Raw genomic sequence first — 244,342 nt, 5'->3', positions numbered from 1 at the left:
CATGATGGGAAGGAGGGGCACAGTTTTGCACCGTGACAGCAGTCCCAAGCACAGAGACTGTAGCACGGAATATTAGTCAGCAACTAAAAAAAAACATGAAACGTGGCCATCTGCAGTGAAATGGGAGAGACTGAAGCGGATGGTGCAAGTCTAAAGTCAGAAGGACAGGGCCACATACTGGACGATCTCACCGTGTGTACAACATGGAGTAGAAGAGGGATGAGCAGGCAAGATGTGATCAATAAATCGGCAGAAATGGACAGCAAAGCTAAGGCTGTGTGAGGATAAAAAGTGGTAGAAAGGGCGCAGAGCTCCGAGTGGTTGGCATTGGTGTTGTTTGTTATTAAAAGGCTGCAATAAATGATGAACGAAAGATACAGAGCAAAGAAAACTTCCAGAGAAATAATATTTAATGATGAAAGGGTCAACTGACCGGGACAAGAGACAGTACAGCCGGCCGGCCGCACCGCCAGCCTTGACCTCCAGGCTTGACCTCCGCAGCCCAGAGGGTCCCCCGAGTACCGCCAGGGCTGATGCCCGCGGTCTGGGGAGTCCAACCTGGTCACCGCCCTGGGGGCTGCCAGGTCCCCTGAAGTCACTCCCCTGGGGGCTCCCCTACCTCGGCCCCCGCCTGTGAACCCAAGGGCACCCCGACCCGGAAGAGAGCCTACGACCCTCCTCGGCCCCATCCTCTGCCGAGCACCCAGCACCCCCAGCCCCCCAGCCTCCGCACCCCTCCCGCAACCCCCCACGCCCAATGTCCTCATCCCCGCATTCCTTGGGCAGTGCGCCAAAATCGTCGCTCCCCCTCGCCAGCAATCCCCAGCCCCGCCCCCCAGCGACCCCCGCCCCGCTCCCCCGCCCCCATGGACCCCCCAGATCTCCGCCCCGCTCGCTCCCCCGCCCCCAGCGACCCTCCATCCCCTCTCAACGCCCCCAACGACCCCCGAGCCCCGCCCCAGCGACCCCCCCCCCAGACAGCTCTCCTGCTCCCAGAGACACCCGGCCACTCCCCGCCTCCAGCCCCTCTCCCTGCCCCCAGCGACCCCCAGCCTGCTATCCTGCCCACAGCGACCCCCCCAGCCCCGCCCCGGCCCACTCCCCGCCCCCAGCCCCTCTCCCCTCCCTCGGCCCCTCTCCCCGCCCCTAGCGACCCCCAGCCTTGTTCCCCGCCCGCAACGACCCCCAGCCCGCTTCCTGCCCCCAACAACTCCCTAGCCGGCTCCCCCCGCCCCCAGCCACCCCCTCCAGAACCCCCCTAGTCTGCTCCCCGCCCCCCACGACCCCCCTAGCCTGCTTCCCTCAGGCCCCGGCCCACCCCGCGGCTCTGCGACCCCCCAGCCTCGGGGGTACAGCCCGCACAGGTGGGCTCTCTCTACCCCCCCGGGACCCCCGCCCCCCGGGACCTCCACGACCTGGCACCACAACTCACCTGCTGGACCCAGTGGACCGGGGTGGGAACTGGCGCCCGAGGGAGGCGGGGCCCTGCAGGGCCGGGCTGGTCACGCCCTCCGACGCCCCGCCCCGGCCCTGCCCCTGCCCATCCCGCACCGGCTCCGCACCCAGCAGCCGGACCCCTCGGCCGGCCAGTCCCCGCCTGGCCCAGCCCTCCTGGCAGAGGGCCCAGAGCTGCAGGGACTGGCGAACCCTGCCTGGGGGTCCATCTCCTGAGAGCCAGCTGGGCGCTCCTGTCCCTTCCTCCCGGGAGCTGTCCCAGGAACACCTGCGGCCTGACAGAGGCAGCCCAGTCACACCCGGACAGACTCACGGACACAACACACACAGACTCACAGACATCCCCAGACTCACAGACAACCCCACCCACCTCAGACTCACAGGCACCCCCACACCCCACACTCACAGACACTCCCACACTCACGTCTCACACTCACAGACACCCCCACTCTCAGACGCCCCCACACTTGCAGATACCCTCACACTCAGACGCCCCCACATTCAGACAGCCCCATGCTCACAGCACCCCACACTCACAGACTCAGAGACACCCACACACGCACATGACACCCCCACACTCACAGACAACCCCACACACTCCACACACTCACAGGCACCCCCATACCCACAGGCTCATAGACACCTCAACACAGACTCACACTCAGACACCCCCGCATTCACAGATTCACAGATACCCCCACATTCACACACCACTTGACACACAGACACCCCCAGACTCGCAGACAATCTCACACAGACATGCCCCCCCACACACACATAGACGCACACAGACACACTCACACATACAAATTTACAGAGTCATAGACCCACTCACACAGCAATGCACATATAAAACACAAATTTAAACAGGCACACAGAATCATACATGCACATGCACATTCACATACATGCATAACACTCCTAGACATGTACACATACGCTCATACTCACATGCATTCACACATTCACATGTACAACCACATTCTTGCATGTACCTTCAAAGACACGCACACATGTTAACGACACACTGACATGCACATAACTTCACCTGAGCAGTCACATGCTCTCATATCTACACTTAGATATGCATGCTCATACACATATTCACATGCTTAGACATGCTCACATGCATGCACACATGTGCATATACAACGGTTGCACATGCATGCATGCTCAGATACTCATGTGTTCATACATGCACATGCATGCACGCACATGCACGCGTGTGCATGCTCAGGCCTGCGGTGGCCTCTGTGGCCTCCCAACACTGCCCAGGAGGGGAATCCAGGGCACGCTGGAAACCCTTCTGCCATCCCAGGAGCCGGTTCCCTAAAACCAGTCCCTGAAGTGGAGCACTGTGAGACTCCTGGCCTCAGAGCTGCCCATGGCCCACACACACTCACACCTGGACCAGTGCCGGCACCAGTGAACAGCCTGAGGTCATCCATGTGACAATGATGGGACTCAGGGCTCACTCCCGGATCTGTGCTCAGGGCCACTCCCAGCACTGTGCTCGGGACTCACTCCTGACTCTGTGCTTGAGGCTCACTCCTGGCCATTGTGCTCTGGGCTCACTCCTGGTTCTGTGCTCAGGGATCTCTCCTAGAGGGGCTCAGGGAACCGCACGTGGCACCAGAGAGGACCCTACCCAGCCATCCTGTTGCTCTGGCCCCAGAATGACATCCTTGAGTCCCTGAATGCAGGCATGTTGGGCAGTGCTTCCAGAACTCACATCCCCCCACCCCCACCATCCCAATGACCTCGGTCATATCCATCCAGTCACTTTCATCCAGCGGTCCCCTAAGGCCCCCCAAATCAAAATGAGCTCGTGAGGGTCAAGCCTGAGTCGGTCAGAGCAAATGCCAGTGGCCCTAGGAGCAGAGCTAAGGCTGTCTCTCCGCACCGCTGCCTTAGTTCAGAGCTACTCAAGGGGGATTTCATGCGATGCTTTTGACATTTCCAAAAGCCGTGGCCTCAGAGTCCTGCCTTCTCATCCACTGCTCCCAGCTGGCCAGTCTGTGGGTTTGCACGTGCACAGGCTTAGGACGCTCTGTGTTCCCAGATTTCTAGTTAACCCCATGTTTCCCAGTTAGCAACCCCAGAAGCCAGTGGCCGCATAGTTGCAGGCAGGCGGTGTTCATGCTGACTGGACTCTCCTCTCCACGTGCACTCGTCACTCGGAAGCAGCTTCCCAGGCTGCACCTTATGGTCTTGGTTTGCAGCCTGCTTCTGGTCTGCCCTTCCCCGGGCTGGTGGGCAGGATGGATCCCAGCTCTGCACTTGTCCCCAGTTCCGGGGCTGAGAGACACGGGCCGATGCTGGCTGTGCACACAAATCCCGCCCCCCCCCCCCCACTACTCCACCCCAGCATCCGATCCCCAGAGCACCAAATCAACCTATAAAACAAAAACCTGCGCAGCAAGACAAGGGCTGCGAGCAGGGGGGCGGGGAGCTGCAAGTGTGAGGGGCTTCTGCCTGGCACCCTCTCCAACACCTCACGCATGCACAACCGCTCCACACGCATCACGCATGCACACCCGCTCCACACGCATCACGCATGCACACCTGCTCCACACGCATCACGCATGCACACCCGCTCCACATCACCACTGCACACCAATGCCACACACACTACCCACTCCGTACACAGCAGACACGAACACCCCACCCGTCCTGCACACATCAGATACGCACACCTGCTCCCCCACACTAACTGGCACAGCTGTGAGGCTCCCCCCTAGGAGGAGCTCATCCCAACTGAACACATGAGCAAAGATTTTAGTGCAGGGATGTGCAGCAGGGTGGACCTTCTGCACCGCTGGTTCTGCACACGTCACCCCCTGTGCCACCCCCTACTAGAGCTTAAGTTTGGCATGATTGAACAAGAGCAAAGTCGGGACTGGGGGGTCAAGAGCCCACCTCCTTGGCACGGGACCCAAGCTCAATCCCAGACACCCACACACACCAAGTGAGGTTTGTCGGCAGAAAAGGGACCCAAGAAATGAGAAGTGTAAGCAGGTGCCCCGTCTTGGACCCCGAGAGAGCTGTGCCATGCAGGACCGGGCTCTTGGACCCAACTTCTCACCTTTCTGCAAAGAAGAAAACCAGGGTAGTCCTGAGCTGTCACAGAGATGATCTTGGGCAAAAATGAACTTCGTATGAAAATCAGAGTCTGCCTTCCTTTTTTGAGCATGGAGTTGGTTTAGAGAAGGTGAGGGAAGGAAACCGGCAATCCTCCAGTATCACCAGGCTAAACACCCAAGGTGGGCTGGAGTGACACTGGGGAACCTAAGGCATGCGAACAACCCAGCTACAACCCCCAGCAACCCATTTGGTCCCCTGAGCCCTGCCGGGGAGTGACCCCTGAGGCAGAGCCAGGAGCACCACCTGAGCACTGCCATGTGTGGCCCAGAAACCAAATAAATAAAGCACCAACGTTTCGCCGAAAGAAGTCTGCGGCGACTGAGGAGTGTGGGAAGCAGACACGCGGTGGCCCTCCAGGCTCCTCGCACCCTCCCTCTCACAGCCTGCGAGCTGCTTCATGGGAACTTTCTGCTTTCTCCACGTTGGCTCTGGGAGGTGCTGAGTGGGAGACGTGAAGTCAGTTCCGGGGAGAGAGTTGTAGATGTCATTCTGAACCGTTCTTGAAGAATGATAAATAATTTGAGCCTATCGTGGGAAGGGGGTGGAACTGAGCAGAACCGAGCGGACTCAGCAGAGTGCTCGCAGGGATGGTCTCAACCTGGAAGGTGTTTGGACATGGGGTAAAGGTGAGCATTCAGTCATGCCACTTCAAATACTTGAATATTTCTTGCTTAAGGAAGGGTCGGCGCTTTGTTTTCAGAAGTCATTTTTTAAAAAACTTTTATTGAATCACTGAGATGGACCCTTACAAGCTGCTCTTGATCGGATTTCAGTCATACAGTGTTCCAACACCCGTCCCTCCACCAGTGTACATTTCCCAGCACCAGTGTCCCCAGGCTCCCTCCCATCACCCCCCACCCCCACCCCCTGCCTGCCTCTATGGCAGGTGCTTTTCAGAAGTCATTTTCTAAAGACCTTCCATGAAAAGAGACGTTTTTATCAATCTCTTCTCGAGAGACAACTGGACCGTCATTCCTGTTTCTGCAGATGCTGCTGGCCGGGAGGAAACAGACTGACAGAATCTCATCTCCTGCAGAGCACAAGCTGCAAAGGGGAACACAGACCCATGTGGGGCCTCAAACAAGACACAGAACCATTTGCCGCACTGGTGGCAGAATGCAGCTGCCACTTCAATAAGGGGCTACCATGTGGCCGGCTCTGGCCACGGAAGGAGCAGGTCTGCACTGTGGCATACTGCCTGCCACTCCCCAGCTCTTCCTGTCAGAAGGGACACATGTGGGCCCCTCACTCCCAGCCACGATGAGCCACTCCTGATGGCACGTGCAGGTGAGATGGATGCGGCTTCCGCCCACCAATTCTGGGTCACTATCACAGGGTTGGTTACAACAAACCTCCACAGGTTTGACAGTATAGAGATTAAGACGCTGGCCCTGCATCCACTCGACCTTGGTTCCATCCCCAGGCTCATTATGGTCCCGAGCTTGCTAGGAGTGAGCCCTATGCAACACCAGTTCGGTCCCAAAACCAAAAAACAATAAAACATACAAACTAAACCCTAAATAGACCCGTAGACTAAGGGAACGAAGGTGGGTCAAAGACGCTCACGTGGGCTTCCTCTGAGTCCAGGGCGAGTTCCCAGAGAAACGGGAGCTGTTCCCACACTGTAGTTCCAAGTGAAGGGTGTCTGGGATGGAGGCAGCCCCAGATGCAGCCCGGCTCACCCCCGACCTGGACCTCGAGGGGTGCGAGAGCCAATCCCACACATGCACAACCGCTCGTGGACCCGGCAGCTCACACCAGCAGGGCCTCGGGCTGGGCCCCACTTCCACTGCCAGCAAGGCTGGCTAAGAAAATGCAGCCAACAAGTCTCTGACAGACATTTTATTCATAGGGAATCAGATGTCGGCATACACGCGACACGGACATTAGACAGAGGTCCCGGGCCATGACAGCAGAGACGACGCTCAGACAGGTGGCCCCGCTGGGGACACGTCCCCATCGCCAGCAGCAGCCCCGCGCCTTCTTGTTGGCCTGGTTCGATAACCTCTGATGCATCTGAGTTAATACTGATCATTTCATGTCCAAAAAATGTTTAATAAACAAAGTCAGAGCAAAATTAATGGAAATATTTATAATACGATTTAATTGTTACACGGTGTGTCCAATGTACAGTCAAGACGATGCAAACACTCGAAATAAAAAGGAGGGGCTGTGTAGTGCACCCAGAGTAAAAAGGCTTCATGTCCAACGTGGGGGGCCGCCGTCTATTTACAGGGACATTTACACGCCGGGGCACAGAGGCAGCAGGATAGGGAGATGAGGCCCCCAGTCTCCAGAATCCATGCTGTGCCCGCACCCTCAGTGCCCCGTCAGGTAGTCCTGTGTGGAGTCGGAGGCGAATGAGTCCACGTCCTCGTTCTCCGAGTCCTCGCTGCTGTCGTCGGCGGCGGGCGCCCCCGTGAGGGCTATGCGGGCGTAGTCGTCGGTGTCGATGGACTTGCAGAAGTGGATGGCGTACTTGAGCTTCTCCTCCAGCACCTGCTTGCAGGAGTATCTGGGCAGCTTCAGCAGGAAGAAGCAGGTGTAGGATTCGGGGAGGAAGTGGTCAGGAGGGTTGTACTTATCCAGCACCTGCAGACCCAGGGCCGAGCGTCAGGGGCCACGCGAGGACGGCAGGCCTGAGGGGACCCGCCTTCCCGGCCACGCCCGCACTCGGGTCACGTTCCGACTCAGCCCTGGGCAGAGGGTCTCAGGGCCGCTGAGGAGATGCGAGTCGGCCGGCCAGCATGGCCACGCTCACTGCGCCCAGCGACCCCCCCAACAGATGGAACCACTAGGGCGTTGGTGGGAGCCCTGGGGGAACCGGGGCTCAGTCAACAAAAGAACGTATACCCCCAGGGCCCGGTGACAGGGGCCGGGCAGCACACGCAGGGACAGTGGTCCTCTGCACAGGACGGGGGGCAGGCAGCAGGCACTGGGCCCACTGCCCACTGCTGGTAAGGACACACCTGGGCTGACATCAGAGCTCAGAGTAAACTCCTGCCCAGTCTGAATGGCCAGTGCCCTCTACAGCAACCTATGGTCCACCTGGAAACTCAAACGTGTGCACATGTGTGTGCATGTGAGCGCATACATGTGTGAGCACGTGCGTGCGAGTGCTCAGAGCAAGAAGCTCAATGAACATGACACAAACAGCATCACAGGGAGTGCGTGGGGGACAGGGCAGGGGGCAGGGCAGGGACAGGACAGGGACAGGACAACGGATGGGGCAGGGCTGAGGGACAAGGCAGGGGGAGGGGCAGGGGTCCCCAGGGGTGTTAGTTGTGGGACCCCAGGCCGGGCTATGCCTGGACCATGCAGTGGAGGGGCCACTAGGGTCATCCCCGCAGTGCCGTCCCCGGAAGACGGCCAAGCCCCCATCACCTGGATGACGAAGTCGCGGCCCCGGAAGTCGGCGATGGTCCTGGGCAGTCGCGTGCGGCCCCACACGAAGCGGAGGAAGAGCGAGCGCTCAGTGCTGCAGAAGGACTCCATGGCCTCCCAGAACCACTGCACCAGGGGCGCCGACGGCTCGATGCCCTTGTACGTGGCCACGGACTTGAGCAGGTGCAGGGGGATGTCGGGGCTGCCGCACACCTGCGGGACACAGCGTCAGGCCCAGCCCTGCATGGGTGGGGCCGCGGGACGGAAGGGAGCCAGGACCCTGGGGCGGGCGTACCATGGTCTCCAGCTCATATCCCGTGAAGAGTGAGAGGAGGGGCACAGGCACCACGCGGGCCATCCCCTCGCGGACAGCGGCCACCTGCTCGTCGAACTCGTGGAGTCTGGAAGAAAGGCCATGTGGTCACTGGGCACCGGGCGGGGCTGAGCTCAAGGGACACACGGCAAGGGCGTGAGGCAGCTGCTCCATGCAGGGCCCCGAGGAGCGGCCGGGGGAGTGTGATGGCCTGGGGCAGGGCACCCAGGCTACCAAGGCCCAGCAAGCAAGGGTCACGCTGGGCAGAGCTTCTGCAGTGGCCCACGGCACATGGCAGGGACCAGAGAGGCAAAGAGTGTGGACAGCGCTCAGGCAGGGCTGGGACCCACCACGGCCCCCAGATGCGGCGCTGACCCCTGGCCCACTCAGCCCCACACCCACCCCGGCTCTGCGCCCACACCGGGCCCGTCCCGGCCACGCACCTGTAGTTGATGGCCAGTCGCACATACTCAGCGCGGTTGTCCAGGGTGATGTGCGTGTACTTAGAGCTGAGCTGGATGTCCTGGCCGCTGGCGCTTGGCACTGTGAAGGGCAGGCTCATGGCCTCAAACTCCTCCGACGTGGCCTCGTTGTCACGGATGTACATGAGCCCAGGGATGAAATCTTTGTCCACCTTCCAAGGGGTAAGGGGAGGTCACGGGCTGAGTCCCTGCTCCCGTCCCAGGGCCCACCCAGAGGCCCAGCCACGGCGAGCAGAGGCCATGGGCACATGCCGGGAGACGAGCCAGGAGAAAGAACTGACACTCAAGTCAGGTTCCACAGGTGGTGGCCACCCCGTGGTCCCATGTCCACACAGCCTGGCCCTCCATCACAGGAGAAGGGGGATTCTGAGTGTGTGGTCAAGGCACAAAGTAAACCACGTTTCAGAAGCAAGTGGCCATAAGGCCAGGATGTCTGTGCTACTAGCAGTGGTCCACAGTCAGCAGCCTGGGACAGCGGAACAGAGGGAGAGGTCAGCAGCCCAGGACAGCGAGACGGACAGGGAGGTCAGCATCCCGGGATAGCGGGTGGACGGGGCGGTCAGCATCTGGGACAGTGGGACGAACGGGGCAGTCAGCAGCCCGGGACAGCGGGAAGGGCAGCTGTGTCCTAGGCACTGGGCAGCACTGACCTCGCTGAGGTCTGCGATGGTGAGGCTCATCCCCGCCAGCTGCTTCCACACAGGCTCGGCCAGGCTGAGGCTCAGGGGGCTCCCGGTGCGGATGGCGATGCCCAGGAGGACACCTGCAGGACACTCAGGTCTTTGAACACCTCACCCCCCACCCAGCTCCCCAGAGGGGACTCAGCCTGAGGCTTGGCCCAGGGATAGCAGTGCTGGGGCCCCCAGGGGGACATGGGGTGGGGGTGGGGTCCAACTCGGGGGCAGCCCCCAGGACACACCCAGGAAGCGGAACATGGCCGTGTGCACGGGTGCACGTGCTGCAGGGCTCAGCAGGTAGCAGTCGCGGTTGGCCCCCGACTCGTCCCTGCCGTTGGGCGTGACGATGAGCAGCGGCGTGAGTCCATTCTGCAGCTCCTCGCAGATCTCAGCGATGGACTCGCTGTAGCCACCACCACAGTCGTCCACAGACTCCCCTGGAGGGGGGCAGAGGCTCAGTGCCACTGTCGGGAGGATGACCTGCAGCTCTCCAGCCTGCACCGGCCGACACTCACCCACAAACTTGACCTTCCAGACTCGGTGTGGCAGGAGGAGGCTGTCAGGGCTGAAGGAGCTCATCTTGGCGCACATCTGCCCAAATACGGACTTGGTCCCATCAGGGCCCGCCAGGCCGCCTTTGCTCCGGGAGCGTTTGACCTGGTGTGGCAGGGGGACGGGAGGGAGGGTGGAGGCACATCAGGGCCTGAGCGTGCCTGCCTGACCCCCACTGGCAGCATTTCCTCAGGCTGAGGAGCATAGGGCAGCCTCGAGGTTCAGATGTAGCAGAGTGAGGCCTCCTCGGGCACCTGGACAAACCACACCCCACCGTGGCCTGGTCCCAGGCGTCCTGCCCACTCAGACAAGGCCCGCGGCTGGGTCCTGTTCAAGGGGCAACAGAGCCCGCACACTCGGGGTCCAGGTGGGACCATGACTATACCCCTCACAGAGCAGCAGAGCAGGACCCAGCAGCCGAGAACAGCTCGGTGACGATGACCATGCAGAGTGCAGGGTGCAGGAACCGTGAAACACAGGAAGCGGGGTCACCCACTGTGCTGAGGAGCTAGCCACGCGGCCTGACCCCAAGCCACACTCCCGGGCAGGGAATGAAAGCTGCCCTGTGCCCGGACGGCCCACGTGGGAGCGGGTGCCAGGCCGCCAGCATCAGCTGGGCGGGAACAAAGACCTGTTCTCCCTGCGTGAAGGTCAGAGTCAGAGCCCCAGGGAACTTCCTCGGCGTCCGCAAGTCCCAGTCGCGGGACCCCGGCAGCACCTCCCTCCCCTCACAGCAACGCCCACGCCCCCTCCTCCTCCCCCCCCCACACACACAGCAGCGCCCACCTTCCCTACATTGCAACTCCTGCTGTACAAAGAAAGCTGCAGATAAGGGCTGGGAGCAGCCCCCAGGCTCCTGCCTGCTCAGCTGAGCACAGGAGAACGTGCTTTGAAGTAACCCTTTCGAGGCCACAAGGCGGCCTGACTAGCCCCAGCAGAGGAAAGGGACTTAGAGAAAAGTGGCGGTGTGGGGATGGGGGGTAGGAGGAGCAGCAGGGATGCTCCGTCATGGCAGAGCAGTGGTACCTGTGGCGCACAGGGGACCAGTTTAGGCAGCACACATGGGAACACAGACACAGACAAGCACAAAAATATAGACAGACGCACTCATACAGTCATGCGCACACATTCACACACATGCACAGAAAACCACACATGTACACACATGCATACATGCACATACATGCTGAGACATGCAGATAAGCACAGAAAATCATATGAACAGGCATACAAACATACACACACACGTGCACACAGACAAGCACAGGCATAAACACCAACTCACAGGCACACACACAGACCCGCGCGCGCACACACACAATCACACACATGCACAAACACACACGTGCATGCAGACAGGCAGCAGTGGTGGGACAACGGGCGGGCCGGAGGAGCCTCACCTGGATGCGGTTCAGCTCCACCACGGGGCCATGCTGGCGCTCCCGCACCATGGTGGCCTGCACCACCTTCCGGAACGCAGCCTCCTGAGACAGAGACAGGTGTGACCCACGGGGATTCGATCTCTTTCCCGCGCCAGGAGGGGCCTCCCGCTGCGACGCAGGGGGACACAGCTCAGGGCACTGATGACCCAACACACGGGGCATCTCCCCTTCCCGCCTGGGCACAGGTGAGGCAACGCACAGAATGAGCTCTGCACCCATCACTGGGGGGCACAGGGACGCAAACACGGGCCAGAGTGATCGTTCAGGGGGGAGGGCACCTGCCTTATACGCAGCGGACCCGGGTGCGACCCCCGGCACCCCGTAAGGCCCCCCGAACCCTGCCAGGCGTGATCCCTGAGCACAGAGCCAGGACTCAGCCCTGAGCACCACCGGGTGTGGCCCCCAAATAATCCCGCTGGGGGCCGGCACCTTTCCCTGGGAGATGAGGAGGCCCCGCAGTGTGTCCAGGCCCACGGAGGGCCCCAGCCCCGCCTCGCCCAGCGCGCCCTCCAGGTCAAACATGGGGATGCAGGGGCAGAAGAGCTCGGAGATGTGGTGCAGCAGCAGCAGGCGGTTTCGCAGCGCCATCACGGGGATCTCTTGCAGGTGGTTGTACTCCATGGGCACCTGCAAGGCCGCGGGGTCAGGTAGGCTCTGGTCACCCGCCGGGCCCGACCCCAGGGAAGGCAGCAGGGGCTGAACGCTCAGTTCTTCCGCTGGCCGTCTGAGGGCAACATGCCTGGGCCCAGCATGGGGGACGTGGCTCAGAGCATGGATGTGGGGCTGGACACCTTCTGCAGGACCCACGCCCACAGGGCATCTCCCCGTGGAAGTCACCAGGCCCGGCTGGGGACGCGCTCAGGGTCCCCAAGGCTACAGGGCGGGGGTCAAACTTGGGCTCGTGGACACGTGCGTGGACCAGCAGGAGAAAACCCAAAATCTGAAGGATCTGTAGGGTCTTCCCAAAGGGGAACAGGCTCCCCCACCCTCAGCCCAGCAGGACCGACCCACCTGGGTGGGGAGCTTCCCGGCACTGGCAGGCTTGCTGGTGGACCAGGCGAGGGTGTGGGCGGAGCCGCAGGCCACGCGGTTGACCTTCTTCCCCTGGAGGGCAGCCACCAGCCGTGGCCTCTGGATGGCATTGGTTGTGCCGTCCCCCAGCTGCCCCTCGTCATTGTCACCCCACGTGTACACTTCCCCTGTATGGACGGGTGCAGACCCCAGGTTCACGGTGCAGCCTGCAGCTGGGCCTCCTGCCCAAGGGCGCACACGCTGAACGGAGGGACAGTGTCCTCGCTCCAGACGTGGCCGAGGGGCAGTTGTCAGGGCCCAGACTCTGCTCTGAGCATCCGGCGCCCTCCCCCCCCCCCCACCCCGCCAGAGCCGCCGGGCCTCACCGTCCTCGGAGCAGCACACGCAGTGCAGCGAGCCCGTGGCGATGGCAACCACCTTCTTCCCCTGCAGCCCCTGTACCTGCCGCGGCCTCCTGACATGGTCATCGGAGCCATGGCCCAGCCGGTGGTAGTCACCCTTGCCCCTGCCGGGAGGACACGAACCCCACGTCAAGGCGCAGGGACACAGGCTGCGTGGGGCAGGCGTGGGGGCGTGGCCACATACCAGGTATAGACAGCGCCGGACTTGGTGAGGGCCACGGAGAACTGGGAGCCGCACTCCACCTTGACCACGCCGAGGCCCGTCAGAGAGTCGATCTGCAGGGAGGAGGACCCAGTGTGCCAGACGTTCACGGAGGGACCTGGGGCCCAGACTTCCCTCACCGGCCACGGCCAGAGCTCTGCCACTCGGGGGAGCCACAGCCATGGTGTGGATCAGAATGGCCACCCACTCCTGAGGCAACTGGACATCTAGGCGCGCCTGCAGAGACCTGGGACCCAGAGACTACAGCCGTGTCCGTACCTTCATGGGCACTTTGCAGCCGTCACTGCCCCCTCTGCCCAGCTTGCCGTAGTCCCCGTCTCCCCAGGACCAGACGGTGTCGTCATCCGTGAGACACAGGGTCTGGGCATCACCACTACCACAGGCCACGTCGACCACGCGGTGGCCCTGCAGGGCCTCCACCTGCGGAAAGAAGGGTACCAGGAGCTAGCCAGTGGCAGAGAAAGGTCTATCAGAGCTGCGGGCCTTCCTGGGGGCACTTGGAAGGGGCCTGGACACCCGAGGGTGTGAATGACTGCATCTGTGAGCTCCAGAATGGACCCAAATTCACAGTTCCGGCCACCCATGCCACACACAGTCCACAGGACTTTGTAGGGGGGATGGAACCTCCCAAATGGTGCTCAGGAGGGTCCTGGGGCCACTGCTGGCCACGCCTGGTCTAGCTGTATGGGCCTGAAGTCTCAGTGCTCAGGCGCCACAGCACTGGGGTCACCAGGGCCCCAGCCTGGATCCGGGGCCACCGAGACATGTGTCCTGGCAGAGAGAGGAGCCTGCACTGACACAGGACACCATCGTAGCCAGTGACCAGGTCCTTCAGGCACTTCTCGGCGCTGCTTCTCCCACCCCCAGCCCTGGGCTCACCAGCTTGGGCTTCAGCTGGTCCTCACTGTCGCTGTGGCCCAGGCGGCCATAGCGGCCTTTGCCCCACGTGTACAGGTCCCCAGCCGCAGTGACACAGGCGCTGTGGGCCCCGCCGGCTGCCACGTCCACCACCTCGATGCCGCGCAGAGACTCAATGACCCGAGGGCGGTCACATGGGCTGTAAGACAGATACACCAAAGAGAGTAGACACTGGCCGGCTGCAGCACGGCCCAAGTGCTGACACCAGCTGGTCCTGCTCCCAGCCCTGGTATGGCACTCAGGCTCCCGCCGTCACACTGCCTGACAGCAGCCAAGGCCCACTGGATCTCACTCCGAGGGTTCCCAAATCCTGCCCCCCCGCCCCCGCACACTGCCCCCAGCCCGGCAGGAGACTGAGGGCTCAACTGAGAACATGCCCCATGTTGGGGAGACCAGTGAGCTGAGATTGGCCGACACTATCTTTTCTTTTCGATGCCCAAACAGCGTCTTTCCAAGGACGCAACTTTGACCAGCAAACATGAGCAGGGCAGACCATGAGGTCCAAACCTAGACCTGACTCAGGTCACAGAGAAGGAAGCTGACCCCTGAATCCTGACCCCATTGCTTGCCCAGCTAGACCCACTCAGCCGGTCACTTTATTTACTTTCTCCATTTTGGGGTCACACCTGGTGATGTTCAGGTGTGACTCCTGGCTCTGCACTCAGGAATGACTCCTAGCGGTGCTCGGGGGAGCATATGGGGTGCTCGGGATCGAACCCGTGCAAGGCAAATGCTCTATCCACTGTCCTGTCTCTCTGACCCCTCAGACAGCCACTATGAAAACTGACTGGGAGACTTGAACCCGCAGGCTGAATTGTGAGAAGCAAACAGGCAATAGTGAGCCCTCCAGGGTGTGAGCCAAGCCTAAGCTGACCCCACTTGAGGTGGGCCACTTGTACCTTCTCCGTAGTGCTTGTCTGTCTTACGGCTGCCTCCTCCCTCCCACCCGGCACCTGCAGATGCTGTGCCCCAGCCACATGTGCCCCCCCACCGCCCCCAGGCACTGTCCTCCTGGTACCTGCGGCTGCCGTGCCCCAGCTTCCCGTCCTCGGCCTCGCCCCAGGAGTAGACTTCGCCCTCCGAGGACAGCGCCAGGCAGTGCTTCCCGCCCGAGTTCACGGCCACCTTCTTGATGAACACGTGCTGGATGGACTCAAGCAGCGTCGGGGTGGACACCGACTCTGTCCCGCCGATGCCCAGGCGGCCGCCGGCACCATAGCCCGTGGCGTAGAGCTGGGGGGAAGGGAGGGGCGGCTCAGAGCACGCCAATCCGTGCGCTCAACAGCCGTGCCCCAGAGAGATGGAATCTGACATCTGCAATCCCAGGAATGCCTCAGGTGGGACTCATGTCTTACCAAAACCAAAGTTCAGGGTCATCGGAAAGTCTAACTTCCTGGGTGTCTGCCTCACTAGCAGGAGACGCTGGTCCCAGTTCCGGCACCGAAGACGGTCCCCGCCCACCCCAGCATGCTCAGAACCGCTCATGAGCACTGATGGGAGTGGCCAGCCCCTCGCCCACCAAAACAAGGCCTTCTTGGAAGCATTTCCCTCTTTCTTTAGAATACCAGTCGTGAATGACAGTAAGAAAAGCAAAGTACCTTCTACACCAAAGCCTGACAAAATCCACAGATGCCCCACAGAAAAGTTATTACCCTCTTTCTCCAGCCCATCCGGGAGCTTCTAGGCTTAAACCTTCCGAGGGGAGTGGTTAGCCAATGGTTTAAAAACTTCCCAGGACACAGAGAGAGAGAGAATGCCCCACAGCAGGAAAGAGCTCAGGACACCGGCACGAGAGAAGCCTGCAGGCGTGCCCGCAGAGGGTAACAGCAGAACACCCAGACACCGAAGCAGGAAAGCTGGACGGGAGGGACGGGCTGTGAGCAGGGGTCCAGGAGGCCGGGAGAGAGCATCTGACCAGGTTCCTGGTCCCACACAGTCCCCTGAGCCCCTGCCAGGAGGGATCCCTGAACACAGAACCAGGAGTCAGCCCAGAGCCCTGCTGGGTGTGACTCCCAAACCCACAAAATATATTAGATTTCAAAATTCAGTGCAGGAAGGGACAAAAATTCATTTCTAGATCCTGGCTCACTAAAGAAAGGACAAAAACCTTAAACCACCTGTCTGGAAGCATTTCCTATTTACAAAGTTTGAAGGAAACGCAGAATCAGGTCACCAGATAAGAGCCCATGTGCAGGAGCTGGAGAGACAGCACACTGGGGAGGGCACAGCAGCCAACCGGCGTTCAATCTCCAGCATCCCATAGGGTCCTCCCAACCCGCTGGGCGTGATCCTGAGTGCAGAGCCAGGGGGAAACCCTGAGCACTGCCGGTGTGGCCCAAAATAAACAAATAAGTATCAACTATTTCTACAAGGCAGCAGCATTTCTCAAAAGTGAGCAAACAGAAATAGCACACGCTGGGGCTGGAGTGAAAGTACAGTGGGGAGGGTGTTTGCCTTGCACACGGCCGATCTGGGTTCAGTCCCCGACAGCCCATACGGTCCTTCAAGCACCACCAGGAGTAATTTCTGAGTGCAGAAACAGGAGTAAGCTCTGAGCATCACTGGTTTTGACCCAAAAAGACAAAAAAAGACAAAGCCAAAGCACACACCTACCAGCCCCACAACCTGCCAAGCATTGCAGAATGCCTGAGTTAGCCATGAGGAGTATAAAATGGAAGCGGGCACGAGGAGCGCAAGGCTGCTTGAGTGGAAGCCCCTCCTCCCAGAGCTCTCGTCCCAAGACCCGCCTCAGGACCGGCTCCTCAGTGCCCAGTGCCACGCTGCCTCTCCGCCAGGGCCTTACCTTCCCGTCAGCTGTCACCGCAAAAAGTGTCTGCTCTCCCCCGATCAACTGCACCGGTCGGAGTGTCGCCAGAGCTTCGCAGGGAGTAGGCACCTTCACCTTGGCGCCTTCAATGCCCCCCAGCTGTCCCCGGTGGTTGTGGCCCCAACCGTAGATGGTCCCACTGCCGCCGGCCGAGAGCGTCCAGTCGTCGGGGCGCCTAGAGCACACAGGAAGCCAACAGCCGGCGTGGGCACGAGGGCCCCGGGAGCTGGCCCTGGAACCAGCACGTTTCGAGGTTGGGTAGCGACCTGTTCATCCACTGCACGAGCTGCTCGTCCTGCTCTCTCCTGAAGACATCGTGGCTCTCGTGAAGGACGTCCATGCTCTCGCTGTCGGCCATCAGCTCACGGATCTTCTTCGCCACCTGAACAGCAGGAGACTTTCAGGTACTCGTGGCTCAGGAATGAAACAATATTAAATAGGAAAAGGAAGATGTGGGCTAGAAGTGATATGACAAGGACAGGGTGGAGGGCCTCTGACATTTGCTGGGGGCGGTGCAGTAGGAACACAGTCACCCAAGAGCACTGATGTGAGCCCGTTGCAACTCTGCTACCTGAGAAAACAGGAGGAGGAAACCCTACCTGTGAATACGGGACTGCGCCAACGCTGGGACATTCTGAGTCATAAACAAAAGCCCACCTGACTGGAACAGGTCTAAGGCAGTAAAAGGTCTGGGCAGAACAACTAGGCCTTCAGGTTTACTACAATCAGTGTCCAAGGGCCCTTTCACCAGTATTCTCGTCCAGTCTACTGCCACAGAGAAGCCACCGTGAGGGAGAAGGCGGCTGTTCTGCTGGTTGGGCCGTTACCCATAGGGAAGACGGAGCAGAGAGCAACCTGAGAGCCAGAGCCCATGGCGAGGCCCCAGGGAAGGCCTGCTTCCCCCTCCAGAGACTGTCCTCTTCACAGAGCTGTGTGAGACTGTCCTGCACACACTCATGTGAGACTCTTTATACACACTCTCATGAGACTGCCTTTCACACACTGTACGAGACTGTCCTTCAGACGCTGTAGGGGACTGTCCCTCAGGCACTGCATGGGACTGCCCTTCACACACTGTATGAGACTGTCTTTCACACACCTGTGAGAGACTGCCCCCCACACACCTGTAGAGACGGTCTCTCACATACTCTTGAGAAACTGTTCCTCACATACCTATGAGACTGTCCCACACACACCTGTAGAGACTGTCCCTAACACACTTACATGAAACTGTCCTTTAACATTTGTGTGAAAGGCTGATGGGGGGCTGGGAGGAGCTGAGCTGTAGTGAGCATCTGAATGAAGGTCCCTGCCCCATTAGGTCAATAAAACACTTAATACCCCCAACCCCAACCCCTCAAGAAAAGTGTTCTCTTCATGGTATTCCCTGAGAAATGATTCTGTGTCTCACAATATTGGCGTTTACTCCGTGGATGAACCAAGAAAACCTTATTTTGCACTTCAGAAGCGACTCCCAGCAAGGTGCAATTACCTCATCGAGAAACAGCCGGGGCAGCGGTGTTCTCTTGTCCAAGGCCACAGCCACTCGGGAAGCCATGCAATACCTTCGGAACCAAGCCCATTTGTGAGTCTCAGCACAGCAGGGGAGAGTGTCTAGCTCCAGGTCACAAGCCAGGGCCACCAGCACCTGAAGCCACGAGAACCAAACACGGGAAGCTCAGAAGCGCAGCCACCCGAGGTACCACAGCACCTCCTCAGAGCTCCTTCTCCAGACACAACGCCCGTGGCCGCTGTGCCGAAGCCTGTGAAGGAGGCTGTCCCAACCGAGTTTTACATCGCCCACAACGTGCGCGGCCCCTCCGCAGCACCGAATGTTGGACGGGACCCACAAGTGCCTGGGAGTCTCATGGGACAGTAATATTCAAAGTACAGGGTCCAGGATCATGGGGGATTTTTCATCCCCAACATCCCCAATGCCCGCACCGGCCCTCAAGGCGGCCCACAGTGGGGGCCCCAAGCTGGCCCTGCTTGCTGTGCACTCGTGTGCGTTACCTTGAAGAAGGGGCTGTGTAGCAGCTGCTTGCCGCCCCTCACCACAGGGTCTTCGTACTCAAACTGTCTCTGCAGCGCCTCTGGAAGGCCTTTCACCAGCGCAGCCAGGGCACTGCCTGTGAAGCTCTGAGAAAGACCAGGTTACAGGGAGTCTCGCGCCTCCTCCTGCATCAGTTACTGAACATCGACAATGTCCTGGTATGAAATTCTCTAAAACAACTGAACGGACAGTCTCAACTAGGGAAAAATAAAGGAGTGGGGGTGGGGGTGGGGACACAGTGCATATAAAATGGTCCAATGGGGGGGTGGCATGATAGTACAGCGGGGAGGGCACTTGTCTTGCATGTGGTTGACCAGAAGTCAATCCCTGGCACCCCACAGGGTCCCCCCAGCCCAGAAAGGAGTGATCCTGAGTGCAGAGCCAGGAGTCAGCCCTGAGCACTGTTGGGGATGGCCCACGTACTCCCCTTCTCCCCCCAGAAGAATCCACAATAAAATCACACCCAACACAGCCAATCCAGGGGCCCCCAGCCCCACGAGGTCAGGGCAGCTCAGAGCTAAGGCCCTCAGCTCTGAAGTGTGTCAGGCATTTCGGGCTGAGGCTGTGCTTCCTGCAAGGACCCCGACCTCGACTCAGAGACTCCAGTGACCTAAGGGGGCGCTCGTGGGGCTGCCACTCCATACCAGAGCCCTGGTGTCCGCGCCGTCCTCGCCCAGCAGCCGGCTGATATTCACCGACTGCCCGAACTCTGTGGTCAGCAGCCTCCTCAGCCGCTGCAGGGCCCACATCCTGTGGCTGGCAGCTGGGAGGCACACAGAGCAGCATGAGCGGGGGGCCGAGTCCCCAGGCCCTGGAGCTGGCCGGATGTAAAAGGGGGGCCTTACCAAGGGCGCTCAGCTGAGCACAGGCTGCCAGCGAGGCGGCCAGGCGGGGGACGATGCTTCTGTGCGAGGCGAGATTGAGCCGGAAGTCCAACAGGCATGTCACCAAGTCCATGGACGGGCATGACAGGACGCAGCGGTCGGAAAGCAGGTCCCTGGGCCCTGGGGAGGGACTCTGTGAGCATCCAGGTCGGGCTGCCCAAGGGACTCGCCCAAAAAACCCAACCAAGAGGGGGTCGATGCCCTGGGGACACTGAGCTGACTCACAGGATCCTTCCCACAGCAGCGGGCTGCGAACCGGGCACAGCCAAGCCTCCCTGCAGCAGAGCCCCCCAGCCCTGGGTGCAGATGGGGAATTGTGCCAGCCCTTACTCGTGGCCGGCATGATGGGGACAGACCAGGAAGCACCTGCCCTCAACTGCGACCAGCATGATGAGGACAGATTGGGAAGCCCAGCCCTTACCCGCAGCCAGCATTATGGGGTCGATGGTGAAGCCCAGCCCTCCTCCTTGAGGGGGACGGACGGGGAAGCACCTGCCTCACCTGCAGCTGGCATGATGGGGTAGACGGTGAAGCGCCAGCCCCAGCCGTTCACAGACCCGTCGCTGATGAACTTCCACTTCAGCTCGTCGCCTGGGATGCGCAGCTCACTGGACCAGTCGGACCACTCCCGGCCTAGCAGAGAGACGCAGGCCCGGGTGAGGCCCAAGGCATGACCACAAGACACAGCTGTTCACGCCAGGGCTGCAGGAGGGCACAGTCGACCAGAGCACTCGGGGTGAGCACGAACACTGCTCAGCACCGAGGAACTGCAGGGGGGACCCCGGGAACAAGGTGCCGACCAGGCCCACACCCTGAGCGAGGCAGCAGGAAGGTCTTTGGGGCGGGAGTGACAGACGGGGGTAACGGGCGGGGGTGACAGATGGAAGTGACAGATGACAGATGGGGTGACGGGTGGGGGTGGCAACAGGACATGCTGCAGCAGGGGCAGGTGTGAGGGGCCTGAGAACAGGCCCGGGCCCCACTGTGTGCTGGGCTCCTGGGCACGGACCCGCCCTCTGTCCTCGCACCTGAGCGCACCGAGACGATCCTGTTGACCCCGTCCATGACCGTGAGGGGGTCGTGGCGCCGCTCCGTGGAGCACTGCCGGTCAAACTCCACCCGGAGGCCCTCTGCACCTGGAGGCCCGTGGGCACAAAGAGGGAAGTGGAAAAGTGGACACGTGGCACAAAGAGAGAAGCGGGAAGGCGGACACCTGCGTGCACACAGGGAGGAGCCTCTTGCCCCCCCAGGCAGGAAGGAGACAGTTGGGTGGGGGAGACCTCAAGCCTGAGGATCCCCTGGAAGTTGCTGAAATAAATAAAAATAGCAACAACTGGAGCGGAGGTGGGGAGACCCTCAGAATCAATCCCCAAGGGCAGGAGGAGGGTCTCCAGTCCCCCAGGGAGATAAGGGGATTGACAGCGGGAAGAGACACAATGAAACCTGCCTGGAGACAACAGTGAGAACTTTTCCCAACTTTCTCCCAGGCATTCGGATTATTTCCCCTGGGAAGCCACAAACCTGGCAATAACAAGTATCCATCTGTGTAAAAGAAACAAAACAAAACACAACAACAACTACAGAATGTTCAGGAGTCAGAATCCTGACGTAGTGCGGCATCGGCATCTAAGACGGACCTTAGGAGCTCGGCTGGGCCCAGCCTAGGCTGGACTTAGCAGACAAAGTCAGAGCAGCTGTCAAGCATGTCCACATGCCAAGAAAACCAGCCAACGGGCCAGACTGAAGGTCCAGCAGGCAGCACGTGCCTGCCTTGCATGGACCCAACCTGGATTCAATCCCCAGCAGCCCAGAGCATCCCCTGGACCCCTCCAGGACAGATCCCTGAGTGCAGGCCAGAAGTCAGCCCTGAGCAGTGCTGGGTGTGACCCAAAGAAAGAAAACCAACCAGGGTCGAACATGAAAACAAGAGAGAAGCTGACACTGACCCAAGTAACACGAGATCCCAAAACAAGGTAAGTCATGAAAGGGCAAGAACGAACTGCCAGGGCTGGAGGGTCACAAAGGCCAGAAGGGAATGTTCTCTGGAACGAAAGCACAAGGATGTGGAACAGAAGGGAGTCGAAAGCACATGGCGAAACAGCAAACATAGGAATATATTCCTGAGAGACCGGGGAAAAGGAAGCAAATACGATCCCAAGTCCCCTACTTAAAGGCGACACTGACCTACAAATCAACCTGAACAAGAAAAAGAAATACACACCCATGGACATGACTCGGCTAAAAGCGAGAAAAAACGGAAATGCAAAGAGGAAAAAAAGATCCCAGACACTGGGAGACAAAATACAATGACTAATTTCTGAAAAAACAATGAAGTGGGGGCTGGAGAGATAGCACAGCGGGTAGGGCATTTGCCTTGTACACGGCTGACCTGGGTTCGATTCCCAGCATCCCATATGGTCCCCTGAGCACCGCCAGAAGAAATTCCTGAGTGCAGAGCCAGGAGTAATCCCTGTGGATCGCCAGGTATGACCCCCCAAAAAAAGGCAAAAAAAAAAAAAAGCCAGAAAGTGGCAGAATAATATAGTTAAGGACATGAGGAAACTCTCCTGACTAACACCCTGATCTAGGAGAAATGTCTCCCAAAAGATCGAGGACAGGCCCCAGCCGAGTGCCCTGGGGACCAGACCAGGGGTCAGTGTGCTGCTGGAGGACAGTTACACAGTTACCAAGCCCCTCACTGCCCCCTCACACCCGAAAGGAAGCCTAGCGGGGGACTGTGCTTGTTTTGCATGCACTGCACAGCGAGAGGAAGTGTCTGCTGGCCCCGGTGGTCCCCGGCATCGCCAGGCCCAGGACGGGGTAGCGGCCTGCAGGCCCTAACTGCCACGAGAGGCCCCTACCATCAGATATGTTAGAATAACATATAAAACTTTTTAGAAGGTCAGGGAAGAAGCTCCAGAATAGCTCCATTGTGCCAGCCCAGGGCCTGGGGCCGGAGCAGCTGCTGCCGTCACAGGAGAAGCCCAGACACTCTCCCCCCAACACTCATGCTTCCTGAGGCCGGGCCGGAGGGGTGGCCTCAATGGGCCTCTGAACCGCAGTGGGCACGCGCGATCAGCAGACAGCGACGGTGGCAGCCCACGGGTCGGTTCTGGAACCTCAACAGAGGCCCATTGAAGGCAGAAGGAAATGGAGCCGCAGGAGGCGGAAATTGCACGTCACACCTGACTGGGGGCTGGGCAGCACCCGTGAAGGCAGCGCCCATCCTGCCCGCCCAGCCAATGACAGCCCCACAACCCCCAATGAGAGCCCTGGGGAGCAGCAGAGGCAGCACGTCCACAAGCGGCCAGAGCCCCGCAGATGGAGCGGGCGGCTCTTCCCTTTCCCTCCTTTCCTGTCTCATGCTGTACCCCAGAAAGGAGGGGGGTGCTGGGCGGGCCCAGGCCGCACCTGGGATCTTCACCGTGCCACTGGACGACGTGTCGTCCGTGTAGGGGTGGCTGCTCTCCACCACCACGGGCTGCGACGACAGGCGGCCACTCTGCGAGTCGGTGGCCACGTCCTCCAGCTCGGTGACACACAGCTCCAGCAACATGTCGGCCACCTGAGGGGGGAAGCAGGACCCAGGGGAGGGTCAGCGCACGGGCTATGCACGGGCTGCCTGGGGTGGGGAGGGGGAGGTCAGGGGCTATCCATCCACTGACCCTACAGCTGCCCCGGGTCAAAAAACAGATGCCCATTGGCGCAGGGTCAGCAGGTGAGGGGCAGAGGGGGCTGGGGTCTGAGGACCTCAGGACTCAGCAACCCAGCTGCGGGGCCGTGCTCATGCATGACCGAGACTTGAGAGTTGCAGGTCAGCCCTGGCCACCTGAGACGATTCCAGCTTAAAGCAAAATCAATTTAGAGTTCCGGTTCTCAGGTACTGGGCCTGAGTTCCAGAATGCTGGAGGACTCAACACGAAACATTTCAGCTTGCTGGAGGGCTCAGAAAGGAACATTCCAGAATGGAGAGCTCAGCATGGAACATTTCAGCTTGCTGGAGGGCTCAGAAAGGAACATGGAATGGAGGGCTTAGCACAGAACATTGCAGCATGCTGGAGGGCTCAGCATGGAACATTCTAACATGCTGGAGGGCTCAGCACAAAATGCTCCAGCACACTGGAGGAACACTCCACCATGGCAAAAGGTCCCTTTATTGCTGGGAAACATCTAGCAAACAACAAAGGTGACTTTAGAGCACAAAGAGCTTCCACTGCTGTGATGTTACAGCATCAACATTATAGCCCATGCATGGACCACAAAGGAGCCTATAAATGAAAGGCCCTCGAGTACACAAACCAAGGGTATGACAAATAGGGCCAAGCCCACCTCAATCCCCAGCACCACAGGGTCCTGAGCACTGCTGGGTATGGCCCAAAAGGCAAAAGAGAAAGATATAAATTGCAGATAGTCCAAATATGCAAATAAAAGAAAATGAAATCCTGAAGACTATCAAAGAAATATGAATTTCCTCAAAAGCACGAAAGAACACAAAACTGGTGATCTGAATATAAAAAATGAGAAATATCTATAGAATATAAAATACCGAGGGGCTGGAGCGATAGTACAGCAGGCAGGGCATTTGCCTTGCACACAGCCGACCTGGGTTTGAGTCCCAGCATCCCGTATGGTCCCCCGAACACTGCCAGGAGTGATTCCTGAGTGTAAAGCCAGGATTAACCCCTGAGCACTGCCGGGTGTGCTGTCTATACAAGGCACGCTGGGGCTGGTAGGCAGGGCACCCATCAGAAAAGGCCCCGGGTGCTGAGGGATCGACTGACTGTAGGGACAGGGTTGGGGGATCAGCTGACTGTGGGGACAGAGGCTGAGGGATCGACTGACTGAGCGGGGTCAGGTTGCTGAGGGATCGGCTAACTGACCCTGGGGACAAGGTACTGAGGAATCAGCTGGCTGCAGAGAGACAGGACCACGTGCGAGGGGAGGGGATGCTAGCCACTGCAGAGGAACACCCTCCCATCTGTCCGTGGCTCACCTGCGGGTAGGCAGTGCCCATGCCCGAGAGCACAGCTGAGAGCACGTCCCTGCCCTTGTCCCCGGCCCGGCCACACACAGACAGCTTGAGTAGGTCCACGACCACCCGGGTGTCATCAGCGACCAGCAGGCTGGTGAACTCATCCAAGGACTGAGGTTCTGGCCCCGATGCTTTATTCTGGCTTTCGGCATCCTACAAAGCACAATGATGCAGAAGAGGATGAGAAGAGATAAGCATCATAAACTAAAAGATGCCTGATAGGTCATGGGCAGGCCCTGGAGTCTCCACGGAGATGGATGTTTTTCAGAACAAGCAACTGTGTGAGCAGTCACCAAAGGCATCTGTCAGGAAAGATGCCCTGTGAGAAAACTGTGCTGTCTATACAAGATGGACACCACGCTGCTGTGAAAACGGGCTGAAACCCTGTCACTGGCAACTGGATGTCCCAGAAGACACTGAGCTTAATGGGAACAGTCAGAGGGACACTGCCCAGGGTCACTCTGTGTAACACAGTGAGAGCAACTATACAGACAGATGAACAGAACAAAGCTTCAGACATTCGAACAGGACAGTGGCTGTGAGAAAGAAATGGGTCAAGCCTGGGCAAACCAGATAAAGGGCCCAGTTGTATGGAGGAGGGTGGGCCAGACTTTCTGGGAGCTGAATGTGGAGCATACAGAAAGAGAACACGTGTAATGCTGTCCACCCGGAGCGGATGACATGCCCAGTTCCATCAATCAAGTCAGGGAGAGGTCAGGAACGCACTGATCTATGGAGAAGTGACCACGTGTTTGAGGGCCAGTTTGTGTCTGGGACCTACGTGAGGCTGGTGCTAGGAATGCTGGCCCTGGGGAAAATCCCATCCACGGGATAAACTCAGGGATGTCACAGCAACTCAGCATGAGCATTGCCTTCTGTCATGTCTCCTGCATCTCACGAGCATGGAACAGCTGCCCATGAGTGTCTCGGAGGATGTATGAAGTCAGTCTCCTGCTTCCTGAGCTTCCAGTCCATGCAGCTCACATGCGCCCAACACCACGCTGACCCTGCAGCAGCACGGACCCTGCTGGCTCACCAGGGCATGCCTGCTCAGACCACAACCTGGCCAGCACGTCCACCTGGATGCATGTGCACTACTGTGCCCACCACACAGGAGCCTTCTGGAGCTGGCTAGGGAGTGGCTGGGCAGCCATGCAGAGGGTGCCAGGGGCACAGGGGCATCAGTTATACAGGACACAGAGCATCGGAGCTATATAGGACATGGGTCATTGGAGCTATAAGGCCATGGGGGGCATCAGAGCCGCACAGGGTGCTGGAATAATGAGCAGATGCTGACAAGGTCTCTGTGTGAGAGGGCAGCTAGGTCACATGGATGCCAAGACTGACACTAAGGGGATGGATATGGCCTGGGTCCGCTCCCGTGGGAGCACCTGGCATACGGCAATGCACGGCGCATGAGTGTGTGTAAAACCATCTCGAGATAAGATAAGAAGCCCTGTGACCTCTTTGGTCTTGGTCATGGTCTCTGCGATGATGCTGGCAGCGCCTGGGTCATCTGTCACTGGAATGAATGGCCGCGATGTCGCCGAGGATGCAGACGGGGTCACTGCTGAGGGGGTCACCGCGTCCTCGGAAGAGATCATCTAGTTGAGAAACACACAGGAAGAGGGGAGAGCTCAGCGCCCTGGCACACGTCCCACAGAGGCCCAAGGCCCGGATTTACTCAGGGGGCCGGGGGCAGCCCTAAAAGCCAAGGAACTGGGTGACTCCTCCCAATTCACAAGGCCACACGAAGAAGGTTGGTGACTCCTTTCTCTTCAAGTTGGGTTTGCCCCCCAAAACAAGCTCCACACACTTGGTCGTCAGAACTGCAGATACAGTCTGTGAAACTACCGAATGCAGGTTTACATTCGAATCACAGCTGATGCCCTAGACACTACCGGGTTAGGGGTGCCCACCCCATGACACACACAACCCATGTGCAACAGTTGCTGATGCTGTGTGGCCATGCCTGGCAACGTTCAGGGGGGCATACGGTACTGGGGATCAAACCCTGGCAAGTCACATTCCACAGCCACAGAACTTTGACCTCCTTCTAAGGAGAATGGACAGCCATCTCTGGGAATTCACAGCCCCCTGTTCCCAGACCAAAATCTCTGGGACTCAAGTTCCTCAGAGTTCTCCACACCAAGCAACATCCCTGGTTGGTTGAATCTGAGAACAAAGAACTAGGTAAGAGGAAGACCACATTTCAGTGGAACCACGTCCAAAGGTCGAACGCATGTCGGTGGACCTGCTAACGAAACTCCCTCTCATCTTTTATTTCAAATCAGAGCCTACACTTGTACTGCAGGCACGAAAACACCATGAACAGCGTACAGGAATCACTGGCGAGACCAAGCGGGCCGTCCTTCTGGGCCTTCATGATCTCACCTCTCCTCTCTTGTCCTGCCGTGGATTTGGACTCAGTCTGTCATCGAGGTCCATGGTGAGCATGCACTCCTCTCCGTTTACGGGGCTGGCCATGGCAGAGGCATCGGAAGCAGGTGCCGATGAGGAGAAGGAGGGACACTCCACCGGGGCCATCATGCCAGCTGGCATCAAGGCCCCGACCACTGCGTCTCTGTTAGAGGAGAAAGTCAGGCCTGGGGGAGCTGCCAGCCACTTCAGGACAGCTCTCTGGATGGGGCACAACCCTACTTCAGCAATCTCCTCATTGTCACAGGTAAGTCCTGTCATCCTCAGGAGGGACGATGGTGCTAACAAAGCACCTCCTCATTGTCATAGGAAAATTCTGTCACCTCAGGAGAGACAAGAGGGTTACAGAAGTGCCTTCTTGTTGTCACAGGAAAGTTCCATCACCTCAGGAGAGACAAGGGCATTACAGAAGTGCCTCCTCATTGTCACAGGAAAGCCCTGTCACCTCAGGAGAGACAAGGCCATTACAGAAGCGCCTCCTCATTGTCAAGGTTATCCCATCACCTCAGGAGAGACGAAGGGGTTACAGAAGTGCTTTCTCATTGTCACAGAAAGTCCAGTCACCTCAGGAGAGACAAGGGGGTTACAGAAGTGCCTCCTCATTGTCACAGGAGATGAGGGGGTTACAGAAGCGCCTCCTCATTGTCACAGGTAAGTCCTGTCATCCTCAGGAGGGAGGATGGTGCTAACAAAGCACCTCCTCATTGTCATAGGAAAGTCCTGTCACCTCAGGAGAGACAAGAGGATTACAGAAGTGCCTTCTTGCTGTCACAAGAAAGTCCCATCACCTCAGGAGAGACAAGGGGGTTACAGAAGTGCTTCCTCATTGTCACAGAAAGTCCAGTCACCTCAGGAAAGAACGAGGGGGTTACAGAAGCGCCTCCTCATTGTCACAGGTAAGTCCCGTCACCTCAGGAGAGATGAAGGGGTTACAGAAACACCTCCTCATTGTCACAGGTAAGTCCTGTCACCTTGGGAGAGACGAGGGGATTACAGAAGCGCCTCCTCATTGTCATGAGGGCAGAAGAGCTTTGAAACAGGAACATTATTACCATGTCTTCACCAGCTCAAAGTCAGAGCCCTTACTCCTGACCTTATTTACCTAAAAAGCCACAGCAAGGACTGCTAGAAAACCATCAAACCGCTAGAGTGAGTAAGGGCATGAGTTGCCTTCATGAGCCAACTTCGACTTAATCAGAATCATGCTGCACACAGTCCCACAAGCACTGCCAGGAGCACAGAGCCAGGAAGAGCTCCTGAGCACCTCTGAGTGTAGCCAAAGAGCCCCTTTCAAAAACCCATAAAACCCAGAGCAGAACAAGCCTCTGTCCCAGACCCTCTGTCTGGTCATGGAAATCCCGAGCTGAGGGTACCCGAAACAGGAAGCAACACTGAGATCTTTGCAACCACTGGATGGGTCCTGATTCACAAAATAACAGAAGTGTGATGCTTTTAAGTATTCACTTCTGGGGGCTGGAGAAACAGCACAGCGGGTGGGGCATTTGCCTTGCATATGGCTAACTCGGGTTCAATTCTCAGCATCCCATATGGTCCCCTGAGCACCGCCAGGAGTGATTCCTGAGTGCAAAGCCAGGAGTAACCCCTGAACATCGCCGGGTGTGACCCAAAAAGTAAAAAAAAAAAAAAAAAAAAAAATTCACTTCTACCCAGCACATCCACTGGCACATGCATGATCTCTCTCTCTCTCTGTCTCTCTCTCTCTCTCTCTCTCTCTCTCTCTCTCTCTCACACACACACACACACACACACACACACACACACACACACACCCTCAGAAGGAACAAGAATTGCAGGAAATAGTGGGAAAGCAGGTGTGACCAAAACTCGGCTTGAGGAAGGATGACAAGAGGTCAATGAGTGTCACGTAACTCTTCCTCCTGTGCCCCGAAGGTCCATGAACATTCATAGAAAGGGAACTGGGGAGATAGCAGAGCAAGAAGGGCACTGGCCTCACATGCGGCTGACCAAAAGCGCTCCCCAGCATTCTCTCTGGCATACGGTTCCCTGAGCCCCATCAGGAATGACCCTGCGCAATGCTGGGTGTGGCCCCCGAACAAAGAAGAGAGCCCTGAAAAGATTCTTTGTCGTGGCTCTGACTTCCGCTTCACACAGGCTAACAGCAGCACGGAGATGCTCCCGTTCACTCAGAGACTATCTGCAGGCGGGGGCAGCCAACGACCCTAGAGACTCAGGCTCCGTGCACGTGCGCCCAGGGCTCAGCGCTCAGCATTCCGGGACACGCGGGCGCTTACCTGGCGTACAGGATCTGCAGCGCTGTGAGGATGTGCGACAATGCCTGCTGTTTGGCCAGGTTCCCATCCAGAGACAGGAGGATCTTGGCAAGGGAAGGGCGATTGGGCTTCGCGTTATTTGCACCACTGACTTTATTACTGGCAGCAGAAGAGTCAGAATCTGAAGGCACACCTGTAAGGGGGGGACACAGACGTGGACTCGAGAGTTAAGGCCGTCATGTACTGGTCTCTCCTGTGGGCCCTGTGTGCTCAGCTCCACACAGCCAGGTGGAGCAGAGAGCAGCTGCCCAGTACCGCAGGCCCAGGCCCATTGAGACCAAGTCCAGACACCGAACAGAAACACCGGTCTCCCCCGAGCAATGAGAGGCATGGAGATTTGCGATGTGAGCAGAGAGGGGGACACCCCAGGTCAAGAAAATCGATCTAAAGACACAGCAAAGCATGTGACATACACAGAATGCTTGACACCAACAGGACGGAGGCTGGCCGGGTCAGGGGGCTATGAGCTCCACCAGGCCTGGGCTCTCCCTGAAGGGCGGCAGAAGGGATGGAAGCTCCGGGAGCAAAACACACCCTAAAATAAGATTCAAAACCTCATGGCAGAGCTCACAGAAAATAAAGGGAAACCACTTTAAATAATGACTCCCTCTCTGGGGGTGCCCCGAGAGCTGAGATCGTGGATTCTGCTCCTGGTGCCCCGGGTTTCGGGACTTGGACCACAGGAAAGGCCCCCTGATACGGCCCAGGGCAGACCCCAAACCAGCATGAGCTGCCCAACGGAGGGCCGGGACTGAGAGTGGGCAAGAATGTAGGCAGGGAGACTCCGAGCAAATGCACCAACGGGCACACGGTGTGGGAGTGCTTCCGGCACTCCAGAGCAATGGCCCAGACCATCGGGGCAGACTGAGAAAGCAAAACCCGGCTGGAGTGGCATACAAGGAAGATGCTTCCAGTACAGAGACACAAACAGGTTCAAAACCAAAGAACAGGGCCCGGACAGATACAACAGGGGGAAGGCATTGCCATGCAGCGGCTGAGCCCAGCCACATTCCAGATCCCACCAGGGAGACCCCAGCACCACCAATGGTCTGCAAAGAACAGAACAGGGCTACGACCTGGAGTATCGCTGGGTGTGGCCCAAAATACAGAGAATGAAAAGTAAAGTGACGCGGAGAAGGGCCAACGGGGAACGCAGAAGGCAAGTGTCAGGAAGGCGGCGAGGCCAGCCCTGGGAGGATACAGAGCAGAGCACAGAGGCCAGAGGTGGTCACCACTGACGGGACCCCAGGACACAGCTCTCTGGCCTACAGTCTCTACAAGCAGACGGTATTTTTACTAGAACTGAGAAATATCTGAAATAAAAACCAAAAAGCTCTTTCTAAACACTAGCAAAGAACAACCTGAGTGCTTCTAGGTCAAGGAACGTGGCAAAGAAAGATGATTTCAAAAGGCCCTTTGTAAGCGTACAAGTATGAGTCACCGAGGAATTTATCTGACAAAAAATGGCCGGACCCGCGAATCAGACTACGAAATGCTGCCAAGAGATGCTGGAAATCCGAGCACTGGGAGAGAAACTCCCCCACGTGCTGAACAGGTGATACCATGGGAGGCTGTCTGATCCCCGAACTGCCGTGCGTCCCCGCAGCCCCTGTGACGCAGCCGTCCTCGAAAGCAGACGGGCCACTGCCCAAAGTCACATGGCGCTGGTGAGCTGGGCAACAGCGGGCCCAAGTCCAGTCCTTTCACACAGCTCAGTGGTCAGACAATGTGGCATTCACGTCCAAACACACAAGTCCACTGAGCAGAGCCCGAGCACTGAACACACGCAGACATTATGCTCCGCTGACCTGCAACAGCTCAAAGGGGCTCAAAGAGCCAGTGGTTCCCGACCCAGCCCATGGGTAGCTCTGCTCAGAGGTACGGAGACTGAGAGGCAGAGGAATAAAGACGCATTTTTAACAAGTCCCAAGGAAACAGCTGGGTATCAAATACCAAACCTTAAAAAAAGGGAATTCCAAGAATTTCCATCTGCAGCTCATGTGAGAGATAAAATTCAATTCGAAACAAAGTACCGCGGGGTAGGGACAATTCCCAGGGCTGTGCACGGGGTGTGTGGGTCCCCTATCCCCCAGCTTCCCCTAGCGCTGAACCTGGCGTGACGAGCCCTGGCCCTCAAAAGATCGACTGTAGACCCCAGAAGTATCAGCCACAGGGTTGCCGCAGGAAGGCTGGAGAAGGGTCAAGGGCACAGTGCACAGGAGAGGACGTCCATGTCACACAGCCAGCCTGGTGCCATCCCTGGCACCATACAGGGTTTGCTGATCCGGAGAAGAGAGCCCTGAGCACAGAGCCAAGAGTACAAGCGAGTGTGCACCCCCACCGGGGGTACGAACAATATATGAACATACGAGCCATTAAAAAGAGTGGGAGGGGAACAAATTGGATTTTACCAAAATTAAAAGCACCTTTTTTTTTTTTTTTTTTGGGTCACACCCGGCAATGTACAGGGTTTACTCCTGGCTCTGCACTCAAGAATTACCCATGGCGGTGCTCGGGGGACCACGTGGAATGCTGGGAATCGAACCTGGGTCGGCCAAGTGCAAGGCAAATGCCCTACCTGCTATGCTATTGCTCCAGCCCCCTAAAAATACCTTTATAATTCAACTGTAAAAAGGACAAAAAGATGAGGCACAGCATGAGAAAATCCACACCAACCACCTAGGACGAAAGATCAGGGCGAGAACATAAGGCCGCTGGATGGGGCTCCAGGCCGGCACACGCATCTGAGTGCAGGCACCGCCTAGCAGCACAAGGAGCCCCACGGCACAGAGCCAGCAGCAGGGCCCCCAGCATCACCAGGTGGCCTGAGAACAAAAAGCGAAACGGAATCGAACTCTCAAAACTCCAGGGCCAGGATTCAGGGCGTGTTGTGGGATTCCTGCTCAGCAGAAGCGAGCAAACAGAGGTGACGAGGCCAGAGGGGCAGCAGTGCAGGCCCTGGGGAAGGCAGACGGCCACCGCACACGCAAGCCCAGTGAGCTGTCAGCAGCAGCAGAAGAGAGTAACAAACACATTCAAAATCAAGAACAGGGAGCGAAGTACAGCGGGGAGGGCGTTTGCCTTGCATGTGGCCGACTCAGGCTCACTCCCCAGCATCCCATATGGTCCCCCGAGCAACGCCAGGAGTAATTCGGGAGTGCAGAACCGGGAGTCACCCCTGTGCATCACCGGGTGTGACCCAAAAAGCCACAGGCAATAAGCAGAGATGAAATCTCAAGCTGAGAACACTGATTGTGCAAAGCGGGCTTCTTCTCTAGTACTTTGTGTGTGGTTCACGCCAAAATGGAAGCGGGTCTGTGGCAGCAGAGCAAAGCCGGGGCTGTGGTGGGCAGGAATGCAGCCTCTGCAGGGCAAGTGTCGCGCCTCACGTCAGCCACAGGCCTGCAGTCCCTGCCTGGGTGCACACTAGAGGCCTGGCCACCTGCGGCTGCCTCAGGTTCCGGAATTGGCACCTCTCACCTGCTGGGGGCACAAAGGCCCCTGGACCAAATACTGATCTCGGCTGGGGACAGCACAACGGGAAGGGCATTTGCCTTGCACGACCTGGGTTCCATCCCCTGCACCCCAGCACCCAAGCACCTCCAGGAATTATTCCTGAGTGCAGAGCCAGGAGTCAGGGTGTGAGCCTCCCCCACAAAAAAAAAAAATAGTAATAATATTAATAAAAGCCCAATCTGCATTACCTAAGTAGGAAGCACCCAAGGGGTCTCGTGCAGTCTGGAAGAGGACAGGCTCGTGGACGGAGGGCGTGGCCACATCAACAGTGGTCCAGGCCACACTGTGGGAAGAGCCACAGGCCACCCGGGTAATCTTCTGGCCTTCCAGGCCTTGCACCAGCGTGGGCTTCCTGTTCACCGTGGTGGTGCCGTTGCCCTGCTGCCCATGGTCATTGTCGCCCCACGCATAGACCTGCGGGAAGCGAACACTCAGGCGTCTTCTCACACCAGAACATCCTTTCCGTGAGGTCTGGAGGGCAAGTCCATTGCCCACCCGACCCCCTACACACAGCGGTCAGCGACCTTTTCCCCTGGGCAGACTCTAGGGTGCCATCCCTCCCGGGTCCGTGGCCCCCACTCACCTGTCCTGCGTCCGTGACCGCCAGGCAGTGCAGGGCCCCCACTGCCACGTGCACGATCTTCTTCCCGCGCAGGCCTTCCACCACTTGGGGCTTCCGCACGTGCACGTCCGAGCCATGGCCCAGCCGGAAGTAGTCCCCCTTCCCCCTGCGAGAGAGAGGCAACAGAGCATGTCACCATGGGGTGGCCTAGCCAAGGCCCTGGGTGCTGCCAGCCACTGTGACAGAGTGTGCACTCCAGGTAGAGGGTCACACAGAGGCTCAGAGCATGACGGCCTGGACTGTCTCCCAGGCTTCCACATTCCAGAAGGCCCATGGTGAGACCCAGTTGAGCAGGAGCACTTGGAGAGAGGCAGAGTCCAGGATGCTCCAAGCACAAGAACAGACTCCTCTAGAATCCTTTCCAAGGACCTGGTCCAAGGTGGGCATTTCTTACAACACTGGCACTAATCCCACAGGGAAGGAGAGGACCAAGAGGCCCAGAGGAAGTAAAGAACCTCTAGGGCAGGGACTGGGCCAGAGCCCACTACATAAGCATACGCTGGGCCCCGGGCTACTTGCCACATCCATACTACGCCTGAGTCACACCCGCCAGACCCACTCACATAGTCACATGCTGGGTGCCAGGGTCACATACCACGTTCACACCACGCCTAGCCGAGACCAGACACTCACAGAGGCTCGATGCTGGACCCCAGGGCCACGTACCATGTCCACACCACACCTGACTTGGTGAGTGCCAAGGAGAACTGGGCACCACACTCGATCTGGCACACGCCCTGTCCGTTCAGTCTCTCGATGTTTTGGGGCACATTGCAACCTTCGCTTCCGCCCCGACCCAGCTTTCCGAAGTCACCGTCACCCCAGGAAAACACCAAACCTGGAGTGCGGGAGAGAGCCAGTAAGGGGGGGGGGGGGGTTGCTGGGGCTCTCTCTCCCACCCAGGCCAGGCCAGGAACTCACCTTCGTCAGTGAGAGCCAGGGTCTGTGCATCTCTGCTCCCACAGGCGACCTGGACCACTCTGTGACCAAGGAGGACTTTCACCTACTCGATTACAGACGTAAGGAGAGAGTCAAACACAGGCGCCCAGACCCAGAGCCGACCACGCCCGCGTGCGTGGAGACCCCTCGAGGTGCCAGGCAGATGGGGCAGAGGAGGGTGAGTTCCCTGTGAGCAACAAAATGCAGGTAATCACCATTTTGGGCTTGAGCTGAGTGGTGTTGTCCCCGTGCCCCAGGCGGCCGTACTCGCCGAGGCCCCAGGTGTAGAGCTCGCCGCTGGACGTCAGGGCTGCGCTGTGAGAGCTCCCGCACGCGATGTCCCGGATGCGCTTGGTCTTCAGGGCCTCGATCAGCCGTGGCTTGTCACAGTTCCTATGGCGGATGGAATCGGACCATCTGTTACCCAGCCCACCTGACGCAGGAGACTGTGAATTACCAGACCCGCCCCTGTCAGAACCACGTCAGGCCAGACAGCACCTGCAGTGCAGCCTGCCTGTCAAGCTGAGGCAGAACAGGAGTCAGGCTCCAGGGTTTGCTCTCACTGCTGGCTCCGGTTCTGTGGAGGGCCCCTCCCACCGCCCTGCCCATGGCCCTCTCCACACCGTCTGCAGTCGCTCCCGACCAAGCATGGGGATGCACTTACATTCTGCTGAAGTGCCCGAGCTTGCCGTCGTCACCTTCGCCCCAGGAAAACACTTTGCCGTCGACGGTCAGAGCCGTGGCATGGCGGCCACCTGCAACAGGGACAAAAAGTGGCTGTCGGGGCGGGTGGTACGTGCACCAGGCCTGCGCGTCAGAGAAATGGGGCGACGGGACCAACACCTTGGGGTGACATGGGAACCTGAGCTAAACTACAGCTTCCACCTTAGGAAGAAGAGGTCACATCGTGTCCACCCACAGGATTCCCAGAAAGATAAAGACATAAAAGATCTGGATCCAGCAAATAGCAGACACCACAGCCCACGTGCTTCCCGGTGCTAGCCCGTCCACCCCTGCCAGGACTGGAGGACAGTCCGCACTGGTGTTTCCTCTCTGGTGCCCGAGTGCCTGCTCTCCTCATTCTGCCCCGTTTCTTAGCAACAGGAGCAACATTCCAGCCGCCCCTGGCCACAGAGGACGGGCAGAGATGTGGCAGCCGTGTGCAAGGCCACCGGACGGGCGTGAAGGGCCGCGTGAGGTGGAAAGCAGGGCAGGCAGCAGCTGGTGTAGTGTCGCCCCTGCCCTGTCCCCGACCTGTGACCCTCTCTCCTACAGATTTCCTCCTGCTCACACCACATCTGTTTAGATTTTCCTGCAATCAAGGCCACAGCTCACCCTACCCAACCAGGCGGGACCCGAGATCCACACTCGTTGGCTCCGTCCCTCAGTCTCAGCCCAGCACTGAAACAAGGTGGCCTGCATGCGGGCACGTGCTGCTTTTTAATTATTTTTAAAAATGCCGCTTCCATTATCAGAGGTTCAGAGGCACTTTGGAGAGTGTGGTGGAAGCCTCCCCCCAGGAGAGTCGGGGCCTACTTGAGAGCGGAACTTGTTGGCAGGGGCTGGGGGCGGGAGGGGACACCCAATGCCGACAGTGGCAGGAAGGGCTGGTTCCCAGCCCACCTGGAGGCTGCTCAGGGCAAGACTTGTTAATCCTAAGGCCCAGGTGGGTCCGGGTGGTCTCAGGGTAGCACTCCTGGGCCAGTACCTGAGTGCACGGCCACCTTCTTGACCACGTAGCTGCTGAGCGCTGTGATCTGCCGGGGGATGGGCACCGTGCCACTGGACAGGCCCAGCCCCAGGCGGCCATTGGTGGCTTCCCCACAGGCGTAGACCTTCCCCTCCACCGTAACTGCAAGGAAGCAGAGCACAGAGACTCACTCCTCATGGCAAGACCCCGTGGGGCCAAGTCGCCACTGGACACTGCCCGTCAGGATGCCCCTACCTGCAAACAAGCTCTTCGAACCACCGGCCACCTGCACCACGTTCAGAGCAGACAGAGTCTCGGAGAACGAAGGGACCTTGATCTAGGAGAGGTGGTTTATTTAAGGAAAAACAGAGGAAAAGACCATTCATACATGCTGTAAGATGCTCAGTAAGCCTGCCCGATGATGCAAGGAATTACTGCACATTCATCTGATGATTCTGACCCAAGTTCTTTTTTTCTCTTAGAGACACAAAAACACTTTAAGATGAAACAGTGCAATGGGATTTACTGTTTTGAAACATGGGGACAGGAATCTTTGAAAATAAAAACCAAAACGTGGCCAACAATGGGATTCAGGCTACTTACAAAAATGTCATTGTCCCTAAGGGCCACAGGGATAGTACGGGGTTAGAGCGCTTGCCTTATGCACAGCTGATCTGGGTTTGATCTCCAGAACAACATATGGCGCTTGACCCCCACCAGGAGTGATCCCTGGCAGAGCCTGGAGAAAGCCCTGAGCACTACTAGGTATGAATAAACCAAAAATGAAAATAAATACTAGATGCATTTTTTAGTTTACGAAAAGGCAATAATACAACTCCATTTTTTTTTTGGGGGGGGGGGGCGGCTTTTTCTGGTCACACCCAGCAGCAATGGGCAGGAATCACTCCTGGTGGTGTTTGCTGGGTCAACCTGCTACCCTATCAACTCTGGCCCAATAACGCAGCTCTTCAGAACACAGTTTTCCAAGGATTAACTTCGGTAACATTAACGGTCATGGCATACAAAGTGAAACAATCTAAAAATGTCAAATGTGGTCTTGTTGCAGGGCCACTTCGGTACAGTGCTGGCCTGAGGCCCTCGGGGACAGCAGGCCCAGGGGACATACCTTAGAGCCCTTCAGTCCACCCAGCTGGTCCTTGTCGTTCAGTCCCCACACAAACACTTTGGTTCTGATGGTGGCCGCCGACTCCAGCCCCGCAGCCTTCTTTCTTATAAGGCTGACCAGAGAAGCACAGAGAGAGAGAGGGTGTTCATGCAACATAAGACGATGTTTCAAAGAAAACGGCAAATGGCCGGAAGCTTGCAAAGCTTGCCGGTTACCAGAACCCTGTGTTTTCTACAGAAGCAAGAGTTCAGAGGACTCTGAAGGCCAGGCACCGGCATGCCACCTCCAGAGGAACCCGACAGATATGAATTCCCACCCTTTATTCTGGGCAATGAAGTGCCGTGTCATGCTACAGCATCAGTGGCTCTTCTCAAAACGACAGGCTGAAGGGAACAGCCTCAGCACAGAGCTGCTTGAGATTAACTGGCCAGCGCCAGGGAGAAGCAGCCCAGGGGTGCCAGGGGACCAGCATCGGGCCCCGTCCCGTGTTAAGAGCTGAGGTATGGAGACCACTTTAATGCTTCTGGCATGCGAGTGAGGACGAAGGCTCCCACTCGTTGACTGTGCGCTTGGACTCCCAAGTTGACAAGACCCGGGACAGACTCAGGGCCAGGATGTCACAACCCCCCGAGAGAGGAGCTCTCTCTGCCAAGCACCTATGGAGATGACTCTCAGAACACAGCGCACCCCACAGCCAAGGCCACACCAGGGTGTGAGCTGGTTCTATCAGCGTGTCCACCAGCACGTGCAAGAAAGGGGCTCAGTCCACACACAGCATCTCCGTGCTCAGACTCTCAGAGCCTGGCGAGCGGCGAGACAGGCCGCAGTCACCAGCACGTACAGAGAGACTGGGCGGCTCTCAGCACACAGCATGGACATGCCTCAGCCTCGGCACCGGCCAGAGGCCAGGGTAGACTACCTGTGACAGACAGCCCATCACATCCACTTTGAAAAAAACATTATTTAATAATAAAATACCTAACAGAAGATGCCAAAATACGCTAGACTATTTTAAGAGACTGGAGCCTTATTAAAAGAAAAGAAAAAAAAAACTACAAGGCAATGACATTCCTGGCAGGAAGGTTCAACATTCAAAACATCCCTGTGGGGTAGTCCCGGGGATTCCCGGACGTCTGGTGGTGCTAAGGCCCTTAGAGGCAGTGGTGTGAGCAGGGGTCCCTACGCATACAGGCATGCACATGGGTCTTTTCCTTTCATTTCTATGTACCGCCTAAGTACGAGTAAAACTGCCCTCATTCTGGGATAAGCTCAAGTGAAACATTTTCAGTGCAGCCGGGCAACCCCCACACACAGCCCTCACCTCCCAGTGCCGCCTTTGTCATCTTCTTCCTCTTCGTTGTCGGAAGCCAGGAAAGGCACGGCAGCCAAGTCCTCCTCCTCAGCACGGATGCGGCCCAGCAGGAGAAGGCCGTGGATCTTGCAGTCAATGCCCGAGCTTCTGCACTGCTTGATGGCGATCTCGATATACCTGTGGTACTAGAGAGGCAGAGAGAGTGGGCTGATCCAGACTCATGAGCAATGGTCAGGGGTCAGTGAGCTGACCCAGACACAGGAGCAATGGTCAGGGGTCAGTGAGCTGACCTAGACACAGGAGCAATGGTCAGGGGTCAGTGGGCGGGCCCCAACAGGGGAGCAATGGTCAGGGGTCAGTGGGCGGGCCCCAACAGGGGAGTGACAGTTGGAGACTGGGCAGCGGAGGCCAGCTTAGGCTCCTCCCCTTAGGTCTGGAAGAGTGAGCGAGCACAGTGTGAGCCAGGGGAGGGCTGCTTTCCAAAGAAGCCTACACCTGGCCAATCCAAGCTCTCGGGCCTGGGGACCGCAGTGGCCGTCCCGCTGCAGAACAGGAGGGGCTGCTCACTGACAGCAGGCAGCAGGCCTGTCTTCGGGCTGTCAGGAACCCAGCGAGATGCTGAGGAAGCAAGGACAAAGCCATCTTCCCTCCAGATACCCAGCCGTGCAGAGAGCCCAGAACCCTGGCCCCGGCCAGGATAACCCCAAGTAGGTCCATCTCGAGATGAGTGTCGGCAAGCACACATGGGAAGGCCCGTCTCACACACCCTTGGGCAGCGGCTCTGACCTGGACCCACACACACTCGGGGGAGTCGCTGCTGGGGGCAAGTGGAGACGCAAATGCAGCGTGAGTGACTGGCCCCTGTGCTCAGAAGTGCAAGCACTAGGTGCCAGGTCCTGGGTAAGTGCCCGCTGTGGCTGCAAGGTGCTCTTGGCCGTGCCAGGGAGGCTGGGCACTCAGTTCCTGACTGGGAGGGATGGAAGGGGACGAGAGGCTCTGTGGAAAGTCACAAATGCCATCTGCCGCCCCCTTTCTCACACTCAACAAACACCGCGACAAATTATTCTGAACTAAAAACTTCTTGGATTCAAGTTAATGTATGTGTGTGTTATGTTTTGGGGCCACACCTGGTGGTGCTCAGGGGACCCTACTGGCTATCAGGAATTGAACCCAAGTTGGCCACACACAAGGCAAGCTCCCTACCCAGTGTACAATCAAGCACTCCAGACCAAGCTAATATACATTTTTTTTTTTTGGTTACTGGGCCACACCCAGCAGTGCTCAGGGCTTCCTCCCGGCTCTGTGCTGAGGGATCACTCCTGGCAGTGCTCAGGGGACCACAGATGCCAGGAACTGAACCCAGGTTGACCAAGTACAAGGAAAATGCCCTATCCACTGCACTACTGCTCCAGGCCAAATTAATATACCTTTTACAAACAATAACCTCGGTTACTGGTAATTAACATTATAATTACTAATTAAAATACAAGCTATTCTGGCACATAGTTCACACATTAAGTAAACTCTGCTTAGGGCCAGACGGAGTGGGGCAGAAGTCAAGGCAAAGGTGCTTGTCCAGCATGCGGCCTCAGCCATGGCCCTGCATCAACCCGTCACCACACACAATCCCCAGCACCACAAGGCACAGCCCTGAGCACAGAGGCAGGTCTGGCTCACCATCGAGAGGAAAAAAAAAGGCAAGTATGTTTAGTACCTAGAATAAAACATCAAGCATTTGGTATCTTTAGCTACTGCCATTGTACCAAATAAGTTAATCCTCATGAGACAACAGAGTACATAAAATAAAAACCTGTCTTGCTTGTGTTTCTTAAAATAGGGTTGACATCTTGAATCTTAAAACGTGGGAAGCACTAATGGGAAAATCTGAGACAGTCTCATTGCTTTGGAACATTTGGGAACTATGGGAAAAACCACTGGGTTGCTGGGTCAGAGAGACAGCAGGTGAGGCACCCGCCTTGCGTACAGTCGAGCGGGTTCGATTCCCAACACCACATGTGCTCCCTGAGCGCCCCCCCCACCCCCGGAGTGATCCGTGAGCACAGAGCTAAGTATCAGAAATTGAGGAAATAAAGAAACAACCCACCGACTGTTGCCCAGGTTCAATCCCTGGCAGTCCAGGGGTCCCACCACGCACTGACATAGAGTGCAGCCCCCAAACAAAAACAAAACCAAACCCACCAACTGTCTCAGGATCCTCAAGAATTACACCAAACGTGAATTTGTTTCGAAAAGCACCCAATAACCAGCAAAGCAATCTATCGGCCACCAGTTCCCAACCAGGCAGCACCGATGCCGAGAGGCAAGACAACGAAAAAGCCCTTTGGTGCCACTCAAGGGGTCAGAAACACCCAGCACCACCAAGAGGGTCTCTCGCAGTGCCCGAATTGTCTGCACGGCGAGAGCACCCCAGTTGGTGGTCCCTCCCTGTGCTGCCCTGAAGGATCGCACACCTGCGTGCCCACTTACCTCGGAGCAGTCGCTCAGCAGGGACACCGTGGTGTCTGCGGGGTTGATGTTCACAGTCTTCAGCTCAATCAGGTTATTGAGGGAATTACCACCTGAGGCACAAACGGTAAGAGGGTGAGACAAAGGCAGCATTTCCTCACGACGGAAAATGCTTTTCTAAGTGATTCACTTACCTGACACCACAACCAACGAAGGCATGTAGCTGCTGTCCGCGGGGTCCACTATCATTTTCAGTCTATGGACAAGAACATCTGGGAAGATCTCCAAACGAATCCAGTGCTGTGAAGTTAAAAAAAAAAAAAAATCAAGTGTTCTTGGGGTCAGAGAGATAGCAGTGGGTAGGGCATTTGCCTTGCACAAATCGGCCAACCCAGGTTCGATCCCTGACATCCCATACGGAATAATTGAGCCCACCAGGAATAATTCCTGAGTGCAGAGCCAGGCGGAATCCCTGAGCATGCTAGGTATGGCTCTCCCCCCAAAAAACAATAATTAGTGTTCTCAGTTACTAAAATTCAGATCTTAGCTACTAAGAGTGACTGCCAAAGCTTGAGAATCCACGTGATTTTTCTGTATGCCCTGCGGCATGGGTGAGAGCATGCCCCATAGGGACAAAGAGCTTCCCACAGAGTGCTCTGTGCCCTAGCCAAAACTACACCAACAAGTTCCTGATCTGGGCGTCTCTCACAGCCCCGGGGCAGACTGATGAAGGAAGACCAGTTGCGCCTCCAGAGGCCGGACCCCACCCCACACGAGTGCAGTCAGGGTGGCAGGTGCTGGGGGGTGGCTGAGAAACTTGTAGCCAGAATCTGGACCTGATTCTGTTTAGCGGGGAAACAAGCAAACAGCCACCCCCCCAGGACCCCATCATGTCTGCTAGAGAAAATGTGCTACCCTCATCCTTCCTCGTCTGCCCCCAGAAAAGAGAGCAGATGGGCTGTTACTCTGAAGTGTGAGGCTGAACAGAGCCGGAGAGACACGCAACAGGTGATATGCTCGCCTTCACACACTGACCCAGGGCCTCATCAGGAGTGACCGATCCCTGAGGACCGCTGGGTGTAGCCCCAAATCCAAAAATAAAACCTAATCAGCATTAAGTAAAACAAGAGCAATGACTGGCGCGTCCCCCTATAACTTGGCAAATGTGTCCACTGAGGAGCTGCAAAAGGCAAGGCCATGTGGTGGAAGGCAAGATCACACAGCGTAAGGCCAGGTCACGCAGCATAAGGACAGGTCACGCAGCATAAGGCAAGGTCACACGGCAGAAGGCAAGGTCAAGCAGCAGAAGGCAAGATTATGTAGCAGAAGGCAAGGTCACGTGGCGGAAGCTTCCCGGCACTGCTGGCCCTACCTTTCCCTGTGAACCCGAGGACTGCCAGCAGGGCTCACTGCCATCGATGAGGCGAGCCGCCTGGTTCACGGAGGACGACACACTGAGGTTCTTCACCATCCGAGCCCAGCTGTCCAGCAACGTTCCCGGGCGGCTGCTGTGGCCACGCTTTTGCTGCTTCCCAGAACGGCCACAGAAGATGGCCGACTGACCTGAAAATGGACCGGACAGCATTAGCCCGGGGGCTGGAAATCCAGAGGATGCAGCGATGAGCTGACGAGCGCCTAACGACTTCAACACCTACTGGAGGGGTTTAAGCTCACTCAGGGGGGACTACGGCCCACTCCATGTGATGCTGTTCTCCGACAATGAAGTGTAGCACGTTCAGACAAAATGCCACGTCACTGAAGAGTAGGGCTGGGGGCACGGGGAAATGGAGAAACTCTGCTACTGAGGTATGGAGTTTCTGTTTCGAGGTGTGAACAAGTCTCCAAAATAGGACAGACACTAACACAACAACATCCCTGACCTGCACACGATTAAAAACAGCCAGAATGGAAAAGGCTGACTTCCCCATCCCTCCCACTCTCCTCCTCACGCAATGAGACACACGGTAGTCTGAGATTCTGTCCGTGGTTTTTAAGAAGGCGCCAAGCAGCCCTGCCGTGGGGATCCTGTGGCCCTGCACTCCTCAGAGAGGGAGGCAGAACGTGGTCGGGAGAGGGCCATCTCCCCTGTCTCACGGTGCAGGGGATCAGAGTCAGGGTGAAGTAACAAAAAGCAAACATGCATGCGGGCTCACAATGCATATCCCTGTGGAAAGCGGGGACAGAGCCAGGGGCAGCTCAGGCAGAGAACTTGCTTCACACATGTGACACCTGGGTTCAACCCCTGGGGCAGGAGGGGCAGAGAGAGAGAGAGAGACAGACGGACAGACAGACAGAGAGACAGAGAAAGAGGAGAGAGACAGAGAGAGAGGGAGAGGAGAGAAAGAGGAGAGAGAGAAAAGAGGAGAGGGGAGGAGTGAGAAAGAGAGGAGGGAGAAGTAGCAGGAGAGGGGAGGAGAGAGTAGTAGAGAGGAAGAAGAGAGAAAGAAAGTAGAGAGAGAAAAGGAGAGAGGCAGAGAGAGAAGAGAGGAGCAGGAAAGACAGAGAGAGGTAGAGAGAGAAGGAAAGGGGACAGAGGGACAGAGCACATTCTACTATACCTGGCTCATTTATTCGGCCAAATGTGTGCCTGGCGTTGTGTTTTCTGGTCTTGAAGCAAGTTTCACAGAAGTCAAAGTCGTCACAGTTTCTGCATTTGAATCGAGACCCGTTGACAGGAAACATGTGGCAGCCGTCACACCTGCGTAAGGCAAAGATGCTCCGTCACGCCCAGCCCCAGAGCGCCACTGCTGGGCAGGTGAGCCCTGAGCCCTCAGCGCCCAACTCACGTCACGCCGGGATGGACACTGGGCACCAGCTCCATCTCGGACAGCAGCCCGGTCCAGTGGGATTGCTGCGTGAAGTCCACGATGACATCCTTGCCGTTGGCACTGAAGGCTGCGGGGGGACAGATACCGCCTGAACGTCTGGGTCACAACCTGATGGGCGCCCTGCCGTCATCCTGGCCACAGACCACTTGTCCGTCAGAGACACATACTAAGGTCCACGTCCGTCAGTCAGGGCCCTGCCTCAAAGCCGCCCGAGTGTAGCAGGGCTGACAGCGCCTGGCTGAGGGCTGACCAGTAACAGACGAAAGCACCATCCCCCATGTCTCCGCTCTCACCCAGCTCTGGAATCGACTCTCTGCCGTCCCCCACTTCCTTGTACCCCACCCCCTGCCAGGAAACGCTCTGCCCCGCGGGTCTGCAGCTGGACGTGACTCTCGGCCTTGGGTGCCCGGCATGTGCCCTCCGTCACTCTCCCGCTGCTCTCTGCCCCTGAAGCTCACCTTTGACGACCCCCACGCTCTGATGGGTCACAGAGCCCCACTTATATTTGGGCGTGGTGACGGCGGCTTTGACTCGGACCTTATCCCCAATCTTGATGTGAGAAGGAGAGCTGGGCGGAGGGTAACCTGGGAGGGTGCACAGCAGTGGGTGCATATTAGCACTGCGGTGGGGGGGGCGAGGGGGCGTCGCTGCCCATTCCCCACAGCCCACCCCGGGGTCTGGGCTCACCGATGAGCTCGACGTGCAGGTAGCGCACCCAGTAGGTGCCACCCTTCTGCTGCCAGTCGCACTGCACATTGAGGTCATGCAGCCCATCCCGGTCCAGTTTGATCACTTTGCCCACGTCGCCTTCACACACCTCTTCATAGGCGCGACAGCAGCGGACCATCATGCCCACCTGGAATGAAAAGCCCAGACCCATTCTGGAGCTGGGCACGTGCCTGCATGCCCATTTTCCAGAGTCTGAGAACAGAGGCACACTCTGCCGGTAAAGCACCCAAGGGCCTCAGCCACGCGTAGACCAACGTGGCCACCCTGCAGGACGGCCTGGCCAAGAGGACTCGCAGCAGGGACACACCAAGACGCTGACAGAGACAAAAGCTCCATGGAGGTTCTTGGTCACCTCGAAATGACGCAGCTTTCACGGGGGTCGGAGTCGACAAAACAAACCATACAGAGACAAAGTGGCCACGCCAGGACCACTGGCTGTGCTTTTACGACACACTTTCACAGTGACCAGAACTGGCCAGAAAGTTCTCTGCAAAGAGCAGCGGTCCAGCCAGGCTGTTTAGAAGGTGCAGCTGACTGCGAATCACTACTGGGCACCAACGTGAGTGGCCTGGCCAAGGACACTCATGGCTGCTAAGCCCAGAAATGACCAAGTGAGAAAGTCTTCACAGGAGGCGAGGTGGCGGAGACCTGGTCCTGCCACAGGGCTTTGGACCTGCAGATGTCTCCTGCTCCTGCCCGATCTTCACTACCACCAGGGGCAAGGCAGAGGTGGCCCAGCCCAGAGTCCCACCCACAAGTCAATGGCATGGAAGGAAGGAATGAGGGGAAATGGACACTTCGGGGACACCTCAGCCATTTGCAGCTGTGGGTTTGACTTGTGTCCGGATCACAGCGAGGACCTGGGCCCTCAATGCGGCTGAGGCCAGAGCAGTCCTGGCACTGCATATGGTCTTCGAGCACAGAGCCAGGAGTCAGTCCCGAGCACGGAGTCAGGAGCCAGCACCAAGCACAGAGCCAGGAGTGAGCCCCCAAAATACAGGGCCTCTCACCTGGATGTTCTCCCTCACGTACACGGCGTAGTCGTCATTGCTCAGGAAGTCGGCTCGCTGCTTGTACGTCTGGCTCTCGGTCACAACCGCGCCAGTGGCAGGCTGCAAAACACAAACACGCCTGTGAGCAGGTGAGGCGCACCCGTCGCCAGGACAGATGAAGGGGGCCAGACGTCCTCAGAGCATCGCACAGTGCCTGCAGCCCTGAGGCTTCAGAACAGCCCAGCTCGGTGTCATGCCTGAGGCATTTCCAAATCCGTCTCCGGAATCCAGTGCAAGTCAGAAACAGATTTTTGACTTAGGGCCTAATGGCGACCGGCATCTGCAGTGGCCTGGGCAGGGTCAGCTCTGACGCCGAGAAGCCGCAACGGGGCGGGCAGAGCAGGGCAGGGTCGGGCAGGGTAGGGCAGGATAGGGCAGCGCGGAGGCACCCACCACAGCGTAGGCCGAGTCGTCCACGTCCTCCACCAGGTCTTCATCCGAGCACTCGTCGGACCCAGTGTCCACGTCGGAGAGGTCGGTCACCTGCACATCGGCATGATCCAGCAGCCAGCCCACTAGGGCCTCCACGCCTGAGAGAGGCAGCACAGAGCAGCCTCGGTGAGACCCCAGAAGGGCAGTGAGAAGAGACCCCCAGAAAGAGCAGTGGGGCCCCCAGGCAGAGCCACAGACGGGCAGCACACCACCCCACCCCCCAAGCCCAGGGCCAGTACCTGGTGAGCCGCCTAGGGCCTTGAGGGCCAGCTCAATGCTCCTCCGGGGAAAGCCCATCTCCATGAGCTGTAGCACCACGGGTGGAGCAGGCGCTGGCGACGGTCGGCGCCGTCTGGCCCGCACGGGACGCACGTGCTGCACGGGGACCGGTGTCGTGGCCTCGCTGGAGCTGCAGTCGGCAAACACGGGGCTGGACGGATGTGTAGCCTCCACTGCCAGACACTGGCACACGGCCAGCGCGGCCGCCTGGGAAACGAGAGGAGAGCTGGGGACTGTGGGGGCAGGCGGGCGCAGGTGGGCACAAGGGGAGGTCGCAGGACCAGTAGGGGGTGGACACTGGGCACTGAGGGAGGCCGCAGGGCCTGCAGGGTGAGGGTAGATACTGGGCACTGAGGGAGGCCGCAGGGTCTGCAGGGGGTGGACACTGGGCACTGAGGGAGGCCGCAGGGCCTGCAGGAAGACGACACTGGGCGGTAAGGGAGGCCACGGGGCTCGGAGTGAGGAATCACTACCACCCGAGGAGCCATCCACACAGCTCTGCTGTGGAGAGCGGCCGCAGACACACACCTCAAGCTCCTGCTTGTCGAACACGGCCTTGACTGGGGACGGCTGAGTGGCGGCGGCCAACAGCTGCTGCAAGAGGATCATCGGGGGCTGCGGCCCTTCTGGAGACATGTCCCCAAGGTCGGGGGACGCTGCTGCACCATCATCTGCTGGAAGAGCCACGCCTGAGCTGTGGGCACTAGAGACCCGCGGGCACTAGAGACCCGCAGGCACAGCCCCAGACAGCGTCTGCCTGAGCCCCGACTGTCTGTTCAGGGAACGCTGGGTGTCACACGAACAAGTTTTGTTTTCTGTTTGGTGTTGGGGCCACAGCTGGCCAAGCTCAGGGCCTCCTCCTGGCTCCTGTGCTTAGGGATCACTCCCGCCGGGGCTCAAGGGACCACACGCAGCGCCAGGGATGGAACCCAGCTTACATGGCAAAGCACTCTACCCACTGTACTCTCCAGCCCCAAGCTCTAACTTCTCCAAAGTCTGTCTTAAAACAAACTTCTTTAGGACTCAACTGTTGGCTGATGCCTTAACTGTATACTACTTAATATACCTGGGAATGGGCAAAAATTTCTTGGGTGAAAAGGGGTGGTGAGGGGCTGGAGGAATAGAATGACAGGGAGGGCGCTTGCCTTGCAAGCAGCCAACCCGGGTTTGATCCCTGGCATCCCAAACGGTCCTCTGGGCACTGCCAGGAGTAATTTCTGAGCGCAGAGCAGGAGTAATCCATCCTCACAGACCCCCCAGGCCCCGCCCATGCTTTCTTCCTCCCTCCACCCTGTCCCCATGAGCAGAAAATCCTAATAACCAAAGGGGCTGCAGAGATAGAAGAGGATTCAGACACCGGCCTTGCATGCAGCTGACCCTGCTTCAATCTCCACTACTTCGCAATCCCCCAAGCACCGCAAGGAGTGAGTCCTGGGAGAGAACACTACAAGAGAATTTGCTGATCAATGCAGATTGATAGTGGAGGGCGGGGGCAGCCTTGGGTGCAACTGGGGGAGCTTTCCGTCTGTTCCCTTAAAGAAGGGAGATTTCCCGGGGGACGAGGCCAGTTTTCCTGGAAGGAGGCAGCAGGCCATAGAGAGCATGTGAAGCTTTGATGTGAGATTTGCAGATGCAGAATCTGACGGTTCTTATGCCAGAAATACTTCTCTCTTTTCACACACATCTTAATCTTAACTAATCACTTAACTTCCCATTAGTCGTTGATTTGCTTGAGCGGGCGCCAGTAACATCTCCATTTGTCCCTGTCGCGTGCTAGTGTAGCCCAATGGCATCTGTTCGCTCTGGGAACATGAAGAGCCTCAAATCGATCGTTCACGATCTTGATGAAGAAATCTGACCATCTGGTAGGTGGGCAGCCACGCGGTCTTTTGACATCCCGTGGAATCCAGTCGGTAACAGCTCTAGTCCAGCGATCGTCTTTAAATCTCATTACGTGACCAGCCCATCTGATTTTCGACACCTTGGCAAATGAGACAGCGTCCCTGATTCTTGATCGTCGACGGATGTCAGAACTCCGGATTCTTTCTCTCATTTGAGTGAAACGTGATATTCCAAGCATAACTCTTTCTATTCTTCTTTGGGAGACCTGAATAGTGTTCTCATCCTGTTTGCGTAGGGCCCAGGTCTCTGAGGCATATGTTAATGCAGGAAGAACAGTGGAATCAAAGAGATGTGCCCGGAGCCGGAGGTTCTTCGTCCTCTTAGCTATTTCTTCGACGTTCTTGAAGGCGTTCCAAGCCGCTCTCTTCCTCCTGCGCAGCTCGGGTGCCAGGTCATTTCTCATGTTGACCTCTCGACCTAGGTACACATAGCTGTTGCATTAGGAGATGGTCGTTCCGTTGAGAGCGAATGGGGCATCAGGAACGAGGCTGTTTCTCATAAACATTGTCTTCGTAAGATTCAGCTGTAGTCCTACCTTTCCACACTCACGGTCAAAGTCGGCCAGCATTTGTGCCGCTTGGCTGATGTTTGGTGTTATTAAAATAATGTCATCAGCAAAGCGGAGGTGGTGTAGTTGTCGACCATCTATCTTCACTCCCATGTTTTCCCATTCCAGTCGTCGCATGATGTTCTCGAGGGTAGCACTGAAGAGTTTCGGTGAAATGGTATCACCCTGCTGAACCCCTCTCTTGACATCAACGATTACTGAAGTAATCACACACATCTAGAAACTCGTAATTCAGAACACTAAGAATCAGCATGAACATAAACGACTAACACCGAAAATCAGCACAAATATGAACTGCTATTCCAAGGGAGAGATCTGGACCAGGGGAAACTCGGTTTGGTCCCTTAGCTGCCACCTCTACACAGGCCACAGCGGACACACACGTGGCCTTTGGGCCACAGAAGTCCATGTTTAAGGTCCTGCCAGCCTGCACACCTCTACGATCAGAACCACTCGGAGCCTCCAGAACCTTCCACTGAACTACCCATCCCTCTCTCCACCCGCCTGTCCCTCTCTCTCCGCATGCCTTGACCCGGTACCTGCAGGGGCCGCCTCCTGGACAGCGGGCTGGGACAGGATCTGCCGCAGCTGGTCCTGGTGGGTCAGCAGCGCGCGGGCCGCCTTCAGGATGTACAGCCTCAGTTGCTGGCGCCGCAGCAGCTCCAGGTCCACTTGTCCTAAGGAGGAGAGGACTCAGCCGGTCACGACCCACCCAGCCAACCCACACTGACCACAGTTGAGGGTGGGTCATGCCTGCGCCCAGTTCCCCCCGCCTCCCTCCCCCCCACCACCCATGTGCCCCGAGCCACCTCCTGCTGTACAGAGGTCCTGACCATGGCCCCACATGCCTCTCTCTCCCCGGGCCTGGCCCAGAGTGGACAATGACCAACCTCTACATGTCCGTCTCTCCCAGGGCCCTGCCCAGAATGGACACTAACCATATCCCTACATGTCCCTCTCCCCCAGGGCCCCCTGCCCACAGTGGACACTGACCATGCCACACGCTGCCCAGTCACACCCAGCACCATCAGGTACAAAAGGTGTTTCTCCCTGGTCCCTCTTAGACAATTCCGCCTAAGTGTCCACCCTTGCTTCCACACGCCCTCCCACCCACTGGGTGATGTGGGAATGGCTGACCATGATCAGAGCCACATGAGCAGGGATGACCAATGCTTAGGGCAGAATCAAATGTTCCGGGGCGCTGTGGTTCCCAGCAGACACTGAGGCCTCGGTCAGTGAGGCCTCCTGCAAGGCCCGGCACCGACAGTCCCTACTCAGCCAGCTCCAAGGCCCAACCCACAGGGGCCTCTGCACATCGGCAGGGCAGTTTCAGGAATACTGGACCCAGAGTATGCCGTGCGGGGACAGGAGAGCATGTGCCACGTGCCTGCGAACCAGGTCCACACACAACAATGGGACACGCTGGCCGCGCCCCAGGCCCAAGGCAGCTGACGGGCACTTGGTCCTGCTGCCCCCGGGAACCAGAGTCCAAGTCGGAGCTAAGGCTCACCACAGGGACTGCTGCAGCAGAGACCGAGCAGCTCGGAGGAACGGCGGGTGCAGCAGTGCCCGGTGGGAGAGTGTGGGCAGGACACTCGGGAGGGACGGAGGGGACAGCAGTGGTCAGTGGAAGGGTGTGGTCAGGACATTCAGGAGGGGTGGGGGGGCAGCAGTGGGGTGTGGGCAGGACACTCGGCAGGGAGAGGAAGGGGCAGCAGTGCCCGGTGGGAGGGTCCAGTTCAGTACTCGGGGGCAGGTGGAAGGCACAGATGTGACATGGTCAAGGACCACCCTGAGACCAGGGTTTCATCCCACAGGCGGAACCAAATGTGCGGGTGCACTGGCAGCAGGTGTGCGGCCCCAAGCTGGGAGAGATTGGGGCTGGGGCGGGGGGGTGAAAGCTCCCAGGACCGCATGGGCAGTGCAGGGACTTCAGGGGCAGCATCCGAGCAGGCCTCCGCTCGCCATCAGCAGGGACGCGGCCAGCCGGGTCCAAGCCCCAAGGCCCCTCTGGTCTGGCAGGGACATCCAGAGGGTCAAGGGCTGATGGGCGGGACACAGTGTGGGCATGGGCAGAGGGAGGCAGGGGCACATGCGGGGGACTCAGCCCGCCTGCCGTGGCTATGGCGCGGGACCGGGGCCTGCCCGGCTGTGCTCCCCGGCCCCTGGACTGACCTGTGAAGCCCTGCTTCAGGGGCTTCTTGATCTTGTGCTTGTCCAGCCGGCTCCCGGCCAGGCTCACCAGCTGAGCCCACACAGACAGCATGGGCTCCGTGAAGGGCAGGTTGGTGACGCTGAACGGCACGGCGGGAAGCTGAGGAGACACGGGCGCTTCTGAGACACACACCGACCCCACAGGGCCCGGCCCTGCCCTGTCCCCGCAACACCTGGGCACCTACGGGCCGCAGCTGGGCCAGCGGACACACGTGTGTGACGCGCATGTCGGAGAACTGCACGGTGATCCTGCCCTTCGGGGTGATGCGTGTCACTGTGCCTTCTCCAAACTCATCGTGCAGGACCTGGCCTCCCAGTCGCAGGCGCCCATCGATGCCACCGATGACGGCCAGCACCGCCATGAGGCCGCCCACCTCCGGGCCCTCGGAGTCGGGGAAGTGGTCCTCCAGCAGCACCTGCAGCAGGCGGACGGACAGATGGGCAGCTGAAGCCAGGCAGGGGCTGCACGTGGGCTTCCCACCCAAACATGCTCAGGGAAGCCACGCCGGAGCCGGACACTCCCTCCAGGACCACTGGGGCCACACCCAGAAATGCGGGTGGAGGGGGTCTGCAGTCGGGGGTTGAGAGTCCGGGCCTCCCACATGCCAGGCACGAGCTCCGCCATCGAAGGCACTTCCCGAGCCCTGATCTAGCTGCTCTGTGTTTGTCACTGTCCTCAGTAAACGTGTGCAATGAAAAACATCTGGAAATACACGGGCCTCAAGGTGTAGGGGTGGGTATTTGTGTGCGTGTGTTTGTGTGGTGTGTATGTGAGCAGTGTGGTGTTGTGTGGCATGTCTGGTGTGTATGGCGTACTGTGTGTGGTGTGTGAGTGGGTGGGTGTGGTATGTGGGGGGCTGGGGGTGGGGTAGTGTGTGGTGTGTGTGAGGTGGTGTGTGTGCTGTGGTGTGTGATATGTGTGGGGATATGGGGTGTGGGTATGTGGGGTGGGATGTGGTGTGTGTGGGTGTGTGTGGTGTCTGGATGAGGGGTGTGGGGTGTGTGTGTGGTACGCTATGTGTATGTGTGTGGTATGTGAGTGGGGGTATGGGGTGTGGGCATGTGGGGTGTAGTGTGTGTGTCTGGTGTGGTGTGTGTGGGTGTGGTGTCTGAATGAGGGATGTGGTTGTGATGTGTGTGTGTGTGTGTGTGCGTGCAGGAACCCACCCCGGAGCAAAGCGTGCAGGCAGGCGCTCAGCCCCGCCCAGCCGCCACACAGGCTGACACCCAGCAGGGCCGACGGCACTCACCCCCTCTGCTGGCTTCCCGGCGCAGCCGCGCGTGACTGACTGCAGCTGCGAGTTGATGTACTTGTTGACGAGCCCGTTCCACTGGGCCAGCGAGTGCAGCGTGCGCAGGAGCGCCACCACCTCCTCGGCCAGGGTGCTGCTGTGCGTGGCCGTCAGCGAGGCCTGCGGGCGCGCCCGGCGCCTCCTCAGGGTGGACTCTGGAAGGACACGGGACACCAGAAGGAGCTGCCCGGGGCCCTCCCGCCCCTCCGCTGAGACCCAGGGCAGGGCGGGGATAGGGCTCACCTCTGAGGAAGGGGATGTCCGAGGAGCAGGTGGTCAGCAAGCTGCCCAGGAAGCCGAAGAGCTTCTCCACCAGCCACTGCATGTCCCGCGCCCGCTCCACCTTGTCCCAGGACGGCAGCACCGCTTGCAGCAGATGGACAGCCAGGATCTGACCAAGCAACCACAGAAAAGGCAGAGCTAGAGGGCACGGTGCAACAGTCCAGGGCAGAACCCATGCATGGCGTTCCCGTGACAACCTCTGTGCGATGCTGCACGACACACTGCGCTCCTTTAACTGCCAACAAGCCACGAAGGCCCAGTCCCACGGGAGAGGGAGAGGAGCGGAGCAGCGGAAAGCATGGCCACCTCCCCCGACCACTGAAGGTGCCCCGGCCTTTGGTGCCACTCACCTGGCGCTGCAGCGAGGCGGCCGTGAACGGTGCGTGGCCCTCCATGACTTTCATGAGCAGGGAGATCCACTGCGGGGAGCTGAGGGCAGCGCACATGTGCGGCGTGAGCGCGATGCTGCGGACGAAGCCCAGCGTGCACCAGCTCCGGTGCTGCTCCCGGCACACCAGCCGGCTGGGGGAGGCTGCGGGCACACAGAGCGGCTTGGACCGTGGCCGGCAGGCAGACAGCACGCACCCTAGGTCCAACAAGAAGCGACAGCCCGCTCCGCTAGCCCCAAGTGAGAGTCGAAGAGCGCTGCATGGGACCTTCCACCAGACACCTCCCGAGGGGCAGCTTTGCGGGACACCAGCAGGGCGGACGAGGGAAGGGATCTCATCGGCCACCTCTGCCTAGGCTCAAATCACAAAATGCGGCTTGATGGCAAGCACGGGCGGGGGCCCTACTGGCCAGCGTGGATGGCAGCTGCAGCGACATCCCATCCCAGTCTCCGAAGTCTGCAGACGGGCCTTTCAGAGGGTTCAGAGGGACTGGACCCAGACGCCGCCGTGACCGGTCAGCTCCCCTGCGGGAAGGCCAACACCTGGCCATGCAGCTGCTCAGACGGCTCCGGCCAGCTGCCTTGGCTGGCTCCATCACCTCAGGCCTTCTGGGACACCTTCCAGGTAGGTACGCTCAGCTCATGGGACCACACTCCCACACACACTCATCTCACACAGGCCCATTCGCGCACACATGCTCTCTCCTCACACAGGATCACTCACTCATGCACATCACGGACGCAGACACACATGCATGCATGCATGCACACTTTCATATGGGATCACTCACATACATGCACACGTACATGCACGCACACACACAACTCAAACGGGATCACACACATGCACAAATATGGACACACACATACACGCACACACACCTCACACAGGGTCACTCACCCATGCATGCACATACCCTCTCTCCTCACATGGGATCACGTACACACATACACAGGCACATACACACTCATCTCATGCTGGATCACTCACCCACACACTCACACGCGCGCACTCAATTCTCACAGGATCACTCACATACAGACTCATACATACATACACGCTCCTCACATAGGATCACTCACACACACACCCATACACACACATTCCTCACATAGTATCACTCACACAAACACGCACATACACACACTCCTCACACACACACTTGTATACGCACCTCGCAACCAGATCACACCCTCCATATATATACGCACGCACACACTCCTCAGACAGAATCTCTCTCTCCCCCCGCAATCTCTTCCCCCAACACACACACACACACACACACACACACACACACACCTCATGTGAAGCCCAAGGCAGAGTTCTACAGGCAAAGCTGGTGAGCAAAGCCCAAATGGCCAGCAGCTGATTCCCACAGCCCTGGCAGGAGTAGCTCCTCTTCAGACTCCAGCACCCAGGACAGCAGGAAGCAAAGGGGCTGTCCAAGTCCCTGGTGGCCAGTACTCTGGCGCGATGGCCCTCAGGCCCAACGCCCACAACTGCTCACACACACCTGTCTTGTCGGCCGTGCCACTCTCCACTAACATCCGCAGCAGCCCACACAGAGTCCTGGTGGCCTCGCTCTGCATGCCCTCGGCATGGACGCCGGCCGAGAGACACAGCGTCTGCAGCAGGTTAACAGTGCTGGTGAGCATCATCGCAGTTGGGTGGATGTTGCGCTCTGTCTGTTCGGCTTCTGGAACAAGGGGTGGAATAAGCAGCCGGCTCCCAGAGAGCAGGAACTGCCCCGCCGTCGATTTCGGGCCTGGACACCACCTCCTGTCTGCAGCTCCTCAGGACAGAAGTCCGTCAGAGATTCCCTCAGCTCTGGGCCCGCGATTCTCAGGGGAGACAGATAACAGTTGGGTTTCACTCGGCCAACGCTCCATCTGAGTGGAAGCACCAAGACGCCCCACCCCACCCCCTGGGGCTGAGGACGCAGCCCCTCCCTGAGGAGAGAGGGAGGTCAGTGGGTCCAGCCTCATGTCCAACTGGGCCACTGAGCTGTCCCAAATCACCCTGACTAGACACTGTGTGCTGCTAAGACCAAACCGACTGTGCGTTTTTTCCCAACAGAACAGGCACCGCTGGCAACAGCCCGGGCCCAGTCCTACAGGGCCACACATGGAGCCCAGCTGCTCAGGGGTCCTCAATGGATGCCCAGAGCACTGTCACACAGGCAGTGCCGAGTCCCTTGCTTTCTGGACTCTCAGCTAACCCAGACTCCCCAGGCTCACTCCCGCCCCCCACTCAGCAGCAGCAGGTAAGCCAGAATCTGCGTGAAGGGGCCCAGGGGAGGCGAGAGGAGCACTCGGGCCATGTTGAGGCCCTGCCAGGCTGTTTAGGCCTGCTCAGGAAGACACGGTCACAGTCACTGGTCACTGCCACCTTGGCCCACACCACCTCTGGGGTGTTCCCAGGGCCGCCACGAACAGGCCCAGACTGAGGGGCACCGGGGGGGATGCTCGCTCCCAGCCGCAGGCACCTGGATCAAGCAGTTGCCCCAGGCCAGACGCCCCCTCACGGGCACCCACCAGAGTCGTCCTCGGTGTCTGAGTCTTCCGCCGAGGGCTGTGTGGAGGCGGGCAGCTCGGCCAGCTTGAGGTCGTACTTGCCCTCCTTCCCCATCCGGTACGAGTTGGTGCTGCCCGTGTCCCACTGCACCCGGGTCCACCCGTCCTCGCCCAGCTCCCCAATCACACGGCCAAGGCCAGGAGGGGGGCCGTCCTAGGGGAGCCAAACAGACAGTGATGGGGGGCCTGCTAGCTGCACACCACCCACCCCACTGTAAGGTAGCTGGGTCACTCCGCAGGCAGGACCCACACAGCTTCCAGCCTCAGTGTCACCGGAGGGCCAGGCCTTCTCCGAGGGGGACCCAACCCCTGGGACCATCTCAGCCAGGCCCCGGCCCTCGGACCTCCTGTGCATCTCTGTGCTCACCTGTTCTCGGGCACCCCGAGGGGTGTCCCACAGCACAGGGAGCAGAGCTACCCGCTAACAGGCCACTGCCCAAACCCCCAGGGACAGCGGGTCAGGCGGGAGGGGGCGGGGCCGAGTACCTGGTCGCCCCATTTCCAGTCCACGCCTCGCATGACCCGGGTTCCGATCTTCATCATGGCAGCCAGCTCCGGCCCGGAGACAGGGAGCTGCACGGGGGTACTTTCCTTCCTGGTCTCTTCCAGCACCGTCGCCGAAGCCCCGCGGGCCGCCGCGTTCATCTCATCATCAATGTTGTCACAGCTGGGGCCTATGGGGCAGCAAGAGCCTGGCGTGAGCCAGTCCCACAGCGGCCTGACCTGGCTGAGGGTCCAACAGCCCACCCGGGACATGGCACCCTGCTCAGACACGGCGCCTGCTCAGACACAGCCCGTGGGACACGACACAGGCACACCTTGTCAGTTACAAATAGTCAGGCGTAGGTGTGCGCACGCACGCCGTGGAGACAGACAGAGGGAGGCGGAAGTTGCCGTCCTACCGATGAGCCGCAGCGCGGTCTGCGTGAGGGCCAGGGTGCCCGAGTTGAGCAGCAGGTCCAGGCTGTGAGCACCGTGCTGCAGCGTGAGCACGCTGAGCATCACCAGGAGGAAGCGCGCCTGCGGGGTCGTCCCCAGGCTCGGGCCCGAAGGGTTCTCGTTGGTGACGGTTTGCAGAGGGACAGGCTGGATACCTAGGGAGCATCGGCCCGCCTCAGTTTCCTGTGTTTCGCCAACATGCTACGGAGCACTCTGGCTTTTGAAGAATGACCCTGTTCCCTCTCTACTCGGCAGACACCGACAGTCCAACCGTTCTAGTTGCTCCCACTCAGGGAGGCCGAACCTGGGACTGGCAGCTCTCTCTGCCCCAAAGCCATCTCAGCATTGCTCTGCATGTGCTCAAACCAACCAAGAACTTTATCTCGGGGGCGGGGAAAGTCCACACCCAGCAGGGCTCGAGTCTTACTGGATCTCCGCACTCAGGGATCACTCCTGGTGGGCTCAAAGACCATACTGGGAGCTGGGGACAGAAGCCAGGTTGGCCGCGTGCTCACAGTTTTATCTCTTGGGCCCCTAGTATTTCAGTATGAAATGACACTTGAGCTTCTTGGGTACAGGGAGAGGCTGAACATGATGTAATGCCAAAGGGCACTTTGGAACCGTGTCTTACAGCGCAGCTCTGAGCTTCTTGCCCAGAATCTGAGCAAACTAAGAGCAGGTTATCTATTCATTCTACCAGAAAGTCATTAAAGTCTTCAAAGCCAAGGATGGGATTTGCACATTTTCAGAACCTGATTAAGCACCAAATGAGGAAAAGCTGGCAGAGCTCCCAAAGCAATCTTAACTCAGCCTTGGGGACCACCAGATTTGTTTGTTAAGACTCACCAAGCTCCTTAAATCTGGCATTTGCATCCATCAAGACATTACGGATGTTCTGAACAGCCCAGGCATACAGCTTGCCGAACGTTACTTCCAGGAGCATCCGGTTAAAGGGGGGGATCAGATCTATGTCCTTCATGCAATCCGTAAGAGGCTCCCTGTCACCAAAGGAAGAACATCACCGAGCATTCTGCCGACGGCGGAACAAGGCTCTGCAGTCACACCTCCCAAGGTGGAGAACAAATGCCCGAGTCTTACCCAATATCGATGCCTTCAGGAATGAGTCTCTGCCAACCACAGAACATAGCGTGCTGCACAGACGGAAGCAGGAAGCTCTTGGAGGCCAGTTTCAAGATGGAATCTATCCCTTCCAGGCGAACCTCCGCTCGCTCCAACTGCAACACAGACAGCCAGGCAGTCGGGCACTGAGTGGACGGCACCAGCGCCCAGCGCCTGCCCATGGGAGGGGCTTGGCCAACCTCACCTGCTTGAGCAGACACTTTCGCATCTTCTCCACATCCACCGGCTCTTCCTTCAAGGCAAACTCGGCGATCGTGCTGAGGAGGGCCGACTGAGGGTGCAGGCCCTGGACATTCTGCTTCAACCACTTGTACTTGTGGACGCCTGTGACTGTGTTCAACAATGGCTGCCATTTGTCCTGACCAAAGAAAACCACGTTCGCCATTAGCGTCCTCTACAGAAACAATACTCAAATAAGACAGAAACGAACGTCAGAAGGCTTAAACTCGTGGAACACCTCAAATTCAGTGTAACAAATGCACAGACATGCAGACCCTAAACAGCAGTGCCTCAGCACCACAGACACAGAGCCATCCCTGTGGACGCTCCGCCCACACACAGTGGCGGACAGTCCACCCTCTTACACAGCTGTGGACAGCTCACCCTCACACACAGTGTTGGACACTCCACCCACACATACCGCAGTGAATACTCCATCCCCACACAGTGCTGGTCCCTGTGGACAATGCTCTGAGCTGCGTCTGAGCCACCCAGTCTCTGTCACAAGAAATACCTCACCTTGGGCGATTTCATCGTAAGAGGTCGCTTGTCCACACTGATAGGGCTGTGAGGCAAAATACAAGCTTCCTCTAGGTCACTTTCCTCATTCCCAATCTTCTCTTCGTCATCTGTACACTCCGGCTTCTTAGGAACTGCACAGAAACAGCATTCATCACAAAAGTCAATGTCCCACACGCAATTCTGCAGATACTTAATTCACATGAGATGTGGCTGCTTCATTCTACGTAAAAGTGTACAATGGACATCACAGTCAACTGAAACGCTTGACCTGCAAGAGCCAACATGAGGGTCCTGCCCAGCCTCTGTAACACAGGAAGGAGGGGCCATTCTGAGAGAAATTCTGAGGAGCCGGAGTCAGGGGTTAGCAACTATCCTCGAGGCCATGTGGTGAGGTAAGCCCTGAACATCACTGGGTGCAGACCCACCCACCCTCCCCCCGCCAAAAAAAAAAATCAAAAAATGGATGGCAAGATTAGTTCAAAGGTTAAAGGCTCTTTCCACCTCATTACCAGAAGATCCCAAGTTGCACCTCTGATTTACTTGGTGCCTCTGATGTCTCAGGAGAGTTCCATAACACTTGTGCATCATGAAATTACAGGCGCTGGGGCAACGCCAAGTCCTCAGAGTGCTGAGGAGCAACAGCTTCCCCGCAGAATCTCACAAACTCGACCCCACTGAGTGACAGCGCTGGCTTCACAGCACTGCCCTCTCCTTACCTCTCTTTTTCCTTCGTTCTCGAATTATTTTCTGAGCGACCCTCCTCCAGCGGGGCAAGGAACTGAGCAGTTTAAACTTGGACAGGATGGAGAGGTCGCTGCACACCGCCGGTCTCAGCTCGTTGAAGAGGAATCTCAGGCGCTCGATGACGGGAGCGCAGACCTCCTTATAGGAGCGGCCCTGCTCCTGGTGTGTCTGCAAGGCAAGAGACGCAGGCACGGCTCAGGGACACCCAGGGCCCAGCAGCCACAGCACGGGAGATCGTGCACGGAGCCCTCGGTACCTTGATGAGCGAACACTTGGCTTGGTAGACAACCCGGCACACATCCACCACGGACTTCGGGAGTGTCCGGTGCTTCACCTGCTCAATGCCCAGGGTGCCCGCGTGTACCAGGGACAGCGCCACGTGACCTGGGAGGAAAGGAGACGGAAGCATGGAGCAGCCCGGCCTATACGCGGAGTCCCTGCGGGCAGCTCGGCAGCAGCTCCCTACCAAGGTCCTCGTGCTTCAGCAGGCAGCACAGCAGCAAGCGGCCGACCTCCTCCACGGGGTGCTCCGGAGGGAACGTGATGGGCGCCGTCAGGTGGCACTGCCGGCAGTACCTCTCCATCTGACACAGGAAGTCCTGCAACAGAGACGGCCCGGGTGCCCGGGGCGGCCTTGCACATCCATCCCAGGCACAGGCCCGGGGAACCTCATGGGCCCTCAAAACACATCCCGCATCCCAGTCCAGAGCCCACCCCAGGAAGCCCGAGCCCGTGGGATCCCGGGCAACCCGCACACCTTCACACTGTGATCCTGCGTGTCGTTGTCGGCGATGGCCTGCAGGAAGGCCTGCGAGTGGCCCCCCAGCACCAAGCCGTGTGCGCAGAGGCGAGGCTTGCTGGCTGGGGAGCCCCCGGGAGAGCTGCAGTGGTCCTCGTCCTTCTCCTCATTGTAGCTGTAGTGGATCTGGCTGGTCTGCAGGCCCCCAGAGAAGACGGACGACTGGAGCCACTCTGTGGAGCACAGCAGCGTCGGCACACCCGTGGGAAGCAGGCGGGAGGCCGGGAAGCTCTCAGAGGCGAATGGCAGCATCAGTCATGGGACATGCTGCAAGGTGCCGTGTCTGGTGCTAGAGCAGCCATGCGTCACCTTAACACGGGCTGTTTGCAGGAACCTGAATTATCGGAACACCCTTCTGCACCCAAGCAATCAGCTCAGGGCACTATTCTCTTGAGGTGCGGTGCAACCATGAGCGTTCTCCACCATGCTGGCTGAGCCCCGTGCGACACCAGCTGACCCTCTCCCTTTCCAGCTCTCTCCGTCCACCGCTCCCCTCCCCTTCTCCAGGACAGACAGCCCAGGCCCGCAGTATCTGCCCCTCTGCCTCCCTGCATCAGACAAAGCTGCCTTCCCGCATGTGGAAACTCTCCCAGAGGGTGGCAGGTAATGTAGGACTGTCCTTGTCCACCTGCACCCAGTACACATGCCAGCAGACACCCCCACCCGGCTGCTCTCAGAACAGCCCCCAGCCTGGCAAGCTGTGAAGGTGACATGAGGCTGCTGGCGTCTCTGCAGACGTCCTTCCCTCCACACCGTCTTACGAAGGGCCCGGTTCCTCCCTGGCCACCACTGGCCAAGAGTAGAATCCAGCCTGGCCTGGTTCCACCTCCCAAGCATGGCCCACAGGGCCACCTGCCCTCAACTCCACAGAACTGGCCCAACAGCTGGTGCAGACAGAACCCAGGAGAAAAGTCTGGACCAGCAGAAGAGCACAGGAAACACAGAGGTGCCCATTCCAGGACACAACCGACCTGAGTTTGGTCAAAGTAGCCTGCATAGAGAGCAGGCCCACCTCAGCCCAGCGAGGCCAATGCAAGGTGCCCACGGCCATTTCCCACACACTGATCCTGACTTGTTCTCTGTCCCCCACTGACTCTCCCTCAGTGAGGATCCACCCTAAAACCTGCTGGCGTGTTAGCAGAACCAGAAACCTTCCTTACTGGCACATTCCACCTCGACGGGAGACAGAGGGGTGCTCATAGCTAAGTAGGAGGCGTGTAAGCCCAGCAGCAGGCCCAGGTTCCGCTCGGTGTCAATCAGTGGCGAAGACAAACTCCCCAGATCTGGGATGGTGACGACTTCTTGGTCAGGCTGGGGAAGAAAAATTCATCATCAGTCTGAGAACACAGGTGCCCAGACCTCAAAACCAGAAGAGCAGCAGATCCCGTAACAAAGAGGGGGCGAGGGGAGATGGCACTCAGGGCTCGCACAGATGTCCCACAGTGGTGAGTCCAGGCTGCCCCAGTGACAGGATACACTACTGCACACACAAATGCAGATAGGACACAGCATCACACAATCCAAAGTGACAGGGAGAATCCTCTCTCTCACTCTCTCTCTCTCTCTCTCTCTCTCTCTCTCTCTCTCTCTCTCTCTCTATCTCACACACACACACACACACACACACACACACACACACACACACACAGAGTGATAGGAAGCACCATCAAAAACAGCCAGAGTGAAAGAAAGTACGGTCACAAAGCCAGAGAAACAGAAAGCACTATTGCAAATACACACCCAGAGTGAGAGTAAGCACCATTGCACACAGCTAGTGTGACAGGAAGCATCATCATACGAACAGAGACTGGAAGCAATGTTGCACACACAGTGTGACGGGATACACTGTCACACACAGAGTGATAAGAAACACCATAACATGCAGAGTGGCAGCAAGCACAGTTACAAACTGCTAGAGTAACCAAAAGCACCATTCAAACACAGAGCCAGAGTGGCAGTAAACATAATCGGACACAGCGAGAGTAAGAGGAAGCGCAGTACACACATCCCGAGTGACAGAAAACACCGTTCACACATCCTGAGTGACAGGAAGCACTGTTCAACCCAGGCTGACAGGAAACAACATTGCACACACACACACACACACACACACACACACGGAGTTATAAGAAGCACCGTACAAATACCCAGAGTGACAGGATAAACTTCACACACACCCAGAGTTAACAGGAAGCACCACTGCACACACACCCACAAAGAGAAACCATGGTTGTGCACACACACCAAAGTAACATGAAGCACATTCACACACAGCCAAAGATACAGGATGCACCAGTACCAACACAAACCTGGAGTTACAGGAAGCACCATACAAAACTCCAGAGTGACAACAAGTACTATTCACACATCCAGAGTGACAGAGTAGACCATTGAACACATACAACCAGAGTCACAGTAAACACCATACACAATCCAAGTAACAGGAAGCTCCTTCACATACAGCCAGATAGTCACTGCATACACATGGCCAGAGACAAAGGAACCACTGCTGCACACACGCGAGTGACAGGAAGCACTGTCACACACAGCCAGAATAACAGGAAGTACACTACTAAGAGACACCCAGAGTGACAGGAAGCACCGAATCACACAAACAGCCTGACAGGAGGCACCATCATAAGCAGCCAGAGTGACAGGAAGCATCGTAACGTTCACCCCGAATTACTCAAGCATCTTACACACATCCGAGTGACAAGAAGCACTGTTCACATTCACAGTAATAGGAAGTGCTGTTCACATCCAGAGTGACAGGAAGCACCGTCACAAATACCACATTGACAGAAAGCCCAGCTACACTCAGTCAGGGAGACAGCAAGATCACACAACCAGAGCACAAGATACGTAGAGTGACAGGAAGCATCATCACACATACAGAGTTACAACAAGCACCATACACACATCCAGAGTGACAGAAAGCGCCATTGCACACACAGCCTGAGTGGCAATAAGCACTGTACACATTTCTAAGTTGACAGCATGCACCTTCACACACATCCAGAGTGACAGGAAGCAAAGTACACATAGCTTCAGAGGAAAGGAATAACCACTGCACACACACACATACACTCAGAGTGACAGGAAAAAAATCACTCACAGAGTGACAGGAAGCACTAATGTGCACAGACATGACAGGAGGCACCATTCCACACAGCAAGAGTGACAAGAAGCAACACACCTGGAGTCACAGAAAGCACCATTCATATCCAGAGTGACAGGAAGCACCGTTTACATCCAGAGTGACTGGAAGCACCAGTGTGCACACACACACCCAGGTAGAAAGGAACCACCGTTGAACACACAGAAACACCCATAGTGACAGAACCAACTGTCAAACACAGCCAGATTGAAAGGAACCACTGTCACACATAGCCAAAAAGACAGGAAGAAAGGTCACATGACGAGAAAGACAGGAACAAGTCACACAACAGTAAAAGTCACCCAGAGTGACAGGAAACAGTGACAGCACGCACCTTTGCACGCATACAGCCTGAGTTACATTGAGCACCGTACATATATCCAGGTTGGCAGCATGCAACTTCACACAAAAACCCAGAGTGAAAGAAAGCTCCATTACACACATCTCACAGAGAAAAAGGAACCACCACTGCACAGAGTGACAGGAAACAAAATCACTCACACCTAGAGTGACAGGAAGCACCAACATGCACAGACACAGTGATAGGAGGCACCGTTCCACACAGTCAGAGTGACAAGAAACAACAAAACACCCTGAGTCAAAGGAGGCACAATACACACATCCAGAGTGACAGGCAGCACGTTCATATCCAGAGTGACAGGAAGCACCGTTCACATCCAGAGTGACAGAAAGTACCACTGCACACACAACCCCAAAGTTACATTAAGCACCATACACACATATCCAGGGTGACTGATGAACCTTCACACAACCAGAATAAAAGTAAGCACCACTGCACACACATAACCAGGTAGAAAGGAACCACCACTGAACACACTAACACCCATAGTGACAGGACCAACTGTCAAACACAGCCAGATTGAAAGGAACCACTGTCACACATAGCCAAAAAAGACAGGAAGAAAGGTCACACAACAAGACTGACAGAAAGCACAATAGCACAAAACACCCAGAGCGACAGGAAACACTAACACAGAGTGACAGGAGGCAATGTCACACACAGCCAGAGTGACAGGAAGCATCATAACACACATCCTGAGTCACAGGAAACACCATAAATACATCCAGAGTGAAAGAAAGCAACACTCACAATTAGAGAGTGACAGGAGGCACCGTTGCACATACAAACCCTGAGTTATTTAAGCACTGTACATACATCCAGGGTTACACAATAAACCTTCACACACACCCAGAGTGACAGGAACATCATTGCACATACCTCCCCTGTAGAAAGGAACCGCCACTGTACATACATGGAGAGTGACATAAAGAACCATCATGCCATCCAGAGTGATAGCACGCACCACTGCACACATCCAGAGTCAGAAAGCACTGTCACACAGTGACAGGAACCACTATCACACACAGTCAGAGTGACAAGAAGCACTGTTACACACAACTGATTGACAGGAAGCTAGTTCACACAAAAAGTGACAGGAAGCACTACTAAGAGACACCCAGAGTGACAAGAAGCACCAACACACAGGCACAGTGAAGGAAGGAATGTTCCACACAGCCAGAATGACAAGCAACATAACACACCCTGCGTCACAGGAAGCACCATACACACTTCCAAAGTGACAGGAAACATTGTTCACATCCAAAGTCACAGGAATCACCACTGCACACATACACCCTGAGTTATAAGGAGGACAGTACTGGGGCTGCAGTGATAGTACAGCAGGTAGGGCATTTGCCTTGCACGTGACAGACCCGGATTCGATCTCCAGCATCCCATATGGTCCCCGAGCACCACCAGGAGTAATTCCTGAGTGCATGAGCCAGGCGTAACCTCTGTGCATCAATGGGTGTGACACCAAAAAAAAATAATAATAAAGGACAGTACTAACCTACAGAGTGACTAGATGCACCTTCACACATGACCGGAGAGACAAGAAGCTCCGCTGCACACACCATTCCAGCAAAAAAGGAAACACCACGCACTAACACAAGGAAGGGTGCACCTTCACAACAGCCACATTGACAGAAAGCCCAGTCACACTCATCCAGTGACAGAAAGTAAGATCATACAACCAGAGCAAAAAAAAAAACAGTGACTGGAAGCATTGTCACACACACCAGAGTTACAAGAAGCACCATTCACACATCCAGAGTTACAGGAAGCAACTTTCACATATCCTGAATGACAAGAAGCAACTTTCACACATCCAGAGTGATAGGAAGCAACATTCACATCCAAAGTGACAGGAAGCAATGTTCACATCCAGAGTGACAGCACGCACTGTTGCACACACACAGCCTGAGTGACATAATACTCCATACAAAAATCCAAGGTGACACAATGCATCTTCACACACACCCAGAATGACATGAAGCACCGTTATACACGTACAGAGAGGAACCACCACTGCACACAGACACCTACCTCTGTAGGTAGCAAAATCACTCACACCCAGTGTGACAGGAAGCACCAACATGCAGACACAGTGACAGAAGGCACCATTTCACACAGAGTGACAAGAAGCAACATAACACACCCTGAGTCATAGGAGGCACAATGCACACTTCCAGACTGACAGGAGGCACCATTGCACACACACACCCTAAGTTACATTAAGCATCTTACACACATCCAGTGTAAAACGATGCACCTTCGGATATACCCAGTGATAGGAAGCACCATTGCACACACCTCCCCTGTAGAGAGGAAATACCATTGTGCATGCACGCATGCAACGCATACACACACACACGCACATACCGAGAGTGACATGAAGCACCATTATACAAATCCAGAGTGACAGCACACATCATTGCACATACACACAAAGAGTGACAGGAAGGACTGTCACAAACACATGAAGGTGATGGGACACACAAGCACATACACACACACACAGACACAGAAACATATCATAAACAGAAACACATTTACCAAAAAAAAAAAATCCCTATAGGATTTTGTCATTTAATGGCTCTCACACACAAACCTGTCAGAAGGCCTAGCTATCTCAGTAACCGGTCAAGTCCACCACCAGTCACCCAGCCCCTACTCCAGATACCCAGTCTCACCTCCAGACACCCAGTCTCACCTCCAGCACCCAGCCACACCTCCAGCACCCAGCCGCACCTCCAGCACCCAGCCGCACCTCCAGCACTCAGCCGCACCTCCAGTCACCCAGCCGCACCTCCAGCACCCAGCCGCACCTCCAGCACTCAGTCTGACCTCCAGCACCCAATCGCACCTCCAGCACCCAATCACACCTCCAGCACCCAGTTGCACCACCAGTCACCCAACCACACCTCCAGTCACCCAGCCACACCTCCAGTCACCCAGCCGCACCTCCAGTCACCCAGCCACACCTCCAATCACCCAGCCTCACTTTCAATCACCCAGCCTCACTTCCAGCACCCAGCCTCACCTCCAGCACGCAGCCTCACCTCCAGATACTGGCCAACACAGAAGGCATGCATGGAGTCCCGTGTGTCTTCAAACTGCAAAGCAGCTTCTAAAGCTACCACAGGATCTTCCCCTGCAAACTGAGCTACAATCAAAAGAATAAAAGCTACCGTCACTTCAGCGTGATTCGCTCAGCGTAGGAGAAATGGCGAGGATGGGCAGGTTGGCTCCAAAGTGAGCAGTAAAGCTAGCAAAGTATAATGACTCTCCTCTCCCCCAGGCCTGCCCTGTCTGCACCAACTCAGAACATGCTGCTGGAGCCGGAGCACTAGTACAGAGGGTAGAACACCGGCCTTGTACACATCAGACCTGGGCTCAAGCCCCGGCACCCCACATGGTCCCCTGAGCCCACCAGGAGTAATTCCTGAGCACAGAGCTAGGAGTCATCCCTGAGTACTGCATGGAATAACCTCCAAGAAATGCTGGTGTGACAAATGAGCAAGCAATGAGAAATTCATCAGAGTTTGCCTGGGTGTCCTGATGGGGACCCAAGTCACTGAGAGGTCAAAGTACATGGGGACTGCAGCAAAGTGAAACCATCACTTCAATGTGTCAGGAGCACTTGCTGCACATGCTCACACCAAGGTGGAATGAGGTCACTCACCGAGGATGCTGTTCCCGGTGAGCGACTGGGTCTGGAAGTCCTTTATGTCGTACACTTTCCCGTCGATCACAGTCCAGAAGCCTCCGTCTTTATTGTGGTTCTCCAGGTCGGCTTTGCGTATCAGGGTCACCTCCTCATTATTCCTACAGTTCTGACCTGTAAAAAATGACTCTGTATATACAGAAACCAAAATCAATAAATCGATAGATCAACTGGTGAAACAAAAGAACACACTGAGAAAGAACAAGGACACACGGTCACGGCTACGGGGGGAGACGGACATGCTTCTCTGCAACACCACCACACACGAGATGCCGCTCCACAGGCACACCAGCAAATGCCTGACAGCGCCAGACAGGCCACAGTGGGCAGCCACAGTCCCGTGGGCCGGGCAAGCTCCAGCCAAGGGAGACCAGATAGCCAGGATGCAAGTGAGACACAGATTCCGCACATGTGTGAAAACCAGGAGTTAAAATACCCCAAAGTCCAAGATGATTAGGAAAATTAGAAATGCACTGAGTAATGATGATACTACTATTGACCAAAACCTGGGACACAGGCAAATGCATACATAAGGCATTTTCCCAGGCGCGTGTTAAGAAAAAGGTAATGCTAAAAGGCCAGTTAACCAACATCAAATGACCAAATGCAACTCAGAAAGGAAAAGCCCTGATCACCTGACATAAACTCAGGAATATGGAAAACGGTCCAAGGGCTAGCTAGGGCCAAGAATCAAACTAGTCATGCCCTTCCCTCACCAACTCTACCTCCTTCAAACCTACCACCAAAGCCAGCAAGGCTGAAAGGTTTGGAGTTGGTTACTGTTTTGTTTTTGGTTTCTGTCTGTTTTGTTTTGGAGCCATACTCGGCAGTGCTCAGGACTCACTCCTGGCTCTGCATTCAGGGATCATTGATGGTAGGTAGGTCTGGGGGACCATATAGGATGCTAGGGACCAAACCTGGGTCAGCCACATGCAAGGCAAGCTCCCTGCCCCTGAATGGGGACTGTGACAAGGCGGCACTACAAGTGGCTGCCCAGGCCAAAGAACAGAACAGAATATGGGGCCATCTCTACACCCCAGTGCGGGGCCAATGGCCCAGCGAACACACAGCCTAGACACACTCACTATGCTGAGCCCACTTCTCACTGGGAGGCTCTACACTGATGAATCTACAAATGTGAGAGCCGGAAAGAGCACCCGTACCATGGAACATGGGAGAGAGACCCTGGCATGCCACAGCTCAGACAAGAAACTCCCCAATCCACAAAGGACAGACCCAGAAGGTCCCACTCAGGCCCACTCCGGGTGTCAGGCACAGAGACTGGAGGTGGATAAGCAGCTGGGGGAGGGAAGAAGTAGGAAAGTGTGTCAAGGGGCTGCCGAGATGGAGCGCCCCAGAGACGGACGGCCATGAGCTTTTACTGGTTGGGTGGGGAGGTGTGTATTGGCAGAAGACACACCTGCGGTGCTCAGAGGCGACTCCTGGCAGGAATTGGGGGACCACATGGGGTGTCAGGGTCAAACCCAGGCCAGCCGCAACAACTTTCCCCACCGTGCTGTCTTGCCTGGAAGCATCCTTAATGCCAGAGACCTGCACATTTAAAATGGGGGTCAGCAGGCAGTACAGTGGCTAGGGCACACCTGACTTGATGCCAGCACCAGCTGCAGGCCCCCCAGGCTCTAAGGCATGTGACCCCAACCAGGGCAAAACTGCAAGCTCCGAGCAGCACTGTACCCCTGGGCCCTCCTGAGCACCAAGGAAAACATTAAGCTGAGTTCTCAAGCTGCTTCTCTGCCCTCCCAACAAAGCAATCACACACAGGTCACAACTAGCAAATTCTACCAGATCATAGGCAGCCTTCCGAAACAGAAGAGGAAGGAACATTCTCCATGTCCCCTGTGACATGCACATGCCGCACTGAAGCTCGCAGCCCCTGTGCAGACAGCTGCAGGGAGACCAGCACTCTCCTGAGTTACAGCCTCATGCTAGGGTGGTCGTGCTATTCGCTGGGGACCTGCAGTTACAACAAAACCGTCACAGGGCCAGAAAAACAACCCAGCATGCAGGGGCCTTGGTCCACCCCCAGCACAGCCTTTGGTGTCCCACAGTCACAGAATCCCAAGCAGCCACAAGCTTCACAGGACACGTTCCCAAAACAGGAAGGAAAACAAATACAGAATTTGTTTTTTGGGAAAACCTCAGAAACACAGGTGCAAAACTGTTCCCCAAAATAAAAAAGCAGGTCAAGGGGCCCAAGATAGTACAACAGGCAGAGCACTTGCCTTGCATGTGGTTGACCCAAGTTTGGTCCCCAGAATCTGATAACGGTCCCCAGGCCTGCCAGGAATGACCCCTGAGCGCAGAGCCAGGAGGAAGCCCTGAGCACCACGGAGTGTGACCCAAGACAAAGCAAAGGGAAAAAAAGAGCCACTCACACATTCAGGTTGACTATAACCGACACAAAATGACCAAAGCAGTTTCATTACACACACTGAAGCCTGATTCCTTTCACTAACAAGACTTTTCAGGGAGTAGAAAAAAGAAACAATGTATCAAGAGATGAAAAGTCACTGGGTACTCTAAGACCAATGGAACACTGAGGCCAATGACCAGACAGCCTGCCTGCTCTCTTCCCTGCTGGCACCAAGATGCCCACGAGGACGCCAGGAGGCTTCTGGGAGAGAAGAGGGGACAGAACAGATCACTCTCCCACTGCCAGAGAGAGCAAAAGCCACACAAGCATGGTGAGCGGCGGCCTGAGAACAGAAACGGACACACACACGGACATGCCGCCGTGACCATGCAGGGCTGCGGGGTCACCTCGGCACACGCCACAGAGGGGCCCGTTCTGGAAGAGGGCAGTCACAACATGACCAGTACGGGTGCACAGTGTCCCCACCAGTGCGCCCAGAGGGGCGGCCAGCATCTCTGAGATTTGTCTTAACAAGACTTAAAAGGAAAAACAATGATTCAAAAGGAGAAAAAAAGGACTGAAATGAACCAGCCTGATCAGTGGGTGCCTTTAAATGCTTTCAAGGACATTAGTAAAGATTTAGGAAAGGAAAAAAAAAAACACTTAAGTGCACAAAAATCTGACATAAAGCCAGCGCTTCGCCGAATCTTACAAGTAAACACAAGCACGAGCTCTCCTCGGGCCAAAGGCCACGTCCTGTTCTGGGCCCCCTGTCAGCACAGCAACAATGGCCTGAGCATCCCGGGAGGACAGATGCCGAATCAAAACTTCCCTGACAATAAGCCAGACCCACAGTCTGCAACTTCAGTGGCCAACACTGGGAAGACAAGTGGTCAGCACTGTGGAGACAAGTTCCACCCCTCAGAAAGCCAGGCTGCACCGAAGACGAGGCAACCTGGGCAGGGTCGGCTGTCTGACGGCTGAGCCCCAGAAAGGGTTTTCAGGCCTGAGAGGGCCGTGTCTGGGGTCAGAGACAGGCCAGAAGGAAACTCCTGCTTTGCAGAGCCCGAATCTGTCCTGGTGCACTTCCCCCCTTAGAACACACGCTGGCCACTGCCCAGCAAAGCTTCCTTGGGACAGGAAAGGGCGGGTCGGCTGAGACTAGAACAGGAAAGACTCCTCAGGGGGTCTGCATCAAAGGACCATCCGTACCCATGATGCCGGGCCAGGCCAGCTCCTCGTGGTCATCTCTGTCCTTGCCAGGTGCCAGGTGGTTGAAGCGGTCCAGGTGTTCGAGCAGGCCGCCCAGCAGAGGCACGGCGCCCGCCTCCTGCATGAGACCAGCATTTTTACTGAGCAAGAGCACTATAGAAACAACTAATTCTGGAAGGAGCACACCTACATTTAAAAAGAAAGAAGAAGATCATTAAAATTTAAATAAGCGTAATGGCCCCATAAAGCCCCTCTGTAAACATGCTTGCCATGCGATCCCCATGGAGGAAAGTTACACTGTCGCCTCTTTCTAAGGTGACTTTAGGGCTCATTCTTGAAAGACACAGTCGCACTTGTCAGTGGATTCCTGTGAATTTCAAGACTGTTTTCAAAAACATCCTTTGGACAGAGAACTATTCCCTACACTCACGCCTACCACTAGGTGTGCACCTTGAGGTTTCCGGTTAGGAAACCGGGCTCAGGAACAAAGCAGCACCACCACCGAATTCTAAACTACTTGTAAAAATACCATTTAAAAATCCTGAACAAAATTAGAACTTATTCAGCACCTAAGAAAGGGCAGCGGGGGACGCGGAAGATTTTCCTGCTGGAGTGAAATGAGATAACGCAGACCACGTCACAGAAGCCTTGGGGATGGCGCAGGGACCTAATCACCAGCTGTTGTGCCATCGCAGGCAGCTCAGCAGAACTGGTAGCCACCGAAGACTCCAAAGGACAGAGGGCCCAGACCTAGCGAGCGCCTGGACAAGGCAGGTGGCCACCTCAAGCCAATCCTCTGGTCAAAACACACAGGATGGGTAGGAAACAAGGAAGTACCGGTGAAGTCCCCTTCCACGACCCAGGCCACCTCTGCGAAGTGCCGCCAGCTGGCAGAGGCGATGCTGGAGGCCACGGGCAGGATGTCCCCGATGTGCGTGCACAGCAGGGCAGTATACTTCTTGAGCAAGGAGCCAACCCCCATCAGCTCAGGGCCTGCAAGGAAGAGGCAGAGAGGGTCCCCTGAGTACCTCCAGGAGTAATTCCTGAGTGCAGAGCCAGGAATAACCCTTGTGCATTGCCGGGTGTGCCTCCCCCCCCAAAAAAAGCAAAAAAAAAAAAAAAAGGTAGATGCTCGTGGAGCGACTCACTGGGCGCGTCGGCGGCCGGCCCAAAGCCTTCTCCTGGGTACAGCTTGCTGATGAGCAGCCGCTGGAAGCGCAGCAGCAGGTGCAAAGACGCAGACCTCTCGCGCGTGTGCTGCTCGAAGTCCAGGCACGATGAGATCCGCCGCGCGACGTCTTTCAGCCGGGCGACAGTTTGGGAGGCGATGTTCCTGCACAGGGTAAAGAGGATGGCCCAGTGAAGGCGTACGCTGTGTCAGCCGGAAACAAACCCCCAGCAAACCAGAAGCACAGAGCCCAGATGGGGCCCCACCAACACGGGCGGGGGATCTGCACTGATGGGACCATGCGACAGGTTAACGGGGAGGGCGTTTGCCTTGCACGCAGCCAAGCTGGGTTCTATCCCTGGTACCCACTATGGTCCCCACGCAGCCAGGAGTGATCCCTGAGTGCAGTCAGGAGTAACCCTGGGCACTGCTGGGTGTGTCCCAAAAACAACAACAGAAGAGTATCACATTGAGCCAGAGACAGTACAGCATTAAGACACTGGCCTGGCACCCAGCTGACCCTGAGTCTATCCCCGGCACCCCGTAGGGTCTACCAAGCCCCACCAAAAGTGATCCCTGGGCACTGAGTCAAGAGTCAGCCCTGAGCACAACCAGTGTGGCCCAGAAGACAAACAGAAAAATAAACATATCTAGGACCAAAGAGGAAGTACAGTGGGTAGGGAGCTGGCATGCAGCCAGCCAGGTTCAACCCAGGCCTCCCATATGGACCCCCAAGCCCTGCCAGAAGGGATCCCTGAGCAAGGAGCAGTAAGACCTGAGCAATGCTGGGTGTGCCCGTCCGCAAAAAAAAAAAAATTTGAATCTATAATGTGGAAAGTCAGACAACGACACAGCAGCCAGTTTGCTTTTATTTTCGTCTAAGGGGCCACACCAGGCAGTGCACGGAACTCTTCCTGGCTCAGTGCTCAGGGGACCTTATATGGCACTTGGAGACTGAGCCAGGGTCCGTCACAAGCAAGGCAAATGCCTTAACCCCTGTGCTGCTGCCTGTGATGAGTTTCATTTGCCTCAAATGGCATTTCAACAGGATAAGCACTTTTTCCCACATTTCTCTCATGCTCCCCATTTTCCACCAGTGAAAGATCCTTGAGGATCTCCAACCCTCCCAAATACACTCCAACACTCCTCTCCTTTACCACTGTCTGCTCTTTACCTGGGAACCCATGTTGTTTTCAAAATATTCCCTCAATAGCCCAGACACACTCCAGATCCCTCCTATTAATGTCCACAGCCTGAGCACAAGCAGCCCCACCCCCCCACACACATACACCCCAGAAGCTGCTGGATGAGCTAAATGGACCAGCGGCAGGCACTGCTAGTGTCCGCACCCTGAGCACAGCACCAATGCCCCCCCTCACCGCAGAAGCTGCTGGATGAGCTGGACCAGGGGCAGGCACTGCTTCCCCGAGGCCTCGCAGATGCCCGTGTTGATAAGGTCTTTATCCAGCGGAGTGCGACTTCGGTGGAACGTGGAGGCACTGGCTTCCTGCTCATCAATCTCCTTCTCCTTCTGTGCTTCCTTTTTGGTTTCAATGTCCTGCGATTCATACAGCAGGAAGTGGGCCCCAGCCGTGAAAGTTGAGACTGTTTACCTTTGTTTGGGGACACACCTATCTGTGCTGGGGGCTCCCCAGGGTGGCAGGTATGACGGCACCTGCAGGCTGAGGCCTGGCCCTGCTGACTGACCTGGCCACATGCCCATGTTCACCTAGTGGGAATCCCCCTCCTTCAGTTGGATTCCTGGAAGGCCAACATCCAGGCTGACGGTCTCCAGCTGCCTCCAAGTCCCTCCGCCCTTACCCCTGCTCCCAGCTTGCAACAACAGCCTTGTGACCTGCCTAGATATGCGTGTCCACCCGGCTTGTGACACTGACCACCAACTCAAGAATGACAGACTAGTCCCAAATCACACAGCTGACAAGATGCATGGATCAGGACGAAAAAACGAATTCTTATGGCCCAACTAAAAGATAAAAACTCCAGTTTAATAACAGAGAGGACAGGAGTCAAGTTCTCCAAAGAAAGCACATAAATGGCAGATAAGCCACAGCATACAGGAGAAGCACATGCGCTCATTGGTAAAAACCAGGAGACTGGACGGCAACAAGTCCTGGCAATAAGAGGCAGAGAGACACTTGCCTACATCAACACTGGGAAAGCAGAACTGCATGGCCACTGAACAAAACAGGGCCAGGGAGATTGTACAGGGGTTAAGGCACGTCTTGCATATGGCCAAGCCCGGATCAATCCCTAAGCCCCACCAGAGCCATGTGAGCCCGCCAGGAGTGATCCCTGAGGGCAGAGCCATGCAGGGCACAGCTGGCAGTGGCGCAGCCCTCTGGATGGATGTGTTGCATGAGGAAGCCAGGGCTGACTCCCAGCATGGCCTCGTCCCCTGAGCACCAACCAGGAGCAACCCCAGAGCTCAGAACCAAGAGAAGCCCCCAGCACAGACAGGTGTGCCCCAAAACAAAGGGAAACAGTCTCAACTTTCATGGGGGCAGGAGCTCTGGCAGCAGAGAGGCACTTGCCTTGCACCCAGACAGCCCAGGTTCGATTCCCGGCACCCCATACCGCGAGCCTCACCAGGAGTGAGCCCTGAGCGCTGCTGGGTGTGGTCCAACGTACCCCTCCCCGCCAAAATAATCTAAACTTTCCCAAAGTACGGACTCAGCAACAGAAAACTCGCCCAGAAAGTCAGGCAACCCCATGAGGGACCAACACAGCTGGCACATGCACAATCCTGGCACTGCCACCGCATCAGTGAGCTCAGGTGTGCAGCTGTGAAATCCGAGCACCGGGCTCACGCCTACCTCAGAACGGCACCGCCCCAGCCTGCATTTGACCCGGATTCTGACTGCAGAGGCACAGTGGCCGTCTCCGCCCACTCTCCGACCCACCCCACCTGCTCCCTCTCCACAGCAGGAAGCAGACTCGCTGAAACAGCAGCTCGGTGAGCTGAGGACACCCTCCAGGAGAGGCCACTGCACCCTCTGGGCCACCTGGGATGTGGGCACTAGGGACGGCCTTAGAGTCAGCACCGAGAGTCAGGACCATTCACTATCTGTGGGGGTGCGGCCATGTTTATGAGATCTCACCACAGTGCCCACAGAATGTGGCTGACCAGGCTAGCGGAGGAAGTGGCGCCCAGAGCAGCGGCTGCAGTTTTCTCCAAGAGCCCACGGTGTCAGCGTGTGTGCGACACCGGGCCTCGCGAGTGGCAGAATGGCCCCAGCCCCATGTGGTCTCTCCCAAAGCCAACACCGTCACAGCAAGAAGAGCCACAAAAGCACCCAGACAAGTGAGCAGCTCAGAGGCCAGCGGAAGCTCTAGGGTGGGGGCCCTCAGGGACACGGCACACCTGGCCCAGGTTCGACTCCTGGCATGGGGGGGGGGAACCTCAGGGAGATCGCATCCAGCCCCCAGGGCCCAGGCCAGCGCAGGCTCAAGAATAGGAACAGTCAGGCAGAAGAGCCCGCCCAGGGATGGGATGGTGCCTCGAGCACATGGGGGAAAGTTCCAGGGCCCCGGGACTCCCCCGTGGATAACAGACACTGGGCATCGGTCTGCAGGGATCTGGCAAGACTCTCCCCCTGCTGTACCTGGATCTCCGCGGTGATGGCCGCATTCAGGGCCGACTCCAAGCCACCGTCGGCCATCAGGCTGCCCACCAGCAGATCGATCATGAAGCGCCGCCCTGGGCTTATGTTGACTTCGTTGCCTGAAACTAGAAATAGGCCCGTGTCCCTGGCGAGAGGCGCTCAGCGCCACCCTCCCACCCCAAACGACCCGCCCCTGGCCCAGCCCACCTGCACAGGGCAGCAGGGCCGAGAGTGCCCGGGCCCGCTCCTCGGCCGTGGGCAGCAGCACAGACCACCCGCTCTGCAGCACGGCCTGGGCGGCGCCCTGCACCGTGCCCAGCACACCCGCACTGCTGGCCAGGGCCACCACCGTCTGCTTCAGGCTCCCCAGGAGGGCACTGCCCAGCCCCAGGCCCAGGAGCTCCGGATCCACCTGGTGGCTGATGGCTGCGTGCAGCTGCAAGGAGAAAGAGAGTTCCCACTGGATGGTGCTTGGAACCTAACTCAGAGAACAAGTCAGGTCTGCAAGAACCTTTTTTATTTTTATTTTTATTTAAATTTTATTGAATCACCGTGAGATAGTTACAAGCTTTCATATTTGGGTTACAATCGAATACCCATCCCTCCACCAGTGCACATTCCCCAACACCAATATCCCCAGCATACCCCCCTTCCCACCCTCCCCCTGCCTCCATCCATGGCAGACAGTATTCACCATACTCTCTCTCTCTACTTTTGGGCACTATGATTTTCAATACAGATACTGAGAGGTTATCATGTTTGGTCCATTATCTACTTTCAGCACACATCTCCCATCCCGACCAATTCCTCCAGCCATCTTTTTCTTAGTGATCCCTTCTGTATTCCAGCTGCCTTCTCCCCTCTGCTCATGAGGCAGGCTTCCAGCTATGGAGCAATCTTCCTCGCCCATGTATCTACTGTCCTTAGGTGTCAGCTTCATGTTATGTTGTTTCATACTCCACAAATGAGTGCAGTCCTTCTATGTCTGTCCCTCTCTTTCTGACTCATTTCACTTAGCATGATAGTCTCCATGTCTATCCATTTATAAGCAAATTTCATGACTTCATCTCTCCTAACAGCTGCATAATATTCCATTGTGTAGATGTACCAAAGTTTCTTTAACGAGTCACCTGATCTACGGCACTTGGGTTGTTTCCAGATCTGGGCTATTGTGAACAGTGCTGCAATGAACATGTAGGTACAGATGTCATTTCTACTGTGCTTTTTTGCATCCTCGGGATACATTCCCAGAAGTGGTATTATGGGGTCATATGGAAGCTCAATTTCTAGTTTTTGAAGGACTGTGTGAGATCTTTTTAAGAAAGGAAAGACGGGCTGGAGTGAGAGCATAGCGGGTAGGGCATTTGCCTTGCACGCAGCCGACCTGGGTTCGATTCCCAGCATCCCATATGGTCCCCTGAGAACCTCCAGGAGTAATTCCTGAGTGCAGAGCCAGGAGTAACCCCTGTGCATTGCCGGGTGTGACCGAAAAAGAAAGGAAAAAAAAAAAAGGAACGACAACCACTACTCGCTTTTCATTCTCTTTTCATTCTCCTGGCTCTGCTCTCAGGAATCACTCCTGGCAGTGCGCAGGGTAACCATACAAGATGCCAGGAATGGAACGCGGGTCAACAGCGTATTCAGCTGCATCCCATCCACTGTACTATCACTCTGGCCCTCGCATTTGTTTTTTTTAAACTAGGTGAAAAATGTTGCCCAAGCTTTTTGGGAAGCCATGACAAGGCCATTTCACGAGAGGAAAACTTTCAACCCAACTGTAACTTCACAGAGAGCAAAGAGCAGCCTTCAACCGTAGCCCCCATCACCTGCACCCACAGAGGACATGAAGGTGTGCGATGCCCCAGGGCCCACTGCTGCATCAGCAAAGAAGCTGGGCATGTGGCTGCAGGTGGACCCCAACTGAGCACCTGCCTAACCAGAGGGAGCCACGACCCACTGCCAGCACCAGTGATGTGTGCCAGCTTCTCCTCTCGGCTATGACTGTGTGTGGGCACGTCACTGAGAGCCAACACCTGTGCGGGCCACAACCTCCCAGTGGCAGCCGCAGGCACGGGGAAGGGCAGCGGGCCACCGCAGAGGCAGAGAGAGGCACTCGGGGCTCCCACTCCACGCACGGTCTCAGCGTCTCCCTTTCCTTCCCTCCCGTCTGTCACCACTAACAGGTGCGAGACAAGGAACTCCAAGGAGCGGAGACAGAACCGTGCACACGGCTGACACTGGTTCAATCCCCACCATGCACAGGGCCACCCCGGGCACCACATGTGCCCCACCAGGGCCGATCCCTGAGCATGGAGCCAGGAGTAATCTCTGAGCACCACAGGCTGTGGCCCAAAGAACAACAACAACAAAATAAATAAATAAATAAATAAAAATACCTGTGTAAAACAGGGGCCACAAAAGTTTTAAGTAAAAGGTTAATTCAGGAACATACAGCTTAGGGAAGAATCTGAATGCAAGCATCTGAGTGGAATACCCAGAAGGCAGAAGGTAGAGAGAAGTGAGCAAGGAAAATGGGAAGAGAGATTTGAAAGTTTTAAAGAAGTTGTGCTACAGGGCCCGGAGCAGGTAGGGCTCTTGCCTTGAGCACAGCTGACCGAGGTTCAATCCTCGGCATGCCCACCAGGAATGACCGCTGAGCGCACAGCCAGGAGTAAGCCCTGAGCACGGCCAGGTGTGGTCCAGAAACAAACCCAAACCAAAATACCCGAGCAAAGACAAAGAAGCGTGCTATTTGAAAAATAAAATGAGAAAATTGCCCGAACATCATTTAGTAGAATTTCGCCAAGGGGAAAATAGATTTTAAACAGAGGGAGCAACACCAATGGCAGAGCATAAAGCTTCTCCACCTTCCAGAAGAATAGTTCGATCTCAAATACCACAAGACTCCTGACCTCAAATCTACACACAAAAATGAAGTGTGACACCCAGATGTAACTATTAGGGTCACACGCAGATCAATGGAGCAGAGTCGAATATCCTGACACCAACCCTCAAATATATGGTCATCTAACCTTTGATAAACTTTGATAAACATTAAACTCAGAAACTTCTGGACCTCAAAAGAAACAGTGACCAAATACAAAGACAGCCCACAGAATAGGAAGAATGATTTACTCAATACCCATCTGATAAGAGGTTAATATCCAAGATATATAAGGCACTTGTAGAACTTTACAACAAAAGAGACATCCAAGCCCATCAAAAAATGAGGAGGGGGAGCCAGAGCATTAAGACAGCAGGGAGGAGTTGGCTTTGCATGTAGCCAACCCAGGTTCGATCCCCGGCATCCCATATGGTTCCCTGAGCACCACCAGGAGTGATTCTTTGAGTGCAGAGCCAAAAGTAACCCCTGAGCTTTGCCAGGTTTGACCAAAAAAAGCAAAAAAAAGGGGGGGGGGGAGAAGAACAGAAGCTTCCTCAAGAAGAAATATAAATGGTCAAAAGACGCATGAAAAATGCTCCACATCACTAATCATCAGGGAGATGCAAATCAAAACAACAGTGAAATATCATTTCACACCACAGAGACTGGCACACATCCAAAAAACAAGAACAACCAGTGCTGGTGCAGATGCAGGGAGAAAGGAACTCTCATTCATTGTTGGTTGGAATGCCGACTGGTCCCAGTCTTTCTGGAGAACAATATGGACATTCCTCAAAAATCTAGAAACTGCACTTCCATATGACCTTGCAATCCCACTTCTGGGAATATACCCTGGGGCCCAAAAACACACAGCAGAAACACCATCTGCACACCTATGTTTATCGCAGTACTATTCACAGTAGCCACCATCTAGAAACAACCCAAGTGCCCGAGAACAGACAACTGGTCAAAGAAACTATGGTACATCTATACAATGGAATACTATGCAGCAGTTAGGAAAAAGTGAAATTATGAAATTCCCTTATAAATGGATGGACATGCAGAGTATCATGCTGAGTGAAATGTGTCAGGAGGAGAGGAACAGACATAGAACGATTGCACTTATTTGTGAAATATAAAAAAAAAAAACCCATAGTATAAGACTAAAACCCAAGGACTGTAGAAACAAGGGCAAGGAGGATTGGTCTACGGTTGGAAGCCTGCCTCGAGTGCTGGGGAAAACGGCAACTGGGATAAAGAAGGAACCATTCTGACAAAATAGTTGGAAATGATCACTCTGGATAGGAACTGCTGCTCTAAGTAGGTAAAGGAACAAACAGGATATCCTCTCAGTGTTGCAGACCATAGTGCCCAAAAGATAGGGCCGGGGTGGAGGGGAGGGGAGGGAGGGGGAGGGAAAGAGACACAGAGGGACAGAGGGCAGAGCAAGAGCGAGAGCGAGAGAGAGAGCGAGAGAGAGAGAGAGAGAGAGAGAGAGAGAGAGAGAGAGAGAGAGAGAGAGAGAAGCCTGCCAGAGAGCCAGGCCGGGCGTGGTGGTGGCAGGAGGAAAACAAGGGTCACTGATGGTGGGAAATGTACACGGGTAGAAGGATGGGCATTGGATGAATGAATGAATGAAAAGCTTTGCAACTATGTATCTCGCGGTGACTCAATTGGATGAATGAATGAATGAAAAGCTTTGCAACTATGTATCTCGCAGTGACTCAATTAAAAACACTAAAATTAAAAAATTCTTGCAATATCTGTGCTCCTATAAAGCATTATTTAGTCTCTGGTAAGTCTATCTAAAAGTATTTTCTTGTATTTTTTTTAGTGTATGTGAGAGGCTGCATCCTGCCTCAGAACACTGAAATCATTACTTGCTATACTCTGGAAAGCACAGAGCTGCCAGGCCTTGAGGCAGGAGCTACCACCAACTGGTTTTGCCTCTGGAACAAAAAGAGAGACAACCCTAAGCATTAAATAAATTAAAAATGGTCCTGATCTCGACCAGGAAGTCTGCTCCATAGCTCTGAAACCGGCCTCACATGCTGGGGGGAAGGCAGCTCAGACAGAGAAGGGAACACCAAGTAAAGGATGCTGGGAGGACCCATCAGGGTTGAAAGACGCGTGCCGAAAGTAGACGACAGACCGAACACGATGGCCACTCATTACCTCTATTGCAACCACTCAATACCACAACACCCAAAGGGAGAGAGAGGCAGGGTGAGGTGGGGGCGATGAGCGGGGGTGGTGGGAAGGATACTGGGAACATTGGTGGAAGAGAATGGGCACTGGTGGATGGTAAATGATGGTGAATGATGGCACTGGTAAATGATTATTGCATGACCGAAATACAAAAGTTCGCTAAGTTTGTAAATGTACCTCACAGTATTCACGAATAAAGAAAGTTTTTAAATAAAGTAATTAATCAAAAATGGACTTATATTTTTAAAAAAAGAAAACTAGTAGGGTCACAAGAAAAACCTGGAAGGCAGATCAGAGAAGCAGATCAGCTACAGGAAACATTTGCACTGGTGTCGGGTTCCCCTCAGCACAGAGAGGACCAGACACAGGGCAACAGCAAGGACAGGACAGGACAGACCCTCCTGTCCCCAGGCCCTCCTGTCCCACCCCTGCCCTGGCCCCAGGCCCTCCTGTCCTGTCTGTCCCGGGACACCCCTGCACCTGGCAGATTGCAGGTGGACTCCCTGAGGCGCGCACAGACCAGCTCCCCATGGTGGGAACAGCCCAATCCAACGGCTCCTGCTTCGCTAGTTGGTGCCTGTCTCACAGCAGGTGGGTGTGGATGCCAGAGATCAGATCAGGGCCTGACGCTCCCACTGAGCCGCCTCCCCATGACCACACTTGTGGCCGCACAGAGCCTGGCACCCAGGCTGGACAGTCTGACAGACCACTGCCTGGCACCCAGAGTGGACACAGTCTGACCAGACCACTGCCCAACACCTGGCCTGGTTCACAGACGGGGCCCACTTACAAGGTCAGCCCCCACCTTCCATTCTGCAGCACTATGAAGACCAGGGCTGCCCCCAGCAGGGCCAAGGGCCCGGGGGCCACCAGATACCTGCAGCCGGAGCAGATTCAGCGTGGCCACAGCCATGCACTCCTTCTCCTGCGGCGGGGGCCAGTCGGCGGTGCCATCCATGCCCTCACTCACTTGCCGAAGCAGGAGGTCCAGCTGCTCAAAGGTCAGTGAGCAGATGTCCACCACAAATGGGACTCGGAGGCCGATGGACCACTCAGAACAAGATGACCATGCAAAACTCTGTGGAATAAGCAGAAGAAACAGGGTCCCTCAGGCATGGTGTGGGCCCTTGGAGGAGGAGTCCTACCCTGCCCACTGTCCATCCCACCAGAACACGAACCCTTACGATAATGACATGCACGAGCCCTGCTTCCTCCCCTCCCACTCTGCTCACTGCCCTAGTGTGCTCTGCCACAGGTAAGAAGGGAAGAAGGGGAAAAAGCTAATTTTAGAAACAGCTTTATTCTCGAAAGGTAGCAGAGACCACACAAGCCTCCCGAACGGAGGAGGAACTCTCTCGGTCTCCAGAGCAACCACTAACCTCGAAGAAATCCCCCGCTGAGGCACATGGGTGAGGACTCTGTCATTTCAAATAGAATGCAGAAAACACTCAAGTGTTCCAGGAGTCAGGAAACTCACATCAATGACAGACACAAATTCAACTCACCACTGACACTGCATGTTCAAAACATACCAACAGAAATAAGATGGTCAGGATATTGGGGGGAGACAATCCAAGCCCAGGGCCAGGGGGATAGACCAAAGGGCTGGAGTGCAGGGGCCCAGGCTCCATCTCGGCGTGAGCCATGAGTGGTCCCCAAAACAAAGCATAAACACGGTTTCTCATTATCTAAAAATCACACGATTTTATAGTATCTACAAAAAACCTGACTCACATACAAAGATGGAAATTGACAGAAAAGTTGAAGTACCACTGCCACACACGTGTATGTGTGTTTGTATATATATGAGAGACCCACACTACAACTGAACATGTAAGCACCATGGTCACATGTGTGCAGGTGAGATCGGGAGAGAGAGATGGACAGGCAATGTAATTCCTGAGTGCAGAGCCAGGAGTAACTGCTGAACATCGCCAGGCATGACCCAAAAAAAAAAAACACAAAAAGATACACATGCCTAGGCTCAAATGAACTCCCCCAACAAAAAACACCAGAAAAAGAAATAGTAGTGGGCCAGAGAGATAGCACAGGGGTTAAGGCACCTGTCCTGCATGTGGCTGACCCGGATCCAATCCCCAGTACCAAATATGGCCCTCCAAGCCCACCTAGAGTGATCCCTGAGTGCAGAGTCAGGAGCAAGCCCTAAGCACAGTCAGAACCAGCCCAAAACCAAGAAATGGGAATTCCAATCCTTTCTAGAAAACAGAAAATGATGAGTATTTTTTCAAAGGCTTCTTTTATCTTGTTTTTTTATTTTTAATTATTTTATCTTGATTTTTTAAAAAAAGAAAACCAAACAAGACCATGCAAGATAACCACTTGTCAGCATCTGATGAGCACCAACAGAAAAATCCTCACGCATGTCATCAGCACATCAAATCCAGCAGCATAATGAAAGAACAATGTTCCATGACCAACTGGTGTTTATCCCAACACCTCCAACTATGGGCCCAATTTGAGGAGCACTTCTCTTTAATTTCCCCTATACTCAGAGACAATCTCAAGAAATCAAGTGATTTGATCATTTGAGAAGGACATGTGATGGACTGGAGGTTAGCGCAGCGGGTAGGATGCCTGCCTTGCACACGGCCTGGGCTCCATCCCCAGAACCCCACTGGGTTCCCTGAACCGACCTGGGGTGATTTCTGAGTGCAGAGCCAGGAGTAACCCCTGGGCATCACCAGGTGTGGCCCCTCCCCCCAAAAAAAAGTATGCAATGAAATTCATCATCCATCCAAGACAGGAAACTTCTCAAAGGGGGATTTTTTTTTTTTTTTTGCTTTTTGGGTCACACCCGGCAATGCACAGGGGTTACTCCCGGCTCTGCGCTCAGAAATTACCCCTAGCAGTGCTCAGGGGAACATATGGGATGCTGGGAATCGAACCCGGGTCGGCCGCGTGCAAGGCAAACGCCCTACCCGCTGTGCTATTGGTCCAGCCCCAAAAGGGGAATTAATTTAAGAAAACATCCTGAATCTTTCTGACAAAGTATCCACAGACTTAGCGGTCTGTTCTCACTGTTCCTCACTGCTCTTACTCAGGAGTAACAGACAGCCCGCCCTGGCAGGACGGCAGGACAGCAAGACAAGTGATGAAATAAGAAAGAAAATGGTCTCTGTGAAGGGACAACATGACTGCTCCCCTCCAAGAGGCTGATGACAGAACTCCCGGAAGTTGTGAGGTCAGCACAACAATATCATGACGCCCATGCTGTTTCTACGTCTTGGCCATCAATGACAGGCCACCAAATTCCAGTCACACCACGCATGCAGCCCCCGGCCCAGCACCTGTGCTGGCCCACAGGCGATGCCGACGATGTGTTTGGTATCCAGGCCCGGCAGCGCCGTGGGTTCCGGCTTGGTCACACGCAAGGTGTCAAAGTGCTGGCACTGGTCGTTGCTGCCCCAGCTGTGCACCTCACTGTCCTCGGTGAGGGCCAGGCAGTGCGTGGAGCCCGCGGCCACGTCGATCACCTTCTTCCCTAGAAGGGGGAGAGAAAGATGCAGGCCACGCTCCCCCTGCCGTGCTCCAACAGAACACATGGCTCGGCTGCTCGACCATCGCTAGATAAACCCGTTTCACCAGCTGCTACTGAGACAAGCCAACCACCAAAAAGACAGAGATGGGTGACACAAGAAGGAAGTTGTTTTGCTCTCCTCGTTGAAAAAGAGGGAGATTTCTGTTCTGGTTGTTTTGGGGGACACATATCGCGGTGCTCTGGGGGCACCCCTGCTCAGTGCTGAGGAGTCACTGCAGGGGGTGCTCGAGAGACTGCACCTTAGGGAGAGGAATTCTATGAGCCGCTTCTGGCAGCGCTCACCCAGCAGCAGGGGCCTGATGGCTCCGGGGCTGGGAGCGGCTGGTATTGGGGATGGAGGTCAGGGCCTCGCCCTGCAAAGCTCCAGCGCTTCCCGAGCCCTGCCATCGGCCCCTTTGCAGTACACACGAACTGCTTTTCTGTTTGGGCCCCCCACAGCAGTGCACAGGGCTTCCTCCTGGCTCTGCATAAAGGGGTCACTCAGAGCAGGCTCAGGGGCCCCTATGGGATGCCAGGATCGAACCAAGGTCAGCCGTGCAAGGCACGCATCTTATTCACTGGACTACTGCTCTGACCCCTAATTTCCAAGTTTTTTTTTTTTTGCTTTTTGGGTCACACCCGGCGATGCACAGGGGTTATTCCGGGCTCATGCACTCAGGAATTACTCCTGGCGGTGCTCGGGGGACCACATGGGATGCTGGGAATTGAACCCGGGTCGGCTGCGTGCAAGGCAAACGCCCTGCCCGCTGTGCTATCGCTCCAGCCCCTAATTTCCAAGTGTTATCTGTACCTCATAAGACGTGGCTGAAAGTTCCTGCAGAGAGAGCATAGTGGGGAGGGCGCTTGCTTTGCACACGGTTGACCCGGGTTCGATCCCCAGTATCCCCCTTCATCCACCACCAGGAGTAATTCCTGAGTGCGGAGCCAGGAGTGACCCAAGCATCCACGGGTACGACCCAGAAACGAAAAACAGTTCCTGCTGGCAGAACACCAGGTAAGGGAGGGACCCTGCAGCCATGTAGGAGGTGTCGACAAAACCGTGCCCACGGTCGTGCCCCTCCGCCTACCTTGCAGGCCTTCCAGGAGCTTGGGGTAGCGCACGTGCTCCTCTGTCCCGTGCCCGAGCCGCTGGTTGTCGCCTTTGCCCCAGGAGTACACCTGCCCGTCTTTTGTCAGCGCGACAGAAAACTGACTTCCACAGCGGACTTTGACAACATCCAAGTCCTGAAGCTTCTCGATCAGCTTCGGGGTCTTGCAGCCATCACTGCCGCCTCGGCCCAGCTTGCCGTAGTCGCCGTCTCCCCAGGACCACACCTGACCTAGAGATCACAGACTCACTCCAGCAAAAAGAGCACGGCTCACTCCTCAGGGGCTCTCGGGGACGGGGTGGCCCACCTCGCTCATCGGGCGGGATGGCCCAACGCAGCAAACGAGGCCATTAGAAAGGGTTTCCATGGCTCGGGGGCCACACCCGGCCTGACCAGACTTGAAAATGTCAGATATTTCATTTTCACTCTCAAACGTTTGAGTCAAAAATCAAATTCCCAAACAGAAATGCTGATCGACACGAAGCGTGCTGTCTCAGAGGGCCAGGCAAACTTTCAGAGGCACGTACCCTCTCCAGGAAGTTCCGGGCCTCTGGTGAGCGCAGAAAGTCAGAGCACTGCACAGTGTTAAGTGCCACTGAACCTGAGTCCCCAGGGCAGCCTGAGGGCCACTGCGACTGAGTCCTCAGGGCAGCTTGGGGGCCACTGTACCCACGTCCCCAGGGCAGCCCAAGGGCCACTGCACCCACGTGCCCAGGGCAGCTCGGGGGCGACTGCGCCCGCCTCTCCCAGCCCCGTTCCACCCACATCACTGTTCCTGCCAGGCTGCCACGCACCGTTCTCTGTCACAGCCAGGGTCTGTGCGTCACCACTCCCACAGGCCACATCAATCACCTTCAGTCCTTTAAGGCCAGCGACCAGCATAGGAATAGCCTCATCTTCACTGGAGCCTGGAACAGACGAGCTACTGGCACTGCACGTCCACCAACAGCAGGTGCCACAGTCCGGCTGCAGCGGCCGCATGGCCCCGGGGCCATGGTAGGGACACATCGTGGCCCCCACCCTGTCCAGCACACCATTTAGCGCAGGGACCACCATGGCCCCCACCCCATCCAGCGCAGGGACCACCATCGCCCCCACCCCGTCCTGCGCAGGCACGCACCGTGGCCCAGCCGCCCATAGTTGCCCCGGCCCCAGGTGTACAGCTCGCCCTCGGCGGTGATGGCCGCACTGTAGGTGCTGCCGCAGGCGATGTGAACGACATGCTTCCCTGCCTGCTTGCCGGAGAAGGCGGAGATGACCTTGGGCTCCTCCAGAGGCCTGCAGACAGAGGGAGTGATGGGCAGGCCCCCTCCACCCTGAGGGCTGCGCCCAGCCCAGCCCAGCCCGACACCCCTCTGGTCTGCGTGAAACCGGTGCCCAGGGCCCAGCCCAGCGGCCAGCAGGTAGCTGTGAAGACACTAAAGTCGCCAGCAGGTTCACAGCAGCCACGCAACGAGGGAAACCAAGGACATGGCTCAGACACCCTAGAGGGACAGGACAGGGCAGTGGCTGCCAGGAGCGAGGGGCGGGCGCAGGGCCCCCTCGAAGACATTTCCTGCTCATCGAGCTGAACCCTGAGCTCAGAGCAGGGCTGTGACAACCGACAGAAGCAGACATGGTGGGGACAGTCACCACACTGCTGGCCGACCCCACCCACAGGAAGGCCCACAGACCCACTCTCAAAGTTCCCGGAGTGCAGTTGTGGAGCTCAGGACCAAAGGGGCATGCCCCACGGAGCCTCTGCAGCCCAACGAGGGGGCGACTGCACCTGCGCTCAGCTATCCTGTCTGGACGCCAGGGACCAACAAGGACCGTCCAATACAAACAGCGGGTTTGCACACGCTACGGTCCAATGAGCAAAGACGCACCTGCCCTCGTGGGGGACCAGGGGTGGAAACAGTTCTGAACTCTGCTTAGGGCTTCTCTGCTCACCCCTGCTACACTCCCACACCTGCCGGCCTCCCCGCCCCGGCACTGTCAGGTCTGGAGAATGTCATCCGGATCCCTCCCGCACACTGCCCCACAACCCAGAGACAGGAGCCCGTCCCCGGGAACCCCGCGCTGCTGCTGGCACCCCCTTGCCGCCAGAGGGCAGCGCTCCAGCTCCCGGCCCACCCAGGCCAGCCACAAGCAGAGGGCCCCCGCCAGCCACTCTGGAGGCAATGGCCTTCCCAGCGAAGGCACCAATGGAAGAACCCCGCTGGCGGCTCACAAGCAGAACGTGGACTTTCACGCCTGTGGGAATGGCAAGAAGGCTCCAGGGAAACGGGTGGGGCCACCCTGACATGGACACGCTGAGGCCTGTGCGGCCACTGAACGGCACTGCGAGGTGTGCGGGGGAGAAAATTCAAGGCGGGGTGCAACCGGGGAGGGACTGGCAGCCAGCACCCTGCGGACAGAGAGCTGGACCCCAGCCTGGGTGGACACGGTCTGGAGCCCCCTCCTCCCAGCTGATCCAGCACGGAAAAGGAGAGAGCAGGGCCATACGTACACAGTGTCCCCGTGGCCAAGCCGCCCGCCGTCCCCGCAGCCCCACGAGAACACCTCTCCGGTGGCTGCCAAGGCCAGGTAGTGCTGCCCGTCCGCATGGGCGGCAATCTTGACGATGTTCCGGGAGGCGAGCCCTTGCACCAGCTGCGGCGCCTGGAGGGGAGACGGCAGGAAGGAGATCAGCAGGGCGGCCGAGGAGACGAGGCCCTTCTGAGAAAAGAAGGGGGCGCTGGTGGCTGCCCCCTACATCATGCGCGACGAAGTCTCAGGGCTGAAAGTCAGGGACCCTATCTCCCCACCTGCCACCATCCCCACAACAGACAAGCCCCTGATCTGTCATTGAGTCAAATCAGCAATGGAACCAGGACGAGCCCTGAGGGTCTCTGTCTGACGCTTCAGATTTCTTTTGCGGGGGAGGGGAACCACACCCAGCAATGCTCGGGGGTCACTCCTGATTTTGCACTTATGCACTCAGGAATCACTACTGGACTGCTTGGGGGACCACATGGGATGCGGGACAGCGGCATACAAGGCAAGAGCCCCACAGCCTTGCTGTAACTGCCACTCTGGCCCCTGATGTTTCTGGTTTTTTTTTTTTTTTTTTTTTGGTTTTTGGGTCACACCCGGCAATGCACAGGGGTTTCTCCTGGCTCTGCGCTCACGAAATACTCCTGGTGATGCTCAAGGGCATATGGGATGCTGGGAATCGAACCCGGGTCAGCTGCATGCAAGGCAAACGCCCTACCCACTGTGCTATCACTCCAGCCAGATATTTCTGATCTGAAAAGACATTCTGCCCCAAATCTTGAGCCGACAGATCACAATCACAACCACAGAACATGATGGGAAAGATACAAGTCTTCAGAGACCAAAGCAACTAGAGACTGGCCCGGGGGGGGTGGGGGCGAGTCCCCACCAAGGCACCCACCAGCGTGTCGCTGCTGTAGGCCTGCGTGTATACGCGGCCATTGCGTGACAGGATGAGGAAGCGCTTCTCTGCACAGGCGATCTGCGTGACCCCCAGGTTGGCAAGGCCCTCACACTGGATCGGGCCAATCACGTTGGCGTAGTGCTTCCATCCGATCAGGCCCCAGCCAATGAGCTCTTGCAGCGAGCCCTGCCAAAGAGAGAGCAGACACGTTCTCCACAGAGTAGGAAAACGGTCTGCTTAGTGCGAGGAAACCCGTTTCTGCTGGGACACTATACGACGGAAACAAAGCAAAAAGGGGCTGGGGAGAAGGGTCCAGTTCCTGGCACGCCAAACAGGCCCCTGAGCCTGCCAGGAGTGATCCTGAACACAGAGCACCAACAGACATGAGGAAGGGAGGGAGGGAGGGAGGGAGGCAGGGAGGGAGGGAGGGAGGGAGGCAGGGAGGGAGGGAGGAAGGAAGGAAGGAGACTGAGGGGCAAGGGAGAGAACTCCAAGAAGCCCAGGCACCAGGGTTGTGGTGATGCCTGTCAGACATAAAGCAACAAAAGGGGCCAACGCTAAGCTCTGTCCTCGGGGCAGCAAGCAGGGATGCCTTTGGGGCAGGGGCGGGAGTGAAAGCATTCCTGCATGTAACACTGATACAACACACAACATACAACACACAACTGCACTGATTATAAGATGAAATCTCCTTCATGCGACTAATCAGAGTCAGACCCAGGTGGTGACTGCAGGACACTGGCCAGGCCCACCTGCCTACAAGCAGCTGCTCCCTGGGGATGCGGACGAGAGCCGACAGCCCATGAGGAAGGCTGGACGGCACGTGTGGAGAGAGCTGGCCAAGCGCGAGGTTGCTGACCAATGGCCTGAGTGCTCAGGTGGGGAGCGGGTAGCCGGGGAGCCCCACACACCTTGTGCGAGGTCGGAGAGCTGCAGAGCGGCGGCATGCAGGGGGTGGCCAGGCGGTCCAGGTGGGCCATGACCACGACCGCCGTCTGCCGCAGGTCGATGGCGAGCTCGTTGTCCTGCGGGAGAGTCAGGTACCGCAGGAAACTCTCATTGGGGCTGAGCGGGCCCGTCAGGAGCTGCGGAGGGAAGCGGAGGGCATGCTCGACACAGCAGGACAGGGCGTCCCCCAGACAACATCACTCACCGGGGCCCTGCGCCCTCGCACAGCCACAAGGAACGCAGGCCCTGGCCTGGCTCCACGGCTGCGGGGGACCCCGACACACTCAGTCACGTCCACCCCTGGAGACAGCGGGGGCTGCACCCACGGCGTCCGCAGGATGCTTACGTGCGGGTCACCCTCGGTGTGGAGGTCGTCTTTGCTGCACAGGATGCTCTGGAATCGCTGCAGCAGGGGGAGGAGCGGGGCGCTGGTGCCCTGTGCCGAGCGCTCGTTGTCCGTTTCTCGTGTCCCACTGTCCCACAGCTGCTGCAGCAGCAAGACGGCAGACAGCATCTGGCTGGAAGACAAGCGTGGCCGCTCTAGTCACCGGCCTGCTGGAGACCCAGCTGGCGGCTAGACCACGGAAACCACTGAAGGGTGACAGGAGGCCCACGGCCATAGCACAGCAGGCGGGGAGGGCGCCTGCCATGCACGCGGCCAACTCAGGCTCCAACCCGGGCATCCCAGAGGGTCCCCTGAGCACTGCCAGGAGTGATTCCTGGGTGAAGAGCAGAAGTAAACCCTGAGCACCACCAGGTGTGGCCCCAAAATGTGGCACTATAGCACTTTCCTCCCATTGTTCATCGATTAGCTCAAGCAGGCACTAGTAATGTCTCCACTGTGAGACTGTTGCTACTGTTCTTGGCATATCGAATACACCAGGAGCTTGCCAGGCTCTGCCACGCGGGCAGGATACTCTCGGTAACTTGTCGGGCTCTCCGAGAGGGACGGAGGAATCGAACCCAGGACAGCCGCGTGCAAGGCAAATGCCCTACCCGCTGTGCTATCACTCCAGTCTGTGGCCCCAAAATAAGAACAAAAATGATAAGAAAACTGTGTGGGCAGAGAGATCACTGGGCAGCAGCGCCAAGATGTTAACATGAGACCTCTGCCTTCATCTGAACCACGAAACCAGTTAAGAAGCTGAGACACATGGGCTGGACGGACAAGGCATTTGCCTTATACGCGGCGGACCCAGGTTCGATCCCCAGCATCCCATATGGTCCCCCAGCACTGCACTCATTACTGAGTGCAGAGACAGGAGGAACCCCTGAGCATCGCTGGGTGTGACCCAAAAAGAAAAAGAAAGCTGAGACACAACTTTGCACAGGAGAATTCAGGACTTTAACAGTGCGGAACAGGGCTGGAGTGATAGCACAGAGGGTAGGGCGTTTGCCTTGTACTCGGCCGACCCGGGTTCGATTCCCAGCATCCCATATGGTCCCCTGAGCACTGACAGGAGTGACTCCTGAGTGCAGAGCCAGGAGTGACCCCTGTGCATCACCGGGTGTGACCCAAAAAGCAAAAAAAAGGTGCAGAACAAACTCAGTCCCGGGGCTGGGCCCTGCACACCATCGGGGCAACCGAGACACAGAACACAGCGACAACAACACTGGAAGGAAACAAAGGGGAGGGCAAAGCAGCTCCCAGAGAGGAAGCTGGGCCGAGGAGGGGGAGCGTGTCCCTGCACCCAACAGGCGAGAGGAAAGTGGGGCTGGTTCTGACTGCGGGGCCCGCCCGCCCACCCCTGCAGCACTCACCTCAGCGTGCCTCTCTGTACCGCCAGCTCCAGCAGGATGGCCAGCGCCAGGTGCTGGTCCTGCAGGGGGATGGCACTGCCCGGCCCCTTGGTGCCTGGAGTCCCGTGGACATCCCTGAAATGACAGCGGGCGTGAGAGAAGGCTGAGATGCTCCCCCTGACTTCTCAGAGGAAGGATCTGAGCTGGGAATCCGCCCTATGGTGCTGTGCATTGTCATGGTTCATGGTTTTATGATGTGAATAAACATAGCACAGAACTTGCTGGTGTGGAGAGTGTGTGCCTATCCACACCCCCCACCACCCCCGACACTCGAGTGTCTGGAGTTTGCTGCACAGACTTCCCCACCAGTTCCAAGCACGAAACTAACTCCTGAGGGTCTGATTCTATGAACAACACACACTCAAGCTGCAGTGAGATCACAGCGGGTGACACTTCTGAAACCATTTCCATGGCACTGAAGCACCTGGAGTACCTGTCTGCCCTGCAACAGTCAGCGACGGGCCTGGATCTCCCCGACACACACCGCTACTTCCCTCTCCCTCCCTAGGTAACTGCTGCTCCAGTACGGGTTACATGGCTGGAGCCGATGCCTGGGCCTGAGGATCTGAGTGCCGCCTGCCTGGGCAAGGGCTGGGGAGGGTGGGCAGAGGCGCACTCTCGTCTCTCCACGTGGGCCAGCAACTTCTCTGCTGAGTAGAGACGTTTGCTTGACACTTATTCACACTGACAAAATGCACAGCACCATGGGCCGAATTCCCAGCCCAGATCCCTCTGAGAAGACGGGCATCTGCCTCTACGCTCTGATGCCCAATAGAGGAGACTCCGCCACCCGGCCCGGGCACTGACCCTCATGCTCCAGAAACAACTTTCAGTCCCAGCCCGCCCAGAGGCACTCACCCGGTCACCACGGAGCGCAAGAAACGGGTGGCTCTCTCCACCACCTCCAGCCACACTGAGGACACGGCGCTCTCATCGAAGAGGGAGGCCTCCGGCAGGGCTCTCAGCGCGTCCAGCGACTCCTGCAGCAGCTCGCTACAGAGGTCCGCGTCCTCCCCTGGGCACAGACACGCACGTCAGGGCGCCCACTCCTGTCCGTCTGCCTGAGAGGCAGTGGAGGCCTCTGCCAGGAGCTCCCAGGCCCGACGGGTCAGGGTCCGATCCGCACCCCTTCCAAGCACAGACACCCTCAGCTTGGAGGAGATGACCTCCCGTCACACACACACACACACACACACACACACACACTCACACACACCCCCCACATACACACACAGGGGCCCAGAACAGAGGGCCAGAGACCCACAGCGCAGGAGCGAGAAGAGAAACAGGCGCCCAACGTGTGCAGGGAACGGTGCGTACCTGAGCGCCAGGCCCTGCGCAAGAACGCAAAGGCGAAGGAGAGCGCCGCCCGGGAGCCCACTCTGGCAAGTCCCTCCACTCCTTTGCCTGCAGGCCTAGAGCTGTGGACAACACACAGAAGGGACGGGAGACGTGGTCAGCCAGGGTGGAGGGAGAAGCCCAAGTGGCACCCCCAGGGACCCTGTGCACGCCACCAGCCCGGGCTTTCTCTCCACCACACATTCAGGTTCCTGAGTCTTCTTTCTTGAAAGGTTTTCATCCAACAGCCCAGAAAAGGGTCCTCGTTAAGGAGAAAGGCATTCATGTGACTTGGAAGGTACATAGAATACCCAAGGGTCACGGATTGTGATGTGTGTGTGTGTGTGTACACACGTGCACATGTGTGAATGCATGTGTGCGTGTGCGGGGGATGATTAATGATGAACACAAACTATGTGGGCAGAGCCCAGTGACATGGAGGCCCAGCCCCATGCGGGTCACTCCTGGCTCTGCACTCAGGGATCATTCTGGGAAGTACCCAGGGGACAGTATGGGGTGTCAGGGATAGAGCCCGGGTCAGCCCTGAGCAAGGCAAGCACGCTGTACGACCTCTCTGGCCACCCCTGCTGTTTCTCACAAGCTCACGTGAATTCACAATTACCTCAAAATGAAAAGATGTGTGTCCTTTTTTGTTTACATTTTAGTTTTTAGGGATTTCCATTTAATGAAAGACGGGCTTCAGTTAATCCCCAATCATTAAGCCACCACAGAAGCAAGACCACCAAGAAATGGTAAATGGACTCTCAGCCACCTCTGCACTTTGGATCACTGACTCTGGATTCAATGAACCAACACATACAGGAACCCCGGAAGAATTAAGAATGTTCCAGCAGCATAGGCAGAGTGAGTCTCAGCGAGGAAGCCATGGAAGGCCAAGAGTGCCCAGCTCCTCTTTCACTTGCTGGAATGTATCCTGGTACCACTCGGCTCTGTGGAGGGGAACGTGACCCCCACTCAGGAGCAAAGAGGTGCCCAGGGGACCTGCACAGCCCCTGCTCTCCTCTCTCTCTCAGGTTTTTCCAGTACTTTCTTCTGCTCCTCTGCACGAGAGTGGCCAAGTCCAGGACGGAAATTGTGATTCCGTACAATACAATCCTCTGGGGAAATCTCTCAGGCTGACCTTCTGAACACAAAAGCACAGCAGAGAGCAACGCATGGACAGGACGCGGTCCTGGCAGCCACGCCAAGACTGTCGCTCCCGGTTTCAAGCGAGGAGTGTGGGTCCAGACTGTGCCTGCACCGCCCGGCAGAGGCAATACCACGGCTGCCGGCCCTGGGGCAGATGCTCCAGGGGAGAAGAAAGGACATGTGACGACCGAAGGGACTTTGATGAAAGCCTCTCATAAGGCTGCCAGCCGAAGTGGCCCTTGGGTGGGTGCTCGGGGCCAGGCCCTCATCAGGGTCTCACCTCTTTTTGTCCACAGGCGGCAAAGAAATGCTGCTGGTCTTCCACCTGACTTTGACGTTCTCCTGAAACACTGTTCGGTTGAGGGCGATGAAGTAGCGCTCCAGGATGACCAGTCTCTGCTTGAGCCTCAGGGCCGAGAGGGTGGTGGTGGCGGCCCGCACGGCCAGCGCCTGCTGCTCCTTCACCAGCACCGAGAGGCACTCCTTCAGCTCATTCACATCTGCGAGCAAGGCAAGAAACACCGGTGCAGGGCAGTCACTGCAGGATCCCCGAGCTCGCCCCTGCCCGGGCCCCCTGCAGCTCACTTCTGGGGCCGGGTGAAAACCTCCCTCCCCCTTACACACCCCGACCCCCCGCTCCCTCAATGGAACAGATTCTGGTGGTGTAGGAAGACGGGCAGGGACAATGGGTTAACGCCAACCATTTCGATGTGCCCAGAGGAGTCTGAGTCAGTCCCCAAGAGGTCAAAGACTTGGATTCCGCACAGAGAACATGTCCAGAACTTGCACAGAGAGCACTGTGCTTCTGTACGTACAGATGTGTGACTCCCAGCAGGGCCAGGGCCTGGGAACCGGCCATTCTGATGATCGGGACTCATGAGGGACCAGGAACCAACCTCAGCTCTCACACCAGAGTGATCCCAACAGGCACTACAGCAAACAGGGGACAGCACTGCAAGGAGGGCACTGGCAGACCCAGGAAGGATCCCTGAGCACCATTGGGTATGGGCCCAAAAAGCAACAAACTCTTCTAATGTACTAAACACTACGTCAGTAGGATGAAAAGACAAACCATGAACTCTGAGAAAGTGTATGTGTAACAGACAGGTAAGGGCGAGTGTCCAGAATATGTTTGAACTCTCGAAACATCAAAGTAAAAGGAACAACACAAAAGAAAATGTGGACAAGGTACACAGAAGGTGCCGCCGTGTAGGAGACACAGGGAGTCCAAGCCCAAGAGAAGGTGGACAGCAGTACTGGCCGCCCGAAATGCAAAGCAGCACCACCCTGACCTAAGAGATGAGCCCAAGGCCAACAGTGACCACAACCACTGATGGGAAAGACGCAGCGAATCGGAACCCGGCTGATGGGAAAGCAGGTTAACAAAGTGTCCGGCTTCCCACTGGCCCCGACATTTCCACTCAAACAGGGAATGAGGGCGGAGACCCCAGCTCTCGGTATCTGCGATCAACACCGCATCATCCACAAGGGCCAGAGGGGAAGCTGTGGAGCAGTCAGTGCTCAGTGAACGACAGACACAGCGTGGATCTCCAGATGACAAACATGACTCAGCCTTAACAAGGAAGGAAATGGAAGCACTCGCCAAAGACCCAAGGCCGGCCCAGAGGTCACAGTGGAAGTCAAATACGCCCGAGAAGAACAGAAGTTCTACGGCCACACCTGCATGGGCCGAGGGACCGAGAGAAGCAAAACCCTAAGGACCAGTGGCAGTGCAGAATGGGGAGTGGAACAGGAAGAGGAAGAAAGAGGAAGAGGCTCTGTAACCGGCCGCAGTGCCGAGCACACTGACGCCAGTCGTTCCAATCTCACTACAGAACCTATAGCAGTATCCGGAGCCCACCATGAGGGCGGCTGACCCGGGCAGCTGGAGTACCTGGCTGCCGGCCCCACACCCAACTCTCCAGGATGGACTTGGCCCGGCAGGCAGGCGCGGGCGCCTCCTCTTCTTCCTTTTTCTCTTTGTCATTCAGGTCTTCTTTCTTGGATCCACTCTGACCATCCACACCGTCATCTGGAAAATAAAATCCTTCCTCTGTATGTTCCTCTTCAAGATGTAACAGCCACTTGTTGCATCCCCCCACACCCGCCCCAGCCTCCATAATGGTCTGTTAAGTGGTCGCAGGCACCCCCAGGCCGAGCTGGGTGATAGCTCAGAAGGGGCCCCAGTCCACAAAGTTCCTGCTGCCACAGTGTGTGGCCCAAATACCAAAAATTAAGTCAATAAATGGAAATACGCAGATACATTAAGAAAAATAAGTGTTGACGAGGGAAGGGTACTGCAGGCCAACCCAGGTTTGATCCCTGACACCCCTTACTGCCCCCAAGTCCACAAGGAATGATCCTGAGCGCCAAGTATGGCCCAAAAACAAAACAAAAAAAAGAGAAGAAAAGAGTCAACACAGAGTTGAAATAGCTATGATAGCTATGTTAATAGCAGACAAAATAGAGCACAGAGAAAATTATCAACAATAATGTAAACAAAAATATAAAGGGGTACATTTACCAAGGGAGCATGACAACTCTTTTTTTCTGCTTCTTTTGGGTCACACCTGGCGATGCACAGGGGTTACTCCTGGCTCTGCACCCAGGAATTACCCCTGGCGGTGCTCAGGGGACCATATTGGATGCTGGGAATCGAACCCGGGTCAGCCGCGTGCAAGGCAAATGCCCTACCCACAGTGCTATCGCTCCAGCCCCAGAAAACACGACAACTTTAAATGTATATGAAACCCACAATAATGCCGCAAGGTATGACACCACCGCCCAAGTAAAAGAACAAGGTGAGAAGTGGAAAGGTGGTGAGAAGGAAAGGGGCAGAGGGTGCTGGGCACTTGGGTGCGGGGAGGGTGGCAAATCTGTCCCTTATACCACAACGGAGCAGGGAACCATACCCGTGGTGCTCCGAGATCAGTCCCTATGCGGTGCCTACTTCCCAGACCGGCCCCCTCACACAAGGCTCCTGCCAGCTCATCTGGGACAGATCTCCTGACTAGGTGCTGGGCTGGTTCTCCAGCCTCTAGGTCCTGCTCTTCAGATTCCAGACAGGCCCCATCACTGTCCTATTATAAACATTTCCAAGCACCTTCTTCCCCAAATCTAACCGCCCTACAAACATACACATCCATTCTTTGGATTTTGCCTCTACATACTTAAATTAGATCGTGACTTCAGAAGAGGAGAAATTGCCACCACTGGGCAGTGTGCTCTCTGAATGTTAGTCACCTTCGGTTGACGGTGATATGCGGCTCTTTTACTAGTACTTAAAAAACATAGATTACAGGGGCCAGAGAGATAGTCCAGTGGGTAGGACGCTTGCCCTGCACACGGCCAACCTAGATTCCCAGCAGCCCCCTGGTGTCCTAGCCAGCCAGGACTAATCCCTGAATACAGAGCCAGGAATATAGTGCTAGGTATGGTCCAAAACAACAAAAAGGTAGAAATAAGAAAGAGGTTTTAGCTACAGCTAAATCTTCGCAAGGGCAACCAGGAAAGTACCCACTTAAGCTGTCCTAAGGCCCAGTATAATAGATAAGAGATAAGCTGTGACATTTCATTATGCGTATTTGACAGAGATGTTATACTGATACTGTGAGAACCTCAAAACTACTCAAAATGTGTTGCTGCCATCCCAGACGTCCACAGAGATGTCTGTCTTCACTAAACAGGAAAAATAATCCCAAGTGGGAGAAATTTTAAAAAATTTTTTTAAAAATGTGCCCCACCAGGGGGCCAGAGAGAGAGAGAACAGGGTCAAAGTATCACCTGGCATGTGGCCGACCCCAACTTAAATGCAGGTACCGCAGACAAGCAAACCAACCAACCAAGGCAGACGCCAGCGAAGGGACGTGGCTACAGTGGGAAATGCAGGTTCCCAGGCCAGCCTCCACTGCACTCGAGGAACAGAAGTTCAGAGGGCCAGACCTGGCACCTGACCACATCCGCCAGGGCCCAGACGAGCAACGCTGTGTGAGACCTGGAGTGTGCGGGGTTTCCCAGTAGACACTCCCGGCTGTTCTGGCCCAGGGCTCTGGAGATCGCGCATGCCTCATCAGGCTGGTGGGCCTTCTTTCCTCTCTCCCTCTCTTCTCCCTCGCCTCTCTCTTTCTTCCCCTCCCTCCTCCCTCATCTCAGTCTTCTACCTGGTGGCCCATTTCCCAAGCCACAGGAAGCACCCTCCGAGCACACCCCAGTACCCACCCCCCCCAAACACTCGCCTCCCCAGTAACCCTCCCCAAGCACCCACCCCTCAGGGGTTTCCTGTCACCCTCTCACAGGCTGTGGCACAGACCATCCTGAGCTCTCGGAGGGCACTTTCCGCCCTCCCAGAAGTGCCGGAGCCCAGCAGGGGTGTGTCAGTCAGCACAAGCTCACCAGGGAGGAAACATCCAGAAGTCCAACTGCATATTTTTAACTCCTCTCCAGGCATTTCGGGTTTTTTCTCCTGGGGTGGGGGGAAGGGGGCGTACAGAGTGGCACTACTTGAAGGCTATTCCCTGAGCATCTCTGGGCACAGGGCAGCTGGCACCAAGCGAGCCTGTGCTCTGGACTTGCATCACTGCTTGGGCATCTCTGGGCTTGAAATGAAACTCATGGAAACCAGGGCGAAGAGGACAACAGGAAAGGTGCTGGCCTTGCACACAGCCCATCTGGGCTTGATCCCTCACAAGCGAAGGGTCCCAGACCTCGCCAGGAGTGATCCCCAAGCAGAGCCAGGAGAAAGCCCTACAGAGTACTGGGCGTGGCCTAAAAACAAACAAAAAGCAGCTCGTCTTGCACAAAAGGAGGTCAGACCAGCCATAACTCGCGCAAGTACATGTGGCCGATCAGTCCTGAAGACAATCAACTATGTCCGCAGTGAAATGTTTTCCAGGGGGCTCACCTTTAATTCCAAACTCTGCCCCCCATCATTTTTACAAACTCGAGACTCTACTTCTTGGGAGAGCTAAGGTGGAAAGGAATAAACTACTTCAAGGAAAACAGCATAGTGGCTGGAGCGATAACACAGCAGGTAGGGCGTTTGCCTTGCACGCAGCCAGCCTGGGTTCGATTCCCAGCATCCCTTTTGGTCCCCTGAGCAACACCAGGAGTAATTTTGAGTGCAAAGCCAGGAGTAACCCCTGAGCACTGCTGGGTATGACCCAAAAAGGAAAAAAAAAAAAAAAGGCACAGAAACCAGAGCGATAGGACAGTGGGGAAGGTGCTTGCCCTGTGCACAGCTGACCAGGTTCAGTCCCCGGCATCCCATAGGGTTCCGGAGCCCTGCCAGGAGTGATCCCTGAGCACAGAGCCAGGGTAGCCCTTGAGCACTACTGGAAGTGGCCCAAAAAACAAAACAAACAAAATGAAGTCAAACCTCAGCTCTTCCAAATCCTCAGGACTGGGGAGAGCAGAGCAGCCGCGTTTGCGTGAGCCTCAGCGGTGCCTCTGCCACACAGCCCACCACGAGCCCACCAACGGAGTCTCACGGAATTCCCCTAAGCGCACCACTCGGTGAGGAGGCTCGCCTGAACACGGCGTGTGACCCCAAGGGAGGAGCTGGAGCAACAGGACAGCAGGGAGGGCACTTAGCTTGCATGTGGCCGACCTGGGTTCTATCCCCGGCATCCCATATGGCCCCGAGCCCACCAAGAATCATCCCTGGGAGCAGAGCCAGGGGTAACTCCTGAACATTGCTGGGTGTGCCCCAAAAAGAAGAAAAATGCTGAAACTTGGAAGCTATAATAAAAAAAAGAACATCAAAAGACCCAACATGAACCATTTCCTCACGCACACAAGCTAGAGGCAGACGCTAAGTGGGAGCCACAGAGCGGGTCTGGCGCGGCAGCCGGACACTTGGGAGGGAAAGGCAGGCGGTCAACATGAGCAGAGGCGACCAGGACAGCGCAGCAACGGGACTCCCTGCTTCACTCAGCTGAGTTCCATCCCGACACCATCCACCCCGCCCAACCAACTGCAGGCCAGGCGTTCTCTGCTGCACGGGCTTGGCACTAGACAAGGAGACACAGCCACCACCAGCCTGTTCTGTCATGGCTCAGGGCCACCACCGCCACCGGTGCTCAGGGCTGCCCCCTGGCTTTCACTCCTGATGGGGCCAGGGGAACCCAAGGGGTGCTGGGGACTGAACCGGGTCGGCCACACACAAGGCCTTCTCCACTGAATCATCTCTCTAGGCCAAAGAATGGACTCTTCTAAAGAGGCCAGAGAGTGCAGAGGTCAAGGTGCTGCCTGGCACACAGCCGACCTTGGTTCAATCCCTGGTACCAACATCGTGCTACCCAGCATGGCAGGGTCAGGCCCCTGAGCACTGCTGGGCAGGTCCACTGAGAACCAAGCAACACCGCATCCTAGGGCCTCACACTGAACCACTGACCTGGTTGGCTGAGTGTCACCAAAGGGGGACCAGGTCTCCCAAGCACTCACTGTCTTAGGAGTTGCCCCCAAAATAAACACAATTGGAAAAAAATATTTTTAAGCCTTTCTTAATGTTCAGGAGTAATTACTTCTACTCAATCTAGTTAAAAGGCATGATTTCTAGTTCGGTAAGGCAAGACACATTTCAAACATTAAAGGACACATTCACTGGAGCGCCCAGAACCTGTAAATAAGCGCTCAGAGAAGAACACACATAGAAATGCCGTCCACTGTTAGTGGACGACAGTCCCTGGCGCCTCACATTAACTCCCCTGCAGCCAACTTGAACCACAGTGAGAACAAAACTTCAAAGACCCTCTCACAGTGTGCGTCATGGCACCAAAGGAAAATCCCAGCCCAGGCACATCACGGCTAGAGGGTCTGGCCTGGGGGTCCAGTCAAAGCCCAGCCTGCAGGACATCCCAGATGCCGACGAAAGCCAGTTTATCCGACAGGGTAGGGGAGGCCTCACCTTTCCGGGCAGGAAGCTCTCCGTTCTGGGCTGACTCTGTCCCCGTGTACACGATCTCTCCATCCCTGACCATCTCGTTCCACAGGCCGCAGAGCCCATCTCTGGTGAATGCAAGCTGGCAAGGGTCAAACAAGATTAGATCACAGAGGGATCATACAGTGAAATTCCGAAATAATGAAACAAGAATTATAGCTCATCATCAATGATGAGAAAACCATCCCAAGAAATACAATCAAAAACAAAATCATCCTAAAAAATACAGTTAAGGGGCCAGAGAGACAGAACAGCGGAAAAGCACTCGCCATGTACACACTCAACCTGTGTGTGATCCCTGACATCCCATATGGTCCTCTGAGTACCACCAGGAGTGATCCCAAACCCAGATCCAGGAGTAAGCCCACACCACCGCTGGGTGTAGCCCGAAAACAAACAAAAAAGTACTTCTAGAGACTTTTGAACTAAACATTATTACTGGAATACACTCAAACTTCACTGAAGCCAGAGAAATCATACAGGGGGCTAAGGAGCTGCCCAGTGAACTTCCCAGCACCACACAGTCCCCAAGTGTTGCCTGAGTGGCCCCCTAGCCTCTCCTAAACCACAGGGCTAGGCAGCACCACAAGAGCTGCCAGCCTGCTTAGCTGACCTAGCCAGAGGGGACCTGGGAGACCCAAAACACAAAAAAAATTAAATTTTTTCTTTTTTTTTATGCTTTTTGGGTCCGACCCAGCAATGTACAGGGGTTATTCCTGGCTCGGCACTCAGGAATTACTCCTGGTGGTGCTCGGGGGACCATAGGAATCGAACCCAGGTGGGCCGCATGCAAGGCATACGCCCTATCCGCTGTGCTATCACTCCAGCCCCAAAATGAATTTCTTAGATAAAACTTTATTCACTGGTCAGAATGAAAATGATAATGAAAATGAAACAGAAACCTTCCAACCATTCCGTGCCTGTCATACGACAGCGATGCTGGCGGAGGGAAGGGTGTCCGAGAAGCATGCCAGGGTCAGGGGCAGCACAAAGCGCTGGGCAGCTCCCATCTTGCTTGCTGGGGGCCCAGGGTCAGACCCTAGAACTAGAACCCAGCACCACGGGGCCTGGCCCCAAGATACACGAATAAGTCAGAGGAAGGCAGGAGGGCCCTGAGGGTCTGTTGAGGGAAGCAGCAGCCCAGGAACCTCTCTCACTCAGGCCAGAGGTGAGCACAAAGGCCTGCCTTGGCTCACAGGTCCCAGTGCGCCCACCCAAACCCCAGCACGGACCAGCCATCCACAGGCACCCCACGGAGGAGAGAGACTAAGTCAGCAAAGACACATACACGCCTTTACCACAAGCACCCCGGACAAGGACATTTCCGAGAAGGGGCCCAAGACACCTAGGTAGCAAAGAGCCTGATCCCGGGACCAACCCACGACTCTGAGCTCCACTCGCTGAGGTCGTGGCACCGCCCCACAGCCTCTGAGTTCCACCCTCTCGGTGCCCGGGACCACCCCACAGACTCTGAGCTCCACCATCTGGGGTCCCGGGACCACCCCACAGACTCTGAGCATCACCGTCTAGGTTCCTAGTACCCCCCCCCCCACACACACACACACACAGACTCTGAGCTCCACCGTCTGGGCTCCCGGCATCACAAGAAAATCCCGGTTCAGGCACACCACAGCTAAAGGATGTGGGTCTCATGAGCAACAGGCCAGCAGCCCAGCTGTGTGTGACCCCCCCAGTTAAAAAGGGAAGGGGTGGGGCTGGAGAGATAGCACAGCGGGTAGGGCGTTTGCCTTGCATGCGGCCGACCCGGGTTCAATTCCCAGCATCCCATCTGGTCCCCCGAGCACTGCCAGGAGTAATTCCTGAGTGCATGTGCTAGGAGTAACCCTGAGCATCGCTGGGTATGACCCAAAAAGAAAAAAAAAGAGCCTGGGGGAGGGATGCAAGTGGCCAAGCACAAACCTTGCCCATGTGAGGTCTAGAGTTTGGTCCAAGCACCACCTACCCCCAGCAGAGTTGGGACTGGAGCCCTGTACATAGCAGTCACTATGGGAGAAGCCTGGGGCATGCAGGAACAGAAGTCCCAACTTCTGGGCTTGTGCAGGAAGGAAGGGGGGCAGGAGCTGGGGTGAGGAGGAGAGACAGAGCCCAGGAAGCTGTTAAGGGAGATGTCTGGGCACAACTCAGAGGATACACAGGAGAGGCGTCACCAAGACGACAGAGCAAGCCGATTCCCTGGGGGAGGGTCTGAGCACAACAGAGCTGCCCTGGGGGCAGCGGAAATGGGAACAGCAGAGGAAGGAGGCAGGATGAGGGTGCGGGAGGCCTGGGTGTGATCGCCAGCATCACCACGCAGCCACAGAGCATCAGCAGGTGAAGGCCCACACACACACCAGCACCACAAACACCACTGCAGAGACAGGCCTGCTCGGGACAGCAGCAACACGGGGCCGAGAGACAGGAGTTGGGCAGACCCTGGCAGGGGTCCCCAGAGCCTCACCAGGAGCCCGCAGCACCAGGGGAAAGTACCTCACCAGGACCCCTCCAGACAACAGGCCGATTCCAGAAGTTTCAGATGGGTTTCACAAACAACGGGGAAGGTCGGGGAGAGGGCAAAGCGTGTCTGTCTGGTGACATCAGTACCCACCACAGACTTCCTGTCTGCTCCTTCAGCGCCAGGGAGTCTCTCGCTCCTCGGTCACTCAGGAAGCGTTCACGGGAACACTCGTTCCTGAGCTCAGACTCTGGGGGCTTGGGGTCACATCCAGCTGTACGCAGGGCTTCTTCCTGGCTCTGAGCCCAAGAATCACTTCTGGCAGGATCACATGGTGGGGGGTCTGCTGTGCGGGTGCAAGGCCAGCACCCTCCTAAGTGACCTCTCTCTCCAGCCCCTCCCCGCTAAGTCCGTCTCACAGAAAGACACTGCAGCTAAGCAAGAAGGCTGCCTCGCAGCCTCCTTGCCTGGGCCCCTCCATATGCCCTTCTGTTCGACGCTCTGCGGCATAAAGCCAGGTGGCCGCGTCTCATAGTCAAGTCATTCTCTTTCCCATCTAACTGACCATTAGCCTCTTAGAAGAAACAAAACTGGAGGTTCCTAAAGTAAGACTCACAAGGGCCTGGACCTCAGAACTGGACTTCAAGCTCCGCACTCGGTCCCGGCCCAGCCAGGAGTCCCAAAGCAGCAAACCCCCAGACTCATACAGCTGGGCACACACTATCGCTGGAACAGGTCCTGGAGCTCCTAGGCAGTGCCAGGAAGCACAGCCCCACCCCCCCAAAAAAGGACAGAATGAAAGGAAAAAACGACTAACAAAAGGCAAACACATGCAAACACCTGACAAAATACAAATACAAACAGTGAACCTAAAAAGTGAGCTACTGATCCCTCAGGCTCCAAAGTAGTATCAAGGCATACTATCAACTAACTGTGTCCACAAAATTGTCTTCATTTTCATGCTGGGGAGATGGCTCCAAGTGCTGAAGTGAATGTGTTCTATGCAAGAGCCACGGTTCACCCCTAGTACTGCCATGACCCCAGCACTGCCAGGCACAATGCCCCAAATAACACTCTTTTATTTTCAAATCTCTTCTATTAATTGGAAAAGCTGAGAGGAGACTTTGCCAAAATGTTCACATTTGTTTTTCTTGACTCCTTCCCTTTCTTCTAGGGTCAGGGCTGGCACCAGGCTGGAATGGAGGGGTGTGTCCAGACGGGGCATGGCACCACGCCATTGGTATGCAGGGGGAGTCCAAGTGGAGCCGTAGCACTGGCATATAGGGGTGAGTCCAGGTGGAGCAGCGGCACTGGCATGCAGGAGTGAGTGAAGAGGGGAGGGGGGGGGCATGGCACTGTCGTGCAGGGATGGCACCAGACCACAAGGTTCAGCAGCACGACTATGGCACCATGGGTCTGCTAGCACCAAAGCCAGGGCCTGCACTTGGGGCATGTGGGCAAAACTTCAGGTCTCACAGTTGAAAGGCCAGAGCATTAGCCACTGGGCCACTCCCAGCCCCACTATGGGCATTTCTAAATAAAAAGTGGCCATCTAGACATTAAAAATATTTCAGGGGCTAGAGAGATAGCACAGCAGGTAGGGCGTTTGCCTTAAATGCGACTGAGCCGAATGAGATTCCCAGCATCCCATATGGTCCCCTGAGCACTGCCAGGAGTAATTCCTGAGTGCAGAGCCAGGAGTAAGCCCTGTGCATCGCCAGGTGTGACCCAAAAAGAAAAAATGGAAATATTTCATTTTAAAGCCTTTTATACTTAATCACTCTGTTTACTTGTGGGGGGAGGGCACACTCGGTGATGCTTATAAACTACTCCTGGCTCAGTGCTCATGAGTGACCCTAGACTTAAGACCATGTGATGCTGGGTACAGTACAACAAAGCTCAGGCCAGCCTTTGTGCTAGTTCTCTGGTCATACATGTAATCATCCTTCTTTGTTGGGGGAGGGGATCCAACCCGCAGTGCTCAGGAATCATAAACAGCTTCAGGGATCAACCCGGGTCAGCTGCATGGAAGGCAAGCGTTTTGCCAGCCCCCCCCCCCCCACTATAATCTTTTCTCTGCTGTTTTTGGTTCTTGTCTTTGGCCACACCCACCGGTGCTAGGGGTTATTCCTCACTCTGTGCTCAGTGATCACTCCTGGCAATACTCGGAGAATCTATGGGACGCCAGGGGTCAAACCTGGGTAGATCACAAGCAGGCAAGTGTTCTTCCATCCACTCTAGATCCCAATGTGTAATCATTTTTTTTTTGGGGGGGGGCACTTTTTGAGTCACAGCCCGCAATGCTCAGGGCTTACTCCCAGCTCTGCACTCAGGAATTAATCCTGGCAGTGTTTAAGGATTGAACAAGGACCGGCCGCATGCAAGGCAAATGCCATATCTGCTGTACTATCACTCCAGCCCCCACATGAAACCATTTAAAACTGAGGATTAGAAGACACAAATGGTACAAATTTAACTTACTGTGCACTCAACAACTTGGCTAGATCTCAAGGGCATTAGCTAAGTGGACAAAACCAATCACAAAGGTCACAGAGCAGATGACAATCTCGGACTGACATAATCCTAAAGTGATCAGGACTGCAAAGTCAGAGGCCAGGGGTGAGGGGAATTGGGGGGGGGGGAGGGCAGGGTACTGTGACAACAGAGGGAAGCAACAGGGAGAGCTGGATGGGGATGGAGCAGGCACAGACGTTTGGAGTCTGGTCTGAGTTTGGGAGCCATGCCCAGCAGTGTTCTGGGCTTACCTGTCACTGTGTTCAAGGATCATTCCTAGCAGGGCTCGGGGGACCCTCTGTAGTGCCAGCCATCAAACCCAGGTCAGCTACATGCCAGACAAGCCTCTTCCCCGCTGTCCTGTCCCTTTAGCCCCAAAAAGGCACAGATCCAAACTGCAGAAGTGGCAACAGCCCATCAGCTAGAATAGCACAGCACACACTGGGTGAGGCCTGCCCATGTCAACTTCTAGCCTGGAAACCATGCCACCATCATGAGGGGGGGCGGGGAGGTCTGGGCGGAGGGGAAGCAGCGACCTCTCCACTTTCTCTGAAACTTGCTGTGATCTATTATTGTTTCAGAATACAGAGGGGCTTTTTTTAATTGCCTCATACAGGGGCCAAAGTGATAGTACAGTGGGGAGGGTGCCTGCTTTGCACGCGGCCAACCTACATTTGATCCCGGCATCTCATATAGTCCCCTGAGTGCAGAGCCAGGAGTAAGCCCTGAGCCTTGCCGGGTGTGGCTCAAAGACCAAAAAAAAAATCATAATAATTGCCTCATACATATCTAATTTCATGTTCCACTTCAAAGAACCCAGAATAGAAACAGTACAGGAGACTCATCTGAGGAGAGCTTCTGCAGTTCAGAGCAGGATAATCCCATTCCTGGACTCGGGCTCAGAACAGGCCAAAGACTTATACCAAGACCAGTAAATACGCATATATGTTCCAAGAATAAAACCCTTCTAAGAGACCACGTGCTGTTACTCCTTAATCGACTCTGCAGCCCAGAGAAGTGTTAAACTTCTCAGCAAACGTTACATGAAAACATGAAGAGGGCTGGGGACAGGTCAGCGGTGGAGCAACAAGGCAAGTGCCCTGCCCGCTGTACCATCACTCTGACTAATAAAGAATTGTTCTAATGAGAGGAAAGTGATTCTACCGAACGACAAGTCACTAACCCAGGGTCAGTTCTGCCAATCCAAGGCACGATGGAGGCTGTGCTACAGGCGCACATCACCGTGACAGCTGCCCTGACCTGGGGGCAAGGCCTTCAGGAAGGGTTCGAGCATGAAATATCTAAGTAGCTCAAGAAACTCTGCACAACCGTGGTCCACGGCCAAGCTTGTCTCATATGAACTTACTTCTGTGCCAACATAAAACTTTTCCTTGGGGGCACTAAAACCTAGGTCTCTTCATTTATTCCTAGAAGGAGTCTGGAAGGCTTCCTTCTGCCTAGCAATCTGCATGTCTAAGAGAGCCAAGCTCGGTATATTTCAGTGAATTAATCAAAAGCCTAATGCGGTCAGTGTGAAAGTAGCGCGGTGGGTGATTTTCCTGTGCAAGCAGCAGGCCCGAGTTCAATCCCAAACACCACATACAGGTCCCTAAAGCACCACCAAGAATGATCCCTGAGCACAGAGCCAGGTGTAAGCCCAGAGCATTACCAGGTGTGGCCCCAAAACCAAACAAAAGAAAGTAAAATGGCCATGGCCACCACAGAGGCATAAAGGGTTTTTCTTCGTGTGACTCAGCACCAGCACTCAATTTTACATTCACAGCAAGATACTACACTCAAACTCAGCAGTCACTCAATTTGATGACTAAGACTCAAAAACTCACTAGGTCATGCCTTACTTGAACTATCTCACAATACGTATACTAATATAAATTCAATGATTGGAGTAGGAGCAACCGGACAGTGGGTACAGCAGGTAAGGAGCTTGCCTTGCACCTGGGGGAGCCAGGGTCAATCCCCAGAACCTGGTTTGGTCCTCCGAGCCCCACCAGGAGTGATCCCTGAGAGCAGAGCCAGGAGTAAGCCCTTGTACAGCTGAGTGTACCAAAAATCAAAATAAGACAATGACGAGATACCATCTCATACACACATCACAAAGAACAAAAACAAGTGGTACACAGGGAAATACACAGTAACTATTAAATAAAAGCAAATGTAGAAGGCCAGAGCAATAGTACAGTAGGGAGAGTGTTTGCCTTGCACACAACCAACCCGGGTTTGTGCTCCGGCATCCCATATGGTGCCCCGAGCACCGCCAGGATTGATTCCTGAGTGCAGAGCCAGGAGTAATCCCTAAGCATCCTCAGGTGTGACCCAAAAAGCCAAAAAAAAAAAAAAAGAAATATGAAAATAAACCCAAATCACGCCTGGTGGTGCCTCAGGGCTTACTCCTGCTCTGTGCTCAGGGATCACTTCTGGCAATGCTCCGGGAACCAAATGTGGTGGTGTGGATCAAACTGCAATCAGCAGCATGCAAAGTGAGTGGCGGCCCCACTGTTCATCTCTCCAACCACAGGCTCAATGCGTTCTTATCTAATGTCACATCACAACAACAACCCCACGATCTGTAACAACAACCCTGATGCTTAGCCGGACTCCCTTCCCACCCCCAAAACTTTAGGGAACACTTCAGTCACTCATGCTTTGCTGAGAAGACACAATTACCTGGCTTGACTCAGCACCAGGCAAGAGGGAGATTCCTGGAGAAATACTTGAGATGCTTGACCAGAGACAAGACAAAACACACACATGCTACGGAACACTTGCAAACACTCCATTTTGCTGGCTCTAAGAAGCTCCAAAAGTAGCATTCTATTCTTAAGGCTAATGCAGCACACAGTGCCAAGTGCAAGAGTGGAACCGGAAGTGGGCTTTGAGCAAGTGAGGAGGGAGAGGAGGAGGAGGGTGAGGAAAAAGAACCACCACCCTGCACAGACCCTGGTTCAATCCCAAGAACCAAATATATGCCCCACCCCAACCCCTTGGCCCAAAGTGATCCTTGAGCACTGGATATAGCCCAAAATGTAGCACTGTAGCACTGTCCTCCCATTGTTCATCGATTTGCTCGAGCGGGCCCAGTCACGTCTCCATTTCTCCATTGTGAGACTTTTTGTTACTGTGTTTGGCATATTGAATACGTCATAGGTAGCTTGCCAGGCTTTGCCATGCAAGATACTCTCGGTAGCTTGCTGGGCTCTCCGAGAGGGGCGGAGGAATTGAACCTGACTTGGCCGGGCTGGCTGTGCACAAGGCAAACGCCCTACAGCTGTGCTATCGCTCCAGCCTAGCCCAAAATGTAAAAAAAAAAAAAAAAAAAAAAAAAGAATGTGACTACAAGTGCAACTCGTTATTAGCTTCAGTATAAAAACTGTACAGATTTTTTTATAGCTGATAAAATGTTTTCCCTTTGTTTTTGTCTTGCTTTCTCCGGCAATACCCAGCAATGCGCAAGGGTTACTCTTGGCAGCGCTCCGGGGACCATATGGGATGCTGGGGGTTGAACTCAGGTCAGCTACATACAAGGCAAATATCCTCCACACTGAACTATCTCTTCGGTCCCACGCTAATAAAATTCTTTGTAGAGAAAGCAATTTTCTAAACGTGTTCACAGCTTTTTGAAATGTTTCTAAATATCCAATGTTTTAGCTTATTAACTGGTGCTGCAAATTTGTGAAAATGAGCATCCTATAAACTTTGGGGTTTCGTTTTTTTTTTTTTAATTTTGGTTTTTTGATCATACACAGTGATTACTCCTGGAGGGCTCTGGGGACTATATGGGATGCAAGGGATTAAATCAGGGTCAGCAAGTGTCTACTGTATTTGGTCTTTTACTCATAAACCTTGGATTTTTTTTAGACCATTGCATTTATAATATTTTTAAATAGTAATAAAGCTATGTATGTTTCAAAGAAAAGTAGATCTCTCACTCATTTGCAAACAAAAATAACAGAATAGTTCAGAGAAATGCTATTACTCACTAGTTCCTGAAAAGCTTGCAATTACCACAGTAAATGAAAACATTGGCACCTAAGCTCAACACTGTTTCCATATGCTGATATGAAAAATCTGAACTCAGTAAGACTAGTCATAAGCAGAAGCAAGTTAAAACTGAACAGAAACACAAACACAGTTGAGATAGACCCTGAAAAACACTCCCACTCCCTGCACCCCACAAGGAGTAATTCCAGGAGGAACCCCTGAGCCTCAGCAGTGTAGCCCCAAGGCCCCCCCAAGAAAATACAAACAAAGGATGTCAGCTTCTATGTCAGTTTCCACAGGAAATCAGACTACAGGTCTGGCTGATTCAGGAGTCCCTCAGGAACAGACACCAAACGACGGTTTCAGACGAGAACCCCTGTGCGCAAAGTGGAGAAACCCACAGAGCTAGATGCCCCCTGCACCCGCAAAGGGCGGCAACTTCAGGGCATGCACAGTGCGCACCTCCTGGCCCAGCACAGAAGGCAGTTCTGGCTGCAAGAGGCCAAACTCCAAGTGGACACCAGCCGGCCGCTCTGCGCACAGCCCACACAGCCCGACACTGTCCACAGCCCCATCAGCCCAAGACCCACCGCAGACCCACCTGGATGTCGGTCTTCAGCCATTTGGAGTCGAGTCGCGCCTGTGCGGCCAGGTAGAAAGATTCGGCGGGCATCTTCCCTTGGCGGAGCTCCCGCTCCAAGCCTGTGGGCGAAAGTGCCTCGTCGGAGACCCAGAGCCCCTTCCAATTCCGATTTCCTGAGGACTCGGGGCAGGGGAAGCAGAGGCTGTAAGGAGCGCGCACAGGGAGGCTCCCATCCACACACACGCATATGTGAGGGGAGCATGGGGAACACAGGGAGGCCCATCTGCAGGCGCAAGGTGCAGAGAGCACAGGAACAGGGGGAGCACGGAGAGGGCTGTCCGGAGCACTGGGAGGTCCATGTGTATGCAGGGGCCGGGAGCACAGGAAACCCGTCTGCACACAGGTGTGGGGAGCACCGGGGGACCCGTCTGCACGCAGGTGCCTGGAGCACCAGGGTGACTTGTCTGCACCGGGCGGCCCGTCTGCATGCAGGCGCCTGGAGTACCGGCAGGTCAGTCTGCATGCAGGCGCGAGGAGCACCAGAAGCTGTCTGCACACAGGTGTGGGAAGCACCGGGAAGCCCATCTGCACACAGGTGCCTAGAGCACTGGGAGGCGAGCACCAGGAGGCCCTTCTGCATGCAGATGGCTGGAACACCGGGAGGCCCATCCACATGCAGGTGCGAGGAGCACCGGAAGGCGTCCACATGCAGGTGCGGGAAGCACTCGGAGCCCTGCCTACAGGTGCAGGGAGCACCGGGGGGGCCGTGTGCACATAGGTGCGGGAAGCACAACGAGGCCCGTCTTGCAAGCAGGTGCCTGGAACACCGGGAGGCCCGTCTGCAGGTGCGGGGAGCATCGGGGGCCCGTGTGCTCGCAGATGCGGGGAGCACGGGCGGGCCCGTCTGCAGGCAGGTGTGAGGAGCATCGGAAGGGCCCCCCCCTCCCATCTGCAGGCAGGTGCCTGGAGCACCGGGAGGCCCGTCGGCTGGCAGGTGCTGGCGGCCCCGCCGCTCCTCCTCCCGCCGCAGCGAGACCCTGAGGGCGGCGGTCGCAGCCACCACAACGTCAGCCCGCGGGGCCGCCGAGTGCTCGCAGACCACGGCGCCAACGACGGGCACCGGGAGACCGTGCGGCGCGGTGCGGGCGCGGGCCCGCATCACCGCGCCCGCAGCCCGCAGGTCCCCGACAGCCACCGGGGATGGAGGAGCCGGGACCAGCCGCAGGCGCCCCGCGCCACCCCGCACAGGCCCGGCCCAGCAGCGACGCCCGCCCGCCCTCGGCCGGCGCCCCCGGGGCAGCACCTGACGCGCGGCGTCTCGGCGGCCGCCGGCGGGCGGCGTCAGGTCGCAGCCTCCAGCCGCCGCTGGCTCGGCCGGCGCCCGCGATCCCGGCGCCTCTCGCGGCCGAGGGGCGGGCCGGCGCTGACGCCCGACCAATCGCGGTGCGGCGGCTCCGCGGGCCTAGCCAATGGAAGAGGCGGGTCCTCTCGACCCACCTCCCGACCCCGCCGCTTCCTTCAATCCCGCTCCGCTTCTTCCTACTCGGCCCCTGCAGTCCAGCCAACTACGAGCTCCGGGAGGCGGGACTTCCGCTGCACGCACACACGCACGCACGCTGGGACCGTGCTCCTCCGCCCGGCGCTCCTGCAACGCGATCCTCGCAGGGATGCTCGGAGCCCAGGTGTGACAGCGTGCTGGGCGTCGGCTCCCTGTCAGCCTGCCCACCCTCCCCCCCACCCCCGGTGCTCGGGCCTTATATTTAAAAGGACTGAGGTTATACAAAGTTTGTTCTCTGACCCTAGTATTAATCCACCAGTCCTTTACAATGAGAAATTGTAAAGAAAATAAGAGTATTTTGAATTGAGTAAAAAAAAAAAGAGCATCAAAGTTTGCGGGAGGGGCTGGAGCAATAGCACAGCGGGTAGGGCGTTTGCCTTGCACCCAGACAACCTAGGTTCGATTCCCAGCATCCCATATGGTCCCCTGAGCACCGGCAGGAGTAATTCCTGAGTGCAGAGCCAGGAGTAACCCCTGTGCATCTCCAGGTGTGACCCAAAAAGCAAAAAAAAAAACCCAAAAGTTTGCAGGAGGCATTTAAAGTGATTAGTGACATGTACAACATTCACTTCCTATCTTAGAATAGGAGATGGAGCTACAATAAATCTGATAGTAAAGGGGGTAGAGCGCTTGCCTTGCATGGGACCCTCTCGGTTCAAAGGCATCCCAATGGTCCCCAGAGCCTGCCAGGAGTGGGCCGGTCCCACTTTGATTCCCGGCATTTCATACGGTTCAGGAGCACCTCCAGGAATGATTCCTGAGTGAAGAGCCAGGAGTAAGATCTGAGCAACACTGGGTGCAGCCAAAAAAACAAAATAATAAAAATAAAAATAAATCTGGCCTGAAAGGTAAGCCCTACTCCTGGTTCTGCACTGTGGTATCACTCCTGGTGGGCATGTAGGATCATATGGGGAGATTCCCCTCATGTTCTTTTACTTTCTTTTTTCTTTTTTTTTTTTTTTTGCTCACATCCGGGGATGCACAGGAGTTACTCCTGGTTCATGCACTCAGGAATTACTCCTGGCGGTGCTTGAGGGACCATATGGGTTGCTGGGAATCGAACCTAGATCGGCTGCGAGCAAGGCAAACGCCCTACACTGTGCTATTGCTCTAGCCCCTCCCCTCATGTCTTGAGGAATCTCCCCCACTGTTTTTCATAGGGGCTGAGAGACCCATCCATTCCCCTGCAAAATTGACTGCCTTACGCCAGGAAACCAGGAGGGGGAGCACCATTCATAGTGGGCAGGGAGAAACACAGCACACTTCTGATTATATTCCTACAAGAACAATTCTAGGCTAAGCTACTACATAGCTTCGTTCCTCGGCAGTTCAAGGCAAACATCTTTCCTGGAGCTCCTTCTGAGAGATTCAGTCTGTGGGTTTGTTTTCTCATACCAAGGATGTCAGGCTGAGATGGGCAGTAAGACGGGCAGTGAGGACGAGGGGTTCCATATCAACAGGACCAGCATTCTAAAACTCAACCTTTAGTTCCCAGCATACTTCTTCCTCCTCTTCCATGTCCTCTCCTCTTCCTCGGCTTCTTCCTTCTTCTCCACCTCTCCCCCATCCCGGGTGGGCTGCATGTATGGCAAGCACCCTACCTGCTGTACTAAGACTCTGGCCCCCAAATCAGCATGATTATGTCCTGAAAAAGAATTTCAATCTGAGGGGCTGGAGTGATAGCATAGTGGGTAGGGCGTTTGCCTTGTACATGGCCGACCAGAGTTCAATTCCCAACATCCCATATGGTCCCCTGAGCACCGCCAGGAGTAATTCCTGAGTGCATGAGCCAGGAGTAACCCCTGTGCATCGCCAGGTGTGACCCAAAAAGAAAAAAAAAGAATTTCAATCTGAAATGGAACCAGGGATCATAAAACGGAACACCTCAGATATCTGCCCTGAAAAATGAAACTCAAGAACTTAGGCATTGTGGTCACTGAGACCAGTTCCTTTCTGCATAGTTTACAGAGAGTGGAAATTTACTGCTTTGCCTATGAACCAAAGAAGCAGAGAAAGGTCAAAGTTGATTGTGCCCACACATGACATGAAGCAAACCAACCCTACCTCGGTGTACAAAGCCCAGAGCTCTAAAGAGCAAGGCATCCAGTGAGGTTCAGAGGTATTTCCTTACAAAGCAGCTTATGTAATGAAATGAGACCTTAGAACTTTATCCTCCAGTGATGCACCGTGTCAGAGTTTCTGAACCACCTATCCCCAAATCTGCCTGACACTTCCTGTAGCATGCCAGAGCAGACCTGTCCAAAGTCTAATTCCTTCACAACTGCCAAATAAGCTATTTTGACCAGATCGAATTTATCTCAGTTTATTCTTTATTCAGGTCAGCAGTAGCAAACTGATTATGACCTATTAAATAAGTTGGAAGGTGTATGTGTTCTAACTAGAAACAATATGGGTGGGGAAATAAGAAAAAACAAGGTAGGGGCTGGAGCAATAGCACAGCAGGTAGGACGTTTGCCTCGCACGCCGCCAACCCAGGTTTGATTCTCAGCATCCCATATGGCCCCCTGAGCACCGCCAGGGGTGATTCCTGAGTGCAGAACCAGGAGTAACCCCTGTGCATCGCCAGGTGTGACCCAAAAAGCAAAACAAAAAAAAAAAAAGCAGGTTGGGGTGAGAGGTGGAGAAATCTTTAAGTAACTATTTCCTGCTGTGATTGTACAGATTTCATCAGTAACAAACGAAGAACTTAGAACCTGGGGGGGGGCGGGGGGAGAGCATCTCGGGTAAACAAAATTCTGGAGCGACATTAAACTAAAGTTTACCCGAGATATCCTCCCTATCCCTGTGTCCCATCACCCAGCCCTGTCCCCCACCCCCCACCACCTGCGCCCTCCCGGCACCTGCGCCCCTGAGGCCGCCGCCCACAGTGCCTTGCTCAGAGACTGCCTGCCTTGTGAGCCCGGGAAGGTCTGGACTCCCCTGGCCTTCCAGTCGGTGTCCTGGCCTTGTTCCCCACATCTACGCGGATCTTTGGGGCGGCCACCTCCCTACTAACGTCCCAGCCCACCCCTCGTGTCTAGGATCAGTGGATCCAGGACCGACTGTCCCCATTCCGGGCATTGATCCCCGCCCCGGCCCGGCCTTCCCAGCGCGCACAGCGCCCCCAGCCCGCACCCCCAGTCCGCACAGCGCCCCCAGCCCGCACCCCGAGCGCGCACAGCGCCCCCAGCCCGCACCCCCAGTCCGCACAGCGCCCCCCAGCGCGCATCCCCAGTCCGCACAGCGCCCCCCGCGCGCACCCCCAGTCCGCACAGCGCCCCCCGCCCGCACCCCCAGTCCGCACAGCGCCCCCAGCCCGCACCCCCAGTCCGCACAGCGCCCCCCAGCGCGCATCCCCAGTCCGCACAGCGCCCCCCCCCGCGCACCCCCAGTCCGCACAGCGCCCCCAGCCCGCACCCCCAGTCCGCACAGCGCCCCCCAGCGCGCATCCCCAGTCCGCACAGCGCCCCCCGCGCGCACCCCCGCGCGCACCCCACCCCCAGCCGCGGGCGCAGGCGCAGGCGCAGGCGCGGGCCGGCGGGCGGGATGGGGACTGCGGCGGCGGCAGCGGCTGCGGCCGGGGAGGGGGCGCGGAGCCCGAGCCCCGCCGCCGTGTCGCTCGGCCTGGGCGTGGCGGTGGTGTCAAGCCTGGTGAACGGCTCCACGTTCGTGCTGCAGAAGAAGGGCATCGTGCGCGCCAAGCGGCGGGGTAGGCCGGCCGGGGATGCGGGGGCCTGCGGGGCGCGGGGCGCGGGCGCGCGCTGGGAGCCCAAGTGGCCGGTCGCCCCTATAGGTGCGAGCACTGTCGCCGCCGCCGCGCCTGAGAGCGTGCTTGGACAAGCTCGGGCTCCGTATTTCTCCCGCCGCCCCCCGGGTGTCCCCCGATGTGCCCCCAGAGGAGCCACGGGCTGTGTCTGCGTGTGGCGCGGCCCGGGGCCGCCGGCTGGGCTGGAGAGGTGCGGGGATCCGGGGAGAGGGTGCCTGCCTGTCCCGGCCGAGGCCGTTGTTAGCACCGGGTGGAGCCCAGTGCGCCGGCCGATTAGAGGGCGAGCCCCAAATGGGCCACCCCCGAAGGCGTTTCTGCAGCCCAGGCCTGGAAAGGCAGTGCCCAGCGTCCCTGGGATGGTCAGGTGCAGGCGGGCGCCCGAGGAAGGTGAGAGTCTCCCCCAGCAGCGATTACGCTCAGCTCAGGTTCCCGAAGGCCAACGACCCCTGCCTAGCTCTCAGGCCTTGAGCCGGGTGTGTCTTCAAGAAGGAGACACGGGACCTGGGTGTCGGAGGAATTAGTGTTCCGGGCGGAGGGCCCATCGCCACCAGCAGAGCTGTGAGCAGCCTCTGAAAGCCGCTGGGTGTGGCCCCAGAAAGAACAGGAAAGAATCAGCCTTTGAGGAGAGCAGGGCAACTGGATGTCTGAAGCACAGACACTTGCCCCAGGGCCCCCCTCTGCCCTCCGTGTGACCCTATGGCCCCAGCACCTGCAGCCAGAGAACTGTCCAGCCCGGTTGGCTGAGTATGGCCGAGAGTGACCAGCTGGACCCTGCAGCGCTGGGGGATAGTGCGTGCTTGGGGGACCTTGCGGTGCCAGAAATTAAGCCTGGGCTGAGTGGCCCCTGTGCCATCTTCTAGACCCTCCGTGTCTCTTAAAATTCGTTGTGGGAGTCTTCCCAAGCAGTGGTCAGGAACCCAGGGGGGCCTCCCAGTGAGTCGGCACCAACAGCTTTGCACAGTTGAATTCCAGGGCCTGAGGATGTGCTTCCAAAGTGCTGGGCCCCTAAGGCTACAGCCTGTGATGTCCAGGGGCACGTGATAACAGAAAGCAAATTAGTTTAGGGCACGTGCCCGCACCCCTATACTCTCTCCCTGGTCCCATTTTCCTCTTCTTGTTCTTTCGATTTTGGATTCGGGGCCACACCCCGTGGTATTCAGGAGCTAACTTTCAGAGGTGCTGTTGTGGACAGAACCCCGGATTCTCTGAGCGGAACTTGAGCTGCTGCTGGCCAGCTTTCTCATGGAAATCATAGTTCTTTCCGTTCCTGTGAGTGTAAGTGCCCAGATGCTACTATAGTTTCATTTATTCGGTGCTCAGCCAGTATAGACACTTAGGGTTTGATTGTCAGACTCATTGTCTAAGTTTTTTTATAAATTGACTCAATCTAGCCAATCGCTCGATGTGCTTGATAGCATTTTGCTGTTGTTATTTTTTATTTGGGGGGTTACACCCGTGGGTGCCCAGGACTAACTCCTGGCTCTGCCCTCAGGGATCACTCCTGTTGGGCTCTGGGGACCATATGTGGTGCCTGGGATCGAACCTACGTCAGCTACATGCAAGGCAAGCGCCTCCCCCGCTGACTGTCGCTCCAGCCTTTCTTTAAGAACTGAAGTTTCTTAGTGCTGGCCATTCTGTGAACCGCCTTCCTGCCGCAAATGGTTCCTTCCCCACCAGGATGCCCTCGGCAAGCTTCTTGTGGCCATTGTTTTTATCTTGTGGGAGTGGAAACAGGACTACAGAGGACAGGGGTTGGCACTCAGGGGTCTTGGTGAACTCATGATGGCAGCTGGAGGACATCAACTCAGCTTCAATGGAAGAGTTTGGAAAGGAGGCTGGAGAAATGCTCCAACTGCTGTATGGGTGGGGCCCTCTGGGCTCAGTGCTCAGGACCGCATGCACCCCTGAGCCCGTGGGAGTGATTCCCAAACTTAGAGCTGGGATTCGGCTTCTGGACATCTGGCTATACCCCGCCAAAGCGAGGCCCACGGAAACAGATCACCATGAGGAAAGGAGACCCTGAGCTGCAGAGCTCAGCTGGGCACCCACAGAAAGTGGGCCATCGGGACCTGGGCCTGTGGAATGTGGGGGGCCACTGCTGACAGGTTGTCCATGGTGTGGGTGTTGGCAGCTGAGTTTTGGAGTCTGGGTGGGGACAGGCTGGGAGGCCAACTGCCCAGATGGCTGGTCAGTGCTGCTCCATGCCTTGGCCTGCACCCACGGCCTCCCCTGTGTACACAGTCCAGGAGAAGGCATGCCTGCATGTGCTGCCGAGACAAGGAACATGTGAGAGTGTGTGTGTGTGTGTGTGTGTGCGTGTGCGCACATGCATGTGTGAGTGTGCGTGTGTGCGCGCATGTGTGGACCTGTGCTTGTGTGCACATGCTTTGTGTGAGCGTGTGTGCACGTATGGACACAACGCACCCCAACTGGCCTGCGTGACCAGGGTGAAAAGGGGGCGTGCCAGAGGGCTCCTAGGGGCCCCAGTTTCTCAGAACTTGATCACCTGCGTCCTCCTCTGAGTAAGAGAAACCAAATTCCTGCCCAACGGCGACACTTGATCTGAGCCCCACGCCCCGGGTACACCTGTGGCCAGAACTGAGCCGGTGCCAGCCGTGGTCTGAACAGGCGGTCCCTGGTTCTGTCAGCACATGTAGAGCATGAGGAAGAGCCACCAGAGGTGCCTGCCTCTCAGCCCTCCCGCTGTCCCGGCTGGAGACGACTCTGACCCTGTCTGCCCCCTCGCCCTCTCTGAGACCTTGTGGACTCTGAAGCTGGGTCACGTCCCCATTTCTTACCCCCAGGCGGTCGGACCCCCTCCGAGGTAGCTGCTCCAGACTTGCACCCCCCCAACTCCATTCTCCTGACTCACTGGGGGTTTCCTGGGGTCAAGAGGAGGGTGACCATCCCAGGAACCCAGAGGGAGCAGGAGGCCAGAGAGGACAGCGGGATGGTGCTTGCCTGGCTCACGGCAGACCTGGGTTTAATCACTGGCATCCCATAGGGTCCCCAAGCCCTGCCACCAGTCATTACTGAGTGCAGAGCCAGGAGTAAGCTCTGAGCACCCCTGGGTGTGGCAAAGAAAAAGAGAGAGAGAGAGAGAGAGAGAAGCCGGGAGTGCAGGAGCGGGGGGAGGGGGGATGTGTCCGGGGCTCAGACCCCACTCAGGCTGTTCTGCAGCGTCAGCCTTGCCACCCTCATCCCGGGCACGGCCGAGTTCCAGGTCTTTGGCAAGTGCGCTCGCCAGGGCACGCATTCAGCTCAGTGTGCCTCTGGCTTGGTGAATGGAACCATTCTCTTAGGGTTTGATTGTCATAGTCATTGTTGTCTTCTTGTTCTTCGTATTCTTGTTCTTCTTCCTCTTCCTCCCCCTCCTCCTCCCTTCTTCCTTCTTCTCTAAAATAATACTCTCTACTGAATACCGTCGCACAAGCTTTGTGGGTCCTTTTCATTGGCCAGCTGCCTCCAATTTGCTGCTAAGTGGTAAGGCTTTTCCAGCCCGCCTCTTCCTATATATAGCTGTGTTTCCTGCCCATATATAGCTCGCCAGCTTGATTTCCAAAAATGTCCTCTGCCCACCATTCCCTGCAGCAGTGCCAGGTCCTGTCTCAGTGAGTGGAGCTTTCCACAGGGGCTTGAAATGCTTCAGCCCTCATTTGGGGCGCCTTCGCCTCGGGGCCTTTCTAGAAGTCCTGAGGGCAGCCCCTGGCTTGGCAGGTCTGGACTGCAGGAGTAGCAAACACTGGGCAGTTATAAATAGTCATCGCCTGTCCCAGATGCAGCCGCCTTGACGTCTGCCATCTTCTGGGTGGGGATGGCCTTGATCTCTGCCAAGGAGATGGAGCTAGAGGGAACTTAACTCTGCAGTTAAGACAAGTCTTTAGGGGACCAGAGCAATAGTACAGCGGGCGGGCGCTCGCTTTGCCTACCCAGGTTCGATCCCAGCACCCCATAGGGTTCCCTGAGCCCCACTAAGAGTGATCCCTACTGGGAGTGATCCCTGAGCATAGAGCCAGGCGTTAGCCGAGCACAGCCAGGTGTGGCCCCAAATGAAAACCCAACAGGCATAAAAAAATTCCCCCATCGTCTATGTCGTTCGTGAGCCCTAGCTGTGCTCTCTGATCTGAATTTTCTCTTTTCCAGGGACCTCGTACCTGACTGACATTGTGTGGTGGGCGGGCACCATTGCAAGTAAGTTCCCTGGGCTTGTCCATGTCTAGCAGGGTCCTTGCTATGGCAGCGCCAGAGCGGGTAAGATGCGTCTGGCCAGAATCTGGGCCAAGCATGGGGGGCAGAAGGCAGTGCCCCCGCTTCTGGGAGGCACAGCCTCTACTCCGCTGCCTGGCTCTCACCTCGCTGCAGGTTTGCTAACCCCGGGCCACAGCCAGCAGAAAGCCTTCGTTTCTCTGGGCCTGCTTCCTGGGGTACGCGGGCTTGTCCCCGATTGGCTCTGAGGTCCTGGGCTGCCGTGTTCAGTCACAGAAGGAAATCAGACTTGAAACGTCAATATGGGCAGAGGGAAAGGGGATGTGCGAGAGCAGCAAGCTGGCCGCCGTATTGACAGGAATTCCAGAACTCCAGAAATCCCTTCCCCGGAAGCTCCTCCCTGCTCCCCTGGGGTGGCCCAGCCCCAGGCCCCACAGCCAAAAGGGCAGCCCTGGCCACAGGATCCTGCAGACAGGCTCTTTAGGGAGAGAGGAAGCCCAGCTGCTTCTGGCCCCCAATGCTGGCCTGGGGGAATGGCAGGAGGGTGCCCCCTCCCCTCCCCAGGTTCCTTTCACTGACCCACAAGTAAATGGACACGTGAGAGATTCACCAGACAAAAGGCGAATGCCGTTTCCTGTCCGTGACCCAGGGGAGAGAGGACCGGGTGTGTGAGATCAAAGCAGCTACTTTGGAGTTCTGGGGCAGAGAGGCCGTACATCTGAAGAACAGACAAGGACAGAGAAGTGCTGGAAAGTTCTGGCTTGGGCAACTCTGCAGACCCTGTGAATGCAGCTTCTGGCCTGTCTTTGTGGATACAGAGTTTCTGCAGGAAGGGCACCGAGGGGCAGAAAGGATGGGGTGGGAGGACACTCCCACTCTGGGAGCACGGAGAGCTTTGGCAGTTCTTTCCTCAAGTCAAGGGGGTCAGTGCATGGCGTTGACCCCCACAGCATCCGAGGGGGCCACAGATGATCTGGCCTTGCACCTGGCCAGCAGGCCCCACAGTGCCTCCTTCCGATTAGCAGGGTTTCAGCCCTGCCCAGTGCAGCCCCTTCCTCGCCCACTCGCACTGACAATGTGCCCGTGATTCTCTCCACAGTGGCTGTCGGCCAGATTGGAAACTTCCTGGCGTACACGGCCGTCCCCACTGTGTTGGTGACACCCCTAGGTGCCCTTGGAGTGCCATTTGGGTGAGTGCGGGCTCTGGGATGTGGGGCCGAGCGTGTGGTTTAGAGCAAAATGTTTTGGGCTGGAGAGAGAGAAGAGGGCTAAGGCACTTGCCCACATGAGGCTGACCCCCGCGATTCCCGGCACTGCCAGGAGTGACCCAGAGCACTGCTGGGGGTGTTCCAAAAACCCCCAACCCCTGCCCTCCCCCCAGAAAAATTCATTTTCTGTGTTTTTGTTAAAATAATAAAAGTTGAGTCTGGAGAGAAAGTACAGGGGGGAAGGCTCTACTTTGCACACAGCCAACCCTGAGCACAGCTGGGTTTGGTCTTACTCACCCCCGCCTCTTTTTCCCCACCCTGCCCGCCAAAAGAAGACAGGATAGAGGGCTGAAGAGAAAGTGCAGTGGGGAAGCAGTCAACACACGTCCTGTCCTAGCGCCATGTGTGGTTCCCCAAGACCCACCAGGAGTAGTGATCCCTGAGTGCAGAGCCAGGAGTAAGCCCTGAGCACCAACGGTGTGGCCCCCGAACTGAAAACCTAAGAGAAGGGGCTGGAGTGATAGCGCAGCGGGCAGGTCGTTTGCCTTGCATGTGGCCGACCCGGGTTCAATTCCCAGCATCCCACATGGACCCTGAGTACCGCCAGGAGTAATTCCTGAGTTCAGAGCCAGGTGTAACCCTTGTGTATCACTGGGTGTGACCCAAAAAGCCAAAAAAAAAAAAAAACCTAAGAGCAGAGCTCCCAGAAGACTCAGCGACCCCATTTTTTATTATTATTATTTCTTTTTATTGAATATGGCGATAGCACAGCGGTAGGGCGTTTGCCTTGCATGCTGCCAACCCGGCCGACCCGAGTTCGATTCCTCCGCCCCTCTCGGAGAGCCTGGCAAGCTACCGAGAGGATCTCGCCCGCACAGCAGAGCCTGCCAAGCTCCCCGTGACGTATTCGATATGCCAAACACAGTAACAACAAGTCTCATGATGGAGACGTTACTGGGCCCGCTCGAGCAAATCGATGAACAACGGGAGGACTGTGATCACCGTGATCCATGAGATAGACCACTACAAAGCTGTTCGTGATTGGGTTTCAGTTATATAATGGTCCAACACCCATCCCTCCTCCAGTGTACATTTCCCACCACCAGAGTCTCCCATTTCCCTCCCTCCATCCCCCAACACTGTCCCTCCCCCCACCACCTGCCTCTATGGCAGGCCCTTTTCTTCTTTCTGTCTCTCCTTTTGTGCATTATGGTTTGCAATACAGGTACTAAGAGGTCATCGTGTTTGTTCAGGGCATTTGTGTAAACTCACACAAAGGGGGCTCGGCACCCACACAGCGGCGGTGGCTCTATCTCTCCCGCCGCCCGCGTTCGGTAGTCTCACCCTTCTCCCACCCCGGAGAGGTCGATGGCGATGGTCAGGCGGAGGAAGGAACGAGGGCCAGGCTGGTAGGTATTAGTCGTAGTTTATTCTGATTCTCTCCTCATCTGTCTCTGCTCCCTCTCTCCTTCTCTCTCTGCTCCCCATTCTTCCTCCCCCAGCTACTTCATTCTCCTTCTCCATTCCCCTTCATCCTCCTCTTCCTTCTGATCCTCTCTGAACCTCTGCTTCTTCCTTCTCCCCCAGCCCGCTCCTACAGTACAGTTAAATCCTCTCTCCATGAGGAATTGGGGAAACAATTACATAGGTGCGGTCACAATCAATAGGGGTAGAGATCAACAAGGGTAGAAATCTTAGCCTCAGGGAAGACCGCTCCTAGGACAGATCCTTCCTCAGCAGGAGGACCCACCCTAGAGCAGAATCCCACAGGCGTGCCTCTCCTCTCCTTGTCCGACAAGCATACAAGAATATAATATAAATCATTTTGTATGGATACAGTAAGAAATATCTTAAACTTATAGAATTGCTCTCCTAGGGCCATCTCGATCTCAGACTAAGGTGCTCAGGCCAGATAGTCTTTCCCACCCCTAGCAGGATCCTAGTCTTGTCGTTACCTTTGGATCATGACAGCATTTGTCTATGATCAAACTCTTATAGTTAAGAATCCTGACACTTTGGCCTGGTCCATTTCGCTGCCAGGGTAGCTCACTGCTTGCCCTGGATCCATTCAGTCCCTCGTCGGGACCCTGCTTTTGGGGTGTTAGGAACTAAGGGCAACTGAGGCTTAAGTCGAGAAAGCAGATGCCCGGGAGTGAATAATATTCAAGGCCAATCAAATCCTAAGTTACAAAGCATAATGTTAACGGTCCTTCTGTATCTACACAAAAAGGATATTACTTAAGGTAAACTATTCATAAGGCATAAGGAGAGGAGAAAGGCAATATTTCACTCATACATATAAAATCATAGATTTCTTGGAAACTGATCTTACAAATTAACAAAGTCTGATTAAGGGGAAAGCTGATTAACTGGGTGGGAAGGAGAGCATAGGGAAGACTGTTTACATGTTTACATGTAAACACAATGGAAGTGGAAGTGCTTCAGGAGCACTGTGATGGGTGTAACCAGATTGATGGGTGTAACCAGATAAACCTAAGCTTCTTGAAGGACAAAGCAATGTTACCCAACAGGCATTCAGTATTTTTATCAGGAAGGTAAGGCTGGGGTAGCTTTTTTTTTTTTTTGGCTTTTTGGGTCACACCCAGTGATGCACAGGGGTTACTCCTGGCTCTGCACTCAGGAATCAACCCTGACGGTGCTCAGGGGACCATATGGGATGCTGGGAATCGAACCCAGGTTGGCCGCGTGCAAGGCAAACGCCCTGCCCACTGTGCTCCAGCCCCTGGGGGTAGCTTTTTTAACTGGGTGGCAGCTTTGGGGTGTGGACACGACTGCCGAGGCTTCCGAAATTACAGGAAGGTGGGGGGAAGTAGCCTATCCCAACTCCAAGAAAACCTGCAGATTTCAATCACAAAACCCTCATTCCCCAATTTTCAGCAGATTATATCCATTGAGGTCTGTCCGAGACAGTGGAGACTTGCCAGGAGCATGGTGGTGATTTTGAATTGTGGAAGCAAGCGGCTGTCAGAGGCTCTGCTTGGGCAGGCACCAGGCCGACCCACCCCCGCTCCAATTTACCCTGGTCTTTTCAGCCTTGTGCAGGTGTGAAATTAACTGTGGCTTTTGATCTCTTTCTAGATTTATTTATGGGTTTCTGAAGCAAGGCCAATAAATAAGCTTGTATAGCGGAGCCAGAGGTGGTTTGTGGGCCTTGCTCCTACATACCTAACTTTTGGCCGTTTAATTTCTCGGGAAACTTGGTCCCGAGTTGTTGGGTCTGGCCAGAGGCACGGTGGCAGTTGTGGGAGTATTCGGAAGCCTTCAGTTTCTCATGCACTTGCCCCACAGGTATAGGTCGACCTGCTGTCAGCATCACACCACCAAGAGACCCCACTTCTTGGCATCTATCCCAAGAACAAAAAACATCAGTTTGAATAGCTCTGTGCTCACCTCTGTTCACTGCAGTGCTGAGTAAAATAGGCTATGGAAACGACCCAAACGTTCGATGACAGATGGGTGGCCTATGTACATAATGGAGTATCATGAAGCGTCAGGAAAAGCTGCAGTCCTGCAGTTCACTGCAACCTGAACGTTTGCACAGGGTGTGAGACATGGAGCAGGTCTCTTTCTGCATGTGGCTGACCCGTTTTCCCAGCACTGCTTGTTGAAGAGGCTTTCTTTGCTCTGATACATGCACTCGGCTCCTTGGCCATAGATAAACTGGCCATAAATCTGAGGGTTTTATTTCTGGGCTCTCAATTATGTTCTGTTGGTGTGAGAGTTACCTTTTTCCAGTACCACTCTATCTAGATTACATAGCTTTGCAGTAGAATTCAGTGTCAGAAAATTCAATTTCTCTCATCTTTTTTTTTTTTAACCCTTCAGAATAGCTTTAGCTATTCAGGAAGCTTTCTTGCTCCATGCAGATTTTATCAGTCAGTTCTGGGTCTTTCAAGAATGTTATCGAAATTTTTATGGAAATCACAGGAAATCTATGTCTGGTGCTTTGGGTCTGATGGCCATTTGACAATGTTAACTCCTCAGGCTCATGCATTTGGGGTCAAACCAGGGCTGGTTCCATGCAAGGCAAGCTACTCTCTCAAGCTCCCTGTGTTAAGTATTTTGACTGTTGCTTTTTTTCTGGGTGGGAGCAAACCGGCGTGCCCAGGGCTTACTCCTGGCCCTACACTCAAGGATCATTCCTGATCACAAGGGTCATTTTACTGTAGCTATGAATGGAATTGGTATGACATTCCTATGTGTTGAAATAACTTTTAAGAATATTCCCCATCGGGGCTGGAGTAATAGCACAGCGGGTAGGGTGTTTGCCTTGCATGTGGCCGACCAGAGTTCGATTCCCAGCATCCCATATGGTCCCCCGAGCACTGCCAGGAGTAATTCCTGAGTGAAGAGCCAGGAGTAACCCCTGTGCATCGCCAGGTGTGACCCCCCCCCCCAAAAAAGAGCAAAAACAAATATATTCCCCATCTCGGGGCTGAAGAGATAGCGGGTAGGGCATTTGCCTTGCGCACAGCCGACCCGGGCTCGATTCCCAGCATTCCATATGGTCCCCTGAGCACCTCCAGGAGTGACTCCTGAGTGCAGAGCCAGGACTGTCCGGCATTGCACAGGGATTACTCCTGGCTCTGCACTCAGGAGTCACTCCTGGCGGTGCTCAGAGGACCATATGGGATGCTGGGAATAGAACCCGGGTCAGCCGCGTGCAAGGCAAATGCCCTACCCGCTGTGCTATCACTCCAGCCCCCTAAATTAAAATTTTTAAGTGATCATAAGGCAGAGATGACTTTCGGAGCTGTAGCACTTGCGAGGATAGCCAGGGGCCTGCCTGATCATCAGTGTTAAGGGTGAATGATTCTTTTCCTGCAGGTCCATTTTAGCCTCTTACCTCCTGAAGGAGAAGCTGAATATCTTGGGAAAGTTGGGGTGTCTACTCAGCTGTGCAGGCTCCGTGGTGTTGATCATCCACTCCCCGAAAGCTGAGAGTGTGACGACTCAGGCCGAGCTGGAGGAGAAGCTAACCAACCCAGGTAAGGGCCCCACTGGGACCCCCACATCAGCCTTCCCGGTCCTGGGAGTGGGGTACAGCGCCCAGTGGGCTGGCTCGTGGTGCCCTGCTCCCGGGGGCCATACCCAGGGTGTGCACTGTCCTCACCGCCCGTCTCTCTGCCCAGTGTTCGTGGGCTACCTGTGCATCGTGCTCCTCATGCTGCTTCTGCTCATCTTCTGGATCGCACCAGCTCACGGGCCCACCAACATCATGGTGTACATCAGTATTTGCTCGCTGCTGGGCAGTTTCACCGTGCCTTCCACCAAGGGCATCGGGCTGGCGGCCCAAGACATCCTGCACGACAACCCGTCCAGCCAGCGCGCCCTCTGCCTGTGCCTGGTGCTCCTGGCCGTGCTGGGCTGCAGCATCATCATCCAGTTCAGGTACATCAACAAGGCGCTCGAGTGCTTCGACTCGTCCGTGTTCGGCGCCATCTACTACGTGGTGTTCACCACGCTGGTCCTGCTGGCTTCCGCCATCCTCTTCCGGGAGTGGAGCAATGTAGGCCTGGTGGACTTCCTGGGAATGGCCTGCGGGTTCACCACTGTCTCGGTGGGCATCGTCCTCATACAGGTGTTCAAGGAGTTCAATTTCAACCTCGGCGAGATGAACAAGTCAAATATGAAAACAGACTAGGGTGTGGGGCGAGGCCGCGGGCGAGGGGGGACTTGAGGAGCAAGAGATGGATGTGGGGTCTGATCCTCATTTGGTTGGAAGTGCAAGGAATTCGAAATGTGGTACTGACAGTGCCTGTACGGGGCAGGTGGGCGTGGTCAGTCCCAGGCCGGGGCCGGGCACTGGAGTTCTCTCTCCCCCGAGAGTCTCTGAGGAGGGGGAGTTCTTTCATTCCTGTGGAAGCTCTCATTAATTCTCTTTCCTTTCAAAACATTTTAGCATCGGAACGGAGACTGTAGCCAGGCTCTCTCTGGTTAAGTTGGGCAGGGGTTCCCATCTTCCTTGAATGGCGACTTTGGAAAAGTGAGCGTGTCCTAATCGTGCTAGTTTGCATCACGTGTGATCACATTCGGATACAGCATCCAAATAAGAGGCAATACGCACTCAGTGGTTTCTCGCCCTCTGACAGCTCTGCCACACCCCCTGCCCCCAGCTCCGAGGTATTTTAATTCCAAGCAGAGTGAGAGGAGGGAAGGGACTGACTGGAAGTGGCCTTCGCTTTGCAGAATGACTGTTCAGTAGCTCAAAGCAACTCCAGTGCCTTTATCACTTGAACTATTCACTTACTTTGACTATTACCGTGCGTGTGTTCTCTTAGAGTAATGCAGCCTCCCTCAGCTTTGCTTTGATATTTCACTCTTGGACACATAAAGCGGTAAGAAAGATTATGTTCATCTGTTGGGGGATGACCAAGACCACAGGGGCAATAGAGCAAACCAATACTTGTAGCATGTGTAGTCCAACTGGAAACAATTGATTTCAGTAGCATGAGTATGAGTATTTTATTCACATTCGATCTGTGTAACTGGGATCCAGTATCAGATATTTCCACATCTCCTTCCACAAGCCTTGTGACCACTCTGAAGACACAGCTTCTTTACCTTGATAATGAGCCAGTTAAATTTTATATACATATATATAGAGAGAGTCCCCTAAAACGCAGGGACAAATCAAAAGGTACAGGCAAACTCAGGCGCGTCTCAACTCTGTGTTTTGGAAACACATCAGGAGTTTTCAGAGGAATTCATAGCCAAACTGAAAACAATGACTTGAATCTCTTCCTGCTCTTTTGAACTGGTAGAGACTCCATCATAGTAGAACTTCCAAAACGCAAAGCCACCACTCATTGTGCCAGTATGTGGAGGGAAGCAGGCACTGGCTGTCTGCGTGCAGTAATTCTTCATGTGCCATGATGGGAACAGATGCATGGTCATGCCAGTGCTTCAGGAGACCTTGTGCTTCTTGCAGTGTCTGAGCTACAGAGAGAGCTGGGCATGCTGAAAAAGGGCGTAGGGGTTTCAATTTTCGAAGTCAGAGCACAAAACTGAGTAATGCCCAATTATAATTACCAAGGTGGGGGTGGGGTGGGGGAGGGGAATGTGTTTTTAAGGCAACAAAGAACATTTCTCAACCCCCTGAAGTATTTTACTAAAATACAAGGGGCTCAATAGAATGGGGATGGATGGGAATGGTTTAACATATAGGAGAGATTAATACCTCTCTGAATCGAGGTCTGTGTCCTGACCGCGGGCTGCCCATGACTCATATGCTGAGTGCAACAAGGTTTTATTTAAATGTGTCTAATGTCATATTAACTGATAACAAATGCTCAATAAGCCCCCTACTCTTTTTATCAGCTTCCTGAAGGGTTGCTTTTCAATCCGTATTTTTTGGAATGCAGACCTTAATTTATAGAATTGAACTTTCTGAAAATGTAGCAGTATCAATGTCCTTTTAGGTGTATGCATAGTTTCCTAGGTAAGACATTATATTCCAAGAACACACATGGCCATATAAGTAAAAAGAGAAAGCTCATGAGTCATACGGAAATGATCGTGTCTGTTACATTCTGAAGCTTAGTTTTAAAAATGCGTCCTTATTAGAGTGCACTGTTGTTTATTGATTATGCCATGGATACTTAGTGGTGGCATTTTCTGGGTGAGCTTCTAAACAATATCTGTGTTGCTAGCTCACCCCCTTTTGGAAGATTCCAAATAGTTAGACTCTTCTACATTTGCTTCTGTCCAGCAGATCATTTTGATAGGTGCCATAGCGCTTCTTCACTGTAAAGTCACATTCATTCCATTCTTGGGCCGAGCACAGCAGGTAGGGGTGCTTATCTCTCATGTGGCCAGCCCAGGTTCAATCCCCAACATCCCATGTGGCCCCCTGAGCACTGCCAGGAGTAATTTCTGAGTGCAGAGCCAGGAGTAACTCCTGAGTATCACGAGGTGTGGCCCGACATTTTTTTTTAATTCATTCCTTTCTTTGTATTTCAAGTAGGTGACTAGCCTCAAAGCAAGCAACATGACCAGCACTTTGTGACCTAACTTTCACATTTAATGTAGAGCATATTATTTCTAATCCTATTTTACACATTTCTGTTTTTATTCTTTATTTGGAATTGCAGCAACAACAAATGCCTCAAATCAGTACTATAGGGAAGGTCTGCAAAGGGGACTAGTATCCTCTGATTTCTGGAAGTAAATCTGTGTGAATATGTTCATTATTATACTATTGCATAAGCTGATACCTGAGGGGGAAACAGCAGGGCTTGGAAGGTGGCTTAGAAAGTGCCCAGGGCAAGTAGGAGGCCCACAGCTTAAGCCCCAGTTTGGGGGCATATACTGACCAAGAGGTGGCCTGAGCTTTCATAAAAAGGAGCCTCTGGAGAGGGAAAAAGTAAAAATGGAAAGAAAACAGGAAAAAAAAAAGCAAGAAATGTCTACTGATTGTTGCTCGCACCTCATCTAAAATCATGCTTCCAGTAAAAACACTCAGATTTCTTCTGGACACTTCCTGGGCCATCTCCTCTCCTACTTGGAGGTCTCATCTGAATCTTTGCATGAAGGGAGGTGGCTTCTGTCTCACTCACTGGCCGTTGCTTGTTCGGGGTTCCAGCCCACACCCAGCACAGAGCTCACTGCAGGGCCTTAGCTGTCCCATACAACACTCCATGTCTGTGCAGAAAGGTCGAGGGAAGGACCAGCAGCTGATCCCGGAAGAGGAACGGCTCAGCACTGGGACCCATCATCACTGCCTTTTCTCATTTGCTATTGTGTCAGTAGAGCAGGCTCTGTTTTGCATTTTGTAATCAGACACAAGCTTTCCCTTCCTCTTGTTTCACTTCCTGCAGGAGTTCTGTGGGTTTAACCTCAGTTTCTGTTGAACATGTGTCTCTGCATCGCCCTCCCGCACAGCTAGCTCCTGGTTGGTGCTGTGTTTGTTGGCCAGTTCCTTGTGAGACCTGGATAAGACTTGGGGACCCCTTTCTCCTGGGGAGAATGGGCACTCAGGTCCACGGAGACGGGGTGTTGGGGAGCACAGACTAATACTGTGCATCTCAGTTCCTGGACTGGGGAGGGGGTGTCTTTTCTAAGCTGCTGCACTGGTCTTGCAGATGCAAGAAAATGCATCTGTGGCCTCCTCTCTGAGGCGGACTTGATCCCGATTTTGGCTTCCTGGGACCAAGTGGGAAACTGCCAAGAGAAGAAAACTTGGTGGAGATCAGTTTGCAACTTTCTGACTGGCCAGAGTTCTGAGGGCATCATCTTGGCTACTGTGCCTGAGCCCAGGGAAGTCCTTCACCCATCCAGAGAAATCTTGTTCCACTTACTCAGGGACCAAAACCGGCAGAGCTCCTCAGTTGTCAGGGGTCTTCGGGCCCAGCACCTCCCACAGGCTTTCACCTTGCGCTCATCATTAGGGACCTGTGCACTTGAGCTGGTAAGAGAAATGATCCTTTGGCCCACTAGTCCAGCAGAAAACTGTTCCATCCTACTAAATACCTCGCTTCTCTGTATTCCTCACTTCCACCTCATGCTGGGGGTGGATTTTAAGACTCTGTCCTTTAGCTTTTCGGCGATTTTTCACATCTAGCCAGAATCTTATACCTCTGTCATATACTTGAAAAGCTTAAGAATTATAGGAGTGGCAGCTGAAAGCGTGGGCTTGGTAGCCCCCCCCCCCTTTGTTTCCTCCACACTTTCCATGTGCTTTTCGATGCAACCAATGACATGTTTTTTAAGAAAATGAAACTAGCCATTAGGGAAGTACTATTTAAAATATACCCAGTGAGGTCAGAAGCAGGGTGCTGGGTGCAGAGCAGCAGCTAGGGAGATTGGGGTGTTCTTTTTCTGTTTTTCCTTGAATCATGCAACTATCAGTGAGTCACCTTACCTTTCTGTGCCTCAGTTTCTCTACCTCTCAAGAGGTGGGGTAGTTTCCCCCAAGGCGATGGTTTCGGTGCTCCTGTATTCAGCGTGTGCACTGCGCCCTCAGAGTGCTCCTGAACAACGCAGCAGGTATTCTGCCTTCTCAGGACCAACCTTACACGCGCGGCTTTAAGCACTGAGCAAGCGAGGGAGCACAGGCTTATAGAGTGTGTGATTCCATGAAGCTTTAATTGCCTTTTTTTTTTAAGGAAGGGTTTTATACATTCTGTTGTAAGATGCGGAGCTCAAATAGGGGTTTTTCAAGGCTATACTGAAAAATAACATTCCACTGGTCTGGTGAGCGTGGCAGATGTATCTCTTTTGGCCTGTTTGTGTTCTGCAGCACCTGGAGGCACTTGTGAGCCAGATCGACTCCTTTGCCTGAATTTGCAGTGAGTGGCACTGACCTTCTGGCTTCTGAGCGACTCAACCCTGGTCATGCAGCTCCCTGCATGGGCATTGCAGATTTAATGAAAAATATTTTTTTGCCAAAAAGTGGCTGCAATCATTATAGGAAGGATTGTTGTTGTTGTTTTTTTAAAAAAGGTTATAAACCAGTTATTGGACTGAAAAAAGAAAACAAAAACAAAAATGGTGTGTGACAACTGTGTGGAGAACCACAGTGCCTGGTAGCAGGTCTGCAGTGCCCAAGTCACTCATGCCAAAGGGTCGTGTTGAAAAGTTCAGAATCTTGTTGTTGTTGTTGTTGTTGTTGTTGTTAGAATTTGTTCCTAACCCCGTTGTCAGTGTTTTTGCACTTTGAAAAAAGGGTACTGTCTTAAAGTAGCATTTCTGAGTATTTTTGCCTTTTAAAATAACTTATTTTATTATTGTTAGATGGAATGTAATCATGAAATGACAAGGACTTGGTGAGAAATGTAAAATGTTGATTGGTGGCTTAAAAGGGATTTTATGTAAATGTATCAGGGGCGCTTCCAATTAGCATCCATGCACACGTCTGTCAGTGGCCGAGACTTGCTTAGATTTTGCTTTTTAGAAGTAGTCCTAGCATGTTGTAATTGCCTTATGTAAATAAAAAGGCTATTTATTAAGTTTTCCAATAATATTTATTAATCTGTGTTTTAAAATAAAATAACTCCTTTCTAGCTGAACATTGTTTGCTTGTTTTTTACCCTTCACTTGAAATGTTTCCATATCACCCTAACTCCTCAATAAAAATTTCCAAGTGTTTTGTTGTTGTTGCTATTCTGTTTTGGGGACCCACCAGCAGTGCTCGGGGCTTACTCCTAGCTCTGTGTCAGGGATGACTCTAGGCAATGTTCAAATGCCAGAGATTGAATTTGGGTCAACCACCTGCAAGGCAAGGGCTCTACCCCCTGTACTATGGCTCCGGCTGCAATTTCCAGTTTCTGGACTGGAGAGATAGCACACGGCTTAACATTCCCATCCCATGGTCCTTTTCCCCTCTCTACCACCGGCCCTCTGGAGCGATAGCACAGCGGTAGGGTGTTCGCCTTACAAGCGGCCAACATGGCCGACCCGAGTTCGATTCCTCCGCCCCTCTCGGAGAGCCCGGCAAGCTACCTGTGAAGTATTCGATATGCCAGACACAGTAACAACAAAGTCTCCAATGGAGACGTTACTGGGCCCGCTCGAGCAAATCGACGATCAATGGGAGGGCCTTTACCTTTACCTTTACCTTACCACGGGCCCTCAAGCATAAACCTAAAGTAAGCACTACAGTTAGATCCCAAGCAGAGGTCAGAGAAACAATAGAGGGTCAGTTACTCACATGCTGCTGGTCCAGATTTTAACCCCAGCACCACCTGTTCTCCCAAGTGATTGGGTACAGCCCTGAAAGGCTGCCTAGAGTGGCCAAGGGAGGGTAGGCACAGCAGGGCCCAAGCAGTGCCAATCCGCCAGCCTTTGCATTGAACTGAAATTCCTGCCCGTTGACTAAGTGTTGCAGTGAGGACCCCGCTCCGGTTCCCTTAGCACTGCTTGAGAATCAAAATCGAAAACCTCCTTTCTAATCTTTCAAAAAAAGTTTGAAAAATCCTCTCCCAGAACGATTTAAATTTCATGTAATAATCGCCCTTTGCACCTGTACTCCAGGCATTAATCAGCTGGACTCACTCCCTACGGAGCTAGCTCCTAGTAGTGCTTCTCTAGCTCATCTCTCCGGAGAAGAGCCAAACTGGCGCCGGCTCTCAGGAATCTCCGTTAAACCGGTGGTCGAGTCCATCTCAATGCAGGTGCATGTCCTACGAAGCTCAGGAAAAAGAAAATTTTGCTGCCAGGTGTCACAAAGCGAGCTTCGAGCAGACCCTAAGAAGACCGCATGGGAGCTGGAGTGACAGCACAGCGGGGAGGGCGTTTGCCTTGCACGCGCCTACCCGGGTTCGATTCCCAGCATCCCACTTGGTCCCCGAGCACCGCCAGGAGTAATTCCTGAGTGCAGAGCCAGGAGTAAGCCCTGTGCATCACCGGGTGTGACCCCAAAACGACGAAGACCGCATCATCTGTGCACCAGGACTGGGCTGGCACCACAGGAGAAAGCGCACCCGCACCCCCATCCCCACCACCCCCCAGCCCCAGCCGGGCCAGAACCTAGGCTCCGAACTTCCGCATTCCGGCCGTCGAGCCCCGCCCCACCTCCCTGTGGCCCCGCCCCCAGTCGGGCTCCCCCCCCACCCCGCCTCCCTGAAAACACGCCCCCATAGCCCGTTTCCTGCGTGGCCCCGCCCCAGACCTCCCGTGCCGTATCCCTGCAGCCGTGCCCCGCCCCGATTCGCGGTAACCCCGCCCCGGCGCCCCGCCCCCGGCGCCCCCGCCTCCTCGATGCCCCGCCCCGGCGCGCGCCCCGCCCCCTGCCCGGGTCACCGCGCTCACCCGACGCGCTGCGGCACTCGGCGCGGCCGCCTCGGAGCTCCCGCCCGGCTGCCGGCTGGCCCCGCGGTACGGCCCGGGCGGGGTCGGGCTCCGCGGCCGCCCTGCGCGTGCGCGCGCGTCCCTGCGTCATCCGGCCGCGCCCGGCGCCCCTCGGCGGCGGCCTGTGTCCCCGCGGCGGCAGCCTCCGGCGCGAGGTCGTGCGGGCCGGCTGCCCCGGGCTGTCCCCGATGGACGAGGCGGCGCGCTTGCCCCGGGGCTCGGCTGCGGACTCGCGGGCCGCTCGGGCGCGGCGCGGGGAGGCCCGAGCTCTGTGCGTGGGGGCGTGAGCCGAGGGCGGCGGGGCTGCGGGCGGGCGGGCGGGAGGCGGGGGTCCGGGCCTGCGCCTGCCGTCCGCGGGGCCCGCGGGGTCCGATCAGGACGGCGCTTCCGGCCCCGGAGAGTCGCGAGCTCCCGGCGGCCCGACGAGCCCCTCCCCCGCCTCGGGCCTGCCGGCTGCCCCTCGGTCGTGGGCTCCACGCTCGTGGCCCCTCGCCTCTGCCGCCTTCTGCCCCGCGATCGTGGCCCCTTTGCCCCCGCCGGCCGCCCCCTCGGTGCTCGCAGGTCGTCCTGGTCCGAACTGGACCCTGGGCCCCCCCCGCACTCGCTTGGTCCACCAGGCCACCCGATGCCCCGTGCTGGGCGGCCGCAGCTGGGTGTGGACCCCTGTGGTGCCGGGCCCTGCCCGGTTTCCTTTCCGGGACCCCCGCGCCCCCGGCGCACTGTCCCTTCCCTCCCCCTGACATCTTTTCCTCCTTCCCGGGTGCGGGCGGAAGTGGAGGGCCCGAGGTGCCCGTTGGGTTTCCGTCCTCGGGCTGCTTGGTCCTTCTGCGACTGTGCGTTTTCTTCTTTGCAGGCCGGTGCTCCTCTGAAGGGCCTGGCCAGACAGAAGGGTCCTGCACAGGAGGGAATGAGAAGATCGCTGGTCTCTGGCCACTTCCTGCCCTTCCCACATCGGACTCACCTGTAAGTCTGCATTTTAACTCCTGATTGTAACGAGCTGTTCTTGTTTCGTGTGGCGCTTATGCCCATTTTGGTTTTGGGTCGCAGAGATTGTGTTTGACCGTCTGAGAAAGGGCACACGTGTTTCTGGAAGATGGAAGGTGGTCTTGTGACCTTACTTGATTTGCTGGTGCTACCAGGTTTGTTCTCATTAGTGCCCTCAAGCGAAAGACTTTTTTGTTTGTTTGTTTTGGGGCCATACCTGGCGGTGCTCAGGGATCATTTTTTTTTTTAAGTAGAACATTTTATTTGGAGGTTGTTGAAGGTGAGGAGGGAGGGAAAGCAAGAGAGAGGAAAGCCCCCAAGGGAGAACTCGGGCTTCTCCAAGGGCAGAGGGAGCCCCTACACGCATCCCAGCGTTAGACAGGAAAATGAACATCTCAGAAGGGCGACACATGTGCTCGGGCACCACATGTGCTTGGTCATGTTGGCACAAGCAGCACATGGGCTCCGGAAGCATATGCGCCTCTCGGGGATCACTTTTGGCCCCACTCAGGGACCATATAGGATTGCAGGGATTGAACCCAGGTCTGCCGTTTGCAAGACAAGTGCCTTACCTGCTGTACTATTGCTCGAGCCCCTTCAAGTGAAGAATTTATCACGTTTTCCTCCAAACTTAGACTGAGATGATCCCAATGTAGGGAAGACTCTGTCTTGGCATTTGACACTTAACCTAGGAAAAATTAACCTGCTCCATAGTTTCAGCCCCTGAGGTAATTGTTCAACTTTGGTAATTATATTGCCAATTCTTAGTTATTGTTAAAGTTGTTTGAGCTTTTCCTGTAAGTATTAGAATGCTGTTCAGATTTATTTTTCTTTTTACTTGCATTTAACGACAGTAACATTGTACTTCATTGTGTCAGTGAGATCTATTCGGAAAGTGAAGCATGTTTAAATCTTGAAAGAACTCTGTGTAGCTACAAAGTATTTTTTAATGTGTTTAAGATCTAAACAAGCTGGTTTTGGAATGTTCGGACTCTAAAGCACTTGGGTTCTAGGACAGAATCTGTCATCTTGTGACTGTCATGTACCACATGCTTATCGTCAGCATGTTTGTTGAGAAATCCCAGGTTCTGGGAAGTGTGGAGGGTGCAGTGTCTCCTGGGCACCAGTGGGAATGGATCTGGCCAGCTCTGCCACTTAGCTGCCTTTAAGCCTGGTCCCGCTCTGAAGCACCAGCTAGTCCTTCCTGACCAGAACGTCTGTTGCAGGGTTCCCAGCTGTGCTACGTCCGAGTCAGCAAGACAACCCGCCCCTTCGGACAGACACCTGAGGTCAGATCTCCGAATTGTAAGTCAAAGAAAAAGATTCCATTCCTGTTTAGTGGCTAACACTGTCAGATTTCATTCTATTCCCTCCCACCACCACCAACAACACTCATGCTTCCATAGTTCCTGAGTGAACGACTCAAACCTCATGCTAGGAAAGCTTTTCCATCAGATTTGCCCTGTGAGCCAGGCCTTGGTGGAAAACCACTCGTCTTTCAGAAACTGAAGAGTTGGGCTACAGAATGGAACTATGTAGAGCAGGGGAGGCCTGGGGAGGGAGGAGGAAGCCGTGCATTGGAGCTGTGGATGAGCCTTCGGGGCACAGCTGGAGCAGGTCCAGCCGAAGCACCAAGCACAGGTCTGGGATCCAGGTGAGCAGGTGTGGCGATGCACAGCAGACACTTGCCAGGGCCAGCTGTGCAGTAAGCCTCACTCCTATTGTGCCTTTGAAACGTCCATAGTGAATGGGGGGGGGGGGGGGGGGGAATAGATCTGAGATAGCATCACAAAACGTTACGTAAGGTGAACATGAAGAGAACTCATATATAAGCTAATAAAAAAGAGAGCTAGTACAACAGCTCAAGCGCTTTTCTTGCGCACTGTAGACCTGGGTTTGATCCCTGGCACCCCCATATGACCCTCCCCAAGCCCACCAGAAGTGATCCCGGAGTGCAGAACCGCTGAGTGCCGCCAGGCGCCTCCACTACCAAATGAAAAGCACAATAAAAGCTAGGAACAGTGAACTACGGAGACTGGAAGATGCAATGGCTCTCATTCTGTCAGTGCATTATTTTCTTATTTTTGCTTTTGTGCCCCAGCTGGTGATGCTTAGGGCTGTGTGCTCAGAGATCACTCCTAGTGGACTCAGGATGCTTTGGGGTGCTGGATTTTGAACTTGGGTGGGCCTCATGCAAGGCAAGCATTCTAACTGCTGTACTTAGGGATCACTACTGGCAGGCTCCAGGAAGCAGATGGGATATGAGGGATCAAACCTTGTTCCACCATAGGCAAGGCAAGTGCTGCCCCCACTGTATTGTCGATCCATATCTTTGAAAGCAAAGTTGGTGGCTTGTGATCAAATACATTACCCCATTTCCACTACCTCCTCACCCCTCTCTAGCAACCAACATTGTGTTTCGATGAGTTTGTTGTTTGAATATGCTTTTATGTCATGGGGGTGCCATTCTTTTCACACAAGTGGCAGAAGCATAACTAGTTCGATGCTAAATTTAAAAATATCTGTGGTAATAATGAAAATTCTTCCTCTCAGATGAAAAATAAAGTAAAAAATTGAATTGCGATTCCCAGTCATTCTGTTGAAACTTGCCTTTCCTTTTGCATTGTTTAGATTTGACGACGGCATTCCTCTGCCCCCAGCACCAGCCATTTGTTTTCTGTTCTGTGATCAATGTGGTTCACGGGACCTTCTTAAGTAACGAAATGAACCAGGGGCGTGGAAAATATGACTTTTATATTGGTCTTGGATTGGCTATGAGCTCCAGCATATTCATTGGAGGGAGTTTCATTTTGAAAAAAAAAGGCCTCCTGCGACTTGCCAGGAAAGGTTCCATGAGAGCAGGTAGGTCCCGCCTATGGAAATGCCATGGGTCTTCTTGCTTTATTCCTCAAGCCCAGTGGAAAATGAGAACTTGGAGCTGTGAAAGACTTTGTGTTTCAGAAAAGCAAATGTCAGTTTCATATTGAAAGAGAAAGTGAAGAGCTACTAGATGTGTGAGAGTCATTTTAGCGTGAGATGAGGTTCTCATGTTGGTGGACTTGGAGGTCTGGCCACATCTTAGGGGTAAGAAGAAGTGCACTCTTGAAATCGTATACTGCTGTAAGCCAGTGGTAAGTTAATTTAAAAAGAAAGGAGCAAGTTCTAACAACAAAATGGGTACCTGCTCACACTGGCAGTCACCTCCACCTCAAGTGGATCAGGGGCCAATGCCCAGTCTTTACTTTCTTGTTGTTTGTTCTTTAGACCACAACCAGCAGTGCTCAGGACTGACTCCTAGCTCTACGCTCAGGGATCACTCCCAGCGGTGCTCAGGGCCTCCATGGTGCTGGGGATCAAACTAGGGCTTCTTCAAACAAAGCGTGTGCTCTAACCGAGGAGCGATCTCCTGTCTCAGCATCAAGTCTCTCTGTCGACAGAGAAGGAACTAAGGAGCTGGGACCAGAATCCGAATCTCGAAGGCTCAGCTCCTGTTGCTGAGAGCAGGACTCCCCAGCCTGGCAGGGAGGGCCTGAGCATGTCCCCACTTCACTGCCTTCTGGAGGTGCTTTTCCCCTCTGAGTTCTAGACCTGCCTAGCACACCCAGTAAAACAGATTGCCTCCCTCCTTCCTGCACCTTCTCCATGGCCAAACCTCATTGTGAAGCTTAAAAATAGGGATGGGGGTGCTGGAGCTATAGCACAGCGGGGAGGGCGTTTGCCTTGCACGCGGCCGACCCAGGTTCGATTCCCAGCATCCCATATGGTCCCCTGAGCACTGCCAGGAGTAACTCCTGAGTGCAGAGCCAGGAGTAACCCCTGTGCATCGCCGGGTGTGACCCAAAAAAGCAAAAAAAAAAAAAATAGGGATGGGAATTGGCTACCATCTTGGACATGAGTGGCCCTTGCTCCTCAGTTGGGAGACCAGGCCTTTGTGTCTGCGATGCCTGGAGTCCACTCAGAGTGGCCTTTTCTTTGGAGCAGTGTCTGAGTACTGTTTGCTTCCTGGTTTATTAGCTTAGGAGAGCCAAGTGGTGGCACGACTGGACAGCCTGACAGTGGGCACTACTCAGCCCTTCCTGTCTGCCAGGGACCTGGGGCTTGCCCAAGCCCAAAGGAGCGTCTGCTGTCAGCTGACTCACTGGCAGCTGACCTGCTTCCCGCTGCTGTAGTCTCTTTGCTTGAAGCTGAGGTTCACACAACCAAAGAATAATGTATGAACTGAACATAAAGGACCAATTCAGTCTTTCACACAACAGTGTAGTGCAAGCTTGACATTTCCGTCTTCACATTGCTTGCTCTGAATGATCATAAAAATCTTGCCTAAGGAAGCTCCTTTTTTAATCATAACAAGCCCTTCCTTTAAAGCAGTCCTGGTGGGGCTGGAGCGATAGCACAGCGGGTGGGGCATTTGCCTTGCACGTGGTCAACCCAGGTTCGATTCCCAGCATCCCATATGGTCCCCTGAGCACCTACTGCCAGGAGTAATTCCTGAGTGCATGGGCCAGGAGTAACCCCTGCGCATTGCTCGGTGTGACCCAAAAAGCAAAAAAAAAAAGGAAAGAAAGAAAAGAAAAAAAAGCAGTCCTGGTAAAGGAAAGCTGGAAAGTCAGCCCAGTTTGTGTATTGGAGCAGCATTATGTGTGAGTCCTCAGGCCTTGCAGACGCCTGCCATCATGTTAGACAAAGGTCTAGAAGCTTCTAAAGGCAGTGCTTTCTTGTTCACAGGTCAAGGCGGCCATGCGTATCTTAAAGAATGGCTGTGGTGGGCTGGACTGCTGTCAAGTAAGTGTGAAAATTTCTGGGGAAATAGCGTCACTGCCTATCGGAGCACTGCATATATGATCACAGTCATAATATGTGACTCGTAGGGCTCAAGGCTTTGTGCTCCCATATTATTGAGCGTTTTCTGTGAAGCACATTCCAATCTCTTAAAGGAACCACACCTGGCAGTGCTCAGGGACTTAGTGGCCACACCTGGCAGAGCCGGTGGTGTCCTGGAACCACCAGATCCACAGCTGATGGTGGGGATCACTGGGGCCACATCTGACAGTGCTCACAGGGTCATTTGGTCCCAGGGATCTAAGGGGACTTTCACTTGCCGGGTATGTGCTCTACCTCTTAAACTACCCCCATTTCCTGTTACTGCAGCACTGTCCTCCTGTTCATCGATTTGCTCCAGTAGGCTAGCATATTTTATTGTGTCTATAATTTGTGGGACTTTGGGGGCCATACCCTCAGTGTTCAGGGACTCTGCTCAGGAGAGACCCCCGGAGGTGCTGAGGATTGTATGTGGTCCTGGGAAGGCCTTTCCTCCTGTCCTAACTCTCTGGCCTCTTACATTTTAAAACCCGCAGCCGGAGGGAGAGTTCAGCGGACTGGGCGCTTGCCTTGTATGCGGCCAATTCAGGTTTGCTCCCCGGCACCAGGTGTAGCTATCCTAAGCCCCCCCAGGAGTGAGCCCTGCGCACAGAGCCAGGATTGAGCTCTGCAGTACTAAATCTGGGTTGTTACAGAAATTAGTAATCACCCAGTTACTAGCATATAAAACTGTGTGTGAACAGAACTCGGCCTTTCTGAGAGGTTTCTTTTCTGTCTCTTAAGTGGGAGCAGGCGAGGTGGCCAACTTCGCCGCGTATGCCTTTGCCCCAGCCACCCTCGTGACACCCTTAGGAGCACTCAGCGTCCTGGTAAGGTAAGGCTCTGCCTCTGGGCATGAACATGATCATTGACAGGGTCATGCCTGGACCTTTTCCGCCTGCTGGGCTGTCACATGCTCCCTCCTCTTCTGCGCATAGTTTGTGAAGGGGAAGGGAAATGCTTCATCTTGCTCGTATTGTGGGTTGTTTTTTTTTAATTTCGCATTTCCTTCATCACATTTTTCATTTGGCCTGTGTGCAGTTGGTAGGTGGTGGTGGAGAAGTTAGTAGTAAGTGGCCTTCCATGCTAGCTACAGGAAAAGGTTGCATGGAGCAAAGCGAGTCCTGTACAGACCCACAAAGACTGGGCTCAGCTATCCGCGCTGAGGTCTGGTTTTAGGGTTTCTCTTCCAGAAATTAACTGACTGATAGGGCATTTCCTTCCTTTTCCAAGGCATAATAGGTACATAGTAAGATACAGATAGAGTTATAGTTACATGAGGCGTTAAGCCTTGGTAATTTAAAAATTTTGTAAAGTTAAATGAATACATAAGGGGAATAGACCAGTAGGAGAAATTAAAGTTTCTCTTAGGGTCTGCTGGTTGCAGATTTCAAGCACTGGTTTGGGCATAAAATCTCAATTAGAATATAAATTTGTCTGAACCAAAACTGATTTTCCATAGTAAAAAGATGGTCGATTCGTCGATTGCCTCGAGCAGGCCCCAGTAACGTCTCCTTCATCCTAGCCCTGAGATTATATTCAAGGCTCTTTAGGAGAATGAGACCCATCATTGTTACTGGTATTTGGCATATTGGGTACGCCACGGGGAGTTTGCCAGACTCTGCCGTGTGGGCAGGTTACATCCGGTAGCCTGCCAGTTTGTCCAAAAGATGCTTTTTTTTCCCCCTGAAATAAACTTTGCTGAAAACCACAATCTTCATAAGCTCAGCACTTGATTTCAGTTGTTTAAACTTATGATGTTGTATATTAAAATGAGATAGCTGATCATTTTATTTTGGGTCCACATCAGGATTACTCCTGACCCTTCACTCAGGAATCATTCCTGGCAGCATTCAGGAGACCATATGGGTCAGCCACATCTGTGCAAAGCAAGTGCCTTAACTGCTGTACTATCTCTCCAGCTTCGGTTGCTGATTATTTTAATGTTTGTGATCTCCCTCCCATATTTTAGTGCCATTCTTTCTTCATACTTCCTGAGTGAAAGACTTAATCTTCATGGGAAAATTGGATGTCTGCTAAGTATCCTAGGGTCCACTGTTATGGTCATTCATGCTCCAAAGGAAGAAGAGATTGAGACCCTAGATGAAATGTCTCACAAGCTAGGGGATCCAGGTAAGGAGAAAGCAACCTTTGTTAGCCTGACTATATTTAGTTTTTTGGGGGGGGCCACACCCAGTGGTGCTCAGGGCTTACTTGTGGCTCTGCACTCAGGACTCATGCCTGGCAAGCATTTTGAGTGTGTCTGTGCCATCTGTCTGCTCTGGCCTCTGGCCTCTGTCTGTTGCTGTGGCCACAGTTCATTTCTTTCTCTTTTATGTGAGACTTTGTCTTTGGATGGCCTTTTCGCCCTCAGATGAAATTTTTATCCCTTGAGCTAGTAACTAGAAGGATTTTTGGTGAGGTGGTGGTTTGGGCCATGCCCACTGGCGCTCATGAATGGCTCCGGCAGTGCTAGGAAACTAGATGCAGTGTTTGGAATTGAAACTTAGGGTCTGCTGGTTGCCAAGCAAGTGTCTTAAACCTCCTGTACTATCTATTTGACCCAGGATGGTTTTTTTTTTTTAACTTTAGAAATGGTTTTATTTTCAAGCAATAGTTTGGGATGCTACCCATAAATTCGACTTTGGGGGGAGGGGAGTAGGATTTTACAGAAAAATAAGATTGGGGAGCAAACCAGCAGTGCTCGGGGTTATTTTTGTTTGTTTTTTGGCTTTTTGGGTCACACCCGGTGATGCTCAGAGGTTCCTCCTAGCTCTGCACTCAGGATTTACTGCTGGCAGTGCTCAGGGGACCATATGGGGTGTTGGGGATTGAACCCAGGTCAGCCGCATGCAAGGCAAATGCCCTGCCTGCTGTAATATTGCTCTAGCCAACCAGCAGTGCTCAAGGCTTACTCCTGGTCCTGTGCTCAGGAATCAATCCTGGTGGTGCTCAGGGCACCATATGGGGTACCAGGGATTGAACCCAGGTCAGCCACATGACAAGGCAAGCGCCCTCCCCACTTTCCCATCCCTCTGGCCCCTTCACTCTGAGTTCTTTATTAGCTGCTCTCAGAATGCTTCTGTCTACCTTACCCTGAAGGCTTGTGCTGCTTTTGGAAGTTCTGTGCCTCTCGGAGTCATGGAATCTAAATGCCTTGTCACTGCGCATGAATGTGCCCTGGCCGGGATCAGTGGATCTGAGCAGAAGCAGTACTTGTCCATACATATATTGGATGCATGCTGATCCCATGTGGGGTCCAGTGGCCTAGCACTGAGCTAGAGCAGAATGGACCTGGTTATTTTTTTCCTTCACTTTTGGGACCAGACCTGGCAGTGCACAGGGCTTACTCCTGACTCTGTGCTCAGGACCAAACCCAGGTTGGCTCCATTCAGGGCCAGTGCCTTAACCCTTTCTTTGGCCCCCCAAGCTAGACCTTGTGATGAAAGAAATTTTCTTTCCTCTTCCAGGTTTTGTAGTTTTTGCAACACTTGTGGTCATTGTATCTTTGATACTAATCTTTGTGGTGGGGCCTCGCCATGGCCAGAGCAACATACTCGTGTACATCACCATCTGCTCTGTGATTGGAGCCTTCTCTGTCTCCTGTGTGAAGGGCCTGGGCATCGCCATCAAAGAACTGTTCGCCGGGAAGCCTGTGCTGCGCCACCCACTCACGTGGGTCCTGCTACTGAGTCTCATCGTCTGTGTCAGCACACAGATCAACTACCTGAACAGGGCCCTGGACATCTTCAACACGTCCATCGTGACGCCCATCTACTACGTCTTCTTCACCACCTCCGTCCTGACTTGCTCAGCCATTCTCTTTAAGGAGTGGCAGGACATGCCCGCCGATGATGTCATCGGTACCCTGAGTGGCTTCTTTACAATCATTGTGGGAATATTCTTGTTGCATGCCTTCAAAGACGTCAGCTTCAGTCTCGCAAGCTTGCCTGTGTCTTTGCGGAAGGAGGAGAAAGCCGTGAATGGCAGTCTCTCGAACGTGTACGACGCGCTCCGCGATGAGGAAGAGAGCCTGACCTGTGGGATGGAGCCCCATACTGGCGAGAATGTCTCCCGCAGGAACGGCACCCTGGCAGCTTTCTAGGGCAGGAGACCAGTCACCAGGCAGCTGAGTGGCAGTTTCCAAAAGCATCATCCTCAAATGTGCTCCAGAGACAATCTTTTTTAAGGTTTCACTAATTGGACCAAGAAATTACTTTTCTTTACGTGATGGTAGCTTACGAAAATGACCTCAGCACATGGCCAGTTTCTATTAACATTGTATTATGGTAGAGGTATTTTTGATTTTCCATCATCAAAACAATGCATTAATGACAGTTCTCAATCTGGAAAATGCTTTATTTTTCCATTGGTGGTATATCTGAGGCATCCATCTGCCCTCCCTCTCCATCCTCTCTGACCGTTCCAAGACTTTTTGATTTAAACAAGTATGAAGTGACTCCAGTACCAGATTTATTTTGTGTGTCTTTTGCTGATAAAAATTACTCCTTTTTGATTATTTCAGTTCCGAATCGGTAGTTTCTGAGACTCCTGAGTTAGGAAGTACAGGAAAGTGCTAGAAGGTACAGACAGCCGGGGAACCATTCCCAGGCTCTTGGCAGCGCGGCAGCATCCTCCCACGATGCCCCTGGGAAGCAATGCCTGTAGCCCACTGTACTGTAGTACAGTCGCTCACTCTGACCCCTTCATGCCCACCACCTGGATTGCTCTTTTTCATCAGCTCTTGTATTTTCCAATATATTTTCATAATGCGTTCTATTGTCATTTAGATCTTCTAACAACTCTGGGAAATGGAAGTCTAGGTCAATTTCCTAGCTTATGTTATAATAAAAAAAATTGAAACAGTTTCTGAGTCTGAATGCTTAAAATAAGTGAAATGTTTGTCAGGCATGGTTTATTTGTAGAATGTACTCTGTTATGGACTACTATATATTTGTCTTTTTAAAAACACCCATAATTTTTTTTTTAAAGTTTCGGGTTTCAAACATGCAAAAAATGTGAACTAATACTCTCAGCCCACTCAGCTCTAAACCTCTCCATCCAAGCAGCACATTGGCCTTCAGATTTTTGACTGTTGGGAAAGACTCATCCCCCTTCTGATGCTCTGCCCTGGGTCACACAGCTGAACCCACTGGACCATACCATGCCCTTGCCTGGGGCATGGGGAGCATGTGGGAGCCCCCACTACAGACTCGGCAGTCACTAGGTATCAGGAAAAGTGATCCCTGGGGCTGCTGTTCCCCTCACTGAGAATATGTAAGTTAATAAATTAATAGTATCACAACATTTCAAATTGTTTAATTAGTTCCTTTACTCTCTGGGTTATCACTGAGTCTTATAAAACTCAGGAACTACTGAAGCTGATCATTAATTGTTTCTTTGGGGTTTTTTTTTTTTTTTTTTTTTGCTTTTTGGGTCACACCTGACAATTCCTCCTGGCTCTGCACTCAGGAGAATTACTCCTAGCATTGCTCAGGGGACCATATGGGATATGGGATGCTAGGGATCAAACCTGGATCGGCCATGTGCAAGGTAAATGCCCTATCTGCTGTACTATCACACCAGCTCCATAATTGTTAAAGCAGTTTCTCATGCTTGCAGTAAACGGTGAGCACAAATGCTATAAAATCCTGTTTGTTACACTATGCTGGATGCAGGGCAGTGAGTACACATGAATGGAAGGAATATTTCCTGGCAGCCATCAGCAGGGCATCGCTCACATTTGACTCCTGAAATTCTCTTGAGTGCGTGAGCTTGTCCATTCTCAGGCTGCAGCTGACCTAGCCCCAGACCTGGCACTTGGATGAAGTACCCTGACAAGCGTAGGCTCCAAGGAAATGAGTGAACATGGCGGAGGTTTTGTGAGTTTTATTCTGGAATAAAATTTAAGTCATACCTCACAATTGAGATTGCATAATAAGGGAGATGCGGTGGAAGCAGAGGAACAAGTTCACAAGTGATTTTCTCAAACACTGACAGAAAAAGCAAGGGAGCAAGAGCTTAGAAAACAGTATTCAGAAAAGACAGCAAAAAAGTCCCCAAAGAGCTAACGGATTACTCAGGAAGTGTCATTCCGATTGATCAAGGGTTCCACTACTTGGGTTGGCATGAGAGTTCCCACTCAAGTCTGCAACCCTGAAACACTGCTGACCCTTGGCCAAGGGATGAACGGATGTGACGCATGTTCAGACACAGCTGGGTGCTGGGACATGCCGGAGAACGGAAAGATGTCCTAAGGATGTGAGCAGCCATCAGCAGCCAGTGTTCTAAGAGATCCTGATTACCAAAAGCATATACAATTTTAGTCTAGAAAAATAAGTCAATTTTATAAAAGTAAGTTTTTAGATCGAAAAGCACCCCCCCTCAACAGGCACAGAGATACTTGAAAAATAGTCCCTAAGAATCTCACTACATGGTGTATGTATGGAAAGAAAAACATGCCCTTATGGTTCTGAGATGCTGCTGGGGGACGCCCCGCTCAGCTACTGGCCAGGGATTGGTGGATGGGCGGCTGGAAGCAGCGCACGTGCTCCACCGGGGTGCTCTCTCCGTCGCCTGACTTCAGGTACTTGTCCAAGATGGTGATGATCTCGTCATTCAGAATCTGGAACTTGCGAATTCTCTCCACCATCTTCTTCAAAGGCTGTTAAGGTTAAAAGACGGAACGTCTTTTAGGAATTTTTTTGGTTCTTTTCTAACCACAAAGCAGTGCTTGGGACTGACCCTTGGCACAGCTTGGTGGGGACAATACGTGGTGCCAAGGTTCAAACTGGGGTCAGCCACATGTAAGGCGAGCACCTTAATCCTTCTATGTCCTCAGCCCTCCAAGTGAAATTTTAAATTCTATTATTATGCTTCTAGTATCATTAGTCAGGGGCCAGAACGACAGTACAATGGGTAGAGGATTTGCTTTGCACGTGGCTAACCTGGGTTAGATCCTCAGCATCCATTATGGTCCCCCAAGCACCACCAGGAGCAATTCCTGACTGCCGTCAGGAGTATGCCCTGAGCATTGCCAGGTTTGACCCAGAACCAAACTAATCATTCATGATCTGCAAACACAAGCTCAGGAGGCAGGTGGACAGGCCTGGGGAGAGGCCTGGCCCCTGCCTGCCCTTGTCTGTCACCTTTTCCTTTCATAGCAAAAGGGACACTGCTTGTGGCTACGGCTAAGACTGGACACCAGGGGGCCAGAGGTGCGGGCCGCAGCCTTGCACATGGGAGGCACAACCCCAAGGCTACAAGGGCAACCCTTGGAAGCTGGGAGAGTAGAGGAGAGGGCATGGCTGGAGCAAGAGATGAGGCCAGCCAACAAATGGGTAAGCAGGGTGCCTCCAGCGGGGAGAGACCAGGACATTGGTTGGGGCTTGTGGCTCGGCAGATGAGCAGCCCAGTCACCACCGACCTAGCAGACTGCAAGCATCAGTGATCAAGGTGTGCAGCCTGTGGGAGTCTGTTAGGGGAGAGAGGGACCTGTCCTGACCCAGGAAGGACATGGGACACCAGAATGTGCAAAGCAGATCTGGCTGAAACGGGAAAGAACAGCCCATAGAGAACTAAAGAAAGGCATGGCACAGGAAGAGAGGTAACAGCTGAGTATTTGAGAGTTCAACAACTGGGAACTTGTAGACAATGACAAAAAGCAACTGAAGGCCACTGGGACAGTCTAGCGGGCAGAGCGCTTGCCTAGTGGGACCTGCCAAGTGTGGCCCCAAACCTCTAACCCACGCAAGTGCACCAGCTACAACCAAGAGAGCCTGAGGACCGGAACAGGGCATGGGAAAGTAAAACTGCGCGTCTGGGCACTGCGGGGAAGCAAAGGCACCGTCATATACATCCTTTCAACTTCTGTCAGGCACACCCAGCGCTGCTCAGGTGGCTCAGGACCAAGCAGTGCTGGGGATCGAGCGGGGGGCTTCCCCACACAAAGCTGGGCCCAGAGTCCCCTGCAACAGCAAATTGCTGGCCTGCAGTTCAGATTCCTTTGGAAATGGGAAGACTTTGGCTACTGCCTTACATGGTGGGATGTAACACACACCCCAGAAACGTGGCAAAGGAACACACACAGGCCCTGACTGAACCCCTGACACCACAGGCCCGGCAGCACCACACTGCATGGTCAGGTCCAAGCAGGTGCTATCCGGCTGGCTGGCCAAGTATCTCCAGGCAGGACCCAGTGGTCTGGGTGGGACGGCCCCTTCCACCCTCTGCCCCCACAGAGCGCCGGCTGGTTCTGCACGATGTCCACGTACCACATTTTTGATGATCTCATCTTTGCCATCGTGTTTCTGGACTTTGAGCAGATGGTAGCAGAAATCCAGCACAGCAAAGCGTCGCTGCTGCCCCAGGAGCACGATGACCATGCAGCCTGCCCAGTGCAGGCCGTCCCCAAAGCACTGCCTGGACGAGATCAAAGGGCAGCAGGTCAGTCCCCCAGGCTGCCCTCGCCTGCAGGCTCCAGACGTGGGACACACGTCTTTAGGGGATTCCTCGAAGGCAGCATTCCCTGCCCTCCATCAAGACCATGAACGCTGGCCCAGAGAGAACAGACAATGGGTTGAGCATAGCTTTGCCTGTGGGGTGCAGCCAGAGTGCCTGAATGGCAACGGAGCGACACCCAAGCAGCCCGAGGTGGTCCCTGGATTCAGCTGCTGGCTGGGCTAACCAAGCCTCACTGTAAAAGGGCTTGAGACGCCCCCGAGCCCCTGCCCACCTGCAACCAGATCATGGAACGTTCAGAAAGGATCACAGTAGTCACAGTGAAGCTATGCACGCCAACAGGGATGAGTCTCAGGTTGCCCCGAATCTCCGCCGGGTAGGCACCAAGGGCAAACCCTGACAGGCCTTGGCGTAGCTGAGCCTATTCATTTCCACAGGACGTGGGGTGCTCCCCGGCCGGCATCCCTCTGCATTTCCCTGCTACCACTCACTCGACGGTGAACTCGTGTGTGCCCACGGGGATGCAGTAGACGAACTGCATGGCGCTCCAGAGCCGGTGGAACTCCACACACTCGTCCACGTGCATGACGCCATTGCTGGGCAGCGGCCCGCGCCAGATGGGATCATCCAGGAAGGTGCGGATGCGGGTGAGAATGACCTCGAACATGGACAGACCACAGCACAGCCGTTCCTTGGTCAGCAGGTCCCCTTCACGCGCAATAGCGATTTGCTGCAGGGAGGCAGGACAGTCACGGACACTGTGGAGTCAACATATCTGCCGCCTCCAATTCCTGTGGACCACACCTCGCACGGTGCTCCTGGCTGTGGCCATCACAGTGCTCAGGGGACCATGCGGTGTGGGAGGCCTGAGCCACCTCCCTGCCCCACACTCTTGCCTCTGGCTTAATGCAAAACCACGTGAGCTGATAGCAGAGGATTTTCAGAAAGAAGGTCCACAAAGTAAATATACCAGTTACTACCCAGACGTGTTTTCAAACACGCGGGACCCACCCGGGGCAGTGCCAGGATATAGTGCTGGGGTGGGGGGACATCTCGGGAGATCTCACAGGACTGAACCTCTTCCAGCAAAGACTGTTACCTGGATCTCAGGGGGTTCAGCTCTTCCTAACTAGTTGAGGCTCTGCCTCTGGGGTGCAAACCAATATCCTGAGACACTCTAGGTTGTCCTAACTTGAAGGTCCAGTGGTGTGAAGTGGGGAGCAGCTGGGGATACTGTCAGCACATCACAGAGCAGCCCTGATGAACATGGCATAGGGCCCCCCAGACCCCACCAGCCTGCGTACAAGAGTCCAGATGGCAACTTCTGCAGACAGGCAGCCTGTCTGGAAACCCAGCCTGGGACTGTGAGGCTCTCAGTGTGCCTGAGCCTCACTACTGTCCCATGTGTCTGGGAAGATGCTCCAAGGCCCGAGGCCCTATGTCCAACCCAGCACGTGTCGAGCACCCCAAAACAACAGGACAGCCCGTGACAAGGGCCTGCTCCAACCTTCTTCCTCACGCACTCCCGCTCTCCCTCTAGGCCCCAGCCTGATCCCGCCCGCAAGGGCTGGGTACCTGAGGGGTCCCCAGTCTCTCGATCAGGGGGACGAGGTGCAGCGGGGCATACTTGGATTCCAGTCTTTTCATCTTGGCATCCAGCCTCTCTCCCTCTGTGGAGGAAGCAACATTTCATATTCTGTTGCTGACATACATCAGTCAAACAGAATTTTTAATATTCTCCACAGGGGTCTTCCTGGATTTTGTTGTTGTTGTTGACCACCTGGTTGTACTCATGACTGATTTCTCGATCTGCACTCAGGGATCACTCCCGTTGGTATCCAGGGACCCTCTGAGATGTGGGGGATCGAACCCGGGTTGGCCACATGCAAGGCAAGTGCCCTGCCCACTATCCTATCGCTCCGGTCCCCTGGAATTTTTTGGTCAACATGGCTCATTCGGTCAGACCTGGCCGCTCCACATTTACTTCAGGAATCTATGGAAACTTCCAGACCATGCTTCAGGAATTTATTTCAGAAATCTATGGAAACTTCCAGACCATGCTTCAGGAATTTACTTCAGGAATCTACGGAAACTTCCAGATTCATGCCCTCAGTGATGGTCTCCCTCAGCCTACACTGTTCAGAAGTGTCCCCAGAGCCCAGGGCCTCTCTTCAGATAGTCCAACAGTTGCGTGTCCACTGAACTGGCCCACCCGGTCCCCCTCACCTTTCACGTGAACCCGAGGCAAGATGTTCTGGAAAGGGGCGGCATGGAGCAGGTCACACACCTCCTCCAGAGACTGCAAGAGACAGAAAAGGAAGCGTCAGGGGCTGAGTCTCACAGCCACGCAGCCAGAGACCTAGAGCTGAAAACAGCAAATGTCTTGTGGCCTCATGGGAAATGCACGGTCCGAGCAGCACCTTCCGAGAATTCTCCAGAACAAGGGGAAGGGTCTTCACGGAGAGGAGTTCCAGGCCACATGTGCTTGTTAAGAATTTGAGTCCGGGGAGGGGCCGGAGCATAGTACAGCAGGTAGGGCGTTTGCCTTGCATGCGGCCCACCTGGGTTTGATCTCCAGCATCCCATATGGTCCCCCAAGCAATGCCAGGAGTAATTCCTGATCATCATTAGGTGTGACCTCCCCAAAAAAAAACCTCTTCAAGAATTTGAATCCAGGGGCTGGAGAGACAGGACAGCGGGGAGGGCACTTGCCTTGTACGCGGCAACCCCTGTATGATTCCCCAGCACCACACAGCATTCCACAAGTCCTGTCTGGAGTAATCCTTGAGCGCAGAGTCAGGAGCAAGCCCTGAACATAAGCAAGTATGCCTCCCCGCCCCGCAAAAAAAAAAATAAATAAATAAAAATTTGAGGTGCCAGAGTGATAGCACGATGGGTAGGATGTTTGCCTTGCATGCAACTGACTGGGTTCAATCTCCGGCACCACATTTGGACCCCTGACCAGCTGGAAGTGATCCCTGCCCTCCCCCCCAAAAAAGGAATTTGAATCCAGGGGCCGTGGAGATAGTCTAGCAGGTAGACTCATCAGCTGACCAGGGTTCAGTCCCCAGAGCCCCACAGCAGAAGCCGCAGAGCTGAACCCAAGTGAGAGGAGCCTGCTGGAAGCAAAGAACAGACCAGGGCACAGGCCATGCACGAGCTCTGACATGGTCCTGGCGCCCACCTAGGGCTGGGCCTGAGCACTGGGGTTGAATGTCCTATCACCTGGAGTGGCCCCAGCCCATGGGCACTGCAGGGGACACTGCCCCCCACAATGATACACACACACCCCATTTCAGAACATCAGAATGGAAAACTGTTAGTTTGACAAGACAAGCCACAGCGAGTGACACACTTTGTCACAGGTGTCAAGGTGGAACCTCAATCTGGGACACAGACGCGGACAGTGCATCGAGATGGACAGAGCTGAGTCACATGCCGGGACAGGGATGCTCTGGGGAGGATTCAGGTCCTGCCCCCAAGCTTCCCTACACACACACACACACACACACACACTCTCTCTCTCTCTCTCTCTCTCTCTCTCTCTCTCTCTCTCTCTCTCTCTCTCCCTCTCTCTCTCTCCCACCCCTGGGACAGGGAGCAGGCAGAGTCCTATCCTGCAGGTGACAAGCACCTTCAACACTGCCCCTCACTCCCTTGAAGCAATCCAGCCCCAGAGGCGCCTCTCAGGCACTCACCAGGCTCTGCTCCACCAGCAGGCAGAAGAGCACAGCATTGCCCACCTCCCGCAGGTTCTGGAAACACACAGTCTTCAGCTCGGCGTACTCCACGATGTCCTTCAGCTGGTGGTGGAAGAATTCCAGGATGCCTGCAGGGGGAGACATGGGCGCTGGGACGGCAGGGACTGCACCCGAGACCCACAGCTGGGTGACCTGACACTTCCCGAGAGCTACATGGCTGGCCCCAACATTTGCCACTGTGCCAGTCCCCACCCCCACCCCAGCCCCCAGCACCACCCACAGCCTCGAACACTGAGCCTAGAGTAGTTCCCACACTACCGGGCGTGGCCCCCAAACCAAAAGTTGTCAATGCCCCTGTGCAAAACTTTGCAGAAGGAAGGTGTATCCGTGACAAAGGACAAAGGACATCTCCTCAGGGTGACAGCAGCAGGCCGAGTCCAGCCCAGGCTCCTGCAGTCCAGAAACTCTGTCCACAGCGCGTGGACGCTGCACCCCGAGCCCCAACTCTAACCTGGCCCACGAGCCAGGATGGCACCCAGGGGAGGGGCACAGCTGGCAGGTGCCAAGTCGCACATCTGACCCTGGCCACGCAGGAGTGGCCCTGAGGCCCCCGAACCCCGGAACAAAGCCTGAACCATCCTGCCTGCTTGGCCGAGTGTCACTGGGCATGACCCCAAACAGTATTCGTGAGGCCACCCACAAAAATGCTGGGGGATTTTTTTCCTTTTCAGCCTTTTCAGCCACACCCGGCGGTGTTCAGGGGTCACTCCTGGAGGGACTCAGGGAATATGTGGTATCAGGAATGGAACCTGGCTGGGCTATGCGCAAGGCCAGCGTCTCACCCGCTGAACTATCTCTTTGGAGCCCCTGTCTCTATCGATCCTTTGAACAGCTTAACAACAATGGAAGCCAAGACACAGGAGACAGCTCTGGCTCCAACCTCATCACGGGCTGCAGAGATCCCCAGCAGTCTGTGGACCCTCAAGAGTCAGGTTCGAGCCCGCCCCCTTACAGACATCACCAGGTGCCCCAAAAGGAAGCAGCCCTCAGTAATCTGGCATTCCAGAGCCCAGGGCCTGCCCCGAGGCTCCTGCCCGGCCCAGCACTTACCGGGGGAGCCGTACTCGTGCCGAGGCAGGCGGCAGATCTTGGGCATCACCTCCATCAGCGTCTTCACGTACTGCAGGATGGTGCCTTGCAGCTGTGGGAGATGTGGCCATCAGCCCAAAAGACAACATCTCCCCTTCAGAGGGGTGAGGGCAGGGTCCCAAAGGCCCCAGGAACCCTCCTCTCGGTCTGCCAAGAATAGAGGCTGCAGCTGGGCCAGGAGGGCAGTTACGGAGTGAGGGCACACATCACCCCTTTTTTGGGCAGTCAGACTGATTTCTGTTTGTTTGGGGCCCACCCAGCAGTGATCAGAGTGACAAGGTACGAGGATGGGGCCCCAGAGCCAAGCTGAAAGCAGGTCATCCTACACGCACAGCCTGAGCTCAGCCCAAGGGTAGAGCGGCCCCTGCTTCGCCTCGTCACCCTGGAATCTGAACTGATTGACGCTTTGTTTTTTGGGCCACACCCAGTGGCTCAGGGGACCGCAAACCCAGGCTGCCTGCATGTGCTCAGCCTGTTCAACCGACTCTCCTGCCCTCAAACTTGAGATTCTTTTTGGAAGGGGTGATGTGGGAGACACAGGACTGTGCTCTGAGCTCACCCCTGGTGGTGCTCCAGGGAACCTAAGGAGTACCAGGAATCATCCTACCCTGCAAGAGGTCTCCAGCCCTCAAACTGACGTTTGACCCTGACCTATACAGTGATGGACTAGGCAGCTTCACTCAGCTCAGCCCACCCTCCCCCCCGCCCTGCCCCCAAGGATCACTCTACAGTCACAAGGCATGACTTCACTTTTCTCATGGCTACTGAGAAAAACAAGAAAAACCAATTTGACAAAAATAGGGCTTACTCACTGGAAATGAGTAAACTAATGAGAAAGATTAAAAATTAACATTCTTGGGGCTGGAGCGATAGCACAGCGGGTAGGGCGTTTGCCTTGCACGCGGCCGACCCGGGTTCGATTCCCAGCATCCCATATGGTCCCCCGAGCACTGCCAGGAGTAATTCCTGAGTGCAGAGCCAGGAGTAACCCCTGTGCATTGCTGGGTGTGACCCCCCCAAAAAATTTAACATTCTGGACTCATGGTGGACTCATGGGGGCTGGAGCACAGGCAAACCAACCCACCTGGTCCCTAGTGCTGCCAGGTGGGGAGGGCCCCCAGCACAGGTAGTCTCATTTACAAAGGAGTCTGGCATGCTCCTTTTGCAGAGACTGCAGGAAGTTCTGCCCTGGGGAGGGGCAGGGTGTGGCATGCAAACCACTCCCAGGTCCTTGTGGTCAACTTCCCACAAGGCCCTGTGCTCCGGCTTTCACCACACTGGTTCTCACCAAGTCCAAGAGGGCAGCCTTCAGGAAAGGGGGCAGGGAACACAAGGGGAGGCGCGGAAGTCAGGCTGGCAGGGCCCCCGGCCGGGAAGAACCATCCTCTCCAGCCCGGGAGGTGCTCAACGGACACAGCGGCTCTCAAGCAGGAGGCCTGGGCTCCCACCGGGCACCACATGGTTCTCTGCACAGTGCCAAAGGTGACCCAAGGCATCGAGCCAGAAGCAGCCCTCAGGTACCGTGTGGTACCTGCCCTCGCCAGGTGTGCCCCAAAACAGCAACCTGATGGGCTGTACTTTGGCACTTTCTCTTGAGGTCAGTAGGATAACCCAAAAGAACCCCGACTGCAGAAGGCAAGACTGGGGTGGACAAAGCCTGACCACCCTGGGCCCCACCTGTCCCCTGTACCGATGGGGGAGTCCCAGGCACTCACCAGGCTCTTGACAACCTTCAGCAGCTCCTCCATGACCACAGCAATGCCCTGGTAGCCAAGCAGCCTACAGATGACCTGGAAGTGGGGGGGGCCCACGAAGTTCCGGTAGCTGCTGTAGATGCTGGAATAGGCCAGGTTCAGAGCCTGTGGCGGAGGGGGTGGCACATTGCTCAGGGGGACCTGGGGACTCTCCTGTCCACCACGGCCCCCACACACAAAGAACCACAGCTCCAAGATGCTGCGGCCTAGGATGCGAATGTGCCGGTGTGAATGCATCTGGGTGCAAGGACCAGTGTACGCACGCCGTGAGGGTCAGTGTGAGTGCGTGAGTGCGAGTGCACGTGTCTGGGTGTGGGAGTGCATGTATGAGTGGGAGTTCAAGATGTGAGTGTGCATGTGCACGTATGAGTGAGTGCAGGAGTGAGAGCGCGTGTATGTGTGTGGAAGTATATGAATGAGCGTGTGAGTGCGTGAGTGCATTGTGCGTGTGTGCATCCAAGTATGTGAGTGCATGAGTGTGCATGTATCATCATGAGTGCTGGAGTGCAAGTACACGTGTATGACTGCGTGAGTGCATGAGTTTACATGCGCATGTGAGTGCACGAGTGCGAGTGCACATGTGTGAGTGCAAGAGTCTGCGTGTGTGCATGTGTGAGTGCCTGAGCATGCGTGTGCACGCGTGAGTATGCGAGTGCGCATGTGCGTGTATGCGTGTAAGTGCACGTGTGCATGCATGGATGTGAGTGCACATGGGGTACACATGTGTGTGCATAAGTTCGTGAGTGCACGTGTGTGTGCATGAGTGTGTGAGTATGCATGTGCGTATATGCGAATATGGGAGGGCATGGGGGTGTGTGTGTACGTGTGTGGAAGTGCCTGAGTGAATGTGGCTATTTAGAAATGTTCTGCTTGGAGGCTGGAGTGATAGCACAGCGGGTATAGCGTTTGCCTTGCATGTGGCCGACCCGGGTTCGATTCCCAGCATCCCATATGGTCCCCCGAGCACCGCCAGGAGTAATTCCTGAGTGCATGAGCCAGGAGTAACCCCTGTGCATCGCCAGGTGTGACCCAAAATGCAAAAAATAAAAAATAAATAAAAGTGCTGCTTGTCAGGCATCTGGCAACTTCCCTTTCATTTTTTTTCCCCAGGTATGGGGGCCGCCCCAGCAGTGCTCAGGAGCCATACAGTGCCAGAGAGTGGGCATGGGGCAGGCACGGCTCCCCCTGGCTCCCCAGCCTCCAGGCACCATCCTGTCTCCAGGGTCGAGGAGAAGAGCACCGGGGCAGGCACTCGCTCTGACTGGAATTCCCACTGGGCTATTCGTCCCAGGGCCTCAGAAATGGTCTCCCCAGGATGGTCTGTGCACATGGCCTTGCTGGGCCACACCTGGCCTGTGGAACTCGCCCCACCAGCCTCCTGAGAAGCCAAGAGTCCAAGTGTGAAAACAACCGACCTTTGATCCGTGCAAATACTGAGGCTGTGCGTTCGGCTGTTTATCTCTTTGAAACTCTTGAGATAATGGCAACACTGTCCGAACAAACCTAGAGAGTTTAACAAAATAAAAAGCAAACATAAATGTGATGGTCATTCATTCTTTTTTTTTTTTTTTGCTTTTTGGGTCATACCCTGTGAAGCTCAGGGGTTACTCCTGCTCATACACTCAAGAATTACTCCTAGCGGTTCTCAGGGGACTACATGGGATGCTGGGAATCAATGGGTTGGCCGCATGTCAGGCAAACAACCTACCTGCTGTGCTATTGCTCCAGCCCCGATGGTCATTCTTTAAAAACCAGAATCTTTCCATTGTCAATTAAATCTTACTCCCAAGTAACTGATGTGATCACCGAAAGGAAAAACAATACAAGCCCAAGGACTGGAGTGATAGTATGATGGTTAGGGCGCTCAGCACCCCAAATAGTCCCCTGAGTCCACCAGGTGTGATTTGAGCATAGAACCCAGAATAAGCCCTGAGCATCACCAAGTGTGGCCCCCAAACCAAAATATTAATAATAATAATAATAATGCCCCAAAGAGACAAAATAGCAGGCACTTGCCTTGCATGCAACTGACCCAGGTTCAATCCCTAGTACCACATGTGGTCCCCAAGCACCAACAGGAGTGATCCCCGAGTGCAGAGCCAGGAGTAAACCCAGAGCACTCCCACCCCCAAATACTACCAGTTACATGTAAATATTCTGTTCCTTATTTGTTGGCTTTGGGGCCACACCTGACAATGCTGAGGGAGCCGGAGATGAACCGAGATCAGTCATGTACAAGGGAAATATGTCTGAACCCCTGTACGATCTCGTCAACCCAGGGGTAAAAGTTTCAGAAACTGCTAGGAAGGATGTTCACTATTTTACCCTATCGGTCATTCTAACTCTGAAATCCCCACTACTGCAATTGGTCAGGAAAATTAGCTAAAACTGGAGAAGAGTGAATTAAACCATCACCATTTGCAGATCATTTAATAATACACCTGGAAAACCCTAATGTCAAGGGCTTTAGGATTTCTTAGAGAGACAGTACAGCGGGAGGGTGCCTGTGCTGCATGTTGTCGGACAGACCATGCTCAATCCCCAGGATCCCATATGGTCTCCCAGGCCTGCCAGGAGTGATTCCTGAGTGTAGAGCCAGAAGTACCCCTGAGCATCACAGGGTGTAGCCCAAAAAACAAAACCAAAAAAGAAAAAGTTGCACAAAATACATGATATAAAGGGCTAATGTACAAGATATATGAAGCACTCACAAAAATCAATAACAATGACCAAACAGTGACTCCATCAACAAACGAGGAGAAGGGAGCCAGAGCAATAGCACGGCTGGTAGGATGTTTGCCTGGCATGCAGCCAACCCAGGTTCAATCCCCGGCATCCCACATGGCCTCCCAGCACCGCAAGAAGTCTCTCCTGAGTGGAGAGCCAGAAGTCAGCCCTGAGCACTGCCAGGAACGATCCCCAACCCAAAGGAACCAAAACAACTGTCCCCCCAGCCACACACACCCACAAAATGTAAATAAGAAACACAATGGGGAGAAAGGATGAACAGACATTTTCCTGAAGAGGACATATGGATGGCTAGTAAGCATATGAAAAAGTGCTCAATGTCACTTCTTATGAGGGAAATGCAAGTCAAAACAGGAATCCCGGGGCTGGAGCGATAGCACAGTGGGTAGGGCGTTTGCCTTGCACGTGGCAGACCTGGGTACGATTCCCAGCATCCCATATGGTCCCCTGAGCACCGCCAGGAGTAACTCCTGAGCGCAGAGCCAGGACTAAACCCTGTGCATCGCCAGGTGTGACCCAAAAACGAAAAAAAAAAAAAAACCCAGCAATGACAACGAAAATAGCATATCTCAAACATGATAGGAAAACCAGTGCTGGGAAGGATCTGGTGTAAAAGGAACTATTATCCACTGGATCCTTTGGGAGGAACCAAAAAAAATTTTTAAAGGAAAGAAACATCTCCCCGCCCCGGAAATACCAAACTCAGTTATAATAGCTAATTATTAAACTGAAGACTGTAATAAACACATGAAGAAGGAAGCGTGGCCAGGAGCCAACACTGCCTCAGCAAGCGTGAGGTCTGGTACAGGCTTGTGTGCCAAGCATGGTCCCAGCAGCAGTTCATGGAGAGTCCCTGGTGCCACAAGATCATGTAGAATCTCAGGGCACAGCCAGGTATGTGTAAGCACCCCAAGCAAGCACTCCAGAACCACAACATGAGACCCGACTGAAGTATATGCCCCGGCGAGCACAAGAAACAAAAGCACAAGCACCGCTACTAAGCTTGCAAACAGCTGGCAGTCACCCCACAACAGGGACAGGGAGGAAAGGCAGGGGAGCAGGCAGGAAATGCCACCACAAACAGTGCCCATCTGAAGGGAAGCTGGCGGCCCAGTACCACCTGGGCCAGCTCCGGATTCTGTTCTTATTCTTCATTCAAGATTCAGTTTTGCGAGTCAGTTTGCTAAATGAAACTTCAAAGGAGCCGGATCCTTTCTGGCTAGTTTTCGAGGTGAAGCAGTCACTGCTATGCTACACCCTCGCAGAAGGCAGGTCCACCACGAGTCTTCCCAAATGCAGTATCTTTAAGAGGGGATTCCATTTTGGGGGTAAGCGGTTTCCGGCAGTGCTGAGGCTGCACCTCCCAGGGCCCAGCACAGGCAAGGCTCACTCTCCTGCTCTTTGAGCTCCTCACCTCGCCACATCTCAGGCCTCTACCATCCTGTCAGTGAGAGCTAGGATGGCGCTTTGCCCCGCGAGATGTGGGAACACAGCTCCCACCTCTGCTCTTGGCCTGGCCTCAGTCTGGCAACACAGGTCAAAGTTGAGGGTCACATTCCTCTCCCACACCCTGTGAAATCCCAGACAGCCCTCCGCCTCCCCCATTTCCAGTCAGTCCCTCCACCAAGGTAAGATTGCTAAGCCCTGTTCTGTGGCTAAGAAACTGCCTTCCAGGCAGACAGCCAGAGGAATCTCAGGATCTCTGCACTTCCTTCTATACCTTCAAGGAAAGGTCCAAAATCAGAAAAGACTTCTTTCAAAAACTTTGTCTGATTTCTCTGATTTTGCTTTTAAGCAATGGTATCCAGCCCATGGCTTTTCTTTTTCTTTCTTTTTTTTTTTAAATTTATTTATTTATTTATTGAATCACCGTGGGAAAGGTTACAAAGCTTTCAGGTTTAGGTCTCAGTCATGCAAATATCAAACACATTTTGCTTTAACAATACTTATTTTTTACCATGAAGAACCCCAATAAAACCCCACCCCCCCACCCCTCCCCGTCCCTGTGAGGCCGATGAATTCTAGCTAACACTCTATCTGCTTTGATTAGATTCATTGTTTCAATAAAAGATTCACCACTATTATTTAGAGTTTACCCCCCCCCCCCCGAATCAGACATGCTGACAAAGCATTGTGAAGTGATTTGCTTTCTACAGCTGGGTTCAAGAATTAAATGTTGGTTTTGGATTTCTGCTATTTTACCTATTGACCCTGGAAGTGTTTCTACTGAAAGTCAGATAGTTAAGAAATTGGTTTCTGTGCTCTGGAGTCGTGGCCGTGCTGGAGAGCCGCTCGTGGGGGCAACTGGTGGCCTCGGTAGGGCGTGAAGGGCGGACCGAAACGCCCCCTTCCCATGAGGTTTTAGTCGCCCCCACACTCCCGGCTCATACCTGCTGTCCACAAGGCTCCCATGTGGCCGCCCTCTTTCTTTCCAGAGAGGAGAGGGCGAAACCCATGGCTTTTCAAATAACTTAGAATCAAGTATATTTTGACCACACACACACACACACACACACACACACACACACACTTATAAAGACATGAAAAGTGGAAACTCAATTCTGTTTCACAGTGGTAAAAATTAGTAATTCTGAAACTACTTTCTGTATTTTCTAGCATTTCTAGAACTGAGCAATTACATGTTGTGAAACTGGGATTCTAAGTGTTGAAGGAAACTACGAAAATGGATGTAAATATTGTGGTTGTGGACCAGAACTTCAAACATAAATGTAAATTTACAGTTTTAGTTTTAGCAAACTGACTGCTATAGTAATAGGGAAATAACCAGGAGCCCAATGTCCGACACTATTTGGAAGTAGGGGAACAACTGACATTATATAAAGGTGAAGTCATATTTCATCACAGTAGGAACACAACAGATGGAAAAGTCACATAGAAGTCAACTAAACACAACAAACAAAAACAGTAACACAGAAGGCTCAACTAGCAACAGTTTAGTAAATTCTCAGTCAAGGACCTAAAGACTTCATAGTGATATATAACGATTTTCAGAAATTTTCTTTTACTGAAGTATTTTTTTGATGGTTCCATTGGCCATTTAATTTAATTGCTTTATCCCTGCTGGAGGAAGGGAGGCTTTGGGATGATTGGAGGGTGGGGACAATGGTCACTCTGGTGGTGGGTTTGGTGTTGGAATACTGAATGCCTAAAACAACTGTATTATGAACAACTTTGTAAACCACGGTGTTTAAATAATGTGTATATATGTATATATATATATATATATATATATATGAAGTCATACCAGATAGGGCAGGTTAATCCAAATCACTGGTATCCCCACAAGTAGGGTTTCCCCCACTTCTCACTTATCCTCAGATAGGAGACACAGGCCAAGTATTTAAGAAGGCAAAGAACCCATGGAAGCAGCCACAAGTCAGAAACCTTCTAGGACTGAGGCCTCAACCAGTTGAGAAGAGACAAAGAAGAATCCAATAGTCTTAAGGGAGAGAGCTTCTACTAATAGCCTGCTTTGGACACAGGATTCCAGAATGAGAAAAAAAAAATCGATTATGTAGAATCTGTTAATATCACACGATTTCCTCATAGCTCACAGTATTATCTCACTGCTTGCAGGAATTCCTCATAGCACACACTATTTTCTTACGGATCACAGGATTTCCTCACACACAAGGATTTCCTCACAGCTCACTGGATTTCCTCCCGCTCAAAGCATAAGTATTCCTCACCACTTACAGGATTTCCTCACCATATACCGATTACAGGATTAACTCATCACTCACAGGAATCCCTCAGAGATCACAATAATATCTCACTTATTACAGGATTTCCTCACTGTACACAGGATTTCCTCACACTTACATGATTTCCTCACCGCACACCGAATTTTCTCACTGCTCACTGGATTTCCTCACCATTCACTAGATTTCTACACCACACACAAGATTTCCTCACCAATCACAGGATTTCATCACAGCTCATGGATTATCACTTAAGGATTTCCTCACAGCACACAGGATTTCTTCACCAAACATCAGATTCCCTTACTACTCAAAGGATTTCTTCAGGGCTCACTGGATTACCTCACCACTCATAGGATGATCTCACCATTTACAGGATTTCTCATTACTCACTGGATTACTCCACCACTTATAGGATTTCCTCATGGCTCACACTCTATTCTCACAGCTCACAAGATTTTCTCCAAGCACACAGAATTTTCTCATGGCTTAAAGGATTTTTTCACATTTTACAGGATTTCCTCAGAGCTCACAGGATTTCCTCACAGAATTTTCTCATAGTACAAAGGATTTCTTCATGATTCACAGGATTTCCTCTAAACTCACAGGGTTACAACATAGTTCACATGATTTTCTCACAGTTCACCAAATCAACTCCCTCTCACAGGATTTGCTCACATTCACAAGATTTCCTTACAATACATAGGATTACTCACAGGATTTCCTCATAGCACACAGGATTTTCTCACAGTACTCAAGATTTCCTAACTGGCTCACAGAATTTCCTCACATTCGCAGGATTTCCTCAGTGCTCACAGGATTATTGCACTTCTCACAGGATTTCCTCACAGCCCAGAGAATTTAATCACAACCCATAGGATATCCTTAGAGCTCAGTTTTTTCTCACACCACTCAGGATTCCTTCACTGCTCACAGGATTTCCTTATAGCACATAGGATTTCCTCACAACTCATTGGATTTCCTCATCACTCAGAGGATTTTCACACAGCTCATAGGAATTTCTCATAGCACACAAGAGTTCCTTACTACTCAGAGGATTTCTCACAGATCACAGCATTTTTTCAGGACTCATACGATTTCACCACAACCAAAAGGATTTTCTCACAGAACACAGGATTTTCTCACATCTCACAGGATTTCTTCACAGCATACTAGATTTCCTTATGACTCACAGATTTCCTAACAGTACCCCAGATTTCCATAGTACATGGGATTTCCATATAGTTCATTGCACTTTCACTCCCTTGCTATCAAATTATCTATGAACAGTAACACTTGGTAGTAACAACATAAGTGACACCCAGACAGTTTTAGATTTTTTTTTCTTTTTGGGTCACACCTGGCGATGCACAGGGGTTACTCCTGGCTCTGCACTCAGGAATTACTCCTCGTGGTGCTCAGGGGACCATATGGGATGCTGGGAATCAAACCCGGGTCGGCTGCGTGCAAGGCAAACGCCCTACCCGCTGTGGTATTGCTCCAGCCCCCGACAGTTTTAGATATTATCCTTACATGAATAAGGTTACAAGACCAGGGAAGAGAAACACAAGACCTGCCTGGAATATTTTGGGTTGCACAGCACAGACAGTACTGAAAGACAGGGCCAGGCAGAGAAGAATCACACATCAGCAGAAGGTGCTCCCCCGTTGGTTCGCTGTGTGCCACAGACACTATCCTGAGTTAGAATCCCTGCATCTTACTAAAGAATGTACAGCAGGACGTACCACAGCATGTAGAGCGAATGAAGCAAGAAAACTACCTGAGATGGGTTGAGTTGAGGGGGCTGAGTGGTTAAGAGCACCCGAGGGCATATGTGAAGCACTGAGCTCCATCCCTGATACCTCCCCAAGCAGTCACAGATATCAAGACTGGCACTGCAACGGAGTGTAATCTCCGAGTGCCAAGCCAGGTGTGTGAGAGAAAGGAAGCTAGACTGTGTGACTGGGCTAAGGCAGGGATCAAGGGCACACAGTGTGGTGGTGCGGGGTTCAATTCCCAGCAAAAATAGTCATACCCCCTAACATGGCTGGCTGCAGTCTGGTGACCGTGTTCCACACTGGAGCATGAAACATTCCAGTCAGGTTAGCCAGTACCACCATGGGTGGCCCCTGGGTACTTTGATCACTGCACGGTGCTCACCGCAGCAAGAACTGATCTGGGTAAGAATCACCTACATGCTACAGTCAGGGAATCCAATTAGAGGTTTCTTCCCCGCCTGAGAATCCCACGGCCACAGCCTCCCTTCAGAGGTGACCGGATACCGTCTCTTCAGAGGCAAGGAAACTGGGTACCGTCCTACTGCCCCCCAGCACACACATCCCCTCCCATGCACACACCTGAGTAGGGTGTGCCGCCACTCACACACCCCCACTCTTTTCTCCCCCATGCGCACACCCTCACATGGGTATGAGTGCTCACACATCCCCTGGCACAGGCTGACCAAGCGGGGACTAAACTTGGTGCAGTGAGGACAGATGGCAGCGGCTGGTATGCAGAGGCCAAGGCAGGGCCTTCCCAGGAGAGAGGTGGAGCCACAGGGTCCCCCTGGACGCAGCCCACCAGGCCTTCTGGGTTGTTTAGTAGCCTAGGTGCCTAGTCACCCCAAAGCCCCAGGATGGAACCAGGAAAAGCAGAGTCACCCCCACATTCCAACAGGGCCCGATGTGGAACCGTGAGCTGGTGCTGACCAATAGCTGGAGCTCAGAACTGTGCCGAGCCACACACGAAGCCCCGCACAGGAAGCCCAGATTCCCACCCAGGGCTGCCCAGGAAAAGAGGGCGCTGGGCTAGAGGAGGGCCAGGAAGTGCCTGCTGCAGGCCCGGCCCGGAAGTGCCGCACTGACCGGTTGGTGGAGCCGTTGTAGCAGTAGTTAGGCAGAAAGTCGTAGTTGAGCTCCCAGAAGACATGGAGCGTGATCCTCCCATAGGGCGCCGACACGTTGTGGTTGGCCTCGCGGAACATGGCGTCGAAACTGTCCAGCGTCAGATAGCGGCTGAGCAGCTTGTGAGTCATGCGGTTGATTTCCAAGAGGCCGTCCAGCTCCTGTACGTGTGACCCCAGAGACATGGGGTTGACAACAACACAGGCCAGGCACACTGGGTGGGGAACGCGTGGGGCAGAGCAGGCCATGGACCAGGAAGGGCTGCACCGAGCAGTGACTGCAGTGCCTGGTGGCTAGTGTACCACACACCTGGTTCCCACACCTAAATGCACCCTGCCCTGCCCTGCCCGATGGCCTCCTCCCGAGGTATCCCCATGGGCCATTTCTCTCCACTGCCCTCGCATCTGTCCGGCCTGCCACGCCACTGTTGCCAGTCCTGGGTGCCACATCGGGGGTCCGTCCTGCTCTGGCTGGCACCTGAGCGTCCCCGGGGGTGGCAAAGAGCTGGCATCCAAGCCTTCACAAGCAACTGCTCTGAAAACTAGCCCAGGGCTGTGACAGCCACATGTGGCCACAAGGACTGGAGACATGGGAGGTGGAGAGTGAGGTGTGCTGTGTGCTTGGCCAGACCTCAAAGGCTATCGAGCACAGAACAAAGATGTCTCTGTCAGTGATCCCGTTTTGTTTCGGGGGAGAGGTTGGGGGGAATCTCCCCAGGAGTTCTCAGGGAGCCCCGGGGCCACACCAGTCAAGAGTCTGCCTACAACACCAGAAGATCGCTGCTGGGGCCCACCTGGACCACCCTGGCACTGCTCAGGGGCCTCTAGGGATGCAGCTTCCATCCAGGAAGTCAAGCAGGAGGCAGAGGCATCCCAAGCTCTATGCTCTCTCCTGGCCCTCACAGTGACCATAAAGGCGAACAGATCGTGTGGCTACTCTGGGTTCAATGAGCTTCACTAGTATCAACCTCACCTGTCCTCTCCACTTCCTGTTTTGTTTTGTAATGCTTTGAAGCACACCCAGCGATGCTCAGGGGTTACCCCTGACTCCACACTCCGGAATTAGTCTTGGCGGTATATGAGGGACCATACAGGATGCCGGGGATTAAACCATGACCCTGTGCAAGACCAAATGCCCTATCCACTGTGCTATCGCTCCGGCCATATCACTGGTGCCTATGTTTGACCGCTACGGGCAAAAATCAGATGAGCTCCAGTCCTTCTTGTGACAGTATCTTCCATTCATCAGGGCCTGAGGGAGGGAGGGGCACTCACCACCACTGAGGTGAGGTCCTCACTCTCAAATCGTCCGATCGCCAGCTCCAGAGACTTGTACATGGCGGCTGAGACACGCTGGGTGATGAGACGATTGAGGTCTATGGACCTGCCCAGGAGCTGGAAAGGAGCGGGAGAAGCACTGGGGTGAACGAGGAGCCACATCTCCACGCCATCCGCCGACCAGCGAGCGGCCCACCCGCCCGGCCAGCCACGCCTCCCTCCCAGAACGCAGGCCCTGAACGTAGACACAACCTGTGTCTACAGAAGGACACAGTAGGAAAGTAAAGCCTGCAGAAGAGATGGATGGGGATGTGAATGTACACGTATGTATGCATGTATTTGTACATGTGCGTGTGTGTGTCTGTGTGTCTATGTATTCCACCAGGCAAAGCCATCGAGGGCTCTGCGGTAGCGTCCGCTGTGCTGAATTCATAGTCACATCAGGGCAGGTGGGCCCTCACTCCCACACACTTCCTGGGGTTCCAGGCTATGCGCCAGCACATGCAGGAGCCCGGGCTGCCAACCCTTCAGGGTTAGAATAAGGAGGAAGAGGAAGCTGCTCCATCTCAATTTCAGCGTCCAAGCAACTTACCTGTATCTTGTTATCGTTTCAAAAACCTAAAAACAGGAACTAAACCCTGAAAACAACGGTGGTTGTCTGCAGACTGAGGGGAGGGCACCGCTATATGGAATTTCCCTATGCTCTAAATTCCCCTAATACGTTGTGATTTTCTTTAGAGAAATGCCTGTTTGTCTGCGTTATGGAAGGAGGTGCACGGAAGGGGGCTTCTCCCACAGGTGCTCACGGGCATCCCGCAGTGCTCAGAGAGTGAGGGGGGCAAGGGGTCCAAATGGGGTCCCACATAAAGATTACGCCACACCCCTGAGCTCTGTGCTGTCTCCCCTAGCCCCCAAGCTGTGGACCTCTCATTCGATGCCTGGCCAAGAGAACACTGGATTGCAACACTTGAGGCAGAGAAGGATTTGTCATGTGCATTCCTTTTCTGGCAGGGAGAGGGTTGGGTTCCAGGGTGCTACAGGGCTACTTCTGGCAGTGCTTGGTGAACCTCTGGGCGCCGAGAGTCAAACCAAATTGTCATGCGAATGCGAATCAATGGCCTCAATCCCTGAACTATTTCTCGGCCCCATCACTCTTTTTAGGATGCAGTCTTGGGCTGGAGCGACAGCACAGCGGTAGGGCGTTTGCCTTGCACACAGCCGACCCAGGTTTGATTCCCAGCATCCCATCTGGTCCCTCAAGCACCACCAGGCGTGATTCCTGACTGCAAAGCCAGGAGTAACCCCTGTGCATCGTCAGTGTGATGCAAAAAGCCAAAAAAAAAAAAAAAAGATGCAGCCTCTGGCTCCCGGGCCACGGGGAAGTGGGGAAGGAGCCCCTTCAGGCTTGGTGCTGGCTCGGCAGATGGTGCCTGGGTCCCAGAGGTGCTGCAGGTCCCCGTGCCCGCACTCACCTGCACGTGCCTCTGCTTGAGGAGCGTCTCATAGCGGTTGGACGGTGGGAGGTGGATGGTGGCACCCTGGTTTTTGCACTCAGACCGCAGCCGCTTATCGAGCAGCAAACTAACAGGATGGGAACGGAGGCCGCGTCAGGTGCCGGAAGCGCACAGCAGCAGACCCCGCTCCCGCAGCCTGGCACCAACCACACACCCACCTTCCAGCCATGACCTTGTAATAGGCGAAGATCTGGTCTGCCAGCTTGTAGACAAACTGGTCGAAGCACAGATTCACCTGGAGGGAAGAGGAGCCGGCGTCAGACTGGGGGCCACGGGCCCACGGCCTCCCATCAGAGAAGAACGTGCCACGGCGTCGGCTGACAGAGGCAGATTCCAAAAGATAAGCACCAGCCCCTCCCGCTGGCCAGGGCATGACTCGGGCACAGGGGCCGGGAGGCACTGCTGACTGCAAGCGAGACCCCCCCGGGGCCCGGCACTGCCGGCTGTGACTGCCGCATTAGGAATGACATGTAAGGCCTCAAAGCCCGACAGTGCCACTGCACAGACACACAGGACCCTCCTCCACACCATCTCCGGGGGCTGCTCCTGAGAGAAGTGCAGCATGGGCAAAGCCTGTGACTTCACCCCAAACCCTTGCCGCCCCATGAGGCTCTGCTCTGCAGCCCCTGGAGCGGAAGCTCCTACTGGTGGGCTCTGCGGGTCTGCATTAAGGTCAGACCCAGAGTGATGTGCCGGGGGCCACCCCCAGCTCTCTCGGTGCTGTCTCTGCGAGGTGATGGAGACCATAAAGCCCGAAACCATTTCCTGATGTCCACACTCCCCCACCTCGTGCCAGGGAACACTCCCTCTCTGAGGCCGTACGTGGAGGTCAAACCATGTGCCCGCCAAAAAAAAAGGCCGGACAGAGAGTACAAGGGAAGGCACTTGCTTTGCACAGAGCCGACCCAGGTTCGACCCCCGGCATCCCATCATATGGTGCCCTGAGCCCTGCCAGGAGTCACTCCTGAGCGCAGAGCCTGGAGTAAGCCCTGAGCACCGCTGGGGTGGCCCAAAAACAAAACAACAGCAAAAGAAAAACAAAACAGTCTTATATCAACCCAGAGCCACCCGTGAGGAAAGCGTGTAGACGCACTATGTGCACAGAATACAAGTGAGCGTCCAGTTCGTGCAAACACCATCTGCATACGCAGAAATGACGAGCATCAGATACAGAAACAGAAACTGGGTTTGTTCCGAGTCTTTGCAGAGGGGAGGCAGATGCTAAGTGCAGGGACTGACGGAATACAAGGAGGACCCCATGCCTGACGCGCTCGCCCTGGTGTCCGTGGGAGACACGGTCAGCACAGGTGGGGGGTGTACAGAAGGTCAGAACACCCGCAGCACTGCCCCCAAAGTCCTTCTCACCGCTGAGGCTTCTGGCACTGGGTGCATTCGAGGGGACAAAGGGGCGTGCGGGGCCTCACCTCGGCCTCAATCTCGTCGTACAGGAACTGTTTGTTGAACCTGGTGAGCGCGTAGTGGGCGCTGTCATTGTACAGGTCCAGGGAGTATAGGACATACCTGAGGGCAGCAAGTGTCCCCGTGTCACACCACAGCAGGGAAGCCTTCGCCTGGCACCAACTCCCTGCTCCCACCTGGGGCCAGGCCCAGGGCCTGCTCCTCCTCCCTCTCCCTTTTTCTGTCTCCATCTCCCTCTCTCTCCCTCTCTCCTCCTTTCTTCCTCTCTCCTCCTCTCTCCCTCTCCCTCTCTTTCTCCATCTCTCTCCCTCCCCGTCTCTCTCCATCCTCTCCCCCCTCCCTCTCTCCCTCCTTCATCTCTTTCTCTCACTTCCCCCACCCTATCCCTCCTCTTCCTCCCTCCCTCATCCCCCCTCTGACTTTGGGCCACACCAGATGGTGCTCAGGACTTACTCCTGGCTCTGTGCTCAGGGATCACTACTGGCGGGGCTATGGAATGCAGGGGATCAAACCTAGGTTGACTGCATGCAAGGAAAACACCTTATAATCCCTGAACTATTGCTCAGGATTTTATTTTGTCTTTGTGATAGGGCTATACCCAGTGGTGCTCAGGATACACTCCTGACAGTGCTCTGGGGACCCTGTGGGGTAGCGGGATCGAGCCTAGGTTGGCTGCATTCAAGGCAGTGCCAAGTTGACTTGAGGCCCACATTTGAGCCTCAGTTCCCCTGAGTCCCCCCAACTGCCAAGGATGTTGCAGAACCAGCCCTGAGCAGTGTCCAGGGTGAGCACCCCTCAAAAAAAAAAGAATCGGGTCTGCCCTCCGCCACCCCTGCCTGGCGGGGAAGGGCTCACTCCATCATGGACGCCTCCTTGGTCTCCAGGATGTGGTCCGTGAGGATCCAGGGCATGGACATCTCAATGGGGAACTGGATTCTTCTGCCCATCGTCAGCTCCAGGAAGAACTCGCGGAACCACAGCTGCGAGAGGTCGCAGCACTGCTGGAGCGTCTCTGTGGGGAGCCAAGGAGCATGTGTCAGCCTCCGCAGGGCCGGGCGGGAAGGTCCACCAGGGCGGCCCCCGGGGACAGGATCCACCATCACCACGTTGTGCTGACCCGCCCCCTCCCCTGCCCACAAAACCACATCCCCCCGCATCTCCAGACAGGCCTGGGAGCAAAAGCGAGTCCCGGCAGAACCACTTCCGCGACTAGGGGGAGACACGGTGTCACATGAATACTCAGTCCAAGTCCAGCTGGTGGCAAACAGAAGCTCAGGCCCGGCTCCCCGAGGCCCTTCCACCTTCCGCCCGCTGCGGCCCCTGGGGGCCGGGCCCTAACTGTCCTGCTTTTCCAAGCCGTGGAGTCCAGACTTTGTATTCATGTCTCAGGGCCAGCCCAGCCTCACCCTCGGCTGGCCCCGCAGGGAAAGCGGCAGATGAGGGGATGTCACGGGGTTACGGCACGGCCACCGTCCGGGCGTGCTGGGACCGGAGCGGGACGGTCAGGCAGGCGGAAGCGTCGTGGGCGGTGTTAGCGGTGTTAGAACATGCCCGGCGCGGCCAGCAGAGCCCTTACCGCTGAAATTGATCAAGTGCGTGTAGAAGAAGGACTCGCGGTGGAATTTTTCTATGTCCAATATGGTGGGCCCCTCAAGGCTACTTCTCAGGGTTTTCTTGGAACCACTTTTGTCTGCAATGAGGGACTCTAGCATGGTTCTCACCATGTAAAGCTGCGTTATCCGGGGAAACATCGGCGGAGGAGAGAATACACACAGGCCATTAGCGACGCGCACTCCCACGGCGGCAGAGGCCTCCGGCGCCACCTCGCCCTGCCTGCCGGGGCCGGCCCGCGGGGCTGGGCGCCAGGCTCGGGTCTGGCGGGGCCGTCCGCCTCTGGGCCGCAAATGTCACCCGAAGAAGGAAGGACATCTTACCACCGAAGGCTAACAGAGGTGGATAGGTGTAGGACTGCCTCAGAAACGCGTTTACCACATGCAAGAGCCTTTCCAAGCCCAGAGACCTGAGCTGCCTGAGCAGCTCGGCAGAGCTCAGAGACTCGGCCATGGTGCGCACCAGGTACAGCTAGACACGGACAGACGGGAGAGAGCAGTTAGTCACACGGGAAGCTGCTCGGGAGGGTCTGCACAGGCGTGGACCGGAGAGGCGTGAGCACCCAGGAAGCCCAGAGAGAAGAGCAAAGCGGGAGCGGGGAGGGCTGGCATGCACGGGGGAGAAGGCGACACGCGGACACGCGCCAGGACACTCGCAAGTCTCTGGAGGCCCCTGGGGGCCGGCCCGCTTGTCGCCCAAAGCCATGAGCACCAGGCCCCGAGATCACGGGCAACAGGGAGTCGTGACAGACGCTGCGGTTGTCCGCACATAAGGGGGGGGGGGGGGCACATGACAGTCTGCAAATGGCCACAGGCCAGGGAGCGGCCACCCCCAGGTCAGCCCAGAGTGCAGGAAGGGAAGGGCGGGGCGGGAACCTGCGTGCTGGAGGGGCCCACGGCGCGTCGGGGCACTTTGATGTCGAAGCCGCTCTTGGGGTCCTTCTCGCCACGCAGGGCAGGGTCGTTAAAGGGCTCGTGCCCCGTCTCCCAGTCACACACTGTCTTCCTGATGGCCTGCAGGACACTGAGGGACATCCGGCAGTAAGGGAGGCCCTACACCATGGCGGGGACATGCAAGGACAGGACGAATGGCCTGAGACACACGGGAATTGGCATCTTCTGGCCTGCCACCACACACAGACACACAGACACACAGAAACACACAAATACACACAGACACACACACAGACACACACAGACACACACACAGACTTCATATAGACACACAAACACTCAGACACAGACACTCAGACACACACAGACACATAGACACAAACACACACACCCAGACACACACTCAAACACACAAACATACAGACACAAGCAAACACACACCCACACCCACACATAAACACAGACATATACACACACTCAGACACAGATACACAGACATCAGACACACGCACTCAGACACACACACACACATACATACAGACAGACACACATACAGACACACATACAAACATAGATACATAGACGCAAACATACACACCGACACACACAGACATACAGATACACAGACACAAACACACACAGAGACACACACAAAGATACACACACAGCTCTCGGGGACTCAGAGGAGAACAAGCAGGTCCAGGGCTGAGAGTGAGCCCAGGCAGGTCCCCGGCACCATGGGGCCTCTGTGCAGCTCTAGACACGCACCCCAATAGGGGGAAAGGCCCAGAACAGGTTTCAGGACAGGGGGCAGCCTCAGGGGCCTGAGGGCCTCAGTGGGTGCCAAGAGCTGGACAGCGACAGCCCCCAATCAGTGTCCCAGAGAGAGCCCCAGACACCGAGTCAGGAGCAGCTTCACGGCGACAATACCCAGAAGGTTCTAGCCAGCCGAGCCCTTCTACGGGAGGGGCACCCAGTAACACCCAGTCTCCCCTAGGGCTTCCCTCTCAACGCTACCTGGGTCCCTGCAGGGGCAGAGGCTACCGGGCCCCACAGGGTACAAACTGGCAGGGATACACGCCAGCTGTCCACACACCCCAGCTGTCCAGGCCCACGCCCATCTGTGCACACACTCCAGCTTTCCACATGCCCAGCTGTCCACACACCCAGCTGTCCAGGCCCACATCCACCTGTGCACACGCCCCACCTGTCCAGGCACATTCCCCAGTTGTCCACAAGTCCTAGCTGTCCACATGCCCAGCTGTCTAGACACATGCCCCAGCTGTCCAGGCACACGTCCCAGCTGTCCACATGCCCAGATGTCCACATGCCCAGCAGTCCAGACACATGGGGTCAAACACGGCAGGTACAACACGACACACGCCGTAATCATGTTCCAGGCCACACAAGGGGCTAGGTGGCCGGCAGGCTGACCTCTGGATGACATTCTTCTTCTTCTTGATGGCCTGCCGCAGCGGCTCCCGCAGTGTCACTTGCGCGAAATCCTGCAGTGCGGCGTAGACGGTGTGCCGGATGGCGTGGTTGAACACGCTCTCCATCCTGCCCATCAGTACCTGCAACCCTTTGATCATGGCGATGACCTGTGGGCACACGGGACTCTGAGTGGCTCGGGCAGCCCTGTGTGCAGAAACTGCTGCTCACATCCCCAGGGCCACCCGCAGCTGCCCCCGTCAGGTCCAGGGGCACCTGCCACCAGGGAGCGGGTTCCACCCCAGCCAGCAGGAGCCCCGAGACCAGACACCCCATATCCACAGGCCTGGGGGAAGGGCCTGAACGAGTCCCAAGATGATTCAACACTACCTAACGTTCACGCAGGTGTAAGAGAAGCAAAGCAAACCAACACACCCTCCATTCTGGAAACCAGGGAGGGAGTTTGAGGGATGGATGGAGCCATCCAGTGTATCACACGATGCGGGGCACAGCTGAGTACTAGAAGTCACACAATGCCATACGGCAAGGGGGGCGGGGAGGGAGATGGAGAGAACGAGAAAGAGGAAGAGATAGAGGGGGTAAGAAAAAAAGAGAAAGGAGGGAGAGAGGGGGGGAGAGAGAGGGAGAGGGAGAAAGGGAGAGAGGGAGAGAGGGGAGGAGAGGGAAAGAGGGGGAGAAGAGAGGGAGAGAGAGGGGAGGAGGAGGGACTGGCTCCTTTGGAGCAGTTCAGATCAGAGCTAATAGTGGTCAGGACAGAAGGGAGTGGGGATAGTGACCAACAGCTCAGAGCAGCAAACAGGGTGCACCAAGGGGCAATGAGCTGGAGGGGTGGGGGGCCCGCGTGAGAAGCAGCATCGGAGTGTCGGGCATGGATGTGTGAAAGGCACCCAGAATCAGGACCGACGAGAGAATAGGCAGAGGCTGAGATGATGCAGAAAGGGCAGCTACGAACGGAGGGCGCTGGCACGTCAGAGGCTCTGGGACAGCAGAGCCCGGACACCCACACCCACCCAGGAGCCCCGAGTGACCACAGAGCTGGGACACCCCCCCAAGTGACCACAGAGCACGGACACGGCCCCCATGTCACCACAGAGCTGGGACACGGTCTGAATGATCACAGAGGTGGACCAGGTTGTTCACTTATTCCTCGGCCACAGGTTCTGCCCCCGTGTCCACTCCCTGCCCCCCAGACTCTGCCAGCAAGCCCATCCCTCCCGGGAACCGTGGAGGGACAGCAGGAAGCCACTCGGTCCCACAGTGAGCAGTGCCAAAGGTGCAAGGCTGGGCAGAGCAGGCGCCCCACCTCCACCAGGGCGAACTTCTCCTCGCTGGTGTAGTTGTAGCGGGTGGCTCTCTCGTACTCCTCAGCGTTGTCGGGGCAGTCTTTGTTGGAGTACTTGTCGGTCGGGTGCACGAGCTTCCAGGAGTACTGGGGCAACGAGGGGAGAGGAGCTAAGCGCGTCTGGGCGAGCGTCTGGGGACCCAGGGCGCCGGACTCCGCATGCAGGAGGCCCGGCTCCATCCCCGGCCACGCGCTTCCCGCCACCTCTGGGAGTGACCATTGATGCGCAAGTAAATAAAATCCGTCTGGGGTCAGGGGAAGGACAGAGGACTGGAGGCCCAGCTGGCCCCTGGGTGCAGAGGCGGCGTAGATCCAGACACTGCTGGGTGCGGCCCCAGAACCAATCCAACCCCTTTGGGCCTATCACCTCCACTGCCCAAAGATCAGCCTTCCGGGCATCTGCACAACACACACACACACACACACATGCATGGCTATACATGTACACACACGCGCATCCACACAGAGTCTGTTCTGTCTGCAGACACTGCACTGTTCTGGCCACAGGACTCCAGCAGTGCAGAGGATCAGACCTGAGGCCACACGCAGGCATGGCACCCGGGCTCTACCCTTGAACCACCTTCTTGGCCCCCAGGCCGCGCAGCGCTCACCACTTCCATGACGTGGGCACTCCATTGTGACAGCAGCTGCAGGCCCTGCAGCGCCAGGTCGAACAGCTTCCGGTACTCAGTGTCGGTCTTTTGGGCCTCCTGGCGGCCTGAGCCCGTGACAACCTGATGCAGAGGGACAGGGGAGTAGAACGGGGCCACCAAAGCACCTCTGCACTGGCCGACACCCACCGCCTCCAAGAAGTGGCCAGTGAGACCTGGAACACTGCACTAAAGGGACACAGGCTGCCCCGCCCCAGTGAGCTCGGGGCCACATGCCACTGTCTGTTTGCTCGCCTCAAAACCAACAACTGAGTGTAAGAAGGAGGCACAGGCTGGCCCGAGGCGGGGAGAATTTCTCAAGGCTTGGGGGCCAGAACCCAGGGATTCAAGTCAAAAATGTTTAGGGCTGGAGCAATAGTACAGCGGATATAGCCTGGTCTTGCACACGGCAAACTTGCACCCCAGAACCACACTGGTCCCCCTGAGTACCAAGCAGGAGCAAGTCCTAAGCACCTCCAGATGTGGTCCAAGAAACAAAACAAAACCAAAAAAAGTGAATTGGTGGCGGGGGGAGGGTGGAAGGGTAGTGGCAGAGAGAAAAGACGGGAGGTGGAGACTTTGCCATGCATCCGGCTGACCAGGTTGATCCCGAGCATCAGATATGTGTCCTCCAAGAATGCCAGGAGTGATCCCTGAGCACAGAGCCAGGAGTGAGCCCTGAGCACTGCGGAGAGTGATCCCAAAACAGAAACGATTTTTAGGGCCAGGAAGGCAGCGTCAAGAACTTGACATGCACAAAGCTCCAGCACCGCCGGCAGGGACTGTGGCGGGAATACCACCGGGCTGCCAGAAGCGTCCCCTTACAGAAGTAACTCAGGGTCCAAGAGAGCTCAGAGGTCTGGAGCACGGAGCAGGCCCAGGGTCAACGCCCGTGCCATACGGACCCTGAGCACCTTGGGGAGTGATGTCGAAGTTCCCCAGTCTAACTGACTTTGAAACAGAATAAAAAGCCCCAAGTGAGCACCCAGCACTTCCCCTGCACCCTACTCCTGGCCCTGCTCTGGGAGCGACAGGCCCCCTAGTGTTCCCCCAGCCTGGCCCCGGGGCACCCTCCCCATAAGAGAGGCTGTGAGGAGAGCTCCCCCCACCCAGCACCCGCCCCTCAGTGCCCCTTCCCTGAGCGCAGGATACGCCCCTTAACTGATGGGGCCCCACCTCCACCCACCCCCTTTCTGGTTTTAGGTGTTCTGCTGTGCTTCTCTGATAGCAGAAGATGCGCCTGCTACCGGGATACAACCCGGGGCCTGGTGCACTAGACTAAGTGTTTTAGCATGGAGGCACTTTCCCGCACACGGCTGGGAAGGAAACTCCGTTTCCCCAAGTGACACCCTGGGCCGCTCACCTCGCTGTTGCTGTAGCGCGCCAGCTCCGAGATGAAGCGCATGTGGTCCTCCCGGATCTGGAGCATCTGCTCACAGATGTTGTACTGGGGGCTACTGCCTGATGACGTGCATGTCCACCTGGAGGCAGAACAGATGACGGACTCCTGCGGGCGTCTGGACTGCAGCCCTTGGCACTACCAGTGGGCTGGCAGGCAGGGGTGGGGAAAGCTTATCAAGGAGGCACTATGCTGGGACTTGGCTCGGCAGCAGAGCTCAAGGCCCTGGGTTTGTTTCATGGTACCATTAAAACAAAACAGGGCTGGAGTGATAGCATAGCGGGTAGGGCGTTTGCCTTGCATGTGATGACCCGGGTTTGAGTCCCAGCATCCCATATGGTCCCCTAAGCACCGCCAGGAGTAATTCCTGAGTGAAGAGCCAGGAGTAACCTGTGTGTGTCACTGGGTGTGACCCCCCCCAAAAAAAACAAGAGCCAGAAAGATGGTACAGTGGGTAGTGCTCTTGTCTTGCACATGGCTTACCTGAGTTCGTTTCACGATTTTTGTTTTATTTATTTTGATTTTGGGGCTATACTCAGCAATGCTCAGGGCTTACTTCCTGGCTGGTCACACTTGGTGGTGTGACCAGGGATCACTCCTGGCAGGGCTCAGGGGATGCTGTGTGGTGCTAGGGGTCAAACCAGGGTCAACTGCAACGAAGCCAGTGCCTTACCCCTGTCGTGTCTCTTCAGCCCGTTACGTACAGTCCTCTTACATGCATTTTTTTATTTAGTGTGACTGATTTGGGGGCCATACCCAAAGGCACTCAGCGACTACTCCCTGCTTTGTGCTCAGGAGGCACTAACATGCTGGAGATGGAACCCACGGCTTCCGCAGGCAGGGCCAGCGCTCGGCCACCCAGCCACCTCCTTGGCCCTGTGGTGGACTCTGACAGTGCTTCAGTCCACAAGTGGAAAGCTTTTACCAGCTATCCATCGGGCCCAGAGGATTTACGTGTTCACTCAAGACCGATGCTAACCAACATCCTGGGAGGATGTGGGAAAGTTCTCTTACTGCACTTCCTAATGCCTTCCCATTAACTACTAAAGTTTAAAATGCACCTCTTTCAACAAGAGACTCCACTACAGGCCGGGAGTGGTTTGGGGGGAACAGGGGCTGCAAGTGTGTGCAGCCTGCACTCAACCCCAGCTCGGCAAAAGCCAAAAGACTTAAGGCTGAAGTTCAGTACCCAGAGCCACAGAGCCCAGGGTCTCAGTGCACACCATGTCAAAGGCCGTGCCACAGAGCAGAGGCTGAGATGGCGGCGCTCTCTCCTACCGAGATTTGTTCTCCTCGTAGTGCGCGCTGGTCTTGATGTATCTTGCCAGTTCTATTTGCATGTCCCCAAACAGCGGAACCACCTGGAGTTGCTATATTCAAAAAATACGAAAAAGAAAGGGTCATTATGCGTGTTCCATTCCCAAACACACGATCACAAGAATGACTCATGCTAATAATTACTGAGTGCCGAACGCGGTATCTGTAAAACACTTGGTGAAAAAAAGCTATAAATAATTTCTACATCCACTTGAACAAAATACGATGGGAGAAGCAGGATCCAAATATAACAATTAACCTACCTTGCTAATGTGGATCCCGGGACATTAAAAACCCTGCAATTCTACATGCTAGTGAACTGAAACTAATGAGTATATACTACATTGAAGAGACTATAATGAATATATATTATGTGCTAATAATAAACAACTAGAGAAATACTAATGGCCTTTATTTTAATTTGGGCTGGAATGGCTCTATGGCTTACAGCCCTTCCATATATGAGTCTGTTTCTGGTAGCAACCACGAGCATCAAGTATGCTGCCGGGGGCTTGGGTATCGTGAACATTGGGGTCGGGTCCCAGACACTCCAGGAATGTAGGGAGAGCTGCAGGCAGGCAGCGTGGAACGGAGACTGCTGTGCACACGCAGGCAGGCATGCTCCCACACATGGTGCCACGGCAATGCCGTCTTGGGCACACTGTGCATCTGCGTGCAACCGGAAAATGTTTGATCCTCCAGGACCGGACATGTGACCCCAGCCCAGCTGTGCACTGTGCACAGGACCAGCAGCTGCCCCACTCAGGCAGCCCCAGGACAGGGAGGGGCTGAGCTCACCTTGAAGTACTTATCGATCTTCGACAAGTTGATCCTTTTCTTGGCATCCAGCTTATAGATGTTGCTGACACTCCCATCCATCAGGTACAGGCCGAACCCCATGACCTGGAACGTCATGGAAGGACGGAGAGTCAGACGTCGGGGACAGACCCAGCCGCAGCGGCTGAAATGACACTCACTGGCCCTTCCTTGCAAAGGCACTGCGGGTGCTCGCATCTTCCTCCTGAGGCTCACCCTGCAGAGCCCACTAACACAGCCCTGGGCCCACCGAGCTAAGCAGCACTTCTGAAATAGCCAAAAATAAACAACCACCCCTCGGGTGAACTCTTCTTTCACCCATACTGTTCCCGCGGCGTGGGGTGGAAGGGAGCCCCAACGTCCGCGAGGGAGGCTGTGCACTCAGCAGGGTCACACCGCCTGCCATGTAGGGTGGCTCCTGCTGCTGCTCCCCAGGCCTCTGGGCATTGGGGTCGGGTCCCAGACACTCCAGGAATGTAGGGAGAGCTGCAGGTAGGCAGCGTGGAACGGAGACTGCTGTGCACACGCAGGCAGGCATGCTCACACACGTGGCACATGCCTGCACACACACATACAAGCACATATATGGGCACATGGCTGCACGCATGCTCATACACATGCAAGCACGCACTTGTGCACGTGCACACACGCTTCCACACATACAGGTACATGCTTACACACATGCTCGCACACGCTTTTACACATGCAGGTACACACATGCTTATACACGCATGCGTAGAAATGCATGCTTACACACATGCTTGAACTCACACATCTGCACTTTTACTGGTACACACCTGCACACATGCTCACATCTATACTAGTGCGTACTTGAACATGCATACACACACGCTCACATGCACTTAGGCACACGCAAGCTGGCACACACCTGGCACACAATAGCACATACGGGCATAACCGCCCGCAGGAACAGAGGAGTGGGGTAAAGGTTTGGGGACTAAGCTCAGCCTCTCCTGGGGACCAAGGCCCCCTCTCCAGTGCAGTGACAAAAGCCCCTCCCTGCTCCCATGCTGCGATGGAGGTGCTGTGACCTCCCAACGGCAACTGGCTCCCACTTCCTCCAACTGAAGCCCCCACCACATAACCCAGCACTCTCCTGTGGCAGGGGCAGGAGAGTGCCCTGGGGGGCGGGCGGGCACCCACGTGCCTTGAGCAGCATGTGCTTCTCGCTGGGCGTCAGGTACATCCTGTTCTCATAGTAGTCCACGCACAGGTTGACGATGTCGGCCAGCAGCTCCTCATAGCCAGCGATCACCTCGAGCTGCTGCTGCAGGGACTGGGAATGGCAGGAACATGCTGGCACCGAGGGCTGGGCTGGCCTGCACCCACCCACCCCTGCACCCCACCACGCCCAGCCACACACAGCCTCACCTGCGTGATCTTGTTGTGATTGGCCAGGAACATGGACAGGTTCTGCGACTCCTGGATGGACTGCGGGTCTGCCATCTTCCGCAAGAACTGCGCCGCCCTGGAGGTAGGGCAGAGCAGAGCCACAGAAGTGGGGGTGGGGTGGGGGGTTGGCCAGTGGCTCACAACCTGGGCACCACCCCCCCATCCAGAGAGGGGCTGCTGTCCCCCCCAAGTCTGAGGAACGCCACAGGCAGGCCAAGGCAGTCCCCAGCAGGCCCCACTCACATTCCCTGCCACACTTGGCCCAGTGCCAAAGGTCCCAAGTGGGCCCCTGGTTCCACTTATCAAAGGTCCACCTGGGACAAACCTCCGGGTGATTCCTGCCAATACCAGCTTGTGGCTCCCCCCTGCCCTCTGGAGCCAGTCCCCAAGCACACGCATTCACAGAGCTCCGTAGACACCAATTCGATCTTCATTCGGGGCTCACCCTGGCATTGCTGGGGACTGAAGCAGGGCTCCTGGGTGCAGAGCATGCATCCGGCCCTCTCAGGGACATCTGGAAGGGACCAGGACACCAGCCCCTGCACTGGCACCACCCCTGAGGCACCACAGAACCCCCCTGCCCATCCCAGGGCCCCCGGCACCCAGGACGCGACGCGGCCAGCGCCCACTCACCTCTTGTAGGCCGAGTGGTCGTTCTTCACACTGCACTTCATGTTCTTGAGCTCGTCCAGCACGGCGAACATGTTGATGAACTTGCCCAGCGTGATCAGATATGCTTCGGACACAAAGTCCTTCCTGCGCTCCGCGTGGCACAGCCGCCGCACCTCCCCACAGAAGCGCTCGATGGCGGTTCTCTAGGCCAGGAGGGAAGGAAGACACAGAGACACACGACAGATAGTCTGGCTGGAGGCCCCGGCCTGCGACCACAGCCGGAGAGCAAAAGTTCCTGTGCTGGGGAACCTTCCACAGGTTGGAAGGACAGCAAAGCTTCTGGGCTGCACTGCCACGGGGCCCAGCCACCCGGGGTGGCCCTGACACCTGAGCACTGCTCTGGGAGGCTCCCCAAAGGAAAGAACAGACACGCAGAAGCTGCTTAAGGACTTGTGCTCTGGAAACTGCAGAGGGAGCAGCAGGGCCCAGCACTCAGACTGTCCCCCCTGTAGGGACGGCAACAGGGAGCTTCTCTGGAGGCTGCAGGGTGCTGTCAGTCTGGGGTGCAAGGAAGTGCAGGGGCTCAGGCCAGGACCCCAGGCTACCTGCCCCTCTGCTTATTTTTCACTTCCAAACAAGCCTCTCTGTTGCTTCCGTAAGTCAACAGCTGCTTCCCTAAAGTGAGTGCGTCGCTGTGGGTTGCTCCAGAAGCCACTGAGCAAAATGCCCCATAAGCTGTTCCAGGAACAGAGGCTGGAACTTTTAAGAGATTAAACAAAGAGGGGACGGGACCAGAGTGATAGGACAGCGGGAGGGCATCAGCCTTGCACACCAGCTGACCCGGGTTCAATTCCCAGCATCCCCTGTGGTCCCCTGAGCAGCACCAGGAGTGATTCCAGAATGCAGAGCCAGGAGTAAGCCCCAAGATCGTCAGGTGTGGCCCCAAAACAAACAAGGGGGGTGGGCAGGGGACTCGGGCAGGTTTTCCCTCCTGACTACTTCGAAGATAAAGCAGAGGCTTTCTCCTGGGTCCCAAGGCTCACCAGAGGACAGCCAATGGGTCAGATGAGCACAAGGCCGAGAGAAGGAAGCCCCTGAAGTCAGACAAGTCGCCAAAACCAGCTGGCAACCAAACAAGCCCTCACAGGCTTCATGGAAGAAATAAGAATCACCCTCAGAGAAGCGAAACCAGAGCCTTTGCTCTGGAGGGACAGTCGGCTGCACTGTGGGGCTTTACTTCCCCCGTCTGCACAGGCCCAGGCTAATTCAGTCCACAGGCACTGGGCCAGGGCGGGGCCCAAAGCAGTCAGCCGCGGACAGCCACCGCCCTTTTACCTGGAAGTACATGAAATTCATCAGTTTGGTGACCTCAGGCTCCAGGACCTCCACGGTCTTCTCGTAGATTTCCACTCTGTTGGGCTGCTCATTACATTTCACCTGGGGAGAAGCAAGGCAGGACAAAGGGGATTCAACCAGACCCCCACTCTGCATGGGAGGGACAGGGGTACAGTGACAGGGTGTGGCTGCCTATTTGCACTGGGCTGCATGTCTGGCAGGCAGATGGCGGCCACTGCACCAGTCTCACAGGGACCAGGGCACGGCTGCTGGGGAAAGGGTGGACAGGGCTGTGCTGATAGAGTCGTCCCTCCTGACTACTCTGAAGATAAAGCAAAGGGTTCCTCCTGGGTTTGAGGCCAGTGGACAGTGAGCACAAGGCCAGGGGAAGGAAGTCCCCCAAGACAGACAAGAGGACAGTACAAGCTGGCAGTTAGACAAGCCTTCACAGGCTTCTCAGAGGAAATAAGAATCACCCTCAGAGAACAGCGGAGTTCAGGTTATGGGCAGGACTGTGATTATGGGGAGGTCCCCGGGATTGGCACATACAAGCAGGGGACTGTGGTGGTGGGCGGGGCTTAGCAGAGGACACCTGGATGGTGGTGGGTAGCCGGGACTTTGTGATGATGGGCAGGGCTTAGGGAGGTCTGGGGTTGGTGGGCAAGGCTTGGCGGGGAAGTCTGGGTGGTGACATATGGGCGGGGTGTGCTGCATGGCGGGGGCGGGGCTTGCTGCATAGGTGGGACTTGGTAGGGAAGTCTGGGTAGTGGTGGGCGGGCGGGGCTTGCCGCGTGGGGGGCGGGGCTTTGCCGCATGGGCGGGGCTTGTGGTGACGCGTGAGGGCCATAGGGAGGGCAGGGCACCTGCGGGATGGCCCGGGAACAGCTCCTCCAGGTGTACAGCATGACGGCGTACTCTTGGCCTTCTTCAAGCATCTCATTCTGCAAGGGGACACAGAGCGAATGAACAAAGGATGCGAGAGAACCACCACAGGAGAGAAGCTTCTGAAATGCTGAGCTCCAGACCAAGAGCCCTAAACTCTGGAGTCTCCCTTTGACAGCAGGAGCTGGTGGTGCTGGCAGAACGCAGGGGCCACCGCGGCAGTGGAAAGACCTACGTACTTAACCCAGAATTGCCTCAACCCCAGACTCATCAGAACGACCCCAGAAAGCCACGGAGACTGACCATGCTTGAGTGAACTGTGGCTTGCTCGATGTATCTCGCGATGCCAGTGACAAACGCATTTCGGTCTTCAAAGTTTGTGTTGAAGTTTGGCTGGAAGGTGGAAAGGAGGTGTCACGTGGAGTCCACTGGCAGGGTGCTCCCCACCCGCCTTGCAGGCACCCACCTGGTAAAGCAGTGAGGAGGGCGGGGGCTCGATGCAGGGCTGCTGGTCCGGCAGGGGCAGCTCCTCCAGCAGGTCCACGTTGGACAGGGCGTCCTCCAGCGTCACCTGGGCCGCCATGCTGGAAGCAAGCACACCTGGCGCTCAGGAAGGACAGGGCCCTCAACAGCACCTCTGTCTCCCTGCCTGCGGGCGCAGTCAGGGGGCTGGCCGTCAGTGCTCCCTGGGACCACATTCTGTCACTTCCTGCACACCCTGACACCCCTGGGTGACACCTCGAGAGGTCTGACAAGCCCCTCATAGGCTGGCAGAAGGAACATGCCCTCGAGGTCTGTGAGGTTAGTGCCCCCCTGGTCTGCCCTTCCCGAAGGCCCCCCGCCCTCCATGCAGGGTCCCCAGGTCCTCATGCAAAGGGCCAGAGCCCCGTGGTTCTGAAAGACAGGGCAGTGAAAGCAGGGAAGGTCCCACAAGGAGGGCAGCCCTGAAGGACAAGGGAGAAGCATGGGGGGTGGGGAGGAGGGGAGAGGGGCCTTGACCCTCACAGGATTGGGCAGCTTTGACCCCACCCAGCACTCACTATGCAACAGTTTTGAACCACACCCCAGGGTGCTCAGGGGTTACTCCCCCAGTGCTCTGCTGCAACCCAGGCTCCACCCGCTCCATATCCCCACACTACTCGGAGCAGCTGTGCCCGACGGGCCGGGTCACACGCAGCACCCACAGATACAGACAAAGGCCCAGCGCTGGCCACGCATCAGGCAAGGAGAAACTGAGGTTCTCAGAAAGCCCCAGGCAGGCAGGAAGAAGCAGTGGCGAAGCAGTAGCTCATCAACTTGGAGCACCCAGCCGAGGGTCTGCCCCCACACCCCATCCCTCAGACCACACACAGGTCCCCAAGGGGCACAGCGGCGCCACACCAACAGCCGTAACCCCAAGTCAGCGGGCTCAAGAGGGAAGGATGGAGTCACTGGCCCGAAGAGACTGACTCCAGCACAAGCCCAGCCCTCTCCACCCACCAGCACCGCTGAATGTGGCACCGATAAAAATACAAGTAAAATGTGTCAGGCCAGCTCAGCAAAGCTGCCAACCTAAAATGCAGAACCGAGGTTTCGTGCCTGCCCCATGGTGACCTCAATGGCAGCAGGACCACGAGTCCACTGGATGGACCCACGTCAGGCAGGGGCTCTCCTGGAAACGGGGCCTTCCCGGCACCTCCAATCCCGGGACTTGCTAATTTTACAACGCTTGCCCACCCATGTAGCAACTTGGCACCGGCGATACACGATCGCTCGGAAGCGTCTCTGCGAACACAGGCAAGACAGACCGGCAGCTTCCTCTTCAGCAAGCAGAGAACAACCCTTTCCAGAAAAGCAGAAATGGCCACTATCTTTGTGCCATCTGTGCATATGTTTAAAAACAAGTCCTCAGAGAAAGGGAGGCGGGCGGGCCTGGCTGAACTGTTCTTTCTCTCCGACTCCCACAGAACGCTCGCCTCCAGGGCTAGCCGCCCGACTCCAGCTGCTCTCTCCAGATCAGAACAGGCTGGGAGGCGGGAGCGGGGATGTGAGGAGGAGGATGCTGGGACCTGAGGCAAGTCCCTAACAACAACAACAACAACAAAAAACACAATCTTCCAGTCCAACGCAACTGGGAAAATCAGCCTGCACACGGCTTTCCAAGGTCTCTCTCAAATGCTGTCCGTCTCTTCTGCCCTCACCTAGAAAGCAGAGCTATCTCGGCATGAAGCAAATCAAAGCTGCCTGGAAAAAGGCCAGGAAGGCGCTGAACTTTCCAGCTTATTTGCATGAGGGCTTGTGAGCTGAGATACTTGTTGTTGGAGAGAGGGGGCCAGGCCCTTCACACGTAACTATCTGCAGGTGGACACAACCAGGACTGATGAGAGATGGAAATATCCTCCTGCTCGGCCTCCGTTGAAATCAGTACCGAGATTCCGCAGAGGAAAATCAGAGCTTCCTCATGACCAACCATTCTACACCTCAGTGTCGACCCCCAAAACACAAAAACAATGATTCAAAAAGACCTACACTCATCTCCGTTGACAGCAAAACTGCCTGCCACAGCCAGGATATGGAAACAACCCGACTGTTCACAGGCAGGTGAATGCAGAAAGTTGTGTCTGGGTATTACACAGTGGAACACTACACAGCCAGGAGAAAAGACGAGCTCGTGGCTTTTGCTGCAACGTGGATGGATCTGGAGAGTTTCACATCAAGTGAAATAAGTCAGAGGGATAAGCACAAATACTGGGTGACCTGCATTACAAGGAATCACAAATGCCAGGTGATTCTTCTCATCTGAAGAATGCAGAGCAACAGAGCAGAGGAGCAGTGTTTGCTTGGGGGCTACACCCAGCAGTGCTCGGGCCTTGTTCCTGACTCTGCACTCAGGGATCACTCCTAGTGGTGCTTACGGGACTGCATGGGGTGCCAGGGACTGAACCCAGGTCACCGTGTGTAAGTTTGTCCCCTGGGACGTGCCTGGAAGTCAGGTGCAGAGCAACTCCCATGTCAGAAGACGTCAATGGGAACTGCAGAGATCGTACAGCAGGGAGGGCATTCGCCTTAGGCACAGCTGACCGAGGTTGAATCTCTGGCGCCAAATATGGTGTCCCCAGCCCTGCCAGAAGTGATCCCTGAGCACAGAGCCCTGAATCAAGGAGGAGAAAGATGAGGAGCAGCAGCAGCAGCTCGGATGTGACTGACGGTGACCACACAGCAACGCCAATGCTGTCAAATGACTTCATGAGAGCCAGGACAGACCCCAATGCCCTGTGGTGCCCGCGAGAAGATGGGACTGTCTCTGACCCACAACTGACACCACATACAGGGACAAACCCTGCTTCACAGCCCCGAGGCGGCCACGTTCCCCTGGCCCCCACAGCCACAGGAAGCCCAGTGGCTAAGACCCCAAAGACAAGAGCACACCAGCTCCTGCTTTCTGCCGCGACAGACCCAGGCCGCTGGTCCAGTCACCCCAGGTTCAGTCACCCCAGCTCCTCGTAGATGCACGCTCACCACCCAGACAGCTGACACTACAGCGTCACCGCGCCTACTCCCGGGGGCTGTCACAGCACGAGCAAGACAGCGGCTGCCAGATCTAGGAAATTCATGTCAGGTGCAGAGCAACTCCCATGTCAGAAGACGTCAATGGGAACTGGAGCGATAGCACAGCGGTAGGGCGTTTGCCTTGCACGCAGCCAACATGGCCACCCGAGTTCGATTCCTCTGCCCCTCTCGGAGAGCCCGGCAAGCTACTGAGAGCATCTCGCCCGCACGGCAGAGCCTGGCGAGCTCCCCGTGATGTATTCGATATGCCAGACACAGTAACAACAAAGTCTCCAATGGAGACGTTACTGGGCCCGCTCGAGCAAATCGACGATCACCGGGAGGGCCTTTACTTTTTACTTACTTTTTTAGGGGCCACAAGGGACCAGTCTCCTACCTTCTCACACCTGGCCCAGCAGGTGTCCTCAGACCCGCACAAACTGACCACTGTAGACCAGGCACCCTTCCTCCTCCGTCCCACCAATCTCCACCTCACCCCCTGCAACAGAGACCCCACGTGCTCCCGCATCACTGGCCACCAGCACCTCCCTTTAACCCTGCAAAGGCACCTCCCCCAGGAAAGCCTGGCACCCAGGGAAGCGCCTGCAAGGGCACCAAACAAGGGTGGCTGCTGCACCTGAGAACACAGTGGGCAACTCAGCTGCCAGCACAGCACCAGGCAGCTCTCTTGTCCCCCCGCCTGCTGGGGGAGACATCACTGTCATCGTGGAGCCAGAGAGACAGCACAGTAGGTGGGGTGCCTGCCTTGCACACGGCTGATCCGGGTTCAAATAGGGTTCATAGAGTCCCCTGAGCCCCACCAGGAGTGACTGCTGAGGGCAGAGCCAGCAGTCAGCCCTGAGCACTGCCCAGTGGCCCAGAACACATCACAAAAACACAGTGGGTCACCAAACTAACCTTTCAACCTTCTTCTCCCCTGCTGTTTTTTTTTTAATAAATCTTTTTATTTTATTATAATTATTTTGTTGTTTTTGTTTTCTCATTTGGTTTTGGTTTTGTTTTTTTGTTTTTGGGCCACACGGGGTGATGTTCAAGGGTTACTCCTGGCTCTGCACTCAGAAGTCACCCCTGGGGGCTGGAGTGATAATCCACCAGGAAGGGCGTTTGCCTTGCACGAAGTCAACCCAGGTTCAATCCCCAACATACAAATGGTCCCCAGAGCATCGCCAGGAGTAATTCCTGACTGCAGAGCCAGGAGGAACCCCTGAGCATTGCCAGATGTGACAAAAAAAGAAGGAAGGAAGGAAGGAAGGAAGGAAGGAAGGAAGGAAGGAAGAACTCTCGGCAGTGCTAGAAGGATCATATGGGATGCTGGAGAGCAAACCCTGGTCGGCCATGTGCCAGGCAAACACCTCACCTGCTGTATTATCACTCTGTCACTCTGGCTCCTTTGTGGCTTTTTTGTTTGCTTTTTTTTTTTTTTTTTTTTTTTTTTGCTTTTGGGTTTTTGGGCCAGACCTGAGTACTCAGGGTTTACTCTTGCTCTGCACTCTGGGATCAGGGATCACTCCTGGCAGTGCTGGGGCAGGATATACGGTGGTGAGGATCAAACCAGGTCAACTGGGTGCAAGGCAAGTGCCTTACCCCTATACTATCTCTCCAGCCCCAGCCTTCCTCTTTGGAACTTCCTTTCTCTTCTGAAGTGACCAGTCAGAAGCCCTGGGTAGCCTCAGCACAGGAAAGGAAACAGCTTCTTCCTGCAGCCCCACCCCGTTCCCCATCTCCCCAGCTGCCGTCCCGCTCTCAAAACTCATATGGCTGCTCCCTGAGATCCAGTCGGGGCAACCAGTAACCCCTATACTAAAAAGGAATTGAGTTCAAAAACAGTAACTGAGACCAACAGTTTGGTAAACAGGTTGATAGGATTTTTTTTTTTTAAATCAGACCTAAGGCAGGCTGGATGGAACAGCAGGTAGGGTGCTTAACTTGCATGCAGCTGACTTGGGTTCAATTTCTGGCATCCCATATGATCCCCCCAAGCACCACCAGGAGTAATTTCTGAGTGCAGAGCCAGGAGTAATCCTTGAGCATCACCATGTCTGACCCAAAACGAAACAAACAAAAAAATCCGATTGCAGGGGTTGGAGAAATAGGACAGGGTATAAAATGCTTGCCCCGCATACAGTAGATATGGGTTTGATCACCATCATCCTATAGGGCCCTAAGCCCCATCAGGAGTGATCCCTGAGCACAGAGCCAGGAGTAAGCCTGAGCACTGCTGCATGTGGCCCCCAAACAAAATCATTAACAATGAAACAGCCCACTGACAGCTACTAAAGTCCACTGACGGCCACCGACAGCTGCTTACAGCCACTACAGCCCACTGACAGCCCTTCACACTAGGAAACCACCAACAACCACTGCGAGACCACGGACAGCTACTGACAGCCACAAAATCCAACTGACAGTCACTCAAGTCTACTGACAGCCACAAACAGCTGATGCCTGTTCCTGCAGGAGGGTTGTCTGCACTACAGCAACAGGGAAAGGGGAGTGTGGATGGAGAGTGCTGTGAACACACATCACCCTGACCTAAGGCTGGGGACTGTCAGTGCTCTGGAAACCTCAGTGGCCATTTAAGCCCAGACTCACCTCCAGAGCGTTAAGCTGGGGCATGTGCACAGAGAGGGGCGGGGGTGAGGACAAGCACAAAATGATGGCATCGATGAACAGGAAGCCAATGCAATAAATTACGAGCCATCTCTCCCACACCAACAGTCACTAGCAGAGAGCTCCAGGACCAAGTGGAAAGGTACGATTATCCATGCAATACAATGGTGTTGCGAAGATGCTGCAAATCTCCCAAACCAGGGTCTGAACAGAAAAGACTATTCACAGAGGAAACTCTCAGATCAAGTTTTAATGAGAGAACTTCTTCAAGTCTGATGGATATCTGCAGAGCCCAGAGAGACAAAACAGGAGGTGAGGCATCTGGTGGCCGCCTTGCACACAGCAAACCCCAGCAGGATCCCCAGGGCCCCATATGGTCCCCAAGCACCTTCCTGAGCGCAGAGCCAGAAGTAAGCCCTGAGCACTGCCAGGTATGGTTCAAAAAACAAAAAAATCAAACAAAAATATTTGTTGTGCCAGAGAGACAGTGCGGGACAAGGTTTTGCATGGGTTTCCTCTGCCAGGACTCTGGTTAGAATTCCCTGGCATGTTCTGGCCCTCGGGGATAATCCCTGAGAACAAGGCAGGAAAGGGATCAAGAGCACCACCACTGGGCGTGACCCCCCAAAAAATCAATAAATAAAAAACAACAAAAATCTTTTTGCTTGAGGGAAGGGGTGAGTGCTGAGGGAGAGAGTACGGGGTGACAGTGTTCTGCTTTGCCCAGTGCCAAGCCAGACTCAATCCCCACACGCCTGGTCTTCCCCACTCCCACTACAGAGCCAGGAATCTGCCTGGACACCAGCACGTGCCCCAAAACCAAACATAAACATTAGCATCAGGCCAGGGAAATGGTTCCAGGGGCTGAGTAAGCTCAAGCGCGCTGGGGCCCGAGTCCCCCAGGCCATGCCCTGAAAACACACTTTTCAAACTTTCATTCTTTACCCTGCAAGGGAAAACAGGGATGAATCTCAAATCCTCAAACGCCAAGTGCCATGGGAAAAAGTTCAACTACAGGACCGGAGCAGAGTCCTTGGACGGGAGAAGCGTGGGGAGGCAGTGGAGACCCCAGAGGTGGGACTTTTATGTTATGAGGGTGGTGGCAACTGGCCAAGCATTTATCAAACTCAGCGAACATATCATGAAATAGACAAATACAAGGGAATTTTACTTTATGCAAACTCAAAATGCAGAGAAAGCCAGGCCTGGAAGACCACTTTGGGGGATGGGGCTCAAAGACCACTTTGGTGGGTGAATTTCTGGGGTTGATCTATTGGCATTCAGCAGACTTTCAGCACCCAAACCTGTTTGCAGTTATTCCGCGGTCTGACAGTGTCCTGAGATAAAGCGTGGGGATCCCGCACGTCCTTTAGAGACACTGAAAGGGGGGCAGAAGGGCCGCGCAGCGCTAGACACGCCAAAAGCTGCAGGACGGTGGCCACTATAGCTTCCGGACTGCCACCTGCGGGCATGCGCCCGACCCCCTGCAAGGGGCACATCCCACCACGCACACACAGCGCACCTGGCACAAAGCAAGGGCACCCCCGCAGCTGGCAGCCCGCACCGGTTGCGACCGCGGTTTTCAGACCCAGAACTGCGCAGGCCCCGGAGGCAGCAGGTGCGGTCCAGGGGCCACACGACGCGCGGTCCAGGGGCCACACGGCGCCGCCCCTGCCACGACCAGGGCTCCGAGTTGGCGCGCGCAGGTCCGGGGCCGTTCAGACGTGACACACGCGTGGCCCGTTCCGGCGCGCTCCCCGGACCCCCGGGACGTCCCGCCGCCTCCTCGGCCCCGAGCCTCCGCGCAGCCCACCGGCGCCCGAACAAAGCGCGACTCGGCCCCGCGATGGCTGCGGCACCGGCCGGGCCAGAGGGGCGGCCGCAACAATGACCATCACCACGCCGGGCCCAACACGTGCGGGGGCGCGGGCTCCGGGACCTGCGGGGGGCCGGGGCGACGGGATTCGGGGTTCCCGGGGCGCGGGCCGAGGGGACGCGGGGCCCGGCATCCCCGCACCGGGCACCTCGTACTGGTCGGGGGTGCGGGGCCGGGGGCGCGGGGCCGGGGGACGCGGGCCGAGTGGGCACAGAGCCGGGGGGGGGGGGCGGGCCGAGGGGCGCGGGGCCCGGGACTCAGTGTTCGGGGCCGGGCGCAGGGTTCCGGGGCGCGGGCTGGGGGCGCGGGGCAGGGGACGCGGGCCGAGGGGGCACAGAGCCGGTGGACGCAGGACCGCGGGGTACAGGGCCGGGGCTGCGGGCCGGGGTGGGCGCGGGACTCAGGGCTCGGGGGCGCGGGCCGGGGGGCGCGGGACTCCGGGTTCGGCCGGGCGCAGGGTTCGGGGCGCGGGGCCGATCCCGGGAGGCCGCGGCGCCCGGAGGCCTCGCCCGAGGGCCGAGCCCGCCGGTCCCCCCGGCCCGGGCCCGACCCCGCCGCGGGCCGCCCGCCCGGTTCCGAGCGCCGGTTCCGAGCGCGCCGCGGGCCGAGGGGCGGCGGGGGCGCCGCGCGCTCACCTGGGCGCCGAGTCGGGCTCCGGGGCGGCGGGCGCGGCGCTTCCTGGCCCGTGAGTCACCGGGCGGCCGGGAATGCGCCGGGATGCGCCTCCTCCCTTCCTCGGGGCGGGGGCTCCGGCTCGGCCCCTTCCTCCCGGCGCTCCTCCCCGCCCGGGCGGCCGGGGAGCCCGGAGGCCCCCTGGCGGTGGCGGCCGCGGGCTCCGGACAGCCCCGGCCCGGGGCGCGCCGGGGTCCAGGGCGTCCGGGAGAAGTTGCGGGCCCGGAGAGGCGCCGGGAGCGACGCGCTGGACCCCGCGCTCCCCGCCCGAGAGGCGGCGCCCGCCTTTCCGCGCTGGCCCGGGCCCAAGCGGGCGCCGTCGGGGCCCACGTGCGGACGGCGGCGAGGGAGCGCGGGCCGGGGCCGGGAGAGCCGCTTTCCCGCACGCGCCCGGCGCGCCCTCTCGCCGCTGCCCGGCTGCCTGGGTCCGGGTGCTCCCCTGGCGCCCGCCCGCACGCTTCCGAAGCTTTGCCGTTTCGCCCTGCCTGGGCTGGCGCGCGAGTTAGACTCCAGAGGAGGGAGGGGGAGGGCGTTCCGCCGTAGCAAGAGAACGCACATTCAAGGTACATTGTATCGTTTTAAAATACAGCTACACCTGACTTCTAAAAGCCCCGGCTAAAAACCCGAGAGGAAACAAAGTGAAACGCTGGAGTGAATCCGAAGAAGGATAGGAACGATGAGAGGCTCTTGGGCAGTTCAATCCTTGAGTAGTGCATGCGGGCTCCCATTAAAAGACAGAAACGGGCCGGAACTATAGCAGGGGGTAGAGCGTTTGCCTTGCACGTGGGAGACCTGGGTTGGATACCCCGCGCCCCTTATGGGCCCCCAGCCCCCACCAGGAGTGATTCCCTAAGCACAGAGCTAGGAGTGAGTCCTAAGCACTTCCACATGATCCCCTCAGCAGCAATGGGAAGCGGCCCCCTAGCATCACCAGGAGTGGCCCCAAAGGAACAAGAAAAAAAAAGACAAATTGCGTCGTGGATAAGAACCAGCAACACACTCTGAAAAGTGGGAGGACTCAGCTGCTTTGTTGTTTGGGGGGCGGCCCCTAGCTGTGCTCTGGGCCAGTAACCACCCCTGCACGGATCTCTGTCATCCCCAAAGAACACAGGATAACATTCTGGTTCTAGCGGCTTCTTCTGGGCCTTTCACACACTGGAGAAGGGGTGGAGGGGGAGCAGGGGCAGCTGCTGAACAAGTGAAGTAGGCAGGCCACCCGGGTGGGGAGTGGGGAGGGGGCGGGGCAGTGAGTTATCAGGAATTCCTGAAACCAAGATGGAACTGAAAGAAATTACTCTGTAACTAGCCCTAAAGCAGTAAGATGCATTACCAGCCACTTTGTAAGACATGGCCACTGAGGCCTGAGAAGATTCTAGCTGGCCCAGGACAGGCCCAGAGAAGGTCGGACCCCCAACAGAGAGACATTCCAGCAGGAACAAAGGCTTCACTAGGACAGCCAAAGCTCCAAGCTCCCTTGCCCACACTTAGTAGTTCAGACTCTATCTAGGAACAAAGTCCCATGGGAGGGTAGTTTGGGAGAAAACCTGTATAAAAGTAACTTTGCAAAGGAAATGGGGTCCTTCTTCATTCGGGGGTGGCCTGCATCTCAGGGGGACTCTTGGCACTTTGCTCTGGAGAAGCCGGCATTAATTATGTCTTGGAGGTGCTAGGTGCTGTGTTTCTCTCTCTCTCTCTCTCTCTCTCTCTCTCTCTCTCTCTCTCTCTCTCTCTCTCCTCCAGTTTGTTATCATCTTGGAATAAAACTTTCACTTCATAAGGGCTGGAGCGATAGTAACAGCTGGTAGGGTCTTTGACTTGCACATGGCCGACCCAGGTTCAATCCCTGGCATCCCATATTGTCCCCTGCGCACCGCCAGGAGTAATTCCTGAGTGCAGAGCCAGGAGAAATCCCTGCCAGATGTGACCCAAAAAGCCAAGAAGAAAAACCTTTCACTTCATTATTTGAAATTCCTCCTGAAATTCTTTTCTGGAAAAGAAGGCCGTGTTCCTGGAAAAGCCTGGGTATGATTTAGGACTGACTTTTCTTTCCTGAAAAGAGCAATCCTTCTCTCCAGTAGGTGCTCAGGGCTCCCTAAGAAATCAGGGCAGGGGCTGGAGCTATAGCACAGCAGGTAGGGCATTTGCCTTGCACGTGGCCAACCGGGGTTCGATTCCCAGCATCCCATATGGTCCCCTGAGCAGCGCCAGGAGTAACTCCTGAGTGCAGAGTCAGGAGTAACCCCTGTGCATCGCCAGGTGTGACCCAAAAAAAGCAAAAAAAAAAAAAAGAAGAAGAAATCAGGGCAGAACCAGTGGAACCTGGGTGCGGCTTGACGACCACTTGGTGGGGCTAGGGAGGCGTGAGGGCTGGACCTCACTGGGTCTTTGGCGTGGCGGGTTCATCAGTTCTCCCCAGGCACTGGCCAGATGATGGAGGTAGGTGGGGAGGGAGCTGTGGACTTCTTTCTCGGGCAGGGCTGCTGCCCCTCCTCCCTACTTCACATAAGTCCCCCCAGCTGGGAGAGTAACCTCCGGACAGGTCCCCAGCTAATAGAGCTGTGTTCTCCATTCCAGTGCCTCTCCTGTCTTCCCATCCCTCTGCCCTCCTGAGTTTCTGCCCCGTCCAGCCCAGCCACACAACCCCTGGGGGTGAAAGGAAACATCACCAATAGCACTTGGCATCACTGTAGTGTGTGCAACCCGAACAGGGGCACAGAGTGCGGAGGGTTTGGACTGGTGGGTCCCTCCCCAGCAAGCCAAGTACCCTGAGCACCGCCAGTGACCACCGCAGAGCTGGTGCAACCTCCCAACCAAACCAAACCAGGTAAATAGAAGCCCTTTTTCCCCTCTACTTTCCCCCACTCTGGTTATACAAGGAATAGATGTGGTGCCAGAGAGACAGCACAGAGTTGTAGGGACTTTCCTTAGGTGCTGCCAACCTGGGTTGATCCCTGGCATTTCATATGATTCCTGAGCACCACCAGGACTGATTCCTGAGTGCAGAGCCAGGAGGAACCCCTGACACCGTTGGGTGTGGCCCCAAAGGAGACAAACAAAAAATTTAATTAAATCTTTTAAATTAAAGGAATAGATGTTTATTGAGAAAAATCTAGAAAATATACTCCTTGTTCAATAAGTTTCTATGACAGCTATCTACATCCTTCCTGCTTTTTCTCTTGGTGGGTCCTGGAGATTTCTTTTTTTTTTTTTCTTCTTTCATCAGACTTATCTATTTCTGCAGAAAGGAAATTGGAATCTTTTCTCTCTTTTGGGGAGGGAAGTCATACCCGATGATGTTGAGGGCTTCCTCCTGGCTCTGCACTCAGGAATTACTCCTGGCGGTGCTCAGGGGACCATATGGGATGCTGGGAATTGAACCTGAATCAGCTGCATGCAAGGCAAAGGCCCTCCTGCTGTGCTATGGCTCTTGCCCCAGGAAATTGGAATCTTAACAGGGCTCACATTGAATACGCAGAGTGGTTGGGGGTGTTTTGACATCTTCCAGTTCACAAATATGAAATCATGTCTTTCCATTTTTTGATTTTTTTAATTTGGTGAGTTTTGGGGCTACACCCAGCAGTACTCGGGACTTACTTCTGGCTCTGTGCTCAGGGATCACTCCTGGAAGTGTTGGGGGACCATATGTGGTGCCAAGGATTTGAACCTGAGTGGGCTGCATGCAAGTTAAGTGCCTTAATCCTTGTTCTATCTCTCCAGCCCCTTTTTAAAATTTCTTTAAGCATGTTTCATATTCTTCAGTGTACAGGCCTTTCAACACTTTGTTTAAATTTGTTTTTATGGTGCTCTTAATTCCCTCCTTAGATTATTCATTACTGGCGCATAGAAATACAATTGATTTTTGCGTGTTGATCTGATACCCAGAACCTTCACTAAGTTCATTTATGAGTACTCACAGTATGTGTGTTCATGTGTGTGTTGGTGTGTGCATGAGACCTCATCATCTGTTAACAGATACAGTTTTATTGCTTCTTTCCAATTTGGCTGCCTTTTCTATTTCTTGACTCAGTGCTCTGGAGAGAATTTCCAGTACAGTGTGAACAGAAGTGATGAAAGCGGGTGAGGTTGCCTTGTTCCTCAATGTAGGGAGAACATTTCCACCCCTTCCTGATTGAGTGATGTTAGATGTGGGTTTTTCATCTGTGCCCCAAGGTTGAGACAGTTCTCTTCTGCACTTAGTTTGTTGTTGTTTTCTCTTGAATCATGAAAATACATTGCATTTTGTCACTTTTCTTCTGAGTTAATGAGAACACTTCAGTTTTTATCCTTCGTTCAATTAATGTGGTTTAGTCCATTGATTTTCTTATTTAAACCACTGGACTAAATCCTGCTGAAGAATAGTACACAATGCTTTTACCTATTTGTTTGTTCTTTGGGGACCAGTCCCAGCAGCAGTGCTGGGGGCTACTCCTGTCTCAGTGCTCCAGCCCTTTGAGCATCTCCCTAGTCTTTAATATATGTGGACAAGATTGGTCAGTGCTTTTTGCATTAAGAAAATTGTTGTGGTACTCACAGTGCAGCGATCAACCCAGAGCCCCACACCTGCAAGGCCTGTGCTCCACTGCATGAGTCAGATTCTCAGGCCTCTTATTATTTGGAAGGGTATGCCTTTGGGGCACTTCTGGTGGCCAGGGTCTACTTCTTGCACTTATGCTCAAGAATCCTTCCTGACACTGCTGGGGATATTACATGGCGCTGAGGATTTGCACACTGCATTTGATGGGATGCAAGGCAAGCCCCTTACCCCGTGCACTATCTCTCCAGTTCCTCAGGGTAGCATTTTGTCGATGATTTTTGTTGAGGATGTTCCATCTATATTTATAGAGGTGTTGTACTTTTCTGTTTAGTGTGATGGTTTGATAGCAGGATCTTTCTAACTCTATAGGGTGAGTTAGCAAACCTGGGTCAGCTTCACAGCCTGTCGACAAAGGGTGCCTCAGATGGATGGTTAGGCTAAGCTGAAATTGTGCTCAAGGGGGCTGGAACGACAGTACAGCAGATAGGGCATTTGCCTCGCACAAGGCCAACCCAGGTTCAATCTCCAGCATCCCATATGGAACCCCAAGCACTGCCAGGAGTGATTCCTGATTTCAGAGCCAGAAATAACCCTGAGCATAACTGGGTGTGACCCGAAAAGCAAAGAAAAGGAAGGAAGGAAAGAAGGAAGGAAGGAAGGAAGGAAGGAAGGAAAGAAAGAAAGAAAGAAAGAAAGAAAGAAAGAAAGAAAGAAAGGAAGAAATTCTGCTCACGGCTGGTAAGTGACCTTGTGGCAACCTTGGGTGGCAAGAGTATCGGGGAACCAGACCCTGATCACCAGTGCCCATTCTGTGTCAGGGCGCTCTGAGGCTTCTGCACAGGGAACACGTTGGAGCTTTGCCTCCTGTTGCTTTGCCCACTGATCTTAGAACAAAGTCCTTTCTTTGTCAACGCCACCACAACAGTCTTCTTTGTTTTGAGTTTTTGAGATATGCCTGGCTGTGCTCAGGGGCTCCTCCCGGCTCTGTGCTCAGAAATGCAGAAGTGATCCCTGGTAATGCTCATGAGGCCATCCATGGTGGCAGGGACTTGAACCAGGGTTGGCTGCGTCCAGTCAAGTGCCTTAATCCCTGTATTCCCCCTCCAGCCTCATGGCCATCAGCCTCACAGACATATTCAGCTACAGCGGCCACCACAGGTCCACGAGATGGCAAAGCCAGAGCTTTTTTTTTTTTTTTGCAAACTTTGCAAGTTTACTGGATCGTCTAGACACAATCCTACAGCCCGGGACGTGACTCCTTTGGATGGGAATGTCGGTAGCAGGTCAGTTCTCGGGGCTCACGGTGGCCTGTGGGGGGCTGAACCGCCGGGGCTGGAAAGACACTACATACTATGGTGGTGGAGGTCCAAAATTGTTTTTTTGGTTTTTTGGTTTTTTGTTTTTTTTTTTTTTTGCTTTTTGGGTCACAGCAAGCTATGCACACGGGTTACTCCTAGTTCATGCACTCAGGAATTACTCCTGGTGGTGCTCAGGGGACCATATGGGATGCTGCAAATTGAACCCAGGTCAGCCGTGTGCAAGGCAACACCCTACCTGCTCCAGCCCTGAAGCCAGAGCTTCTTAAACTCTTGTCTGCAGCCCTTTTCTATAAGAGAAACACACACACACACACACACACACACACACACACACACACACAGCCCTAGGGAGACAGGTAAATAAAACAAGTCAGGATGAGGCTGGAGAGGTAGTACAGAGAAGAAGGCATTTGCTTTACACACAACTTACCCAGGTTCAATCTCCAGCACCCCATATGGTCCCCTGAACCCCACCAAGAGTGATCCCTGAGTACAGAACAAGGATTAAGTCCTTAGCACTGCTAAGTGTGGCCCAAAACTCAAAATCAAAACCAAAAATAAATACAAGTAAATCTAACTCTAGCAATAGACCATAAAGATATTTATTTTAAAACGAACATGGAAAAATGTTTCTCCATATATGTTGCAACCCTCAGTTTGAGAGGACACAGAGCCCTGAGTCTGCCCCTGACCTACGTGGGCAGTGGCCAACGCCTGCACCCAATGGCAGTGGGTGCAGGCGCAGGCCACTGGCAGAAGGGGGTCCAGACTCCTGGGAAACTTGTTGGAACACGATTGAGCTGGCATGCATAGGTCTCACATTCCTCTCAGCCTACATGGCTCAGCTGTCGCGTCTCAGCCCCGTCTGTTCTTCATCTGCTGCAGGACACAGGCATCTCACCACCAGCCCCAGCCCCGGGTCTGAAGGCACATCCCCATCCTCCCTTAGGACATCCCCTCACTTCCTCCCTCCCACCTCCCTCCCTGCCTTCCTCCTTTCCTTCCTTCTTTCCTCCCTCCCTTCTCCCTCCCTCCTTTCCTCCTTTCCTTCCTTCCTCCCTCCCCCTTCCTCCCTGTCTTCCTTCTTTCCTTCATTCCAACTTTCCTTCCTCCCTACCTTCCTTCTTCCTTTCCTGCCTTCCTCTTCCCTCTCTCCCTCCCTTCCTTCTTTCCTTCCTTCCTGCCTTCCTTCCTTCTTTCTTGCCTTCCTCCTCCCCTCCCTCCCTCCCTTCCTTCTTTTCTTCCTTTCTCTTTCTTTCTCTTTTCTCCTGTTTTTTTTTTGGGGGGGGGAGGGGCACACCCAGTGATACTCAGGACTTACTCCTGGCGCTGTACTCAGGGATCACTCCTGACAGCACTCAGAACACCATATGGGTGCCAGGGATCGAACCTGGGTCAGCTGAATGTAAGGCAAGTGCTCTGCCAGTGTCCCAGGCCTCAGGGTCTCCAGGATGTCTTACTTCTCTAAAATTCAGCTAAGGCTTTTTTTTTTTCTTTTTGGGTCACACCTGCGATGCTCAGGGGTTACCCCTGGCTTTGTACTCAGAAATTACTCCTGGCGCTGCTCAGGGGACCATCTGGAATGCCGGGGATTGAACCCAGGTTGGCTGTGTGCAAGGCAAACGCCCTACCTGCTAATACTACCACTCCAGGCCCCACCTCAAGGCTTTTGTGCATAGTCAATACCATTGTTTTTTCTTATCATTTTTGGGGCGGGGGGATGGAGAAGGCTACACCTAGTGGTGCACAGGGGGTCACTCCTGATGGTGCTCAGGGGACCATGTGGTGCCTGGATCAAACTTGTGCTCCTTGAAGCTCTCTCTTGCCTTGTTAACTATAGCAGTGAGCATGGCAGAGAGATAGGACAGCAATTAAAGTGTTTGCCCTGCATGCAGCTGACCTAGGTTCAATACCCGGCACCCTATATGGTCCCCTGGGCCCGCCAGGAGTGAGCCCTGAGCATCGTCACCGGTGTGGTATGAAAACCAAACCAGAAACAGAAGCGAGAGTCTTGAGAGACTATGGTGTCTCACTGCAAGCAGAGGCATGCAGAGAATCTTCTGAGACAGAGAATTTGGATCCAATCTCAGTTTTCGATAAGGGGAATAGCAGAAGTAAAGCATATCTAAGTAGTTGAAAAGGCGACACTTCCAGGCAGCCTGATTTCATCTCAGCCTCCTTGTGAGTAGGTAGGGGTGCCACGGAGGACAAGAACACTGCCACTCTCTCTGCCTCAGCCCAGGGCGGGAGATGGTCCCCCAGCTTCCACCCTGCTTAAAGAGCCACTCACTTGCAAGGGCAGAACAACCAGAAGGACCCTTCCCTCCACACCTCTACGGGGGTCCTCACCCACCTCTCACCTCTGGAACTTCTGTTCTTTTTGTTCGTTTGTTTGTTTTTTCAGGAAATGTGTCCCGTCTCTTTGTTGGAATTGTCTGTCCTCTAGCTGCGGGTGTTGGGATACTTTATCCCTTAGCTAAAACTTTTAGATCCCATAATGCATTTTAAAGTTGACATCTCTTTTTTTTTATATATATATTGTAGACATTAGCAAAGGGTATGCTTTTGCCTGGTTGGTTTATCACAAACACTTTTAATATGTCTTCATTAAATTTTCAAAGTTATACATTACTTTGAGATTTATGGTAAATGGCCCCCTTGTTTAATGTAATCAATAAAGCCACTTCTCATTGTCAGAACAATTTGCCAAGTCAGGTTGTTGCCATTAGAAAATGTCTGACTTTGCATTTTAATCTTTAAAAGCTGTAAGACTGGGGTTGGCGTAATGGTACAGCGGATAGAGTGTGTGCACTTGGCCAACCCGGGTTTAATCTCACGGCAGCCCGTGTAGTTCCCTGAGCCCGCCAAGAGTGATCTCTGAGCACAAAGCCAGGACTAAGCCCTGAGTACTGCTATGCGTGGCCCCAAAACCAAACAGCCAAACCAGGCCAGAGCGATAGTACTGCAGATAGGGTGTTTGCCTTGCACGCAGCTGACCCGGGTTCAATCCCCGGCATCCCATATGGTCCCCTGAGCACCACCAGGAGTAATTCCTGAGTGCTGATGCCAGGAGGACCCCCTGAGCATTGCCGGGTGTGACCCAAAAGCAACAAAACAAAACAAAGCAAACCAAACCACATCCTTGCTGAATAGCCCGCACTCAACTCTCACTGTCCATCTCTTTGGCATCATGAATACTTTCCCCATAAGAGTGTGGAGCATTTTAATCAGAGCCTTTCCGAGTCCCAGCTTGTGATTTCCAATGTCTCTGCCAACCTGAGTGGGGTCCAAATGCTGTTTCTTTGAGACTATTTTGGAGCATGCTGTGCAATTTTGTTGCTGGAGTTGGACAGGATGTTCTGGGTAAAAGGAACTGAGGTTGATAATGAGGCTTTTAGTGCAACATTTTATGTAGCAGAGGGTAGGTTCTGTTCACCAGCTGCTCCTGCTGGAGGTGTCAGAGGCTGATTTCCCGTGATCTTGCCTTTGTCCTCTCTGGCTAGCTTCCCCCTCCAGGCGCCTGGGATAAGGACCAGCTTGCAGCTCTTCCCACACTCCTATCATTTAAAGCCCTGCTGATGTGGCAAGGTGCTGGGGCGAGGGACGCCTGGAGACGGCTGACTTCAGCGCTTTCCCACCTCCCCCTCCACCCTGCCGGAGAGCAGCTCTGAGGGCTATGGGCATTTCCTTTCTCCGATCTCAGGTAACATTCCCTTGCCCCAGGCCTTAAGAGCAGAATTCTCCCAACGGGCTTCCAGAGTGGCAGCACGGAAACGGGTGAAGAGGGCTCATGTGCAGTGGCAGAGTGCACTTTGGGTGGCAGCATGTGTGGCACGTGCCGGCGTCGACTCCGGATGCTGCCTGCCTGAAAATCCTGGTCTTTTCCATTTGGGGGCCATACCTGGTCAGGTTCAGGGCTGACTCCTGGCTCCCAGCACAGGGATCTGGTGGACTCGGGGAGAAGCCAAAGATTGAAGTTGGGGGACCGGAGCAGTCGTACAGCGGGTCGGACGTTTGCCTTGCATGTGCGGCCAACCTGGGTTCAATCCCCGGCATCCCATATGGTTCTCCAAGCATCGCCGGGAGTAATTCCTGAATGCAGAGCTAGGAGGAACCCTTGCACATCGCTGGATGTGACCCAAAAAGCAAAAAACAAACAAACAAAACACAAAGATTGAGCTTCGGTCAGGTGCTTGCATGGTGCCTTACCCGGTGCTTACAGCACTTGGGGGATCTGATGGTTTGGTGGGTCGAACCAGGACTGGCCACACAGAAGGCAACCACCTTACTTGCTGCAGCCATACCATAGCTCCAGTCTCAAGAGCTGTTTTGTTGTGAACCTAAAACAAAGCCACCAAACCAGGCCAGAGAGATAGTATAGTGGGTAGGGCGTTTGCCTTGCATGCAGCTGACCTTGGGTTCAATCCCCGGCATCCCATATAGTCCCCTGAGCACTACCAGGACTAATTCCTGAGTGCCAAGTAACTCCTGAGTGCAGAGTGCCAGGAGGAACCCCTGAGCATTTCCGGAATGCCCAAAAAAGCAACAAAACAAAACAAAGCAAAACAGCCAAACCACATCCTTGCTGGATAGCCAGCCCTCCCTCAACTGTTGTTCGGTTTATGGGCCAAACCAGGTGGTGCTCAGGGGATAATCCTGCCTTAGTGCTCAGGCAAATACCTTACCTGTGGTACTACCTTTCCAGCCAAGATTTGTTGTTTTTTGATTGGGGGCCATGTATGGTGTTGCTCAAGTGTAACTCCTGGTTCTGGGCTTAGGAATTACCCCTGGTGGAGCGATAGCACAGCGGTAGGGCATTTGCCTTGCACGCAGCCAACATGGTCGACCCGAGTTCGATTCCTCCGCCCCTCTCGGAGAGCCCGGCAAGCTACCGAGAGTATCTCGCCCACACGGCAGAGCCTGGCAAGCTCCCCGTGACGTATTCGATATGCCAGACACAGTAACAACAAAGTCTCCAATGGAGACGTTACTGGGCCCGCTCAAGCAAATCGATGAACAACGGGAGGACAGTGACAGTGACAGTGGTGCTTGGGAAACCATATAGGATCCCTGGATGATCCTGGTCACGTAATGAGATTTAAAGATGACCGCTGGACTAGAGCTGTTACCGACTGGAAAGACCGCGTGGCCGCCCACCTACCAGATGGTCAGACTTCTTCATCAAGATCATGAATGATTGGTTTGAGCGAACAGACGCCACTGGGCTACACTAGCATGCAACAGGGACAAATGGAGACGTTACTGGCGCCCGCTCGAGCAAATCAACGATTAACGGGAAGTCAAGTGATCGAGTGCTTTTCTCTTTATTTTAGTTGTATGGCTTACTTAGCAATGTCCTTTCTGTATAGACACAGGATGACAATTGATGCTATGCTATGTAACATGGGAGTTAATTGACTCCAAAATAATATTTACTCCTGGGCATCCATATGTACTTGATTTAAGCCTCAGTTCCCCTTAGTTCCTAGAATTCCAAGAGCAGGGTCCTGATGAGGGACTGGATGGACCCAGGGCAAGCTGTGAGCTACTCTGGCATGGAAATGGGTCAGGCCAAGCGCCATAATACTTAATACCATAAGTTAAGAGCATGGTCATGGGTAAACTCTGTCATGACCCAAAAAGAGGTAACTGAATAAGGACCCTGCTGGGGTTAGGAAAGACTAACCTGGCCTGAGGACTGTGGTCCGTAATATATAGTGAGATGTCCCCAGGAAGAACCAAACCTTAAGCTTAATATACCTCTTACTGTGCTCATACAAAATGACATTGCTAGAAATACAAGAAGTAAATTTACTATGACTGTTTAAGTGGATTACTAGCTGAGGAGAAAGCAGTACACCCTGGATGGAAGGAATCCCGCCTTTGGGCGGATCTCCCAGTAACCTCCTTAGATGAGACTTTGTCCTTGAGGAGCAGCCTTTACCGCTCTTTGTTGATTTGTTAATGTTTGAACATTAACATTTAATCAACCCCACCTTTGCGTCCCTACCTACTTGATTCCTATATAACTGTGCTGTAAGGGGTTATGAGGAGACTGAAGACTGGAGATTATGGAGTAACACTTGGGGAGAGACCAGAGACTGAGACGGCAGAGTAAGACCAGAGACACTAGGGTGGACAGAGGGAGACTGGAAGACGAGAAATGAGAGTCAGACTGGACTGGTTATAAGATGTGTAGAAGAGCTGCTCAAGAGAGACTTGTTGAAGATGCCAAGGCGAGGGCTGGAGTGATAGCACAGCGAGTGGGGCTGTGCACGCCTTGCACGCAGCCGGTTGGCCGTTCAATTCCTCCGCCCCTCTTGGAGAGCTACTGAGAGTATCTCGCCCACACGGCAAAAGCCTGGCAAGCTCCCCGTGACATATTCGACATGCCAAACACAGTAACAAGTCTCATGATGTTACTGGGCCTGCTCGAGCAAATTGATGAACAATGGGAGGACAGTGCTACAGTGCCGAAAACGAGACTCTGGAACTAGACACTGGGAAGGAGATGAAGACGAGACTCAGGACTAGATGTTGGGGCCTGAAGGTCGGCAAGACATTTAGGGTGAGGAGGAAAACTGAGACTTTGGAGACTGAGAGGAGATTTGGATGATGGAACTCTGACCGGACTACGGCCAAAATGACTACGACTGTGCCGTAAAGGGAGAGATCAGACAACGCCGGGGAGTTCACCCGCTGCCCATCCTTCGGAAGAGCCTGGGGAGGAGGTTCTCAGCCACCAAACTCCACCGCCACCTCCTACCCATGTGCGGGCCCACCACTGCAAACCTTTCCACTGCTCCTCTTCTTGTGTTGTGAAAACTCACAGATCCCCAGTCTCCCATATGGGTCTCAAGCCCACGAGGAGTGATCCCTGAGCATAGAGCTAGGAGTAAGCCCTGAACACTGCCAGGTGGGTGATTCCAAAAACGAATACACAAACACACCACACCCACACACACATGCATGTGCACATAGAGCAAACCAGACCAGATACGACTTGGGTGTGGGTGTGACCATCAATGTTCACAGCGGAGCGCTGTGACCCACAGGATTGGACGAGGCCTCACCTCACCGTGGCTGGTCAGGACGGGCTGCGGTATTTCCGTGCGCTCTAGTAGTAGCTGTTAAGGCCTTCAGGCATTTCTTCCCATTTCCCTGTCAAAGCCTCAGACTGTGCTGTCTGCACACAGGACATGCTGGTGCTACATGATGACTGAGGGTTGTCCAACAAGGGGGATCTGGGGTTCAGCTCTTAGACTGTTAAAACATGTGCCTCGCTGTGCCATGTGTCAACTCGGGAGACTTTGCGGGAGCTGATGGGGCCGTGCGGGTTCTACCACCACACTCCCCGTTTCCCTGGCAGGCTGCTTTTTGTGTTCTGTGCTTATTTACGGCATGGGAGTCGCGTCCAGTGCCTTTCACCCTACAGTGCGGCTCCACAGCCTTGCACCCAGCAGCTGTTTATTATACAGAGAAGATGGAAAACATTAAGACATGGCAAGTAACAGCATGGAGGACAGCCGGACCTCGGGGCGGCTGCCTCCGACGCGTGACCTGTGCTGGTGTGAACTCTCCATTTGGAAACATCAAAGTATACTCCGGGGCGAGGAGAGTCTAAAGCAGATGGCACACATGCCGAGCCTGTACCCAACTCGCATCAGATTCCCAGCAGTACCCAGTGTCCCCCAAATATTGCTGGTGCAATCCTGGAGATCCCAGCAGCAGGGGGTTGAAGGGAGCACAGGCAGCCCTGGCATCGTAGCTTTGGACCCTTGTACTAGTCAAGTTGGCCAAGAATTGCTGGTGGGATCCCAAGACCTCCTGAACACCATTTGAGGAAGCCTCTGCCCCCCAAATAAAAAATGTAACTCTTTGCACCGAACTAAGCTAAAATAAGGTAGTTTTACAAAAGATAACATGTAAAATTCAAAGAAGCCCAGTGACAACAAAAAGGACAGAAGAATTCAAAGTGCTAATTTATTTTTAATATCACAATTACATTTCAAAACTATATCATTTACATTCAAAGGTATCAATACCATAATCTATAGCTTACAGTAGGAAATATAAATATAAATATAAATAGCCTACATACACTTTCCATTATTGATACAATTTTACACAGGTTTCTGTACACCCTCTGAGACGCTTCTGAGTAAATAACTCTGAGTCCACTGTCCAGAGAGCAGGCCCAGGTTCCATCAGGTTTGTTCTGTGGTGTGTGGTCTCAGACTCGCGGGCAAATGCCCCCCCACTGAGCTACAGCCTTGGCCAAAGAACCCAAAGACAGAGATTTCTACTGTCTCACCGGCATGTGGCTGACATGGATATGCATGGAGAGCGATGAGTGATTTAGTGCACGGGAGATATTTAACTCTGTTCCATGCCAGCCATGAGTGACAGAGCTAGAGATTCCACTGTGGAAAGAATAAAGATAAGGTAAAAACAGTTAAGTTTGAATATGTCCAAGTAAAGTTTTAATATATTCAAACAACATTCTTACCTTAAAGTAAATGCTATTTTTAAAATTGAATAAAGATGGCAATTATTAAATCCGAATCAAAAAGCTATCATTTAGTTCTATTTTAGCTCTTTTTCATTCTGGAAACAAATCTCTGGGCACTTCGATGAACGAATCACATTTGTCCCATATGTCACAAAACCTGGAGCCAGCTTTAACAAAATGCCATGTCTAGCTACCAGCAGAACAACCCTGCATACTGATCACCAGTGCTTCTCCTGACTGTTTTAACAGACATTCAGTGACTCTGTGAGTAGAACAGAGTTGGAAAATGCAGAAAGGTGAAGTGTTTCCCCCCCCCCCAACCAAAGCTGACAGACTGTGCTTTGTCCTGTGTCCACAGATCCCACAGCTTCTTCTGCTGTGACTCACCCCTCAGGCCTCGTCAGCTCACACTGTATTTTCTGTTTTTATGGGGCCACCCCCAGTGGTGCTCAGGGCTGACTCTGGCTCTGTATCAGCCCCCCCCCACCACCACTCTGGCCCCCTCACTTGTGTTCTGAGTTGTCAGGCCTACGGCTGCTTCTCTGGAGGAAGAAGCAGCCCAAGTAGCTTTGAAACTGCTATGGAGAAGACCCTGAAGTCCACCGAGGCTTCTGAAAGGAGCAGTGACAAGCCTGCCTGGAAAGTAGGAACAAAGTTTCTTCTGCCATCTCTGTGGTCAAAAGTCCACAGGCCCAAAAAATGACTTGCAGATTAGGAAGCATGCGTCACATCTGATCCGTGTGCACCCCACTGCATCCCTCAAAACAAATCAAAGCCTTGAACAAACACTGAGGGACTTCTCAGGCTGGAAAACAGTGAAAAACTCCTGACTGTTCATAAGGCCAAGCCTTGAACAAAAAAACACACCGAGTAACCAGGACACTGGGCTGGCATGGTCGTATTCTCACAGGGTACTCACAGTGGGGAAAGGATCCTCGACAGACGGCTTTATTCAGGATGGTCACAAGAAACAGATGGCAGTTTTTAAAATCAGACTCCATCTTCTCTATAGACTCCATCCTAGGGGAGAGAGTGCAGAGGAAGCACACAGGTCAGCTACAAATTTCTGTGTGGTGATTTCAAGTGTACTTTAACTTTTTGAAACGTTTAAAAATAAAACAAAATACTCTGCATCTTTTGATTTTTGAAAAATATTTAAAAAAAAATTTCCCCCTTTTTTGGTTTACACCCAATGATGCACAGGGGTTACTCCTGGCGGTGCTCAGGGGACCATATGGGATACTGGGAATTGAACCTGGGTGGGTGCGTGCAAGGCAAACGCCCTACCCGCTGTGCTATCGCTCCAGCCCCTTAAAATTTTTTTAAGATACTAAGGTATGGCGGGCTGTAGCGATAGCACAGTGGGTAGGGCATTTGCCTTGCATGTGGCCGACCCGGCAGACTCAGGTTCAATTCCTCTGCCCCTCTCGGAGAGCCCGGCAAGCTACCGAGAGTATTTCGCCCGCACGGCAAAGCCTGGCAAGCTACTTGTGACATATTTGATATGCCAAAACACAGTAGCAAGTGTCACAATGAAGACGTTACTGGGCCTGCTCTAGCAAATCGATGAACAGGAGGGCAGTGACAGTAAAGGTATCACAATTTACATGGTTATGCTCACAGAATTTCAGGCATACGATGTTCAACACCAATCTCAAGTGTCTCCTTCCTCCTACGATGTCCCCAGGTTCCCTCCTGGCCCCCAGCCTGCCTGTCAGTCCTACCAACTTTTAAAGAAACCTTTGCACGTGTTTGAAAAACTCGTGTGGATATAAATTCGGGATGGCAGGAGGACTGGGCCCTGACCCCTTCCTTTCCATGGTTCTGTTTTTGTTTTTCACTTGTACTTCTCTTCTACAAGAAGAAACAGATCAATGCGTTGACTCTGGCATCGCAATTTGTGTTAATGAAACCACACCCAAGCGTGACCATCAATGGTACACATCAGCACCAATATGTTAAAGATATAAAATGCTAAATGTAAATGCTATTTTACGGGGCAGAGAGGTATTACGGTAGGTAGAGCACCTGCCTTGCACACAGCTCCAGAAAAATGAACAGTTCATGTCTAAGTGCTACATGATGTGGTGCTAGTATGGAAGGAAAGGCTATAGCATGAAGTCAGTTAAAAGGGAAGCTGGAAAGACTCGAGGCTGCATAAGGCCCATACTTACCGCCAGCTACCCAGGCCAGCCTGCCAGCCATCTGCGAACATGAGCGCCAAGTTCAACACCTTCATGATGGCCTCCTTCACAAAGCTGACCTGAAGACCAGAGTCATGTCAGTCACTGTCTCTGTCTGAGGGTCAGTCACCTATGCTGACATCACTTAATTCAGGAGAGCCCGGCAAGGCTGTCAGCCCCTTTCCGTGTAAGGCATGGGTGAGACCCCCACTGAGACAGGGCTTGAACCCTCACCAGACTCCAAGTCTGGAATTGTAGCAGAGCCTTTCTGGGATGGCCACTTCACTCCCCAGTGAACTGGGACAGTACTGCAGAGGCTGTGAGATGATTTCATGTCAGAGTTACCTGAGGCTGGCTGCAATTCCCCACTAAAGCACTGGTATGACTGTAGCACTAGCGTGGCTGAAGCACTGGTGTAAACGAGATACAGGTGTAACTGGGGCACTGGCGTGACTGAAGCACTGGTGTGACTGAGGTGCTAGTGTGACTGAAACACCAGTGTGACTGAAATGCTGATGTGTTGATGTGACTGAGGCACTGGTATTCCACAACTGCAGAGTTAGTATCCCAAAGAGTCCAAGTACAGTGTAAAAAGTCCCACGAGTTCTTTTCTCTTCCCTTCAATGCAACTTCCAGCCATATGGTCCAAGTTTGCAAGCTCACTCAATCTGGTGCTTGCATGGAAGATTATTCTCCAGAATAAAAACTCAGCAAGCCAACCTGCCCTCAGCCAGCCTCAACGGCCCAGTGTGCAGGGGGCATCGCACGCACCTTCTCTCTCAGCAGACACCGGTCATGGATGGTTGACAGGTATCTGTAGTGGATTTTAATCAGCTGATCCAAATCCTTGGCTTCCTCAACCTGATGCTGGAACTCCAGCCCCGTACTGTGAAGAATCTTGGAGGGGAAAACAGAAAGTTTTTTCAGCAGAGGCGTTCTTTGTGGACTGATGCCAAAGTCTATCAACATGCCTTCTTTGAGGACCAGACAGAAAACTTATCACTGGTCTCCTCTATTCTCCTAAATTGGCCACAACACCTAAGGCCAACAAGGTCTCCCTCTTTGAAGGTAGGTTCTGGTCAAGGCACTGGGGGGTGGGGGCGTGGGCTCTCACAATCAGTCCATGCCTCCTTCTCACTCACCGTCCCTGTGAGCACCAGCTAGCACATCAACCACACAGAAAATGCACTGACTTCCACATTATCAGTTAAATCTGTTGCATAGAACTATTTCTTCTTTTTCTTTTCCCCCCCCTTTTTTTCCCTTTTTTGGGGCATACCTGGCAGTGCTCAGCGTTTATTCCTGGCTCAGGGGATCATATGAGGTGCTAGAATCAAACCTGGGTCTAACACACACAAGGCAATCACCCTGTCTGCTGTACTATATCGCTCTGGCCCTGAACTCTTTTGAGAACTTTTTCTAGAACCACTTTTAAGAAAGGTGAGAAGTATCATTTACTTTAAAATAAGTTTTCTTGTTTCTAAAGGAAAACTTTCAGGAGTGAGAGAGAGGCAGAACAGTGGTTAAAACCTTCAAGGATACCAGCCCACAGGCTGCAGCCCAGAGGCCTCTGAGCACTGCCAAGGTGGCTGGGGGATTCCCGGCTGCATCCGAGCACAGAGCTGCTGGCACGGCTGGCAGAGAACTGCCTTTGCCACTGCCCACCCCCAAAGGAAAGAGCATGAAACCCGCTACTCTCATCCTTACGCGGCACAATGGCCTCACCCAGGTGTCACTGCAGAGGAGCTGCTCCCCAGGGCAGAGGAGACCCAACGCTCAGCAGGCTCTTCCCCAAGAGGAGCCCTGGATGGCCCGAGGCAAGGGCCACAGTGCCTGTAAGGCAGCGCCTCCACACTCTGACCGGTCCAAAGCTGTTTCCCCCACAGCCATGCTTATGCATGATCATGTTTCTGATGCGGCCACAGTGGGAAAGCAGGCTCTAAGGAGGGCAGGCAGACACGAACCCTGGTCATGATGTAGTTGTGTAAGCTGTTCACAAAGTGCATGAGCTTCACGCGTAAGAGGAACATACGATGGATCCGCTGTCTCACTGGCTCTTTCCGAGGCCCACCTGGGGCGGCTGTGTCCTGCTCACTGCTGAGCCCTGCTCTGAGTTGTGGTTTCTCGGCAGCACTAGCCTTTTCTGTAAAAGGTTAAAAAGGGAAGGCAAAAATCTATCAACATTCATATCTATCAACAAAAAGTTTTTTCTCACCAGATTCAACATTACTTATGATAAAAACTCCACACAATGAGGAAAGAAGAAATATATCTCAACATCGTGTGGGCATTATACAATCTCATGGTTAAGCATCCTATTTAGTGATTTAATGGTGAAAAACCTTAAGCCTTGGGGCTGAAATGATAGCACAGCGGGTAGTGTGTTTGCCTTGCACTCGGCCAACCTGGGTTCAATTCCCAGCATCCCATATGGTCCTCCAAGCACCGCCAGGAACAATTCCTGAGTGCAGAGCCAGGAGTAAATCCTGGGTACTGCTGAGTGTGACCCAAAAAGATAAAAAAAACAAAAACAAAACAAAACAAACAAAAAAAACCTTTAAGCCTTTCTTCTTGTATCAGGAACAAGATGTTCACTCTCATCATTATAAATCGACACAGCACTGGAAGATGCAGACAGAGTAATTAGACAAGAAAAAGAAATAAAATGAAAATAAAGTGGAAATGTGAAACTACCACTATGTGCAGGTGATGTTAATTGAAAACCCTAAAGACTACACGGAAAACCTATTAGAAACAGTAAGTGCAGGCTCCAAATCAATCCACCAAGCCTGCGGCACTTCTACATGCAAACGACAAACTAGGAAATAAACACAAATAAACACTGACAGCTGCAGGGCTGGGCTGGACGTGCAGGAGGCTCCAGCACTGCTGGACCAGGGAAGGCCTGAAGCCAGGCCAAGTACTGCTGGGAGAAGCCCCCCGAACCCTTGAACCTTGTAATCTCTGCCCAGTAAAAGATAAGTTTATAATGGCATCAAAAAGAAAAATAATCCCACAAATGTCATTTAGAAGAACTCCAAAATGACTATCTTACCTAAAACTATGTAAGAACTCAATGCAATTCCATACGAAACTGGAGTGAATGTTGCTAAATTCTGGGTGGACTCCCAAGCCCTCGGCACAGTCTAAGGAATCCCTAGACAAAAGAACTAAGGCGCCACTTCTCTCCCCCACAGGTTCCAGCCACACTGCACAGCTACGGCAATGGAGAATAGGACGGTACTGGAAAAGGGCGGACACACAGATGAAAGGAACATAAGCGAGCTCTCAAGAATTAATCCTCATCAGTAGAGACTGAATTTACTACAGAGGCCAAAAGCCTGAAATGTAGAAAGGGAAGTGTCTTTAACCAGTGGTGATTGGAAAACTGGTTAGCTATATGCAAAAGAAAGAATATCTAACTTCATGTACAAAAGTTAACAGAAAATGTATGAAGAACTGGACAGTGGAGTCCAAACCATAAACCGGAGTATTCATAAAATAAAATACATCAGGGGAAAGATGAATTTTGGGTGACCTCATGTGAGACATAAGAAGCAAAGCAAGGGGAGAGATAAGGATCATGGAGGATGCCTGAGGGACCCCCAAGCACTGCCAATGTGGCCCAAACAAAAGCCAGACAAACAGGCACTTGGAGACCACAGGGGCAAGGAGTGCGAACAAGAGGGGAGAAGCCCAAGGGCTGGGGTGCTGCCAGTGCTTTGGAGACAGCTGTGTGCTAGAACATGGATTTTGAAGAGCTGTGAAACTGAACCCTTAACACACATACGGAGTTTCACACCAACATAACCTCAAGAAAAGGAAAACATTGTATGTAATTTGGCTAAATTCCTAATCACACTATTTTGCTTCACTCAGGGAAGTTAATTATGAGATCTGTGAAACTGTTGCTGTAAGTACACGTATCTGGATATTTATTTTTCAATCTGGATATTTCTATATACACACACACAAAAAATGTGACCAAAATAACAAGCACCTTTTTAAATATGAGGCCAAAATTAAAATGTATTTATTTACTGAAAATATCTTACCTCCAAATAGCAAAACATCCAGACTGTATTTTGCCCACTTTATTTGCAGTAAGAGAAGGAATACTTGATTATAAATTTTTTGGCATTCCAGGCTTATAACAATATCCACAGGCCATGGAACCTATTGGAGGGAACCCCAGAAAATCAGAATAGGAAGTAACCTAGTGCTTGCAAGCTTTAATCTTAGAGGACAACACTTTTGTGTTTTTGCTTTTGGCTCACACCCAGTGATGCACAGGGATTACTCCTGGTAGTGCTTGGCGGACCATATAGGATGCTGGGAATCGAACCCGGGTCGGCCGCGTGTAAGCTAAACACCCTCCCTCTATGTTATCGCTCCAGCCCCAACATTTGTTTTTTTAATAAAGAATATCAATGCATACCTTGTAGCTGAGGGTCAAGCCATCTAAGATATGAACAGGAAGTTTCTTTTTGGCTGTGTCAACATTTTCAAAAGCTATGGACAGACTAGAAGAAGAAACTTTAGTTTTTGTTTGTGTAAGTACTCTGCTCACCAAAATTATTCTTTTAAAAACTCTCAATATTTTAACATTTATTATCATGGTATATATAAACTATACTATTTCGTATATATTTATACTCCATAGTATAAATTTTTAACAAGTCTCACAATGTAATTGGGGCCACTCGAGCAAATAGATGAACAACGGGAGGACAGTGACAGTATAAATTATACTATTTCATAAAATTCAGACTAATATTCCAATATAGACCTGTATTACCTGGTTATGCTCAGAGCTTAACTCTGCCTCTGTGCTCAGAGATCACTGCTGGTGGGCAACAGAAGTAAGAGGTGCATGGGCCGAAGCAATTGTACAGTGGGCAGGGTGTTTGCCTTGCATATGGCCAACCTGGGTTCAATCCCTGGCATCCTATAATGGTTTCCCGAGCACCAACAGGGTGATTCCTGAGTGCAGGAGTATCCCGAGCATCACGGGGTGTGGCCAGCCCGAACAAAGGGAGACAGAGCACAGAGATGTGCTGGGGGCTTGACTCTGGTCACAGTTAGGTACCAGGCCAAGAGGCTCTCCCACCCTGGATGGGAGGAGATGGGAGACACATGGCAAGTGTGCTGACAAGACAGGGCTGCACCTCTCACATGGACACTACCTTCACCTTCGGCCTTCTTGCTGCTACTCTAGAGGTGACTCTGAGAATAAAAGTGACTAACCCAGGCCATGGGCCTGAGCTGTGTGCTGGGCATGCCGAGACTAGCTAGGGCACAGCTCATTATAAAGCACGGAAAGTAGTTAGTCCGTGTCTAAAGCTGCTCTGCTTTACACAGGATTTGGTTTTGGGAACCAAAAGGAGCTGTTTTCCGGAATTAAACTATGGTAACTGACATTTCTCTGGCCACTGTCCTTCCGGACAGTGTTCATCCCGGAACAACAAGTCCCCAGGAGCCACCTCCAAACAGGCAGGCACAGCAGAGCACTGGTATTTGGCTTGCAGAATTGTACCGAAAGAAGCACATGGAAAGAGCTGCTCTCCAGGGGCCAGATGATCCCAAAATCCACATTCTGTTTCTCAGGAAGTGGACTAGGGGGACCCCAAGGCCCTCTCCAAGTGAGAAATGGCTGAGCTGGCAGACAGCGCAGAGCTGGAACTTGCACCTTCACCCCAGTGAAAAATAGGCAGAACAGCTCCTGGGGGGCAGGGCCAGGCACATGTCCGCAAGGCAGGCTCATGCCCAATCCCTCTGCAGGGGGCACCAAGTGGGGATGCTGAATGGGGCCCCAGAAGGGGCGAGAGCCAAGGTGGGAGCAAGCAGCCAGGTTTACAGAGCTGCCAGGGATGGACAGGTGATGCAGGAAGAATGAGGGCAGCCAGCAACAGTTCTGCCCATGTCACGATGAGAAGGCGGGTCCTCCTGGTACCCGCAGGCAAGAGAGCTGAGTGCCTTACCTACCCCGGGGGTGTTGGGCCCCTGGCCACACACAGTCCCTGTGGTTGGCCTGGCAGGACTGGGGGACACTGCTGGCTTCTGGGGCATGCAGAAGGCACAGCCCTGTCCCCTGGAGTGGTCCTGCCTGGCATGTCTGTGTGTCTGGATATAAAGGGCCTCTGTTCACGGTGCCACCAGGAGCCAGAGAGTGGCCAGAGGTGGCAGCAACAGAGGCATGCAGGAGCTAGAGGTTCTCAGGCAGGAGAGCAGCAGGGGGCCCTGACCAAAGGAACAGGACAGGGCAGGAGAGGACACACGACAGCTGAAGAAAGCCACTGGGTGCCGCCCGCGCAACTCGTGCCAGGCAAGCACTTTACTATTCTGGACCATCTCTCTGGTGCCCTCAGTTCTCCAAAGTGTAAAACAATAGCAAAGTTCAGAAATACCTTAAAATAACCCGCTGATACTCAGGAGGTGCCTTCCACACTCACCGTGCACTGTCTTCTGGGTAGCGCTGTGCGACTGCATCCTGGAGTTGGGCGTTAAGGAAAGACACATTCTGCCAGGTTTCCTCTCGGATCTTATCAAAGATGGATGTGTAGAAGTCATACATAGTATCACCACCTTCCATTAAGAAAAAATTTCTCATGGCCTGCAAGTATTCAACCAACCTAAGTGAAGAGGAAGTGAGAAGAAGGTCTGAGAGAAGCATCAGAATCAGCAGTTTCATGTAATACCATTACAGTGACAGAGGTTTGGGGGGCCAAGTGAGCAGTGCTCAGGCGCCAGCATCCTAGGTCAGTTGCCTGCAAGGCAAACGCCCTAGCTGCTGTGCTACCACTGCTCTGGCCCCGACAGTGACCCTGGTACGTATGCTTTTTGGGTCACACCCAGCGATGCTCAGGGGTTACTCCTGACTCTGCGCTCAGGAATTACTCCTGGCGGTGCTTGGGGGACCATATGGGATGCTGGGAATTTGAACCCGGGTCAGCCGTGTGCAAGGCAAACGCCCTACCTGCTGTACCTTCGCTCCAGCCCCTTTTCTCTATTTCTTTAAGGATGAATTCTCAGAAATAACTGAAGAACTAAATTTCAAACATAGTTAAGAAAACTTTGATAGTTAATTTGGTGACTCTCAAAGAAAAATTACATAACCACTACCTATTTTAACCAAAACTTGAAACTTGAAAGTCTTCAAGTAACTTCACTTGTGTTTCACAACTAGCAAACTTGGGGCTGCTTCTGAAAGTAACTCCCCTTGTACCTGTAATCTTTTTTCAGGGTCCGCATGAGGTTGCCACAGCAATCGAGATACTGCCTGTCAATATGAGGGTAGAGGCAAGACCTCAGCGTCAGCTCAAAGGTCTGGCATGTGACGGATTCTGACGACCTGTCCACAGAGATGTGTCCACCAGCGAACTGCTCCTGAAAGTCACTCTGCTCCAGATACAGCCTTTAACAGAAAAGACACATCTTCATCTAAGGGCTGTTGACAACAGAATTCTCTTACTCTGCAATGTAAGTACATTTGAAAAAGCGCTTTTAAAAAAAAAATTTAGGTCATACCTGGTGATGCTCTAAGGCATATTGGGTGACCATGGGCTGCTGAGGATCAAGCCAGCATCAATAACTTGTTTAGGCAAGGGTCTTAACTCACCAGCCAGTCTCATTTTTAAAATTAGTCTTAAATTGATCAACTCTTGTAGAAAAACCAAACTTTTCCCTCAAAATATCCTTAAGAGTGAAATCAGCTGCTCGATTACTTGTATCTTTCAGGTCAAGTTCTGAGGAGGACTTTCTAGGCCTCGGATATTAGTTACAGCCCTCTCTAATAGAGCTAGCTATATGTCACATAGTCTTGTAAGTGCCTGGAATAAAATTTAAAAAGAGGGGCTAGAGCAATAGCACAGCGGGTAGGGCGCTTGCCTTGCCGAACCCAGGTTCAATTCCCTGCATTCCGTATGGTCCCCCATACGGAATTACTGCCAGGAGTAATTCCTGAGTGCATGAAATGAACCAGGAGTAACCCCTGTGCATGCTGGGTGTGACCCAAAACGCAAAAAGAAAAAAAAAAGAAAAAAAAAGAGAACCATTTCACCTTCAAACACCTAAGGATCCAAAGCCTTTGACACAGGTGAATGCTTGACTCAACATGTCAGGCACCTGTGTAGGCCCCAGGGCATTACTGGCACGGTGTTTGAGGTCACAGCATTCCCCCAGCCCCGGGCCAGGGATCAGGGTGAGACAGGAAGATGGTATGCATTTTCACAAATAAAGAGGCCCAGATGACATCTGGCTTTCTTAAAGAAACTATGGCACATTTACACAATGGAATACTATGCAGCTATTAGGAAAAAATGAAGTAATGAAATTTGCCTATAAGTGGATAGACATGGAGAGTATCATGTTGAGTGAACTGAGTCAGAAGGAGAGGGACAGACATAGAATGACTGCATTCATTTGTGGGATACAAAAAAATATATACAATAAAAAACTAATAATTACAGCCAGGGAAAACAGGGACTAACAGGACTGGTCAATGGTTGGAATCTACCACAAATGTGTGTGGGGTGGAGGGTAGGTAAGATAGAAAAGGGACAAGTATGACAATAGCTGGCAGTGATCACACTGGACAAGATCTGAGTGTTGAAAGTAGGTAAAGGGATATACCTGATAACCTATTGGTGGTATCTACTGGAGAGAGGAGCGAGGCTGGGGGGTGGGTGGGTGAGGGGAGGGAAACTGGGGACCCTGTTGCTGGGAAATGTACAATGGTGGAGGGATGGATGTTGGAATACTGACTGAAACCTTACGTGAACAGCTTTGTAAGATGTAATCTCACTGTGATTCAATAAAAAAAAAATCTTAAAAAAAAAAACAAAACAAAAGGAAGCTCAGATAGAGAAGAGAGCACCAAATGAAGGGTGTTGTGAGGACCCTCCCAGGGTGGGAGAAGCATGCTAAAAGTAGTCTATAGACCAAACATGATTGCCACTCAGTGCCTCTCTTGCAAAACACAGTACCCAAAAGAAGAGAGAACAAGGGGGAATACCCTGCCACAGAGGCAGGATGGGACGGGGGGATGGGGGCGGGGGGGATGCTGGGACCCGTGGTGATGGATGACGGGCACTGGTGGAGGGATGGGCACTTGATTATTGTATAACTGAAACCCAAGCACAAAATTTGTAAGCCTATAACTGTACCTCATGGTGTTTCACTAATAAAAAAAGAAAAAAAAACAAAACATCTAGCTTTCAGTTTTTCACCATTGAGTATGTTTTCTGTGGGCTGCGGTAAATGGCTTTAACTATGCTACCTGGCATGTGGTCCCCTCGAGCATTGTGTGGTAAGTAAAGGCAGCACTTTCCTGGATTCGATGGGAATAAAACAGGTTATCAAGTGTCAGCATTGAAGGCTAAAGAGTGCAACCTGGCAGACAGTCGACATTCCTGGCCTTCGGTCACTTGGAAATGGCAGGGGTGTGTCACCTTGCAAAGTTGATTGCGAGCAGTGGGTCATGAACATCCTCAAGCTCCAGATGTCTATGGGTGATGGACTGCATCTGGACCAGGCACTCCTTGGTGGTCTGCTGCTCCTCAAGAACCGGGGCGGCGGATTCATCTCTACGACGAAGGCGCGACTGCACGGACTCCAGAAATAGGGTGTATAAGCTTTTCCTCTCTGCATCTGAGAAAGAGATGGACGCTGAACCTGGCACCTCTGGTCAGCATCCAAAGGACTAACTTCATTCACCTGCAGATTTTCCTCTGAACACTGACTCTACACATGTATTTTTGATTAAGATTCAATATTGGCACACAAAAATCCATGAATTTCTGTGCATTGGTTTTGTAGCCATCATTTTACTGTACGTATCTATTACTTCTAGGAAATTTTTAGTGGAGTCTTCAGGGCTTGCTAGATATAATATCATGTTATCTGCAAAACATGATATAATATCATGTTATCTGCAAAATCTTTTCCAATCTGGATGCTCTTAGTATCTCTTTCTTAGCTAACTGCTGTGCCCAGAACATCCAATACTATATTGAACAGTAGGGCTGAGAATGGGCGGACTCATCTTGTGCCTGATCTTAGATGGAAGGCTTTCAGTTTTTCACCAACTCTAATGCTTGTGTGGGCTGTAGTATATGGCTTTAACTATGCAACTGTGGCCTGGCCCGTGATCCCTGCAGAGCACTGTGTGGTCTATGACTTTAATTATGCAACCTATGGCTGTGGCCTAGCTTGTGGTCCCCCCAGAGCACTGTGTGGTAAACAGCTTTAACCACGCGACCTCTAGCCATGGCCTGGCACATGGTCCTCCCAGTGCACTATGTGGTTAACAGCTTTAACTGTGCTACCTCTGGCCGTGGCTTGGCACGTGGTCCCCTCAGAGCACTGCAGGTTCTTCAGCAGTTGCATGGACTTGCCGGCCATGATGATCTGTTTCAGCGCGGGCTTGAGGAAGGACACCATGGTGTGTTGCCGGCTAGAGGGCCCCTGCTCGCTGCCAGAGCTCGCACTTGCATTATCACTCATCTTCTCTTCGTTCTCGGTTTTTTCAGAGACGCTGTATAATGTGTATGTCGCATACCAGAAGTCTCTGTGATTTACCGGAACATTCTTATTCCTACACAGATTCAAAGGAATTTAAATGATAACATTTTCTCCGAAAGTGCAAGTCTGTAGCTCAGGCTTATTGTCCAGATTTTCAAGACCTAGTAATATCAATCATCGTAAAACAAGACAAAGGAAGAAAAAAAGATGAAAGAAAACGGCGAGGGCCGGGGTGTTACTACAGTGGGTAGAGTGTTTGCCTTGCACATGGCCAACCCAGGTTCCATCCCCAGCACCACATATGGTCCTCTGGGCACCTGCAGGAGTGATTCCTGAGCATAGATAGAGCCAGGAGTAACCCAAGAATCACCAGGTGTGACCCCCCCCAACAGAAGAGGCAAAACAAAAAAAGTTAAAAAAAAAATGGAATGAGGTTTTAACTGCTGTAGTAAATATTATAGCAAGAAGGAGTAGCCAACTGGGAAAAGTACATACCTTAGTGGCATATGTGGCCATATTTCCTATCTTTTTATATTACCGATATATCTTTTTCTGTTTGTTTATGGGCCGCTCCTGGTGGGCTCAGAGGATCACATGGGGTGTTTGGATGGAACTCAGGCCAGTCACTTGCCAGACAAGCACCTTACCAGCTGTACTATCATCCCAGCTGTACTCTTGGTTTTGGTGCCACCTGGCAGTGCTCAGGGCTGACTCCTGGCTCTGTGCTCAGGGATTATTCCTGGTGGTGACTCAGGGGACCATCTGGGGTGTTGGGAATGGAACCCAGGACAGGCAAGTGTAAAGCAAGAGACTTACTAGACTATCACTCTGGCGCCTACTGATATATTTTTACATATTACTTTCAAGTTTATATTACAGCTCCCATCACTCAAGACATACTGGGAGTAACTGAAGTCATGTCACCAAAGCTCACTGTAGTGGACAATGGGGTCTCTGACCATTACCAGTAGGCCTGATCACGGGAATCATTAAAAAAGATGTGAAGTGATATTAAACTCAGGGAGAAGTTCAAGCTGGTGTCCTCAAGCACTGTGTGGTTATCAGCTTTAACATGAAAACACACAGGATTCAGTTCATGCCCAGCTCCCCTGTGCCAGCCACAGCATCTGAAGGAGTGGAGAGAGGACAGTGTCACCACCTCACCTCTGGATGATGAACTCCCTGGCGCTGTCACAGAGATGCCCATGCACGATCCACTCATCCACGATCTGCAGGTAGGGCCTCACTGTCTCCACCCAGAGAGAGAACAGCAGCGAGACCTGGGGGAGATACACAAGCCGACCTCAGTGTTCTTGGGCTCCGCAGGCAAATGGGTGCCAACGATTCCAAGTATCTTTGCAAGGGACCTGATTTCTATGCTTTTGAAAAAGAAGAAACTAAAATCCCAAACTCATGCAAATCAGAGTGAGCCATAAGGGGCAGTGCCCAAGAGGTCCCTCCCAAGAGCAAATGTTCCAGGGGAAATGGTCTCAGCCGACTTCAGCCAAGAATGAGAAAGTGGAGCTGCAGCACAGGCTCTGCATGTGGGAGGCCTGGGGTCAACCCCTGGAGCCACAGAGTCTCCCAAGCACTGCTGCACGGAGCAATCCCCAAGCACAGAGGGAGGGGTGGCCCCTGTACAGCCCTGAGCATGAGATTCTACCTCAGCTGGAAAGAAATGGCATAATTCAAAGAGACCAATTTTATATTGGAGAACAGTCCCAGGTGATAAGATGGTAAGAGAACAAGTCACCCTCTTAAACCCAGAGCTGCAACTTTCCCAGCCGAGGCTCAATGCGCATCCTGGCACGGGCATTGGCATTGAATGGAGAGAGAGAGAGAGAGAGAGAGAAGAGAGAAGAGAGGAGAAAGAAGAGAGGAGAAAGAGAGGAGAGAGAGAGAAGAGAGAGAAAAGAGAAAGAGAGAAGAGAGGAGAGAGAGAAGAATAGAGAGAGAAAAGAGAGGAGAGAAAAGAAAAACAGCAAGAGGGAGGGGGAGAGAGAGAAAGAAAGAGGGAGAGAAAGAGAGAGGGAGGGAGGAAAAGCACCTACCACAGAGGCAGGCAGAGGGTGGGGTGATGGGAAGGAACCTGCGGACACTATTGCTGGGAAATGTACACTGGTGGAGTGATGGGTGTTGGAACACTGTATGATTGAAATCCAATGATGAACAGTTTTGAAATGGTCTATCTTACAGTGATCCAATAAAAAATGTAATGGAATTCATAACAGTATACAGTATATTCACCCTGTCGTGAAACAGACCTTGAAAAGTTTTTGGGTTTTTTTTGGCCACACCCAGCAGTGTTCAAGGCTGACTCCTGGCTCTGTACTGCCAGGGGACCTTGGGTGCCAGGGTCGGAATCTGGGTGGGCAAGCACCCTACCCCCTATACTATTGCTCTGGCCCCTCCAGAACTTTGTGTTTAAATGAAAACTATTTTTCCCTCCCTTGACTCATTTTCCAGATATCATGACAAGGTCTGCTAAAGAGCCAGTTTCATGCAGCCTCAAATCCATATGCTAAACAAAAAGTCTGGAAACACAGTCAATGGAACAATTATCTTTTACAAACAGCAATACCAGGATTGTGCTCGGGGCTGGGGTTAAGATGAAAAGAAAAAAGCCATGCAGGAAGCCACCCCTCTGGCAGAGCGAGACTAGGGGCGGTGTTGGTGAGCAGGGAAGGGGCAACGTACAGTTTGCTTAGAGGCTTCCCCAACACTGTCGTACTCGAGAATGGCCTTGTACAGTGTGTTGAGCAGGTGTGACGCCCGGACGACATTTCGGGTGTTGGGTGGAACTTCGGCAACGCCAGTACTGAACACTCTGTGCAGCACCTGAAGCTGAGCCAGTCGAGGTGACAACTTGTCCACCACTATTGCAAGAGTTACCGTCATCTCTGTGGACAGGGAGAAAGACACCTGCTTGAAAATGTGACATGACAGGAAAACTGGGTCCAGGGAGAGGTGACAGGTGCTGTGTCACATGTTAGGAAGAATGAATTCTCCCAAAGACAAGAAAATAATGTGGGCGAGAACTCAAATGTTCACAGCAAAGGAAATAAGTTTGTTCTTCACCGACACACCTCACCTCCTTACAGTGAAATGTGAAATTACTCTACTGGGGAGAGAAAAACCAGCCCACAGTAGGCTCCGGCGGCAGGGAGGGGCCGACTCCAACGTCTCTCGTAGGCCGGTACAGCACCACATCCGAACATGGACTAGTCAAATGAACGTACATCTGACAAAAGTCACAGAGCCACAAAGATGGCCACATTCCTCCCCCAATGCCAGGCTGACTGAGAGAGGTGCTCCAGTGACCGTGGGACTGATCAAACGAGGGTTGGCCACACGAAGCGCAAACCCCTGAAGCTCTGCACAACCTCTCTGGCCCTAGTTTCCTAGTTTTGGGAACACACTACAGGTGTCTCCACTGTAGGAGACAGAATATGACTTCTCCTTTCAGCTGTTCTTCATGGTAGCTGAAAGCAGTCCCAGGGGGCTGGAGCTATAGGACAGGGGAGAGGGCACCCGCCTTGCACTTGGTCAGCCCGGGTTCAATCCCCAGCATCAAATACGGTCCTCCAGCCCACCAGGAGTGATCCCAGTGTGAAGAGCCAGGAGTAAGCCTTGAGCAACCTCAGGTGTGGCCCAAAAAAAACAAAAGCCAAAGGAAAAGTAGTCAAAGGGAAAAGGCTACACAGGGTTATCAACTCACAGTTCCAACTTCGATGGCAAGACTAGGCAAGAACATCAATTTATTGGGTTGTATCTCCATGGCAACACCTATCAAATCATGCAAGCTATCACGTGCCCTTTGATCTAGCAAAGGCATCATTTTATTCCCCTCCTGTATTGGCTTTTAGGCCACATCCAGTGGTGCTCACCACATCCTCTTGGTTCTGTGCACAGGGATCACTACTGCTGGGAGCCAGGGGACCATATGGGTACCAGGGATCAAACCCGGGTTGGCATGCCTCTTACCTGTTATACTATCTCTCTGGCCCCAAAAATTCCATTCTAAGAACAGATGATGCATGTTACTTGCTGCACACATACAAAATCCCTTACATGTTAGAGATTATCACCACAGCACTGCTGCTAATAAGAAGATCAGACCAATCTAAGCATCTACCAAGAGTTGGCTGCTTTATGATATAACCATGTAAGAAAGCACTCAAGGTTGTAAAGAAATAATGAGGCTCTTTATCTACTTGTATGTATAATTCTCACAATTTAAATCAGAACTTTTAAGGGTTGTTAGGCACGCGGATGCATGGCATTTAAACTGTTTCTGGAAAGATCCACGAAGACCTCAGGGGCTCTGGCATCTCTGGAGCTGCTGAGGACTGTTGGATGGGCAACAGGGGAAAAAGGAAGAAGTTTTACCACAAATCCTTCTGTCTGGGTTTTTAGATTTATCAATGGTTTAAAATTGGAAATTTTAGTAAAGGCCCTCCCGTTGATCGTCGATTTGCTCGAGCGGGCCCAGTAACGTCTCCATTGGAGACTTTGTTGTTACTGTGTCTGGCATATCGAATACTCTCGGTAGCTTGCCGGGCTCTCCGAGAGGGGCGGAGGAATTGAACTCGGGTCGGCCATGTTGGCCGCTTGTAAGGCGAACGCCCTACCGCTGTGCTATCACTCCAGCCCATTTAAATTATTTAAATTTAAAATTTTAAATAATTTTAAAAATGACGTGGGATGGGGGGATGGCTCCAGGGCTTTACAGTCGGGAGTCCTGGCCCCTCCCTGGCACTGCAAGGGCCCTGAGAAACAAGCCCTGGTGCTGCCTAGGCCCAGACAGACCCAGAGCGCATCGTGTTACTTGCTGCCATGCAATTGCCAAGCCTTTAAAAACTCAGTAATATGAACTACACATCTTGAATACAAGGCAAAAACATTGGTTTACCGTTACTGATGATGCACTTCTCAATTTCTGCCAGCTCTTCTTTGAAGCTGATGAAGTATTTGTACAGGGCCCACATGAAAGCCTGGTATGTTCTAAAGGGGGCGTCAGTGGGCTTCTTGGGCACGGGGCCACTCCCAGGGCCCATGTGCTCAGAGCTATGCCCCAGGATTTCATCAATAAACTCCTGCAGCCGAAACACCACCTGGCCATATGCAGCAATCTGCTCCAGCACGGACCGCAAGCAGTTCTGGGAGGGAACGGCAAGAGGACAGGTCAGTCTCCGAGCGAACCACAGATCCTTGTTCTGCAACAGCCACGGGACTACTTTAACTATGCTGAGTAGAAGACAAAACCAATACCTTGCTTCCTATTATAATGGAATAGCATGAGCACTGATTCCTACAGCGCACAAAATGGTGGCTTATGTTCTCTGGTTTATTTTTCATTTTGGGGATCACTCCAGCAATGCTCAGGGCCTACTCCTGAATCTGCACTCAGAAATCACTCCCGGCAGTGCTCGTGGGACCTCGCGGGATGCCTGGGTTTGAACTTGAGCTGGCGCATACAAGGCAAGTGCCTCCCCACTGTACTATCTCTCCAGCAGATGTGGGTTGTATTTTTTAAATACAGATACAAGGTAAAAAAATTGGAAAAATAAATTACAGCATTCCCAATACAGAATGACAACTATAAAACAGAGAAAACACAAATTAAAATCAAGTATAAATATCACAAATATATTTTGTGGAGTTCATGCACAATTCAATCAGCTAATCAGTGGCTGAATAAATAGCAGTACTCCTACATTTAAAAAAATATAGCACAAATATATTTAAAAATTCTCTAAGCACTTAAAAGTTGCAAACTTGGCTTTAAGGGTCTGCTATTATCCAATAACTAATTTTAATATTTGAAAATGCTATAAATTTGTTACCATGGATTAAATTCTACTAATTTATGCTAATCATAGTAAATACAAATAACTTACATGTGTCAAATGAGTTACTATTATATTGTTTCTCACAGTAACTTTCCCATCTATCAACTGAAATATGAAGAGCTTTTTGACTCCTGAAAGTAACCTGAAATGAAGTAAATAAGATAAAATTACATTTACGTCTAGAAAATACTGTAGTAAAATCAAAGAAACTTTAGTAAAAGATTCAGAACAGTTGGGGGTGGGTGGAAGAGGTAAAATAAAAGAGAATGAAACACGTTAATTTTTTCATCACCTTAAGACTCGAAACATTTTAATAGTACCTTAGAATTTCCATCAGTATTAGCAAGGCATTTCCCACCTGTAATGGCCCAAACACATACCCACCATTTTTTAGTTTACTGGGGACTCACCAGATAGTGCTCAGGAGAGATCCCTGGCAGGGCTTGGGGGGACTGAACCAGGGCTGGCTTCGTGTAAGACAAGCCCAACTCCTGTGCTATCTCTCCAGTCCCAATCGGCCCGTTTTTTTTTTTTTCTTTTTGGGTCACACCCGGCGATGCACAGGCGTTACTCCTGGCTCATGCACTCAGGAATTACTCCTGACGGTGCTCGGGGGACCGTATGGGATGCTGGGAATGGAACCCGAGTCAGCCGCATGCAAGGCAAATGCCCTACTGCTGTGCTATCGCTCCAGCCCTAATCTGCCCATTTTTAAGAATGTTACTATTATATTCTAAAGCAGAGAGGACCAGAATCTGGAAATCTCGGCATCTATACTGTTCTTATTTTTGTGAACACAATTTCTGTTCTTATATTCTAGGAACTGGTTTGCACTGTTTGAATAAGGCAAGGAGAAAATAAAAAGCTTTGAACTGAGACATTAAAACAGAGGTCTCATTCAATGAAACAATATGTGCTTACTCACTACAATAGAAAAGGCATTGATGGAGCCCACCAGGAGTGATCCCTGGGCACTGCTGGGTATGACACAAAAACAAGAAATCTACTTCCAGAAAATACACAGCCCCTTCCCCAGTACACCACACATTATTTACACAGACAGGAGCTGGAACCAACCGCGTGAAGAGTACAGAGCAGACGTTACGTAAACTGTCGGACTCTCCATTTGCAACAACGGGGATGAGCACAGAGCTATTCGCTTAGTGAAATAAATCAAATGAACTAAATAAAACAAAAACAAACTTTCGGGTGCTGAGAGCAGATCGGTGGTTACTGGGGGGAAGAGGAGGTAAGCCTGATGAGAAGGGCAGACTGTGAAGGAGAGAGCTGGACGCCCAGTGATGACCTTTATATCGTCCCTACAGATGCTCTTTTGACATGAATGTGGGCCTGGAAACTAATAGACTATGATGTTCTTCAATAAAAAGCTATATATTTGGCAGGAAGACAGCATAGCAGATAGGGCACGGCCACCGCATACGTCCTGCCTTTCCCTATCCCCCAACCCGCCAGGAGGGATTCCTGAGTGCAGAGCCAGGAGTAAATCCTGAGCACCACTGCTACTGTTCCCAAACCAAATTGTTGTATATTAAGAAAAGTTAAAATCCAAAACTCTGTTTCGCACCAATAGTCTTCTAGACAGTTACGAGATCTTACCAGAGGGTTTCACGAATAACCTGAGTCTCAGTAACCACAACCCTATCTTCTGAGATATACAATGGATCACTGCTGTACAAGTGCTGGTCCCTGTTAAACGACAAAGAGCAAAAAGCAGTCCAAAGGTCTCTAAGTAAATATATGTCGCAGTGAATATATGCGATTTCATATTAAACTAATCAGTAATCGTGAAGCAACCGTAAAGTGACAATTTAGGCCCACTTCCCCATATCACTTTCACACACTTGTTGAAACGCTCTCAGAGCAATGGGATTATTGCAGTTGTTGAAGATCATGCACATGCTTGAACTCATGGACTGTCATTTTGTGGGCAAAAACACTTATTGCATGGCTGGAGCAATAGTACAGCAGGCAGGGTACTACTCACACAGCTGACCCAGGTTCAATCCCCGAGCCACACAGGATCACACAGGATCCCTGAGCTCCACCAGGAGGATGCCTGAGTGCAAAGCTAGGAGTAAGCCCTGAGCACCACTGGGGGTGGCGTGGGCCAACCCCCAAGCCCAGAACAGAAATCAAGCGAATTTTACCGTCACCTATTATTTATGAAAATATATTATAATTGTAATCTCATTAAAAAACCGTAACAAGGTGGCCATGGAGAGAGTTCAAAGGACTAGAGTACATGACGGCACATCAGACACTGAGTTTGGTCCCTGGCAACTTGAATACTACTGGTTGTAGCTCTGGTGGTCTCTCGCTCCAACTGTGCCAAGGAGCCCACGTGGCCAGGGGGAGCCCTGCACTGACAGGACACGCACAGCAGTCAGAACTCCTTCATCAGAGCCAACACAAGTCTAAATGTCAAGGAATCACTTGAACAATATCAAAAATGGAAGCAAATAGTAAACATGGAAACCTCGGCTTCTTACCAGACAGCAGCCAAATTGGAGTGCAAGTGTAAGCTATGAGGAAACGTTGAGGGCCTGGACGTCCAGTACTGACGGACCACATGCTGCTCCAGCCAGCTTCGGTCATCAGACCCATCTATATGAGGAAATTTAGGAAATTTGTTGTCAGACAAAACAAAAGTAATACTTGACCAACTTGCCTCCGACTCATGCTCCACTCCAACAGCCTACTGAAAAGATCATAAAATTGGAAAAGGGAAAAAAAGGTAAACAACAGCGAAGGGGTCGGTTAGTACAAGGGTTATTCTATCTGCACACAGCCGAAGCCAGGCACTGAATGTGATCCCCTGAGCACTGCCAGGAAGAGCCCTGAGCACAGCTGGATATGGCACCAAAGCAAAAAACGGCTTGAACTGGGGCTGCAACACAGCTGTATCTGGCCTTGCATTTTGAAGGCCCTGGGTCCGAACCCTGCCCTGGCATCACAAAAAATAGTAACTGACAACAATTATGAACATACTCATGTAAGCCACATACATTATAGACACAGAATTTGTCACTGACTAGAAAGTCAAACCAAATTGACAAATTACCCCATGTAAAAGCACACTATAGGGCTGGAGCAGTATCATGGCTGGAAGGGGCCTCGTCTTATGCAAAGTCAGTCCAGATTTGATTGTCAGCACTACATATGGTCCCTGGTCTCATCAGGAGTTAAATCTCCTGGTGGGAGAGCAGAGCTGGGAATAAACCCTGAACAACTGGCGGGAGTAGCCCCAAACCAAAGCCAAACAAACGTACACTATATTGCACAGTTCAACAATCATAAAAATTAAGATGGTAGTCAAAGACAGATCCAAGGACCTGCCAAGCCACGGGATTTTGGCTTTAAAGGATCAGCTATTATAGCTGTTCTAGGAAACAGGAAAAGAAAAAGCTTCCTAACATTTTATGAGTCTAATATAGCGTTGCTTCAAAAACCACATAAACAGGGACTGGGGCAATAGTACAGAGGTATAGTTAATCCGTTCTGTTCTGAGGCAGTGGCAGAATTTGAATCTTGAAGCTCACATATACAAGGCAAACGCTGAAACATATATCTCAAAGATGACTGAAATCTTTCAGTGGTTTTGTGGTTTTGGGGCCATACCTAGCAATGCTCTGGGGTTACTTCTGGCTCTGAGCTGAGGAATCACTCCTGGCAGTGCTCAGGGGCCCGTATAAAGTGCCGGGTATTAAACTCCAGTCGGCCACATCCAAGGCAAAAGTCATCCCCGCTGTCCCACTGCTATGGCCCCAATGACCAAAATCTTGAATGTTGCTTGCAACTCTTTGTAAAGCCTACCAATTCAAAGTTCTCCACAACAATCCAAAAGAAACAATGGATACTCCCATTAAAAAATAAATCCTAGGGGCCATGGGCTGGAGTGATAGCACAGCAGGTAGGGCATTTGCCTTGCACGTGGTCGACCCTGGTTCGATTCCTAGCATCCTATAAGGTCCCCTGAGTACCGACAGGAGTAATTCCTGAGTGCAGAGCCAGAAGTAACCCCAAAAAGCAAAAAAAAAAAAAAAAAGCAAAAAAAAAAAAAAGTCATAGGGGCCAGCAGGTAGGGCACTTGCTGATAGGGCACCGAGTTAACCCAGGTTCGATTCCTGGCATCCCATATGATCCCTGGAGCTCTGCCAGACATGATTCCTGAGTGCAGCCAGGGGTGATCCCAGAGCACTGCTGGGCACGCCACCTCCCCCTCCTCTTTACCCCCTCCAAAAGAAACTAAAATAAAATCACTCTGGGAACAAGGAGACAGTTTAAAGGACAGAGCGCAGAGCACTTTGTCACTGGCACTCCAGGTCCCACCGGACACTGTGCAGCTACCTGAGCACTGTGGAGGAACCCCCAGGACTGAGCCCAAAGTGACCTCCAAGGGCTGTGGATCTTCCTTTTGCGTGACTACTAAAAGAGTTTTCAGCGGGGCTAGAGCGATAGCACAGTGGGTAGGGCATTTGCCTGCACACGGCCGACCTGGGTTCGATTCCCAGCATCCCATATGGTCCATATGGAGTGATAGCACAGCAGGTAGGGCGTTTGTCCCATATGGTCCCCCAAGCACCACCAGGAAAATTCCTGAGTGTGTGAGCCAGAAGTAACCCCTGTGCATTGCCAGGTGTGACCCAAAAAGAAAAAAAAAAGAATTTCCAGGAATTTAGCCCACCCCCAATGAAAAATCAAAGTACAAATATAGGACAAACAAAATCCTTAGTACTAGCAAAGAACAAAATCACACTGTGCTTCCTTCAACATTAATTTCATAATGCTGCTTCTTAGGCAAGCTTTATGAATGGTTTAAAAAGATTTGTTTTAGAAGGATGGCAGAGCTTGCCAACAATATTAAATGATACATAACTCATTCTCAAAGACTTCCCTTCCTTCTCAAAAGACCCTCCACTAGAGAGAGAGAGAGAGATGCCAGCACCTAAGGCACACATAGAAATACCAGACCCTGGCATGCAGAGACACACGGGCAGATATGGACACACACACACACACACACACACACACACACACACACACACACCTTTCCAGCTGACCCGAGACCCCAGTTTTCTGCTTTGATCTTGTTCTTCTAATGGCGTCCTGTCCACCTGAATCCCAGAGTCCTCTCTGCTCAAGGGCTGCTGGTCATCTTCATCTTCACTTTCTTCTGACCAGTTCTGATTAAGAAAAGAAATACAGCTTTCCCTTAGAGAATATAACTGGAACTATGCAGATCAAAAAAACTGAGAAGAAACACAATAATGAGAGCAAACTGCTTTCTTTTAAAAGTATCCTGAAAGCGCCCAATACTGGACCAAATTGTTTTGGGGACAAAATCCTAGGACTCACAGTGTAAGGATACTTAAGCACAGTGTGTTCTGCTAAATATTCTAGTACTGATTTGATGGGGACCTTCAAGTCTTTCATAAAAATGTGCAATGACTGTTTCTGTTGTAGTTAAGCTGTTCCAAGGAAGAACCACAACTATCACTTTGCAAGCTCCTGCACTTTCCTGTCTGTTTTTTTTTTAAGTGATGCAAAATAGCTTTTATTGAACAATACTTAGAAAGATGAGAGGAAGGAGAAAGGAATATGTATTTAAGAAGCAGAGAGACATAGAGAGAAGCAAGTGAGAGATGTGTTCAAGGGAAAACAGAGGTCTGAAGGAGAAAGCATTTTTCGTGGGGAGCAAGGGGGCACACCTGGAGATGTTCAGGACTTACTCCCAGCTCTGTGCTTAGGGACCAATCCTGGCAGGATTCAGGGGACCATATGGGTTGTTAGCAATCAAACCTGAGTTGGCCATGTGCGAGATTAATGCCCAACCACTCTACTATCCACCTTCCCCACACACACCCTTTAAAAAAAAACAAAAACTAGTGTCTGTAACCAAATTTATCCCTGAAGCCCAGGTAAGGGAATCAGGGCCCATGAGTCACATGCTGCTGTGGCAGCCTTTTGGGCCAGTGTCTGCCATGGGTCGGGCAGGCACTGAATTTGACACAGCTGCAAGCTCCTATACTTTCAATAGCAAAAGAGTTGCCACTTACCGGTGTGTCTACATCTGGACCAAGGTCAATTTCTTCACCTTCCAACAAATATTTGCCCCAGTCAAAGTCATCTTTCTTTTCTAAAATATAGTAACAGAAGAATTTCATCTAAGTTATAATTTAAAATGTGCAAATAAAGGAAAAGGTCGGACAAAATTCAAAAACTACTCAATAAATTTTTTTGGTTTGGGGCCACACCCAGCAATGCTCAGGGCTTACTTCTGCTCTGCGCTCAGGACTCACTCCTGGCGAGCTCAGGGGATCATCTGGGGTGCTAGAAATTGAACTTGGGTCGGCTGCGTACAAAGCAAACGCCCAACCGCTGTATAGTCTCTCCAGCCCCAAGAAATACTTAATTATCTAAATTTAAAATCTTATTTCATCTTCAAAAGTGGTTTTCCTTCTTACATAATATTTTAAATAAAAAATTCTAATCACATCTAAAACAACAGGACTCTTTATTTCATAGCTTTAAAACTTTTTATAAAATCTCAATGCCAAATGATTAAGTTATAAAACCAGTATTTCTCTTATGTAGCACAGGCTAGAGAATCTGGTAACATACCCACTTCTTTATCTCTTGGAGTTTCCACATAGTTGCTGTTGGAAGGAGAATCGGACAGACACAGAAGAAGGGACAGGATGGAATAGTGTGCATCTGTCTTTGAAACAAAAGTGAAAAGGATCAATTACTCAGGTTGCCAATCACTTTCTTTCTTGTGGGATGAGGAGGGTTTGGACTCTACCTGGCGGTGCTCAGGGCTTACACATGGCTCCCTGCTCAGGAATCACACCTTGCTGGGAATCAAACCAAGATCGGCTGTGTCCAAGGCAAATACCTTAACCCCTATGCTATTTCTGTAGTCTTAGCATTTTCTTAGGAATTTTTGCATATAGAAAAAATAACCCCATGACAGCTACGTTCCCTTCTCCCTCCTACTTTAAGAAAACATGATTTATACTTAAAGCAACCTGTTCTCTAGACTTTTCAGTTTAAATGTATACACAGAAGCAATCTGCCAAAACATCTTACCAGAACCATAATGAGAAACAGTCAGTAAACAGTCAGGTAAACAGGAGAGGTCACTGCTGAGCTGTCAATATTCTCTAGTCTATCCCAGAGAGAGCTCATGGGGTATGCTGTGCATGTGTGAAGTCTGAACTCAAAGCCAGAGTTATCCATGAGCATCATAGGGTGTGACCCCAAAACCAAATCAAGAAAAAGGCAGAGGAACTAGTTAGATTAAAGGGTGCCAACAGGGGCTGGAGCGACAGCACAGTGGAGAGGGCATTTGCCGTGCACGTGGCCAACCCAGGTTCGATTCCCAGTGTCCCATACGGTCCCCCAAGCCCCGCCAGAAGTAATTCCTTAATGCATGAGCCAGGAGTAACCCTTGTGCATTGCCGAATGTGACCCAAAAAGCAAAAAAAAAAAAAAAAAAAAAAAAGTGCAAACAGATGGATCTGAGGACTCTCCCACCCTCCCAGCTGTACACCAGGTGCGGGTGAGCTCTTCTGGGTCCCAGTACTTGCTGCACATTGTCAGAGTCATTAGGAGAATCATGTCCCTAAGCAAAGCTGGCACCAAGCTTCTGGACTCTGCCCTTGTGGCTCTCACCTGGGCTTATTTTAGTTTATTTTATTCACTACAGTAAACTCATACAGCAGAAGGACAGCATAGGTTTTTTTTTTTTTTGGAGCACTATGAATCTATGTAGCAAATTTCTAAGACAAAGGTCTTGGAAGTCACTGGCACTAGCAACAATTACATGCCAGGTGTTAACATTACCTAGTGCCAGGAAGCCAGCCAAAAACTTTAAGATGGGGGGAGGTGTCAGAGTAATAGTACAGCGGGTAGGGTGCTTACCTTAACTTGCACCCATCTGAGCCAGGTGCGAGACCTGGCATCCCAGATGGTGACCTGAGCCCTGCCAGGAGTAACCCTGAGCTCAGCGCAAGGAAGAAGACCTGAGTATTGTCAGGCTAAGCCCCAAAACAAAAGAAACAGAATTTAAGATGGCCACGAGCATTATCCTTTGTAGCCACATCTGATCTGAGATCCACAGAAGGCGGTCACTGGAAAAAATGGGTCTGTTTTTTGATGACAATACTCAAGTCAATTCCCAAAAACTGAGCTTCGGTCAATGGAGAACACTACAATAGGACTTAGGTATGAACAGAAATGTTGATGATAATCAAGTTATAAAAAAAAAACAATAAAAAAGTCACAACAGAAGCCATACCTTTATTTCTTTAGTGCTTGGAAGCGGGGCATTTAGAAATTCCTCAGTTAATCTCTTCCAACTAGCAGCTTTGTTTAGATCAGAATGAACAGTGAACTTCTCATAAATTCTGAAACACATTAAAAAAAAATCAACTGACAATTTAAAAGTCTGTATTAAGAAATAAGATCTCAAGAGAAAAGGAATATTTCTCAATACGTACAAACACACATATACAACTGACTTACCCTTCTATTATCTTTTCTATTTTGTGACTGTCAACATCAAGGAAACGATGAAATCTGAAAAATAAAATGCCACTCGTCTATTTCTCTTCTGCTACAGATGAGTTTTCAGTTTCATGGTCCTCCCTCCACCCACGCCCAGCCCAGTTTCCAGGGGCGGGGGGGGCTTATTTCTTTCCTCCCACCACCTCCACCCACAGAAACAGCCACTGCATCACAGATGGCTCAAGACCGGACTGGCAGCTGAATGGTCTGAGGGAAACTCCCACCCTGTGGCTGGCTCCTGATTCCCACCATACCCCTCCTTCCCACACCTCCCATACCACAGGTGTATGTATATCTGGGGGCTGGGAGGCAGGGTTCCTAAACTGCTCGAGTCCAGTGAAACTCCACCCATTCAGGCCAGCAGTTTTGGAGGATGTGGTGCTGCTCAGGACCTCTGCTCAGGACCTGGTGCTGCTCAGGTCACCTCTGCAATGCCTCCAGGGCTATCCCCAGACAAGTGCAGGGGTGGGGTATGGACCTAAATAGCTACATATCTTCTTGCTCTACAGGTCCCTGGTCTTTCTGTAGAGATACAGTCTATGACACCCTTTTTAGAGCAACGATTTTTTCTTTTTGGCTTTTTGGGTCACACCCAAAGATGCTCAGGGAACCATATGGGATGACAGAGATCAAAACCAGGTAGGCCCCGTGTAAGGCAAACACCCAACTCACTATCACCCCCGCCCATCGGAGCAATGGTCTTGAACCGTAAAATACAGAGTAAACCCGGCAAGCTGAAATATGAAGCTGGTATCCGGGCAGGGGCTGGCAGGATCTAAATGCCAGTCTGATTGGCAGCTCACTTCCCTCTGTGTAGCCTAGATAAGCAAGTGAGTTCGTGTCGCTTTTAACTACAGCATTTGGAAGCTGGGAAAAACGCCTCATTTGCAGGTGGACCCTGCCCAGCCCCTGCTGCGCCAGCAACTTCACGCCGCAGTTCTCCCCTAAGCCCTGCGTGTCCCGATTCCCGACCCACCGCCCCCTGCAGCCCTAGTGATCGGAGCGCAGGAGCACCCTTGGAAAGAGAAAGGACTGGGTCCACTCTGAAACCTGGGGCTCATCTGCTTCTCCCCCAGAGCAGGACGTGAAAACGCGGCCCGACAGCATCCACACTCGGTAGATCCGCAGGGATTCGGGAGCGATCTCCAGGCGGTTCACGCGGCACGTCCATGGGGCCGAGTCTCCTCCGGGCAAGTGCCAAGGCCCCCACTAGCCCCCGTCCCCGCCCAGGGCCCTGCGAGCCCCCCGCTCCCGTCCAGGACCCCCCGACGAGCCCCCGCTCCCGTCCAGGACCCTACCCACACCCCCGCCCCGTCCCCGCCCGGGACCCGATCTGGCCCCCGGTCCCCGCCCGGGCCGCCGACGCGCCGCTCGGTCCCCTCGGCTCCGCGCCCCGCCCCGAGTGCCGTCGGCTCCGTCCCCGCGTGCAGGGGACGAGCTCGGGGCGCGGCTGCGGGACAGGCGGTCGCGGCGGGCCCGAGGACGCTGCGGCGCGGGAGAGATCCCGGAGCTGCCCGGCCCCGCCACGCACCTGAAGTGGGACCAGGCGAAGTTCACGGCGAGCTGGAAGTTGGGGTCCGCCTCGTCGCGGAGGCCCGCCACGCGGCGGAGGAGCGCGCGCACGTCGCGCTCCAGCGGCCGGTCCGGGCGGCCGGCGGGCGGCGCGGCCAGGGCCATCTTCCCGCCCGGCCGCCGCGGAGACCCGCGCCTCTCGCGAGAGCTCCCGCCCCCGCCGCCGCGGCGCGCCGCGATTCGCGCCTACTCTCGCGAGAGCCCCCGAGCAGCTGCGGGCGCGGCGGGCTGGGTCTGGCGTCCGCCTCCGCGGGCCGTGGGGTCGCGCGGAAGAGGCCCGGAGCTGAAAGAGAGAAATTCGCCGGAGAGTCGGAGAAGGAAGAGAAGGCGCTGGTGGGAGCGACAGCGGGGAGGGCCTGCAGCGCGCCGGCCGGGCTCGCTGGGACCCCCGGCGTCCCCGTGAGCCCCCCGAGCACCGCCAGGAGTGGCCCCTGAGCACCGCCGGGTGTGACCCCAAAAGCGAGAAATGAAAGGAAGGAGGAAAGGCGCGCTCCAGCTGGGAGGAACTTAGGAGAGGGCTGAGTTGTGAGAGTGTTTGTTTGTTTTTGGGTCACACCCGGCGGTGCTCAGGGGCCACTCCTGGCGGTGCTCGGGGACCCTAGGGGATGCCGGGGATCGAACCCGGGCCGGCCGCGTGCGAGGCAAACGCCCTCCCCGCTGCGCTGTCGCCCCAGCCCCAGTTTTGTGAGACCTTTGCAGGAAGCCTGGGCCTGTGTGTGCGGAGGATGCGGGGGCTCTGCAGGGGCGTCCGGCGGGTTTGTCTTCCCGGCACCTGCCTCGGGTGTCGCCGTTATCTTAGTCTCGTGGCTCCCTCTTCTGGGGCAGAAGAAGACGGAGCTGAGGAGCCTCCAGGATGTTGGAGATAAGGCGGTGTGGATGAGGTGTTGTTTTCTCCATCGCGGGAGAAATGGAACTGCTGGGGAAGGCAAAGGGAAACTGAGGCTTCCTCTTTTGCCTCCGTTGGATATTAACCCTAAGTGTTCTGGGCTTCATCAGAGAATTGCCCCTTTTCCGCCTCAGAAAAGCTTGTCCTGCCCCTGCCAGCATCCCTAATTTAAAGTTTATCTTTAACCTTTCCTTTGTGTTGGATATTAACCCTAAGTGCTTTAGGTTTTATCAGTGAATCTCCCTCTTTCCTCCTCCCAGAGACGCTTACTACACTTGCTAGCATCCCTAATTTAGTTAAAGTCTGCCTTTAACCTTTCCTTTGTATTTTATCTCTCATTGGAACAGTTCCCCAAGTCAGTCTTATAAGCCAAAACTGGTCATTCTGAACTTTGTACTGCTTTGTTTTTGAAGCCCTGTGTATATGTGCCTGCTTTTCTATTTCCCCTGTAGACCTTTTACATTTTACTATAGAGTAGTGTTCTTTGGTAAAACACAGAAAGATCATTAATGCTATGCTCATAACATTTGGGAGTTGATTGACTCTGAGATATATCTACTCCTGGGCATAATTACATGGTCATCATTACTTGACTCGGGCTTCAGCTGCATAGGTCATAACACCCCAAAAGGGAGGTCCTGCCATGGGACTGAGATGGAACTGGGGTGAGTGGCAAAACAACCCTAATTTCAAAATGGGACAATCTAGAAAGCATAAACGCATGATGGAAACTTATGACTTAGAGACAGGACCTCCATGGGGAAGGACAAGCTGAACTGGCCTAAGGACTTAGTCTGGGGTTTACACTAATTACACCAAAAGCCTTACTTGCTCTCACAGCCTAGAGAGCTAAGTGTTGGGATCTTTGTCTCTTACTCTGTTTATCCAAACAACTGCAAATATTGGTAACTTATGCAACTAGAGGGAAAGATAAAAGCAATATAGATGTCCTGGGGGACAGAGTGTTTCCTTGGATTAATCTCCCCAAGAGAATTTCCTCTGCCAAATGTTTATCTATGTAAATGATAGATCACACCTATGTTCTTACCTCAAGCCCCCCAGATGTTCTGTAAGTATGCTAGCAGCTCTGCATTAAACAGGCTATTTTCTTTTTTTTCCTATTTCTTCACTAGCCTTTATTTTCATTTTTTTTTATTAAAAAAATTTTTAATACTGAGACATCATGAGGTACAGTTGCAGACTTACACATTTTTGTGCTTGGGTTTCAATTATACAATGATCAAATACCATCCCTCCACCAGTGCCCATTTCCCACCACCACGGATCCCAGTATCCCTCCCACCCCCCTTCCCCCCTATCCCACCCTGTCTCTGTGGCAGGGCATTCCCCTCTGTTCTCTCTCTCCTTTTGGGTGTTGTAGTTTGCAAAAGAAACATTGAGTGGCAATCATGTTTGGTCTATAGTCTACTTTCAGCATGCTTCTCCCATCCTGGGAGGATCCTCCCAACACCTTTATTTGGTGTTCCCCTCTTTATCTGAGCTCCCTTTTCCCCTAGTATGTGTGGTTGGCCTCCAAGTCATGGAGTAAAATTCCTGGTACTAATCTTGGCCATTCTTGGGTGTTAGTTTTCTATTTTGTTACTTTATGTTCCCCAGATGAATGCAATCTTTCTATGTCTATCCCTTTCTTTCTGAGTCATTTCACTTAACATGATACTTTCCATGTAGTACCACTTGTATGTAAATTTCGTGACTTCTTCTTTTCTAACAGCTACATAGTACTCCATTGTGTAAATGTACCAAAGTTTCTTTAACCAGTCATCTGTTCTTGGGCACTCAGGTTTTTTTCCAGATTCTGGCTATTGTAAAGAGTGCTGCAATAAACAGGCAATTGCAGATGTCACTTCGACTATACTTTTTTGCCTCTCTGGGATATATTCCCAGGAGTGGTATTGCTGGGTCAAATGGGAGCTCAATTTCTAATTTTTTGAGAATCATCCATACTGTTTTCCGAAAGGGCTGAACCAGTCAGCATTCCCACCAACAGTGAAGGAGTGTCCCTTTCTCACCACATCCGCGCCAGCACCGGTTGCTTTTGTTCTTGTGGATATGGGCCAGTCTCTGTGGTGTGAAGTGATATGTCATTGTGGTTTTGATCTGCATCTCCCTGATGATTAATGATGTGGAACATTTTCTCATGTGCCTTTTAGCCATTCGGATTTCTTCTTTGTGAAAATTTCTATTCATTTCATCTCCCCATTTTTTGATGGGGTTGAATGTTTTCTTTTTGTGGAGTTGAACCAGTACTTGGTATATCCTTGAAATTAACCCCTTATCAGATGTGTAGTTGGCGAATATCCTTTCCCATTCTGTAGACTGCCTTTGTATTTTGGTCACTGTTTCTTTTGAGGTGCAGAAGCTTTTTAGTTTAAGATAGTCCCATTTGTCTATCTCTGTTTTCACTTGCTTGGCCAGCGGTGTGACATCTTTGAAGACACCATTAGCTTCTATGTCATGAAGGGTTTTGCCAACTTTTTCCTCACTATACCTTATAGATTCCGGTCTGATGTTGAGGTCTTTAATCCACTTAGATCTTACTTTTGTACATGGAGTTAGGCAGAGATCTGAGCCCATTTTTTTTGCATGTAGCCATCCAGTTTTGCCAGCATAATTCAAACAGGCTATTTTCACCATCAGGCTGTGGTACCCCATCTCCCTGTCTCTGTCTCTCTGTTGGGGAGGCCTGGGGCGGTGGGGAGACGGCTCTGGGCCACTGAACGCAATTGCAGCCCAGCCGGGGAGCATAGGTGAAGGCTGTAGAGGACAGACTTCTCGAAGGAGCCAGTGTTGTTGGGGCATCTCCCTGGAAGCAGCTTCTGTGTATCTGGTGGAAGGGGTGGAAGCTCAGTGAGGCCTTTCGGACGGACACTGATTTCATTTGTTACAGGCAGGAAGATTCGGGAGCCCTGGTAACATGTTGGGGTAACATTGTCTGGATCTTAAAACAGCATGAAGGCCTTTGACACTAAAGACCTGTGAGATTTGCTCATACTGAATGGCATTCTGGCAGATGAAAAAATGACATTCCGAGAATCAAAGATCACTCTGCCCCCAGCACAGAAGACAGGACTTATGGCCCAACTGGCAACAGAAAGCCCCCAGACTGCATTCCATGCTTCCTCACATGCATCCCCTACAGGTAACAGGCCAGACCAAGCACACCACTTCCACTGGTCTTTGCTCCCTTCCCTTGTATCCCCTAAGCATCAAATTACACCCCCTCCCCAACCCCACCAAAAAAAATACCCCATACTGAATAGTCAGGGATGTGGTCTCTGGGTCTGAGTCCAAACATTCATTGCTAATTCTAAGTTTGTCCTTTCTGCTAAATGCTCAAGACAAATACCAGCTCACAGCTCCCCTCTCTCACGTGTGTGTGTGTGTGTGTGTGTGTGTGTGTGTGTGTGTGGTTGGTAAAAGCATTTCTGGATCTGTGGATCTGTGACTATCCTCATCATCCCCACTTACACTGAGGGGGTTCAATAAGGTCAGGAGTTACGGGTCAACTTTAGAACTACAGATAAACTTTCAGCTTCACAGAACTCAGTGCATATGGTCTGGCTCTTAGAGTTCCCAATGTAACCAGTGTCACCTGGCCCACAGTGCTCACCAATTCAGCACAACTTTGGTTGGCTTTTACTGCTTTTCTATATCACTTCAATACTCTGTGCCACTTGCTTTTAGGGGTCTCTTTCCGAATACTTTATTCCTGTCTGCCTTGTTGGGGGAGGACAAGATGGCAAGAGGCCAGAGCATCAGATGCAGAAGGGAACAACAAGTAACAGTGTTGGGAGGATCCATTCGGGTTGAAAAGATGCATGCCGAAAGTAGACTATAGACCAAACACGATGGCCACTCAATACCTCTATTGCAAACCACAACACGCAAAAGGAGAGAGAACAAAAGGGAATGCCCTGCCACAGAGGCAGGGTGGGGGTGGCGGGAAGGATATTGGGAATATTGGTGGAGGAGAATGGGTACTGGTGAAAGAATGGGTAAACAATTATTGTATGACTGAAATACAAAAGTTCGTAAGCTTGTAACTGTACCTCACGGTGAGTCACTGTCACTGTCTTCCCATTGTTCATAGATTTGCTCAAGCGTACCCAGTAACGTCTCCATTTTGAGACTTGTTGTTACTGTGTTTGGCATATTGAATATGGTACGGGTAGCTTGCCAGGCTTTGCCATGCGGGCGAGATACACTCAGTCGCTTGCTGGGCTCACCGAGAGGGGCAGAGGAATCGAACCCGACTCGGCCGGGCTGGCTGCATGCAAGGCAAAATGCCCTACCGCTGTACTATCACTCCAGCCCAGTGATTCACTAGTAAAAATTTAAAAAAAAAAAGAAGAAGCCAGAGCATATCACAACATAATCAATTCTGATTATGTCAGAACTTCAGTCAGAAAACTCCTGCCAAAAAAAAAAAAGAATGAGAGCATAGACCTCAAACCAGCAATCCTACCACAACCATCCAGCACAAGAGATTGTAGGAACCTCAGCTACCGAACTGTTGAATCCTCAATCCAATATAAAGCAGACGCCCCAAAGAAATAGACCCCCCAAAAGAGAAGTCTGTAGATTTCTGACAATAGTAATCTCCCACAGATCAGCCAATTTTATGGATCAAACTCAGGGTCTCGCACATGCAAGCACATTCCTTTGACTTCTGAGTTATCTCCCTGGTTCAGTGAAAAAATTTTTAGTTATATAATCTAATTTATCTAATTCTGCCTTTGTTTTTCTTTCCAATGAACTTAGATCTCTGAAGACAACCCTGAAATATGATGGGAGCGATAGCACAGCAGTAGGGCGTTTGCCTTACAAGCGGCCAACATGGCCGACCCGAGTTCGATTCCTCCACCCCTCTCGGAGAGCCCGGCAAGCTACCGAGAGTATTCGATATGCCAGACACAGTAACAACAAAGTCTCCAATGGAGACGTTACTGGGCCCGCTCGAGCAAATCGACGATCAACGGGAGGGCTTTGACTTAAGCTTTTTTTTTTGTCACACCCGACGATGCACAGGGATTACTCCTGGGTCATGCACTCAGGAATTACTCCTGGCATTGCTCAGGGGACCATCTGGGATGATGGGAGTCGAAACTGGGTCAGTGCGTGCAAGGCAAATGCCCTACCAGCTGTGCTATCACTCCACCCCTGCGTTTTTTGATACGTGAATTCAGGAGTAACCTGTCTTTAGTACATTTTAAGTAAACTATTTTTTTGTTTTTGAACCACACCCAGTTGTGCCCAGAGATCACTCCTGACAGGACTTGGGGGACCTTATGGGGTGCTGGGATTGAACAACCCAGGTTGGCCACGTGCAAGGCAAACATCCTACCCACTGTGTTATAGCTCTGGCCCAGAATACTACGTTTAACAATGTGAATTATTCCAGTCTATAACCATGAAATAATTCCCCCCCCGACTTTTTTTTTGGTTTTGGGGCCACAACCAGTGATGTTTGTGTTTCCTCTGGCTCTGCACTTTTTTGACCACACCTAGCACAGCTCAGAGTTTACTATTGGCTCTGTGCTCAGGGATCATTCCTGAGTGGCTCAGGCTTCGGGCTGTGAGGTACTGGGGGTAGAATCCAGGTCAGCCACATACAAGGCAAGTACCTTCCCCCCACTGCACTACTGTTCTGGCCTCTCTGGACCTCTTTTATATAGATGTCCTATCCACTTAGTATTTTGATATATGTCAAACACTGTCTTCCCATTGTTCATCGGTTTACTCGAGCGAGCCCAGTAACGTCTCCATTTTTTTTGAGACTTGTTGTTATTGTGTTTGGCATATTGAATACATCACGGGTAGCTTGCCAGGCTCTGCTGTGCAGGTGAGATACTCTCAGTAGCTTTCCAGGCTCTCCAAGAGGGGCGGAAGAATCTAACCTGGTTTGGCCGGGCTGCTGACTCGGCCGGGCTGGCTGTGCGCAGGGCAAATGCCCTACCACTGTGCTATTGCTGATATATGTATATATAAATTACATGCACATAATTTCATCTATGTATATATATGTGTGTGTATGTAAAATTACATACAATTTCATATACACATTTATACGTAACTTTATACTCATTAATATATATGTATATATTCCAACTCTCTGTTCAGTGATGTTACAGTTTTTTCAGCTTGAAAAGCCTCTCTATGGAATAGTGCACATTGGAAATGAAGGGATGGGGGAACATGACCAGTAATGGCAACTGGAATGAGGTTGGAAGGAAGGTGAGAAATTTTCACTTGTTACTATTTGAAATGCCATGTGCTTGCGTTTCCTAGAACATTTATATATTGCTTTCCTAATGTCAACATCCTAGACATTTAAAAGGAAGATAGGCGATTTCTCTGGGAAGAATATTACCACTACCACCTCTCCCCAATAAAGCAAATTGATTTTCTTGTTTGCATCTCCATTCTGAACTAGAGTATGTCATTGTGTCTGTTACCTCACAGACTTGAGTTCAAGTCCTGGTACCATCTACACACACAAAGTATATATTACTTCAAAATAATATTATGCGGGCAAGACAGAGCAATAGGTAAGGCGCTTTACCTTATATGGGCCCACTTGGGTTTGATCCCCAGCACCCCATGTGGTCTCCTAAGCCCCACCAGGAGTGATCCCTGAGTCCAGGGTCAGGAGTAAGCCCTGAGCACAGCTGAGTAGTTTGACTCCAAAACAAGCAAAAAACAATATATTATTGTGAGAAAGCCCTGTACTTGCAGATGAAAACAATTTATTATTATTATTAAATGGGCTGGAGCGATAGCACAGCGGGTAGGGCGTTTGCCTTACAAGCGGCCAACATGGCCAACCCGAGTTCGATTCCTCCGCCCCTCTCGGAGAGCCCGGCAAGCTACCGAGAGTATTCGATATACCAGACACAGTAACAACAAAGTCTCCAATGGAGACGTTACTGGGCCCGCTCAAGCAAATCGACGATCAACGGGAGGGCCTTTACCTTTATTATTAAATAGCCCTATTAAATGTAAGCCCCTGTCCAGGGTGGGACGCTCCAGATTCCAGTGTACTTCAGCAGACTATTTTGCATCCCTTGAAACAGCACTGAAAAATGCTATTTCAGAATAAATAGCAGTATTCCTTCAATTTTTTTTAAATAAAAAAGCTATTTCAGACCGCGGTGATAGTATAGTCAGCTGGTGATTGTCTTACACATGACCATCCAGGTTTGATCCCCAGCATCCCATATGGTCCCCCAGCACTGCCAGGAGTATTCTCTGAACTCAGAGCCAGGAGGAATGCCTGAGTATTGCCAGGTGTGCAAAAAAATTTCACAAAACATCATAAAGTGTGACCTCTTATTGTCTAGTTCTCACTCTCAGAGAACCCGGTAGGCTACTGAGAGTATACTGCCCGCACTGCAGAGTCTGGGAAGCTCCCCGTTGCATATTCAATAAGCCAAAACCCAGTAACAATGATGGGTCTCATTCCCTTGACCCTGAAAGAGCCTCCAATGTGGCACTTGCTAAAATCTCAGGGCTAGGACGAATGGAGACGTTACTGGTGCCTGCTCGAGGAAATCAATGAACACAGGATGACAGTGATAAAGTGATACAGTGATATATATATGTGTACATATATATATATATATATATATATATATGGTATGGGGGCCATACCTGGTGATCCTCAGAACTTTGTCCTGGCAGTGCTTGGCAGAGTATATGGTATGCCAGGGATTGAACTCTGGGTCAGCTGTATGCAAAATAAGTGCCGTAACTGCTGTAACTGTCTATCTTTCCAGATTCTATGGTTTTTTCTTATAGTTGAGTATATATATATTTTTAATTTTTATTAGTGAAATACCATGAGGTACAGTTGTAGACTTACAAATTTTCGTGCTTGGGTTTCAGTTATACAATTATGTTTCATTTTTTGAGATACACTCACAAGTGCTTAGGATCTACTCTTGACTTAATGCTTGGGCGTCGCTCCTGGGGATATTTGGGGAATCATACAGTGTGGTGGATCCAACTGGGCTTCCTGCATGCAAAATATGCACTTCAGTCAACGGAGTTATCTTCTCTGTACTGGTATTTTTAAATAAATGTTAATACTCTTGATTTATGGTCTTTTCATTACATAAAGTCCATGCCTACCTCTTACTACCTTTAGAGAGAGAGAGAGAGAGAGAGAAGTCGGTGGGTCCCCATGGGTGGCTTATGTGAGGCAGAGAGGAGAGAAACCATCTCTTCTGATCCACCTCTGCCTGAAGCCGGCTAGGAAGGCTAGTACTGATAAAGTCAGCCATGAGCCCTTGCTCTGCACCAGCCAGAGGCCCACCAGCCCCACCAGGTGGCCATCAAGCCACACAGGACATCCACTTGGTCTTCTCTGCACAGGAGTTGATGCCCACCACCAGATCTCTAGGGGAGCCACGCACTCAGGCTGGAGCTAGGAATTGCTCTTTGCAGGAAAGGAAAGTCAGCTGAAGGCCTTACCCAAAGTTTCTGGATCCTTGTCTTTCTCACTTCACTTAATCACTTAACTTCCCGTTAGTCGTCGATTTGCTCGAGCGGGCGCCAGTAACGTCTCCATTTGTCCCTGTCGCATGCTAGTGTAGCTCAATGGCATCTGTTCGCTCCGGGAACATGAAGGGCCTCAAACCGATCGTTCATGATCTTGACGAAGAAGTCTGACCATCTGGTAGGTGGGCGGCCACGTGGTCTTTTGACGTCCCATGGAATCCAGTCGGTAACAGCTCTAGTCCAGCGGTCGTCTTTAAATCTCATTACGTGACCAGCCCATCTGATTTTCAACACCTTGGCAAATGAGACAGCGTCCCTGATCCTTGATCGTCGACGGATGTCAGAACTCCGGATTCGTTCTTTCATTTGAGTGAAACGTGATATTCCAAGCATAGCTCTTTCTATTCTTCTTTGGGAGACCTGAATAGCGTTCTCATCCTGTTTGCGTAGGGCCCAGGTCTCTGAGGCATATGTTAATGCAGGAAGAACAGTGGAATCAAAGAGATGTGCCCAGAGCCGGAGGTTCTTCGTCCTCTTAGCTATTTCTTCGACGTTCTTGAAGGCGTTCCAAGCTGTTCTCTTCCTCCTGCACAGCTCCGGTGCCAGGTCATTTGTCATGGTCATGTTGACCTCTCGACCTAGGTACACATAGCTGTTGCATTCGGAGATGGTCGTTCCCTTGAGAGCAAATGGGGCGTCAGGAACGAGGCTGTTTCTCATAAACATTGTCTTCGTAAGATTCA

At 53.7% G+C, this 244,342-nt stretch overlaps 5 protein-coding genes and 1 non-coding gene across 8 annotated transcripts; 2 read left to right on the top strand and 4 right to left on the bottom strand.

Annotated features, from left to right (window-relative positions):
- Positions 1 to 6,680: 6,680 nt before the first annotated feature.
- Positions 6,681 to 112,043, bottom strand: HERC2 (HECT and RLD domain containing E3 ubiquitin protein ligase 2). 3 transcript variants are annotated; one of them, XM_056124797.1, is made up of 93 exons: positions 111,950 to 112,043; positions 110,665 to 110,765; positions 101,066 to 101,180; positions 96,056 to 96,193; positions 94,442 to 94,661; positions 92,995 to 93,095; positions 92,533 to 92,689; positions 91,636 to 91,749; positions 90,221 to 90,392; positions 89,838 to 90,011; positions 88,924 to 89,112; positions 87,997 to 88,148; positions 86,626 to 86,783; positions 86,300 to 86,413; positions 85,485 to 85,736; positions 84,167 to 84,360; positions 81,736 to 81,936; positions 75,974 to 76,202; positions 75,767 to 75,891; positions 73,523 to 73,701; positions 72,124 to 72,308; positions 71,813 to 71,968; positions 70,976 to 71,161; positions 67,348 to 67,518; positions 66,725 to 66,828; positions 61,305 to 61,455; positions 60,103 to 60,317; positions 59,812 to 59,944; positions 59,602 to 59,729; positions 59,318 to 59,513; positions 58,599 to 58,732; positions 58,045 to 58,218; positions 57,819 to 57,955; positions 57,567 to 57,718; positions 56,684 to 56,875; positions 56,268 to 56,455; positions 55,743 to 55,935; positions 54,722 to 54,904; positions 53,170 to 53,351; positions 52,781 to 52,928; positions 52,496 to 52,692; positions 51,431 to 51,661; positions 51,207 to 51,345; positions 49,571 to 49,708; positions 47,090 to 47,235; positions 46,522 to 46,768; positions 46,244 to 46,380; positions 45,809 to 45,910; positions 44,757 to 44,925; positions 44,528 to 44,653; positions 44,028 to 44,136; positions 43,800 to 43,939; positions 42,614 to 42,804; positions 41,436 to 41,541; positions 41,263 to 41,354; positions 38,785 to 38,960; positions 37,464 to 37,575; positions 36,593 to 36,674; positions 36,356 to 36,499; positions 35,312 to 35,402; positions 34,863 to 35,040; positions 34,630 to 34,711; positions 34,375 to 34,546; positions 33,670 to 33,814; positions 33,275 to 33,500; positions 29,532 to 29,703; positions 27,214 to 27,403; positions 26,283 to 26,423; positions 24,781 to 24,972; positions 23,199 to 23,352; positions 20,816 to 20,923; positions 20,289 to 20,420; positions 19,749 to 19,907; positions 19,548 to 19,666; positions 18,864 to 18,989; positions 18,343 to 18,498; positions 17,117 to 17,232; positions 16,827 to 17,025; positions 15,042 to 15,256; positions 13,985 to 14,162; positions 13,364 to 13,525; positions 13,067 to 13,158; positions 12,847 to 12,986; positions 12,461 to 12,648; positions 11,879 to 12,076; positions 11,408 to 11,491; positions 9,971 to 10,112; positions 9,698 to 9,892; positions 9,429 to 9,541; positions 8,740 to 8,930; positions 8,279 to 8,384; positions 7,984 to 8,196; positions 6,681 to 7,191 (listed from the first exon to the last, which is right to left on the bottom strand). In XM_056124797.1, exons 2-93 carry the CDS (start codon positions 110,734 to 110,736, stop codon positions 6,919 to 6,921), a joined length of 14,496 nt encoding a protein of 4,831 aa, XP_055980772.1. In that variant the 5' UTR covers positions 110,737 to 110,765; positions 111,950 to 112,043; the 3' UTR covers positions 6,681 to 6,918. The 3 variants fall into 3 exon arrangements, with proteins under 3 accessions (XP_055980772.1, XP_055980773.1, XP_055980774.1); XM_056124798.1 differs by having other exon boundaries at positions 47,090 to 47,232; XM_056124799.1 differs by having other exon boundaries at positions 75,767 to 75,885.
- Positions 112,044 to 115,747: 3,704 nt separating this feature from the next.
- On the top strand, positions 115,748 to 128,271 carry NIPA1 (NIPA magnesium transporter 1). The gene is made up of 5 exons (XM_056124443.1): positions 115,748 to 115,913; positions 120,114 to 120,161; positions 121,276 to 121,366; positions 126,233 to 126,393; positions 126,538 to 128,271. The coding sequence occupies exons 1-5, from the start codon at positions 115,751 to 115,753 to the stop codon at positions 127,047 to 127,049; spliced, it is 975 nt and encodes a 324-aa protein (XP_055980418.1). The 5' UTR covers positions 115,748 to 115,750; the 3' UTR covers positions 127,050 to 128,271.
- Positions 128,272 to 134,295: 6,024 nt separating this feature from the next.
- On the top strand, positions 134,296 to 144,902 carry NIPA2 (NIPA magnesium transporter 2). The gene is made up of 8 exons (XM_056124338.1): positions 134,296 to 134,465; positions 135,048 to 135,157; positions 136,405 to 136,483; positions 137,810 to 138,040; positions 139,904 to 139,960; positions 140,780 to 140,870; positions 142,008 to 142,168; positions 143,506 to 144,902. The coding sequence occupies exons 4-8, from the start codon at positions 137,902 to 137,904 to the stop codon at positions 144,138 to 144,140; spliced, it is 1,083 nt and encodes a 360-aa protein (XP_055980313.1). The 5' UTR covers positions 134,296 to 134,465; positions 135,048 to 135,157; positions 136,405 to 136,483; positions 137,810 to 137,901; the 3' UTR covers positions 144,141 to 144,902.
- A 1,007-nt stretch (positions 144,903 to 145,909) lies between these two features.
- Positions 145,910 to 191,216, bottom strand: CYFIP1 (cytoplasmic FMR1 interacting protein 1). Its single transcript, XM_056124420.1, is given in 32 exon segments — positions 145,910 to 146,699; positions 148,309 to 148,456; positions 148,987 to 149,225; positions 150,071 to 150,165; positions 150,722 to 150,794; positions 152,194 to 152,324; positions 153,307 to 153,397; positions 155,061 to 155,204; positions 156,515 to 156,602; positions 164,434 to 164,633; positions 165,747 to 165,866; positions 167,222 to 167,330; positions 167,422 to 167,498; positions 168,688 to 168,784; positions 169,538 to 169,694; positions 170,259 to 170,470; positions 170,472 to 170,764; positions 171,169 to 171,316; positions 172,621 to 172,787; positions 173,942 to 174,067; positions 174,592 to 174,714; positions 175,994 to 176,111; positions 177,308 to 177,399; positions 178,145 to 178,249; positions 179,331 to 179,459; positions 179,555 to 179,651; positions 180,209 to 180,390; positions 181,523 to 181,624; positions 182,386 to 182,463; positions 182,708 to 182,797; positions 182,871 to 182,988; positions 191,075 to 191,216. Coding segments are annotated over 31 exon segments (4,113 nt in total). The 5' UTR covers position 182,988; positions 191,075 to 191,216; the 3' UTR covers positions 145,910 to 146,534.
- A 13,707-nt stretch (positions 191,217 to 204,923) lies between these two features.
- Positions 204,924 to 234,314, bottom strand: TUBGCP5 (tubulin gamma complex component 5). The gene is made up of 23 exons (XM_056124317.1): positions 234,153 to 234,314; positions 232,580 to 232,633; positions 232,353 to 232,461; positions 230,675 to 230,771; positions 230,110 to 230,189; positions 229,101 to 229,236; positions 226,543 to 226,657; positions 225,650 to 225,739; positions 224,081 to 224,174; positions 223,093 to 223,339; positions 220,878 to 221,080; positions 219,345 to 219,460; positions 217,985 to 218,253; positions 217,109 to 217,307; positions 214,885 to 215,073; positions 214,112 to 214,291; positions 212,098 to 212,182; positions 211,715 to 211,835; positions 209,624 to 209,802; positions 208,431 to 208,556; positions 207,651 to 207,739; positions 206,396 to 206,496; positions 204,924 to 205,387 (listed from the first exon to the last, which is right to left on the bottom strand). The coding sequence occupies exons 1-23, from the start codon at positions 234,296 to 234,298 to the stop codon at positions 205,341 to 205,343; spliced, it is 3,072 nt and encodes a 1,023-aa protein (XP_055980292.1). The 5' UTR covers positions 234,299 to 234,314; the 3' UTR covers positions 204,924 to 205,340.
- On the bottom strand, positions 229,937 to 230,070 carry LOC130033202 (small nucleolar RNA SNORA5). The gene has a single exon (XR_008793922.1). It is a non-coding gene; the product is annotated as a small nucleolar RNA SNORA5 (small nucleolar RNA).
- Positions 234,315 to 244,342: the final 10,028 nt, after the last annotated feature.

This window comes from Sorex fumeus, unplaced genomic scaffold (assembly GCF_029834395.1).
Source record: "Sorex fumeus unplaced genomic scaffold, SorFum_2.1 ptg000051l, whole genome shotgun sequence".
Lineage (NCBI taxonomy): Eukaryota > Metazoa > Chordata > Mammalia > Eulipotyphla > Soricidae > Sorex > Sorex fumeus.
The sequence above is the reverse complement of the archived record's forward strand: the minus strand, read 5'-3'. Positions and strand labels throughout refer to the sequence as shown.

Excerpts from the sequence above, each read along its gene's own strand:
- TUBGCP5 (XM_056124317.1), bottom strand. The coding sequence starts at position 234,298 with ATGGCCCTGGCCGCGCCGCCCGCCGGCCGCCCGGACCGGCCGCTGGAG. Across the intron at positions 229,237-230,109 it reads GTCCAGATGTAGACACACCG|AACTGGTCAGAAGAAAGTGA; the intron begins GTAAGTGGCAAC and ends TTTCTTAATCAG. Across the intron at positions 219,461-220,877 it reads GGGAAGCCTCTAAGCAAACT|GTCTCGCTGCTGTTCTCTCT; the intron begins GTACGTTGCCCC and ends TATCTCCCCCAG.
- NIPA2 (XM_056124338.1), top strand. The coding sequence starts at position 137,902 with ATGAACCAGGGGCGTGGAAAATATGACTTTTATATTGGTCTTGGATTG. Across the intron at positions 138,041-139,903 it reads GAAAGGTTCCATGAGAGCAG|GTCAAGGCGGCCATGCGTAT; the intron begins GTAGGTCCCGCC and ends TCTTGTTCACAG. Across the intron at positions 142,169-143,505 it reads TCACAAGCTAGGGGATCCAG|GTTTTGTAGTTTTTGCAACA; the intron begins GTAAGGAGAAAG and ends TTCCTCTTCCAG.
- HERC2 (XM_056124797.1), bottom strand. The coding sequence starts at position 110,736 with ATGCCCGCCGAATCTTTCTACCTGGCCGCACAGGCGCGACTCGACTCC. Across the intron at positions 84,361-85,484 it reads GCTCCTGGAAGGCCTGCAAG|GGAAGAAGGTGATCGACGTG; the intron begins GTAGGCGGAGGG and ends TCCCCCTTCTAG. Across the intron at positions 67,519-70,975 it reads GGCCTGGCCCGGCATCATGG|AGTCATTTTTTACAGGTCAG; the intron begins GTACGGATGGTC and ends CTGTATATACAG.
- NIPA1 (XM_056124443.1), top strand. The coding sequence starts at position 115,751 with ATGGGGACTGCGGCGGCGGCAGCGGCTGCGGCCGGGGAGGGGGCGCGG. Across the intron at positions 115,914-120,113 it reads CGTGCGCGCCAAGCGGCGGG|GGACCTCGTACCTGACTGAC; the intron begins GTAGGCCGGCCG and ends TCTCTTTTCCAG. Across the intron at positions 121,367-126,232 it reads GCCCTTGGAGTGCCATTTGG|GTCCATTTTAGCCTCTTACC; the intron begins GTGAGTGCGGGC and ends CTTTTCCTGCAG.